The sequence below is a fragment of the Alligator mississippiensis genome, chromosome 7 (assembly GCF_030867095.1).
Source record: "Alligator mississippiensis isolate rAllMis1 chromosome 7, rAllMis1, whole genome shotgun sequence".
Taxonomy (NCBI): domain Eukaryota; kingdom Metazoa; phylum Chordata; order Crocodylia; family Alligatoridae; genus Alligator; species Alligator mississippiensis.
The window spans coordinates 63512406-63800763 of NC_081830.1; the positions used below are offsets into that span (position 1 = coordinate 63512406).

The 288358-nt window shown below is 44.6% G+C and overlaps 1 protein-coding gene across 1 annotated transcript; it reads left to right on the forward strand.

Annotated features, from left to right (window-relative positions):
- Positions 1-128661: 128661 nt before the first annotated feature.
- RAP2B (RAP2B, member of RAS oncogene family) lies at positions 128662-141720 on the forward strand. Its single transcript, XM_059731047.1, has one exon. It carries the CDS (start codon positions 128979-128981, stop codon positions 129528-129530), a length of 552 nt encoding a protein of 183 aa, XP_059587030.1. The 5' UTR covers positions 128662-128978; the 3' UTR covers positions 129531-141720.
- Positions 141721-288358: the final 146638 nt, after the last annotated feature.

A 288358-nucleotide genomic window follows, 5' to 3' on the forward strand; every position in this document is an offset into this window, starting at 1 on the left:
TATAACTAAAAATTACCATGTTTACTTGTATGTTTCCTTTCTTGATTTTTGGTATCAAGAGACTTACTGCTTGTCATTTTTAGGTACCTCAAAGAAGGGCAATTGACTAATTAAGATAATGGCTCAATTTAAATTTAAACAATATCAAATGAAGATATGTTTGATAGGAATGTTTCAGCTATACCACTGCTATATTAATTTTATATTTCCACTAGTTAACCCAATCTGATAATTTTATCTATCCCATTTTATATTTAGGATACTGTCACATTTGAAGACCACTGCTGACACACAATCTCTTCTAAAAGGAAGGACTCTGTCTCAATAAATATCCTGAGAATAGGTGGTTGTTAATACTTGGAAGTTTAAAGATAATTTTGAAGAGGTTTTGTTCTTCAAGTTGCAGAGCCATTATGCAACTTGCTGCTAGAATATTTCATACAAATTAAACACTTAAGAAACGTATCTTTTGTTTTCATGGTTTATCCTGCTAAAACATTCAAAGCAGAGTAGGAAAATCAGGTCTCTGGATAAAACAGATGAAGACATTTGCAATCCTTCTGTTAACATTGAATGAGCTCTAGCATTTAATGACTACCATAACAATTTCTCTATAAAAATTGGCAACAAACCAAAGATGCAAAAAGTTACTAGTACTGCACATCAGACGATAGACACCTGATACCAAAGAGAATGGGTTTTTGTGTTTTGAAAATATGTATGAAGAGAGGAGACTATTTGTTTAGGAGGTATCTGCTTTTTAAAAACAAACTGATCTCTTGAATTCAAACCTGGTAACTTAGAGTATCTTTACACCAGCAGGGAACAGGATCGAGTTGGACCTTTTTGCATAATATAAACAATCTGCCATACTTCTGAAATATGGAATAAGACAGAAGTTGTTCTGATATAGAAGAATATCTTGTTAATGCACTGAACTCTCTGTTCACAAGTGCAAGGACTTCATAGAATAAATATGAGGAGCTAAAATGAATGTCTGAGATTATAACCCAGTGGGCATAACAATGTAATAGGAAGCTTTTCATATTGCTTCATTTTATACTAGAGAGAGTTAAAGGGAACAAGACATGGAAGGGGGCACTTTACACCAAAAAAATCTGTAATGGCAGGAAGATGCAATTTGATAACAGACAACATAATAGTGAAATTCTCTGGTGAAGATATGAGAACAGAAAAACTGAGACAGAACTCAGAGTGTATCTGCTGTACCACACTGGGGCAGGAGGGGAGTGGAAATGAAACATAAGTAGGATAGTGGTTGTGGTTAACTGCAGTGATAGTGGTGGCAGATCATTACCAGGGGCATGTAAAAATCAACTGAACAAAGCACTAAATACATTCTGGAGAGAACACATCTGTATTGCCAGGCTAAATGGCCAAAACACTAATTATCACCAATACAAATTGGGATGCAGAGAGCATTTAAATGTTTAATCAGACCAAATAAGCCCACAAAATAATCTATGTTTTTAAAACTTTATTGCTTAACTGATACTGCTTTTACTGGGCTTTGGGGTCAACCTTTGGCTATTACTGTGTATACTTTCTAAAAATTGTGTTTTGTTTTGATTGGCTGAGGGCTAGATTCCCACTTCACTTAAACTGGTATGAACCTGGATCTAGAGTTACTTCAATTTTACACCAGTTAAGAATGAAGATTTTCGTCTTACCTGCTCTTTTCTAAGTTTAGTAACTTTGGAGTAGCTACCGTAACTTTGTTTACTATATTTTAGAATTCCTGAGTGCTGCTCCCTGGAAGGAATGAAACAGGTTTGTGGCAGTGATGTCCAACAACTGTTTAAAGAAGAAAAGCACAAAGTAGCTGAAAGGAGAGGCACCAACAGTTATTCATTGCAAAATACACTATCATGGATTTTTTTTTTTTTTTTGGTTTCTTTTTTACTTCCACTTGCCTTTATCTTTGACAGGCAAATGGCCAAAGGGAAAGCAGAAGAGACTCTTGAACTCAGGCATGTTTCTTTTTGTCTGAAATCCTGCATGGCTTCTGCAGATGTATGAGATACTAAAAAAAGTACTCAAAAAAGAACAAATATTAATTGTAAAATCCAGCGGCTCTTACATAAGTATGTCTTACTCCTTCACCTAGTTCTACTGGAATTAATTGAACAGCTGAAGGAAGAATGCTATCTAAATGTGTATGGGCTACTGGAGCAAGACCTAAATAAGAAAGGAAAATAAAAGAAATGTCTTTCTGGACATTTTGCAATTTGAACACCACAGTGATCTTTTAACTAATATCTCTTCTGGAATGCTATATTATGTTCTCTGCTGTACTGAACTGCAGACCAAAGTTATTTGCTTCTTTCTGTTCAGATAATGTAATAAGTGAATTACAAGGAAAATGAAGTGGACTGTGCAGGAAGCTAGGCCTTATCAGCACACAGACTTGCATCTGTTTAACTGCAGACATGTGTGTGTATAAACTGTTTGTGTGTCAGTGTTTATTTCATTGTAAGAGTTGCTTATTTCAATTTAGATGAATCAGGTAGCAGAATAAATTCAACTGAAATAAACCACTTAGAGTTTTACAGAAGCTTAGTGCACTGTTTTAAAACCTGAATTAATTTCAATTTCTGTACCTTCTGTGTTTAGACCGGTTTTAGAAAATGTTGAGTTGTAATTAGCAATGTCTATTGCTTCAAATGATTAGATCATAAGAATATTGCTTTCTGTCTTGTAATTGTCTTAAAAAGCATTCCTTACAATTCCTTCATTTTCTTTACTTATATGCTCATCAGTCATTATGTTCTTATAATGGATCTATCTGTTTAACAAGCACATTTTAAATAAATCAGAATTAAGGAAGATCACTTTAAACTGCCCTGAGTCAGTAGGGCAGGATATAAATCTATATAATAATAATTTGAATAGTCTCTGAAGCGAAAACATGTAATTTGCCAGCGGTGTTGCAGACCTTAAACTGAATTCAAGAGATGAGTCAGCACAAGTGACCATTCTTGCACTGTGTTCTGGGTCAGCAGGCACAACTTTGATAAGATATGTGAAAGTGTAGATGCCATGTAGCCATTCACAGGCCTGGTGTCAGAAAATAAGATGTGGTTATGAGTCACAGTCAATAGATAAAATAGATGCATCTACACGAGATGTTTACTGCACTGTTGAATAATTAACTGTGCAGTAAATGTCTTGGTGTCTACACATGTGCCCACCTTAGAACACAGAAAACTAATAAACTCTGCAGCAGGCTAGGACTTGTATTTACAAGTTGTGTAAATACAAGTCCTACCCTGCTGTGCAGTTGTTTTCATATGCAACAGTGCATGTGTAGATGCTGGCTGGGGCATGAGGGCGCTTCAGTGCTGAGGCTGCCTGCCAGCACCCTCATGCCCCAGCCAGTCCTTCTGCAGCATGTTTATCTCAGTTGGAGCAGCCCAGACCAGTAGAAAGAAGTGAGGGAGAAAGGTGGCCAGGAATGGGTACATGGCAGGCCACAGAGGAAATGCCCAATCCACCACTTGGGTGCATACAGACATTTGGGGAAGTTAGATCAAGTTAGAAATGGCCACTCAGTCTAAGGTAAGTCAGGATGGGGTAGGCTAGCAGTGGGAGGGACTTGGGGAGAATTAAGGTGGGGGGGGCAAGTGGGGGATTGAAGGGCTAGGTGGGGTAATTTAAGTAATTTCTTAAAATGGGCTAAATGGTGAAAATTAGTTATGGAGCAAAGGAAAAAGAGACAAATAAGATCACATAATTAGAAACTGAATGTGCTAAAATTAGACTGAGCTGGAACTCTCTAGTACACGTTCACTAAATGTACTGTTTAATTTAGGAAATTATTTTAGAAGTCAAATACCTTTTATTAGGCAAAAATGATATAGCCCAAACAAAATGACTACCTGAATAGATAAATGTTAGTCAGGGACATATTTAAACTCATTAGCAACCATAGTGATATTAGCCCAATATATTTACCTGTTTACAGATAATAGGGGTCAGGATAGACATGTGAACATGAAAGAATTGTTGTTTCCATTATATGGAAGGCTGGCACATGTACATCTGCTACACAGAGGGTGCATCTACACGTGACGCTATGTTGCCATAGCAATGTACTATGGTGATAGCATCCCCGGTATAGTGTGCCATTATGGTAAAGTAGCTGCTAAAAATAACCATGCATCGTGGATATGGCGCAGTATGGTCTATTACTGCACCATTATTTAGTACTTCCTTTTGGAACTACTAAATCATGGCTCAGTAACATGTTACCATAGCAACACATGTAGATGTGCCCATAGGGACTAGGAGTAAGAAGCAAACCTAGTGTCCTCATTTGCTCCATGTAAACCAGTTTAGCAGGGGACATCGAAAGGAATGGCTAATACTTATGGGTGTGGACAATGGATGTGGAACCACTGAATTCTTCGAGTCACCAGGGTGCTTAAGTAAACGCTCCACCCTAAGCTTGTGAATATTCATTTAATTTTAATGGTTAGTTCTTTTGCAGTTCAAATTAGAAATAAAAAATGTTCAGGGCTTACTTCTGTCTAGAAAATGAAAACCCAAGAGCCAAATAGCAGCCTTGGATTGGTTTGGAATAGATTTTTGCTCTCTTCTGTGTGTGCTGGAAGGTAAATCACCCTCACAAATCCTGTGTTTCTGTTGCACATGCATATTTACATATGTGTCCATGCCAGCATGTGCATGCATGAGTGTGTGTGTGTGTGTGTGTGTGTGTGTGTGTGTGTGTGTGTTTGAGATACTATTGAACTTTTCATGGACATATTTGTTTTCATATCAGCATGCAATGCCAAAGTTTAAAATGTAGTTTTTAAGACAGAGGGCTATATCAGTCAGTGTAGGCACTTTTCATATGTTATCTTGGACTTTTAAGTCTTGCTAAAAGTGCTTTATAATAAAAGCAAGGCTAAAATGTAGCAAACACTTGGAATGTGGGAAACTTTAGAAATGAGAGAAATTTAAAACAGGGTAAACACCATGCAAAAATATTGGGTTTTGATAAAAGTTTGAGCAGAATAAGGTATCACTTTGGACAGTTTCTCATGTCTGGCATTTGGATAATAAGTAATAATAGGCTAAAGCAGAAAAAATATTTCAGATTAAGTCACTGTAAAATGATGCATTTGGCTTGATCAAACAGTTTATTTGATCAATGAAAACATATACGGTGCGAAGGGCAAAAGTTTCAAAATTAATAGTTATTTCCAAATATTCCCAAGTAACATTATATTCAGTTCTGTAGTTTTGCTATTGAGTAATTAAAGTAGTTTTTATCTTTTAAACTAAAAACTTCATGAAAGAGAGTAGAGTTCCCAAGATATGCTACCCTGTTAAATAACTAAAATTATATTTTCATTTCAAAGAGCATGAAATCTAAAAGTCTTAGAACAGTCTGTAAATGTCATTAAAACTGTTTAAATTAAAACTTAGGTTTTGAAGTTTAAATATAAATAATACTGTATAGAACTCTCTGGTTCTTGGATATCAGTAACTTTTACTATAATATTTTATTCATTTTATTTTACAAGTCCCTAGAATTATATATTTTAATAAGTATTCTAATGACTCTATTAGTTTGATTTACAAAAACCAAAAACCTATAAAGCATTTAAAATCACTTGCATTCCTCAAGTGAAAATAGTCATTATGGGCACCTAACACATGCTTGATGCCTCTCTGATGCATTCTAATTAGAACACATTGGAGCTAATTGAGTCTGCTCAAGCATTCTAATTAGAATGCTCCAGCAGCTGTGGTGTCACGTGTATTCAGCCTCCCTGCATTTCAAAATGGCAGTGGGGGTGCTTTAACTAAAGCTCATCAAACAATGAATACACAAGATGCTATGGGGTCAAGAGCTGCTCTAATTAAAACACTCCCACTGCCACCAGGAAGCATGTATAAAGATGCCCTAGTGTTATATGTTAGGAAAGATCACCCATCTAGTCTTTAGTAAGGTCATATTTTTTTAGTTAGATTCCTAGGACCATATTCCTAAAAAGCCTCAACGTGGTTTCTACATTTATGTATATAAAATAGATAAGAATATATCTATATCTAGAAGTGTGCATGCAATTGCTTATAACCTATTTACATGTGTAAATGTTATCAACATTGCATAATGAAAATAGTATCTGGAAATTTAGCCAGTAGTCGGTGGGAAACCTTCAAATTGGGGCCTTGTTACAGTGTAATTTTGGGTGGCTCCTTCAGCTCTTAACACCTGGATTTTCTATGCATTAACAGCTGACAATAATTTTAAGCACTCCGTATGTGGCTCAAAGGTAGGCAACTCCAGGGCAGGGCTGTCTCTGACCCATGTTACACAGCTTATTTTACACTAAGGTGTACTCACTTTTGGCTGCAACTTAGTGTAAATATCCCACAAGACCCCCCCTCCCCTACTGGCCTGGATTGGGCCCACTGCCTCCCTCCTGCTCCCGAGATCCCCTGCTTTTCTTGCTTCTTCCCCTCCCCTTACTTGTGACTGTCCACACCGTCTGTCCTGGGGGAGCAGGCAAGGAAAGATTAACCCACCTGCCTGGCTGCTGCCATCTGGGTGTGCTTAGTCCAGAGAAGAGCAGCAGCCTAGCAGAGGGGCTTTGGCAGGCAGGTTAACACTTCCTTACCTGGTCCTTTGGGACAGACAGCATGGATAGTTACACGTAAGTGGTGGGGAGGGATAGAAGAGGAATGTGGGGTGGGGAGAGCCCCTGGGACGGGGAGGGGAACCAGGGAGGCCCCAGGGGGAAGAGGGGAAGCCTGGAAGGGGAGGGGGAGGGATCCTTACTTTTCAGTCCTCCAAGTCCCTGCTGGCCTGAACATGTCACTGCTCCAAACTCAAGCTAGCACTAACACTGATCAACATTGGTGTGGCTCACAGTGTAAGGTGTAACAAAGGTCTAAGACACGGGCCAGCAAGATGGCTGATCCAGCTGGTGGCTGGATTCCATTTCCCAGCAGCCCCTGTATGCATGGCTGGAGCTGGTTTCCATTGAGACCTCAGCAGCAGCTGCACTGTGATAGCACGAGGCTGGCGTTTCTGTGGAGACTGGCTTCAGCCGCACTGGCAGAGCACTTGGCAGGGCACAGAGCTGCTCCAGAGTCTGGCTGGGATCTTGCAGTATGGTCCAGAACTAGGGCAGATCTGCGATCTGCAGTCTGCATGCCCTGGGCAGGGATGTGCAGACAGTGGACTGAGGCTCTGTCCTGGCTCCTTGCAGTGGACAGCATGGTCCAGAGCTAGGGCAAACCCATGATCTACTGTCTGCATGCTGCTGTCTGGAGTATGGAGGCTGCAGATTGTAGCTCTCCCCAGGCTCTGGACCATGCTGTCACCTCTCCCAGTCAGGCTTCAGAGCAGCTCCCCTCCCTGCTGTGCACCCTGCCAGCAGGGGTGGTGCTAGGAGGTTTGGGGGCTAGAGCCACCCCCAAATTCCCCGTAGGCTGCTGTAGCCACTCCTCTCAATGGCACAGCCATCACTGCTGCTGCTGCCTACCCCACACAGATGGCAGCATCTGAGCCTGCCCTGCTCCTGCCTGCAGCACAGCCCCCCCTTAGCATCCCTCAGCCCCCCACCGGGAAGAGGCTGGTGCTGCTGCTGTCTGCCAGCACAGCTGGGGCAAGTCTCCATGGAAACCCTGACCCCATGCTATCACAGTGTGGTTGCTGCTGTGGTCTCCATGTAAACCAGCTCCAGCCACATGGCCAGGGGCTGCTGGGAAATGGAGTCCACTGCTGGCTGGATCCAGCCCATGGGCCAGACCTTGCCCACCCCGGTCTAAGACATAACTATAAATCCACAAAATGTTGTTTATTCTGATTCCCAACCCCAGTCCTCTGATACATTGTGTCAGGATTACTTCAGACATGTCCATGTCATGTGTGGAGCTATTCAATCCCATTTAAACATTTATTTGGTCACCATCTGTCCATCTCCTATGGCAATCATAAAAACTAAATCTGGTCAAAATGTTTTAGTGAAACGTTTTTGATGAAAATATACAAAGTCACCAAGATGATCAGTTTCCAGTTTTTAAATGAAAAAAAAAAAAAAATCAGAGAGATGCAGTTTCAAGCCCCCTCTGGGCAAACAGCATCCTAGGAACCATCTCCAGTTTTCCGGGCCAGTGCCTTAACTCCTTAGTTACTGGAGCTTAAATGTGTTCGGGCCTCCCTCCTCTGCATCTTTTTCTGAGTATGTGTGTGCACCTACTGAGCATAATTAAACTATACACACATACTTACAAGCCCACACTTCAGAGACAGAGCCAAAAATGGTACATGACTTGAAAACTGCCATTTAGGCTCCAAAGGAAAAGAAATTTTCCTCCTAACTTTTTTTTTGTACAGGATTTGAAGAAAAATTCTGGACTTTTTTCAAAAGAAAGAGGAGCCATGTTCTAAAATGAGGTCTATTCTTTAGAAACTGGTTTTATGGAGCATTCTCTTTCAAAACTTTTATTGACATTAGAAAGAGTTAAGTAGAAGGCAGGGTAGATTGTACTTTATAGACTAACCAACATGTGAGTGTGCATGTGTGTAGCACAAGCTTTTGTGAGCTGTAGCTTACTTCTTCAGATGCTGTGAAAGGACAGGCCCCGTCTTCTACTACACTTCAGACTAACCTGGCTAACTACATCTTGTTAACAGGATTTAGACATGTATGAGCCCCTGAAGGAAAAGGCAGAATGAAGCAGTTCACAATAATGAGTAGCAGATCAGCTTTGCTTATTTAAACAAAAGATAACCATATGAAATGTATACAAATTAGTGTCTGAATTGCTTTTATGTCTTTTTATTATTGGATGCTACATTAAAGTCATTGGCCTGTCAAAAGTCAGTTCAGTACTGTTTGTGGAAGGTCACTGTGACCCAAGTTCAGTAATTAGCATGGTCTGTTTGAAATTTACTTTCTTCGTTTCAGTCTAAGCAGTTGTCAGTAACATGTTTACTTTACAGAAATGAGTATAAACTTACGGGCAGATTGTGTAACTGTTGAGAACACAAGGCAGGGGAGGACACAAATAGCTGACTCCATTTGCATTCTGCAGGCAGACCTAATTGCATCCTCTGCTTTGAGTGCAGGAACTGGCACCTTCCAGCATCAGAAAGGAAAGGAGAAGAGAGGGTCATCACTCAACTGCTTGTAGGAGATCCAGGTTTAAGCCCCTGCCAGATTTGGAGCCAGGGCTTAAGGTCTTAGGGAGATATTTAATTATCTACTGCATCAGACAGAGGGGGACTGGCACTCCAGCCTTATCTACATTGCCTTTGTGTCAACTGTGGGACTTCTGAGCATGACTCAGAAGCATGCTCTTCCCACTTTCTCCTATTTGGCATGTGCCAAATGCAGAATGAGGCAATGTAGTTGCCTTAGAGACCTCAGCTCTTGAGCCTACAACTCATGCCAATAAACTCACTTAAAACAGAGCCTTGGAGTGGTTCTAGGTATGGGCTCATGGACACCTTGGGGTGTTTCTGCTACATTTCTAGGATTTGGTATGAGCAGAGTGGAAATAAATGAGCACATGCATCTCAACAGCAGCCCTGCACTTGTCACAGAGGTGGTATAACCTTAATGGTCTGAACTAGGCAGAGCAGTGACTTGAAGTTGGACCTCACACATCCCCACTCAGTTTCCTAATGGGATATTCTGGGGTGGCATCTCTTGTTTCACAAAAATATTCAAAGGTTTAACACTGTGATAATTCTTTATTTTTTTTTTAAACAGCTCTACTTGTAATCAGCTTTTTATTAATGCAATCCCTAAATTATCTTGCAATTGCCAGTTGTACCTTTATGTCTTTGTAATAGACCATACAACGGCCTGACATTTCCTCAGAGCAATGAAGGGACAGAGAAATTATCCCAATTTGGAGATAAATCTTATAAAAAGCTTTTATCAGATAGCTCTATGGCCATGACCAGAATTGGAGTTGGATGAAAACTTCTGTTTCAGGGGGAAAGAATCCATATGCTCATTTGGGTTGAGTTCTATAAACAGTTTTGGACCAAAAAAGGGAAGTAAGTTTGGAAAATTATTTTTTTTTTATATTTTCCAAATGAAATACTTTTACTTTTCATTTTAAACTATTTAATTTCAAAATTAACTGAAATTTTAAAAACAAAAAGGTGAAAAAAAAAAGGGAGAGGGTAAATAAGCTGAAAAGGAAATAATTTGGGTTGAATGAAAAGTTTTGCATTAACTTGGAACTGCTTTTTTGATTTTTTTTTCAGTTCAATCCAGTTGAAGTACAGCTCTAACTCTGCTTTACTGCATCTGATACCCATGCTAAATTGTCTAGAGACAGATTGAGGATCTTGGTATAGCGTTGTACTGTGTCATGTGAACTTTTCTATCTGTGATGGCTCATCATAGTTTCCAGGAAACAAACAAACAACCCAAGTCACATTAAAAATATTTGCTAGAATTTTAGAACATTATTTTAAATTTCAGTTTCATTTTTACTTCTCTTAAGTAAACAGATGAGGGAATTTTTGGCAGATGCACTTGTGAAAATAATTTATGTAAATAAAATATATCCTTGATTATCCAAACTGTTGTTCTCCTATTGGCATCTTTGTTGTACCAATTTGTAACTGTTGATATTGTATGACAAACTGTTTCTTCTTTAAGTTACATTTGATTTGTATGCATCTCCACTCGTGTTTGATATAGTAACCTATAAGTGTTGGTGTTATATAAGATTGTTCTCCTTTAAGTTTTACTGTATTTAATATGTGTGCTGTTAAATTGTTATGGTTTTATACTATGCATCATGTGTTAACATGTATCATTTCTCTCAAAAGCTAAAGTTTCATTTACTCCTATAACTTTTGTTACTCAATTTTTGGTGTTTTTTTTTTTTCCCAAAGGGCTTCAGACAACCAAGGATACAGTGTATTGTTAAGCATTCACAGAAAGAGAATCCTGATTTCACAAATGCATGTATTCATGCTGGAAATTTTGTTCTAGGCATTATGTGCGTCCAGTTCATGAACAGAAATATGAATCCCTTATGAAATGTCTTACATGCCCAGACATACCAAAGTAGCACTGCAAATTTGGAATTTTTGTAAGAAATTGCTTGTAAACTATCTTGAATCCAAAATTATTCTTGTATGTCAAATAATTTTTAATAGTGAATGCATTTAAGAGAATCACAACCCACCTGTAAGCAAATTCTTGCAGAGATTTAAAAAAGAGGTAAAATGAACTAAAAAAATTGCTAACAGTTCTTTTCCTAGGTCCATTTAGCAGTGCATTTCTGAAATGTCTAAAAAAAGAATGAAAACTCTATTGTCATTGGCCAGTCACTTACAGAGGTACTCATTCAAAAAGATATACTAACTTTATGTGCCATGAGAACAGGACTACATAGAGAGCATAAATTATATGTGCATGTATTTACACAACCAGGGCTTGCAACTAATGCATTTAAGTCTTTCAAAGATCAGTATAGACAACTTTGACTGCTTTTTGCATGCTGTCTGAAGTCCCATAATTCTGAACTCTAATGAGCGCAAGTATCTTGATTTTAAAGTACTTGAAAGACTTTTATATCAAAGCACTTCTGAAACATAATCTAATGGATTATTATAGGTTTACATCTTCTCCCAGAGGTAATTGTTTTATTTTCATGCAAACTATTTTAATTATCACTAAATTATTTGTGGCTAGAATCAGTGATACCATAATGAACAAATTATATAACATTTAATCAGAATGCTTAGAACTTTGGGCAATGTTTCCATTATGTTGTAAACTGTGACTGTGACAATTACAATTGGAAATAAACCCTATTATAGAGTAATAATGTGGACACCATTAATTCTATTGTTTGTTTGTCTGGGTCATACTTTCAGGTAATGGCTTCAAGCTAAAAAGTTAAAAAATAATAAAATTGGCAATATAGTATAGGAATGCACCATTCCTTCTACTCTAGTGGAGCCCAATTGGCTAATTAACAAATCAGCTAATGCTGGTTCTGTATAAAGGAGAGACAGGTGGCACTCAACTGAGCATTTCTTTGGAAAGTAAAGAAAAAAAGGTTGTCTTTGATTTTGGTCAGATATGATGCTGTGGCTTCTGAAAACTGACTGATCATGCTGGAATAAAGGAAAGCTTATTTGCTCCATTTAAACTAAAAGGAGAGAGATTTGAAATAGCTTCCCTGTTGGACAGTTTAATGTATTTACTGTAAGCAATGCTCTTTGTTAAGTGTTCTACAAAGATACTGCAGAATTGAATCCTCTGTGGTTGCTGGTAACTGTATTGTACTGATTCTTAACCAGTAAAATAGTCTTAATTAGGTTTGCAATAGGAGAGATTGAATGTGAACACAGAACTACAATACAGTCAAGGTAACAGAAATATGAGCTTTCTTGAAGCATGCTCAAAGGAGAACGTAATGCTTCTGAGGCTGCCTTACAGATCTGAATACAGAAAATCCATAAGTATATACTTAACTACTGACTAGTTAATGGCGCTATTCATTTTGCTTAAACACATATAAATGTTTGGTCATTTAGGACTAATAGCTATAAGCTAGGTCATGCTTAACATTCATTTAATTCTTAACCTTTCTGGTGAGATTTCAAACTATTTCTGGTAGGTCTCTGGAAATAACTAGAGTAAGACCAGTCACTAAGACACTGATTATCAGTTTTGTTCACTTTTAGTAGAGGCTAGAACCTGAACCCAGGGCTAGGGGCAGACATTACACATAAATTGGTTTAACTGATCAGAAACTGGTTTAAACCTGTAAAAGAACAGATGTTCAGTGCACATAAACCAGTCTGAAAATAGATTAAATCATTTTGCGATAAACCTGGTTGAATATAGTATCCAACTTAACTGATTTGGTTCAAAATGATTTATGCAATGTCAATCCCAGATCCCTTTCTGGTTTAAATTAAATCATAATCCTCCAGCATCCCAGATGCTTTGCACTGCTGGGTGGGGCTTTGCTGTCTTCTCCAGCCCAGCAGGGCTGGCCTCTCCTCTCTGCTCCCTGGCTGCATCTGCAGCAGAGACTGTAGGTACATCTGCCTGGCTTCCTCCTGCTCTCCACCCCCACTCCCTGCTTCAGCAGGGATTCCCCTCTCCCTTCTGCCTTGCACAGTCACATCTCAGCATTAGCTAGCATACCACATGCTGGCTATTGTCTGGGCCAGGCTGTGGGAGACAGGACAAAGGCAGACAGGGCAGCGTTGACTTAGGGCTCTTAGGAGCTAATCAACAGGTAGCTGGTAATGTCCCTCCTTGGAAAAAAGTTGTGGAAGGGTAGGGAAGGCTGCTGTAGCACCCCTTGGCTTCTAGCCTGAGCCCTACAGGTATATACCTGCATTTTTTTCAATCCAGGGGAGATGTCTGTGTGGTTACAAACTGATTCAGCCTAGGTAGGTTAGACTAACCTTCAAAGATTGAATCAATTCAGGCTCAGGCTTTTTTAATGTCTGTCCCTATCTCAAATTTTCCACATTAGTTCAGGGAAGGACTAGAATTAAGATTTTTCAAGTGTGGTGATCATGTCTCAAATGCATAGTGCAAAATATAGATGCTTTTAATAACAGCTATGTTAAAAGTTTCGTACAATAAATTTGGATTACTTAATACATTCTGCTCAGTGTTCTGTACTAGACATCCTCTCTAGATCTTGCATCCCAATTAGGCTTAAAAGAGAAATAGATGCTGAGCTATTCAACACTGCCAAGACTAGAGAAATTCTGGGAGTGTGCAAAAGCAGACTCTAGGAACATAGTGAATTTTCAAGTCCAAAAAGGAGACACCTGCAGGATGAGGTGCTAGGCAAGTAGAGGAATGCAATTTTGAACTTTAGCACTTGGGTATGTAAGTAATTGCCAATATTTTCAACAGCAAAATTCCCTGTGTGACTTAGATAATTGTTGGCTTAAATAGTATTTTTGCTTGTACGCAACGTGGAAATATGCTAGTATTTTAACATTTATAAAGAGAGGTTAGGTGCGCTCCCCAGCAGGCATGGAAGTGGACCAGAAGTCAAACAATCCCCCCCCGCCCCCACACACACATACACACACACACACACACCTCCCCGGCTTGGCAGTTGCCCACAGGGGGACCCCAGGTGCCCCACCCCCAACCCAGGAGGCACCAGTCACCAAGCCAGGGGAGGGGCACAGGGCCCCCCCTGCATGCTCCCCGGTGGACCTAGAAGTGGACTACAAGTGCTTCTGGTCCACTTCTGGGTTTGCTGCTGAGTTCGCTGGGCAGCCCTCCATGCTTCTGTGGGACACTCCATGCACCCCAGGATCTCAGCATTCATGAGCCCCTGCTACCTAGATTTATATAGAAGAAACATTAAAACTGTCTCTATGTTTGAATCTCCGAAACTTTCCAACTCTCTCTGAATCACTTCTGAGGGTTCTGATTCAATTCCAAGAAATTAAAGGGTCCTCTGATTCAATTTGGATTCAGAGATTTGGCTACCAAATTGGACCAAATCTCCACCAGATTGAATCAGGGTCCGAAGCTTCACACAGCCATAGTAGTCAGCCTCAAATACTATTTCAGGAATATCTGAGTTAAACTTAATAATGCTTACATTTTTCCCTCTTCATGGTTCAATGTCTACAAATTTTGATTTTAAAAGAGAGGACAGTAATTGGATTAGGATTAGAGCTCAAAACATCAGTGTTAGTGGGTACTTCTACATGTTCATTAATATGCTTTAGGTAATGTAATGTGCATTAAAACTAGTAAATCCATTGTGAGGTACTAGAAAAGGGGGCATTAGCCTATTTTAATGCACATTATATAAAAAGCATGATTTTTTTTGTAATGCTTTAATGTGCATTAAAGTGTATGTGTAGATACACCCACTATCATGTCACTCATGATTTGGACTGATAATAATACAGTGTTGTTCCTTCACTAGGACAGTGATCAATATGAGAGAACTATTTCAGATGAAAGTGAAAAACATTTTGATAGAACTAATTATGAGATGGGGAAATAGCATAGTTATGCAAGTAATGATTCCTTCACAATCCCAAAATATATCTGAAAAGGCCAATTTACCTTATTAAATTGTTTTAAAGGTCTCATTGTTTCATTTTCTTCATTGCTCTCCCTGCATTAGTCTCTGCCTGAGGCATGAGTTTTGATTAGTTATAACATTGTCTTTATGTAGCTGCACATGCTGTTAAAGGTTACAGAGTTATTCAGTTCTCTTAAAAACATTGTTTCATTTTCTTTGGCAGTGAATTATATGTAGAGAGATAATAGGACTTCAGGTCTCATGAAGAAAAATAACTGGTATCAGATGCTGAACCTGAAATGGAGCTGACGGCACACGTTGAAGACAAATATACAAGGAGAATGTAGATCTTACTAAAGAAGCAAAGAGAGAATTCTAGAATTTTGAGAACTTGCGTGAATGAAACATACTTTCCCTTAAAAAACAGCTTATTTTCAGGTCCATTTGTTACACAGATTTAGAGTTACTTGAAATAGCAATTATTTATTTGACAGAGCAAAACATGGAATGAGTTGGAAGACAATTAACAGCCGAGTCTACTATGAACTTACAAATACAGACTAATAGTATTGACAATTTTATAGACATACATGATTATCACTAATGGCCACTAGGTGTCCTCTATTACCAAGTCTATTTCAGCTTTCTCATCATAGACTCTCTACTTTAAAATATTTATTCTTAGTAGTGACACATGTACAAATAATTTCAACATGGCTAATTTTTTTGGCCTTTATTTTCCTTAAATCACTCCTTAACTATTGACCAAAGTAATATTTCTGTGACACTGTCACTTGCCTTAGGACAGTGGTCCTCAATGTTTTTAGGCTCAAGCACCCCTTATTAAACCCCAGACACCCCTCCATAACTTCTGTGAATTCAGTGACACCCCATTTCAAAAACTAACATTACAGTGCGTACCTCCTTGCAGAGGGGCCAGGAAGCAGGGGCAGAGGGATAGCCAAGATAGGATGAGCCTGTTCCTGTGCTTATTTGCTTATTGCCACACACTTGGCTTATCTACTTATACTTGTGGCACTCTTCAAAGGATCTTGAGGCACTCCAGGGTACTCCAGCACCCTAACTGAGAACCACTGTCTTTGGGTAAGAACAAACATACCATTTAGCTAGTTTAAATGGAGTGGGAGAGCTGCTTGGGAAAATTGTATCAGTTGTTACAGTATAATTACATTTGCATGATCTAGGATGGATACGAGTTAGTTAAATTGTTCTACATTTGACTATGAATAAAGAATATCTTTCTGCATGAAGTTTTGAGCACCGACTAAAACCTGAGTGACTTTCTAAACAGCTGGAACTGTGATTTTCAAAATAGTCCATCCCAACAGCATTACCTTTAGGGCTTGTCATCCATTATGCTAGACTTCACTCACACTTCCAAATGAAATAACCTTTAATTTTTCTTTGGATTTTTGAGATGTTTCCTTGAAAATATATCTTGGTTAGTATAAATAGGTTTTTGTGTACATGTGTGTGTGTGTGTGTGTGTGGTTTGTTGTTGTTTTTTTAGATACTGGCTAATTACGTGGAAATCTCTGTTAACTTTACTAATGATTTGTGCCCACCTCCGTTCAATTAAGCGCTCCCGTGCGGCCTTTGCCCGGACTAGGGATCGTGTCTGTCCTGGGCTCGCGGGTGGACCCCACAGGCTACCCCTGCTGACGTCAGGAGGTCCCCTTAACTTGCCTGCCACAACTTGGGATGTTACCTCAGTGGAGGGGTTCCCCCTTGGAGCAGCCTCCAGGGTCGTCGCACCTCCCGGCGGGCACTCACAGGGCTCCAACCTCCCCTACACCCTGGCCACTTGCCACCTTGGGCTGCCGATCTTCAGGCCCCTTTGGTGTCCTCAGCTCTTCCTCAACTTCTGCCCACAGCTTGCCAGCTGTGTGCCTGGATCTTTGGGCCCAGTGTATGGTCCACAAGGACCTCCAACTTGGTCTCTCCAATAAGACTCCCTATCGCTCTATACTTAATCACCCTGTGATGCGATGTGCCTATCCCACCACCCAGATAACTGAGACCCCTAAACTACTGGGCCAGGAGGCCCGCAAGGGTGCCTCTGGCCTTTGGGCCACATGGATTGCCCTGGGCTCGGGTTCCACCACCCTGGCAGCTCACCCACTGGGGTGTTGAATCCCCGCCTCTTCCTAAGGCTTCTGTGGGCCATGAAGGTCCACTGTCCAACCCCACTTCGGGTCTTCATCTGCCCTCTGGTGCGGCCCGGCAAGGGCCCGTTGGACTCGCCCCTCTGTTACCTCTTCTCCGTGTCTCCCACACTGGCTCACTCCTAGGTCTCAGCGCCGGCCTGCCCTGACGTTGCTCTCTCGGCTCCTCCCTCTGGTTCCTCCGTGGGTGCTGCTGCTGGCTCTGCTGCGGATGCAGCTGCTAGATCCCCCATCGGCGTTGCTCCCACCTTCACTGCCGCCTCTGTGGCTGATACTGCTGCCGGCTTTCCAGCTGACTCCACTGCCGGCGTTACAACCAGCTTTCCTGCCAGCTCTGCTATTGACGTTGCAGCCGGCTTCCCTGCCAGCTTTGCTGTCGGCGTCACTGCCGACTCTCTCGGAGCATCTCCTGGCTCTGCCCCCGGCTTTCTACGCTGCCGGGCGTGGCGGCTGATCCCCTCTGTGTGAGGACTCCTCACTCCAGCCTCCATTCATCAGCCGCCCCTCCGCTTTGTTGGGGCCGCTTTTTATGTCTCCCAGGCGGCATCTCCCACCCACGCTCCCCAACTGCAGCCGGATATACGTGCGGCTAATCACCCTCACCGGTGGTTTTGCCGCGCGCCTCTCCTCCGGCTCTTTGGGCTCTATGAGAGGTAAGTGGGGCTCTCTTTTGGCCTGGGGCCCTCCTAACACCCCAGTTCCCCTGGGACACCATTTTAACAGCATCTCTCAGTGAAAGTTAAAGGCAGTGCTTCGACAGAATTGCCAAGTCTCTATTTTCATGTAATGTGTATTCATCTTGTTTATTAATTTACAGATTAATCATTGAGGTGTCATCTCCACCCCCACCCCCCACCGTGATTACTGTTTAATGATGCCCACCAGGAAAAAACAAACAAAACCCCCCAGATTATAACTATTTAGGCAATTCACTTTGTGAGGAAAGCAACTTCTTTTTTTCACGATTCTAAGTCCTCTAGGAGAGAGTACCACCCAGGACATTATTAGAGAGAGCAATAATAACAATTTTCTGTGGCTGAAATTATTCCTCCACTGAGCAGCCAGAATGGGCTGGCTGCCTTGTGGCCCAATATCAGTTGCATGGGAGGCAAAATATTTTAATCTACTAAGCAAAGGACTAGTTTTACCCTCTGACTTCATCTGTCACACAGAGAAGGCAACATAGGCAAATTTGGGTGCCAAAGGCAGGGCACCTGACCACCCTCAATTCTATAGGTTTCATGAAATTTTTGTGAAGAGGATGAACAGTTCTCTGTATATTTCCAATTGTTTTTGAAATCTGTACATGCAGCGTATTTTGTGGGTTCCCGCCAATGAATTCCAGGGAAGATAATTTCTTTCAAGTGGTCCAGGTATAAATTTGGCCATTAAAATCAGACAAATTTATCTTTATGGTCTGAGAAATAATGTATTTTGATGTGGTACGGATGTTCAATAAAGATCTTTAATATAAAGCACTTTACGTCATATATATAGTCTGATACCTTATATATCCAGATTTAATTTAGTGTGGGATCTGCCATTTTCTAAGGCCTCTATGTTCCATGAATGTCAGTTTAGTTATGGCTTCAGAGCACTTTCTGCATGCTTAACACATGATAAGTATAACTTCTGTGGTCCATTTTTTAAATGAAAAAGTCTGAGTGATGCCATACCATGTCTACACCAAATATCTCCCCTGCAGATTTTTCATTATCGTTACCTTTTGTACTGTACAACTAGTAGAACTGGTTGAGAGCTCCAAGACTAGATGTGGTGCCAGCAGCCACCTGTGGTGTTACCTAGAGTATTCAGAGCAAAGTGAGACAACACCAATGACTGCACTACTAGTGCTTCTACAGTTACTACAGTACAGCTTCACAGGAGACAGTGACAAACAGCAGCTATAACACAGGTAGTGACAACGGGAGCTTGTACTAAGCTAGCTTGTGTCAGCTTTCAGTTGAAAGAAGACACCTGTTGAGGTAGTTCAATATCAGTGTCCCAATTAAGCCATAACTTCTGCATAACAGAGGTCTACTCATGATGATGATTTTATCCTAGCATGGAAAAGGCATCTAGCTACTGATGATGTGTTGAAACCATCTGTTTATTTTAATTAAGCTACTCAACATAGACCATAGACACTAATTCAAATTATTAACAATCTAGCCCAGATTCAAATTCATGTCCAGGAAGGGAAAACTCTGCATTCCACATTTAATTTTAAGTACATGTACAAATTCATAATCAATTTTAGTATCTATATGTGAAGTACTTAAAACTGCCACTGATAGATAAATCACATTATTATTGCTGTTGCTTTGTTTGCATTTCATGTTTTGCCATTACTTATTGAGAGAGGAAAATATTGCACAGCTAACAATTTAAAAAATAACTTTATTTCCCAAGAAGTTGATGTAAAAATGCAAGTGAGATAGACCAGACATTATTAACTGTGGTTCTTAACTACAGATTTGAAATAAAGCTGATGATCCTTTTATTGATAAAGACAAACTACTTTCATGTGTGAAGACTTAAAAACTACAACAAGAATGGGGACTTGAATGCAGCACACATCTTTTTCTCTTTAATAAGCAGTCCTTGAGCTTTAAAAGTCTTCCTTGCTTAAGTAGAAGGGAGGTAAATATGAAGATTGAACTTCTGCCCTGCTAGGTGAATACCACTGAATATTTTTCTTTTTTTTTTTAATGTGAAAACCTACCTTTTCTATAAAAAAGGTGGAAATTTCTACCAAGCTAATATCCTTACAGCCAAAGTGATTGATGTCATTCAAGTATATATCACTAATTGACACAAATTTGAATAATATATTTAATCAAATGTAGTTTTTTGGAGGCTATGAATATGTTTTGCTATGTATTTGCCTAATAAAATCTAATATTATTGCACAATGAAGTCAGACAACTTAGCATAGACAAACCTAAGTAAAAGAGTTTTCTAGTGGGAGTCAAAAAGGAGAAAAGGGTAATATGACAGAGGTTACAGAGAAACAATTTCCAGATCAGTGGAGCAGAAAGGAGAGAGAGTCTTGAGTGTGTTGGGGATAATGTGATCTGACTGGAAAGATGCAGAAGCGAAGTGTCCTGAGATGAGCAGAAGAATGAACCGGAATAAACATTCACAAGATGGTCAACGAATGAGGAGCAAGGCCACTATATTGACATCATGGAGAGTACATTAAATAGAATAATGTTGTTGGGTGTAAGGAGATGAAGAAAAGATTTATGCTGTGTGATAACTGAAACTTCCTAGTAGCCCATACACCAAAATGTAACATAAGGTGTCATTGTACTCTACCTTCTGCCCGATTTCAGACTAGCATGGCTAACCACCTCTATGAAATAATGAAGTAATTGGATGTTGATGGAATCAATATGTTCAATTTTTTCAGCAACTTAATGAATGTATCAGTTTTTTTTCATTCAAATGTGTTTGGTAAAGTCAATACCATTTCATTAAATCCACGCAGTGCTGCTTTTTGATAAAATGTGTCTCTACTTGACCTTAATGATATTCTTCCAATGTTAAGACATTGTGATCTAATTAAACACATACTGTAGGTCAAATGGTACTTACCAGACATAATAGAAATTAGCAATGCAGTTCTTTTAATTAATAGTGAACTAGTAGACCTCCAATTCTTAGGTACTAAAATGAACTAAACTTACTTCCCTATCCCATACACTCAGTATTTGATATAGGTTTGATCTCTTGGTTCATATACATGTAGGTAATTTTTCTTTAATATGTATGGTATATTAAAAAATATATATATAATAAGCAAAGGTCACCTCTTCCAAAAGCTCTGTTCTAATAGCCCAGGAAGGTTAAGTCCTTTTATTTATCCGCAGGATAGGTATTAGTTTGGCAATGTATACTGAAGCCAAGGTGCAATAAAATACAGAATCTGAGAATTTCCACAACTGTTAGTCTTCAGTGCATCACTATAGATTCACAGAAGTTTAGGGCTGGAAGGGACCTCATGAAATTATCTATTCCAGCCCCCCACTATGGGCAGGAAAGACTGCTAGGATCAAATAACCCCAGCAAGGTGTGCGTTCAGTCTCCTTTTGAAGATCTCCAGGGTAGGTGCCTGCATCACCCCTACTGGGAGTTTATTCCAGAGTCTGGTACACTGTAGTTTGATAATGAAACTTTTTGCCATTGTTACATGGAACTGGTGTTGCTCTGACCAGCGCTAGACTACAGCAAATGTTCAGTAGGTATAACATTTTGTCCCTGAAGGTCCCGCATAAGTATATGCCACAAACAGGTGCTGAGATTATATCAATGTAATGTATGATACTACCAGTGAATGTATAATCAAGAAGGATCCAAAATCTGGGATGTTCTCTGGTACTAGCTCAGCTACACCACTGCTGATGAGTGAGACAATTGTGGAAGATAACTTACGAAGGGAGGCTGAGAGGCATGGGACTCTTCAGCCCAGAGAAGCAAAGGTTCAGGGGTAACTTGGTGACAGCCTATAAGGAAGTCACCAAGGCATCAGGAAGTGGGAGAACGTCTGTTCACCCACACACCCCAAGGGAGGACAAAATCTAATGGTCAGAAACTGCTGGAAGAGCATTTTAGACTGGACAGAAGGAAAAACTTCTTTATCGTCCAAGTCTCCAAAGTCTGGAATAGACTCTCCCAGAAGTGGTGCAAGCACCTACTCTGGATACCTTTAAGAAACGCTTGAATGCCTATCTTGCTGGGGTGATCTGACCCCAGCTAACTTCATTAGTTTTCTTGCTCTGAGAAAATTAATTGCTATGATTTTTATTTTTATTTTTTTACTATTCTTTGGTGTTCATTTTTCTCATTAAACATTAAAATTTCAGGAATACAACTGTGTCTTCTGTGATATTTTGAATTGTTTTATATTAAGCATATTTGGTATTTTCCTTAAGTTTTGCACCTGTTTAAGATAATAATAAAAAAAATGCAGACATTCCAGGAATTATCAGTTGTTGCAATGTCACTTGAAGGGTTAAAACAAGCTCCTGGACTCATATAAAGTCCGCTAAAACTGTCCCTCAGGTTCCCAAATGCTATTTAAATTGGCAGTGTGACAGTTAAGAGTTATTTAACATAGTGGCATGAGTTTAGAAATAGCATACATGGTAGATCTGTTAACAATTCTTCTCCTCCCAAAATTAGCTAGTCTTATGATGCATGCTAGAATGAGGTAACAGACTGTGCCAGTGGCTATTTCTTGGCTAAGAGTATATGAAAGAGTATATGATCTGTTTCCCATAGCTACAATATTGAGGTCCAAAATACTGGTAGGGATTTGCTGTCCTCAACAATATGCATGGAAAGACAAAGGGGTAATTTACAAGTATACAATTTGCTTCTGTGGAAAACTGGGTAGTACAATCTCCCTTGCTCTGCAGATTCACTGAGGTAAGAACTCACAACTATAAGGATCACCATGGTAACTGTTCAGACAAATCATGCTTTTCATGTACTGTCTTGATACTAACAATAGATGGAATAAATTAAAGAAAATGGCCAAGAAGCAGTAAGAAGATGGAACAGAGTAAGAATTGCTGCTATGTGGAATGCACACTTAAAAGGTAGGTGAAAATAATACTGCCGCAAATACATAGCTATGAAGAACCAGATCTTGAATTCCAGTTGAGCAGAACATGTCATGAGCCAAAGTCCAAGTGTGCAAAGTAAACTGTAGGTCATCGTTATAACTCTGTTATCTTTGGCTGCACAAGTTGGCTGCCAGGAACAAGTTAGAGCACCCCAGAGTATGCTCTACTTTGTAGATGATAACTTCTCCGAGGGTGCATCCATACATACAGGCACATGCACTTGCAGCAGCTCAAATAGGAACAGCACAAATTTGTGCTGGAGATTTTTGCCTCAGCACACAGACCTCAACATGCACTTTGGTGTGGGACAAATTGTGCCACTTGGGGCAAATTGACGCTGCTCAGCTCTTCTTATGTCTGCAGCCAGGGGGAGCTGCAGGCTGGGGCCAGCACCTGTGCTGGCCTCAGCAGAATAAAAAGTGGCCTTGGCGAGCAGCTTAGAGCTACTTGCTCTCAGGAGCTTCTGAGGCCCAGCCAGTTGACATATGGGGACACTAGCCCCCTGTGCCAGCTGGACTGCTGCAGCAGCCCTGACCTAGACTGGCCCCTGTACCCTCTATGCACTTCAGCAGTCTGGCAGCGGTGGCTCTTGTCTGGACGTGACCTGCTGCCACTTGCGACAGCATCTGCCCTCTTGGACCCGCAGCCCCATGTACACCTGCTAGACCTGGATGGAGACTGCATGGTTGCCTGGGCTGTGGCATGGACACTGTAGCAGAGCCATATGCCATATGCACTGGCCAGCTGCTAGTGGGCCATGGCTGCATAGCTGGCCTGTGTGTGGCACTGCTGCCAAGTGCACCCCGACCTTGCTATCTGGGCAGCTATCTCCTGGAAGATGTTCTCAGTCTGGTGGCCTGCTTTGAACTGTTGAAACATGTCCTCCTAACCCCAGCTCCACAGTTCCTGCCAGCAGGTTCCATTCTGTCTGGTAGCTGGGCACACTGGGTGTGTGATGGGGGGAGATGTGGGGTTTGCAGGAGGATAGTGGGAGGAGGTGTGGGTGGGTGTGAGTGGGATGTGGGGTGTAGAAGAGGGTGTGGGGGATGTGCAGTGTATAGGTGGATGTGGAGGGATGTGAGTGGGTCTGTGGGTGGGTGTGGGGCATGTGGGAGGTTGTGGGGGATGTGGGTAGGTGGGGGGTGTGGGGTTGGTAGGAGGGGGGTGGGGGAAAGTGGGGTGTGTGGGTGGGTGTGGGGGCAATGTGGGGTTTGAGAAGGGGCCTCCACATGCCCACCCCCTGCCCACGCCCTGTGGTGCACAGCCCCTAGTGCTGGCATGAGGGCCATGGCCCACTTGCAGGCACAGCCCTGCATCTACACATTGCTGCCTGACCCTCATGGAGAATGGGCCTGCCCTGCCCTGGCCTGCCCTGCTCGCTTGCATCTTTGGATAGGAGCTGCATGTGGTGGCAGGAGCCATCCCAGTCCTATCCAAAGGTGCACTAGCAGGGCAGGGCAGGCTGGGCCTGATCAGGTCAGGCCGGGGCTGTTCTCCACGCACAGACCATGGGTCAGGCAGAGCTGCAGCAGGCACAGTCTGGCTGGCTGCTGCTGCCAGTGCTGGGGGCTGTGCACTGCAGGGGGTAGGGGGGCAGGGATGTAGCAGCCCCCCCTCAAACCCCTACACAAATCTCATACCCACCCACACACCTCACATCTCCCCACACCCCCACCACTCCCTAGATACCCCACATCCCTCACACATCCCATATCCACCTCACTCCCTGCCAATCCCCATACACCCCACATCCCCCGACACACACCACACCCCCCTGACACACCCACCCATACACTCCAGACCCACAAACCCCATCAGAAACCACACAACCCCCTGACCCCCAATTTCTGCTTACCTGGAACAGTGCCCAGGGCTGGGTCACACCACAGCCTTGCCCCACTTCTGTTTGCTCTGCATGCTAAGGCAGCATGCTAGGGCAGCAGGAGCACCATAGAGACACTCTGGTCAGATGCCAGAGCATCTCTGGAGGACCCAGACCTGGCTTAACTTAGGGCACACAGAACTGTGCCCTGAGTTGTTTTTTTCCTGGGTGTTTTTTTTCTGATACTTGGAAATCCAGGTATCAACTGTTGAGCCCATGCTGCAAATATGCAGTGTGGGGAACATTTTTTCATTCTTAGCATGCATCTTGTGACATCTCAAACTGGTTTGAGATGCTGCAATAGGCACATGCGCCCTCATCTGGATTTGCCCCAAGGGGTTATTATGGAGGACAGGGATGCCACAGTCACAACCCCTTTAATATGCTTAATTGGTACTAGTAATATCAGCAGAGTTATTTGCATCTCTTTTTAAGTTGTCAGTGTCCCTTTAATAGCCAGTTATATAAAATTATGAAGTGAGTAAGTATTCAGAAGAAAAGTATTAAAAAGCAGGAGGAGGCAAAGTGTTAGGAGTCCAAAAAAACCTACAGTCAAATTTAGAGTCAACAGATGAAAAATGGAATTTATCTAAAAATACTAGATTCTCAAAATGTTGCTCTTGTACCCTCAAAAAGCATGTTAAAATAAAAGCCTGCATAGCAAATAAAAAGAATTGTTTCATATTTCGAAATTAACAGGAAAAAATGCATTAGGGATATCATGCAGAGAAGATATTATGGTGGGTGGTTTTATTCTCTGAGTAATTATTAGTAAAAAGTCTAATTGTAGGGGGTAGGCTAATACACTCTAGAAGCAGAAGGAGCTATAGCTGGTCTTTCAGTTCTGAGTAAAAGGCTCAGCTGTGCTGCATTGCTCACATAAATTAATCTACCCCCATTAGAGTATTTGCCAGACAGTTAAAACACTCCCTCAGCTATAATTATGGGGAGTTGGTAGCTGTTTCATATTTAAGGTTGAAGCTGGTACCTCATTTTCATAAATGACGTTTTGGGACTCTGTGGGCAGTTTACCTCGTTCAGGATTACCACCTCAGTTTCCCCTCCAACTCAACAGTCATTTTAAAATGTTAAGGATTTTGATTATTTGGTCCAGTAGCAAATAGGAATACTCCTCTTCTAGGACAATCCAGTCTCTCTGAACCACAGAAGTCAGTCTTTCAGGCCTCCCTTGGCTCAGACATTGAATCTCCATTCAGGGTTGTCTCTCTTCCCTGGCTCATTAAGGATAGATTAGAGATGCTATTTGCAGAGTTTAAGTAGTCCCAGCTGTTTCTGGGTTAGAAACCTCTTGTCTCCTCACACAAGCTTTTGTGGAAGCTATCCAAAGGTGTCTTGTACACATGGGCTTCATCCCTGTTGCCTGTGGGTCTCTGCCCTTTATACACAACTGCCATACTCCTCTGTTCTCCTTGACCATGTTCTGTGGCCCCTGGAACCTCTTTTTCTGACTTTCCTGACAGTGTTTAGAAGTTAGTCCTGGGAAAGGAAATGCTGAAACTTGATCTGGCCACAGAGAGGCCGTACATTCTAGAACCTGTAGAGGAAATCCACTGTGATTGGCTGCCTGCTCTAGAGGCAGCCATCAGGGCTGGCTCACAGGAGAGTGCGGGAGAGATAGCACTTTGCCCATCCCCTAAACATTCTCACAATTTAGCCTAGAAAACTGGGGCAGCTTCCTTCTCCTTCTCCCACTATGTGAGCAATGGGGTTGGCTCACCTGCTCCTCTTCCCAGGCTGGGTGCTGCTGGGGGAAAGAGGACTCAGAACTCAGGTTGCATATGTCGTGGGTAGACCCATGTGCCGAGCCAGCACAGAGGGGTCCATCCACTCCTGCCTATCATAGTCCAGGAGGTCTCCAATACAGGTGACACTAGCCAGGATCAACCTCTGTCACAACCAGGGTGCCTCTGCCATTGGCACCTCCAGCTGGGGGGTCCAGAGGAGGGGCTCGATGAGCAGGTTGGCATCCTGGGCAACTGTTGCAGGGGACCTGGAGATGGAGACCAGCCTCCAGGCCTGGAGGCGGTCCTGGTAGAAATCTGGCAGCCCTCGCAGGTCCTGCAGGGACCTCCAGCTGGTGACAGTTCTCTGGTGGGGAGGGGTCTGTGGGGGACAGGTAGACCCCCAAATAGAGCAGCGAGCCCACGCCTTAGCAGATCCCACAGAGCATGGGTGGGAGTGAACCCACCTGCCATCTGTCACCCACTGCCAGGCCAAAGCTCTTGATCCAGTTGACCTGGCCAGAGGAGGCCACCAAGTACAATGCCTGGCAGGCCTCCTCCCACACATGGTCACCTGAGTTCTGGACCATGAGGAGTACATTGTCAGCATACGCTGACAGGACCAGCTGCACTGCCAGTCTGGGCCAAATCTGAGGGAAATGGGGAGCTCCCCCTCTCGTGCTGGAGGGCTGTGCTGACCCTCCTGCTGAAGAAGGGAGATCCCTGTGACCTAAGGAATTGGCATCCTGTGTCCCTCCTCTGCACGGACTACAAGATGGTAATGAATGCCATCTCACTGCACCTGCAGTCCGTGCTGATGGATGTGATCCATCCCAACCAGATGTACATGGTGCCCGAATGTTCCATCTTCAACAACCTGTGCCTGATTCAGGACACCTGGCCCATGGGGCACTCATGATGCGAGTGTGCTGAGGCACAGCACCAGAAGCACCACAGGTCCTGAAGTGTATAGAAAATCCTCACCAGGGCCCCCTGATAAGGAATTACCAGGTACCCCTCAGCCTCCAGCTGCACTCCCACCACCAGCTGCATCATGACCTAGCAATGGAAAGAGCGCACGTGGTGGTGGCCAGGGTCTCGGCACCCCAGTGAGACAGCCACCACGAGGGAGATAACTCTCTCCAGGGTTTGGAGCTGGGGGAGCAGGGCCCAATTGGGGATATAGAGAGTCAAGGAGCTGAGAACCACCCTGGCCCCAAGCTCTTCTAGAGGCTTGAGGGGGATGTATTCACCCTCCATCAAAAAAAGCTGCAGTTAGGCTCTGGGAGTGGTGAGAGATGCGCAGGTGAATGTCCGCTGTGCCCCCGCTTCCCCAAAGCCCTCCAGAGACCCCCCAGCAGCTGCAGAGCCCCCTACTGACCCCCAGCACAGCCAGAGGTAAGCAAGTCCATGGTGGAAGGGGACCCCTAGAGAATGGGAGGAGGCGGCTGAGTGGGAGCCAGGCCAGGTCTCGCCCTGCCCAGGCCCCTATGTCACCCAGCCCCCCAGGGAGCCACATGACTGGAGCCATGAGAACAGCATGAACAGGTGCGCTTGTCTGCCGGCACATGAGTTAGCATGGAGTTCACACAGAAGGGTGCGAGGGAGGGCCCTGAGGCCCTGCCTGCAAGCCCCCTAGGGTAGGTAGACTCAGGCCCAGCCTGCCTACCAGTGGCATGCCATGGATGGGCTCTCACCACACCCCGAGGGTCCCCTTGGGTTCTCCCCCCCCGCCTGGCACCTCAGAGATGGCCACCCAGATGGAGCCCATGGTTCTGGGCTCCATGCAGACGGAGCCCCTGGCTCTTGGCTGCAGGGGCTGCCTGTCCCTTTTTCAGGCTCTGGGACCCGGGAGCATGGCTACCTCCCCTTCTAGGGTCTGCTCCCTTTTGGGGTCTCTGGCGTGCCAGCTGGAGGAGCTCCAGGCCACAGTCCAGAGACTGCCTGCCATCAGGGACTGTGAGCAGGAGATAGACTCCTACTGCCAGGCCCTTCTCCCCCAGGGCCCAGAGGGTAGACCATGGTCTCCCTCCAGGACAAGGGAGGACTCCAGGACCTCCCATTCTGTCCAGTCAGGGGGATGGACCAAGGTGGTCAAGGGCCCTAAGGCCCACCACACCAAGGCCCCTGCCCCGCCGGAGCTTAGCAACAGGTACACACCTCTTGCAGCTCCAGCAGAGCCTGCTGAGTTACCAGCTCCTGCAGGCAACATGGGCCCAACTGCAGCTACTGCCCCCGCTCTCCCCAAGGCAAAACGTAAAGTGTTTGTTGTGGAGACTCCATCCTGAGGGGGACTGAGAGGGTAATCTGCCACCCTGACCCCTTAGCTTGGGAAGTCTGCTGCCTTCCGGAGACCCATATCCAAGACATTGTGGAGAAGATCCCTAAGCTCCTCCAGCCCACAGACCACTATCCCATGCTCCTTATTCATGTGGGCACCAATGACATGGCTTGGAGCACTCCCAGCTGGGTCTTGAGGCACTACAGGGATTTGGGAGCAGGGCTAAAGGGTCTGGGGGCACAGGTGGTGTTTTCTTTGATCCTCCCAGGCCAGGGGTATGGGCTGAGGAGGGAGAGGAGGATCCAGGTAGTTAACCAAAGACTGCAGTGCTGGTGTCATTGGGAAGGCTTTGTCTTCCATGACCACAGCCAGCTCTTTGGTGAGAGAGGCAGCGAGCTGCTGGGAAGAGATGGCCTCCACCTCTCTCCCTGGGGAGGAGGCTTTTCTCAGCCAGACTGGCTGACCTGCTCCACTGGGCTTTAAATTAAGCCCGCCAGGGGGACTACTGCCACTGCTGGCCCACTGAGCAACCCTTGCAAAGCCAGCAGGCCAAGGAACTTAAGGGAGCCCCAGCCCTGCCCCAGCCCTGGTACAATCTGTGGGCAAGGCAAGAGCCCCCAAGGGGACACTTACCTGCCTGTACACAAATGCCAGGAGCTTGGGGAATAAGCAGGAGGAACTCATCCTCCTGCTTAACACAAATAATTATGACATCATAGGGAAAATAGAGACCTGGTGGGACTCCACCCATGACTGGACCACTGGTATAGATGGCTATACCTTGTACAGGAGAGATTGAGTAGATAAAAGGGGAGGAGGTGTAGCTCTTTATGTTAAGAAAAGCTATGCATCCCTGCAAGCTGATGTTGGCAACCAGGGTGGACAACTGGAAACCCTCTGGGTTAAAATCCTTGGGGTTCACGGCACAGGGGACACAATGGTGGGAGTATACTACAGACCTCCCACCCAAAGTCAAGAGCTTGACCAGGAGTTCACCCGGGAATTGGCTGAGGCCGCATGCTCCAGGACCATGGTTGTCATGGGTGACTTCAATTACCCTGACATCTCGTGGGAGGATCACACAGCAAAATCCTAGAGGTTGCAAAGCTTCCTATCATGTGTGGATGACCTCTACCTGACTCGAGAAGTCTACAGGCCAATGAGAGGTAAAGCGTTGCTCAACCTGGTACTGGCTACTGGAGATGACCTAATCAGTGACCTAGTGATTGATGGGAAGCTGGGTGACAGCGACTATGAGCTGTTCACCTTCACCATCCACTGTAAAGCTGGCAAGTCAGTCAGCAATACAGAAGTCCTTGACTTCAGGAAAGCCGACTTTGACAAGCCCAGGAGGATTTTCGGTGAGGCCTTAAGGGACCACGACCCCAGGGGGAGGGGAGTTCAGGAACAGTGGTTGCTCCTCAAGGGAGCTTGACCAATCTCATTACCTTCTATGACCAGGTGGCCTATCACCCGGATAAGGGAGAAGAAATTGATGTCATATATCTTGACTTCAAAAAAGCCTTCGATCTGGTATCCCATGATCACCTCTTGGCGAAACTGGCGAATTGTGGCCTTGGGTTCACCATGATCCGCTGGTTGGGAAATTGGCTCCGTGGTCAGACCCAGAGGGTAGTAATTGATGTAAGTCAATCATCATGGTGCCCTGTGACCAGTGGGGTCCCCCAAGGCTCTGTCCTTGGACCCATATTGTTCAACATCTTCATTAATGATGTGGACATTGGGGTCAGAAGTGGACTGGCCAAGTTCACCGATGATACCAAACTTTGGGGCAAAGCATCCACACCAGAACACAAGAGGGCAATCCAGGCTGACATGGACAGGCTCAGCAAATAGGAAGACAAGAACCTGATGGTGTTTAACATTGAAAAATGCAAGGTTCTCCACCTTGGGAGGAAAACCTGCAGCATCCTTATAGGCTCGGCAGTGCTCCACTGGCTAGCACTATGGAAGAAAGAGCCTTGGGGGGTCATCATTGACCACAGGATGAACATGAGCCTGCAATGTGATGCTGCGGCTAGTAAAGTGACCAAAACGCTGGCTTGCATCCATAGATGCTTCTCAAGCAAATCCTGGGACATCATTCTCCTGTTGTACTCGGCTTTGGTGATGCTGCAGCTGGAGTACTGCATCCAGTTTTGGGCTCCACAATTCAAAAAGGAAGTGGAGAAGCTTGAAAGAATCCAGAGAAGAGACATGTGCATGATCAGAGGTCAGGAAAACAGAACTTACAACGACAGGCTGAGAGCCATGGGGCTCTTTAGCTTGGAAAAGCGCAGGCTCAGGGGTGATCTGATGGCCACCTATATGTTTATCAGGGGTGACCACCAGTACCTGGGGGAATGTTTGTTCACCAGAGCACCCCAAGGGATGAAGAGGTCGAACAGTTATAAGCTACTGCAAGACCATTTCAGGCTGGACATAAGGAAGAACTTTTTTACTGTCCGAGCCCCCAAGGTCTAGAACAGCCTGCCATCGGAGATGGTTCAAGCACCTACATTGAACACCTTCAAGAGTAAATTGGAAGCTTATCTTGCTGAGATCCTATGACCCCAGCTGACTTCCTACCCTTCGGGCGGGGGGCTGGACTCAATGATCTGCCGAGGTCCCTTCCAGCCCTAACGTGTATGAAAATCATGAGCCCCATCTCCACCGCCTTTTGTGCAGTGGCCTCTGAGCCAAAGAAAAAGACCCCTTTGCCATGAAAGTGGGAGGCCGCCATGATTTGGGGGCCCCTACTACTTGAGCCTGGGCCTGTACCAAGGTCTCAAAGTGCAGGTTCTCCCACTTGGGCAGTTGGCACTTAACCCCATGCCTGAAGGTGAGTGCCAGAAAGGGGGCTCTGCTGTCCAAGCTGGAGGGGCTGGTGGTGGAGGGTCCAGGCCCCCCAGCTTTGGGTATTCCCACAGCTACCTGTGCATAGCTGCAGTTCCCCCCTGGAGGCCCATGTTGGTGGGGCCTGAGCTAGGGCCAGGGACAGGCTGAGTAGGTGTGCTGGCTGGTCTAGTGCACCTGGTCCTCTCAGGTACTGGTGGTCTAATCTTCAGGGCAGGGCCCTTGCCCTTCCCACCCCCAGCTGTGGAGGAGGCTGAAGAGGAGCCCTTCCCACTGCCCTTGCCCTTGGTCTCTGATGATGGGAGAGGGGGCTTGGGAACCCCTCTGTGGGGAGCCTTGCTAGGGGTGACTCCTGGCCCTGTTGGCTCCCTACCAGAGTCCCACATGCCCCTGCAGTGGAGGTTGAAGGCTTCTCCACCCCAGAGAAGGGTTGGTTGAACTCTGCGTCCGGGGTGGAGGCTGCAGGGGCTTGCATCACCTTGGTGGGGGCATCTGCCGCCCAAGAAGTTTCCTGTCATACCATTGTTTCACATGAGGGCAGGGAAGACAATAAAGAAAAACAAAGTTTCCTGGAGGGCTGGTGAATCTAGAAGGAGCAGGCTGGCATTGTGGGACAGAAGAGGGATAGGGAGGAAGGGGGTTGAAGCTCACTGAGCCACAGACCCACAGGAAGAAAAAAAAATAACACAAAAAAACCCAGGAGGCCTATGCTTTGAGAATGTGGGGGGGAGGGGGAACCCCCCCCCCCCAAAAAAAAACAACAAAAAACCACACATACATACACACAAGGACTGGGAAAACTTGAGTTGGCTTACTCAGCCACACAACAAACACCAAGTCAAGGGGAATGGGCCACAGGACTTACCACACAAGGGCAAAAAAACCCCAAACCACACACACAGGGAAGGCTGCTGAGGCAGGTGTAAAAGATGGCTGGAGCAGTGGAGGGGCTTTGTTTGTGGAAACTCTGTCCAGAAGCCCCTGAAGCCTCCAGCCAGTCACTTAGCAGCAGAGCAGTGGGCAGGAAGACAAATCAGGATCAGATGCAGTGAGGTAGCTGTGGGGGAGGGTAGGAGCAGTCAGTCAATTAGGAAGTGATCCAGTGCAGGTGTGGTGTCAGGTGGTGCAGCAGGGAATCTCCCTTTCTCCTGAGAGGGGGCAGCAGCAGCAGCGATGGCAAGAGCTGTCCAGTTCAGTCACTCAGGGTGTGGTTCTGGTGAAAGCAGAGGTGAAGCTCTGAGACCAAGCCATCAGCTAATAGTAGCCAGAGGCAGGAAAAGGCCTGGCCATCTTTTCCCCAGAAGCTCCTGAGACTGAGCTTGTAGCAACCAGCCACAGCAGCAGCAGCCTGGGACAGGAAGGGGCATGGCCAGCTTTCTCCCAGAAGCTCTGCCCCCAGAAGTTCCTGAAAACAAGTAGCTCTGAGTTGCTCACCAGGGAAGCTTTTTATACTGCTGGGTCCGGCACAGGGCAGGTTTTTATATCTGCAGGCTCTGGCTGCCGATCCAGGAGGAGCTGGGCAGGGTCATTTTGCTCTAAGTGGCACAACTTGCCCCACACTGAAGTGCATGTCCGGGCATGTGTGCTGAGGCAAAAATCCCTGGCACAAATTTGTGCTGCTTGTATTTGAGCTGCTGCAAGCTCATGTGCCTGTACGGGTGGACAAACCCTTAGTGATTATCTGGCTCATTTCCAGAGAGGCAAACTACAGACTCTCTGGGCTTTTCTTTGTCAAGTATAACAAGAGTTCATTCACCTTTATTATAGGGAGAGTCAGCTCTTTGCTGAGAAATATTTCCAGGAGGCTTCTGCCACCACTGTGCCTTAAGAACAGCACTGAAGGAACCAAGGCACAAGTGTATTTAACAATTACACTATTTTTACTTTAATATTATATATGTCAGATGAAACAGCAATAGGGCCAGCACATGTGCAGATGCTGTCCTGGCTGGCTGGAGCAAAAGGGGGCATCAGTGCAGGGCCTGCCTGCCAGCTAGCCTCCCACTGCAGCACTCTTGTGCCCCAGCCAGCCCTTCCACAGCATGTTGAGCTGAGGGAAGGGGAGCAGCCCTGAGCTGGCAAGCTGACCCCCTGGGTCCCCTGCCAGCCAGGGCTGCTCCAACCTGGCACAACATGCTGTGGTCCTGGGCACACATTCAAATGGCAAGCCTGGAAGCAATAAACTCCTGAGCAATAAGCTCCAGTGTTTATCGCTTCACATTTATTGCATGTGTACATGTTCCCCCTGACTTCTAAAATGCAGGATGATTTGGGATGTAACCTTGCACCTTTAAAAAAATCCAGTAGCCTCTGCTCTTACATCGTTCCTGGCTCTGATGCTGTAGCATTCTACAAAATGTCCTGCCTCAACCTTGATGCCACCCTAACTGTGAAAACTTCTCACCATGTTGCAGTGATCTGACTCTGAGCCATGAATTATTTCCAGATTGTAGTAATGTAATCTCTGAACTATAAATCCCATGATCCATATACAAAGTGGGCTCATCTAGTTTTCCCCAATATAGGTAGGAAAACAAAGGTGACATTAACCATTTTCACCTACTTAACAAATAGGGTAGTATAGTAATAGTGTAGGGAATACACAGCAGCTAAATCCATATATCACACAGGCCTTTGAATACAAACTGAAGGATGCTGAGGGATAATGATAAGTGTAATGCCTGTACCTAACTTTTGAGTCTAACGGGTTCAGAGAGGCATGAGTTTTTGTAGGCAACAACTTACTTCCACAGGTGTAGGTTCATCTTTGAAGTAAGTTGTTGCTTAAGAAATCTCATGCCTCTTTGAACCAGTTAGTCTCTAGGTGCCACCTTGCGTTACTTTCTGTATAACTTCCATCATGAGTGCAAAAATTCACTTCCTGCCTGACCTGAAGTCCATATTAATCTTCCATGAGCCTCATTGGTCTATGGATCTATTTCTTTAATGTTAAAAAAGAAAAATCCTGAAATCAAGAAAAACACTTCTCTTCAGTATTATTCATTGATTCGTAATGAATCATCTGGAATAAGAGTTAAATAATAGAAGTTAAGCAACTTAAAAAGAAAGATGTCACCATAGCTAGATATATAGCCTGGAATATCCAGCTGCTCACACCTGGAATACCTGTATGATACTTAACTCCTTTGTAAAGGGCTTTCAGGTCCACAAACAATCAGTATCTATATAGCACTTAATAATATTATTTCAAGTCTCTCTAACTCTCTTTCTCCATCATGAAAACAAACCTTTCAAAACCACACTTCTCTCAATGCATCATTTACCGATTCTACATCTTATATCTTGTTATCACCTTTAAGTTAGGTTTATGATTTCAATGAGGCTAGAATTTAAGCTTTTTGGGATAATGGATTCTGTTGGTTAGAAGGCAGAGTATGAGGAAAGGCTCTTTGGTCTATTTCTCGCTATGCCTCAAGCTTATCTTTATTTAGTCACTTAAGGTGACTTTACAACACTTATAGAATCTGACTTTCAGGTCTGATCCTATGAAGAATCCCATTCAGTTCCTAAATAGGAATGTTTAGATAAATGTATATACAAAACCCTTGTAGGCAAAGATATCTTTAGAACATCTGCAAAATAATTTGTCCTATATTATTACTGTAAACTCAGTATTAATGAAAAATTATTTTAAGGTCAAATTTGGACACAAAAATGAACTCAAACTGCTGACAGTTGCAGCACAGAACAAAGCCTATTTTGGGGGACTTTGGTCGTAAACCTGCAAGAGATGCAGCTCATTTACACTCTTCCTTCTGTCTTTTATAACAAGCTTAGCTGTGTAACTTTCTTTTGAAATTACTACAATTATTGTATATGTTGATACTGGGAACATTTGTGCCTTAAGATTGTATTTCCAGGCTGAAAAGCAAGTCTGTTATCCCATTAAGACTAAGCCTGATTACAACTAAAAGTGAATTATTTAACAAACAGTTCAGTGCTAGTATTTTGGACTAATACAAATTCTTTTTTTTTTCTTCAAATTTATGAAGTCTGTGAAAAGTTAGAAAAAATGAGCAGGTATCAATGTGAATCTTCCAGAGGGAAGGTTAGAATTAGTAAACTGGATGCATATCAACTTGCTTTTCCATATTTATGTAAAACATGTAAAAAACAGATTTATTGAATCATGAAGAAAATTAATATTAAATAGCCATATTTAATAAAATATTTCAATTTAATAAAATAATTCATTTGTTGTATTTTCTTGATGCAAAGGAAGTGGAATATTCAGTTTCAGACTTACACTGGGATGAGGAAACAACATAATTCATGAGCAAGCATAGTCTTGGTAAGACCCTCTTGGTAAAATCTATTAGTGTTGCCAGCTCCTGTGACTGTATCGTAAGTCCCACAATATCTGGTATTTTATTTAAAGCCCCAGATGCTGGAATACAGAGAGTACATGAGTCCCATTAAAAAAAAAAAGGAAAAACCCAGTTCACTGACTACAGTGTTTTGAGCAACATTTTTCCACTTAGGATGGATTTTTTTTTAGCATACCTTTTGATTAGTGTTACCAAATTTGCCCATTACTTTGGGGTGTGCTTATTTATTAGGGATAGTTTCTAGGGTCTTGGTGATTCTGTCAATGTGCTGCTTGTGTTACTATACGGAGCTGTATCTCTCCCTTCTGCAAGCCCTCACCCCCAGTGGAGCTATCTTGCAGGACTCAATCTCAATGGGACTGGGTTCCTCCAGTCACCAAATCAGTCATACACACAAACACACACACATTAATGTGACACGCCTGACCTGGCCAGGCTGATCAGCATGGACAGGCTGACACCCTCATATGCCAAGAATCAGTTCATAAGAGCAACAATAAAATGCAGTCAGACACAAGCACACAGGTAAACAGAATCCCTCTGAATCTGGCTGGGTGTCCAGCTGACACCCTCATGGGCCAGCATTCAGTTCATAAGGGCACGTCTGAGTCAAACTGGGTCAATCAGCCCGTACAAGCTGATCCCCTTATGTGTTTCAAACTCAGCACGTCCCAATCTTGGCCTCTTGATGAGCAGACCCCACAATAATTTAGGCTTCACAGGGATCTTTAGCATAGGTAAAAGAAGCGTTGCTGCAGAGCACAGGAGGAAAAAGAAGCAGAGAAGGAAAAATATACCCAATTACTACCAGTTTGCCTATAAAAGTTATTTATTGCTAAGCATATGAAATATATAATGGTACTAGTAGTAATAGACATGCAAAAGAAAAACAAACACAAACAATGACAATACTACCCTGGTTTCACTAAGTATTTGGGGAAACTTAGCTCAAGCTTAACTGATACAGGTCAGGTTCAGAAGTTTATGCCTAGAAGGAAGAGAGAACGCTGGGAATCTCACCGAGTCCACGGTACCCAGGCTGCAAAGCTGATAGGCACAGTCCGTAGCACAATCCTTGAAGAGAGAGACGATCTGTTCTTCCAGCGTCCCAAGAACGACAGGGGATGGTGTCAGCACAGGAGATTTTTTCTTCTTCTTTCTTTCTCCTTCCTCCTGCTTCTTCTTCTTCTTTCTTTTTTTCTTTTAAGCACACACACTTACACATTTTTATACCCTCAGTTCAGTTGCTTTGAAGTACCCTCAGTAGTGTAAATCATTGTCTTTTATATTGACAAGGGGTTATCTGGTTTGGACCATCTCAGGAAACTGATTGATAATCAGGAAACACTTAAGATTAGGGAGTAACCCAAATACTTGGGAGCCAGCTTGAGATTCCTATGGATGGCAGATATCCTGATGGGATATCTCATGGTTTCTTCAGGAACAATAGATAGCTTGCAGTATCAGGATTTTGGATTTTTACTTGTTGTGCACAAGCCTCAGCTTAGCATGACTTTTCCAGATTTTACTATAGTCTTTTAACAGACTTAAAGCAATTATTGGGGTGCTCATAACCTTTTGTGGAGAGGACTCCCACCAGTCGTCTCGGGAAACATACGACAACACCTGGGATTAGGGCTCCAGCAGGCTGGATGCTGTGATGAACCCTTAACCATTGTTCAAATGTTGCCCGTACCCCCGCTGACTAGGTCTCTTGCCTCAGCATTCCCTAACCCGGCAACCGAGTTTTAGTCAATCAAGTTTAAATAGGCCTCCCATAGTGGGACCGGGGAATGTACGGCCCGAGATGCCTATTAAACTTAGAGCTGTGTGTGTGTGTCTGGGAGGGGGGGGGGGGAAGTCCTTAGCAAATCCAGATTAGAACTGGTCTGATAAATGCTGAGCTGGGTGTGTGTGAACATGGGTTAATTAACATTGGAAGCACAGATTCCCCATCATGCAGCGCTCTCCTGCTTCTCTGGTCCCAGAATTCACTGCAGTGAAAGCTTCAGGCTTTCTGTTTTCCATCTCTCATGTAAATGAATGGTCATCTGGTTCCATCTCAGATGCAGATGAGACTGAGGGCAGTTGTTCACCCTTATCACCCTTATCTGGAGAGTTTTAGGTGCGTCTCTCACTGCATCTTAATCAGTTTCTTTTAGGTAGAGGAGGGGAGGGAGGGGAGGGGGGGGGAGTCCTTTGTGAGTCAGACAGACTGCATCCTGTGCCAGGGTTGCCCAAGAATACAGAGCTGAGGCGTAACATTAGGGATAGAAATTACACGTAAATTGATCTAAGTGATCAGACACTGGTTCAAATCTATAACACAACAGAAGTTCAATGCATATAAACCCCTTTCAAAATGTCCAGTTTAATAAACCAGTTTAATAAACCTGGAGGGATGTAGTATCAGACTTAACTGATTGAGGTAAAATTGTTTTACTGAACTTCTGTCCCACATTCCCTCCAGATTCAAGTTAACTTACAGTTCTCCAGAATCCCAGGATGCTTTGCACCTTCCTCAGAAACCCCCTCAGGGTAGATGGGGTAGCCTTGGTCCAAGCTGTCTGCTCCAGTCCAGCAGGGAAGTGTGCTGTAGGCCCCCACAGCTTCTGGCCTGGGCCACTGCAGGCATGTGACTGCATTTCTGGAATCAAAAGTGAATGTCTGTTCACTTGGTTATCAGTTCAATCCATGCAGCTTAGACTAACCTATGAAGATTGAATCAATTCAGCCTCGGGCTTTTTGACTATGTGTACGTAGCCCTGAGGCCAGGTTTCCAGTGCCACAGATAAGACTTGACATAATCACCAAAATGCAGCTTATACAGTGAAACAATCCAACTTTCAGGTGTTGCAAATATTGTGCTTTAGGTAGCTCTAAAATTTCCGTTTCCCCCCTTGACAATACAAAAACTCATTGATTTTGTTAAAAAAACAAACAATCAAATAAACTGGTATTTACATAGGAGAAAGTTCAGAAGTCTATTTTGTTTCATTTAAAATATGTTGTATACTCTCAAACTATCCTACCTTCGCAATTTCAGGATCAGTCAGTCAGTATATGTTCCCTCTTTAACAGTCTGTGTGCAAATATACATCAGATGCAGTATTAATTCTACTTTGGAAAAAATGCCCTTCACTGAGGAAAAACAGTGTGAACAAGCAGGACAGTCAAAACAGATTCCATGAACATGATGAACCTAGAAAGTTAAAGAAATTATTCATTTTAATACCAACTACAGGAAGACAGAGGACTATAATATAGGAATAGACTGTTTTAATTACTAGCAGTAAATGTTATAATTACTATAGATGTGGCTACATTGCTCAAGCACAAAAATTTTCAAAAATATCACTAGATGGCACCAAAGATGTCTGAATTTTTTTCATCTGAAAAAGAAAAAGGGAAAAAATGAAGGGCGTAAGGAGGCAAAAATTTACAGGTGAGGAAAGAGAAAGGGAAGGAGCAAGGGAAAAACTGCAAATAGGTATCACAAGTACAGCCAGTGACCAAATGCTCAAAAGCTTACCTGGAGAAGGAGCCTCACTTCTTTGAGGTATTTTAATAGAAAAACGTATGAGTGGAGCAGGATGTTTTGCCCAGTCAGTCTTCTTGCAGACATGTCTCTCATTAAATTATGATTAAACCAAAAATTTGGGTTTGAATTCAGTTGACCAGCATGTATGATATCATATTCAGAGCAAGAGTTTTGTATTGGTTTTGGCACTGCAGTTCTGTGTTTCCAGAAGTATTTAATCTCTCTTATTGGGCCAACTGTATAACTGGGAGAACTATTGAACCAGCTTTCAGGTATAAGTACCTTTCCCCAATAAAAATATCACACAAAATCCTTGCCTTCTGTATAATTCTTTCCTCGTCATGGCTACAACAATACTCCAAACCCTACTATTCAGGCTCTGCTTTTTGTTAATTTACATTTTTTTTTGGAAATAGTTGTTTATATGTTGGTAGCTAATGTGGAGATGCACAATATTTAAATATGTATGTTTGTTTATTTGGGAAGATCTAAACATGTTAGAACTTTATGGATTAAAACTTCTGCTTTTAACCTTTATCTTACCCTTCTATTCATTCCTCCTCCTCTTCTGAGCAGAGGCTCCTCTTTTTTTCCCCCACTAGGTCTTTTTTGCACTATAGTTACTGGGCCTCTTATTCAGTCAAGCTATTGTCCAGTAGCTCTAGGTTCACCCTTTTCTTTTGTTCTCTCTGTTTTCCTTGTTTGTTGCAGGGAGTTACCTTTTTCAATATCTTGGCTTTCGAGGGGTGCTCTTAATTCCCCCACCCCACTTTTTCTTTTCTTTTTTTCTGTTTCTGTTTTTTTCCTAACCCTCATAGCCACCCCCCTGACTCTTTTCTCTCCAGCCCTTTCCTCCTCCCATTTAGTTTTTTATGGCCACATTCCCAGACACTTATCTCTGTAGTTAATATACACATCTTTTTTTTTTCATTCTCTTAGCTTTTAGCTTTTGAAATTAATCCTATACTAGCAGGAATGGCTGCTCCTACACCCAGCAGCTGGCATGAAGATGCCTCTCAAGACCTCCCCCTTACCCATGACTTGAGGGTTCACATCCCTCCCCATGTCAGAGTTGAGGTCTGCATAGGTACCCTAGTGAGTTTCCTGGCACAGTATAACATAGCAGGTCATGTTAACATGGTCCCAGTGATTTACCTGAGCACTTCCACCCTGGTCAACAGGGCGTGCGCAGAGAGCCTGGACATCACAGGTGTACACTACCTTGTCATGACCCTAGACACCTAGACAGTAAGGGTGGTGATTTCCAATGAGCCACCACATGTGACCAACTGGGAGCTGGCCAAGGAACTGAAGGCCTATGGGGTTTCTATGAGTTCCTTTTGCCAACTGACAATCAGAAGCAAGGAACCAAATCTGAAGCATGTCCTGTCTTTTCAAAGGCAGGTTTTCATGCTCCTCAGGGAGGTCCCGCAGTCTCTGCCTTGCTCCTTGAGCCTCTCGTTCAACAGGCAGAAGTTTGTAATTTATTTTTCCTTGGGGGAGACCATGTGTTTCCAGTGTTGTAGCTCTTACCACCTAGCAGCCCAGCGTCCATGGGGGAAAGTGGCCAAAACATCGGCAACTACAGCAGTGCCGATAGACGGTGCTTCCACTTCTGGGACGCAGGCCTCACCCAGTGAGGCCAGGAGGTCTTCCCGACCTTTTTTCACCCCTATTGCATCCAAGAGAACTGGGGTCTCTCGCATGAGAGCACCATCCAGCAGAGGGGCTGGGGCTACTCCCCAGCCATCTCCTCCACCCATTCCACCTATGGTGCCCACCCCCCGTTGCAGAGGCCCCACCAGGTGGAGGGGCAGATGCCTCCACTTGCCCCATGCCTGCCCTTACTGCCACGGCTGAGGTGGCTGGGGTGGCCAGTGACTGTGGTATCAAGGCCCTGTCAGATGATGGGGCTCGGGCCTCCTTCCAGCCGCCCTCCACTGCAGCCTTGTCTAAGGTGGCTGGCCCTGGGGAGGTGGGCCAGGAGCAGTCCAGCTCATCCCCTATGAAGCGTGGGCTACCTGCTACTAGAAAGAAGAAGAACAAAGAGAGGAAGGTAAAGGGAGTCTCTCAGGACACCCCATCCCCTCTGGGACTCTCCTCGACTAGCACTGGGGGGCCCCTGCTGGAGATCCTGACCCTGCTCCAGCTGTCATGCCAGTGACCCTCTTTACTGTGGATGGGGATGGCTTGGAGGTGAGGGAGGCAAAGGTGAGGGTCATCAAACCCTAACTTGTCTCCCAGCCTCTGGAGTCAGGTGGCAGTAAAAGTTACACACAATGCCTCTCTTCTGGAGGTCTGACCCAGGGTGTGGCAGAGGAGTCTGCTGACCTCTTGGTTACATCCCAGCCTACTGAATTGGATGAGGCAGCTAGTAAGATGGAGATCCAGCTTTCTAACTGTCACACGAGACCTCAAGAGTAGGATGACCTCTTTTCCCACAAGAAGGTGGAGATTGCTCTTCCGGAGCCAGTCCTTGACCTGGATGATGAGAGGAGGCTGATGTGTCTAGACATTGAGGATGTAGACACTGCATTTGTGGGTGAGCTCCCACCCACAAATGCAGCCTTGCCGTGCTTCTGTCAGAAGTGTCCAGCCCATGTTGGCAGATCCCCCCTGGGTTGGTCCCAATTATGGGGGTCTCCTGGCCTTTTTGAAGCAGACCAAAGGACAGAAGAATGTAGCAGGGTGCATCACCTGGTGTTGCGCAGATCCTAAGCTCTTTGTCAAAGCTGCCAGAGCTGTGGCCAAACTTATGAAACAGGATCTAGGCACTTGGCAGATGGCTTACCATCTGGAGAAGCTCACACAGTGGGTGAGAGAAGACTGGGGCAGAGGGGGGCGGGGAGTTGAGTAGGGCATGATAGGCCTGCCCTGACTTGTCTTTGCTTTTTTGCTCTGCTCTATGTCAACAGCTGTCAAGATCCATGAAATGCGAGGCCCTCCTGGAGCTCCTGCACCAGAACCAGGTGGCCATTGCCTTCCTCCAGGAGACACATTCCAACGGGATCAACCAAGTGGCTTGGCACGCTGCCTGGCATGGCCACTTGTTCCTGAGTTATGGCACCAACCTTAGCACTGGGGTTGTGACTCTCTTATCACCACAAGTGCAGCATGATACGGCAGTGGCATGGGAGATCGTGGCCAGCCGCCTGCTGACTGTCCGCATCACCCTAGCACAACACAACCTGCTACTCATCAACATCTACACACCCACTGATGTCCAGGAGAGGGTCACTTTCTTCGAGACTTTGGCCGTTCTCCTGTGCCATGCCAGTGAGGATGATGACCTTCTCCTCATAGGCGGAGACTTTAACTGCACCATTGACACCTCGTTCGATCACATAGGGCCTGAGCCTCACCTGCCCTCAGCCCACAAGCTGCACTCTGCCCTGGAGATTTCAGGCCGCATTGACATCTGGTGAGCCCTGCATCCTGATGCATGCTAGTACACCTGGGCCAGGATGAATGCCGGTGATCTCACCATGGCCTGCCTTGACCACCTTTATGTCACCAGGCACCATCTGCCACTCCTGCACAGCAGCTGCATCATTCTCTTGGGCCTGTCAGATCATATCCTGGTGTGCTGTGAACCGAGCCTGCTAGGGAGATCCTGTACATGGGCACCCTATTGGTGCTTCAATTCATAGATTCATAGATGTTAGAGTCGGAAGGGACCTCAACAGATCATCGAGTCTGACCCCCTGCATAGGCAGGAAAGAGTGCTGGGTCTAGATGACCCCAGCTAGATGCCTATCTAACCTCCTCTTGAAGACCCCCAGGGTAGGGGAGAGCACCACCTCCCTTGGGAGCCCGTTCCAGACCTTGACCACTCTAACTGTGAAGAAGTTCTTCCTAATGTCCAATCTAAATCTGCTCTCTGCTAGCTTGTGGCCATTATTTCTTGTAACCCCCAGGGGCACCTTGATGAATAAAACCTCACCAATTCCCTTCTGTGCCCCCGTGATGAACTTATAGGTAGTCACAAGGTCACCTCTCAACCTTCTCTTGCGGAGGCTGAATAGGTCCAGGTTCTCTAGTCTCTCCTCGTAGGGCTTGGTCTGCAAGCCCTTAACCATATGAGTGGCCCTTCTCTGGACCCTCTCCAGGTTATCCGCATCCCTCTTGAAGTGCGGCGCCCAGAATTGCACGCAGTACTCCAACTGCAGTCTGACCAGCGCCCAATAGAGGGGGAGTATCACCTCTTTGGATCTATTCATCATGCATCTGCTGATGCACGATAAAGTGCCATTGGCTTTTCTGATGGCTTCGTCACACTGCCGACTCATGTCCATCTTGGAGTCCACTAGGATGTCAGCCTACTTCAAAACTCCTACTTCCGGGACTGCTTTTCCCACTTTTGGTGGGGTTGGGGGGGCTGCAAGACTGAGCTACTCTTCCCAGAAGCCATGGTGGGATGTGGGCAAGGTACAGATCTGGGCCTTTTGCCAGCAGTACACCCAGCTGGCCACAAATGAACTGTGCTGCCATATCTGAGAGCTGGAGGAAGATGTGGCAGAGCTCAAGGCCTCCCTGCTGGCTGCCAGCACTGATGCGGTACTGCAAGAGAGCGATTCTGCAGGAAATGCCTGCATGACTTGGCAGAGAGCACAGCCTGTGGAGCGAGGATCTGCACCTGCTAGCAGAGCTGGCAGAAACTGATGCCCCAACCCACTTCTTTAACCTGGAGGGGCAGCAGGCAGCAAGCAGTCTTAGATCACTTCAAGACCCCCAAGGGTCAGGTAATCACAGACCTGGGCAAAGTACATGAGCATGCTATTGCCTTCTATTGTGACCTGTTTGTGGCTGAGCTGTCCTGCTTCAAGGCCACGTGGGAACTCCATGAGGCCCTGTCATGTCTCTGTGCTCTGGAGACCAGCGAGCTTGAGTGGGGAATTGTCTCTGGAGGAGCTGGCAGCTGCGATGGCTGGCCTCACCTCTGGCAAAGTCCCAGGCTTCGATGGGTTACCTGCTGAGTTCTACGAGACCTTCTGGCCTCTCCTCAGCCCCTGCCTCCTAAGTGTTTTCCAAGAGAGTCTTGTCAACAAGGTCCTGCTGATCAGCTTCCACCAAGCAGTGCTCACGCTGCTGCTCAAGAAGGGAGACCTTGACTGCATTAAGAATTAGTGGTCAGTCTCCCTGCTGTGCACGGACTTCAAGATTCTGGCCAAAGTGCTGGTGACCTATCTCTGCACCATCATGGCCTCCACCACTGGGCCTGGGCAGAACTACTGCATACTGGGCAGGACCATCCAAGACCAGCTGTTCCTTCTGCACAACATACTCACAGCCAGTGAACTCCTCATCCTAGACATTGGCCTCATCTCTCTGAATCAGGAGAAGGCCTCCGACCAGATGGACCACACCTACCTCTTCCAGATCCTGGAGGCCTTTGGCTCTGGGGTCCTCTTCACCAGGGCCCTCCGGGTCTTGTATCAAGACACCTCCAGCCTGTTCAAGATGAATGTTGTACTCTACACCCCATTCCCTGTGCACAGGGGCATCCATCAAGGCTGCCCCCTTTTGGGCATGCTCTGTGCCAGGGTTAGGTAACATTTTTTGGCTAGAGTGCCAAAAAACACCACAATGCCTACCTTGGAAGATGCCAGAGTGTCGGCATGTCAGAAAAACAAGATGAGGGCAGAGGGTACATGGCAGGATGCCATGCTTGTGCCCCTTGCCTCCCACCCAAAGCCCCTGCCCCCTAGCCCTGATGCCCTGTGCCCCCCACCCAAAGCCCCTGCCCCCCAGCTCAGGCTCTGTGGCTGTCTGCAGCTACTCCAGGTCTGGGTAGCTGCTGGAGCCCGGGCTGCTCCCAGCAGGGCTTGCAGCATCCCAACTGCATGCTGGGAGCAGCCTGGGCTCCCAGCTGGCAGCACCTATGCAGAGCCAGGGCCAGCTGCAGCTGGGAGGCTCCAAACTGCTGCACTGGGCTCCAGTGTGTGCACCCGCACCTCAGAGCGGGTGGTGGGGAGGGGCATGAGGCAGCGCAAACCCAGTCTCTCCCCCGCTGCCAGCACAGAGCTGGTGACTGGGCTCTGGAGCCTGGCACAGCTGTTGGTAGCCATCCTGGGCTCTGGGCAGTTGCTGCAAGCAGCGGGCAGGCTGCAAACAGCTGCACCAGGCTCCACAGTTCTGGCATCAGCTCCATGTTGGTGGTGACTGCACGTGCACCTCAGGGCAGACAGTGGGGCAGTGCAGCCGTCCCTGAGGTGCCCGTGCAGTCGCTGCCAACATGGAGCTGATGCTGGAGCTGTGGAGCCCAGCACAGCTGTTTGCATCCTGCCCTCTGCTTGCTGCACTTGCCCAGAGCCCAGGTTGGCTACAAACAGCTGTGCCAGGCTCCAGAGCCCTGCCATCACCTCTGTGCCAGAAGTGGAGGAGAGACCAGGGCTGCACTGACTCAGGCCCCTCCCCCACTGCCCGCTCTGAGGTGCGGGTGTACGCGTGCTGGAACAGAGCTGATGCCAGGGCTCCAGAGCCCGGTGTAGCTCTTTGGAGCTTCCCGGCTGCAGCCAGCCCCAGCTCTAGCTAGCTGCTGCCAGTTGGGAGCCTGAGCTCCTCCCAGCAGGTAACTGGGATGCTGCAAGCCCTGCTGGGAGAAGCCCGGGCTTCGTCACTGGCAGCAGCTACCCAGAGCCAGGGCTGGCCATGGTGTGCTGAGCAAAATGGCCTCGCCTGCCATGCTCAGCACACATGCTGGGGCTTGTCAACTCCTGCTCTATGCCCTGACCATCGAACCACTGCTGCACATGCCGCGGCACCGCCTAAGTGGTGTGGTCTTGCCATTGGCCATGGGCCTGCCCATTGACACTCTGCTCCAGCTGTTGGTGTATGCAGATAATGTGACCATCTTCCTTAACACCCAGAAGACATGTGGGCCCTGACAGATTGCCGGCAAGCCTATGAACACGCCTCCTCAGTCCGTATCAACTGGGCCAAGAGTGACACCCTGCTGCCTATATGCCTGGGTGGTTCACATCTGCCCAGGTGCTGGTGGGCTGCCCTGATACACTGTGGCAACGGTGCCTGGGGCCACCAGATTCCCCACTGGCCCGCCTGGCTTGGTGCACATATAAGCCACCAACCACCAAGAAGACTGGTGACCTGCATTGGTGGTTGCTGCACAGCATCCTAGCCACTGGCACATTTGCATTCCACTTTGACCCAGCCGCCTTGATGGCCTGCCCCTTTTACCCCAAAGGCATTGAGGAGAACCTCTTTCATTCATTCCTCGACTCTTGGTCACCCTCGAGCTGCTGCTGTGGGCAATGGGCAGGAGCCTCTCGAAGACCAACTACATGTGCTCCTACCCATACCAAGTGGCCAAGTGGGGCACCATCTGACTGGCCAACTTTTGACTGGGTCAGGCCAAGATGGCCATCCGCAAAAGCTGCCACAACCAGCTTACTGGTACAGGCTTAGATGATGCCCTGCGGCTTTTTGGCCTCCTGGTGCAGTTGTGCCTCTAGCTGGAGTTTGAGCACACTGGGCCCTTGAATAAGCACTGTGCCACGTGGAGGACAGCTATCTTCAATACGCACTCTGATGTCATGACAGGTCTGGGCGACCGGTCAGGCTCAGTGCTGGACTGCGATTCCCAGGTTATGCCACACCCTGGGCCCTCATCAGGCTGCTTTTTACCTTTTTCTTTGTGTAGGAAGTTGAAGGTGTTGTTATGTTTATGATTAGATAGAGCAGGGTAGAAATTGTTTGTTTATAGAGGGCTTTGGTCTGCGTGACCATGTGGCCGGTGTCTCAACTGCATGTTAGGCACGACATATAATACAACAAAGGTGTCTGCCACAGCGTGATGTTATGAATGTAATGGCATGGTGCTCTTGGTCTGATGGTAATTTGTTTGTCTTTGCATTGTATATTGGACCTGGACCCTGGAGGGGACAACATTTTGCACCCCAAATAAAGCTGTTAAAAAGTCAAAGTCCTTCCTTCCTGACTGTAACAGGGAACACTTACCCTGCTACTAGAAAGTGGCACAGCTCCTTTAAGGGCAAGGGGTTTTGTAACAAAGGGTGTTATTAGGGGTGTGTGAAGTGGGCCCTATTTGATTTGGATTCAGATTCAGCCCAAATCAGGGACAGTAATTCGATTAATTGATTTGGATCACTGTCCCTGATTCAATGTGGCTGAATCTGAATCTGAAGATTCAATGCTGATTCAGAGAATCAGTGATTCAAACATGGACACCGCTTTAAAAAAATTTTCTATATACCTTGAGGTAGCAGGCATGACTCATGATCACTGAAATGCTGAGGTACATGAAGACTCAATTAATTGAGTGTCCTCCACATGCTCAGTGGTGAACCCAGAAGTGGACCAGAAGTACTTCCGGTCCACTTCTAGGTCTGCCAGGGAGTGCGCTGTGTCCCCCCCACCCTGTGACCCTTGGCCCAGTGATTGGCCACAGGGGGACCCCAGGTGCCCCCTCCCAGACCCAGGAGGCACCAGTCACCGAGTTGGGGAAGTACGGGGGGGGGGGCCAGTGCACTCCCTGGCAGACCCAGAAGTGGACTGAAAGTGCTTCTGGTCCATTTCCAGGTCTGCTGCTGAGTGCTCTGGGAGCCCTCCTGTGGGACCCTCCATGCGCCCCAGCATTGCAGCACTCACGAGCCCCTGCTACCTAGAGGTATGTAGAAAAATCATTTAAAGCTGTGTCTATGTCCAAATCTCTGAATCTTTCTGAATATCTCTGAATTGATTTGGAGGGTCCTGATTCAATTTGGAGAGATTAAAGGCTCCTCTGATTTGATTTGGAGATTCGGCCACCAAATTGGGCTGAATCTCTGCCAATTGAATCAGGGACTGAAGCTTCACAGAGCCCTAGTGTTTATACACATGCTTCAGGAGGTGGGGGGTGGAGGCTAATTCAAGCATCTAGAGAAACACATGTATCAGTAACACCATGCTGAAAAAATGGTGATGGGGGAAAACTTTAACCAAAGCTCATCGAATGAGCTTTAGTTAAAGTGTCCCTGCCACCATTTTTCAATGCAAGGACACTGATACACATGACACTGGAGTCTGCTGGAACAGGGTATTTACCATGCTCCAGAAGACTCGGTTAATTGAGTCTGCTCCAATGTTTTTTAATTACAGCATGTTGGAGCAGCTTCAATGCATGTATATAGGCACCCAAAGCAACAGGCAACCAGCAGAGCAGGAGTTAAGGGACAGCCCTATGGCCAATTCAGTCAACAGGGGAGTCACATGGCCTGAAGGGGGCAGGCCTTTAGGAGTATATAAGTCAGAGCCAAAGCCAGAGCAGGGAGTTAACCCTAGCAAACAAAAGAGTGAAGAAACATTGCTGTGAGATGGCTGCTACTGGATGACTGTCTCAGGGAGCTTTGGGAAAGCAATCTGAGGGACCTGATTCAGGGCCTGGAAGAAGAGTGCTATGCAGCTGGTGGGCTGGGTGTTTGAATTGCTGCCAGAAAGCTTAAATTTGGGTTTGAGTTTTAACCAGTGGTTAGGGTGCAACAAGGAAGGGGTGGTCTGATGGTCCCATTAGTGCCTTAGGGGCATGTGACTGCTTTGAGCCCTTACAGAAATCAGGCTCAAGGCACAGACAGGAACCAGGGATCCCAGAGTTAACTGGGAAGGGCAGAGGCAGTTCTGGAGAACCCTAGAGAGGGGAACAGCCTGGAGCCAGAGGGTTTGGAGCCTGAGAAAGGTCAGAGAGAGTCCACAGGGAGCCAGAGGGCCCAGACCCTGAACAAGACAGAGATTAAAGGCAGGAGAGCAAGATAAGAAGCTGGAGCCCAAAAGCCAGGTCTGGAATAGTGGGCCTTGGCTAAGGGACCACCTGGTCTAGGGACAGAAGTTACACATAAACCAGCTTAAGTGATCAGAAACTGGTTTGAACCTGTAACAGAACAGAAGCTCAGAGCACATAAACCAGTTTCAAAATGGCTGAAACTCATTTAAGATAAACCTAGTTGAAAGTAGTATCAGACTTGACTGATTTGGGTCAAACCAGTTTATGAAACTTCTGTCTCAGACACCTTCCTAGTTCAAGTTTAAATCACACTCCCCAGTATTTTGCCATCCTAGGATAGGCTGTGTCATCTGCTCCAGAGAGCAGGGCTGGCCCCACTCATCTGATCCCTATCTGGAGCAGTGAGGGCTGGCTGACAAAGGGGCGGGGAGGAGCAAGTCTGGCTAGGGATGCAGCTCAGTCCGCAAGGGGGGTGGGACTTTCTCTGCCCAGGCAAACCCTGCTAGGGTCAGGGGCCAGGGAGGGGGGTTAAACACCCCTTCACCTGCTCAAATTTACTGCTGGCTACAACTGTGGACAACAAATCACAGAGGCATCTGGAAGCAGGAAGAGGAAGTAATGAGCAACCCTGCAGAGTCCTGTTGTTAGAAGTCTGGACTGCAAATCCCAGAGACCTTGGGGGCAGCAGGACGAGGAATTAAACACATAGCCAGAGAGCCATGCTCTAGTGCCTCCTGGCTTCTGGCCTGAACCACTGCAGGCATGTGGCTGCTTTTCCTGAATCAAAGGTAAATGTCTGGTCAGTTCTGCTTCAATTTAATCTGTGCAGTTTAGGCTAACCTGCAAAGACTGAACTGATTCAGCCTCAGGCTTTTTGACTGCCTGTATCTAGCCCTGGAGTAGAGGGGCAGAAGGCTGGATCCCTATCAAGGGAATAAAGGCCTGACATGGCCTTATGGTTTGGGGCGAAAGTATCCCCCTTTAGTGATGATCTATAACAGCTGCAAGGCATGGATATGGTGTAAAGGGTGATTGGAGCCACAAATTAAGCCCTTAAGGCCAGCATGGCCATGAGATTTAACCAGTGAAAAAAATGGAGCACCTTAGGCTCATCAGACTCCCTTACATGAAATTTCCATCAAGACATGGGGCGAAAGATAGCAAAGTGAGACCTTGAGAAGCAGGACAGAGAGAGAGCCTGGCATGAGAGATGAGGAATGAGGCAGTCCTCAGTTGCCTAACCTACTACACTGTCCCATTGAAAGGATATTGCAAAACACTGCATAGTTTTGGTTGAAACTTGGAGGCTCTTCAGTTAGAGTTGTTTCCCCTTTTGTGGAAGACCACCTGGAGAGAATTTTAGTACCTAACAGAGACCAGCAGGATGTGGGAGAGATTTGGGGAGTTGTATGTGGTTGTGATTGTGTTTTTTAATACAGTGGAGTGAAAGGAGAAAGCCAAAAGACCCTTGAAAATGCTTTTAGGAAACATTGGGTATTGATGGACACGCTCTGGGAGGTCAGGGGGGGAAGGGGACCTTTTAATTAGATGGGCTCCAAGAGCCATTCTAATTAAAGTGCCCAGAGTGTCAAGTGTATCGGCGTCCATACACTGAAAAATAGCAGTGGGGGTGGTTTAACTACAGCTTGTTGAAGGAGCGGGATGCTGATACAATGATGCTGGAGTCTGCTGGAGTGCAGAAATTACCATGCTCCAGCAGACTTGATTAATCGAGCCTGCTCCGATGCATTGTAATTACAGCATGTTGGAGCAGCCTTTCTGCATGTGTATAGGCTCCCATTGTGCCTAAAAGGACTGATGAGTGAATAGGTTACTTAAATGGCTTTTCTGGCCTGCCTGGGGTTGAGGGAGAGAATGGGGGTAGGGTGCTTATTCTGGTACTACATTATACCCTACTGATATCTCCCTGGATACAGAACAACACTGTAGTGTAGTTCGTTATAAGGAAGCTAATGGAGCAGTGCTGGTCATGTGAAACTGATAGAGGACTTTGCTGCAAGGTTGAGCCACCTAACAGACAGAAAGACAGATGTTAGATGTATAACAGATCATCAGTTCAATGGCTTTTAGCTACATTTGTACTTGCAATAAACCTAGATTTATAGATGATCTGAGACAGTTGGACTTAAATGTAAGATGGCTGAAGTATTGATACTCAAAGCTAATCATGCCAAGTTCAACTGATTGCCTCATAAAGATTTTATTTTTTTTTAATTCTCAGCTTGTGGTTGCACATGAGATGTCTTTGCCTCCCATATAGCATCCACAAAGTTCAGATCATCAGATTTGTTTTTGTTCTTGATCAGTTTCCAATTAGTGAAAGCAGCTGAGATTTAAAATCAATGATACAACTTTTCTCCTGCTTTGGAGGACATTTCTTGTGGTGATTTGATTTTTGTATATTTAAAAAAAAAAAAAAAGTCAGGCTGGTCTGAGCCATCTGTTCAAAATAGATTAATTCTACAGCAGCACATGACACCTCTGGATACTCCACGATTTACATTGGTTGGCAATTGTCTTGCAGGTGACATTTAGTCACATAGATCTATATTTTTTTGGGACTGCATACTTGATGGATTGTAAAGCCCAAAGAGACCATCATATGTATCTAATGCAATATTCCCTATAAAGTAGGGCATGACATTTCCCTGAATTTCTTGTTTGAACTAAAGCATTTCTTAGAAAAATATCCTATTAATTTAGAAATTACTTATGCTGGAGATTTCCCCATGGATTTTAGTAAATTGTTCAAGAATTGCCCTTGCTACAAATGTGCATCTTATTTTTAGTCTAAATTTGTCTTGCTTCAATTTGTAGCCATTGGATCTTGTTTTACCTTTATAGTTATAGTCTGCTAATCCAGTAGTGTAAGGACAGATGGGCAAGCAGAGCATAAGACGGGTGCTGCTTAAGGAATAGGGGGCAGGGATGTCTCAACCTCTTGTTACACTCCTCAGCTCTTCCCCCAACTCCTCCTCCCATCCCTCCCTTCCCTCTCCTGTTTGCACTTTCCCTGCAAAAGCTCTGGCTCAGGGAGCTGGGAGGACTGAGCAGCAGCAGTGGTAGCACAGAAGTTTGTGTGAGCAAGAGTTTTCAGTAAAGGACATTCTGGGAAATGTATCTAAATGGGGGGGGGGTTGTCTTTTTTTGTATGTGTGGCTATTTGATGCAAGTTGGCAGCAAAACGTGTTCTTCAGGAGCAGAAATAGGGTTACCATATTTTCAGTTCCCCTCACTCTGAACCTGTAGCCCCCTGTCCTTGCTGCTGACCCTTACTCCCAACCCACAGACCCTGCCCTGCCGGTGCCCCTCACTCCTGACCCACAGTCCTTCAACCCCACAAGCTATGCTGGTGCCCCTCAGTCCCAACCCACAGCTCCCCAATCCCTGCTGCTGACCCTCACTCCTGACCCGCAGACCCCTGGCTGTTGGTGCCCCTCACTCTCAAACCACAGTCCTTCACTACCCACAGGCCCTGCCAGCATCCCTCATTCCCAACCCACAGCCCCCTGCTCCCCAAGCCCTGCCAGAGGGGGCCCCCAGCTGCCCCCATTCCAGCTGCCCCCATTCCAACTGGGCTGAAGTGTGGCGACTCTGATTTGTGCATGTGACACAGGAGTGAGTCTGACCCTTGTGCAGGCTGGAGGGAAGAGGAGATGATGTCTGTGGCACCCCTTGCCCTGGGCTAGGGTTCCAGCACCATGCCAGGCAGCCTGGCCAGGCCCCCTCCTAGGCAGTGTCTCCCAGCTACCCTGGCCCTGGGAGCAGGGGCACCAGCCCTGGTGCCGTTGGCCTATCCATTGAGCTCCTCGCTGCCCTCAAAGGGTTCCCTTGTACCTTTCCCCTACCACTGCCAAAAGTACACAGCCCCAGCACAGCCCACGCCCACTCAGCACCACCTGGCCATGACATGTCCTGCCACCCCTGGGCATGCAGCATGGCTAGGATGGCTCCTTCTGGCTGCCGCCACTGCTGCCCCCAGCGTGTGCAATCCCGACCCCACATGCCCCGTGCTGGCTTTGGGCTGAGCAGCAGCAGCAGCCAGGCAGAAACTATTGCTTGGTGTGGGAGGAAAGAGGTAGAGGTGATGGAGCCACAGGGCAGCCTGGCATGGCATATGCTTTGGGTGGCTGCACCAAAAACTGCCCAGTGGTGATGAGGGGGAGAAGCCACTTTCTCCCCTTGCCAAGCAATAGTTTCAACCTGGCGCTGGTGCTGGTGCTAGCGCTGCTGCTGCTCAGTTCAGAGCAGGTGCTGGGGCACAGGCTCAGCAGCAGCAGTGCAGGAGAGAAACTGCTGCTCAGCATGGGGTAAAAGTGGCCCCTTCCCCACCCACTGTTGGCGCTTCCTGGTGCAGCCACCCAGAACCCACGTGGTGCTACCCTGTGTCTGCTCTGCCAGCAGCCCAGATGCAGAAGTGACATGGCAGAAATGCAGGGCAGCCCCACGTGGGCTGTAGGTGGCTGCATCAGGAAGTGCCAGTGGTGGCAAGGGGAAAGGGCTAATTTTGCCCCACATCCACCTGCCACAGTGCCCAGACAGCTTCCCTCATTGACAGCAGGCACCCACTTCCCCCCGCCCCCATCTCCTACACACACACACACACACACACACACACTCCAGATAGTCCCCAATCCCTGGCCCTCCAGCCCTCTCCCCCAAAGACTTACCTGCATCCAGCTGCCAAGGCTGCTCCCATGACCCTTCTAGGCTGCATGCCTAGAGCATGTGTGAGCATGCACACATGCACATTCATCTCCTGCCTCTAATTGTCCTTCTCCTGCTCCCACCTGTGAAGTGGAGCAAAATCCCAGATATTGGTTCAGATTTCAAAAAATTGCCCAGATGGAGATTGGAGGGTACAAAAAGAGGACATGTCCAGGAAAACCCAGACATATGGTAACCCTAGCAGAAAACCTCTGGTTGCTGCTTTAACACCGTGTGCTGCCAATGGTGCTCAGTCTGTATGCTACTGGAGCTGTTGTGGGTGAGGGAGGGAGAAGGAAAGGGTGGGGAACTGCCCAGGGAGTACTAGTCAGTTGCACCTCTGTGTAAGAACATGTTTCCAAATAGATCGAATTTCTTGAACCTTCATTTTTTGGGGGTAGAATACTCTTGGTGGACTGGATATTTCCTCTGGGTAACCATCTTTTGGATTTGTGTGGAAAGAAGCTGCTGGGTTTATAAAATTTGTGACTGTGCTTTTATTTGGTTTAAAAAATGCCCAGAATTTGGGTTAATGTGTTGCATATAAATCAAAATATTCTAATATTATAAAAGCCTTAGTCCGTCTGTCCATAATGCTTTATTTGCACTGTGATTGGTTGTCTGAAACAACCAATCAGAGTGCTCCAAAAGCATTCCAGACACAAGGCAGCACCAGAGCACTGCCATGATGGTGGGGATAGAGTGGGGGGCGAGGCCAGGATTGCTGGCCTGGGCCCCTCCCTGCTCCTTGGAGGTGGTAGTGGTGGGTGGAGTGGGCCCGGACCCCAAGTGGTGGTGGGGGAGAAGGGGAGCAGCCCCAGGCTACAGGGCCCCAGGTCCAACATGGCAGGTGGGGGAGGGAAGAGTAGGCCTGGGCCCAATGCAATGGTGGTGGGGAGGGGAGAAGCAGGCTTGGGCCTGATGTGATGGGGCGGGGCGAGGGGAGGAGGGACCCAATGTGACGGGTTGGGAGGGGAGGAGCAGGCCCAGCTCTGATGTGGCGGGCAGAGGGGAGGAGCAGGTCTGGGTCTGATGTGACAGAAGCAGGGATAAATCCCAAGTGGTATGGGCAGCAAGGGGGAAGGTGGGGAATGGACCCAGACAAAGGGGAGGGGGGTAGACATGGGGCTCTGTCCCTGCCTATCATTCTTGATAGTTCAGCCAGTTCAGAACTCATGTTCAAAATAGAATAATATAGTCAAACTTTCTAGCACTCTTGTTTCATCTCTCTAAGGTTCAAAATGTACTAGGTTGCTTTTGTATTTCATATTGGAGAACAGGGGGAGGGAAATCTTTTAGCAGAAAGGCTGGATACATAAAGGATTGTGTGAAAACAAACATGAAAATTCAATAAGCCTTTTAAATTGTAACCTTTAACTCATGTCTTTTAAAAACATGATTCCTATCAGTTTTTCAGCACTTTAGGTATGAAAGTGAGAAGAAGTGGAATGACCCAAGTGACTTAAGTGCATTAAAAAAATAAATAAATACCCATCAATATTCTCATCATTGTGGATTTAAATGTTGTAGTTTATAATAAGTTTGTTTACCAGTAGCTGTATTTTGAGTAGATTGTGGTTCTCTGCAGACACTCTAAGGATACATATGTCCCTAGCATGTGAGTTTAGACCTCCCTATAAAGCAGTAATAATCAAGTGACAGACTTTCCATTTATTTAAGCATTGCAAGAAAGCATAGGCTCTTGCAACTGTTGCAGCTTCTCTCCTATTGGTTCAAGTCTGGAAGTGAAATTGGGAAATATATGCAACAAAACTTCAAAATACCTCAGTTATAGCCACTTATATGTTTTTCTCCTCCTTGAAGATAATCTACGACTACAAGTACTAAATGACAGTACAGTAACTACAGTAGCGTCTATGAATGGCTTTTTGGTGACACTGACTGCACTGTAGCTCATTACTACTATGCAGTAGCATCACATCACGCTTTGTGCCAGTCAGCGTTTCATGTAGACATGGCCTAGAAGCAGCAACCCATAAATGAGGCAGGCCTAAGAAAAACCACTAATCTGTAACAGGACTGACTATCAGACCTGGATATCAAATTTATAGTAATGTTACAAACATTTGACTTGAACGTCAGCCACATGCATTTGTAAGAGACATAGTTCTTAAAAATATGGTGGTGACTGTTTTGAAGCAGTTGGAATGTTATCTTTCTTATGAGACCTTTCTTTGACAAGAACCAAGTGCAAGTTTTGAATACAATACACTTCTGGGTAGAGGAAGAGTTTCTCCCCCTAATTCCATAACCACAAACTTTAGGAGACTTGCAAACAGGTTGAGGTCCAGATCTAAACAAACACAAAGACCCCCAATGTGGATCTTAAGCAGAATTTGGGTGCTGAATCCAAAATCACAAATCTGAAACCCTCCCACTCTGAGACCCCATTGGCACTATGCAATTGCCTAACTTTCAGTGGTAACTGAATTTTGGTCTCTGCACATTACTAAAGTTCACCTGGTAAGCCCAGGACTGCCCCAGGCTTGATAGGTCTGGGCGATCAGCTCACGGCCTACCTTGCGCTTAAGCTCAGTCAAAATCCAGAGACTGAGCCTTCTGCTTAAGTCCTCTGGACAGCTTGATCTGGTAAACACTAACACTCTTACACTTACCAATAGGATCGATCTCCTCAGAAAATGCAGTTGCAGCCTCTGCCGCATCCTCTTTATAATAACCTAGTAGTGAAAGCACTTGCCAAGAATGTGGGAAACTCCATTTCAATTTTGTCCTCTGTCTGTTAGAATTCAAACCCATATTTCTTACCTTCCAGGACAGAGTCCTAGTCTCAAGGCCAGGGGTCATTCTGGGTAGGGAGAAGGCATGATGAGATCACTCTCTACTCTTCCTATAGAAGCTACACCTCTGTGTAGAAAAGAGATCAACATTCATTGTGCTAAAAAGCAAGGAAATATAACTCTCTTGTGGGCAATTGCTGAAGCACTCAGCCGAGAGAGGGATTTCTGTACTCTGGTCCCTGTTCCTAGAACTGTTTCTCTATTATCATGGATTTCATAGACATTAGGGGCTGGAAGGGACCTCACAAGATCATCAAAGTCCAGCCCCTCTGCCATAGGCAGGAACTTTGCCGGGGTCAAATGATCCCAGCAAGATATGCATCCAAACATCTTTTGAATGAGTCCTGAGTAGGTGCTTGCACCACCTCTTGGGGGAATCTGTTCCAGAACCTGGACACTTGAACTGTAAAGAAGTTTCTCCTTATGTCCAGTCTAAATCAGCCTTCCAGAAGTTTGTAGCCGTTAGACCTAATTATCCCTTGAGGAGCCCTGGTGACTAACTATTTTCCCAGATCCTGGTGCACCCCCCACCCCCCTTATATACTTGTGGGCTGCCACCAAGTCCCCCCCAACACGGGTGTTTTTTTCTCCAGGCTGAAGAGTCCCATGTCCCTCAGCCTCTCCTCGCTTAAAAAAAAGCATAATGGAACTTCTTCCACTCTTTGGAAGAAATGGCCTAAGCACTGCTTGCAGGAGAGGAATCAAGATGATGCATCTCAGATGTGTTGAGGCACCTGCCTGTAATCCTGAGAGGTGGGATTTAACACACCCATGTCCTCAGTGCTTATGTCTTGGTTTGTTCTAGGTAGCTAATGCTACCTGTTCTGGATCCCATTCTAAAGGAAAGTTTGGCAACTTTCCCATGTACATTAAGACTCCAGTATTAGGCATCTAGATTCCTCTCAAAGAGATAAAGTCCTCATTTTTGTTTTTCAAATTATTTATTGGATCTATCTCTTAATCCTAAAAAAATAAAAATTGAATATTTGGGTTGAATAACATCAGATGACATGCTGAATATTGGATTTAAGTTTATCATAAAATAGCACAGGAATGTAGCAAAACATTATTTGACACATTTAATTCAATCAATGATCTATCATGTCCTGGGTTCTGCCCCAGGCAATAGTCAAAGTTTTGAGTGCTTGTCCCTGTTGTGACTCTCAGTAGCTGCTTACATGAGGCAAGGCCTTATTTCTTCACTTAGATTACTTCAGTGACTCAACCTTAGCTCAATGAGTGCACCATAAAAACAGCTGTCATTAAACTTGGGTGCTGCCCAGTTGCATCAAAAGAAAGTTTGGTCCTGTTCCAGAGGTGAGGATAAGTTCATATAATATAACCATATTAAAAATATCAGTGTTAGCTTTGAATAGAAGGCTAACACAAATAGTATAAATACAGACTAGGGAATGCCTGGCTAGGCTGCAGTACTACAGAAAAGAACCTAGGGGTCACAGCAGACCGGCAACTGAATATGAACCAACAGTTTGCTCTCTCTTGGTATAAAAGGCCAATAGCGTATTGGGCTGTATTAATAAGAACACTGTATGCAAATTAAAGAAAGAGATCCTCATGCTTTAGTGGGCACTGGTGTTGACTGTCATGTCCAGCTTTTGGCCTCTCTCTTTTTTTTTTTTTTCCAGAAAGATGTGAACAAATCAGAGTTCAGTGGAGAGCAACAAAAGTGATTGAAAGAGACAAGGCAAACAAGAACTAGGATTATGTTAATATGAAGAAAGAAGACTGAGGGGGGATTTTAACAATCTTCATCATAGGCGCAGGGAGAAAAAATTATTGTGGGGGCTAAGTGCTTGCCCACGTGTGTGTGCACACACCCACCACCCCCCAGGAGGTAAGTTTGTGGGGGGAAGGTCCCTGTGGTGAGGGAGGGAGGAGAGTAGGGTCAGGGGTGAATGCGGCCCCAGCTGGGCCAGGCCATGGGACAATTGGAGCCAAGTTGGCTTATCAAGGGTTATGGGGGGACTCCCACCACTGTGCACACCCTGGCGGAGGCCTGGGGGGGGCATGTACCCCCCGATCTGTGTGCAGGTTGGAGGTGACTGCCACTGTGCTTTGCATGCCACTACCAGTGCAGCTGCCTTGAGATCTGCACGATGCCATGTGCGTCCCGCCATGGAGTGGGTAGGAGGCACAGCGCAGTCTAGCGGTGGTGGGACACACATGGCATCATGCTGCTCCTGGGAGACTGGTACTTGCCTGCCATTCTGGGCAGCCAGTCATCCACACACAGGGCTGTGATCCTGGCTGTGTGCATGCCCCTCCCCACACTTGCTGCAGCTGCCCAGAGCCCATGGCCAGGCTGCCTTGCGTTTGTGGGGGTTAAGCCCCATTAGGTCCACCCTTGCACTGCCTATGGTCTTCAGATACCTGAAGGGTAGTTATATGGAAGATGGAAATACTTCTCGGTGGCTGCAGGGGACAGGGCGAGGAATAATGGTCATTACCTATCTCATGCTTAAGTTTAGTCAAAATCCAGAGACCGAGCATTCCTCTCACATCCTCTGGGCAGCTTGATCTGGTAAACACTCTTATACTTACCAACAGGATCAATCTCCTTAGAAAATGCAGTTGCAGTCTCTGCCCTGTCCTTTTTATAATAACCTAATAGTAAGAGCACTTGCCAAGAATGTGGGAAACCCAAATTCAATTTTATCTTCTGTCTGGTGCAATTCAAACTCATATTTCTTACCTTCCAGGATGGAGTCCTAGCCTCAAGGCCAGGGACCATTCTGAGTGGGGAAGGGGCATGATGGGATCGTGCTCTGCCCCTCCTACTGAAGCTACACCACTGTAGCAAGGGAAATTTACATTGAATATAAGGGATACTTTGTCACTTTGAGAATTGTCAAGCATTTGAACAGCTACCTCGAGAGGATATGGAATATCAATTCTTAGGTGTTTTTAAAAACCAATTAGACAGATACTTGACTGGCATGGTTTAGTCAGAGATGATCGTGCCTTGAGCAGGGAGCTGGACTAGATGGCTGCTGAGGTCCGTTCCAACCGTACTATTCTATGTAGATTTGAGAGAAGTCCAGGGGACAGATCCTCATCTTGTGTAAATTATTGTAGCTTAATTGAAGTCAAGGTAGAAAGAATAAATCACACCAGTTGACTGTCCCTAGTAGGTTTTGAGAGGTGGTGTAGCTGTGATGGTCCAGGAAATATGCAAGAAACAAGGTTGTCTTGGTGACTGGACCAACTGTGCAACTGGGAGAAATGTTGGATAGGTTTTGAGCCCAAGTACTTAGTCCCAAAGAAGGGCATCTTGTGCCCAAAAAGTTTATCAAACACCTCTTCCCCAATATATAGTTGGTTCAATAAAAGAGATTATCAGGAAAACTTTGCTTCTCTGGTCTCTGGCCTACATAGTGACACATGTATAACACTACTGAACCACGAATAACCTTATAAACTATTGTTGCTCTTATTTGTTTTGACAGTGTAGAATGAAGCCTTAGTGAAAAACCACCCTATTGCATATGTATGATACATTTGTGATGTAGGAAGTATAATTCCTTCCTGGTTTGGGAATGACACACAGATGCTTGATATTTGATTATTCCTATCTTACCATATAAAATTGGAGAGATTCATGATCATTAATTTATCCAGGCCTCCTTACATCCAGCTATATTATTTGACTTTTACCAGCTAATTAAATCCAGTCAGCACAGAATCCTATCATATTACAAGCCTAATCCTGATCCCAGTGACGTGAACTATAAGTTCCCTGTACTTGTCTATAAATATACTATTTGTTTAGATCCTATATATGTAAATATATCTCATCTTGAGTAAGTGCCACATTTTGAATGTTCAACCATCTTATTCCTGCGAGAGGTAGTTGGCAGTGTTATGCTGAAGTTATGTTGATCCATAGTCTTATTTGACAAACTATTTAACACCCATAACAGATGACTAATCCTTTTAGTTAGTCCAATTCTCTTTATCATCCTTGACTAAGTGAACTGTATTTAAAATAGAGAAGACTGTAAACAACACTAGCAATTGTTGCTTGCAATCTTTCTGTTACATTGTCTGGAGCCTCAATATTCCCCATTGTTCTGTCATCATAAGGAAGTGAATAGTGTTGACTTTCATCTGCATGTCAGACATGATTCCAAGCTTTTCAGTGTCAAACCCTTAAGGCTAGTCATGCCTTTGTTTAAATATGTAAAGCCTCAGACTGCATTTGGCCATACTGTTTTGTTAACTAGATAACTGTGATTAGAGTAATTTGTTTAGCTTTGTTCTGAAGATCAGCAGTTTTATATAATGGATTTGGGGGGGGGGCAACTTGATGACTTTGTACATACAAAGGCTGTGTATTAACAGTTTTGGAAAGAATATGCATATGAAGCTTAGGTAAAAAAATGACAAACTTCTAAAGACAATCAGCACATTTGAAAGAAATATATGTAAGATTTAAAGTATCAACATACCATTGCTGCCACACATTTCTAACTCATTATATAGCTGACAGGAGTAAAAACCCCCAAAAAACAAGAAGAACATCCTAAGAGGTGAGCATGGATTCCAGATACAGCTAGTATGAAGCCAAAGAAGAATCAGTTAAACTCCCACAGAATTTATCCTTACTTTAAGTCCCTGCCATTTTGGGGACAGAAGAAAGTGATATGGACCATAATTTAGGAACCACTGTCCCCCTTGCTAATAGGGAGGCAGGAGTGTTAGTTAAAACTTCATGGTCTTGGCTATTTTCATATGAAAAAAGCGGAAGGAATTTTTAAATTGCCCATGGGACAATCTCTTGAAGAATATATTTGATTCCCTACTCTCCCCGCTAAAATCACTGGGCCAGATTCTTCTTTGATTTATATCTTGTGCAATCTATCTGAAGCAGATAAGACTGAGCAGCGTGGAATCTGTTCCAGTAGAAATATTTTAAAAGTATGGTCTTGATCTAAAACCCATTAAATTGAGTTTAATGCAAGCCTTTCCATTAAAATAAAAATTTGCTTCATATGACTGTACAACTTTAGAAAGGCATGTCACATAGCCAAGACACCGGGAAAGCAGACACTTGTCAAGGGGCAGATGGCTAACATACTACTTGTCATGATCATTTCTGTAACGGAGAACCCCAACCTTGTTAGCTGTAGTCAGAGGGGGAACAGGACTTTTGTAGCCAGCATGGCACAGTGGTGACAGCAGCCAGCCCCAACAAGAAAACAGACAGGCTGGGGCCTGTTAAGGATCCTGGGAGGGTGCAGGCAGGAACAGCCAAACCTCATTAGGCCAAGTGGAGGAAGCTGAGCTAAGCTGAAGCAGGTGGAGGAGGCAGACTGATTATCAGGAAGAGTGGAAACCCCTGTGTATGGCTAGAGAACTAGCTGACAGGGATGGGTAGAGCTCTGGGGCACATAAAACCAGTTCCTGGGAGCTAGTAGGACAGTATAACTCTGCAGGCAGTAAGGAGAAGAACTTTTGAAGGAGAGGGCTTCAGGATCTGGACTGACCAATGCCTAAGCTGTCTTTCCCCTCCCTCCCCCCACCCAAGAGTTGCAAAGAGAAAGCCAAGGGGAGCTTAGGGTATGCAGTGAGGCAGAGAGCCAAAGTGAGGTGAATTTTCCACAACTGAAAGAGACCTGGGGGTCATGATTGACCACTAAATGAACATAAGCCACCAATGTTATGCTATAGCCTGCAAAGCAAACACCACTTTGGCAAGCATCAATCAATGCATCACAAGCAAGACTAAGGATGTCATCCTCCTACTCTTCTCAGCATTGATGATGAGGCCATAACTGGAGTATTGCATCCAGTTCTGGGTGCCGCATTTTAAGAGGGATGTAGAGAAGCTGGAAAGAATCCAAAAGGAGGGCCACACAACTGATTAGAGGTCTGGAGAACAGACCATACGAGGCTAGGCTGAAGGACATGGGACTTTTCATCTTGGAAAAGGGAAGGCTGGGGGGTGGGAGTAGGGGGGGACTTGGTGGCAGCCTTTAAGGTGGCAGCCTATATAAGGGGTGAACATCAGAGGCTAGGATAAATCTGTTCACCAAGGCATCCTAGGGGAAGACTAGGAATACTGGTTATAAACTGATAGAAGATTGCTTCTGATTAGACATAAGGAAAAACTTCTTTATGGTTCATATGTTCAGAGTCTGGAACAGACTCCCCCCCAGAGGTGGTACAGTCACTTCTCTGGAGATCTTCAAAAGACAACTTGCCGCACACCTCACTGGGGTCATCTGACCTCAGCAGTCTTTCTTGCCTTAGAGCAGGGGGGCTGGACCTGATGATCTCATGTGGTCCTTTCCAGTCCCTAACTTCTATGAATCTGTGAAAACAATTTGCTTGTGTTTGTGTTTTGACAATGCTTAAGACTGGAGGACCAGGTTGTAGATGCAGGGGTGAAAGAGGCCATGGGCAGAGTACCTGAAGGGCACTTTCTGCTATTTAAGGCTAAGACCCAGGAAGCTAGGGTCCAAGTAGGCAATGAACTTGGCCTGAAGCCAAGCAGGCAGAAGCCTGGACGAGGGTCTTGGGGCCTGAGGCACCCAGGGTGGATTTGAACATAGAGGTCTGCCATAAAGGAACCACTGAGAGCCATCTACAAGGCATGGGCATGACTGGGGGGGGGGTGGCTGGAGGTCACAATACTAGCATTTAACAATACTAGCATTTAACTTGACCACAACCCTGTTAAAGTTTACTTTTGGGATAAGAGGAGAGAGGCAACAGGCACCAAGGAGTTGGTCACCCTGTATTTCATAGACAGCCTCTCTTTTTATATATCTAACAGCAAAATTGTGGCAGGCAAGAGACTGAAGGGAGAGGAGCACTGACTGGTCAGTCTGGCCTCTAGAGGCACCCAACTCTGGGGAAGGAGATCACCCAAGCCTGTTACAATGTCAAAAATAGTAAATGAACTATCATCTGTAGACTCACTTGCATCTTTGCTTCATTTCCTGCCCTGCCTCTCCACCAAAACGTATTGTGGCTGTGCTGGCTACAGTGAATTAGCATAATAAGGTGAATATAACCCTGATGAGTCTGCTTTATGCGAGTCACAGGAAACACACACTGAAAGCCCAACTGAAAGAGCTGCCAAACCCTTTCAGTCAAACTGTGTATGTGGTTTGAGTTCTGAAAACACCCTTCCCTCTTCTTATCTTAACTTTCTTCTGGCAAGAGAGGCTGGAGAAGGAGCGGGGGTTGGGACCAAGAAATCTAACCTCCTTCATCAGATGAATGCTGCTTTGATTATCTTTACAGGAAATTAAGACTATTAGATCATCCTATTGCCCAAATGTAATTGTAGTCTTTAAGGCAGAGGAAGTGAACCCCAAACACAAGGAAAATACTTATTTGTGGGATGGGTGGGATATTTACTCATTTATTCCAGTGGATTTAATTATTCAATGGAGTTTTGTAAGCTGTTGTGAAGACACTACCAATAGTATTGCTGTTCACAAACTATATTCACAAAGTAGGCAGAGCGCTCACGAAAGCGCTAGTCAGGTAGGTTTAGAGTCTCAGTTTTTAACAGTTTTCTTTTCAGTTTTTGGCAGAAGTCCCTGCCACATGTGACATCTCTGCCATACTACCTTGGGAATTTCTCCCTTCTTCCCCAGGAATTAGTTTCCAAGTAACTATTAAACATACAGATCTTTGACATTTCATTCCTAAAGCATTAACTCACAGATTTAAATAGCTATTTAATTATATTTTTTTTTCAGTGCATTTGAATTGGTTCAGCAAGTACCCTCTCATTTTTTTCATTTGTAGACAGGTCTGGCACTTAGAATGAATTTTAATACTAGCTTAAAATGCAAGCTTTCAGATTTGTGAACATCTGTCACAATTATTTATTAAGTATGATGTACAGTGGTAGTTCATAACTGCATTCAGCTAGTAGGTTGAGCACAAGCTAAGCCAGCCCAGTTTCACTGCTATTCGTTTCTTTTTCAGCCTTAATAAAGAGAAAAAAAACTGCAGTGTAGATTTAGTGGAGTAGCATTTTGTATTAATATCCCAGGGAGCTTTTATCAAACTATTAGCTATTTAATCCCTGTTTTAAGGGCTTTAATTATGTTATGCTTGTGCAAGTTAATCCACTAACAGCATTTGGGGACCTAAAAATCTTCTGCTCATCTCCAGGCTATGTTCTGTATAAGTCATGGAACTGCAGCAAAAGCCTGTTCAAGCTAACCTTCTAGTACCCTGGTTTCTAAAATAGAAGAATTTCTCAAGTGATAAGAAGTGGTTCATTTTATCTAAAACCATGTTAATTCATTAATTCTATGTCTGTATAATCTTTTCTTTTTAGACCAGTTACTATAGCCACAAAAATCCAGAATTTCTAGAAACTGAGTCACTACTTCATCTTCTGCATTAATAAGTGGGTTCAATGAAAAGCATTTCTTCCACTTGTCTTTTCCTCCCCACCAAAAAGGGCATTTTAATTTCCAGTAGGCATGCTCTAGCTTTAAGAAGGTTGAAGTTTCTAAAGCACATTTCCTCTCTGCACCTCATATCAGCAGCCACTCCTTTCCATATAAGAAAAGGAAACTCTGGCCTCCTGTCACCTGGGGTTTTACACAGGGCTGGATGGAATAAGATGAATCAGGAAGGGACAGTTAATCATTGCCATAGAAAATGAAGTGTTGGAAGCCAAGTAATGGATGTGAACCTGCAAGAAAAGTGTATAGCGGAAAGAGCAGTGGGTCAAAGACAAAGGCCTGTGTGACTTTCATTGAGAATAGAGGAGGAAGAAAAACAACAAGAGAAGCTGGAGGGCTAGGGACAGACATTACACATAAACTAGTTTAGGGGATCAGAAACTGGTTTAAACCTGTAACAGAACAGATGTTCAGTGCACATAAACCAGTTTGAAAATGGCTGAAACTGGTTTGAGATAAACCTGGTTGAATGTAGTATCAGACTTAAACTGGTTTGACCCAAATCAGTTATGCAATGTCTGTCTCAGACCCCTTGCTCGTTTAAGTTAAATCAGAGTCCCCCAGTATCCTGGCATGCTCTCTGTGTTGGGTGGAGCTCTCTGCTCCACAGCAGAGCTTGCCCCTCCCCTCTGCTCCCTGGCCAGAACTCTGGCAGAGACTTGCAGGCACAGCAGGGTCTGCTGGCTTCCCTGTGCCCATCTCCCCCTGCCCCTCACCACTCGCTGCTTAAGCAGGAATCTCTTCCTCCTCTGCCAGCATGTGGTATGCTTGTTAGTTCTGTGTAAGGCTCCAGCAGAGACTGCAGACACAGCAGGGTCTGCCTGGCTTCCCTGTGACCTACCCCACCTCTCCTTCACTGCTCAAGCAGGAAATCCCCCCCTTCCATCACTCCCTCCCATCTCCCACAGCATGGACCTCAGCCCCAGGGGCCCTAGGCATATGGTATGCTAACTAATGCTGAGAAGTGTCCATTTATGTGTGTCTCTCAATTTCACTAGGGCAGGCAGACAGAAAAATGGCTGTTTGGAGCTAATCAACAGGTCAGCTGGTAAGTTGTTTAAGAATTTTGAAGTAATGGAGAGAGGCCTTTGTTTTGCTAATTGGGTGATAAAGACTGTTATCACTATCAACCTCCAGCTGGCTTGCTTGCCTTTTAGTTTGCTGCAGACAGTATGACGAAGCAGGGAGGGAGATTGAAAAGCTCCATATCATCAACAGATGTATGCACTGCTCCTACTCCTCTGCCTCAGAGTGCTAGCCTGGGGCTGGGGACTGGCAACACTCCCACCCCTTCAGCAGCCAGCACGAAAAAAACTGGGACTGTGCAGGCAAACCTCCCTAATGAGAGAGTCCTGCTGTGGCCTGGCCATGCCCCCTCAGCTCATCTCTCTGCAGAAGGGAGGGGAGGGCTGCTCTAGCGCCCCCCAGCTTCTAGCCTGAGCCACTGCAGGCATGTGCCTGAATTTCCTCAGTCCAGAGAGAATGTCTGTCTGGTTTCAAACCTGTTCAGCCTAGCCAGCTTAGACCAGGGGTGTCCAACCTTTTTGAATGTGGGGCCAAATCATGAACTTTTTATCACCCAGTGGGCCGCCAGGAGCAGGTGCTCGCATGGCCTCTCCAGTCCAGCCACAGCCTGGGGATGCAGGGGTCAAGGGGTGCCACCTGACCCCACCATGTTCTCCCTGCCACCTGGGGACCTCGAGGACGCTCCCAAACCTGAGCGCCTGGGCTCAGCAGCTGGGGGACATGTGGGGACTCTACAGGGGGGTGCGGGATGTGCAGGGACACCTCCCTGCTCCCTCTCCGCCAGGGCAGCCCAAGCCCAAGCAGCAGAGGTCCCGCCTTCCCCGAGGCCCATGACTCACCACCCCCAGCACGATGTCTGTGGGTGTGGGGGGATGCAGGGAGGTGGGAGCGGTGCTGGCTTTCTACCCCGACAGCCACAGCAGCAGCGGCAGCAGCATCTCCCACAGGCCCAGCCACAGCATCCCTCTGAGCTGGCATCCGCACCCCCTGCGCCTGCCTGCTGCACCATGACCTGCTCCAGCCCATGCAGCCGGCAGGGACCAGTGCAGGGCGGGGCTGGCATGCAAATGAAGGGAGGGGCAGGGCTAGGAATGGAAACCCTGCAATGTGGGAGAGGGGAGGAGCTGGCATGCAAATGAGGAAGGGAGGGGTGGGAGAAGGGACACTGAAATGAGAGGGGAGGGGAGGAGCCGCACTGTGTCAGCAATGTCAAGCTGACGCAGTGCGTGTGGGAACCTTGTTCCTTCCCAAGCCTTTCAGCAGCCATTAGGAAGATGCTAAGGGGCTGGGGGAGGGACAAGGGGTGGGAACGAAAATAAACAGTGTTTACTCTTGTTTCCCATTGCAGCATCGCAGGCCTCAGAAAATTGCTTGGCAGGTCGCATGGTGGCCTGCAGGCTGTATGTTGGACAAGCCTGGCTTAGTCTAACCTGCAAAGACTGAGTCAATTCAGGCTCAGGCTTTTTGAATGTCTCTCCCTAGCCAAGGTGAGCCAGAAGTGGACAGCGGCACAAAGTCAGAGCATAAAATGTTAAGTAAGAGGATGTGAGAAACAGTGGCAAATGAAGTTGAGGAATATTCAGGTTAAATATCGAGATTTGGTTGTTAGGTATAGACATTAACTTGGTCTTTAATTGGTTTATTTGTTAAATGTTCAAATTCTTGCACAGCAAATCCACTTATAGTTTAGCTTTATAATGTGAGGCAATTGGCCATTACATTCATATTAGTTAGGTAGCTAGTTTATTATAAAGGGTAAGTGCTGTTCCTGAAAGCATCAAAATAGAACTGGCACTTTTTATTACTTTTGTCTAGCAGCTTTCAGGCCTTTTCATTCTCCCACAGGATTTGGTTTAGACCTCTGGTGTCTACAACGTAGTGGAAGATTTCTTCTTCTCTAATTTCATTTCAATGCCATTTGCTTCCAGGGAAACTTGGAAATGCTGCACATAACCTCAAAATCCCTGCCTGATTCCCTGTCCAGATAGAGGGGTTCAAGTAACTTTAATTGACCTTTTTGACAAGTGGCTATCTCTTGTGAGACACATTAAAGCCTCCATAAGACACTGTTTTCATGGGCAGAATTATGGACTAGGGTTAAGAAAGGATCATTGCCCTCATCAGATGATGAGGGTTAGTATTGACTGACTCCTGTAGCTACTGTGATGTGAGATGTGCTTAAGACTCCATGAAGTCATTGCGTATGGTAAATAATAGGAAATAAATTAGAAAAACCCATACAACAGAAATCTTCACCTTCAGACTCATCCTCTGAAATTTCTCTCTTTCAGTTTCACAAAACAGTTTACAAACTTTGGGCCCAGTCCTAAAGTCCAAAATACTGAATTCTGCTTTGTGATGAACACAATTTCTCTGTACTCAGAATATATCCAGGAAGCACTGTGGAATCCTCTGGGTATTGAAAATGACAGGCATTTAGCAGTATTCTAACAACACAATGCTATATGGTCAGGAGTGAAAGCAAATCCAGGAGGATTTAGGGCTGTGTATACAGGTTCCTCAGGGACTTCAACAGTGGCAGTCAGGTAAAGTTGTGACTCTCAATAGTTTTTGGCAGATAATGTTTCCCATGCCCTTTGAAAACGTCTCAATAAAATTTAATGTGCTCTCTGTACTTTTTCGTGACATCTACATAACCCAAAAACTGAAATATCATTAAATCAGATTTCACACTTTTCTCCCCAGTTACAGCTATGAGACATTTATTGAACTCATAACAATTGTACACAGCAGTAAATATGCAAATATTTGAAAGTATAAATAGTAGATTGTGAATGTACCTCCTTACATAGTGAATCATGAGAGCTGTTGACAAAGATAAGATTGATTTTGGTAAACCCAATCTGCACCTAAGGTGAAGGCTGGTGCTTTTATCTACTTAACTATCTAACCCCAACTTTAAAACACGAGCGTAAAAACCATCTGTTCTTCTGTACGCATGGAAGCACAGTATCAATTAGTGTCATCTGTATGTGACATTTTTTTAGAGCCTATATGACTGGAGCCTATAGAGATGACTGGAGAAAGTCATCTGCATTTATTTGTTGAGGGAAAGGAAGTTTATTGTGTATTATTTATCCTTATAAATTGTTTTTTGTTTTGTTTTGGGTGCAATTAATCCAAGAAATGTCTTCTTAATGGACTGTACAAACTGCCCCATCCATCATTTATCTGTACAAGTGATGTGTTATTTGGCAATATAAACAGGAAATGAGCAATTAAAGTGTAATAGGATGTATTTTTAATTTCCCCTTTTACAAAACAAGCACATCGCTGATAATTTGAACAATCAACTATGAAACAAACTGTGCTTAAGCATGCTTGGTTGGCACATGTTTTTATAGCAGGTAAAATACTTTTCCCATCAACTTTCAAAAATAGCCCTTTTTTCTTTTCTGGGTAGAAAAGAATAAGCAAAAAAATCATATTAAATTACTCAATAAGAAATAATGGATGCATATTTCAGGATTTCCAATTACATTACAACATGAAAGGATATAATAGCACAAATATAAAATCACTGATCCATTAGCTGGGTTGAAGTTGCAGTTAGTTGTTATTGCACAATGTTCATTATGTTAATTTCAGTCCCATTCAAAATTCATGGACAAAAACACTTACTAACAGGAGAAGAATAAAAATCAATGGGCTTTTAAAGGGCATTAACACAAAAGAAGTTGCCAGCATACTAAAAATAGCTACTCTACAGTGTCTTTTCAAGGAGATGTGCTTAAGACTTCATGAAGTCATTGCGTATGGTAAATAATACCATAGGAAATAAATTAGAAAAACCCATACAACAGAAATCTTCACCTTCAGACTCATCCTCTGAAATTTCTCTCTTTCAGTTTCACAAAACAGTTTACAAACTTTGGGCCCAGTCCTAAAGTCCAAAATACTGAATTCTGCTTTGTGATGAACACAATTTCTCTGTACTCAGAATATATCCAGGAAGCATTGTGGAATCCTCTGGGTATTGAAAATGACAGGCATTTAGCAGTATTCTAACAACACAATGCTATATGGTCAGGAGTGAAAGCAAATGCAGGAGGATTTAGAGACACCAAAAGAAATTAATTAACTCAGAGTTTGCTTCCCACCCACAGATTAATTTGGGATATAAACTGAAATCAATCTTCAGGGACCATTATTTGCTCAATATTTAGTGCAATGGGACTCCAAGCTGGTTGGGATTTCTCAATACTACCATAATATATATAATGAAATAATATTTTGGAGATGAATGGCATGGGAGCAGTGGAGTACCTAGTGAGTTACTATTACCATCTGTAGCAAGGTGGAAGGGGGCTATAACCACATTCATTTCTATTTCCTCTCTTTCCCACAAACTGGAAAAGAGTCCTGAAGCTTCCTTGAATACATTCATGGATCAAACCCTCTAGAGCAGTACATTGTATTGCACGATACCGCAAAGCCCCTCTTGGCTGCATCCAGACAAATGCAGCTGTGCAGTGTGTGTCACTGCAGACACGTCTACGCTGCCACATACCACACTTTCAGGCATTCTCCACACTGCAAGGTAGATCCCGGGGTCAAAAAAATCTGTGCCCCCCCCCGAAAAAAGGAGGGGGGGGAGAGGGGGAGTGCTGCACGTGGCAGCAGTGCACACTGCCCAAAAAAGGAGCCTGACCACCCAGAGCCGCGCTCCGGTTGTCAGCCAGGCTCTGAGCAACAGAATCACCACTGCTGCAGCCCTAGGAAGACTCCAGGATCCCAGGTAAGGCTGCTGGGAGTAGCCTAGTGCTAGCCACAGGGTGTGTGGCACAGGTGTTCCCTGGAGACAAGTAGCAGCAGCAGCACACCTTGCTTCTTGTCTCTGGGGAAACAAACATCCATGTTTGTGTGGACATGGCCCTTGAGTCCGCGGCATACATAGTTGTCCGTGGAACAACTATATTGGTGCCATAGTCTTTCGGACTTGTCATGCCCACAAGAGTAGAGGGAGGTGCAGGATTCATAAGAAATGTCCCATGGATACTAGAATCTGCATTTCTTCTGAGTAATTCAAGCCATCCTTAACTTTTGCAATTAATGCTTTCTACAGGCACCTAATATGACCAGCCATGCCTTAAAAATAGAATCATAGAAAATTAGGGTTGGAAGAGACCTCAGGTGGTCGTCTAGTCTGACCCCCTGCTTAATGCAGAACCATCACCAAGTAGATCATTTCAGCTAGGATTTTGTTAAGCCGGGCCTTATAAACCTCCAAGGATGGAGATTCCATAACTTCGCTGGGTAACCTGTTCCAATGTTTTACTATCTTCCTTGTGCTTATGTCTGTCCCAACCCTGCAGTTGGTCTAATGAAAGATAAACAATTTTTCATTCAATTTGGTACAGTGAAAGATATGGTCCAATTTTTCATTCAAATTGTTTTTTAAAGTTTTGTTTAAGGACAGTTACTCTGAGGTCAGTGATGGAATGTCCAGGGAAGATAAACTTTTGGAAACAGCCCATGCATAGAAGTATGGAATAGATCTGGTCAACACCTACTTTATTCAAACATACTCTTACCTTGAGAAGAGGTATTATTCTGCAATGTCATAACATACCTAAGAGGCAAGAATTCTTGTGGTGGTATCTTTCATTGGAACAACTGCAGGGTTGGGATAGACATACACAAGCTTTCAAGTATCAAATTAGCCTTCCTTAGGCTTCTGGGATAAAAGAAGACACAGCAGAGCTAAGTAGCAGATGGAACACAAGGTTGTATAAAAGTACATTTGTAAATAAAAATAGGAGATTAAAGAAATTAGCAGGTGGCCAACAGGCAGGAAAGATACAGTAAAATCCTGATATAGGAGGAAGAGGATTGTTCAGGAGGGTCATTATCACCTGTGAAGTGCAGAGGTTTGTATCAGGTAAATTATAATGGACCATGAAGTCATTTTCTATATTAAGTTCCTAGTTCTTAGTGTCCAATCAGCTAATGAACTTCTGTTCCCATGCTGTTCTAGTAAAAGGTGTTGGGTGAATGAATGAATGAAACTTGAATGAAAAACTGCAGAACAAGAAATCATCCACAGACTGGGTTGCATTAACAATGGTCTCAATAAAGCCTATGGTTTCTTATTCCATTGCCTGCATTAGCTGTTAACTCTGGGGTTCTTCCAGGTGTCCATTGCCTCCTTCATTTCAGCTGATCTAATCAACTCATATATTACCTCTTAGGAGTGTCCCTTTCTTTTCTATATAAAAGGTTTATTTTCTGCCTGTCCTTTCAGAGCATCTGACAAAGCTGACCACATCTGGTCTAATCTCTGAATCAGTTAGTCACTGAGGTGCCATCCTGCCCTGCCTTCCTAAATCATAAACCATGTAGCTGCATTCACACAGCATTTCAAGTGGGTTAATTGTCACTGTTGGGTGACAGATATCTCATACTCATGCTAATTACCCCACGTGTGGTGCTACACAGACAGAGCTTCATGGTTTCTGGTTCAGTCATGAAGGCATTGTGTTGTTTGACAGAGTTGTTTCCTGGCTTGGTAAATTTACTATACAGACATGGAAGTAGATATAGTATAAGCTGAAATCAATTAGATGAGAGTTAACTGACTTTGGGTAGAATTATAGAAAATTAGAGTTGGAAGAAGCCTTAGGAGGTCATATAGCCTAACCCCCTGCTCAAAGCAGGATCATACCCAACTATCTCATATCAGGCAAGGCTTTGTCTAGCCACATCTTAAAAACCTCCAAGGATGGAGCTTCCACCACCTCTCTGGGTAACCTGTTCCACTGTCAGTGGTGCCTTTTTCCAGGGGGTGCACCACCATGCACAGGGGGTGCACGTGCACCCTCATGCCCCGCCCTACACGTTGCCCCTCTCTCAGTCCCCTGACCATTTTCATTGCTCTCTGCTGGACTCTCTCCAATTTGTCTACATTCCTTCTGTAGTGAGGGCCCTAAAACTGGACTCAGTACTCTAGATGAGGCCTCACTAGTGCTGAATAGAGGGGAAGAATCACTACCCCTCATCTGTTGGCAACTCTTACCAATGCAGTCCAGTATGCTGTTAGCCTTTTTCACAACAAGGGCACACTGTTAGCTCATATTCACCTGATTATACATTGTAACCCCCAGGTCCTTTTCTGCAGAACTGCTGCTTAGCCAATCTGTACTAGTCCATGGGATTGTTCTGTCCTAAGTGCAAGACTTTGCACTTGTCCTCATTGAACTTCCTGAAATTTCTTTTGGTCCAATACTCCAATTGGTTAAGGTCTCTGAATCACATAGAAACATCTTGTGTACTCTCTGGGTACACAAGTGGCTTCAAAATCGAAGAAGCAAACCTGTAGGGTATCTTAATACAACCCACCCTAAGCAGGATGATGCATTCTCTTTTAGATTTGATTCCTGTGACTGTTTGCCATTACTGTCCTTTCCTCATCTAATGGGTGAGTTCTTAGATGAGTTCTTATCTAAATGCTTTTTTCTCTTTCTAGTGTGGGTGTACTTATGTACTATATAGCACAAATGGAGATGCATAGATATGTGCCTGGTGCATATCCTGTGCAAATTTGCAGAGCATATCTATGCTGGTCTCAATCCAGTTATGTGCCATTGTACATAAGCATAGAGCCAGAGTAGCTATCAACAGGCTTCTATGTACTCCTCCTCTTTCTCAGCTGCAATTGGACTGCTTGACTAAAATCAGTTAACATGGTCCAGCTGCAATAGCATCTGTGGACATCTGTTAGAAACTAGATGGGGACTGCAACCACCACCAGCTCAAATGTTCTTTCTTTTCTCAAACTACTTGTTCCTCCCAGCTCCTTGATTTTATCTGATGTAGCAGATTAAGCTTCACAGAACAGTCGGGTACGGTAGGTAGTTAAATGAGGCTTGGCTTAGGCTAGTGGCAAAGATAAGACTAGGTTTCTGGTATCCTGGGATACCTGTACACAAACCAGGAGGCTGCTCTGATGAGCTGTAGTTACAGCACATTGGAGCAGACTCAATTAATCGAGTCTTCTAGAGTGTGGTAATTACCATGCTCCAGCCAGCCTCTGTGTCTCTTGTATCAGCATCCCTGCACTTCAAAATGGTGGCAGGAGCACTTTAACTAAAGCTTGTTTGAGCTTTAGATAAAGCACCCCCACTGCCATTTTGAAGTGCAGGGATGCTGATATACAAGATGCTCCAGATGCTTTAATTAGAGCGGCTCTCAGACCCACTTTAATTAAAGCACCTCCCCCAAGCACCTGGAACACATGTAAAATGCCCTGTATTCCTAGCATACTGCACTAACTACTAAAGGATGGATAGATTAGAGAAATATCTGCATTCATTTTTTTACTTTTCATTTTATTTCAGACTTTTATTCTCTTCAGGATGGAATAATTTTTTTTGCTAATCTAAACAAATGATAAAGGTAAGAAACCTACTATTTAGTAGCTGAATAGATTGCATTATCCCTGCCATTGGAAAGGATTAATGGAGAGCATTAGCAGGAAAAAAAATGTTTTTAGTAGTTCATTATTAGGGACTATATGAAGAAAATGATAACTGAAGAGAGCAAATGCTTTTATCTACATTTAGTCTAACTGCTGAGCCTTTAACATCTACAGTGCAATGACCTCCACATTCTATCTTACCAAAAGATTAAAATAATATCTGAATATGAATCCTGAAATGCTTGTAGGCGGTAACTAATCAAATACTTTTCAAATAAAATATATTACTCACATTTTGTCATTTCAGGTAAGAATGGACCAGCTCCCCCTCCCCCCCCCCTTCTCTTCCAAGGCATAGCAGTTGTATCCTAAATCAGTACAATTAGTCTACTCTTTGCTTGGTCTGAACTGCAGTCACACTTAGGAAGGGAGGGGGAAAAGCCTGTCAAACAGGATTGCTCATGAAAAAGCTAAGTGGATTTAAAATTGCAACCTGTCATTGCCTTCTGCAAGTCATTTGGGAAGAGCTAAAAACTAGAATAACATTTCATCAGAAATATAAAATCTAAGGAAGGGGAAAAGAGGACTTCTATGGTGAAACTGGTACATTAACAAGAATGGTTACCTAATAGCTGAGGAATCAGCATGAAATGTGCTCTATGGTATCTTGAGCTGTACTGACCTGGCACCTGGTAGAAATACTGTAGTTAGGATATTAGCGGTCGTGGGGAGTTTTTGATGGATGCTGGAGATGAAGGGTGTATACAATAATCAAAATAATACCAGATATGATAGACTTTGAATTCAATTGCAGGGTAGATCAGAGCCTTACATAATAAGGAAATTAGAAAACATTTAAAAGCTTTTGTTTAGTTTGTTTTGCTTGAGGTCATTTTTCTGGATTCAGAAAGTAATTCATTTCTGCCAGTTTGGTCTGAATTCTTGGTGCTCATTTTACCAAATTGATAAACAAGGGATAGTGGGCATAACTTACCCCATTCCCTGAAATCAGCAAATACTGTTGACTAATTCACAAATCTGGGTAGCATGGTGAAAGAAGGCTATGTTCCAACTCCATCTAGTACAGCATGTGTGTAATGCGCATGTATGTGCACACACACACAGACACACACACATGCACACACACTGTGTGCACACCCCATCTGGTCTAAATTTACATAATTCCTCTAGTTAGCCTTGACTGTTAATTCAAATAACAAGAAAGTAGAGCTTAAATTTCCACATAGCATTTTTATGCTTTTTATATAATCTGGGGTAACAGCTTCAAGCTGGTCAGGGTCCAATTTTACTAAATGTTTTATAAGTAGTCCCTGACCCAGGGAGTTTATAAGCTAAGAGTGATTAGATTTATTTTCTCTCAAATTTGACTATTCTTAGTCACTGTTGCAGAAGCTATGTCTTTCTTTCCCTTGTTTTCTTGATATGATGAAGCACTAAATCCTTTTTTATCCTGCATTGGACCTAACAGGACTCACTGATCTGGCTTTCCACAGTGAGCCTGCATAAATAATTGCATGTCTGTATAGGATTCTAGCACATGACAATAGTGTGAGTCAACAATACAACTTTGTATCATATAGTGTGCTAGAACCTGATATGCTACAAGACAATGCTTGTATCATTAATTAAAATCTATTTAAAATCTGGGAAGCAGAGAAAGTCCAATTATGAATTCCTTATTCAGACAAAAGTATCAGTAGATTCAAGGCCAAAGTGTGCACTGATCAGGCACTAGGGAAATAACAATTCAGATATTTAAAGTCCACGATCAAGGGTGTTTCTCATTACTCTGTAAACAGATAAAAGGGCTTCCAAAAAAAGCTAGTTTTAGGAAAGACATATGTCAGATTTCAAATGGGACATGTAGGATTTAATTTCTTTGTTACTGGGCTGTGTATGGCTCTGGTGTTTGCAATTCGGATGTTGATAGATGATGCCTGTTCTCCCCCATTAATTCAGGCTGCTTGCATTCATTCTGTACCAGCGGTGCTCAACCTTTTGGGCCTGGTGAGTGGCATGGGCCGGTCGATGAGCTAGGTCCCTTGCAGTGTTGTTGCACAGGGTTGGGTCCTGTGCTGCCTCAGCCTGGTCCCATGTACCTGGAACAGGTCAAGTACATTGGGATTCACACTGCTCCAGCCTCATTTAGCATGCAGGGAAACGCTGCTGGGCCCACCAGGCTCCCCACAGCTTCATATATTCAGTTTGAGGGGAGCAAAGTTCTTTGAGTAGATGTGATATCTTTTATTAGACCAACTGAGTAGTTGGAAAAAAGTTCTTAGCAAGCTTTCAGACGCAGTCAACCTTTCTTCAGGTATAGGAAGTCTCTGCTGTAAGAGGTGAGCAGCATTTCATGTTGCCACTGCTCCCCTATCAACAAATTTCGGACCTATGAGAAGCGTAGTGGGCCAGATGACGTGACTCTATAGGCTAGATCTGACCTGCAGGCTAGGGGTTGAGCCTCCTGTTCTACATCACAGTCACTGTGACCTCTCCACTGTTCACTCTTTACTTCCCCATTCCACATACCTTTTTCATCACTTCCATTATATGAGAGAGAAGGACAGAAGGAGAGGTCAATGCAGAGATAGGAAAGGAAGATGGAGGAGCAAAAGGGCAAATGGATGTGAGGTAAACAGGAGCAATTGAGGGAAGAGAAAGCATGAGAAAGGAAACTGGCACTGTTGGAGAAAGCTGGAGGAAAGAACTCAGGAGACCCCATACCCTTTTGGGCAGATGGAAGCCTTCATAACTGGGGACTGAGAAAAACCCATTGGAGAGCAGCTTTCCAGTGAGACGGTCACTTAGCTGTGAGTAGGGCTACAACCACATGAATATGCATCATACTTGAACTGTAAGCCTCTTCATGCTGTTCCTGGAGGGCTCTTGGCACCATAATACTTGTTCTTATAGTGTCAGCAGATGGGTTATTGAGCAAGTGAACTTGGATAGGGAAGTAAGCTCTCATATCTTGAATGTCTGTGGGGAATGTTAAGGAACAGTCTGGGAAGCTTCAGAGGCCTTGAACTATATATGCTCATGTGTGTCCATGTCAGGTTGAGAGAAAATTTCATTCTCCATTGCTAATAGACCCAGGAAACCCTAAGAACTCTTTGTCTGCATTCTTCTGGTACAGGTTTAGATGGCTGTCCATCCGCCAAAGAGAAGGCTGGGTTGGGGGGTGAAAGGCAGAGTGTCCTTGATGTCCATGGGACCTTTTTGTAGCCCCTTGGCCAAGCACACATCAGCAGGAATTCTTCAAGATGGCATCCACTGACTTTTTGAACTCCATCGTGTAGTACTGGGCAACATCTGAAATTTCTGCCAGATGGTTCCTTTGTTTTAACTTTGTCACCTGGACTCATCCCTGTGGCTTTTTGTTTGTTTCATTCCTTGCCCCCTATTCCTATCATTGAAAATGGTTGGTCCTGTGGCCCCTTCCTTGTTCGAAAGGTCAAGCATTTTGTTTTGAAAGTTTGTGTTAAACAATCCTAGGATTTAAATAAGCTATGCTTTAAGGCTGCTAAATGTGAATGGACACATCAGCAGTGTTCGTGGGGGGGAGCTCTCCCCCCACCTAGTCACTGCACCCTTATAGCCAAAGAAAACTCAGCATCAAAGAAACAGTGTAAAGCAGTTCTGACTGCATTGATACTTGTGTCAAGTATTTTTTATGCCACTGAATGCAAATAGAGAGTTATAACTTGAAAATCTGATCAGCTCCAGGCATTTCTGAAGATGTGCTCTCCCATAACAGGGCGGTCTAGTAACAACTGAGAAGAACATATTTCCTCTACATATCAGAAGTTCTAAAAATCTGTTAGAGAAAAAAAACAACCCTACAGGGTTAATGTGAAACATGTTTTTAGATACTTGACGTATTGGTTGGCATGAGAGTTAACGCAATCACAATAACTACAATAGAGTAACTGCAACAGGTGATTATAAGGCTGTGTTGTTGTCTGCCCATCTGAAGCTCTAATGGGAGAGTCAGCATGTCACTTAAACTGTGGACTTGTTAAAAGCTGTCCCTCACTCTCTCAGAGAACTTTTATCTTTATTGCTTGTTAGTTATTCATTGGCAGAAAACCTGAGTATCAAATTACAGCTCATTCAAGCAAATTTGTGCCAGGGATGTAGCTATCCTCAAGTCAACTCTGACTCTTGAGATTTGCAAAGTAGACACTTGAAGTTTATTATATGCTATTTTTAAAGTGCAAAGTAAATGTTTTATATTAGTCTTTGCTGTGCTGAGCTACTCACTATTCCAGTATCCTTGGTTGTGAGATTTCCAGATCCCGCATTTTTGTGGTTTACTATCTTTCAGTGACTTCTTAGGTAAAGGTAAAAAATCTTGAGCTGACTTGCTGGCTACATAACTGAAAGTGCCCCTACAGTTTCAACTGGCTGTGGCATTTTTCTCTACACAAAATGATTGCATAATTTCTGATGCTTGTTAGCTGCTGATTCTATCCAGAAGTGACTACATTTCTATGATACAACAGTGAAGAGGTCTCTCTCTTTCCTTCCTTCCTCCCCAGATCCTGGGCCCTGCATAATCCTGAAGGTGACACAAAATTGTTATGGATACTGCGGAGATGCAGTCTTTCCCTCTCACAACCTACCTCATCCTCTCCATAGCTGCTTCTAAAGCGAATGGACTATATAGGAGGAACTACTGTTCCTTCCTAACCTGGCCAAAGATTGCAAATGCACCTGGCTCACTGCAGTTCTTCTGACTTTGGCTCATCCCAGTTCCAAGCCTTTCCTTTTTGCTGACTTGAGGCACACAATTCCTATGGTCTGTCTCTATTCTGATATTGTGCCAGTTCTTCCAGCAAAAATATCCCCTGGGTATATTCTGTCTCCAAGAAGAATTCCAATAATATTGAAACTGTGGCATTTCAAGATTCCCCTGCCACTGGAACTCAAACCAAACTGTGGGAGTGCTAACAAGAATACTCATTCACCCTTTGCTGAGATGACCAGCAACAATGTTCATTAGGATTTTTGTGATGTAGATATTTGTTCAATGTAGACTCTGGACCAAACATATCAAATTAAACTAGGTTTGCCAGAGGATGAAGCCCTGAGGTAAGTGGGGAAGCAGGTGACCTGAAGGAAGCACAAGCAGAACTGGGCAACAGAGGAAGGTCTTCTCATTCTTGAAAGTAGGGTAATTGGATAGTTATCTCAGATGTCTGTACATGAATGCACAGAGTCTGGAGGAGCATGTCAGCAACAAGAGGAAGATCAGGGAAACTGTGGGTCATTTACTGAATTGGGGTGGCAACCTAGTGACAGATGAAGTGGAAAAAGAGTGAAGTACTCAATGCCTTCTTCATTTCAGCCTTCAGGCAAAGTCAGCTCCCAGAGTGCTGCACCTGGCAGCACAGTTTGGGGAGGAGATGAGCAGCCAACGGTGGGGAAAGAATGGTTAGGGATTATTTTAAAAGCTGGATGTGTACAAATCCATGGGGCCCAATGTGATGCATGCAAGGGTGCTGAAGGAGTTGGCCAGTGTGCCTGCAGAGTCACTGACCATCAGGGATCCTGGTTTTCTTTGATAAAAAAAATCCAAAATTTTCTGATTTAATATATATAGTATAATACATATACTGGTGTTTCATTTTAATCACGGAAAAATGACTTGCCTTTGATGAATCCATGGTGACTATTACTAATCACCTTCTCCGCCAAGTGCTTAGAAATGGATCTTTGAGAACCTGCTCCATGATTTTTCTGGGGACTTAGGTGAGGCTGACTTGTCTGTGTGTATACATACCCACTCATGTGCACATGTGTGCATGCACACACACACACACACACACACACACACACACACGATTTGTTTTTTGTTTTTTTTTAAATATAAGATAATGGTTGGCAGGGATACTGGTTTTAATCATGGAAACATGAATTTTTGGGTATTTAAAAAAAATAATGGGAAAAAGAAATTGGATTTGGGTTTTTTTAAAAAATAAGATCATGGGTTAGGGATCCCTAACATGGGTTAGGTTAATCCCTAACAGGGATCCTGGTTTTAATCATGGAAACATGGATTTTTTAAAATACAGTCATGGTTAGCAGGAATCCTGGTTTTCTCTGATTAAAAAAAGTCCAAAATTTTCTGATTTAAATGCCCCCCCCCAAATCCACAGGTTTCCTTGGTTAAAATGAAACATCTATCTATATAGTGGCATTTCATTTTGATCACAGAAACCTGTGGATTTGGGGCTTTTTTTAAATCAGAAAATTTTGGAATTTTTTTATGCAAAGAAAACCAATATCCTTGCACTCTTGGAACATCTTTACATGTGCTCCAAGGGTGGCAGAGGAACCGTTCTAATTAAAGCACTCACAGCATCTCATGTATTCAGTGTACCCATGCTTCAAAATGGTGATGGGGGCGCTTTAACTAAAGCTCCTTTGATGAGCTTTAGTTAAAGCACCCCTGCTGTCACAGGCCAGCTGGGCACTGAGAGTGTATCAATTTTGGATCGAGGAGGCAAAGTTGGGAGTGGAATAAAGGCAAATTTATTATAGCTTATACACACACAACAGTTAACAGAAAGATAAATGCGATAAGCAGATAAGGCAATACAAAAGAGCCAATAGTAAAATAATAACAACAGATAATAATAACAGATAGATAGATCAATCTGTCACAGGCCAACTGGGCACTGTGAGGGCATTAGCCACACTGGGGTGTTCAAAACAACAAATAGACAGACATGGGTTGGCAACTTATCAATAGTCCCTCAATGCCAGGTGTGCGCCAAGTGGTTCCAGCAAAGTCACGCATCCCTGAAGATCAACGCTGTCAGAGGGCTTACCAGGGAAGGGCCTTTGCTCAGGATCCGATCCTCACTCACACCGGGAGTCCGGGGTCCAGGCATGGGACAGAAATGACCGTTCTGTTCCCTCCTTCCTGCTGATTACCTGATGCATGTGTTTTTTATACCTAGTTTTATGCTAATCTGTTGGCCTCAGGGCCACTCACAATCTTGCCCTATAGCTGTTACCCTATGGGATTCAAAGGTGTCAAAATCATCACAAAAGGTTACTACCCAGACTCAGGTTTATCCAATGTTCATTCAAATTATGATGCAGCACATTTAGGTTTGAAATTGACATCGCTCCGCCTAAATCCCAACCCCTTTTAGGCTTCAGTTGAATATGCTTTCTTGGGATACCTCTTCCTGGAATGTGTTTGGGTGTGCCTAGCAGTTAGATCTAGGTTTTATCGCTAAGGCTGAACCCTGAGCAAAAAACGGTTAGGCCAGCTAATCTCACAGCTACAGCCTTGCCTCTGGGGCCCAGTCAGTTCCATGAACAGTTAATTTATCAGTTTGGTTAAACTTATGACAGACAAGTTACATTTGCAAACTTACAAGCTTATATTAACTAATATTACCTATTTAGGCAAAATACCAAATGCCTCCAAGAAGCATACATTATTGCTTATTAATCCCTCTGGTTCTGGCTGTCACACCCTGCCACCATTTTGAAGCACAGGGACACTGAAAACATGAGATGCAGAGGCTGCTGGAGTATGCTGATTAGCACACTCCATCAGACTCGATTAATTAAGTCTGCTCCAACATGCTGTACTTTTGCTGTAATTTCAGCATATTGAAGCAGCATCCCCACATGTCTACAGGCACCCTAGGTGATCAGGAGAGGTCCCAGACTATTAGCAATGGGCAAATATAGTCCCCATATTTAAGAAAAGGGAAGAAGGAGGATTCAGGGAACTACAGACCAGTCAGCCTCACCTCAGCCCTCAAATAAATACTGGAGTGAGTCCTCAAGGAATCCACTTCTAAGCACTTGGAGGAGAAAGTGAGTAGGAACAGTCAGCATGGATTCATCAAGGGCAAGTCAGAGTCTGACCAACCTGATTGCCTTTTATGATGAGATGACTGGCTTTGTGGATGTGGGGAGAGCAGTGGATGTGATATATGTTGACTTTAGCAAGGCTTTTAATATGGTCTCCCACAACATTCTCACAAACAAGCTAAGGAAATATGGGTTGGATGAATGGACCATAAGGTAGATAGAAAATTTTCAGAATTATCATCCTTAAATGGTAGCAATAAATGGCTTAATATCTAGTTGGCAGCCAGTATCAAGTGGAGTGCCCCAGGGGTTGATCCTGGGGCTAGCTTTGTTCAATATCTTCATCAACTATCTGGAAGATGTCATAAAGCACACCCTCAGCAAGTCTGTGGATGACACCAAGCTGGTCGGAGTAGTACATATACTGGAGGGTAGGGCTGGATTAGTAGATACGCTGAATTCAGAGACACTTAGACAAATTGGAGGATTGAACCAAAAAAAAAAATCTCAGGAAGTTCAATAAGAACAAGTGCAAAGTCTTGCACTTAGAACAGAACAATCCATGTACAGGTAAAAACTATGGGCTGACTGGCTGGGCAGCAGCTCTACAGAAAAGGACCTGGGGTTTACAGTGGACAATAAGCTGATTATGAGCCAAGAGTGTGCTGTTGTTGCCAAAAAGGCTAACAGCATACTAAGCTACATTAGTAGGAGTGTTGCCAGCAGATCAAAGATAATCCCCTCTATTTGGCACTGGTGAAGCCACATCTGCACTACTGTATTCAGTTTTGGGCGCTCCACTATAGAAAAGATGTAGACAAATTGGAGAGAGTCCAGCAGAAGGGAATGAAAGTGGTGAGGGGGGCTGGGGCACATGACTTCTGAGAAGAGGCTAAGGGAACTAGGCTTATTTAGTTTGGAGAAGAGAAAACTGTGGGAGGATTTAATTACAGCCTTCAACTACCTGACAGGTGATTGCAAAGAGAATGGAGCTAGACTGTTCTCAGTGGTGACAGGTGACAGAACAAGGAGCAATGGCCTCAAGTTGCAGCAAGGGAAGTTGAGGTTAGATATTAGGAAAAAAACTTTCTCAGTAGGAGGGTAGTAAAGTACTGGAATAGGCTACCCAGATTGATTGTGTAATCTTCATCCTTGGAGGTTAAGATGTAGCTAGACGAAGCCTTGTCTGGGGTGAGATAGTTGGGGAGGGTCCTACTTTGAGCAAGAGGTTGGACTAGATGACCTCCAGAGGTCCCTTCCAAGTGTCATTTTCAATTATTCTAAATTCATATAACTTAATCCATGAACAGTGATCAGATGGTAAAGGTATTTTTAGTTAGCAGCCTCTACTCTTTATCCAGGTGCTCTATCTCACAACAAGGCCCATAAAGGACAACCCTGATGCCTACACAGAATCTCATTTGCCTGTAGGGATCATTCCACACAGATAAGATAAAAGAATTTTGTCCTTGAGGAGGATTCGAAGCAGCTATATCATTCCATATAATTCCTCTGCATCTTTTACCTCTCCTAAAGATGAGCTTTCAGAGTATTTACAAGCAAATGGGGGAAAATGGAGACAGAATATGGTACCTCCTAAATATGCTTCTGCTTTGATGGAAAAAGATTCAAAGGTTACAGAAAGATTTTGAGCATTTAGGTAAAGCATGTGTGTTTTAAGCTTCTGATTCTCTGAATTTGGTTTGGGTTTAAAATTTTGAACCAACCTGTGAAATGTCTTCAAAAAAATGGGCACTGAACCCAAGAGAGTTAACACCTATTTTCAAGCAACTAGAAATTCTCCTGGACAGCTGTGATGTCTGACTATACTTCTGTTTTTAGAGTTTCAAAGTAAGTCCATGGTGCTGATTGAAAAATAGGGAGGCAAGAAAAATGTATTCATTAGGAAAAAAAAGGAGTAACCTGATTTATGTCATCTACATTTGCAATCCACTTTATGAAGGCTCAGGATTTTTTTCTAAAATAATCAATGTAGAGATCCCATTCTATTATTCCTTGTATCACAGTAAGTACCTCCCTTAGGCCTATAGTGTAGTCTTCACATAAGCAAATGTTCCAGAACATCAGGATTAAGTCTGTTGATGTAGAAAATACAGACACATTGTAAAAAACTACTTTATTGAGTGAAAATGAACAATGATGCCTAAAATAAGGGGAGAAAAGGGCCCATTTAAATATCTCTATTGGCTTGAAAGCTATTAGACAGTCAATTATTTTATCACAATCACCTGCTTTTTTCAAAATGTTAATAATTGCCATAAAATTGCTATGCTCCTTAGTGCCTTAGTGACCTTGGATGACAGTTTTATTGAGTTTTTTTACTGATTTTTATTGTCAAATTTATCACTCTTTTGTATGTAAGCTAAAGCTCTGGTTATATGCAGGATTCTCTAGTTCCATTTTTTTTTTCTTGTCATAAGAACATTTGTTTGCAGCCTTCAGTTTTGTTTGACTTTAGGATATGCTCTCACAGCCCAAAATGCAGTGCCATTTAGATATACCTGGGCTAGCTTGAATAGATAATAGAAGCATGACAAACATGATCTAACCATGATCTAACTATGATGGCATATACTGGTGCATTGAAGCTAATATGTTCTATAGAACTGTGCTAATGACAATATAGTGCTTTCAGTATCAGAACTATTTCATTTCCCTAGCCAGCATTGTGCCTATTATCCTGCTTCTCATTAATTCAGCCAGTAGGTTAAATTTGCCCAGTGATGGCAAAGCATATATATCAGAGGAACAGACCAAAGAGGAGGAAAGCAAAAGCCAAGGTAAGGATGCTTTGATTCAGCAATGCTAAAAAGCATCCACCTCTCCTTATCAGAGAAATCGGAAGATGAGAAACAGTTGTGTCCTATCTTCAGATGAATCTGTCCTGGAGTCCAAGTGTGGGGGGGAGGCATTGTTTTATGCCCAGACTGATTCTGCAAGGTGACGAGCTCCCTAAGGCTCCTTTGGAAGTTACTTAATTGAATCCTCCTTTTGAGGTTAACAGCAAAACTAGTAGGGAACATCCACACATGCAAGCATGTGCACTTGCAGCAGCTCAAATCAAAGTGGTGCAAATTTGAGCCAGGGCTTTTTGCCTCAGCACACGTACTTAGACATGCACTTTGTCGTGGAGCAAATTGAGCCACTTGGGGCAAAATAACCCTGCCTGGCTCTTCCCGGATCTGCTGCCAGGGGGAGCTAGAGCCTGGGGCCAGCACCTGTGTTGTCCCCATCAGTATAAAAAGCCGCCCTGGCAAGTAGCTCAGGGCTACTAGCTTTCAGGAGCTTCCGGGGCCCCACCAACTGGTAAATGGGGACACTACCCTTTGTGCCAGCTGGACTGAGTTCCCTGCACCCTCTTCCCACTGCAGGAGTCTGGTAGTGGGGGCTGCTGCCTGGCTGTGACCTGCTGTGCACCTGCCAGACCCGGATGGGGACTGCACAGCCAGTAGAGGCATCTGCCCCTCTGGGCTAGCTGCCAGTGGGCTATGGCTGCAGGGTTGGCCTCTGTGCAGCACTACTGCTACATGTGTCCCCTGCCTGGCCATCTGGGCAGCTGTTACCCAAAAGATGTTCTGGGTGTGGTGACCCGCTTTGAACTGTCAAAGCCTGTCTTCCTGGCCCCAACTGGCCAGGGGGTCAGCCACCGCCAGCTGGGTCCAAGGTGCCAGCTCTGAGCAGGCAGGTCCTAGTAGGAATTCTGGTGTTTCCTATTGGAAAACTGAAAAAGCCCTGATAAAAAAAAATAAAAAAAAATCCCAAAGTCACTCTGTAAAATACCCCCAAATACATGTTCCTCCACAACTAAAACAAAAGACTGCTATAGAGAGAGAAAGTGAGACAGAGACAGTGATCAGTTGGACAATGTTTTATTGATATATCTACAGTGTTAAAGCATGTCTCTTATCATAATAATAAAGTGAACTCTAAATACGTTTCATGAATTCATGAATATATATTATGATGCCCTCCCACAGGGGCCATGGCCCCCCAACAAGGGATTTGGCCCCCACACATGGGCTATGGCCTCCCCAACAGGCTTCTGCCCCCCCAACAGGGGGATCGGTCCCCACACAAGGGCTACGGCCCCCACACAGGGGCCAAATGGCCCCCACAGGGGCTACCCCCCCCTGCAAGGCCCACATGCCCCACCTCAGCCCCCTGATTGCTGCCCCACCTGGCCCCATCCCCCACCAGCTGCTGCAGTGCCCCCAATGACTGCCCCACCCAGCCCCCAGTCCCCCAGGCTCCCCCAATGGCTGCCCCACCCACCCCCCAGTCCCCCAGGCTCCCCCAGTGGCTGCCCCACTCAGCCTCACCCCCCAACTTGCACCCCCAGGCCCCCATGACTGCCCCACAACCCCAGGCACTGTCACTTAAAAAACAAACAAACGGAAAAAAAATCAGGAAAAAATGGGGAAAAAAAAGCCTCTACTTACCTTAGAAGCAGGAGTTGGGGGAGGGGGGGGCTCTGGGGCCTCCTCGCAGAGCTCCCCCAGGCAGCACAGGGCAGGGGGGGTAGGAGGACCCGGGCTGGGGCTGCTGAGGCTGTCACCCTGCCCCGTACTGTGCAGGCGGGGCCCCAGTTAGTTAGATGGCAGCTCCAACTGCCGGTATGTGCCGGGGGTTTTTTGTTTGGTATTTTTAAACTAGGGGGGCTGGTAGGGGGGAGGGGCCAGGCAGGGCAGGGTTTGGGGGTGGGGGGAGGGGCTGGGCAGGGAAGTGATCGGGGTGTTCAGGAAGGAGGCGGGGGTGGGGCTAGGCTGGGCAGGGATTGGGGGGTTGGGGGAGTGGGCGGGGCTGGTGGGGGTCTCCCCCCCACATTCCCCTCCCCCCTCCTCCAGCCCCCCCAACCCCCTACTCACCAGCACTGGAGCCTGGCCGGCCATGCATTTCAGCACCAGGGCGAGAGGCCCATTACAGAGACGCTCTGGCAGCCAGAGCATCTCCGTGGAGGACCTAGCCTCAGGGGGGTTGCCTCGGGACACGGTCTGGGACCGTTCCTTGCTCCGCTTTTTTTAGTTTTGTTTTTTTTACACCCCTGGATATCGAGGGGTCTAATTTTCTCCCTGCACTGCAAACTTGCAGCACAGGAAACATTTTTTCATTCCCGCACACGCCTCTTGCCCCGCCTCAAAGGATTTTGAGGCGGGGCAAGAGGCACGTGCACGCTTATCTGGATGAGCCCTTATAGATCAGTGATGCGAAGCTGTGCCTATTGAAAGCTGAATGCTCGTTACCTTTCAAGAGTGGCTGCACCTCCTACCATGGGCTCAATCTTTCCCATTGACTTTGAGTGGATGTTTTGTGTGTGAGTAAAAAAGACTTGTTCAGCCCCTTGCATTGTGAGAGGAAAGCTATTTATGGGGCCAAACTATAGTCTGCAGCATAACAGCTTTTAAATGGAAGCAAGATGTGTATGGTAATATTTTTCTGAACCAAAAAAACAATTGGGAAAGATATTGAAGAAGGGCATTTTGTGCTGAAAGCTTGTCTAACATCTCTCCCAATTCTATAGGTGGTTTAGTGAAAGATATTACCAATCAGATCTTGCTTCTCACTGATTTCCTGGACTGGCATGGCTACGTGCAACTGCATTACAACAGCACTATAACATGAACAGATGAATTACAAAAGGAATAGTTTCCATTTACAAGTTGTGTCTGCCTTTCTTTTACTTTGGGTGCCCCCAAACCAGAAGATGGGCCTGAACAGCAATAAAATTATCAGGAATAGGAAAGAAAAAATACAATTCTATCCATCATTACAATTTAACTAGATGTCAGAAAAATAAACTTTTAGACGTTTGAGTTGGGTAGGATCATTGAAGTCATACCTATGCCACATCTCCATGTATTATCCTTATGTACAAACAACAAAGTTTAGTGAAATGAGGAAAATATTTTTTCACGTTGCTGCTAAATCAAAACTTTGACTTTCTGTTTTGAATTATTACCTGACTGGGCATCGTCACCTCTGTCTTCTCATAAATTTCTGATCTTTTTTTCTCATAAATGACAATCCAATGTGTGCTTTAGCTGCTGTCTTATATTCTAATCTTTGAACTCTGAAGCAGCAGTGGTTATTGGGTGAATACCTGAATTGAATAGTTCTATTGAAAGAATTGGAGAGACTGTTTCCAACCAATTTATGGGATGAATACATTTTATATAGGGCCACTGGAAATGTGTGATGTTCAGATTCAAATGTTATGGAACATCTTACCTCAGATTTAGGAATAATTTATGTCCTGCTCTTACAAACTTGGCCATGCTTAGCGTTGATGTATTGCTGTGGGTACTATATAAAATTTCTAAGTGAAGTACAATATCAACTAGGTGAGTCCACATTGCAGTTCTCCAGACACAGAATGAGCATAAAGCCTAATCTGCAATGCAAAGTTGTGGCAGTGGCACTAACGTTCTGTTGACAAAACTTTAAGTGTGCCTAAATTCAAAGCTCCTCTGTGCTGGCAGAATCCTATTTCTTGCCAACACTTTACATTGCCTTGTCAAGCTAAGTAGTATCTGCTGCCGTCCAGCAGCTGACAGAAGACAGGGGTAGACACTTTCATGTTTTTTGCCAGTTGTAGCAGTCTTTTCAGTAGCTAGTGCCTTCTCAGGGTGCATGGTGCAATCAGGTGGCACAGATGCTGCAGTGAATCTGGACAAACGTTATGAGAGAGGCAACATGAGATATGTACAATTTATGTATGCATCACTTATGTTATAGCATGGAATTTTCACAGCATGCGTTTCATGCTGTAGTTACCATACCCATTAAATAGTTCAGAAATATATAGGTTTCCCTCGCTTTAGGCGGATTCTGTATGTGTGAATTCAGTATTACGTGATGACACTTTTTATACCAAAAATTTGTTATATGTGAGGTAAATTCACTCTTACGTGATCGGTGTGGTGGAAGCCTGCAGTCAGCTGCTTTGTGCGGTGCATTATGGGAGTGACGCGCACCAAACTATAGTCTCCTGTGTGGATCTGTGCTCCTCATTCATTGTCTGAGACACAAGTTTCTGTAATTGCCGTCCCTGTTATGGTAACATTCACCACCACCCTGTGCTCATGTGTACTGTCTGCTGTTGGTGAGTACCAAACTTGTCTTGTAAAAGTGGTAGAAATAGGTCTGGGGATCAGTACAGTCGAGGTCTTGGAACGTATCCCTATTTGTTACATTGCAAAGTGGGTTCCCTTTATGCAAATTCAAGTTATGTGCTATTTTCCAGGAACGCATGTACAGCATAAAGTGAGGGAAACCTGTACCTTCAACTGGTAGCTAGATCTACTTGTTCTTTATAGCTAAAATACTGGTAAATATCATGACTAAGATTCATACACAAATTCATTTTCATATGCCAAGTTAAATATCCCCAATATTGCACACTATTATCCTTAGGTCTATTTCTTTAATGTTGCTCACAAACAAATATTTATCTGCATTGAAAATACAGTGTTTCCTTTCCTTTGTTCCTTGCACAGCTCTTGTTCTCACATCAGCGAAACAAGCAGTTGGATCCAGAGGCAACTTTTTAACCTCAACAGCTGTCCCAGTGACAGGCCAGATGGAGTGTGCCAGCTTTCCTTTCCTAAGTAGCTGTACTCTTCTCAGTGTCTGAATACTGGGTCTAGCAAAAAGACCAAGCACTGAATTAATGAAATAGGTTTCAGTGTCAGCTTGGATAGCATTGATATAGTTCCATCTGAGGTTTAACACTTACATTTTATTGCTTTCTTTTAAGAGTTTTCTTTTTCTTACTTGTAGGATCTTCAGTGTTATTTATAAGTTCACAAAGGCAGAGGCTATCATACCTGCAACCTGAATGAATTCATCTCTGAATCTGAGAATGATTTAATCTAAAATTTGGCATGACTTGATAAATAGCTGTTATGATTCTTGGATACAGTTTGGGAATACAATCTATTTTACTCCTGTCTAAACACAGATATTATTTCAGTAGGTACAGGGGAGGATATAAACCCCAAAACTCGTGAATTGCTGTGTTTCAAATTGCATTCCATTTTGAGACCAGAGAAAAAGAACATTTGTGCTTTTGTTGGTTTGTTAATGACATCCCTAACTTCTCTTACATTTTAATTCTCATTAAACCTTCAATAAAAATATATTTGGTTGCTATGACAAGTTCTTGGGGGATACACCCAAATATATTTATAGACTATAAATAGCTATTGCCTATTCCTGAAGTGAAATAGTATAGAGAATAATGAACTGGAAACTGAAACACTTGTATCCCTCTGCAGATAAAGCTGGAATAGACTAGTCTGTGCATGGCCTTCTCATTAGCCCAGCTGCATTATCTGAAAGTAAAGGAGAATGGGATCATTCCTCTGCCCCTTCCAAGCCGAAAGGAGTTTCTAGGGGTTATTTCTGTTTTGTTTTGTTTTCCTCTTGGTGCAAATGTCCTTGTGTTTTGGGGATTACAAAGACCAAGCTGCTGCCTAATCTTGATATATGGGGACACTGCCCTCTGCTACAACTCCCTTCATACAGGCACAATTGCACTGGTAAAATTTCCTGCGCGAGCTACACTGCCTTTGGGCAGGCTGCTTCATCCTTGCACAGCATTCCCTTGGTTATCCAAAGGAGGCAAACAGAGACATACAGTTAATGATGCCTTGATATAGCAGTACATTTAGCCATATATCTTTGCAGCAGTGAATAAATAATAATAGTTCATAAAAGTATGTTAACTACTTGACAGTCAGACTACCAGTATGCTATGTAGTCCCTGCCACAAACTCAGATTTTCAGATTAATCAAAACTGGGAATATTTTTTCTACAACTGAGGTTGTTTAAGAAGTAGACTAGAGTTATTTTGATTCAGTGTTCATATCTATTCCTTTAGCATGGTTTGTTTAACTGAGATGATGGGTCTTCAGGTATTAGGATGTTTTAAATTAATTAGTGGAAAAATGAGAAAAGTTAATTACATATAGTAATAGCTTCCTTTTAATCTGGATCTTGGGTTTGCACTGATAATGGGAGCAAATGGACTTATTACTTATAACAGGAGGGAATTCGTTTTTAACAAATTAGGCAGTGGAGTGGGTAAGATTACAAAAAAAAAAAAAAAAATCATCCAGCACAAATTCCATAAGAAAAAAAAACCTGAAAAGAAAACCTGTGAGCACTATGACTTTTTCCTTAGGACCAGATTGTGCCTGGCTCAATGTGATGATGGCATAAGAAACCTGCAGTGCTCCCACTTCTGCCAATGTGCAGAGATATAGCATGATTTCCATTTTTGTACCCAAGAAGTGCAAGGACTATATGAACCTGGCATTTACTGTGGCACAATCCACAAACAGCCTAGCCCAGGGGTTGTGAACACCCTAGCCCAGGGGTACTTGGAAAGACCCCAGGGGGTACGTGTGGGTGGGTGGGGACAGGGGGAGCAGGACTGAGGGAGTGGGGGAGGCAGGGCAGCAGTGCTCCTCTGCAGGCCCCACAAGTGCTGCCTGGCCGACCGGACACAGGGGGGCAGGGCAAAGCTTGCATTCAGTGGCCCCCACCGCCACCCCCCATCCTGTGCTGCAGCCGCTCCGCGTCTGGCCACGTGCCCCCTCCCGCCACTCCCCGCATCTGGCTGCCAGGGGTACGCTTATTAAAAAAGGTTGAAAACCCCTGGCCTAGCCTATCCAGAATGGAATGAAAGGGGACTAGCTACCCTAATTTACACCAGCCAGTATAGTTTGCATTTGTCCAAATGGGGTATGGTGACTCCTTTCCCTTTCCTATTGTACATGCCATGATGCTTTTGCACCAACCCCTAGCTCACGATGTGGCTTAAAACCATAGTTTGGTCTTTACTCTGTGCTCTTTTATTAGTATTGATAGTATGTAGAATTAATTTCAACACAATAATTTTGTTAATAGATGGTTATCTTTTTTGGTGAATGAGTTGAGAACCCGTTACAGTCCTGCATATAAAAGTACGGGCTACTTACAGCTACTGTTTCTGGATATAATCTCACTGCAGGGAGAGGTTTCTTATGATGTTCACCATTATTACAGTTGCTAAGTGCATTACTGGATTCCTTGCCATCTCTTAAAGCATTGCATTTTATCTTCTGTCAGGGATGGGATGTAGGATTTGATCGATTAGTGATTTTATCTGCCATTGCAAATCCTTTACTGCTATGTATCATAGTTTACTATGGTAAACAAAGTATAGCATAACATGATTGGCTTTGTCAAGACTGAATGAGAAACACACCCATCTTACGCAATATTCCAGTTATTACATCTGATATATTTTTACTAGTCTTCGTAGAAAAAAGATAGCCGCTTACACTTTTGACACAGCCTTCTATCCTAAATAGGGAAAAGAAAACAGGCCAAATTCATCCCTGGCCTGACTCATCCATCTGTGGTATTTATAGTCCGATAATTGTAGCATTCAGGTACTAACTCGAGTGCAGTAACACCAGATGTGACTTTGGCACAAAGAAAGCAAATATGACTCATACATGTGAAACTTCATATCTTGCACTCCATAAAAATCTTGTTGCTAACCTTTATCTTTCTGTTTTCTAATCCTGGATGTGGCAAAGTCAGCTGAATGAAAGATGCCAGGAACAATCAAATAATTTTTTCTCCTAGATGTCAGCAGCCTCACCCAGGTTAAAAGGAAAAAACCTGAACTAGGCAGCCATGCCTTTCAGGATAAAAGGGGCAGATCCAGATCCCCTTCAGCACCCCTTCAGCAATGTGGCACATGTGCAGAGAGCTCTTTGAGTTCACCACAGCTTCTGTCAATGCAGCTTCTGTTGAAGCCTGCAGTGGTGTGGCTCCACAAGCCAGGCGGTGAATGCTGCTATCACTTGACCCCAGTCCCTCAACCCCCTTGCTACTAAATTCAGTAAGGGGCAAGGGGGCGGGGTAGCAAGCAACAATGAGGTTCACTCCTGGGTTCTAGAGTTGCACTCCTGAGCTAGTTTACTACAACAGCTTACCAGGCATGCACTGCACACCTAAGTGTGGCCTCACATGCCCGACCCCGTGCTCTCCCCACATCTGCCCATACAGGATAAATCAGAAGCTCAGTCCCTATGAAGCTGAATTAAACTACGTGGAATAGCATGTCTATGACTTTCCCTTCATATAGCTTGTCGCTATAGCAACAGAGCATCTTGTATATATGCACTCAGTGAGACCAACATTTGACACTTACATGTGTATTTAAGTTAGTCGTTCATCTAACTTTGCTTCCAAGTAAGATACTGGAGCAAGTTATTAAACTATCAACCTGCAGACCCTCTGATGAAAGAGGTCTCTTCATATGAATGTTACCATGAAGAGAGAGCTCAGAGGACCTTAAACACTAGTATATGGTAGCACCCATACTATTAGGCAACAGCAGACTGACAGAGTCCTGCAGAATGGCTCCAGTCAGTACAGAATTGGAGCAACAGAGAACCCCTGGCACCCCTAGGTGCCTCCTCCTGACTTTGCAGGTTCTGACTCCTCTCACCTAAATTGCTTATATATTACAGAGCTGGGCCATGCTGAAAAGCATGTAAATGAACAAGAAATGTTTCCCTGGAATACACTGTATAATACATCTAGATAGATACTGAAGGATTAGGTAACAGTGGGTGTGTCTATCGTGTGCGCCTGACTGCCAGTTGTTACTGTGCAGTCATTCAGTACTTGGTTTAACGAGTACTAAATGACTGTGCAGTAATTACCATTACTGCACAGTCTCGGTGACACATGGGTCCTTTCCAACCCTACTGCGCAGTAGCATCAGCATCACGGTTTGTGCCTGCCAATGCTACACTGTAGCAATATCACTGTAGCAATGAGCTATGTAGCTATAGCAATGTAGCATCTCGGGTAGACGCGCCCAGTGAGATCAAAATTTGACACTTATATGTGTATTTAAGTTAGTTATTCATCTAACTTTACTTCCAAGTAAGATACTGGATCAAGTTATTAAACCATCAATCTGCAAACATCCAGAAGATAGTAAGCTGGTAAGAAATAGCCAACATGGATGTGTTAAGAATAAATCATGTCAAAATAATCTAATTTCCCTTTCTGACAGGGTAGATGGCCTACTGGATAGGGGCTAGCACTATACTATGTATTTTGACTTTAGCAAGGCTTTTGACAATATCTCATGTGACATTCCAATAAGCCAACTAGGGAAATGTGGTCTAGATGACATTATTACAAAGTAGATGAGCAACTAGTTGAAAGACTATATCCAAGAATATTTATCAATAGTTCTCTGTCAAACTTAGAAGATGAATGGAGCAAGCTCCTGAAGGTTCTGTTCTGGGTCCAGTACTATTCAGTATTTTCATTAATGACTTGAATGATGGAATAATGAGTATACATATACAATTTGAAGATGACATTGAGTTCAGAGTGGTTGCAGGCACTATGGAGGAAAGGATTAGAATTCAAAATGATCTTGATAAATTGGAGAAATGATCAACAAGACGAATTTCAATCAACAAGAGGAATCAGCAAGATAAATTTCAACAAAGATAAGTGTAAAGCACTGAATCTAGGAAGAAACAATCAAATCCACAAATACCAAGTGGGGAATAATTTGCCAGGCAGCAGGACTGTAGAGAAAGATCTAGGGCTTTTTAATGGGCTATAAACTGAATATGAATCAACAATAACACACTACTGAAAAAAGACAAAACCCATTTCAGGATCTGTTAACAACGCTGTCATATGTGAGACACATGAGATCATTCTTCGGCTTCATTTAACAGTGGTAAGATCTCACTTGAAGCACTATGTCCAGTTATGCACTGCACAACTGAAGTGTGGCCTCACATGCCTGCCCCTGCCCCCTCCCATACTTGGGTGCTACACTTTAATAAAAATGTTGACAACGTAGACAGAGTCCAGGGGGGGAGAGGGAGGGATGGTCTAGAAAACATGTCTGTCCCAGGGGAGCTGGGGTGGCAGGAGGGCTCCAGGCCAAAAGAGAGCCCCACTTACCTCTCATAGAGCCCGAAGAGCCAGAGGAGAGATGCGCAGTAAAACCACCGGCAAGGGTGATTAGCTGCATGTATATACAGCTGCAGCCGAGCAGCGTGGGCGGGAGACGCCGCTCGGGAGAGGTAAAAAGCGGCCCCGACAAGGTGGCGGGGCGCTGATGAGTGGAGGCTGGAGTGAGAAGCCCTCACACGGAGGGGATCAGCCGCCATGCCCGGCAGCGTGGAAAGCCGGGGGCGGAACCAGGAGAGGCTCCGAGAGAGTCGGCAGCGACGCCGGCAGGGAAGCCGGCTGCAGCGTTGATAGCAGAGCTGGCGGGGAAGCCGGCTGCAATGTCAATAGCAGAGCCAGCTGGGAAGCTGGTTGTAACACCAGCAACAGTCAGCTGGAAAGCCGGCAGTGACGTCAGTCGCAGAGGCGGCAGTGAAGGTGGGAGCAACGCCGACAGGGGATCTAGCAGCTGCATCCGCAGCAGAGCCAGTGGCAGCACCCACGGAGGAACCGGAGGGAGGAGCTGAGAGAGCAGCGTCGGGGCAGGCCGGCGCTGAGACCTAGGAGCGAGCCTGCATGGGAGCCTCGGAGAAGAGGTAACGAAAGGGCGTGTCCAACAGGGCCCTGTTGGGCTGCACCGGAGGGCAGACAAAGACCCGAAGTGGGGTTGGATGGTGGACCGACGTGACCCATAGCAGCCTGAGGAAGAAGCGGGGACTTAGCGCCCCAGAGGGGTGAGCTGCCAGGGCCGTGGAGCCCGAGCCCAGGGGAATCCGCGTGGCCCAGAGGCGCAAGGCACCCTTTTGGGCCTCCTGGCCCAGTAGTTTAGGGGCCTTAGTTATCACAGTGGTGGGGCAGGCACGTCACATCACAGGGTGCTTAGTATAGGGCGATAGGGAGGCCTATTGGAGGGACTAGGCCGGAGGACTTCGTGGACCGTACACCAGGCCCGAAGACGCAGGCACGCGGCTGGTAAGCCATGGACAGAGGTTGGGAAAGATCCGAGGACACCAAAGGGGCCCGAAGACTGGCCAAGGTGGCGAGTGGCCGGGGTGTAGGGGAGGTATGAGCCCTGTGAGTGCCCGCCGGAAGGCGCGACGACCCTAGAGGCTGCCCCAAGGGGGAACCCCTCCACTGAAACAACATACAAAGTTGTGGCAGGCGAGTTAAGGGGACCCCCCCCGACATCAGCAGGGGTAGCCTGTGGGGTCCACCCGCGAGCCCAGGACAGACACGATCCATAGTCCGGGTGAAGGCTGCACGGGAGCGCTTAGTCGAATGGAGGCGGGCACAATGTCATAGAAGGAAATTTTGACTAAATGGGGTTTATTTAGTACAAAAAGAGAGAACAAAAGATGATTGAAAGCGATAAGATACCAGCACCAGGGATTTGATCAGGTCTAGCAATGCCTAGATTCCTTTAAGAAATGCCATCTAACATCTAAACTAATAAAAATATTTATTTCATATAGATTTCCATTGAAATATCCTATATATAGTTAAGAGAACTTTACATTTTGACAGGTGCCAGAGCAGAAGACTGATTTTTCACTTTGAAGATTAAGTGGTTGGGTTCCTCAAAGGTAGGATAATTTCTCATTGGGGAGTTATACTTTAAGGTTTGCTACATCAGCCTAGCAAAGTTTATGACAGAACTAAGAGTCAACAACAAAGTGATTTTGACTTCTTTGTTGAATTGCCAATGTGGGTTCCAGTTACAATGATGGCTTTTTTGAAGAATTGTTTTCCAGAGGGTGAACACCACTGCTGCAGGGGAAAACATAGGACCGATGGCAGTGCTGTTTACCCTAGATTCTGGAGCCACGCCAAAGCAGTGGTCTGGCGGGGAGCCTTGCTGATCAGCCAGTTACTTCAGAGAGCTCATTGTACATGTGCCCCAGTTGAAGGGTGTGTGGCTGCCCTCCCTCCCCATCCCTCTTCTGGATCTGATCACAATTCTATCTAAGAACTTGGAAGGTTTTTTTAGAGGAAGCTACTAGTATATTTATTATCTTTAGGTCTTCTGAGTCAAACCATGTAATCAGGCAAAATTCTCATTTAAGTCAGAGTTTACTTGAGTAAGACCTTCTCAGTGCCCCAGACCCTGTGAATATGATCCCAGTTTCTCAAACATTTTACAAGATTGATCTCAATAGAGTCAATTTGCTACAAACAGATTTTGTGCCAATGTAACTCTGTGCACAAGGGATATGATTATTTTTAATTATATAATTACATTAGTACAACCTCTCATGTGGAGCCTGTTACATGGTACAATGGTGTCTTATACTGGTACCACAATATGCAGATAGCTGTGCTCATTTAAAATACTTTTATGTAAGTTTGGTGACACTAGGCAATTATTGTTAAAGCAGCAAAACTTTTTCACATAGCTAAGCAATAAGGAGCGAGTCCTTTAATTAACTCTGTACAGTGTGGCAATGGGTCTGCTGGTGTGAGGCAGCTGTAGGATTAGGGCCTCAGTGAGACCAAAGTCATCCCCTATATCGGGTAGGCAGCATTTTTGGGCACAATGCCCAAAACACCCGCAACCTCAACTTGTAAGATGTTGGTGTGCCAGGGACAGACAGCAAGCGAGACATGAGGGGCCCAATGTTGTTGTGGCAGTGCAGCCCTGGCTCCTTCCCCAGCACACTTATCAAGCAAAATGCCTTCATATGCCACATGTGCCAGGGGTTGCCTACTCCTGCCCTACATGTTTGCATGATGATAGCCAGCTTTCTCTCATATTCTCCCAGGGCATGTAGTCCTCTCTCATAACTGACAGTACTGAAAGTGGCTTATAGATCAAGTAATGTCAGCATCCTTGTTTCTTATCTTTTCTTTGTCATGAGATCATTCATCAATGCAAGTAACATTGTTTATGCAGTAGGGCTTGGCTTGAAGCCAAATTGGGAAGGGTTATCAGCAGAGGCCAGATGTTGTAAGAGTCCGTTTGCTACCACATTCATGCTAATCTTGCCCAGCAGTGGGAGGTCTGAGTGACTAGATTTTTTGTGAGATTGTTGGTAATAGAGTCAGCCACCAGCCAAGATAACCTCTCTTGCTTTGAGCAGCTGAAAGCAGCATCGGAGTAGGTCACAGGTAGGGGCATTTAAACTTGCAATAAAAGAAGCATGGTTCAGTTTTTAGGGCATGGGGGTTCAGATTTGAATTCTTTTGTGACTACCAATTACTTGCTGTGTTAGTTTGGGCAATTTACTTAATCTTATTATGTTAGGTTTTTTTTCCCTCCTAAAGATGCCTCAGAGAATAGTTTGGTTCCAATTTCAGTTATCATTTATACAACCAAACAGCAGTTTTCCAGCCATCTAAGTGGCATTTTTGGCATTTACGCACAGTTTGAACTCAATTATGTATGCAATATGGACATGTGAGCCTGCACAGTAGGCTATGTATGCACTGGTTAGGTGGCTATGTGATTATACATCACAAAGTTCTTCCTGACAAAAATCAGGGAGGGAGAGGGCCCTCCCATGGTTTAGCCCCAAAACCTGAGTGGTCAGGGCATTTGTCTAGGTTCTAGCTTTTCACTCCCCATCCCCAAACTACAGATGATTTGAATTTTCATCTCCCTGATTTCCTAGCAGAGTGCTCTAGCTACCAGACCACAAGTTAGGCATTATCTAGGCTCATCTCCACCCTTTCTTTTGAAGCTGGCCTCCAGGGCAGAAAAGAAAGGGAGGGTCAGGAGGAAGCAACTAAGCTAGAGGGTGTCTGGACGAGTGAGATGACTGCTACTTTGGAAGGAAACAGAACCTGAATTCCAGCTTGGGCCCTTACTCCTAATGGGGCAGAAACTTTCTTACTACTCAGTCAATTTTATTCAATTTATATTAAGCCAAAGGTGAAGGGAGTTCAGCTCAAATGCAGCAGTGGAGGGAGGCTAAGATAATGCCTGATTCTTGGGCTGGTGGTTAGGTCTGTAAGATGGAGAGCCACAAGTTCAACCCTCCAGTGAGTTAGTGGGACCAAGAACTGGGGTATCCCACTTGCTGGGCAAATGCCCTAATTACAGAGCTAGCAGGGCTAAAACATGGGAGATCTGTCCTGGCTTTTTAAAGATATGCTCAGGGATGTGCCTACATAACCACAAACCTACCCAGCCAGTGCACACCATAGCTGTGTGGATGCTTATGTTGTGTATAAGTGCCAAAAATGTCATTTACATGGCTAAAAAACAGCCACTTGGGTGTGAACAGGGTAAGAGTATTTGGCCCTTTGTTTGCAATGTGCTTTGAAATCCTGCCTGCTGATAGAAGGTGTTATAAACTACAACTACTGCTACTGATTGTTGTTAATAAGGTATAATTAAAACACTTCAGCATGAAAATTCATATGTAATTTTATTGTATAGAAAACTGCCATAAATTTCAGAGCTGAAATGGTGCTACCCTTTCTAAAATAGTGTTGTCAGCATCCCTCTCAGATGACTGATAAGGGAGATTATTTAACTGACATTGAAATGGTTTTTCAAAGACCTGCCATGTGGCCATGTCCAAAGGCTGCCAAATTTGGCACAGTTATTCCATAAACCTCCATTGCCCAGATGGCCTTATAGTATACAGAGATCTGCTGATCTTGCAGACTTTCCAGTGTATTAAAAATAAAGCTCAATTGAGTAGACACTTCCTTTTGTAGAGATGAGCAGCTTTCATGTTTAGATGAACAGCTTTCATGGCTCTTGCACTCTAAAGAACTTGATTCTGCAAAGTGCTGAATGCCCTTAACTCAAGCTGATACCACTGAAAGTTAAAGGTACTCAAGACCTTGAAGGATTAAGGACTAAGGTTTTTATGGTATTGCACCAACTGGATAAAACTGGGTGCAGATTTTGTGGGCCTCTGCCAGATAAGGCCTAATAATGTCATTGCTCTTAATAAAATCATGTAGCAGCAGGCTCAGACAATGAGCAAAACATGTCTGTGTGGGAACTTGCCATCTTGCTCTGTTCTTACAACATTGGTTCTATTGTCAGTGAGAGATCATAAAAGCTGGGGAGAGACCTTGGTTGTTAGACCATATGTTTGTTTGGTTTTAAAGCTTTGATTGTGTGCTGGCTGCTGTGTGCTCTCTGTTAAACCCAGAGATACAAAGTGTAGCTTGTTTTTGATAGCCTCTGTCAGCAGAGTAATGCTTGCTGTCCACTCTGAAGTTTCTTTAAAGTTAACTGTTTCCTTGATTTGGGGCAGAGGCATTATGGGTGGAACACTAAAGCAGGGTCATGAACAATAAGTCAATCACCAAATCCTTATAATTTTTTTCAGAAGATAATTATATGAATTATAAATGGTCTCAAAAGCATAATGGATTAAAGCCATCCCTGATTTAAGTCTATTATCCAAGTACAAAGTACCATATTTACTTGATTAGAAGATGAGGTCCCCCTGTTTAACATGGGGGAAAAAAGCCCCTTGCTTTATAATTGAGCATAAGGCAGTGGACTGGGGGGGAAGGGGGGGGGGGCAGGCAGCTGCTCCCCAAACCAGGGCTGGGGCTGGGGAGTGGGAGCCACACCTGCCCCTGCCCCCTCAGGTCCTGCCTCTCTTCCCTTGCAACCCTCAGCCCTCCTGTCCTTCCCGCTTCTCTTCCTCTCTCCCCCTTTGTCACACTCCTTCTTACCTTAGCTTCACACCAGCAGGATTGGTCCCTGCTTCAGCCCAGGACACAGATGCTTTGCTGCTGTGAGGCCAGGCTAGAACAGAAGAGCTGGCTCCACACCACTGCTACAGGGTGGGGCTGGAGCCATGCTCTGTGTCCCAGGCTGCAGCAGGGATGAAGCCTGCCAGCAAAGAGCAAAGGTAAGGGGAGGGGTGGAGGGTGAGATATGGTGGGGGGAAATGGGAGGAAGAGGGGCAGAGACCTGAGGATGCAGGTAGCAAGAGCAGCATGGAGAGGGGAGGAGTGGGGGAGAGGGAAAGGGGGAATTGGCAGAGCCTGAGGCTACAGGGGAGGACAGGCACAGTGAATGGTAAATGGTGGGGTGGGAAGGAGGTCAGGTAGCAGGGAGCAAGCTGCCTGCCTCTCACTGCATGGGCCCTACCACTTGACCCCCACCACCTACCCTATTACTACCCCTACTGCCTCCCCCTTGTCTGTCCCCCCCACTGCCTGTCCCATTACTGCCTCCCTCATCACTTTGCACCCCAGCACCTGCAGTAGTGAGGGTGTACAACTTTAAGATGATCCACCAATAATTAGATTCCAAACATAGAAAATTATAATAAATGTATACATTTTCCGTGTGTGGAATCTAATCTCAGGTTTTGATTAAATAAAATTTTCTGTGAAGAGTGTCAGCTTTACAGAAATGCTGACCTTTGTTAGACCACAGACAACCAAAACACATTTAGTGTTTTTGGAAAATATTCTCTGTGTGGAAACTTGTGTCTACATCTACAGAAGTGTGTTTAATTTTTTTTCACCAAGGTTGTGGAAATGAGTTCCATATGCCTCTTGCATCTACTTGTCACTTTTTGATGCTGCCAACACTTTAGTCTTAACATAGTGGCCTAATGTTTCAGGCTAAAGACTCTTTGGTTTACCTGATAAACTTAACTTACATTTTTAATGGGGATTCGAAACATTTTATTCACTCTTGAGATGCAGCTACATCTAGATGTGATAAAATCTCCCTTTTACAGAGTAATATCTAGAGTTATACAGGAAGACAGCAGCTACCTGACATGATGCTCACCCATCACATGACGCTTAACGAAATCAACATTTTTTTGGGAAAGCCTCTGTATTTTTAATGACCGTAAATGTTCAGAACTATAATCTTACATCGCAGGCCAGGCATGAGAACAACAGCCTACAGCAGTGCCTCCTCACTAAGGATAAGAGCACTCATTCAATAATTGTTCAGAAACAAGAGTGTAACCTATTGACCCACAAACACCAATCTCTGCATTCTGGATTTTACAGTTAGATAAGAACTGTGGTGGGCTATTGTTTGCTTGGAAGTTTCACGCCAGCTCAGATTCTAAATAGAGTTCTATATTTTTATTTAAAAAAGAACATTTTGTCTGAATATGTGTTACCTTATTGTTTTCTTAAACCCAGAACAACCCGCTATGCTGTAGTAAAAGTGAGACAGGGGTATACCACATTTAATAAGGAGAATTTTTAAGGAGAAACTTACAGTAAGATTGTCCTTCCCACTGATATGCTGGACTCTCCTCAAAAAGGTCACCCGTCCCATCCCTTCTGTGGTACCTGATGAGATGTGATAAGATCACAGTCTAAAGTTATATGTAGGTTTTCATTCATCACTGCCACTAGATCAAAGACTGGTTAGTTGCTCCTGACCAAAAAATACAGAAATAAAATAAATATTTAAAAAAACTGAGGATTGAAAACTCTCCATAATGATTTTCTGCACCTGAGCATTACAGAATGAGCTAATGCCATCAACATGGCACTGTATCAATATTTAATGTAAAAAAGGAGTTTTTCTGTAATAGTGCTTAATGATGGACTCCTTAGTTTGGAATTATACATCAACTACTCTTCCTGCTGATTACAGTTCTTTAGTTCTTGTATGGCACTGTTTCCACACAGCTTGCTTCACATACAGATTCCTATAACATAACTACTGATGGAGAATGTTCACTTTCTGCATGTATATAGGGACCAGCAAGTAGGGGTACAACGATAAAGATTTTTTGGGCTGATGCCGATGGCTGATTATTAATGAGCCATGTTGGCTGATACCGATCTGATTGCTTATATGCATCCCAGCAGCTTGGAGAGCAGCATCTGGATGGTAAGTTTGTTGTAGGGGGAAGGGGTATTTATCAGTAACTTTATTGCCCACATCAGCCAAAAAAGGGGGATTGTGAATAATGTCAATTTTCCTTTTATCAGTGCCAATACGATACGGACCGATGTATTGGTGCACTTCTACCAGCGAGCTGTTTCATATACAGATTTGTATAACATACCAACTGATGGAGAATGTTCCCTTTCTTCATTTCTTATGCTACTATCAATATGCTACCTAGCCACTCAGTATAAAATTCAAAACAATACTATCTTATCCACAGAGGACCCTAACCTCTATCAATTCAGCTACAGTTATTGTAAATAGAAATGGGTTTTGATAGTCATGAGAAGAGCAGAAAGAGGACTGAGACTTGGTAGTTGCCACATGTGAAAGATCTTTGTTTACAAACTACAGAACTATGAACAAATGTATCTGCTATATAAACATACCACTGAGTATATGCATTATAAAGTAAAATTATGCAGAATGATCTTAAATGAAATGTGTACTTGGACCCTAGATTATTCTTACAGGGTAGATAAAATCCATGACAGGGTATTATTTGCTTGAAAGTTTTGTACCAGTTCAGATTCTGAATATAGCACAAGATTTTTATTTTAGCAACAAGAACATTTTTCCTGGAAAAATGTATCACCCCTATTGTTTGCTTACACCCCAGACCACTCACCATGACATACTGAAAGTGAGACATGAGCATATTAGGTTTAATGAAGAGAATCTTTAAGAAAAAACTTACAGTGAGACTGCCCTACCCAATGACATGCTGCTGAACTTGCAAATTCAGATGGGCAGGAAAAGGATGACACTGCCTTAGTCAGCCCTTAATAAGGAAGTAGCTGGGAACTTTCAACTTGTTGAGTCAGGTGAGAAACTAGCTCATACTACAAACATAAAATTCAGTCCTGTACAATCATTTCAAAGTCAGTCAATTATTTATTTAACTCCTTGGTTACTTTGGATTATATCTGTTGTTGGGCAAACAGAGCAGTTTTACATTATTCCTAGTTAAGTATCCCAGACTATGTCGAAGAGTGGGCACATATCCTGGAATAAGAATGCCTTGCGCCAAAAATAAATAGAAAAAAGTTACTCATTCTGGAGTTAATTAGACATAATTTCAGGTATAAACAAGTAGGCAGTTTCAATTTAAAATGATGTTAATGCAGACTCTGGTAGAGCATAAAGTACAACACAAACATGCTAAGCAAATAAGCATGTAAGTTACAAAGATAGATATATTACCTTGATTTTTGAACAGGTTATGGAAGTTTAAGCAGGATGTATTATTTATTAGACTCCCAGCCAGTACCTTTTTGTCCATTTCCAAATCCCCCAATCTTTTGTTGGGGTTCAGGGTAGAGATGTTCCTTTTGCACGTCACTCCTTCTTTGCCAAACAATTGCCAGACGCAGTCCAGCTATATATGAACAGCTATGTGAAAAGCTATTTTTAATGATACAGGAGGGATGTTAATTACCTGTAATAGTTTCTTCCAGTGCAAGACTGCTTAAACTGGTCAAATCATTTCTTTAGTTTGCTTTGGGTCTCTTGCAAATTAAAGTTTTAGGCACGTTTCCCTTTTCAGGAGATCATACTTAAATAAGTAAAGTAAAGCTTTACTCAATAACATGCTGGAAAAGTAATTTAATATTCATCTGGACAGGTCCTAGTTTGTGAATCCTTCATTCTCAATCAGTTTGTTACTGACTAAAGGGTGCATTCATATGGGCATTAACACACTTTTGTTAATTGGCATTAAATCTAGTAGCTCTGGGCACCTATACACGAGTGTGTGATAGGGGCAAGCTTTTATACCCGGTGAAAGCACCGGCCCGCCTCCGGTCTATGGACTAGCCACCCACCTCACTCTCTTGCCAGGCCTTGGTGTAATAGTATTAGGATGTTAATCAGGCGGGAGGCTGCCCATTTTGAATCCCAATGTTTAGGGGGATATCTGCAGCTCCGTTCCACCCCTATACTGCAGCCCAAGCATTGGAGATGGCATCCCAGCCATCTAAGTCAGCCATACCCTTCACCCCATTAGCTGCGGTCCCCTCTCTGGAACCTTTGGCTCTCCCTTAGCCCTAGCTCCATCTCAGGCCAGTTGGGATCTCGAGCCTCTTGCTCTCTGGGCATCCCTCATGGTGGGCCATCTTGGCCCTTTGAACCCCCCCGACACACACTTGGGTCCTGGCCCCAGCATGGACCAGTCAAGGTCCCTTGGGTCAGGTCTGAGCTGCATGCTCATCTTCAGGGTTTGGAGGTCCACCATTCCCATCTCAGGTGATTCACAAAGTGTGCCTGGCCCTGTGGGATCACTCACCCCAGCAGGCTCAGGTGCTTCAAGAAGCTTACCTGGCCTTCCCTGCATCATATAACCCACCCAAAGGTGGGGGCTGAGGTTAAGGTGCCCCGACCCACCTTACATTGGGGAGGTGCTCACTCACAGCATTTATATGGGGACTGCTGTGCCACCAGCAGCCCTACTAGACCTTCCTGCCCTGGCAGGGTGCAGTTTTAGGTCATGCCCAGGACCAGTGAGGCCTCCAAACCATCACCATAGCCTCACCCTTACCTCCAAGGTGTTCCTGGTAGATCTCAGTAGAGAGGTGTTTCTCATCTGCTGGCTGACCATGAACTGCTCTCTGCTTAGGGAGCTGGGCATTAAAATGGCTTCCCTAATCAGGCACGTTCCCTCCCTGGCGGGTCCTTAAAGTAGCAGGCTGCTGCAACACACTGGAATTCAATTAATTGAGTCTGCTGGAGGGTGGCTAGTGTAGGCTCCTACATTTCGTGTGTAAGTGTCCCCATGCTTAAAAATGGCAGCAGGGGCACTTGAACTAAAGTTCATCAAATAAGCTTCACTTCAAGCTCCACTGCTGCCATTTTTAAGCATGGGGATACTGATACAGGAGACACGGCAGTGCTTTAATTAGAGCAGCTCTTGGAGCCCTCCCACCCCCAGAGCACATATAAAAGTGTCCTCTATTGTGAGATACTAGGAAAATGTACATTAGTCTGTCTTAATGTGCATTAACTAAAAAGCACGGAGTATTTATAGATGTGCTCTGGGAAGTGGAAGGGCGGCACTTTAATTAGTGCAGCTCTGAGAGCCACACTAATTAAAGGAATAATGGCCATAAGTTGACTGAAAGATTCAGGCTAGATATCAGAAGGCACTATTTCACAGTTAGGGCAGCTAGGATCTGGAACCAACTTCCAAGGGAAGTGGTGCTCACTCCTATCTTTGGGGTCTTCAAAAGGAGGCTAGATAATCACCTAGCCGGGGTCGTTTGACCCCAGCATTCTTTCTTCTTTCCTGCCCATGGCAGGGGGTCGGACTTGATGATCTTCTCAGGTCCCTTCCAACCCTACCAACTATGAAACTATGAAGTACCTGTAACAGAATGAGCTTTAGTTTAAAGAGCCCCGCTGCCATTTTTTAGTATGAGGACACTGATGCACATGATGCTGGAGTCTACTGAAGCACAGTAACTAATTACCACACTCCAGCAGAGTCGATTAATTTTGTGCAGTGCTTCGGAACAGCCTTACTGCACGTATATAGGTGCCCATGGTTTTTAAGTGCTGCTTAATGAGCCTTAACCTATTTTAATGTGTATTACCTTAAAAAGCATGTGTTTTTAGTCACGCTTTAATGAACATTGAGGCACACCTGTAGATGTGCTCAAATGTATTTGTCTAAATTTGTACTTCAGTAGTTTTTCAACTGAAAAGGTTTCAGTCTTCCTAGTAGGTGTAGCACTTTTTCATAACTGATCTCATTGTTGTTATTATTGTTGTTCCTCTTCCATGATGTAAAGAAAGGGAAGGTCCAAAATCTATTAAGTTTGATACAAAATAGAGCATGTTGACAAAGTCACTAATATTGTTATCGTTAATCATGTCTGGTACTGTAGTGTCTTAATATTAACGTAGAAGAGAGTATCACCCAAAAGGCAGTGTACAAGCTACATCTGAAATCTATTTCCCATTATCTGTTCCAGAGGAAGTGGAGTAAAGTTATATATAGCTAAATATTGAGGAAGTTGCAGAATTTGGAGTGAGATTTGAATAAAAAATACTAATTTTCTTAAAATTCAGGATGATTGGTAGATGTTAAGGAACTCTTGATTTGTATCACTGATAGAGAGACATCCTTGGATTAAAAAGTTTATATATAAATCTTAGCTGCCATCATAGGAGGCGAAAGGCCAGGCCTTAGCCCCCCACAATGCCAGTCAGTGGTGGCAGCATGTAGGGCCACAGGGCTCCAAGAGCCTGCAGCAGAGGGGGAGGGATTCACAAACAGACATGCAGCCAGAGCATGCAGCAGCCCAGTGGCATGTGGAGCACTGCCCAGTACAGCAGGTAAGTCTATCATGGGGAAGTGGCATGGAGGGGAAGACTGAGGCCCCCACGGTGAGGGAGGGAGTGAGGCAGAGGTAGCACATGCAGATCCAGTGGCCTGTGCCCCCCAGGAAGAGTCTGGCACAGCCCTACAGTCCTCCTGTGGGGTGCGGGCCCCCAGATCCGTGTGTGGGATGACAGCAGGCTGCCACTGTCGGCTGGGGCCAGCAGCAGCACCAGTCTTCCCAGTGCTTAGCACGGACTGCACCAAGCACCGGTCCCAGCCAGCAGCAGCAGCTTGCTGTCATCCTGCGTGCAGATTCAGGGGCCCATGCCCCCTGGAAGGAGTCTGGCACAGCCCCACAACCCTCCTGGGGAGTGCAGGCTTCTGGATCTGTGCGTGGGGTTTCAGCAGGCTGCTGCTGCTGCTGGCTGGGGAAGTAGCCCAGAGCCGCCATCATCACCAACTGGCAGCAGCAGCCTGCTGTCATCCTGCATTATCCAGGGTCCCTCATCCCTCAGGAAGAGCTGAGGGAAGTGATCAGAGAGCTGGGGAATCCAACCAGGAACTCCTGGTTCATTTCCCCAGCTCCCAGTTTGATTCCCCAGCTCTCCGATCACTTCCCCCAGCTCTCTGATCATCTCCCCAGCTTTTCCTGGGGGTGTGGGGCCCCAGATCTGCATGTAGGGTTTCAGCAGGCTGGCCCCGGCCTGCAGTGGCAGTCTGCTGAAACACTGTGTGCAGATCGGGGGTCCTCACCCCACGGAAGAGCTGGGGGAATGATCAGAAAGCTGGGGGAAGCAATCAGATTGCTGGGGAATCAAACAGGGAGCTAGATTTCAATATCAGAGCGGTCCTTCCCCTTCCCTCTCCTTAGTTTTTGTTTAGCTGCAAGCAACTCCAACTTTGAAACTGGAAACGTTTTGAAACTTTTGAAATGTTTCGAGTGCCCTCGTTTAATTTCAAAGCTGTTTCAAAGCCTTTTGTTTCATTTCAGTGTCACTGTTTCGAGCTTAAAACATGCTGAAACAGCTTCGAAATGAAACACCTGTTGATATTTTGTACAGCTCTAGTATTTATCTGTAACAGAGATAATCTGTTATCAGAGATAAACAGGCCTAAATTTATACTTAGCCAATTAAAGCCTAACCAGTTTACAATAAACACAGCTACTTCTCTAGCAGTGGGGACCACTATTGATGCAAGAGAGAAAGTACAAATAGGCCACAACCAAACTTCACAAAACAGTGAATGAAATCTTGTATCGGACAGCTAGAAAATGCTATTTAGAGGTTTGCTTTTTTGGAATTGGCTTGTAGGTAAAGTAGATATGCATAGGAATAATGGTCTAGGGCAACAGCAAGGGTTAATTAATTTCTAAAAGCCTGTTGGTGACAGTTTCTTCAAGGCTCACTGTGTCTGACAGAGGTAAGCAGCAGGGGACACAGACTGGGAAATTAAAGACATGCACCACACTGTCCCATAACAGAGATAAGGGACTGTGCAGCCTTGGCGCCAGGTTACAGTGGCCAAGTGCAGAACCTGTGGGATTTCTGGTTTTGGTAGATGGACCGACTTAGGAGGAGTACTGGAAAAAGCCCTGATTAGGATCTCTGCGTGCGTTGGGTTTGTGAAACAAATGGACTGTATGACAACCACAGGGAGACCAATCAACAATCCCCAAAGATGAAGTCTCATCACAGAGGGGAAAAGATACAAAAGGAGGGATTTCAGAGCAGCAAAGGGTCCCCAAGAGGGGAACCCAAGGCCACAGTGAACAGAGGGCATACCACCAGTCCATCTCACCCACCCCACGGGGGGAGGGAGAGGCCTCAACCTCCAACATCCAACCTCCAGGCTGCTGATATCTGACATTCAAGAGATAATCTTAAACTGAAGCTCGTGTACTAGCTAGATACACCTTGACTCTGTGATCTCTGGGACTGATAAATATAGAATTGTTTGCATTGTTCTTTTCTGCTATCACTGTGTATCACTAAAATCACCTATTATTGAATATAACTAAATCTGCCTGCACTAAAAAAGATAATCCTATCTTAAACAGTTTTCCTAATCTCAGTTTCCTTTTACTAGACTTGTTGCTCTGATAGGAAGATAAATAAATGTTAATGTCTCTTCCCCAGGAAACTGTGTCTGAATCTTCCCAACCAGGGATGAGCAATTATTTGGGTTGGATGGCCACTTAAGGTGTTTTCATGATCTGTTGAGGGCTGGAGATGGGGGGCAGTGCTGACCCAGCCTCAGTCCTCCATCACAGGTGTTTATGCCACCCAGCACAAAGAGGGGTAGGGAGGGGGAAGGGAGATGATAATTGATCCTATCAAGTCCTGGGCCTGTCCACCGGGCGTGCTGAACAGAGTGGGTAGGCATGAGGTGAGCGAGGTCTCCATGGAAACTAGCCCAGGAACCCTGCGGGCAGGGCATGCTTGACTGGGCCGATGGTATACAGCCACAGGCTAGTGTCTGGGAGCAATCCACTCCCCACATGTCCCTGGATGTCGGGAGCTGCCTATGGAACTGGTGCCTGTCACGTGGATGTGTGGGGAGTGGACGGGGCTCTACCTCAGGCCCTGGCCCCACACTATCACTGCCCTATGATCCCAGCTCTGAGCCCAGCCCTGGTCCTGTCTGCCTGTCCTGCTTCTGGATGCTGTTTCCTGCCCACCCACAGTCCCATTCCATCTGCCTAGCTGAGCATACCCTGCCCACAGGGATCCTGGGCTAGTCTCCATGGAGATCCTGCCCACCCACCCACCTGCCCAGTCTGTCTGGCACCCCTAGCAGTGGGTATGGGGGTGTGGATGGACCACGGTGCCAGGGCAGTGGGGCTGGATCTGGCAGTGGTGATGGAGATACTGGCAGTGGCAACCAGAAGTGTGAGAGCAGAGTGAGCTGCAATTGTGGGAGCTGCCAGGAAGCCAAGTCCGGGCACTACACCACTCCTGCCCTGCTCCCATGCCACCCAGCCCCATGAACTAAGTTCCCAGCATGCCCAAACCACATGTGGGGATAGGGCAGACTGTGCTCCATGCCAGGCCGCACCTCTGCTGGGAAGAGATGGTCTCCACCTCTCTCCCCTAGGGAGGAGGCTCTTCTCAGCCAGACTGGCTGACCTGCTCCACCGGGCTTTAAACTAAGCCCGTTGGGGGACAGGGGGACTACCGCCACAGCTGGCCCGCTGAGCAATCCTTGCAAAGCCAGCGGATCACGGCACTCAAGGGAGCCCACCCCAGCCCCAGCCCTGGTAAAATCTGTGGGCAAGGAAGGAGCCCCCCAGGGGGCACTTGCCTGCCTGTACACTAATGCCAGGAGCTTGGGGAATAAGCAGGAGGAACTCATTCTCCTGCTCAGTGCAAACAATTACGATGTCATAGGGATAACGGAGACCTGGTGGGACTCCACCCATGACTGGACCACGGGGATAGATGGCTATACCCTGTACAGGAGGGATCGTGTAGAGAAAAGGGGCGGGGGTGTAGCTCTCTATGTTAAGGAAAGCTACGCATCCCTGCAAGCCGATATTGGCGACCAGGGTGGACGGCTGGAGACCCTCTGGGTTAAAATCCGTGGAGAACACGGCACAGGGGACACAATAGTGGGAGTCTATTACAGACCTCCCACCAAAAGTCCTGAGCTTGACCAGGAGTTTGCCCAGGAACTGGCTGAGGCAGCTTGCTCCAGGACCATGGTTGTCATGGGTGACTTCAATTACCCGGACATCTCGTGGGAGGATCGCTCAGCAAAATCTGAGCGGTCGCAGAGCTTCCTCTCGTGCGTGGATGACCTCTACCTGACTCAAGAAGTCTATGGGCCAACGAGAGGCAAAGCGCTGCTCGACCTGGTACTGGCTACTGGGGATGACCTAGTCGGTAACCTAGTGATCGATGGGAAGCTGAGTGACAGCGACCACGAGCTGATCACCTTCACCATCCGCCGAAAAGCTGGCAAGTCAGTCAGCAACACGCAAGTCCTTGACTTCAGGAAAGCCGACTCTGACAAGCTCAGGAGGCTTGTCAGTGAGGCCCTAAGGGACTGTGACCACAGGGAGAGGGGAGTTCAAGAAGAGTGGTTGCTCCTCAAGGGAGTGATCCTCAATGCACAAACTAAGTCTATTCCATCTCGGAGGAAAGGCAGCAAGAGGGCACAGCAGCCCCCCTGGCTCTCCAGGGACCTGGCAGACCTGAGGCTAAAAAGAAAGGCCTACAAAGGATGGAGGATGGGAGTCACCTCCAAGGAGGATTATTCTGCACTGGTCCGGTCCTGTAGGAAGCTGACCAGGAAAGCCAAGGCTGCAACTGAACTCCAGCTAGCTTTGAGCATCAAGGACAATAAAAAGTCCTTTTTCAGATACGTGGGGAGCCAGAGGAAAAGCAGGGGCAACGTTGGACCCCTGCTGAACCAGATGGGGCAACTGGCAACTGACGCCCAGGAAAAAGCCAACCTATTAAATAGGTACTTTGCGTCGGTCTTTCATCAGCCCCATGGGACGCCCATGCCCGCTACAGGGCCGGGAAGTCCGGGTGAGGGTGATCCCCTGCCCTCCATTAATGCTGACTTTGTGAAGGAGCATCTTGAGAAGCTGGATACCTTCAAGTCAGCCGGCCCTGACAATCTTCACCCCAGGGTACTCAAGGAGCTGGCGAGCATCATAGCCCAGCCTCTAGCACGGATCTTTGAAAACTCCTGGCGCTCTGGTGTAGTGCCCGAAGACTGGAAGAAGGCTATCTTCAAGAAAGGGAAGAAAGTGGATCCGGCTAACTATAGGCCCATCAGCCTGACTTCTATCCCGGGGAAGATCTTAGAAAAGTTTATTAAAGAGGCCATCCTTAATGGACTGGCCGACGCCAACATCTTAAGGGATAGCCAGCACAGGTTTGTTGCGGGTAGGTCTTGCTTGACCAATCTCATTTCCTTCTACAACCAGGTGACCTATCACCTGGACAAGGGAGATGAGATTGATGTCATATATCTTGACTTCAAAAAAGCCTTTGATCTGGTGTCCCATGATCGTCTCTTGGAGAAACTGGCCAATTGTCGCCTTGGGTCCTCCACGATCCACTGGCTGGAAAATTGGCTCCAGGGTCGGACCCAGAGGGTAGTAATTGATGGAAGTCACTCATCGTGGTGTCCTGTGACCAGTGGGGTCCCCCAGGGCTCTGTCCTTGGACCCACACTGTTCAACATCTTCATTAATGATGTGGACACTGGAGTCAGAAGCGGACTGGCCAAGTTCGCAGATGACACCAAACTTTGGGGCAAAGTATCCACACCAGAAGACAGGTGGATGATCCAGGCTGACCTGGACAGGCTCAGCAAGTGGGCAGATGAGAATCTGATGGTGTTCAACGCCGATAAATGCAAGGTTCTCCACCTTGGGAAAAAAAACCCTACAGCATCCTTATAGGCTCAGCAGTGCTATGTTGGCTAGCACTATGGAAGAAAGAGACTTGGGGGTCATCATTGACCACAAGATGAACATGAGCCTGCAATGCGATGCTGCGGCTAGTAAAGCGACCAAAACGCTGGCTTGCATCCATAGATGCTTCTCAAGCAAATCCCGGGATGTCATTCTCCCCCTGTACTCGGCCTTAGTGAGGCCGCAGCTGGAGTACTGCGTCCAGTTTTGGGCTCCACAATTCAAAAAGAATGTGGAGAAGCTTGAGAGAGTCCAGAGAAGAGCCACACGCATGATCAGAGGTCAGGGAAGCAGACCCTATGATGACAGGCTGAGAGCCCTGGGGCTCTTTAGCCTGGAAAAGCGCAGGCTCAGGGGTGATCTGATGGCCACCTACAAGTTTATCAGGGGTGACCACCAGTATCTGGGGTAACGTTTGTTCACCAGAGCGCCCCAAGGGATGACAAGGTCAAATGGTCACAAACTACTACAAGATCGTTTCAGGCTGGACATAAGGAAGAATTTCTTTACTGTCCGAGCCCCCAAGGTCCGGAACAGCCTGCCACCGGAGGTTGTTCAAGCGCCTTCATTGAACACCTTCAAGATGAAACTGGATGCTTATCTTGCTGGGATCCTATGACCCCAGCTGACTTCCTGCCCTTTGGGCGGGGGGCTGGACTCGATGATCTTCCGAGGTCCCTTCCAGCCCTAATGTCTATGAAATCTATGAAATTTATGAAATCTATGAAACCTCCCACAAGCGCCACAGCCCACCTGCTCCCCATGTCTTGGCTAAGCAAGGCTGAGGGGCTCACCGTGGGCCATATTTTTCCTACCCCTGTCCCAGACTGTATCGCCAGCTAGACATGCCAAGCAATCAGAACTCTTAGAAATGTCCTTCCTCCAACTCTGCCATCCATTTGTCCATAGGATAGGCTGGCCCTGAGCCCCAGAGGCAGGGAGGATTCCCACAGTAAACTAACGCAGTAACTTGATGCATTCTTATGATACTTTGGCATGAAGGAAGCTATTAAATATAAAATATTACTATTAATATTACTTTACATCTCACAAAACCTGAATGTCAGACTGTGACATTTAATATTATTTATAGCCCTAAGATTCAATTATCAGTGCGTCTGCTTAGCAGATAACAAGGAGCTGTGATCTCGAAGGGCCTCTCTCTCACATGTTGCAAAACCTCAGAATATATTAAATAAAAGTATGATTGAAATAGACATTCACTGACAAAATCAAGGGAAATTCTGAATGTTATCTCTTACCCCATTCTACATGAGCACATTACATCTGTGGTACAGTCAGGACAAGCAAAGTTCATAAAAGCTCAGCTTCGGATTTAAACACCATTAAACACTCATCCGAGTTCTGAGTTGACTTCCAGGAGGCCTGTTTTAACTGAAACCAAACACATTTTCTTGAAGACTCCAGATATATCTTAACAGCAATTCTTGGGAAAAACATAAAATCTTGCTGTCTCACTTCTCCAGGCACTGTGATGGCTCCTGATAAGTTAGGCCCTCCCATAAGCTGCTGGTCCCTCATTTAAGGTGACAATATATGCTGATGATGACATGACTTTTGCGAGCGGTGAGACTGACATTTAGTCTCTGATCAAGAGTCAATGGACCTAAAAGCATGCCTTCTAGGCCTGTATCAACTGGGCCAACAGTGACATATTTCTGCTGGGTATTTAGGCTGACACAACCCTCAGAACAGCCTGGAAGTTTGTCCTGGTGATGCAATGGCTTCAAAGCCCGGCCGGCGTATCGAGAGCTGGGAAGACTTCAGTAAGGAGTTTTGAAGCATGACTACAGCAGTAGATGGTCCTGGCAGCTGCTACTCTCTGGCATAGGGGACCTATCAATGACTCCTTAAGAAGCTCTAGAAATTCCTTGTGGCATTCTTCTGGGACAGCTGCCACTGGTTCTATAGGACTATCCTCTACCTGCCTACCAAAGCCCTTGCAGCCTGGCTGGGCCTGCACACCTTTTGTATTCTTTTATGTCTTTTGGTTGCAATGAAGACTGCCCTCCCTTTAGGTTGCTGTCATTGCCCTAGAAGACCATCTCGGCACATAATGAGCCCTCCCTGACAGCAGCTTATTAAACATGCCATCTCCATTGCTGCCTATTTCTCTGACCATGGGCAGCAACAAGAACAGCCAACCAGGTACCCTGCTCTCCCTGCCTATGTTGAACAAGAACAGAGGCAGGATCTGCTTTTGAGATCTTGTCTGGGAAGCCACTATATACGTGAGCAGTCAGTATGTCACACCTGTGTCTTTAATACTCACTCTGATGTGACTTTGAGGCTAGCGGCAGCAGCACCAAAACAAGCCCACCAGGCCTGACATCCTATACAAACTGCCCATTGCCCAGAGGACTTGAAACCTTCAGCAGAGGCTGCTGCACAGGGCTCTGGCCACTGACAACACTGTTTGCCACTTAGACCTGGCAGCAGTGGTAGCCTGTCCCTTCTGCAAGGAGCAGATGGAGGGGATGTTCTTCCATTCCTTCCTGGACTTCCCCTGGCTGCAGCTGCTCTTCGGTGCCCTCAACGCCCTTTTTGGTGGAATGGTCTTGGACTTTTCTGCAATAGTGTACATCTTCTAAATCCTATACCAAACAGTTGAAGGGAATGTGATCTGTTTGGCCAATTTCCTGTTGAGCCAGTCCAAGATGGTGACCCTGAAGGGCCGCAGAAACCTGCTTGCAAGGGCCAGTTCTAGTGATGCCCTCTAACTCTTCCAGTTCCTGGTCCAGACACAGATCTCCTTTCAGTTTGTACACTGCATCTTGCAACAAAATATATGAACCAATTTGTGCTAGGATGACCATCAAGGGAACACTCTGAAAGATGAAGGATGGATGCTTCACACTAATCCTTAGTGTGTAATTCCTATGAAGGACATAGGGAGGAGGAGGTGTTTAAATCTCTGGTGATAAACATGTGATGTTACTGATGGGGGGGGGGAGGGGGGGAAGAGGAAGCAGAACTTTTGCACTTTCCCTTTTTAAACTTTTTTTAGAACTAAGATAGAAAAAGTGTGACTGTCCATCTCCTTGGCTGCTTAGTGCATGCATCTCCCTCAAAAATAAATCAGCTCCTCCTTAAAATACTAAACCTAAACAAACTCAGCTGCAATTAATTAGCTCCCAGCTGAGCGTACCTCCCTAAACTTTCTAAACTAAGGCTGGGAATTAACCTATATAACCCCCAGACTGCTAGGTGACTTGACTGTGTCGCTTGCTAGGGGTATCAATGGAGTTGGCTTTGTTGCGGAGTCCTGTTTTAGGGTCACTATAGCATCTGTACATGCTATAGTAACATATGCTTCTTTCTCAGAAAGCTCCATTACACAAAGCAGTAGTCAGCGTATTGTAAAAGATACATTTCACTACTGAGGAGTAAGTGATGCATTTCGGTATTGGATACTTGACTTCTACTATAATGTCCATTTACAGAATTGTAAAATATACTTTGGACTTTATAGGTTCTGTTTGTTATTAGATATGGCCTACTGCTAACTGGTACATGATATATTCTGTTGTGTTTGTTGTGTTGTATTGCTAAAGTAAGTTCAGAAGCAGATAGTTCAGATTTATTCTATAGTTTATCAGGACAACTGAGTAAAAATCAAAACAAGTAGTTTTTATATGTATGTATCAATTCATCAGCAGTTTCATTTCCCCCTAAAGTTGCAGTTTGGCCAGATGGATAATTTATTGTTAGAATTTACCTTACACAGAGATATTGGAAATATTTATAAAAAAAAGTTTGTAAACATATCCCCAAATCCTGCTGTGAATATGTATGGTTTTTACTGAACACATATTTCAGCTCCCATTTCAAAGCTTGGCATAAGTCATTGCTACAAAAGAATAACTATAAGGACTTGAAGAATCACATGGCAACCTATATTGAAAATGTGTGCCTAGCAGCCACATTCTACCTGTATGCAATCTAATAGATATCTAATTCTTTCTGTTACTGACTAGTGAGTATATGTATAACTCATGCATCTGGCTTATTAGAAATTGCACAAGTTATAACTTGAAAAACAGGAATCCCAAAAGAATGTATAATATTGCCATATTAAAGCAGCAAACCAATTGATATAACATTGATATTTTTTTCTTTTTTTAAGCATCCAGATCCTACATTTACTGTGCAAATAGAAAATGGGATCATAATGGATAAGATCAGCATATTATTTGAGAACTATTTATAAGATGTACTTCTGACCTATTTCTTTAATTAAGTAATGGACGAACTTTTAAAGGTAATTTAACATTCTTTTTCTTATTTCAACTCCTATACTTGGTGCAGCTCAACAGGATCTGATATTCAAGTCTAGCATATGCAGATTCCATTGATGGCAGAATAGGAACTCTACAGGCTTGTATGCTCCTTTCCTTAAAGAAGGGGCAGAGAAGGTATTTCATATAGCAGTCTGGTGCTATATGAATTTCATATTATTTCATTCATTTCATAGGTATTTCATATAGCAGTCTGGTTAATTTGGGTGCTTAACTTGCAGTCATTCTGTCTTTCCAAGGTGTAAGTAACTTTCATAATAGAAGCCACATCCTCTATCTCCCTTTAGAAACCTTATGAACCATGTTTGTTCATCCGAATAAAGTGCTAACTGTGTGTCCTAATTTAATCAACAGACTTTGTCTTTCATTTGGTTAACCTTATAAATGGTTTAGTCAAAAGTTAACCTCCTTGTATTTGTGTGTAGGAGGGGATCCACTCTTCCAGTATCATTGGAAGTATTTGTTGCCTTCCAAAATTCCAATATAAAGCATAAATATTCATGATACAACTTTGGATGTGCCATGGGATAGTCAATTATCTGAGAATTGTGTTTATACATGAAGTAAAATAATTATCCAGTTGATTTATTGTGATGAGCCTGTGCACATGGGCAGGTGCCCAAAGCCTGGGGATTTTACTAGGGGAATTCAAGTCAAGGATTTTCGTAAGCTTAACAGGCCATCAGGTTACCATGGTTAAAGCCCAGCAGTTTCTGTAGCTTAAAAGCACTGAAGAGAGAGATGTGGCCAGTAACACATATAGCTGCCTTTGACTTCCCTGCCAGAATGACCAGACACCCATTTACCAATGACCAAGGCACAGCAGGGGGGCTGCAGAACAAGTGAGGGAAGCCTTTGGCATAAGTCTGAAACAGGGTTTGTACTCATGTATCTGGAGCCACAGCAAGCTACCTTTAACTGCTCTACACCTCCTTGTGGGAGGATTGTGAACTATTTAATTTATTTACAGGACAATGCAGAACCAGTTGACTTGAATAAAATGTGGGAGTTTTAACTTAGTCTGTGTTTCATAAAATGAAAAAAAAAAAAAAATCCCTGTTAGGGTTCACTGAAATGAAACATCTGAATATCTTACCACATAGAACAAGTAGTTGCCATGAGCTGGTTAATAACAAAGGAGCTCAATTTAATAAACTAACTGACTAGGACTTGGGAAATAATTTTCCACCTTGTAATTCAATTAGTTAAGTATCATTTGCTACTTTAGTTGCCTTTGGACATGCTATTTCTGATGAAAGAAATATATTAGCAATTGAATATCATGGTGCAAAAGAGGAAAAATAAAAAGGCAGTAGCACAATTACTCTGCCCCTAAACAAAAAATCCAGGTGCACATAGGGGACTAAGATGCAAAACTAAGATGCAAATTTACTGTCCAGTTTTTAATACTTTTATCCAACTGCCTTTCTGGGAATACAGTGTTCATTTAATTCATCCACACATGCACTTAATACACTGGAGAAAAAGAGAAGCAAATCCACATTGTGCAGAATCCTATCCAATGATACAAGAAATTGTGAGAAGTAGTACCATATTTACAGAGTACTATGGAGAAACAAGCTTGCCTTTACCCCTAGAATAAGGAAGGGAAACTCTGAGTGATTTCAATAGAAGTTGCACTGTTCTATTGCTGGCTGAATCTGGACTATTCTGCCACTGTAGTTTTCCCATAAAATAGTAGTTTTTATTTTTGACCAAATCTACACCATGCGATAGTATTATACATTAGGGCTGTGTGAAGGTTTGGTCACTGATTCAATTTGGCAGAGATCTGGCCTGATTCAGCAGCCGAATCTCCAAATCTGAACTGAATCAAATCGGAAGCCTCTGAATCGATTTGGACAGATTCGATGATTCTTTAAATGTTTTTTCTACATACCTCCAGATACCGGGAGGCTCGTGAATGCTGAGATAGTGGGGCAGATGGAGTGTCCCACAGAAGCACGGGGGACTCCCCAGCACGCTTGGCAGCAGACCCAGAAGTGGACCAGAAGTACTTCCAGTCCATTTCCAGGTCTGCCGGGGAGTGCACGAGGGACCCCCCCCCCCAATGCCCCCTAGTTTGGCGACTGGTGCCTATTGGGTTGGGGGGGGGCACCTGGGGTTCCCTCGTGGCCGATTGCTGAGCCGGGGGGATGTGGGAAGGGTCCCCCACACACTCGGCGGTGGACCTAGAAGTGAATTGGTAGTACTTCCAGTCTGCTTCCGGGTTCACTGCCAAGCACACAGTGCTCCTGTGGGAGCACTGCCGAGCACACTGCTGAGCCCCTCTGTGCTACTGTGGGACACTCCATCTGCCCCACCATTGCAGCATTCATGAGCCATGCCTGGTACCTCAAGGTATGTAGAAAAACATTTAAAGCTGTGTCTATGGCCAAATCACTGATTCTCCCAATCAGCATTAAATCTTCAGATTCAGCCAAATCGAATCTGAATCAACAAATCGAATCACTGTCCTGATTCAGCCCAAACCTGAATCCAAATCGAATATGGCCCATTTCGCACACCCCTATTATGCATGCATGCGCAAATGTATGTGTGTATGCATGCATGTGTGTGTGAGTGCATGTGTGGACACATGCACACACAATATCTGGGCCCTCCCAAAGTAAAATTATTATAATTCAAAATTGCACATAAGCATATGCTTAAATGCTGTCCTGAACAGAAACAGACTTAGCAAGAGTTATTTAAAAACTTTCCTGAGCAGGGCCTTATGCTAATGATCACTACTAATATCAGTATGTTTCTATGAGTATTGTTGTGTGTTCCTAATTTACTACATGGTTATGAAAATCTGTATGAATAAACTGATGACTAGCAGTCAGGAGACTTTAGTTTCTTCCTGCGTTTGACACAAACTCATTGGGTATATCTACATTGCCTTTGGACTGCTCAGGGGAATGCTGCAGTGAAGCACAGCATGTACTCTGAATGCTCTACACTCCAAAATAGATATAACTAGGTGCTATACATCAACACTGGGTGTGGGCCAGTAAATTTGCCATCCCAGGCATACTTATTCGTGTGTGCCCAGCTGATTCCCAGGTAGCTTCATTATATCCACTGGGGAGTGGGGTAGTGTGTCCAGAATGGTCTTTCAGCAGTGTAGGTATGCCTACTGTGTACCATGGTATGAGTAAATTAGCTCTAGTTGCATCAATCTAACTGTACTGCTATAGTTAAAGAAGAATCTCTACACTGAACATAGCCATGCTGATGTAAAGTTGCTTATACTGACATTACTTAGATTCCTGTATGGGAAGAGAAATAAGCTATATTTATAATAAATAAAAATAAAGGCATGCATGTGAAATTTGTAGATCTACTTTTATATAAATTGACCAGTACAACTGGGTCCATATAAGAAATGGGACTGATATAACTACTTCATCAAGAAATTATATTAACTGAAATAGTTTATCTGCATGACAGCTTTGTTTAGTTCAGGTTTTAGACCCAAATTTTTCAAAACATATGTACAAGCAATCAATGCCTAATCTAACAGAGGCCCTTATTTAATGGCCTAAAGAATTAAAAATCAATTTGGCTTAGGCACCCAAAGCAACTTAAATTAAACTGGAAAAAAATATTTTATTTTAGAGTAGGAGGATCTACTTTGGGAAAGTTATATTAGTATATAGTCATCCATAGTGGTAAAATTACACTGGTAAACTCTCTCTCTCTTTCTCTCTCCTCTTTTTCCTCAAAGGCATTGCAGTAGGAAATAGCTGTATAATTACTTTGAGCCTAAAAGGTTCTTTAAAAAAAAAAAAAGTTAAGAACCACTGATCTAGGCCTTAAGTATTACTAATTCCATGAGTGAGGGAAAAATCATCCCTGATTGATATAGTTGTCCTGGGAAAACCTTAGCATAGGCAGAATTATATCCCCTAAAAATGTCCTTATGTTTCTATAGCTTATGTTGTTTGGAGAACTAGCCTAAGGTGCATCCCCACGGGGGGAGGTAAAAGGCTGCCAGTAGATCTCAAATGGTATAATTATACTGATAAAACACTTCTGCAGCATAGCTGAGCCATAGACCTTTTTCTTTAGAACACAGGACTGGAACTAATTTCTAGGGTCATTGAGTCAGTCTCTGGCATGTTGTGATTATACAACCAGAACAAGGCAAAGTAGCAACTCATTTAATCCCATGCAACCTCTGCCAATCACAAGAGTTAGTACTCAATTTTTAAATACCCCTAGGTGCCTAATTCTCACGATTAGGCATTTAAATACCCTACAAATTTAGTTTTCAGTCTCTACAACAACCACATAACACACTGAACTCTATAAATCAGTTTTGATTTGAGTTGTGGTAAGCAGTTTTTTGGTTGATGAGAGGTAGGTATGGGATGTTCCCGCTTCCTATAACCATCCTCTATAGAAAAAGAAATAACATCAAATTATTAGAGAGCACTTCCTTTACAGTACATACTAAAGCCCACAAGGAGCATCCCAGTGACACAAGTTGCTTGCCTCCCTACACTACAAAATAATAGTAAGAATGAAGACATTTAGGTTATTGGAGGAAGGGCAGTTTCCCAGGATACTCTTAATTAAATAGACTCAAGTTTGCACCACAATTCTACCCTTGCTATTGCACTATCAATTTGCAAGCCAAACTGGATTTAAGAGAAGTTGAAAGGGTGACCTTTAGCAGAGAGTAGTAGCTAGCCATGTTAGTAGGAAGTCAAGTAGAAGGCACGGTAGATTTGCACCTTATAGACGATCCGAAGTAGGCAGACATATACCTGAAGCTTACCTCACCAGAGGCTGTAAAAGAATGTGAATGTTGCAGGGCACCTCGGTGCGCCTGCTCCTAGAGAGGGGAAAGCTGCCAGAGGAGAAGCTCTGACAGTGCATAAGGAGCCCCAGTGGAGATAACGAGCACAGCTGCAGGTTGCCAAGGCAACTGATAAGGATCAGCTGGCCAGAAGGGGGCAGGGCCTGGACTTTATAAAGCCTAGGGCCGAGGCCAGGCTAGCAGTTCCCTGTCAGCACTCAGAGAGGCAGGAGCTCATGGGGCTAAGGTGCCAGGACTACTAGAGCAGGCTGAAGGATGGTGGTTCTGTGGTGCAGAAGCTATGTTGTTGCAGCCAGGTGGCCTTGAGTTAAGTTACAGCCAGGAGGCTTGTGTTTTGTTGGGTTAGTGTGTGTATTACACCCAGAGGCTTGGGTGAGGCTGTAGGGGGTGGAGGAGGCCTCATAGGGACCCCATAGGGGTGGGGTGCCCTGGCGCCAGTGAGGGCGCAGTCTAGTGCCAAGAGGGTGCATTGGCCTCATTAGGAACCCCAGAGAGTGTGGGGTGCCCTAGTGCCAAGAGGGTGCAGTGTCCTCATAGGGACCCCAGAGGGGTGGGGCCCCAGCGCCAGTGAGGGCGCAGTCTAGCGCCAGGAGGGCGCATTCTCACAGCGCCAGTGAAGGCGCATCTTACGCGCCAGTGCAGGCACAACTGGCAGTGAGGAGCGCAACCAGTGGGTTGTGGGTGCAACCAGTGGGTTGCGGACAAGGAACACAGACCCCGGGTTGTGTGCGGGGTATGTAGACCCCAGCCCCAGAGCGGGGCAGCATTGAGAAGCCCAAGGTGGGCACGGCGAGCCCCAAGGAGGGGGAGCGCCATATTGGGAAGCCCAGGACAGGCGCAGCAGACGCCAGCAAGGGCGTCACTTGCGGCGTGCATAGACCCCAGCCCCAGGAAGGGGCCATTACTGAGAAGCCCAAGAGGGGCCATATTTAAGAAACCCAGAACAAGAGTAGCGAGCCCGGTAACAGGCTAGCACTGTGAAAAACCCAGGACAAGGGCAAGGTGCTGCGGTTGCCCCCGGGAGGACGGGGAGTAGTAGCACGGTGGGCCCGTACCAGAGAGGGTAACAGGGCGGTGGACCTAAAGGACTGGAGACTCGCTAGGGAGTTCTGTAGCGGGCTGGGTTATTTTAGAGAAGGCCCAGAGCGGGCTTGATGAGAGTCCCAGTGAGGGGCTATATATCAAAGGAGACCCGGGGAGAGAGTGACGGGGGCGGGGTGCTGCGGTTGTCCCTGAGGAGAGGGGATAGCAGTGCAGAGAGCCCGGAGCAGGCTAGATCACCGAGAAGGCCCGGGAGAGCAGGCATGTAGTTTGACCCAACAACGTCTTTCACATCAGCGAGACTTGGGGCGTGGTATTAGGGGTGGTAGGAGCCACCCATAGACCATAAGGCTAGGGTGCCTGGGGAGCACCCGTCATACCGGGAGACCACAGGGGTCCAGGAACACACGGGGACAGAGGTCCCGAGTAGCCGTGCCCAGGGAGTGATAGGCAGCCTCCCAACATACCGAACATCAAAGTTGTGGCAGGTGAGAATAAGAGGGTGCCTTGGGCCGGCCTTGACATGGAGTGAGGGACCTCAAGGAGATCATGGCCCTCTGAGAAGACCCCGCCGTGACAGTGGACAAAGCTTGTTCTACACATGCACAGACACACATACATGCACTTGGGTTAGTCTATAAGGTATCTTGCCTTCTTGTCTGTCCTTTAAACAGAAAGCATACTACAGTCTTACCTCTGAAAGCTTCAGGTGCAAAAGTGCTTGTTGCAGTGCTTTTAAAATCACTCAGTGTCTTGGACTAGGTACTAATAGATTCAATTCATAGCATTAAAGCAGATAAATCCCCTAATAAGAGTGTTTTGAGTAATACAGGATGCCATTGGCGCATAGGTACTAAATAATAAAACTAATGATGCTGTAATTAGTGATTAGACTTTGAAGTTAAGAGCTCATTGAACTTAATAGTGTTGGATAGGGATACCATCTAGGGTTTGCGGCTTCACTGGAGGTGTTCCAATATATTGGTACATTCTTTCACTGGAGGTATTCCCTCCCATAACTTAATATGTATTCATTTTGCAAATGCACATACTTAGAGATCCTTAGAGGGTTTATACCCCTATCTGAGGAACCTATCTGCATCTGATGAAGTAGGCTGTTACCTATGAAGGCTCATATCTCTTTGAACCAGTTAGCCTCTATGGGCACCTATACATGTGTAGACAGTCTGCTCTGATGACTTATAATTACAGCACTGGAGCAGACTCGATTAATTGAACATGATAATTACTGCATTCCAGTGGACTCCAGCATCATGTGTATCAGTGTCCCCATGCTGAAACATGGCAGTGGGGGTGCTTTAACTAAAACTGGTTTGATGAAATTTAAAGCGCCACTGCTGCCATTGTTCAGTGCAGGGACGCTAATACACATAACACTCCTGGTGCTTTAATTAAAATGACTCTTGGAGGCATTCTAATTAAAGGACCCCCTTGCCTCCCAGAGCACATCTATAAATTCCCTAAAGTTTTACCCTTCTCTGCCATCTACTTAGTTTTTGTAAATGTCCGCAGTTATGCAAAGTTCCCAATACTTAGAAGTGCAAGAAGCTCCTGCTCTTCAGCAGTCACCTCTCCAGCAGCCATGTGCCTTTGCCTCCCTACAGGAGCTCAGAATCCAAAACTCTACACACATTCTACCCGCTGGCATTAATTCACTGAGAGGCTTACATGGTAATTCTGGAGTGGATTGTAGCCATGAGGATCTAGCAAATATGTCAGAGGCAAGAATTTTTGTGGGTGATATTGGACTAACCACATGGTTGGGGTAGACTTTACCTTCCATTCAAAAGCTTGTCTTTCTTAGAGGCTGAGATTCTAACATTGCTTGTGGGTTTTTTGCACTACTGTAGCTATACTGATATAATTGTACTGTTAATAACCCCACTGTACATACCTAACACCAGTATAAAAAGTGGCATACCAGGGAGGTTTTTTTGGCTTCTGGTTCATAACAAAAGTCTAGTTGCTCTATTTGGTTGGTGTAGACATGGCTTTAGCTGTCACTTTTCATTTTCCTGGTCTGTCCTTCACAAAGGCCACTGCAGAACAGGATTGAGCTCATCAAGTATATCCTCACAAAACTGAGATTATGGCTCATTCTAGGCTTTTAGCCAGTAGCATAAGCAAGGGGTAAAGGGTGACCAGGGCAGCAGCCGACTTGGAGGGATGCCCAAAAATAGCTGCCATGGTAGTTACTGGATGGCTGGCCACCACCACCCCAGACACATTGCTGCCTCAAGCACAGAACTGCTCTGTTACGCCTCTGCTTGCAGCCTTTTTAATTGCTGTGCTTAGAGATGAATTACACAGGGCTTCTGCTGAAACAGCTGAATTTGGCCAGTCAGAACTGAAAATGCCAAACCATTCCAGAACGCTGTTCCAAAGTGATTTTAAGTCAATGTATGTGTGTCTGAAATGTCTGATTTTAGAGTTTGTTTTTTCTGGTCAGCAAGAGCTGTGTTGAAACAAGGTGATGTAGCTAGAAGAGAAAGGACCTATATGCTATAATTAATTTAATAAAGATTGGTCAGTACATACAAAGCAAAGATTGGAAGAGGCTAAAATAACTAATGACGTTTTCTTAAAAGGAATGTCTGATTGACAGAAGTACAAAGGAATGACTTCTACAAACAATGGCAAATAGCCAGTGATTCTTTGTGACTCAGCTGCAGCCAGAGTGAATTGCTGTTAACAAGCAACAAAATGTAAATAATCTCAACATGTGGCAGTTGTCACATTTTGGGCATAAATGACCGATTAATTCAAACTTTAGATGGTCGGGGGTAAAAAACAAGAGTTGAAGGTGCTAATGGATTTAAAACTCAAATATTTGAAAAGTCTGCTTGTTTTTATCTAATGTGAATTAATGCCAGTGGGTAGAATGTGTGTAGAGTTTTGGATTCTGAGCCCCTGTAGGGAGGCAAAGGCACATGGCTGCCTTTGCTGACAGAGATAGGTGACTGCTGGAGAGCAGGAGCTTCTTGCTACTTCTGAGTATTGGGAACTTTACATAACTGCGGCTATTTACACTTTAAACTCCTGCTTGAACTTGGCCTCCAGTCCCCAGGGTGCCCCCAGATTCACTCCAGAGGTATCCTTCAGGCAGCTGGGAAAGGGAAGTCCCCAACTAGACATAACTCCTGTTCAGTTTCCTTGCCTGAATGGGGTAGGAAAAAATTCAAATCAATGAAAAGAAGAATCTAGGAGTCCACTTAGGGGCTTGGAGGCCAAGAGTCTACTTCAGGGACTCCTGGTCACCATCCTGGGGAAGGGTTTTGCAGTCCTTGCTCCTGAGCATACTGTCTAGAATAGCAAATTGTAAAGATAGGCTTTCATCTAGGGTTATGGCAAGGGAGCCATGGCTGCTCCTGATGAAGGGTGACAAAGGTCATTTCGGTCTGTGTTGGGGATGCAGGTAAAAGTCCTAGTTGACATTCTCTTGAGGTCCTCATTCACCCAAGTAAGGAAGCCTCTTCTAGCTGTTCCTGTTTCCATTGCAAGGTCAATGGAGAGACTCTTCCACAACTGTTGTTGCAGCTGTCATTGCTTCCAGGCAATGGGGTGAGGTACCAAAGGTGCTGAGCTATCATCCCTTTTGAGTGCCCGACCACTGCTTGTGGAAGGATGAGAGGCTTTCTACTATAGGGCTCTTGCTACAGGCTGAAGAAGGGAGTCCTAACATTCATCAGAACACAGAGCCTGTGAGGGGATAAAGCCCTTCCAACCAGTGTAGCCTTTTGATCCTTTCAACCTGTATTAAGGGATAAAGGGAACTCAGATCAATGGAAGAGAACAAGCAGTGGGGAATTGCCCTTGCAATTACTGTTGTGGGGCGGCTGGCAGGGTGAAGAGATGACTTCTAGGGCACCCCCCACATTTGCTTTATACTCTCCCTCTGCTTCCCTCTCTGCCTTCCTCCTGTGCAGCATGTCATTACTGTTGGAACTCAGGTTCACATAATGTGCTCTCCACTCTGGCAGGGAAGAGGATGGGGCAGCGAGAGAGAGAGAGAGAATGGGAATGCAGAAGGGAAAATGAATGACTGACGAGATGCCGAACACTACCTGAATACAGGAGGACTGGACAGTGGTCAGAAAAGAAAAAGTGAGAACATTGGTTGCAATTTGGAGCATGGCTGGTGCTCTTCAGAGCTGGAGGTAGGGGTCACCATCCCTGTTCTTCGGGAAGCAAGTGTAGCTCCACAGGAGGGAGCTCCCAGCGCCACCCTGCCCTACAGGCCGTCCCTGCCACCACCGGGTCCCTGCTGTCCTGGGCGAGGTCAGAAAGGAATCTTTTCTTGGGGCGCGAGGAAAGCCGTGTTGATTTGGCCTGGAGGGGAGGGCTGAACCGTCTTGCTTCCTGGCTGGGTTCCAGCCTGCCCACCATATATTTTTCCCCCCAAATATTTATTTTTATACAACTCGACCGCCACCACTCTGCCAAGCGCCCCTATGATTCACTCAGTAGCTCAAAGCACACGAAACCCCCCTTACACAGTTGGCACTGCACAACAGCGTGCCCACACACCCGTCCCCACCCCCTACCCCCCCTCCGAGGGCCGCCTCCTGAGAAAGTCTATGCCAAACCCCTCTTCACCAGATGAAGTCTGCCACTTCTTTTCTGCCGTCCTGCTCTGTCTTCCTGTAGCACCAGGACATTTCACTGAGTCCCAGTTTAATAGTCGTCAACTGTGGGGGGGCCCAGCGTGTTTACGAGCCTGGCTTTCCACAGCGCAGACCCGATAGCCAGCCTGCCCACAGGGAACAAAGCCCCGGGGGCCTCCGCGCCGCGCTGTGCACTCAGTCCTGTTGTGGCTGCAGCCAGTGGCTTTGGGGCCCCAGCAAGCAGCCAGCCAGCCAGCAGAGGGACGCGGCCGCCTGCCAGGCCGGCGGTGGCAAGGGGCACGGGTGCCAGGGCCCCCGCGGGCGCTCTCCGGATTTCGGGAGCCCGCGGCCCGAGCTGCCCCCGCCCCCGCGGCCCCGCTGCCAAAACTTCTGCGTGGGCGGGGAGAGCAGGCGAAGCAGGCAATCCGGCCTGCCTGCGCCCGACCAATCCCGACGCGAGCCGGAGCGGCGGGCCAATGAGGCGGCGCGGCCTGACGGGCACGGAGCTGGAGCCAATCCTGGGCAGGGGGGTGGGGCCCGGCCGGCGCGCGTGTGGTCGCCCTGCAGCGCGGAAGCCAATCGGGGGGCGCGGGGCGCGCGCCGGAGCCAATGGGCCGGGGGCTGGCGGCGCGGCCGCGGCGGCAGCGGCGGCGGCGGAGCGCGGGGGGCCGCGGGCGGGCGATGGAGCGCGGCGGCGGGGCTCGTGCGGCGCGCGCCGGGCGCGGGGCTGTCACTGCCGCGAGCGCGCTGCTGCTGAGCCGCCGCCGCCGCCGCCTCCTCCTCCTGCTCCCCGCCTCCCGCTGAGCTCGCGGCCCGTCCCCGCCGCCGCCTGCATGCGCTCGGCCCGGCTGCCGTGAGGCGCCTCGGCGGGGCGGTGCCCCTCTCCCCGCCCCTTCCCCCCGGGGCGGAGGGAGAGCCCAGCCCAGCCCAGCCCAGCCCGCAGCCTGCCTGCGAGCGCCCGGCGGAGCCATGCGGGAGTACAAGGTGGTGGTGCTGGGCTCGGGCGGCGTGGGCAAGTCCGCCCTCACCGTGCAGTTCGTGACGGGCTCCTTCATCGAGAAGTACGACCCCACCATCGAGGACTTCTACCGCAAGGAGATCGAGGTGGACTCCTCGCCCTCGGTGCTGGAGATCCTGGACACGGCGGGCACGGAGCAGTTCGCCTCCATGCGGGACCTGTACATCAAGAACGGGCAGGGCTTCATCCTGGTCTACAGCCTGGTCAACCAGCAGAGCTTCCAGGACATCAAGCCTATGCGCGACCAGATCATCCGCGTGAAGCGGTACGAGAAGGTGCCCATGATCCTGGTGGGCAACAAGGTGGACCTGGAGGGCGAGCGGGAGGTGTCGTACGGGGAAGGCAAGGCGCTGGCCGAGGAGTGGAGCTGCCCCTTCATGGAGACGTCGGCCAAAAACAAAGCCTCGGTGGACGAGCTCTTTGCCGAGATCGTGCGGCAGATGAACTACGCCTCGCAGCCCAACGGGGACGACCAGTGCTGCTCGGCCTGTGTCATCCTCTGAGGGGCGGCCGGCCGGGAGGGTTTGCAGGGGGAAGCGGCGAGCGACCCTCCGGGGCGAGACTGGAGGCAACTTTGCAGAGGCCGGGAGGGCCCCGGGGCAGGGGGAGCCGCCTCTCCACGTCTGCAAGCAGGCTCGGGGGAAACGCGGCTTTCTCGCACGATCGCGGGGATCGCTGCCTGCTTCTCCTAATACCTCCGGCAGCTGGCTGTGCTGGCAAGTGACACCAGGAAGAAAAGTTTCAGCACGCGGAGAGGGAAGTTTCCGAGCGATCGCTTTCTAACTGGAAGAGTGAAATGCACCCCGGGAAGTTGGGGGAGCAGAAGGGAGGGGGGAGCGATCTCTCCGGCTCGGATTCCTGCTCCCCTGCTCTGGCCCGGCTGGATTTGCCCCCTGCGACTGTGAGAGTGATCCTGAGGCTTTCTATGCAAAGTTGGATGATTGTTACAGTGTATCCAATCTGAAGTATTGCACATCTGAACTGGACTTGAATAACACTGATGCCAATACAGTGTGGGGTGCCAGAAAGTGTCTGCTGATTATTTGTGAAATAATCTTCTATTTTGTTTACCTGCTGTATGGGATGGGAGTTTGGGGGAGAGCGGTAGAGGTTTTTTGTTTTGTTTTGTTTTTTTAATTTTTTTTTTAATCAGCTGTGAAAATGTTACAAATCTGCACATTTTTTTTAGTTGTGTGTATGTATGTGTTCTTTTTTTTTCTCCCCGGGGTGGAGTGGTGATGGTTTTTATTCTTTCTTTTTCTTTTTTGGGTTGGCAATAACTGATTTTGATGACTAGCTCTCTAAGTACAAAGACTTCCTAAATGTGATACAGGGCCAACAGCAACCCTGTGTCTATAGAGTGCCTTCAAAACTCAGCTGTTCCAGCCGGTGCCAACCTGTGAAAGCTCCACAGAATCCCATTATCTACTACTCCAAAAACTACTTAATAGTTTCCTTTCAGTAATCATATTCAACAAGCCAGGACAAAAGGGCCTATTGTTAAAGGAATTTATTTTTTATTTCCATTTGAGCCTTTTAAATGTAACTTCCATGTCTTGCAAGTTTTGGCTTCATTTAATTCAAATTTACTGGAATTTTAATTTCCCGGGCTTTTTTTTTTCTCCTTGTTTTTAGGATGTACCTCCAGCCAGCAAAGAGTGAAATCTTAATGTTGTGATGTATCAAAAAAATTCTAATGACTGTATCTTTAATTTCAGACACACAATTAATAGATGTCTACCCATTTTAAGACTTTTAATACAAATATCATGTTTTATTTTGTTTTTTAAAAAAGAACAACTTCTGTGGCTTTTTTTTTTATACGTTGTAAGGAAAACTAGCTTTAACACACAGCCATAACAGGACATATGCCATTATTCCTGGTTTCTTTTGAATGCACGTAGTGTTTGAGGAAAAGAATGAGGGAGGGCACTTTTAAACATCATCAGGCTGGAGAAAGTTGTTGCATCTAAATGCTGGTAATGCTGGGAACAGTTGAACAATAATACCAGGCCCTGATCCTGCAAACTTTTGCATGTGGGTTGAACTCTACATCCAGTAGATGCCTACTGAAGTTGGTAGGGGCCCTATGCAGAACAGCTTGTAGATTAGGGCCTTTTTTTTTTTTAATATTAAGAACAACATGGTTTATTTTAGTTGAAGTGCTAAATTCATACATTTGAAGCTTTAAATTTTATTGAAATACAGGTGTTTTTTTAATTATGCATTAAGATTGTGATTCCTTGTTGGTTTCTTTTTTATGACTTGTATAAGGGAAAATGGGTTTGTGCCCCTCCCTCCTTCTTCTTGAAGTGGGATGAAGGCTAGAAAGCGCTTTGTCTGTCCCACAGACCTATTCTCCCCTTCCATTCCATCCTTGCTCCAAAAAATATGTTGGAATTTCGTAATGCTATTTGTTTGTGATTCTTTTTCTATCCAAAGTGAGTCCTTACGAATGAATGAAATTATGATATAACAAGAAACTGGAAGTTCAGCAGTTCAGTGGAAAGGAATTTTTAGTCATGCTAATTTCAATTCACCATGCTCATTTCTCCTTATCCCAGTTCTAAACCATGATTTATTAATTCACTGGTTCAGACACAAAACTCCTGTTGACTTCCAACATGCAGGATTGGGGCCTTCATGGTTGTCCATCACTTGAAAAATGGGCACTTTTTTTCTCTCGCCAACATTTTTTAAATTTCTAGTGCCTAGCAAAAACTTGACAGAATTATACCTTAAAGATTCAACATGCTGAATAGTTGCTATTAATAATAAAGGCCAAATTCCCAATAGGAGAATTGTATTTTGAATACAAACATTTACTGCAGGCATAGATTAAAAGAAGAATGTTCTATGCATAAGTCTGTGCTATAGTTAATCCAGTCTGATCCTGCCTAGATTTTCACTCTTTCCCAGGTATGGAGAAACCTCCCACTATCTTCACTGGTAGCTGGAAAGTTTGTTATTTTTTCCCACCACCTACCAGGAATTGGATCATAACTTGAAAATGTGTTGATCACTTGCTCAGTTTTCTCCTTGCTCAGTTTTTTTGTGTAATAGTTGCTGTCAATGTAATAAAACCAGGCAAGTCTTAATCCTCTTCCAACAAAATAGCAGATACTGATACATTAAGCAGAAGCCAAAATTTGAGAATGCCTCATGGTTTCTTACTGCTCTTTTTTTTTAGGTCTCTCTTCTTTTATTCTATTCTATCTTTCTTTTCTTTTTTTAAAGAGAACTTGATTGAAGAATGATGTGAATGTGTATATAGGAAACAGTAGCACAATGTAACCTACAGTTTTAGGGTTGGCCTAGAAAAATGGATGACAGAATGGATGAAGATATTTTAATAAATACTATGTGTGTGTGTATATACATAGTTTTTGACAACAAGGGGGTGTATTTTTTACATAGATAAGGCATTAAGGAATTATATGGCCTGGCTCTAGTAAAAGTTGTGCATACATGGGAACATTCTAAATATCTTCTTCTGGGGGAGGATACTGCAGAAAGGAGGACTGCATCACTGCATCTTCCAGATGCTTCAAATTGCTGTGCAGTTCACTAAGTGTAAGCTTTGTCTGTAGTAGAGAACAATACTGCTTTAACTAAACCAGTATAATTAGAGCATATAACTTGTTTCTTTCCCACCCTTGGGATGGAAGCTGTTACACTGATACAGTATAAAGGTGTTTTATACAGCCATCTTATTTCACCTTCCCTATTAGGAACAAGTCATACCAGTCAGTGTAAGGCATCTCTAATACTGATGATTGCATCCACAGTAAAGGTTATGCCAAATTTATTGATTTGAATGAAAAATCATGCACACTTCTAGCCAAAATAGCAGTAACAATATAAAACCTGCATGTAAACAAGGACTTAGTTTACAGCTAGTCTTACAGCTTTGTGTCCTGTTGTCTACACCAATTGCATTTTAAAGGCCATGTCAAACACTTGAGCTTTTCACCATTATGAGGAAGTATGTTTTTGAAATATCAGTTTCCATGGTCACAGGAATTGTGTAGTATTCTAGCATTAAGTGCAGCACTTTAATTGAAGGTTTACAATAGAATACCCAGACCTTACAGCTGTCTACAACTCTACAGCCTTGGAATCTAATGTTGCCTGCAGAATTTCTGAGGACCCTTCTTGCAAAAGAATGTATGGCTGGTATTGTGTAAAGGGTATCTTAAGATAGAGAACAATGGTCTTCTTGTGGCCTCTCTATTGGGTACTTTTTGGATCCCCAATCATCTGACTTCTAGGAGTGCCAATTAAAAAAAAAAAAAAAAGGTCATTCTATTTTCTTCAGTGATTTTGTATGAAAATGAATGTTAGTCATTCTCTTAGATCCTGCAGCGGTTAATTTATGGCAAAACTTCCTTGGTTTTAAATGGCAAAATGACTTAGGCCCTAAAGCACTTCAAGTTTACTGGTATTGGAAGCAGATTCAAATATCAGGAAAAAAATTAATATGTCCTCACTACATCCTCTGAAGCTGGTGGTTGTACATTTGGGCATTTGAGATTTGGCACTCATGGTATAATAAAATCATATGAGCCCTGTAGAATGGTAAACTGTGGCTTAGGTATCTTGGAATACTTCTGTATGGCAAAAAGATTATCATAAATGTGCCCTTTATACTAAAATTATGATGACATAAAAAAGTCTTCCTCCATATTGGTGTGATGCAGTTTTTAGCTAGTTCCTCGCTAAAAATTCAGTGCCTGTCAAGTCTTCATAGAAAAGCGTATTGTCTTTGGTTTACCAAAGAGTCCCAATGACTTTTGTGAATATAGCCCAGCCCATAATAGAATACACATTATCAATGGTAGAAAATTCCAGGGTAGGTTTGATTTCCAACAAAAATCCAGCAGACCGAGAAGTATTGGCAACATTCTTAAGACTGGAAAAAGGAACAGAGGCTTTTTAAAACAGATTGTATAGAATTGACTTTTTCTCATTTAGGGCTTGATTGGGTTCCAGAAGAAGCAAGAGAAGGAAAAATCTTGAAGTTAGCTTCAGTAGGAATGAGATTAAACACTTTCCTGTGGTGTTAACCTAATGTTTTCAGTCTTATTAGTTCCTGTGTGCAGCTGTTTGCTTTAATGTTGCTAAAGAAGACACCCAATGAAATCTGAATCAGTTGACCATACAGTTGGTTTTAGTGGAAATGTTTTGAAGTGTGAGTACTTGTAGACAACCACTTGTTAGACTTTCACTATATGTGTTAAAGGTCTTCTGAGGATACTCAAAGGAGCTAGCCTTTGTTAGGGCCATTGATGATATTAGAGTGGGTAACTGGGTAGATGACGTGCTCTAGTACAGAAATGTTTAGTCTGAAGCTTTAAAAGAGGCGAATTTGAAGAATCATGCTTAATCTATCAGGGAAGAAAAACTCTCTGATAGTAAGAAACTGTTTTCTCTAGAGCCTCAGTGAGGTTTTCACAATGATTTGAGAAGTCTCAGAGTCAAATTAATAATTCTATAGCTTAAGTCCAGTCTCCAAAAACTAGAATCAGCTGTTCTATGGTGTCAACAATTATTGAGAGTTTCTACTTTTCTAGTGGTTTGAGTAAAGAATAGGCATAATGGGTAATAATCAGGAGCTTTATTTTTCTAACACTGGATGGGAAGGTAGTTTAAAGCAAATAGTGCCTGAAATGTAGCCTCAGGAGTTTTAAATATGATTTAGTCTTTCAGTTTGTTTCCATGAGAAATCTTCTGTAGAAAGTGTTGTGTTAATAGATTTATGTCCAAGCAGCAGACTGTATCCAGGTGAGAGTAGGTCTGTTTGTGGCTGTCTGATTGTACTTCTGCAAGAGATTTTGCAAGAACAAGATTAAGGTGTAGTGAACCTAATCATGCTATTTTACCATGTATTGCCTTTTAAAGATAGTGTACATCTGGTTCTGTTATGATAGTTTGAAACGTAAGTGTTACTTTTAAGGATGTTTGTGTTTAGATGTGGATTGCAGAATGGGGGAACAGGAATACATTCCACACAAGTAGCTATTGCTAAAGATTGGAGATCTATATTGTAACTGATGATGGAGCAGGGAGCATCTAATTCATACCATCTGACGAAGTAGGCTATTGCCTAGGAAAGTTGATACCTTTCTGAACAAATTGGTCTTCAAAGTGCTATCCTGCCCTGCCTTCTGCCTCAGTTCTAAATGTTGACCTACACCCCTGAGTCTGACATCCAGCATTTTGTCTTATTTCTAGATTTTATTTAAGTCAAGATGAGTGAGTGGAATTTTAAGAAGACTCAGATAATCTCTATTGTACATTTGTGGCACTAAGTTTCCACTAGCTGTTTAATATGATCCTAATAGCAGATGAATATTATAGGCATATTTTGAAAAATGACCACTGTTGTAGGATGCCTTTGTTTAGATTGGATATCTGAAAACTGGACTGTGCCTTGCTCAAAGATAGGCACACAAAATTGATGGTCACTCCTGGAAATGTGGCTGCTTCTAGTTAATGGTATTTGTTTTTTTTAAGAGGGTGGAGCAATATGATAGGATAATAATACACTTATTACTGAATTACTGTGAAGTGTATGGCCTATCATCCCACAGTAGTCCTATCGACAGATGATAAACTAGATTTCTGTTGTTTCACATCCATGCGGTGCAGGTGGATAAGCATTAGTATCTTTCAGATAACAGAATCTAGGTAAAACCCTTACTGTCTTGTTACCTGCAGATAAAATAGCAAGTCTGGCAGAGATGAAAATGAGACTGAAAAAAAATATTCAGAGCCAGACAGAGAGACATTCCTGATCCACATTCCTGACAAGGTAATTGGACCTTGGGGTGTATCCCTCTCAGCCTTCTGCCTGAGTTCCATCTCACCTTGTCTCCAGCCCTGCTACTGATTTGCTGCCTAACTTCAGCAAGTCACTTAATCTTCCTCTGCACCCTGGTTTCTTCAACTACCTATTTTCACAATGTATGGATTTCAGTGAAGTTGTACTGATTTCCCCTGAGGATCAAGCCCAATAATTGGTTGTTTCAAACTAAAATAAGGAGATAAGGTCAAATAATGTGAAGAGTTTGGGGACCAGAGAGGATACCTAACCAAAATCTTCTGCTTTCAGTGCTGGACACACTCTCCTTCCTCCCCCTTCTCCCCCCCCCACCCCCTTCCCCAAGGAATACGGACACACGTATATGGAAACTTACAATGAATTAGTAATTTTGTCATGACCCAACTCTGCCTAAATCAATAAGGTATTTGAAATTTTGGATTAGAGGCAGAATCTTTGAAGGACACTAGTCTATCATTCAAGCTCTATCTTTGTAGCCTTTATCAACTTTAACGATTACTTGGTCATAGTGTTTTTTGTTGTAGCTGTATTGACCTAAGGACATAGGCAGGCATGCTTCTTTGGGTAGATGTGATATCTTTTATTAGATGAGCTGAATAGTTGGAAAAAAGTTCTTTGTAAGTGTTCAGGCACAAGTGCCCATCTTCAGGCATAGGGAGTCTCTGCTGTTCTGAGATCTCCAAGGAATGTTCAATTCCTTGGTGATCTCAGAACAGCAGAGACTCCCTGTGCCTGAAGAAGGGTGCTTGTACCTGAAAGCTTGCAAACAACTTTCTTCCAACTATTCAGTTGGTCTAATAAAAGATACCACATTTACCCAAGAATCTTGCCTGTACTTGGTTGTATGCATGTCAGAAACCTTGTTGGTATGTAAGGTTGTAATGCCCCTATAGATAAGGTGGTATAAAAATTTCCTTGAAATAGGGACTGATGTCCACAGAGTGAAGATCCATTTACTTACTGAAGGTTTTATTGCAGTATTGATAAAGAAACAACAGAGGTCTCTGTCTTTAAAACAAAAGTACTGCAAGTAAGACGAGCAGTAGATAACATTTGTTGGTAAACTCAAATGATGCAATATATGTAGACCTTTGAGCTGGAAAGGAACGGATTATTTCCCCTCTTCTCTGCCATATGCTTTGAGGGTGCTATTGCATTTTCTTGTTAAGAGTGAGGCAATTCCATGATTGCTGCTACAGCTATCACCACAAATATCATAAAAGGGTTAATCATATGTCTTTATTACTTATTGTGGCCTCTGGCTTTTTTCTCTTTCTAATGTGTTGGGACAGGGGAAAGGGAGAGGGAAGGGGGTAGGATGTCCAGATGAGAAGTCCAGATGATTCTAGTGGCTTACAAGTTAATTGTATAGCAGAATCCAGAACCTGAAAGGTTCAGTCACTTCTGGAAACTCGGGATGGTAAATTGTTTGGGCCCAATGTTTTAAGTATAGATCTACTGAGCACTTGAACAGCTTGTGTTTCTTGCTTCTTTTTAACACTATGTATTAGTGAGAGGTGTCCAAAAACAGCCAAAATATTGGTTGCACTGTATGGTGAATGGAGAACTTGAAGATCTATCGTTAATTGTTCAAAACACAGGTAGCTGTAGGGTTTTTGTTTGTTTGTTTTTTACTATGGAGTGCTGTGTTTGGTAATTTAGTGTCCTTTGGAAATTGCAAAGGGGGGTGGGGGGGAGGACACTATTTTTAGGCTAAAATAAACTGCCATTTCAGAGAGGTAATAAATGCTGCAAGTGCAAAATCTTTTCTGCTTAAAAGAATAGCTTGACTCATTAAGTCCTCCGTACATCTTTTAAAATGCTAATATAACCCAGCACATGTATGTGTATGTACGTGTAAAATGTATTAATTTAGTGGTGGAAAAGATGCATACTTCATGCCTGAAATGCAAGGTAACAGGCAGTGTGAATAAACATCTGTTGAGTATTGGATAGCTGCTAGTCCATCCATCTGGTCAGCTGCTGTGGTACCATGATTAAGGGACAGGAATATGCATCTGCCACATCTCAGGCAAGCAGCAGGGTTGTTTTGTACCTCTTCAGGCAGGGAATTCTAAAATTGAATAGACTTGGTATATCTAATCCAGAATATCCCAATGGTTCAGGAGTAAACTCTTAATCTGGAAAATGTTAAACTGAAATGGAGAAGTGTTGCCAGAAGCACACTTAGAAAGATTGCTTCTGATTTAAGTGGTCTGTGATGCTTCTGAACATTGCCTTATGAACAGACATTACTAATTGTGAATAATTCACCCTTGAGGTGTAGATCATGGATCTGATTTTGAATGACTGGAATTAAAGTTGCCACCTAACACATTTTCAACACGCACTTTAGACTTAACAGCTACAGAATTAGCTACTGAAATGAGGGTATCTCATTGTTAAAACCAGATATTGCAACTGTAATGCATTACAGTTATAAAATGCAAAGATTGCTGCCAGCATAAAGGTTGGTGTATGAAAGGTGATGCATATATTATTGTCTATATTCCTTTGGACAAGTTATCAGTGACTGTTACATGCTTATTTAAAAAAATTGTCTTGAATATTTATCATAAGTCAATATTACTCTAACTGATGTCATGACAGGCATGGGAAACAGACTTCTGTGGTCTAGATGCATTATTAGCAGCTTAGAAGAAAAGTTATAGTTAATCTTAAGGACCATACTGCTAATCCTAAGGAGGGAGGCCAATGGTTTGGGCATGGTCTGGTAATCATAGCCAGGGACCTTGGTTCTAAGGTCTGTCATTGACATTGTCTTGGTTTAAACTGCCCCACTGTGTTTCAGGTTTTCTTTCTTGCCTTCTTCTCTAGTATGGTCACAATGCCTGGTACTCTGAGGTCTGGCAAAGATTAGTATTTGTATGGTACTTGGAAGCTGAACGAATGCTAAATATTTTCCAGACTTGAAGCAAACAAATGCTAAAGGGATTTTGTATGTAATGTCCACACCATTCATTGGGTTAAACTGTGTACATCCTTCACATTTTTGGTACAAACATACAGCTGACACAGATACATAAGCTAGCAATATGTGTAAAGCTCATGCTTAGAAAAAAGAACTGGAAGCACAGGTGCAGAGGTTCTGTTTCTGACTTACTTGCCACTGACTCACTTTGTGTCCTGGAGGGCAGATTTTCTAATTTGAGGCTGAATTTGAGGGGAAGTATGGTAGAAACATTTTTTGTGTATGAAGGGACAAAAATTCATGAGTGTTTACTGTGCACAAGCTGCCTTCTGGTCTTTGGAAATGGAGCCCTTTTTCTGACTTCTATCCCATTTTTCATATAGGTACATTAATTTGTGTGCATGTCCCTAGGACTTTGTCAGGCCTTATCTGAATATCATGTTGTGCCTGTATAATTAAAGGAATAGTTTCAGATAATTAAGTTAAATTATTGCAACCTCTGCTTGTTCACAGGCAGCCCCTTGGAAAGGTACTTTTGAGAGACTGGGGCTAAAGTGATATTTTTTTAACTTGCAACACAACAATGAAAATTTGAATGGTTCTGTTCTTTAATGTGAGCAACTGGTTTTTAAGGCTGGGGTTTAAAATAATTTTTCTCTGAAATATTTCCATCTTGGATTGTTAGTAAGGAGTTACTGCATTTAGGGGAATGGTTATGAGGCTGTATTTTATTAAATCAGTTTGTAATAGAAAATTGAAATCAAATTTAGCCCCGTTTTTCCAAAACCTTGCAAATAACTATTGTGGGAGTGGAGCCTCTCTGCTCTGGAATACTGAACAGATGGAAAAATGCAAAGATGAAACAGTTTATATATGCAAAAATGGAAGAATTTCAAGTGACAATCTGCCTTAAGTGTATGCAGATTCTCTTGTGCCATCAATGACTGCAGCTTCTAAAAGCTGAATTAGATAACTCCATATAGTTGGGAGCCATATGTACTTAAGGCTGATATTGGTAATAATGTGTTCCTTGCGTGAGCTAATCTTAAATACCTCAGATTGGTGGTATGTTTGTTCATATCTGAATTGCTGCCAGATTCACTTGATGATTAACAAACTTTAGAGCAAAGCAAGTGCCAGAATAATGGAATTGCTTAGTATTTTGAAATCTTGATTTTTCCTTCTCTCTGAATTTTCTGCACCATTCCAGAATAGTTCCCGCCTTGTGTTTCTTGTTTCAAATTCTGTTTGTTTTGGTGAGGGTTTAATTCTGTCCCCAAGTTGTCTTCATTTTTTTCACATTTCAATTACTACAAAACAAGCTGCCCAAAGCCCAATACTAGTTGATGTGCGTCATGTACTTTGGAATAGGAACAAACTGAAGAGACAGTAGACTGAGCATAGGAAGATACCGCCTTTATGGAATGCCACCTAGTGGCTGGCTGAATCTGTATTTGCATTTGTTTTCCATGAGAAAGTGTTATATTGTGATTAGTGTGGGTGCACTCTGGTGCTAGGAACTATGAGAAAAGGTACTGTCTGGTCTGTCCCCACTACTTTCTTCACAGGAGTACTGCCAGATGGGTGCATTTTGGTGGCAGGAGCACTTAAAAAAATGGTACTGGTCCAAATGGAAATGCTATATTGACTGGACTTTTTATTGGGGTATGATGGAGATGGGAGAGAACTTTCAGGAGAGAGGTGGTATGTGAAAGAGCTGGATGTGTTCAGAACTGATTAGGGCTTTCATAGATGCTTATGCTCATTTGCTTATCCTAGTGTGTGTGTGCGTGCGTGTATGTGGTTATGTAGTGTGATTAAACTGTTGGTTATATATTTGAGTCTGTACCTGGTAAACATATAGGTCACAAGTTTGTGCACATAAGGATCTGTAAATAAATTGTACGTTACTCCTGAGATCTGCTATTAGTTCTGGAAGCGTACTGTAGCATTTTCTACCTGAGAGACCAAAAGTCAATTCAGTCTGAAGCTGTGGGTGCTCATTATGTTTGAATATAGGAATAATTCATTAGGAATTTATATCCATATTTACTTAGCCAACTAAGTTTTAAGGACCTAAAATATTTTTATTTGTATGTTTTCCAGACATCTTTGGGCTTGGTACAATTTAATTTCCATAGAATGTTGAATGTACATATCCAGTTTGATTAACTCAGAAAATCACCATGGTTACTAAGCATGTGTGGTATACAGGCTTTCTGCTAGTGGTAGCAACCTGTCAAGCTTGTCTGGATTGTTTGTGGTCTGTACTGTCTGTGAATAAAATATTCAGCTTGCTTCTCACCTGAATTGCTCTCAGAGAGTAAACTGAAACTAAAAGGTTGTTTAGACAGAAAAATTAAGACCACAAGCATAGGTATTCCTGGATTCTCATTACAAAGCTGATGATGAATTGGTTGCTTAGTAGACATCTGGTTACAGCTTGTCTTAGTTTCAGACATTTATAAGATACTAGCAGTTACTTGTCAGCCCTTGAATGGTTAACTCGAGTCGCAATGACTTTCTCAAATTGAAAAATGTGTATGTGTACTAGCCTGGACATACTATACACTGGACGCATCTATAAATTAACTTTAATGCACATTAGAGTATTTTAATGTACATTAAAGTGACACTAAAAAAATACTATTTAATTAATGCATATTAAGACAGGCTAATGTACGTTTTCCTAGTACCTCACAATGGAGGTACTAGATTTTAATGCACATTAATTAAAGTACATTAATGTATGTGTAGATGTGCCCACTTTTTCCAGAATGCAGATGGTCTTAAGAAATGCATTAACTTAATAAAATGTCTGGTATTATGGAGTGCTGCTTATATGAGGGTAAATTCTGTTCTGAATTCCGTGTAAATCTACAACTTCACTGAATAAATTCTTAACTTTGCAAATACAGACATGCAAAATTTCATTTGTAGACCCTCTTGAAGATTGTACCATATCATTTTTGTAAATGGGCAGGATTACCATTCCTATATTTTTATTTAAGATTAAACTACTAGTTTCTTGGGAGCTAATTTAATCAAAATTGTAGGGTGGGTGCGTGCGTGCGTGCGTGCACGCACGCACGCACACACACACACACACTCTACAAAATTAAAACCTGTTTAGTACTTGGAAATAAGTCTTTTGTTAATTGTAAATGTTTTCTGAATGAATCATTGTGAGTGTTTATACGGACTACTGTCTGAGGCTCCAGTCTGGAAAACACTTAGGCGTTTACTTAATTTTGTATCTGTAAATAGTTCTCAGGACCTAATGCATTTAACTCCTAATCTGTATGTACATGTGTACACATGCTTGAGGGTGTGGGGGCATTTTAAATAGAGCGGTTCCCAAACAGCCACTTGACTCAGCACCAGATATATTAAGTCCCCACACATTTTAAAATGGCTGTGGGATGCTTTATCTAAAGCTCATTCAACAAGATTTAGATAAAGTGCACCCGTGGCCATTTAAAAAATGTGGGGGCTTAATACATGTGACAGTGAGGCAATGCTGGAGCATTCTAATTAGAACATGGAACAGTCTGCTTCAACACTTTCTAATTAGAATGCAAACAAGCATGTGTATAGGCAGCCTATGTTTCTTCTTTGCATTAGGACTGCCATTCATTCCAGGTTGCATATCCACATCACAGATCTGAAAGCAAAGTTGAGACAGCTGCTTTCTTTGAGGCTATTGCAATCACTTATGTTTTGTACCTCTCAACAGTGCTGCATTGCACAGTGTGCAAGATGTTATTCCTTTCACGCTTCTAGAAGTAGTGCATCACATTTTTTGTGTCGCCTCTGGTGGGATAAGGCTTGCTGACTGGCATATGGGGGATGTGGGGGGGAGATAGAACTATATTTGCAGCTGAAAGGATGCTTGCTTGCGTCTCCTCCCTTCCAGGATACATAAGCTGTGCAAGAGAAGGAGCTGCCTGATGGTTTTCAAATAGGGAATACAATAAGGATTGAGCTGCTGTAATAGTACAGAAGAAGAAGGGAAGAATAAGGATGGAGTGCATCTGGCTGAGGTCTGCTAGGCTTTATCTGCTCAACTTTTTTTTCTTGCCATTCTCCTGTAAATCATTCTGATCCCTCCTGTCTTGCATTCCCACTCTAAAAGTCACTTTCAGCAACTTTGTCCCTTCGTATCCCTTTCTGCATGAAAGCTAATAGCAGGAAACCCAGACCTGGGAGTCTATGGACTCCAGGGCAGGCAGATGGTTGATTTGGTAACAGCAGCAGATACTGTACTGTTCTGAGCTGCTAGCCCTAAAGTACAGTGGACTTATCATAATACTAAGTGTAAGGTAAGAAGTCTTGATTGAAAACTGGCAAGAGACTCCCACCATTCCCAAATATCTGTTATCTGACCTCATCTGCTCTGGGAAAAATGGAAAGTTATGATATTTTAAGTGTCAAACCATTTATACAGATGTTTCATACTGGATCTAAGGTTTTGTGAACTCTCATAAGCCCCTGGTACTGCCGTTACCACAACTAATCTGCTGTAGATTGCAACATACTTGTATTTTGATTCACAGTAAATCATGTTCTGTTTAAACATTATTTGTTAGGGTGTGACATGCAGCAAAATACAAGTGTCGTGCACTGGCTAGGTGGAAGATTGAGAAGTATGCTTGTGGCATGAAGTCTGTGTTGGATGATCTCACTAGGAGGGTAGTAAAGCACTGGAGCAGGTTACCCAGAGAAGTTATGGAATCTCCAGCCTTGGCTGGGATGATATAGTTTGGAATGGTCCTGCTTTGAGCAGGGGGCTGGACTAGATGATCTCTTGGGCTAAGTACGCACAGTCAAAAAGCCCGAGGCTGAATCAATACAGTCTTTGCAGATTAGTCTAAGATGCAGAGTTTAAACTGAGAAACAACTGGACAGACATTCACTTTTGATTCCGAAAATGCAGCTGCAGTGGCTTAGGCCAGAAACAGGGAGGGAGGGGGAGTGGAAAGGGCTAGAGAGCATGGCTGTCTGGTACTAGCCAGCATGGGCTGTGTGCCCTCAAGGTCTCTGGGAGTTGCAGTCCAGAATCAAAGTAGCAGGACTCTGCAGGGTTGTTCACCACTTCCTCTTCCTCCTTCCAGGTATCTCTGGGATTTGTAGTCTACAGCCACAGTCATCAGTAAGTTTTTTAGCTGGGTAGGGCAGCTCTGTACTCAGGGCAAGGGAAGTTTAACCCCAGCCAGGGTTTGCCTGAGGGGACAGCCCCTGCCTCCCCTGCCCCCCTCCCTCCCCCACCCATCCTTCTCTGCTGGAGCAGACAGCACAGCCTAGCCCAGGGCTGGAAAGCATGCTGGGATGCTGTGGGACTCTGATTTAACTTGAACCAGGAAGGGGTCTGGGACAGAAGTTTCATAAACTGGTTTGACCCAAATCCATTGAGTCTGATGCTAGATTGAACCAGGCTTATATTAAATCAGTTTCAGCCATTTTGAACCTGGTTTATGTGCACTGAACTTCTGTTCTGTTACAGGTTTAAACCAGTTTCTGATCACTTAAACCAGTTTATGTGTAACTTCTGCCCCTAGGTCCCTTTCAACCCTAATTTTCAGTGCTTCTTTGATTCTATGATGTACACTTAAAAGGGACTGAGTCCTCAAGGGGCACTAAATAACATCATACTTCAACCTGTTTTTTTCAGTTTCCTTCATACATTTTGACAGCTTTTTGTGAATAGTGAGTTTCACACTTTCCCTGTGTACAGTTATATGAATCCTTCAAACAGCACCATGGGAGGCCAGAGTAATTTCTTTTTAAAGCATTTTTTTCTCTTTTAAAGAAAACTAAAGCATTGTGGTCCTTACAACTAGGCAGAGAGAACAAGTTTGTAATATTTTTTTTTCTCCTCCCTAAAAGTTGCACTTGGTGTTTACCTGTTCATGCTATGGGGAGTTCATCTCCTCTTCCCGTCCTTGTCCTTTCCTATATAGTAATGAACTCAGTAAGAATTGAAACCCATGTAGGTGAGGATGTCTTAAGTGTAAGTCTTTCTAAAAGATAAAAAATTCATATAGCCCTAGAAATGTTCAGTTCTGTAAATAAATCTAATGTATTGTACTGGAGTGCATTTTGCTGCAATACAGGTCCTTATCAAATCCCTTTAGTTTGTATCCTCCCATCTTTTATTAAAAAATGGTATCTTTGTCTTTTAACAGCAGAATGTTATTTAGGGTCAGATGTAATGCACAAGATTTGAGCCTACTTGAAAATGACTTGGTTTCAAGTTGCCCATCTTTGTCAACTTGAAATTGGGTCATCTCTTTAAGGGAAAACTCTGTTCAGAACCATGTATTGTGGCAGTTATTTCTGTTACTCATAAAACAGGGTGGAGGCAGTGGAATGCTGGAAAAAGGAGAATTACAATAATGTGCTAGGGATTTATGACCCCAAAAAAGGTTGAGAAATACTCAGTTGTCCTTTCAGGGGGAGGCTTACTTAATGTATTTTTGTTTGTATCCATATGCAATAAGAAGAGAAGTTGGCAAACAGTTAAGCAAAACTCAATCTGAAAAAACAATACATTGGTCTGAGGGGATTACACTAATTGGTTCAATTACTAATGCAAAATAGGATACATAAAGTACTGTGTTTGGCCTTTTGTGAACTATCTGACATGAGAGTTGCAGTCAAAATATAACCAGGTTTTGATGTATGAACCTTGTCTGTGATATACAATATGTCATCTCATTATTCTGCTGGATGTAAGGTTACAAAAGCTTGTCAGCAGTTTGACAGCTTGTTCTGATAGCAGGGTCCTAATGTGGTCTGTTTGGCTGACACGGACAGAGGAACCTCTCATATTGACTTGGAGGGTGGAGTTTCCTACATAGAGCTAAAGCTTCTTAAAGCCCTTCAGGGAGGGTGGAGAGAGAAAATAAGGGGCCAGCCAGATGCTTTCCTAATGTGACTCAGAGTCATCCCAGGACTGAACTTTGGCACTGTGGTGTGCACTCTCTTCCTGCTCATTCCTTCCGAGTGAAATGCATCCCTTCTTCCATGCAGCCTGTGTAGCTGAGCTTTTTGCAAGTGTCTCGTCTCTCAGGGCACTCGGTATGAGTTCTATGTAGGTCATAGTGAGCATTACTGGGCTGTATTAAAGGTTAGACCATGGTCTGAAATGCCACGTGGTAATGTTCACAATAATCTATATAACATGATCTTCAGCTCACTGATTGTCAGTCCCAGCCTGGGGGCCCCACTGAAGCCAGTTCAAGACCCCAGCCCTACCACATCTGTGCCTCGTAAAAACCATGTTTGTACCACACCAAAGACAGTTTCATAGGTTTCATAGACGTTAGGGCTGGAAGGGACCTCAGAAGATCATCAAGTCCAGCCCCCTGCCCCAGGAGAAGGAAGTCAGCTGGGATCAAAGGATCCCAGCAAGATAAGCATCCAATCATTTCTTGATGGTGCCTGGACCACCCTGGAGGGAGTCTATTCCAGGCCTTGGGGGCTCAGACTGTAAATAAAATTTTCCTTATGTCCAGCCTAAAATGGTCTTATAGGAGTTTATGACCACTGGTCCTTGTTTTTGCTTGGGGTGCTCTGGTGAACAGACGTTCTCCCAGATCCTGATGTATACCCCTTATGCACTTATAAGCAGCCACCAGGTCCCCCCTGAGCCTGCGCTTTTCCAAACTGAAGAGTCCCATGGCTCTCAGCCTCTCTTCATAAGGCCTATTCTCTTGCCCTGTGATCATGTGTGTGGCTCTCCTCTGGACTCTCTCAAGCATCTCAACACCCTTCTTGAATTGCAGAGCCCAGAATTGGATGCAGTACTCCAGCTGCGACCTCACCAAGGCCGAGTACAGTGGGAGGATGACATTTTGGGATTTACTTGAGAAGCATCTATAGATGCAAGCCAGTGTTTTGTTTGCTTTGCCGGCTGTGACATTGCATTGGTGGCTCATGTTCATCTTGCGGTAATCGTGACCCCCGAGTCTCTTTCAACAGTGGTGCTAGCAAGCGCAGCACTGCTGACCCTATAAGTATGCTGCAGGTTTTTTTCCCCTGAGGTGAAGTACCTTACATTTGTTGATTATTGAATGTCATCAGGTTTGTATCTGCCCACTTACTAAGTTTATCCAAGTCAGCCTGGATCACTAGCCTGTCCTCAGGTGTGGATGCTATGCCCCAAAGTTTAGTGTCATCAGTGAACTTAGCCAGTGCGCTTCTGACACCAATGTCCACATCGTTGATAAAGATGTTAAAGAGAACTGGTCCAAGGACAGGGCCTTGGGGGATACCACTGATCACAGAGTGCCATAATGATTTGCTTCCATCGACCACTACTCTCTGGGTCCGACCTCGGAGCCAATTTCCCAGCCATTGGACTATGGTGTAGCTGAGGCTGCAGTTGGCCAATTCTTCCATGAGGAGGTCATGGGACGCCAGATCAAAGGCTTTTTTAAAGTCCAGTTATATGATGTCAATCTCATCTTCCTTGTCCAACACTCCCTTCTAGTGCTGGGACCCACAATGAACTGCTTGTGGGTCCCAGTCCCAGGATTGCAAATTATTATCTCTGTGGAGCAGTCAGACCATGGCAGAACACATTGCTTAATACAATCTGGAGATACTTGTCTCGCAAAAAGTTCTAACTCTGCTACAATATGATCATGCTTAGCATGTGTTTTACTGTTTTAATGTATAGATTCTCCTGTTTTAAGTGAAGTTAATGCATCCTAAGTGTAATGTGCAACATAGCCCTAAGAAAGTAACCAAGCTGTGTAGTGAGACCTATGACGTTCATTCTAGTTAGTTTATCCAAAAGAAACTTAAAAGATGAATGAATACAGTTTAGAGTTACCTGCATGGGAAGATTTGTGCCAAACTCTTTGAGGAAGGGAATGGACTAGAATCAGACATCAGACTTCCTAGTCTGAATTTAAATGCTTGGTAACTACCCTCGCTGTTAACCATTGGAATAGTTTTTGTGAACATGATAGACACTTCCATCACTTAAAATCTTTAAATCAAGACTGGATGACTTTTTAAAAGATATGTTATTGCTCAGCTATCTTACATATTTGATGCAGTAATGACTGGGTGAGGTTCTGTAGCCTGTGTCATACTGGACCTCAAGCTAGAATATTGTAATGGCCACTTTTACCCTTAATATCTTCATGCCTTTTGTTCTGGGAATTGGACAGCAGCATTGTTTCACCAGATGGCTGCATTTTTGAATATCAGTTAGTCTCTGCGCTTCAACAGTTTAGAACCCCAAGGTTATTCTTTGAACTGTGCCTTTGTCCCTTTTTGAATGACTGTAACTATATCTTTGACACTAACAGATGAAAATACCTGCAACTAGATGTGTGCTTGAGGGTTTTTTGGGGGGTAGGAAGGTGTTTTTGTTTTTTACTTTTACCAGCGTTTAAATGCATTGGCTCCCCTTGCTTTTACATACTTGTCCCCTCCTTTCTCTCTTTCCCTACCCTCCAAAAAATCTTATCATTATAACAGTGTCGTGTACCATAAATGCATGGAAATCTTTCATGCCTGAGGATGTGTCCTTTCTGCTTTCACAATGGCAAATCCATTTGTGGTCTGCAACAGTAGTTTAGGTCAAAGGGTGAGCATAAACAAGAACTTTTAAATAAAATAATTTAATATATATTAGGAGTTTTGCTGCTGACTTCACTAGGTGCAGGATAGGTCCCCAATATAGAAGTACTTGCCTCAAAGAATTAAATCTGGCTGATGAATTGAAATTCAATAGTTTTGAATATAGTGCATACTGTATAATTCTCAAAGCTCTGTGCAATATTAATAGAACTTGGAGTGTCTCTAATTTCCAGCAATAAATCTGCTCAGACTAATATGCAGTCAAATAATTTTTTTAATAAAAATATAGATTGCACAGATTTAAAGCACCATCAGCAAACCATACTAACTTCCCCCTTTATCAGGAAAACTATATGTTACTTATTAATTCTGACCATAAGTTTAAAACAACTCACATAACATTTTAGAAATAGTGTCCTGTAATCTATTGTTCATTGATCAGACATCTTGAAAATTGCATATGTGGGCTTGGCTTTGTTGCTGTCTACAGTAAATTGTTTCCTGGTAATATATCCATTGATGACCATCATGCAATATTGGAATACCCACGCATTGAAGGATTCTTAAATGTAGCCAGAGGCACAGTTTTGTGAACGCTAAACCATCTCAGCATCTCATTTAGCAGTTCTAATGTAATGATACAGAATTACATAAATTTCAGATGGACAGGCCTAGCCCATCACCCTGAAAAGGCCATATTTTCAAGAAGGGTATCTACCTTGAAAACAATTAGCTCTCAAGATGGTGAAGAATGAGATTTACTCTGCTGTGAATTGCTGTGATGAGATGTGTGGAGATGGCAGCTAGTCCTAGGACAGGAAGTGAAGTTTCTGTATTAGAAGGATGTTGATATGAATATTTTTGTGACTGCTGAAAAACAAATCATGTAGTGTGTCTGCAAATTCACCATCACTGTGTGAAATCACTTAACTATAAAGGGAGCTCAGTGAGGAGGAGATGTGCAATCTTTTGCTTGATTATTCTGTCTCCTAGTAACACCACTGGACAAACCCAATCAGTAACACTGCAGTATGGTTTAATTACAATTCAAATAATAATTAAGCACCAAATTGCTCTTATAGGTGGGAAAGGCTCTCTGCGTGTTTCTGTTTAGACCTTCTTTCTCTGGGTCTTGTGGAGAATGCTTTGCTCATCTCCTGTCCCTCAGAGCTCTTTCCTGACTTCTGCAGCAGGAAGATTTTTATGGGGATGTTTTTTGCCTAGACCTTTGCCCATCTGCAGAACTATGCTGACTGGATGGAGCAGAATTATATACAGAGATGTCTTTAAGTTTGTAGGACGGGATGCAAGTCCTCTTAGACCAACTGTAGTATTTCTGTAAACAGAGCCCTTGGAGGGGACTTTCTGCAGCAGCTCAGGAAAAGGAGATGATATGATGACTCTCTCAGCCCTGCCCTTTTACTGTATTTGGGTTACTTGCTTCTGTAGAAACTGGTAAGTGCAGACTGTAGTGAACTGTACCTTCTTAGAAAGTCCTGGCTATGTGGCTTTTTTTGGAACTGTCTCCCTGGTTCGGAGACCTCTCAGTGCAATGGGCCTGTCTACAAAGATTCTGGTTCTAAAGACACAGTTTTCTGCTGGAAAATATTCTGGTTTTGATTTTGGAGATTAAAAGCCCTCTGCATAAATGTTTAAGGAGGTTGAATCCAATCCCCATGCCAAACCTATTGAGATTCTATGCAATCAGAAGAAAATAACCCATGGAGCCAGCATTTCCCCCCTCCTCTACCCTTTTACATCAGCTGACACATTTTTCACTCTCTACTCATGGCACAGATGGGGATCATATGACCTAGATTACTAAATGATTTTTAAAGAAACTTCAGAAAACAGGGTCAAACTTTCAAAGCTGTTTGTGTAAACTGCAGCTCTTCGTTCTTTGTTACGAACACCTGCATTTGCACATATGCAAAATGGTAAGTATAAAAAAGAGAGGGCTTTTATAAGTAACAGCTGCATTCTGAAGTTTTGCAGCTGCTTAATTCAAGCTTGAAAGCCAGAGTAATTTACTGTGTAAAGCAAATTATTGTGTGTATAAAATCCCTTTTCTCAACCTTACTACTTTTTCCAATGTTTTAGAAACTTGCATTTATATTTCACCATAACACTGTAAAGACCTAAATAGTTTTTTTCCCCCAAGATCTTGATATAGAAAAGCTAAGCATAAGCATGCTCACTTCTATGCTTATCCTTTATCTACTACAAGTATCCATAATGACATGGTTGAGAAATGATTTTTCCTAGAAAGGTGCTAAAGAAGTTTAGACCTTATTGAAGAACACATGCTTTTGAATTAAACCATGACTGGGGCAGGCAGCCTTGCTGAGGACAGAATAAAATGATGAGCCTGAGAAGGAGCTTGAAGTTTCTTCAGGTGAAAAGTGCTAGGTAATGAAATACTCCACAGTAATTAACAAATATTGGGAAATTTTTAGCTGTTGCGGTGTTTATTAGGTACACATTTCTTTTGTGGTTTCTGCATTCTAACTTGCATGGATTCTGTCAAAGCCACTGGTTAGTACGTACCATGTTCAGAAACATTCCTTGGCTGTAGGAAAACCTGAAATAATAAGTGTCATATAAGAGAGGTTACTTGTTTTAGAATTAAAAAATTCCAAAACAAAATTGTTCATACTATTATATGCAAGGACAGTGAGGGGTAGCTTAGGGTGGTTCCATGTAAATTGGTAAGCATAAAAGATCCAGATCTAGAGCGTATGGATTTAATACCTTTTCACTTTTTGTATTTTATCTTACTATTGATTGGGTTACTTCCATTTTGGTTAGATCAGCCAGTGAGGGCCAAGGAACTAGGAGGACTTCATTTAGGCTCCGGGGGAAGCTGAGTAGGAATTTTGGGTTTTAGCACCACATTGGGTATCTAACATATATATTCCATCTTTTCTACGTGCTTTAAACTTCATAGAATCATAGAAGTAGGGTTGGAAGGGACCTTGTAGATCTTCAAGTCCGACCCCCTGCCCGGGCAGGAGGAAAACTGGGCTCGAGTGACCCCAGCCAGGTAGGCATCGAGCCGCTTCCAAAGACCCCCAGGGTAGGAGCCAGCACCACTTCCCTTGGAAGTCGGTTCCAGATCCTAGCCGCCCTAACTATGAAGTAGTTCCTACAGATGTCTAATCTAAACCTACTCTCCAACAACTTGTGGCCGTTATTCCTTGTTATCTCAGGGGGCACTAGGGGAAACAAGGTCTCCCCCAAACCCTTCTGGTCCCCCCTAGTGAGTTTATAGATGGTCACAAGGTCCCCCCTTAGCCTTCTCTTGTGAAGGCTGAACAGGTTCAGGTCCCGTAGCCTCTCATTGTAGGGTCTGCCCTGCTGTCCCCGGATCATGCAGGTGGCCCTCCTCTGGACCCTCTCAATGTTGTCCACATCCCTCTTGAAGTGGGGTGTCCTGAACCGGACATAGTACTCCAGCTGTGGCCTGACCAGTGTCACGTAGAGGGGGAGGATCACCTCCTTGGCCCTACTTGAGATGAACCTGTGGATGCATGATAGGATCCAGTTAGCCCTGCTGACCGTGACCTTGCATTGTCAGCCCATGTTCATCTTGGAGTCAATGATGACTCCAAGATCCCTTTCTGCCTCTGTGCTCTCAAGAAGGGAGTTTCCCATCTTATAAGTGTGCTGCCGGTTACTACTGCCCAAGTGCAGCACCCTGTACTTGTCCGTATTGAAACACATCCTGTTTTTGTTAGTCCACCCCTGCAACCTATCCAGGTCTTTCTGCAGCCTTTCCCTCCCTACTAGCATGCCCATCTCACCCCAAATTTTGGTATCATCAGCAAATTTGAACAGGTTGCTTTTCACCCCGTCGTCCAAATCACTGATAAAGAAACTTAGGTTTGGATGGGAGTTTTACATGCATCAGAGAACAAAATTGGCTATATACTGTTGTTCCAGTCACAAAACCGATGTTGCATTGTTACAGTAGCTTGTGGCCAGGAGTTTGCATGAGGGAGGTCACAGAAATCTACCAACCCCCCCACCCCCAAACAAACCCTCAATCCTCCTTACAATTTATAATTTACTTATGTTCACACCTTTTGATTTAAAACAAATTAATCAATTCAAGTGCATTTGTTTTGGGGCTGGAATTTGGCCAGGACCTGAGCAGCTGGAGAGACTGTTTACAAGGGATTGGGATAAGCTAAAAATGGTCTCTCTGGAGGTTGTGGTTTATCTACAGGTTCTTGTTCAGCAAAAAGAAAATATCAGCAGATTCTCTTGCTCTATATCCTTTATGTGACTTAAAAGTTCATAAGCTCAGGAGGACAGTTTCCTGTGTGTCCAGAGCAACTTTTGCTGGCTTCAGCTCTTGCAACCCCAGTCTATCTTGAGAGAACAATTTAGGATTTTCCCGTCACTCGCCTCCCCATCATAAAATAAAAGATTTTGAGGTTTGGGTGCCTCAATTTCTTCATCCAAGCAGAGGCTATCGTATCATTTTTTTGGGAAGCTTTCCCCGACCCTTATCTGTAAGCCTTACCCCTTATCTGTAAAATGTAACCAATTCTCATCAGCTAACATGTTGGTCTTTGCAGGACTGGTTTAGGGGTGTTAGGCAGGGGTCCAAAATTGTGAACTCGTATTAAGGGAGGGAGGAGATGTAAGGAATCAGTCGCACTTCTCCTCCTACTACTGTTGTGGAACTGACCTCAGACCCTAGTAATTAATGTGAATTTTCAAGGCTAGGTTTTCCTTCGGGATTCTAATTTCCTCCAAATTATCTTGGCTTGAAGGTCACCTCTGGGAAGGGCTTCTAGCTGGGAATCTGTGGGAGCTTAAACCTTAAAACAACTGATGCCCTGTTGTAGGCAACACTAGGGTAGAGGCCTCTGTAGCAATTACCATATCACCTGCATACTCCATGCCTGATAACTTTCTATTGGGTTATTTTATTTTACTGCATTTTCATCTCAATTCATCCTCTTTGGTTTTATATAGAAAATTGGATAACCACACATGTTTTTGTTTTTTTTTTTCTTCTCTGTGCTCTGTTGAGTTATGGGATATGTGATGTGAAGTTGGTATATTGTAGGCCAGGTATGGGCATGCATAGGTGTAGGCAGACCTGTATAATAACTTAGGATATAAGCAATATTATTGTGTTCATAGTTCTTTTGACTTCCTTTGAAACATTAGTAAACTGTTGCTACTGCAGCTTTCTCAGTTTTTTATAATGATACCTGCCCTGTCTGGTAATTAAGTGCCAGGAGTTTTGACATTCAGTACTATCCTGTGATGCCCTCATTTAGGGAACAATTTTATCTCTGCATACTATTTTCAGTTGCTAAAACTGATGGTTTCTTTCACACATGGCTGGGCAGACAATTTGAATGCTGATCACCATAGAAACCTACAGATACATCACTTGGTCAAACTGTTTCCATATTGTATCAGGGAGCTAGCATTGGGAAATGCAAATAAGGGAGGTGGGGGAGGACTAGAGAAAACAGCTTATTTTTATTAATACTGTCCATTCTTCACATGATATTCAGGCTCTCTCTTGAGTGATTTATTCATATATGCTTTCTCTCTCTGATATTTCTTTTATGGCCCGATCAAGTAGATCTTTTGCATGTACACATGATTATTTTGTTATTATTTGATAAGTTCTTCATGCTGTTTTGGAAAGCATCATGATGAGGGGTCTCATTTTATGTTATTCCTAACTTCCACTCTTTGCCTAGGGATAGAAACCCTTGTTATAGTCTTTAGGGAGATAGGCAAGGAACCACTCCAAAAGCATCCATCTGTTCCAGTGCTGTTATTGACATAGAAAAAGCCACGGTGCCTTTAAATGGAACAGAGAATGTGAATATAATGAAACAAATCCAAAATGATTAACAAAGTAGTTAGCTTCAGAAGTAGCAAACCCTCCAAAGTGTCCCTTCTGGTTTGGTTCCTTAGTCACAGTATATCTCTTTCCCATTGATCAGTGGCTAATGACATCTGTCTCAGGGACAGAAGTTCCACATAAACTGGTTTAAGTGATCAGAAACTAATTTAAACCTGTAACAGAACAGAAGCTAAATGCACATAAACCAGTTTCAAAATGGCTGAAACTGGTTTAAGATATTCCTGGTTGAATGTAGTATCAGACTTAACTAATTTGAATCAAACTGTCTTATGGAACTTCTGTCCCGGACCCCTTCTTGGTTCAAGTTACATCTAAATCCCTCAGCATACTTTGCAGCCCTGGGCTGGGCTGGGCTGGGCTGTCTGCTCCAAAGAGCAAGGTTTGCCCCAGGAGGCAGTGAAGACTGGCTTACTAGCCTCTGTCCCCGGCAAACCCTGGCTGGGGCTTGGAGCCAGGGAGGAGGTTTAAACTTCCCTTTCCCTGAGTACAGAGCTGCCCTGTCCTGCCCTGCCCTGCTAAACTTACTGCTGGCCATGACTGTGGATTACAAATCCCAGAGGCACCTGCAAGCAGGAAGAGGAAGAGATGAGCAACCCTGCAGAGTCCTGTTGCTGTGATTGTGGACTACAAATCCCAGAGACCTCGGGGGCAGCAGGAACAGGAAGTGAACACACAGCCCATGATGGTTGTGTGCCAGAGAGCTGTGCTGTAGTGCCCCCTGGTTTCTGGCTTGAGCCACTGTAGGCATGTGGCTGCATTTCCTGAATCAAAAATGAATGTCTGTTCATTTGTTTATTGGTTCTTTGTAGCTTAGACTAGCCTATAAAGACTGAATCAATTCAGTCTCAGGCTTTTTGACTGTCAGTACTTAGCCCTGCAGTGCAAGGCAAGCCTTTAGTAGAAGCTCATGGCTGCTCCTGGGCTTTGGCTTTGGAACATCTATGTCATGGCAGGATGCTATACCCTGTGGTATGTATTATCTCTTCTTGTCTGGTACTCCTATACTCAAATGGGAGGATAACCAGGAATAGGATTGCTCACTAGTACTCTAGCTAACCAAAGCAATAGATGGTGGGCATTGGGAAGGTTAGATTCTTCTTTCTAACTACAGTATCTAAGACTGAGAAGTGGCCTGCTACTGACAGTACATAGCACTATTGCTTGCATGTGGAATGACAAGGCTCCACACTATTTTAACAGTAGATTTTCCTGTAGTATTTTTCTCTAGAATAGTTGAAGAAAACTGTGGTTGCCTATATTCTCTAGAAATTGAAATGCTTTATTAAATTCTGTCACCTTTTCTGAACAAAACCAGAGAAAAAAATTTCGAACAGAGTTATTTTCCTGTTTCAGTATGTTTCATAGTTGTTAGGGGCTGGAAGAGACCTTACAGATCATCGGGTCCAGCTCCCCTGCACTTAGTTTCATAGTTGGTAGGGTTGGAAGGGAGCTGAGCAGATCATCAAGTCCAACTCCCTGCCATGGCAGGAAAAAGTACTGGGGTCAAACGACCCCAGCAAGGTGTTCGTCTAACCTCCTCTTAAAGACCCCCAGGGTAGGAGCCAGCACCACTTCACTTGGAAGTTGGTTCCATATCCTAGCTGCCCTGACAGTGAAGTAGCACCTCCTGATGTCTAGTCTGAATCTACCCTTTGCCATCTTGGGACCATTATTTCTAGTCACTCCTGGTAGTGCTCGGGGGAACAGGGACTCCCCCAATACCTGCTGGTCCCCTCTGACTACTTTGTAACAGGCCACTAGATTCCCCCTCAGCCTTCTCTTGTGGAGGCTGAACAGGTTCAGGTCCCTCAGCCTCTCCTCATAGGGCCTGCCCTGCTGCCCCCTGATCATGCAGGTGGCCCTCCTCTGAACCCTCTCAATGCTATCCACATCTCTTCTGAAGTGCGGTGCCCAGAACTGGATGCAGTACTCCAAATGTGGCCTGACCAGTGTCGCATAGAGGGGGAGGATCACCTCCTTGGACCTGCTCGAGATGCATCTGTGGATGCATGACAAGGTGTGGTTGGCCTTCCTGACCACGCCCCCACACTGTCGGCCCATGTTCATTTTGGCATCAATAATGATTCCAAGATCCATTTCTACCTCTGCACTGACAAAAAGGGAGTTCCTCAGTATGTAGGTATGCTGCTGGTTCTTCCTCCCCAGGTGCAGCACCTTGCACTTGTTAGTGTTGAAACCCATCCCATTCTCGTCTGCCCACCCCTGTAACATGTCCAGGTCCAATTGCAGCCTATTCCTCCCTTCTAGCATGCCCACATCCCCCCACATCTTAGTATCATCATCAAATTTGAATAGGGTGCTTTTTACCCCCTCGTCCAAGTCACTGATAAAGATGTTGAACAACGTGGGTCTGAGGACCGAGCCCTGGGGGACCCCACTGCCCACATCCCTCCAGGTCGAAAATGACCCATCCACCACTTGAGTAGGAAAGACCTCTGGGAGGAAAAATTTATTGTTTTTTTTTTTTCCATTCTAAGTATTTTTATTTTTTATTGGATAGTACAAATACTAAATCAAAGGTATTTTTGTCAAAGTGAAACCTTTTGATCAGAAACTTTTTTTTTTTCAGAATTTTCCTTTTTATGAAAAGTTTCAATTGTTTTTATTTTCATTCTAATTGGGCATCTTAAAAATTACATAACTGGATCTGTCTAGAACAGGGCTCAGTAATGTTTTCAGGTTGGGGGAGAAAGGATCAGAACAATCCTACTTGGGTCGGAAGCCTGCAGGCATTGGCACCTAACCACTGTCACTGCTTCTCCCCACTGCTTGGGTGCAGCATTATAAAAGCATCCCACTACCAGGGCTCATGTCCCTGACTGTGGCACAGCTCAGAGAAAGCATTCTCTCCACTGTAGCATGAGGTGGCTGAAAGCAAGCAGACCACAGGGAGAGGCCTGTGTCATTGAATGCTGCAAAGGCATGGCTCCAGAGGCTGGATCCAAAGACTTTGCAGGCTGGATCTGGCCTACAGGCAGTAAGCTGCCAACTGCTGATCTAGATTATTTCTAGTGGCCCATCACCATAATATCTCAGGATTATACAAATTAATTAAGATTTGCATAGCTGTATTTTGTGGACTTTGTGGTAATCTCTATTATTAGCTTTTCCCAAGCTTTAATGCTTTGACTGTTCTTGAGCTTTACCTATTCTGTGCATAAGCATTTGAGATCAGAGTACAGTTGCTTGGAACTGAGTCTTATTTTTAATTTAGTTCTTTGCTGTTTTGGAGAGGAGGAAACTAAATCTGGCCTTGAAAGCTGAATTAGGAGTTCAGTAAACAGAAGTGGGGGGAGATTGTAGTCCCTTCCTCAAACAGTGCAATACAAAATATGACTGAGATCAGTGTTTGTATCTGGAAGGAGCCCAATGACTTGGGGCACAAGGCTTGATTATGATAATCAACTTAATGGTGGGACAAATACATTATCTGTAAGGGTAGGGACAGAAGTTGCACATAAACCAGTTTAAGTAATCAGAAACTGGTTTAAACCTGTAACAAAACAGAAGTTCAGCATACATAAACCAGTTTCAAAATGTCTGAAACTGGTTTAAAATACACCTGGTTCAATGTAGTATCAGATTTAACTGATTTAACTGAGTTAGGTCAAACTGCTTTATGAAACCTCTGTCCCAGACCCCTTCCTGGTTCAAGTTAAATCAGAGTCCCCCAGCATTCCAGCATGCTTTGCATCCCTGGGCCAGGCTGTTCTGCCTGTTCCAGAGAGCAGGACCATCCCTGCCCCTCTGCTCCCTAGCTAGCTCACTGGCTGGCTCATTGCCCCTTCCCCAAGCAAACCCGGTCTGGGGCCAGGGAGGAGGGTTAAACATTCCTTCCCCTGCTCTAACTTACTGCTTGCTGCAACTGTGGACTACAAATCCTAGAGGCACCTGGAAGCAGGAAGAGGAAGTGATGATCAACCCTTCAGAGTCCTGCTACTGTGATTCTGGACTGCAAATCCCAGAGACCTTGGGTGCAGCAGGAACAGGAAGTGAGCAAACAGCCCATTCTGGGTATGTGCCAGAGAGCCATGCTCTAGCAGCACCCTCAGCTTCTGGTGTGAGCTACTGCAGGCATGTGGCTGCATTCCCTAAGTCAAAGGTAAAATGTCTGTCCAATTGTTTTTCAGTTTAATCTCTGCAGTTTTTAGATTAACCTGCAAAGACTGAATTGATTCAGCCTTGATCTTTTTGACTGTCTATACTCAACCTAAAAGGCAAAACCTTGAAGTAGCTGATGTCATTCTAAGACAAATTCACACAGATTCACAGAAGTTTAGGGCTGGAAGGGACCTCATGAGACCATTGGGCCCATCCCCTCTTCTCTGGGCAGGAAAGACTGCTAGGGTCAAATAACCCCAGCAATGTATGCATCCAGTCTCCAATTCTGCTGGACATAACTTTTTTTTTCAATTCTACTGCAGCAGCAGCGGAAGAGTTAACTACTGTTATGTATTCACAGACTTCCATGAGTTAAATTTAAAAATACCCAAAGCAAAGCAAACCAAAACAAACAAACAAAAAAACCAACAAAAGAAAGGACTCCCTGTGACATAACTTACACTTGCACAGACCAAAAGATCTTGTATTAAGTGGCCAAAACACTTAACAGTTGAAGCTTGCCTATAGATTAATACAGGAAACATTAAAATACTGTTCATCTTGGATGCTTCATGCTTTTCACAGCAGAATGAGATGATATGAAATGTAAATTGAGGAGGTGTGAGGATTGCTGCCCAACACCAGACTCTGACAGGAATAAAACTTTCTTGCTATGCTTTTTTTCTCCCAGAGTAGTACAAAAGACAGTGGTTGATTACAGAAATGTAAAAGGTAGATAACATTCTCAGCATCAAAGATGCTGACAAAAGTAATAAAAAATAGCTTTGTCTATTCTGGAAGATAAAATGATATACAGGCAGAACCAGGCTATCTAGTATGAACAAGTATAGATCTGGTGGAGCTATATCATTTTATACCAGCTCAGTTTTGGGTCCTCCAGTCTAGTCAGGTGCCAATATTGGTTCCTAAATTCAACATTTACATGCTTGATTTTTCAAATGTGTAGAGGTCCCTGTTTTTCTGTTGAAGTCTGGGAATTGTTGAGTGATGACCAATTTTTCAAGAATGCCACTTTCTTAGGAGCCTACTTTCTGGGATCTTTTTGAAACACCTTACATCATTGCTTAAAGCTTCTCTCTTATTGCTGCTGACTGTCATGCTTGGTACTTCTCTGCTGCAACCACAATGACTTCATTAACTAGTGTCAGGAAATGTTGCTTTCTAGAATGAGGCAGTAGCATAGCAGGAATGAACAGCTTGGTAGGGAAGAGAGGAACAGTCACCTGAACTTACACAGGAACATTGCTGTAATGAAATGTTAACACTCAAAGGGGAAGCACAGGAAGAAGGTGCAGGGTATGGTTAAGAGAAGCATTTGAAAGAAAAGACAACATCTTAAAATATCAGCCAGCACACTAGTCACTATTTTAGCTTTGTGCATGTGTGTGGTTCTTGCATTTCTCAATATCTTATTTTTCAAATATCACGTAAAGGTCTCCATTGACCATCCTTTATAAGGTACTGCCTCCTCCTACTAATGTACCTCTCTAACATGCAACTCATTTGTTTAAAATCTACTTTTCATAATTTGGGATATCAGTAAAAAGGTCTGTAAAGAGAAATGGTTGAGGCTATCGATAGCAATGTGAGGCTACACAGGTTTCCACACTGTTACAAGCTGTGCAAAGGAAGCAAATGATTTGGTTTATAAGAAAATTAGGTGATTGCATGTGCAAGTATATGAACACTTTCTGGAGCCCCTTAAATACTTTGTAACAGGTTAAAGGGAATGTGTGTATTTGAGCAGGATGGGACTGTACATGCGACTGTGGTTTGGTAGGGTTTGTGTGTGTTTTGTTTCCTTTTGATTTGGATTGTCTATGTTGTGATATTTTAATATCCAAGAAAGCATAATTTTAGTGAGAAGAAAGTACAGCTATATTTAAGTTATATCTAACAATTGTCATGGTGATGTGCCATAATTTTTAACATAAAATTTAAAAGATGAAGATCAAAGTAGTATCTTTAATCATTGTTTACCTTAGGGTAGAAGCAAACTATTAACTACTGGGGCTAGTCACTCAAAACCATATACTTTCACACTTTATAGGAGAAACAGTTTTGCCTGTCTAGTCTACTTGAAAGAATATGTTAAATATAGGACTACATAAATGGGACTCTTAAACTTTGGCTGTAGTAGATTGCAACTGAGGTACCCATTGAAATTCTGGTAAAAGAGAATGTATTTTTCAGGCACAAAGATATGGGAGGGAAGAATTGAAACTTTTTGAATTTGGGTCAAATTCTTTCAATGGTTTTAGCCAATGAAGGGAAGGAAAGCTCAAAAAAAGTTGACCATTTTAAATAAAAAAAACCTTTTTAGTAAATGTTTAATATTTGAAACTTTCTCAAAATAAACCTTTACTTAAATTATTTTGCAATTGGAATAATTCGTTTCAAAATTGACCTAAAATTAAAAACAAGTGGTTAAATAATCCAAAAAGTTTAGTTTCATTTTGGACTGAACTAAATATTTTGATTGATCCAAAATGATTTTCAATTCCTTTCACAAAAAAATCCCGCAATTTCTGATATCATTCAACTGAATTGATTTTACTTCCTGCTGACTTTTCTTCCTGTTTTGTTTTAGACAGCAAACCAAAAAAAAATAAAACAAATCTACTATTCATCCAGCTCTAATGGGGATATAAAGAGGTTTTGTGGTAGAAATGCACACACACTTTTGTAACCAATTTTGTATGTTTGTACGTGTGTTTTAATATAAGAATAATAAAAAGTAACTTTCCAGAGAGTTAAAAGAATTTCTCAACAGCAAACTAATTGGGACCCAAGAATAGAAAATGACTCTTTAGCTCAATTTTATACTACACATGCTGGACTTAAGGTACAGACAGTACTCCCCCCTGTAACTGAGAAGACTTTGCAGGAAGCATTCTGAGTTGCAAGGATTCCCTGAACCAAACAGAAGTTCACTGTTGATTCCAAGGGGGAGGAGTATGTAGCTGCTGGCTGGGAGCCTACAGCTGGTTTCCCCTAGCAACAGCCCATCTCCCTGCTATGTTTTCAGAATGGGAGGTGGGAGAGGGAGCTCATACTTGGTGTTCCTCAGTTCCCTGGAGGGTGGGGTGGGTGAATGGAGCCCCCCCCCCCCCACATTAGAGGGGGAAGAGGGAGGCTTCCTATTCCCCTACCCCACCCTCCAGTGGGGGCTGAAAATCCCCTAGACTGAACTCCCTCGCTCCCTTTCCCTCCTTCCATTCTGAAAACAGTGTCAGGCTGTCAGACAGAAGTTACAGAAGATGCTCTGTTTTGAAATGTCTTCATCAGCCATTTTTTGTGAGTGCATGAGTTTTGCTTGTCACTTGTATGTCAGTTTTTCTTGGGTTTTTTTTTTTTTAGTTGGTATTATAACCATCATTAGGAATTTCATAAGTACTAACAAATGCTCAGTGCAAACTGGCTCACCTGACACCTATAGGAGGAGGATTTAGGTTACCTAAAATATACTCAGGTTTTCTTTGCATGATGCAGAAATAGGATTCATATTCTTCTTGGTGGGGATGGTTTACCCAAGTGTAAGGGTTTCTCTACACATTACATTTATGCTGTGATTAATGTGTTTATTGCAGCATAAATGGCAAATGTTATGTGTGCACCCAATTTAAGGTACCATAAAATGGCAACTAAGGCATAAAAATGTTCCTCATATAATGCAAAACAGTTGTTTTTTTACAGTTGGTTTTTATGGAGCCTTAAATTGAATATACAGCATGTCTGGGGTACCCCAGGGCTGGCGCTGACAATCAACTGAAGGGTTTTCTGGTCAAGGAGTTTAGCCTCTGCATTCAAACTCCCCAATCCTTGAGTGTGGGATGAGGCTCCCAGAGGAGGGAGCTGAATACTTTCCCCTGCCAGGGTCTTTAAACTCAGCACCCTGCACCTCCCTTGGATGCCAGGCACCGGGGATCTGAGACTCCTCTTGGGAACCCTCCCAGCTGTGGGAAGCCAGGTGCCAACTTGCTGGTGCAGGCGGAGCCTGGGATCATGGGCTCCCTCTGTCCTGACAAGTAAAAAGGAAGCAATAACGATTCGATGTCTCATCCCAGAATTGTGCTTCCTACCACATATGTGGAACACACCATGAACATGTGCCAGGGACCTGAGTTACACTGATGTAAGTGCTATGTCTATGTCTATTGAGGGGTAATGAAATGTTCAATGCAACAAAGCCATTACTGGCACTCCTGTCACCTATAGTGCTGAGGCACTGTATTGGTGCTACTATAGCAGGTAGTCTGAGAAAGCTGGTCTTCTGCCTGCTCCAGAGACCAAATGTGAATTGCATCAATGTTAACATAGTGTGCGTCCAGACCCTAGAGAAGATGCACATAGGTTTCACCTTCTCTTCTTGAACCTTTGTATTCTACCTGCTTGTCTTTTGATATGGATAAGCTTGCCATAAAGAGAAACATTCTTTTGCTGAAAAGAATATCAGAATAAAATAATCTCCTACCTTCCTCAAGCCTAAGGACCAACTTAATTTGCAGTTTCATGGTGTGCGGGCTGGGAGCGGTCCGAGGCCCTTTTTTCATGCGGTGGGCTGTGGCCAGCAGCCCAGACACGCCAGGTCGGGGAAGGCAGGCGGCACGCTAGAATTAGGCACAGACGCTTAATGGTTGATTTAAGATTGTTTACTTACACCATAGATGGTCGTGGTGTAGGCTGGAAAGACTTCCAGGAAAACTTCGCTTAAGTCCCAGTTTCAAAGGACTCGGACAGAGCTCTGGATTCACTCACATGAAGTTTGCTAGGCTCCGTGGAACTTGCGCGCAGGGAAGGGTACGTCGAGGGATTAGGCGGCGATGGGGAGAGGCGAGAGGCTGATCAGACCCCTGTAGCCTTCTTGATATACATGCTGGGTCCAATAGGCTCTGCAGCGCTTAGAGATCTTCACGAGATGTGAAGTCTCCTCCTCCTGATGTTCGTGGAGTCCTCCAACTTGGGCAGAAACCACTCAAGCCTTTTATATGGCTAGCAAACCAATCGCTAGCCACCACATAGGAATAATTTAGAACTGGCCAATAGTGGGGCACAAATTTGAATACAAATGGCGGGAACTCCTTGCAATGTGCATTTCTGTGTTGCAACGAAGAAATGCACCCTGCAAAGAAAGCTACAAGTGGCGGGAAATAATTCAGCAGTGCCGAAGCACACACAAACAAAAATCACACCCTTGGGTTGTGACACATGGATTTTGTGGAAACTGTGAAATCTGGGATTTTCTGTAAAATCTGTGACATCAACAGAAAAACAAAAAACTTAATAAAAATAAAATGCAGGGAGAGGAAGCTGACAGGGTGGCATGAAGGGCAGCAGACAAGATAATGGCTTACCCCTCATCCTTCCTTCCTCTGCTGGAGCCTCTCCACTAATCGGCCCTGAGGGCTAGGGTGGCATGAAGGGCAGCCAGTCATCAAGATGGTGGCTGACCCCTTGTCCTTTCTTCCCCACCTCCGGGGCCTCTCCACCAATCAGCACTGAGGGGCAGGGCTGCCATGAAATGCCTGTGAAATCAGCTCTGCGCATTGTGAGTGGGCTGTAAAAAACCCTTTGCCTCACCCCAATTTTAGTAGGTCCCTACCCATGCCTGCTTCACCTTCAAAAATGCTATTAATTTCTGTGATGAGTCCTCCCACTCACTGACTTCTCTGCACAAAGCATTTGCTTCAACAGTTTTCCTTTCCCTGAAGCATGTGTCATTGGTAGATCTGAATTTGTACTCACTGCTGTGTCTGTATTGCTAAAGCTTTTATCCATATAGACTAAGTTCCTTCTTTCTTATTCAGACAAACATGATGGGTTGTTTTGGGAGGTTTGGGGGGTCTGTTTGGGTTTTTTCTTCGGGGGGGGGGGTGGTATTTGAAACCTGGCAAAGACTCTCAAACCAGTCTCAGCTCTGATCTGCTATGATTGATTCTTTCTCTCATGGGGACCAGCTAGCTTTTTTGGTGAGGCACACACCTCAAGCCAACTCTGATGCATTTTCTTCCAGACATATGAGTGAAGAAAGTGGTAGGAAAGATTGGAGGAGAATGGTAACCCTGTAAGGGAAATTCTCAGCCCCACCTGTATTCAGTTGTCCATCTCCCAGGTATGTTTATCTGAAAGCTCTCAGGGAAAGCATTTTGGCTTGGATTGGTGGCTGCATCAAGGGAGTAGGTAGTTTAGAGACCGCAGGATTTTTCTTATAGAAGGTACTAAAGGAAAGAGGTCTTCAGAGTGGTCTCCTTTAATGCTAGATGGTGGAGTGCCTCTTGCAATGGATCAGGACAAGACGGTCAGGATGCTGAAGCTTGTGCCATAAAGAAGGGGTCAAATAGACTTGCATATTCCTAACAAACAGGGACCTTGGAGCTTTAGAGCAAGGCCAAACAGAAGTGTTGCAAAAAAAGCCAGAATTGTCATCTTTTTCCCCAGTACTTCTATATAAGGGGAGCGTGGAGTTTATGATTTGGCCAGAGGGACAATTCTTTAGAGAAGCACCGGAGTTGGTTGATTCAAGAGCAGGACAGTATTGTCTGGAGCAAGAGAGCGTAATGTACCAGAAATAAAAGGGCCAAGAATCAACTGGATCTCAGTTGGATCTCAACTTTAAGGGGAATGTCTGACTGGTTTCTGAGACATACCTTTGTTCCATGAATTAGGCATGACTGCAATTTTGTGTGACACTAAGTTATCACCTAGGAAAAATAGGAGCAAAAGCTTTTACCTGAAGAGCAGCTAACTTGGGGTTGAGCAACCTGGTGACCAGTAGCATAATCACCATAGTCACCTAAAGTCAGGAGTTTCTGACAGGGCATATGTTTTTTCAGAATTTCCTTTATTTGTACAAATGTATGTACTGTCAGAACACGGCAGGAGTTCATATGCCAGCCTTCATGGTCCAGTACCAAACCATCCCCTACAGACTTGCTTGGAGAAAATCTGAGCATACAAAGACCACCTCTTCTCAACATCCTTCTTCTCCCTATAATTCTTTCATTTAGCTTTGGAATCCAGGGGCCCTGTCAAGCCCCCAGGCTCTTCAGAAAGTGCATTTTCAGTGGTAAAGTCCAATAGCTTTCTCAGTGTTTAAAATGACTGTCAAAGGGAAGGAAGATGTACACTCCCCTTGTGGGGTCTGCTTCCTACTGGGGTCTCTGGTGTGCCAGCTGGAGGAGCTCCAGGCCACAGTCCAGAGACTGCATGCCATCAGGCACTGTGAGCAGGAGATAGACTCCTTCTGCCCCAGGAGACTGAGGGTAGACCATGGTCTCCCTCCAAGACAAGGAAGGACCAGGGGACCTACCATTCTGTCCAGACCCGGGGTTGGACCAAGGTGGTCAAGGGACCCAAGGCCCACTGCACCAAGGCCCCTCCCCTGCTGGAGCTTTGTGACAAGTATAAACCTCTTGCAACCCCAGCAGAGCCTGCTAAGTTGCCAGCTCCTGCAGGCAACACAGACTCAACTGCCCCCACTCTCCCTAAGACAAAACACAGTGTTTGTCTTGGGAGACTCCATCCTGAGGGGGATGGAGGGGGCAATCTGCTGCCCCAAGCCCTCATCCCAGGAAGTTTGCTGCTTCCCAGAAGCCCGTATGTGAGACATTGCAGAGAAGATCCCTAAACTCCTCCAGCCCACTGACCACTACCCTATGCTCCTCATCCATGTGGGCACCAATGACACAACTTGGAACCCTCCCAGCTGGGTCATGAGGCACTACAGGGATTTGGGAGCGGGGATTAAGGGGTTGGGGGCGCAGGTTGTGTTTTCCTCGATGCTTCCGGTTTTGGGCTATGGGCTGAGGAGGGAGAGGAGGATACAGGTAGTGAACCAAAGGCTGCAGCGCTGGTGTCATCAGGAAGGTTTTGGCTTCCATGACCACAATCTGCTCTTTGATGAGAGAGGCAGTGAGCTGCTGGGAAGGGACGGCCTCTACCTCTCTCCGCTGGGGAGGAGGCTCTTCTCAGCCAGACTGGCTAACCTGCTCCACCGGACTTTAAATTAAGCCTGCTGGGGGACGGGGGGACTACCGCCACTGCTGGCCTGCTGAGCAACACTTGCAAAGCCAGTGGGCCAAGGCACTTAAGGGAGCCTACCCCTGCCTCAGCCCTAGAGGAAGCTATGGGCAAAGCAAGGGCCCCCAAGGGGACACTTGCATGCCTGTACACCAATACCAGGAGCTTGGGGTGTAAACAGGAGGAACTTGTCCTCCTGCTCAACACAAATAATTATGATGTCATCGAGATAACGGCAATCTGGTGGGACTCCACCCATGACTTGGACCATGGGTATAGATGGCTATACCCTGTACAGGAGGGATCGAGTAGACAAAAGGGGTGGAGGTGTAGCTCTCTATGTCAAGGGGAACTACATATCCCTACAAGCTGACCTCAGCACCCAGGGTGGATGACTAGAGACCCTCTGGGTTAAAATCCTTGGGGAATCATGGCACAGGAGATACAATGGTGGGAGTCTACTACAGACCTCCCTCCCAGAAGCAAGAGATTGACCAGGACTTCACCAGGGAATTGGCTGAGCATGCACACTCCTGGTCCATGGTTGTCATGGGGGACTTCAACTAACCAGATATCTTATAGGAAGAGCGCTTGGCCAAATCTGAATGGTCGCAAAGCTTCCTCACGTGCGTGGTTGAGCTCTGTCTGACTCAAGAAGGCTACAGGCCAACAAGAGGCAAAGTGCTGTTTGACTTGGTACTAGCAACTGGGGACAACCTAATCAAGTGACCTAACAATCGAAGGGAAGCTGAGTGACAGTGACCATGAGCTGATTGCCTTCACCATCCGCTGAAAAGCTGTCAAGTCAGTCAGCAGTACAGAGGTCCTTGACTTTAGGAGGGCTGACTTTGACAAGCTCAGGAGACTTGTCAGTTAGGCCCTGTACAGGAGGGCCTCCTGACAAGGAAAAGTCCTTTTTTAGATATGTGGGGAGCTGGAGGAAAAGCAAGGGCAACATTGGACTCCTGCTAAACCAAAAGGGAGAGCTGATGACTGACGTCCAGGAAAAAGCCAACTTGCTAAATGGGTACTTTGTGTCAGTCTTTCACAAGTCCCATGGGACGCCCCTGTCCATTACGGGACAGGGATGCCTAAGCGAGGGTGGTTCCTTGCCTTCCATCAATGCTGACCTTGTGAAGAAACAGCTTGAGAGGCTGGACACCTTCAAGTCAGCCAGCCCTGACTATTTATACCTCAGAGTACTCAAGGAGCTGGCTAGCATCATAGCTCAGTCCCTGGCATGGATCTTTGAGAACTCCTGGTGCTCTGGTAAAGTGCCTGATGATTGGAAGAAGGCCAATGTGGTGCCTATCTTCAAGAAAGGGAGGAAAGTGGATCCGGCAAACTACAGGCCTATCAGCCTGACCTCTATCTTGGGGAAGGTCTTAAAAAAAATCATCAAGGAGGTCATCCTAAATGGACTGGCCAATGGCAACACCCTGAGAGATAGCCAGCATGGGTTTGTTGCAGGTAGGTCATGCTTGACCAATCTCATTTCCTTTTACGACCAGGTGACCTATCACCTACATAAGGGGGAAGAGATTGATGTCATGTATCTTGACTTTAAAAAACCTTTGATCTAGTATCCCATGATCACCTTTTGGCAAAACTGGCCAACTGAGGCCTCGGGTCCATCACGATCCTCTGGCTGGGGAATTGGCTCTGTGGTTGAACCCAGAGGGCGATGGTTGACGAAAGTCAATCGTCATGGTGCCCTGTGACCAGTGGGGTCCCTCAACGCTCTGTCCTTGGACCTATTTTGTTCAACCTCTTCATTAATGATGTTGACATTGGAGTCAGAAGTGGACTGGCCAAGTTAACCAATGATACCAGACTTCGGGGTTAAGCATCCACACCTGAGGACAGGGGGGTAATCCAGGCTGACCTTCACAGGCTCACTAAATGGGAGGACAAGAACTTGATGGTGTTTAACACCAAAAAATGCAAGGTTCTCTACCATGGGAGGAAAATCCTGCAGCATGTCTATAGGCTCGGCAGTGCTACACTGACTAGCACTATGGACGAGAGGGACTTGGAGGTCAGGATTGACCACAAGATGAACATGAGCCTCCAGTGTGATGCTGCATCCAGTAAAGCGAGCAAAACACTGGCTTGCATCCATAGATGCTTCTCAAGCAAGTCCCTAGACATCGTTCTTCCATTGTACTCAGCCTTGGTGAGCCCGCAGCTGGAGTACTGCATCTAGTTTTGGGCTCTGCAATTCAAAAAGGATGCAGAGAAGCTTGGGAGAGTGCAGAGGAGAGCCACGTGCATAATCAGAGGTAAGGAAAACAGACCTTATGACGAGAGTCTGGGAGCCATGGGACTCTTCAGCCTGGAAAAATGCAGGCTCGGGGTGACCTGATGGCCACCTATAAGTTTATAAGTGGTGTTCACTAGGACCTGGGGGAATGTTTGTTCACCAGAGCATCCCAAGGGATTATAAGGTCGAATGATTATAAACTCCTGCGAGACGATTTCAGGCTGGACATAATAAGGAAGAACTTCTTTACTGTCTGAGCCCTCAAGGTCTGGAATGGCCTGCTGCCAGAGGTGGCTCAAGCACCTACTTTGAACGCCTTCAAGAGAAACCTGTTTTTTTTGCTGGGATCCTATGACCCCAACTGACTTCCTGCCCCTGGGGCAGGGGGCTGGACTCGATGATCTTCTGAGGTCCCTTCCAGCCCTAGTGTCTATGAAGTCTTATCCTGTCCTCATTCCAAAATCCTGACACACACAGGGAAATACTTCTCTAGTAACTTTTAGTTCTGTATACTTCGCACACCTTACACTACCTACTGTAATAGTTCCTATGGGTGGTCAGTACAGTCTAATTCAGGTAATATCCTATCCTGACCACAGAAGTACCTTCTGACTAAGGCTGTTTTGATACCTGAAAGGGTGTTCTATATAACCTCTGGCTGAGGAGCTTGGAGGAGTATTAGTTCTATACACACCTGCTCAAAAGAATAGTGCAAAAAAACCCCAACCCCTTTAATCCTATTTGAATCACTGAATGGGCTGCTGAACAGCTTTAATCATACTTAGTTAATCAACCCTAAGAGAAATCAGAAGATATTGTCCCTCTCATTCAGATAAGCTCAAATAATTGATTGTGGAGATTACTTAAAATATCACCATCACAATGAGAGAGAAAATGAAGTTATCTTTAGTTATATTGGTGCAAATCATCTGCCTGGGTTATGAATGCTTTATACAGCTGGGGTAAGACAAGGCAAGGCAACTGGAAAACTGTTTTGGTGATAAGGCAAAGAACACTCCCCAAGTGGCATAGAAATTGCAAACTTAGTATTCTACCACACCCCTAGATAGCCCATAGCAGGGGTTTTCAACCTTTTTTAAGGAGTGTACCCCTTCTGGCTACACTTCTGGTCTGGGGGGCAGGAGGGGCGGTGTTGCTGTGCCTGGACATGGAGCAAGGGGGGCTTGCACACGGTAGTGGTATGGGGTGGTGAATGGTGGTGGCAGTCACCACTGTGTGTAAGCTCCCTCCCCACTGCATCCAGCTGGCTAGGCGGTGCCTGTGCAGCCTGCAGAGGGGAGCCGCTGTCCTTGCCCTGGCCCTGGCCCTGGCCCTAGCCCTGCCTCCCACCCCCCCCGCCCTGCTCCTGGCATGTGGTGGAACGGGGTGGTGGGTGGCAGTGCTCTGTCCCCACCTGCCTGCACATACCCCCTAGCCCTTTCCAAGTACCCCCAGTTGACAACTGTTGGCCCATGGTGTCCAGAAGTGTGGTGGAGATAGCCTAAATTATGTTAGCTGATGTACCAGCCAATCATTAGAGAGTTGTGCATTTAATCTTGTCCTTTTCAACACCTTGTCCTCTTCAACATTCTTGCTATTTCAGCTCCCAGATAGCCTAGACTGTGAAAAGTGGAATGAAAAGTTGGTTAAAAATCAGCTTACTCCATACCCTCTTCAGTTTTCAAAGTGAAAAATCAGTGTAGATAATGGTCTGGCTGATTGTAAAACATCTATCACACTGTCCTGGGTTTTGAGCCCTTCTAAATGTGGCAACACTTGAGAGACTCATTTTGTGGACTGTGAAGCAAATCAGTCCAGAAAAAAATGTTGAAAGGAAAAGATGTGAATTTCTGGTCTGCCTGTAAAAAGTGATCAGCAAGGGAGATAACCAAGAAAAATGCACCTAGGAAGTCTGTTTACCTTGTGCTCCAGTCCCCAGTGAGCAAAAGGACTTCAAATGGGACTCTCAGAACTGATTCATTCTCATCAGGGATTCAGTAAAAATAGCACCTAAATGATACCATTGTTAGGAGAAGTGAAACTGCAAAAAGAGTCCAAATAAAAACCTTGTCAACTTGTAATACATCCAGCTCATTTCTTTTTTTGCTAACGGTCCCACTGGGTTAAAGAGCAACAAGCTACGCTTAATGACTTGATTCAGTCTCAGCCTACAATTTTGTACTGTGACACAATGCTGACATATAATGCAGTCTGAGGAATTTTTGTTTTATTGCTGGCAGTGAGAACAAACATTTCTTAGCCACTTTATGTAAATGCTGCCCTGCTTAGCAGGGAGCAAAGAAAGGTAGCATTGGATAAAGGCTACTGACAAATGAGTCCTGTTTGAACTGGATTTCTGAGTATGAAATATGCTAGCTTGATTGCTTATACACAACATGCAGAAACCTGCTTTACTGATTTTTTTCCCCCCTCCTTTTTTCTGTTTTGCTTTTACAAGTGAAGTAAGGACACATTGCTCTGATGAATAAGAGAAACTCGTGATTGTCATATATGTGGAGGAAGAAGTTCATTACTTGGTTGACTCTAGCAATTACTTTCTCAACCAAAATTTGCTTCCTTTTTTCTTTTCCCCATTTAGGACTCTTACTGCTGAAAATTAAACTCTCTTAAGAAAAATTCTCAAGGTGAAATCTTAAACCTATTCATACCAATTACACAACTCCTGTTGATTCCCATGCAAGCAGAATTTTACCTCATTTTCATCTGCCATCCAAATATTCATATTTAACTTTTTAGTAATTGCTAACTTTCAGGAAATTCTTTGCATATTTATTCTTTCTAAAAATGGGTTTTGTCCTAATAACCTGGCAAGATCCATGTAAATGTATTGCTTTTTTATTTATTCCACATGATATAAAGAGCAGAATTGGATAGGTGATAAGAATGAAAACACCTTTATTCCATACAATGTTTTCTCTTCTCTGATTTGTTCACTTGGAAACAAGATGAATCATGAATTTCTGTGAAACTTGTATTGTGGTGCAGCAGGAGGAGTTTGTTCAGTTGCAGCATCTGATTGTTTCAGCTTTCTCACTCTTCGCTCTGTTAGCTTTTGCTGGTGGTTCTGTGACTTGGCTGGTAGAGCACAGGAAGGAAGGGTGGGTCCGCTTGAGATTTCCTGTCTTACTGTGAGTCACTGATACAGATTTGCTGCTGTTGCACTTCGCTTTCTGCTATGTGGCCTTGTAAGTGAAGCAGGAACAACAGTCATAAATAAGCCCTTTAACTACCAGTAGAAAGCCTCCTGGGCAACATCCCTTTGTGTCCCAAAAACAGTAAGGAAAGAAAAAAAAGGAGATAATTTGAGGACTGCTTTTTTTTCTTTCTGAATCTGATGCATTTAGTCCATCTCTCTTCTTCATACATCTATGCCATCATCTGTTCCACTGGATAAAGTTGGATATCCATTTTCTTGGGCTGTGCATCAGTTGTTTGCCATCTCTTCCAGCAATGGCTGAATTTTTATGTGTTCTCTGACCACAGACCTTGCTCCTGCAAACACACATTCCAGTTTTATGCATATGCCATGGAACAATGCATGGAGGGAAACATTTGAAGCCTGTTGGAACCTGTGGCTAGTAAAGTTATCTCTACATGGACATTATTAATCTTATTGCTTGTGTCCCTTAAAAATGTGTTGGTTTGTTTGAGCGTTCTTATAACTTGAAGGGATACTGAAGTAGTCTGGAGTGCTTCTTAGGACAGAATAGGCTTCTGTTCCTTATAGCTACAAAATTGATGGTTCAAAATGGATCTGTTAAATTTAAGTCAGGTATCTTATCCTCCTACCATGGAACACTAACTCTGCTATAAACAAGAGCTATACATTCTTGCGTATACAAAGGTATAGCTGACACATTTTAGACAAGATTCTCCTTTCAGTTATGCAGGTATAACTCCTTAGTAACTGAGAACAGGGCTCATTTAGTCTGGAGAGGAGAAGACTGAGGAGGATTTAATTGTGGCCTTTAACTACCTGAAGGGTGGTCACAAAGAAGATAGAGTTAGACTGTTCGCAGTGGTGGCAGATAAAACAAAGAGCAATGAACTCAAGTTGCAGCAAGGAAATTTGAGGCTAGATATTAGGGAAAACTTTCTCACTAGGAGGATAGTAAAGCACTGGAACAGGAATCTCTATCCTTAGAGTTTTTAAGATGCCGGTACACAAAGCTTTGCCTGGGATAATATTGTTGGGTATGGTCCTGCTTTGAGCAAGGGGTTGAATTAAGGGGTTGAATTAGATGACTGCCCTTCCAACCCTAATATTCTATGATTTAGCCCTTGCTATGTATTAAATCAGAGATGCTAAACCCATGGGCCAAATCCAGTGTCTGGCCCAATGTAATCTGGCCTGGGGAGGCTTCCCATTGGTCTGTGGGACCCCTTTGGTCTGTGGGCCATGGTTCTGTGCACTAGATCAGGTGGCATGGGTCCTGATCCTGGGCTGGGTGGAGGTGGCATGGGTCCCCACAGCCTGATCCTGGTACACGGGACTGGGTAGAGGCAGTATGGGGCCCTAAAACCCAATCCTGGAACACAAGGGGTGTGGGAGGGCTGGATCAGACTTTGTGCCACTCATCTGGCCTGCAGAACCAAAAGATTGAATGTCACTGTACTAAATGATATTGAATTAGTTCTTATCTCAAACTGCAGTAAAACGCATGAGTCAGCAATGAATCAGATGGGCACACCGAGTGAAGGAGGAAGTTAGGTTAAGTACAGGTGAAGTAGGGTAAATTACTCTAAGGAGGGTGAGCTTGAACTCTAAATTGCAGCTGGGGTGTGTCAGCCTGAATTATGATGTTATTTCTCTCTCTCGAGTTTCAGTACCATAGGGTCACTTTTTAAAAAGGTGTCACTGACTGTGACTGAAGTGCTTTCACATGTTCATGTGAAAGGCAGGCAAACAATTATCTACTAATACGTAAAAAAAATAAAAAATTAGGCTCTGTGCATAAAAGTACAATATTTTGCATACCCAGGCACGTGGGCCAATATACGCTTCAGTGGCTGTTGAAGACTCGTGATCTGGCACAATGTTATGGCTGGAGGCTAGGTTGAGATAAATTTGAAGATTTGGTTTGTAAATGTTGCTTCAGTTTTGTTTTGCACTTTATTCTAGTCACTCCCCTCTAAATGAAAACTTGTCTACACATAAAAGTCATATCTCCTTAATTATGCTAATATAGTTAAAGTAGTACAACCTCTATTCCTACCTCTACAGTGTGAGCAGAATCACACTGGTATCAAAGTGCATATATTCATACAGTTCAGTCCTGTTCAGGAAAGGTGATTAGATTTATGGGTGTGAGAAGCACTTTTATAGCTGTATAACTTTGTCTGGAATAAGTCTTGTACCAGTATATGTCTGTGGGGTTAAAAAAGTAATCATACTCCTGTCCAGAATACTTACCATTACTAAATAGTATACTTACATATTTGAAAAATATTTCAATTTGATTTATTTTGCCTTTGTTCTCCCTCCTTAAGCCTGAAGAGATGTCTTGATGTTGTCAACATCAGTTTGGGCTCTACTAGGTCTGGCAATTGCTGATGCATTGCTTATTTTCCTCAGGGTTGCAGAAGATTTTTTGCAAGAAGTCTGGATAGCTCTGACTCATTCAGAGTACTAGGAGTTGAATAGAGCAGCCTAACAGAATCCAGCAGAAAGAGTACAATATTGGATTCACCATGACAATGGACTGTTAGACAAGATAATGGGCTGGCATAAGGATTGATAAAGCCATGTAAATGACTGTTTTGCCATTATCGGCACTAACCTGGTGGAAGAAATCCAGAAATTGGCTTGTGTACAAGAAGATGATCATAATCTTACATGAGCAACAAAGTCTTGCTTTACGGATTTTGGTATGTGGGATGACTGACTTGTATTTGCCTCCACATTCTATTGTTTAAAACATGAGAATCACATGCAAAAAGCTGCATAAAAAACATATTGCTACTAATTTTTTGACCTTCAAAACTTTCTTTGGGTTCTCCTATTTTTCAGATTGCAATAGTATACATTCTTTCTAAAACTCTATTAAGGTGTGTCAACACATGCAAACATGTACAATTGCAGCACCTTAAATAGGAGCAGCATAAATTTGAGCAGGGGACTTTTGCCTTAGTGCACGTGCCCAGATATGCACTTTGGTGTGGGGCAAGTTGTGCCACTTGGGGCAAAATAACCCTGCCCAGCTCCTTCCAGATCTACAGCCAGGGGGAGCTAGAGCCTAGTATAAAAACCTGTCCTGTGCTGGCCCCAGCAGTACAATAAGCTGACCTGGCAGGGCCACTCACTCTCAGGAGCTTCTGGGGGAGGAGCCTCTGGAAGGAAGTTGGCCATACCCCTTTCTGTCCCAGACTGCTGCTGCAAGCTGGGTCTGACAAGCTTCTGGGGAGAGGATGGCGGGGCCCTTTCCTGCCTCTGGCTACTGCTAGCTTGTTCTCAGAACTTTTGGGAGTAAGTTGGCCACACCCCTTCCTGCCTTGGGCTGCTGCTGCTGTTGCTGCCCCCTGCCATGGCGGGGGGGTCCTCTGCTATACGCTGCTACCCTCACTCAGGGAGGGGTGCACTGCATTGTACTGCACCCCAGCTTCTGTACCCCTGTTCTGGCCTGCTGCCCAGCCTGCCACCAAGCTGTGGTTGGGGGACAGCCTGGGGAGGGAGCCTGCACTGCTTGTGGGCCTCTCCTACCCCACCATCACTGCCAGAGCCAAAAGGTGCCTTGCCTGCTCCAGCTGCCTTGGCAGGTCAACCCCCACCTTCACCTCCACTTTCACCAGAAGCACACCCTGAGCGGCTGAACTGGACAGCTCTTACATCTACACCCTCAACCTTCATGAATGCCTGGTCCTTGGCAGGGACTTTAATGTCTCCCTAGATGTGCGAGACTGGTTGGGCAGGGAATGGAAACAGGCTGCTGTGGGCATCCTCGGGGGGGTCCTGATGGACTGCTCCCCGGTTGTTGTCTGGTGTGCCTGTCATCCTACTGAGCCCCCTGCCTTCACCTATGTGAGGGTTGGGGAGGAGCAGGCATGCCACTCCCAGTTGGACCACATTTATATCTCTTTGCCGCACTTTGCCCAGGCCCACTCTGGCATCCGGCCAACCCCTTTCAGCAATCACCGCCTTGTCTGGGGTTAGTCTACTGGCATTTCAGTACCTGTCTGCTGGAGGATGTAGGCTTCAGGGAGTCCTAGTGGGAGTTCTGGATGGCCTGTCAGAAGCAACGGGCAGCTTTCCCCTTGGCTTGGAGATGATGGGATGTGGGGAAGATGCGCGTCTGGCTTTTTTGCCATAGCTATACTCAGGCCACACCCAGAAGAGGGAGGCCTGGCCTGGCCACTGATCCAACCAACCCATCCCTCTACAGAGGGTGTCAGGAGAGGCAGGAAGAGCTTCGTGCTCTAGTCTACTACCGCGCCTGCAGTGTGTTTGTCCGCTCGCACATCCAGCTCCATCAGGACACGGAATGTGGCTCCCACTTCCTCTATGCCCTGGAGAGGAGGCGGAGGGCCAAGAAGTACATCATTTGCCTCCTGGCAGGTGATGGCAACCCCCTCACAGATCCAGGTGAGATGCACCAGTGCATGCGGGCCTTCTACAAAGACCTCTTCTCCCTGGATCTGACTGATGCCAAAGCCTGTTGGACCCTGTGGGAGGGTCTCCCACAGGTCAGTGTGGGTAACCAGGACTGACTGGAGGCTCCTCTTACTCTGGCCAAGTTTTTGGCCGCCCTCTGCCTGATGCCTGGCAACAAGGCACCAGGCATCAACAGGCTGACCATGGAGTTCTACCAGGCCTTCTGGGACATCCTTGGTCCAGAATGCTGAATCAGCAGGAAGTGGGGAGCTCCCCTTGTCGTGGCAGAGGGCCATGCCAAAGAAGGGTGATTCCTGCGACCTGAGGAACTGGCGTCCTGTGTCTCTGGTGTCATGCATCCCATGTCCCTCCTCTGAACAGACTACAAGGTGGCAGTGAAGGCCATCTAGTTGTGCCTGCGGTCTGTGCTGATGGACATGATCCATCTTGAACAGATGTATGCAGTGCCCAGGCGTTCCATCTTTGATAACCTGTACCTGGTTTGGGGCCTCCTGGAGCTAGCGCACCAGGGAGGCCTGTCTTTCACCTTCATGTCCCTGGACCAGGAGAAGGCATTTGACAGAGTGGATCACAGGTACCTCACAGGCATGCTGCGAGCCTTTGGCTTCAGGCCTCACTTCATGTGGGGTCTCCAGGTGCTGTATGCCTCTGCAGAGTGTTTGGTCAAGCTCAATTGGGCCCTGATGGAGCCCATCTCTCAGGAGAGGGGTGTGTCAAGGCTGCCCACTGTTGGGTCAGCTGTACACCTTGGCCCTGGAGCCCTTCCTCGTCCTCCTGTGGAGGTGTGTGGTAGGGTTGATGCTGCAGGAGCCGGCGGTTTGGTTGGTCCTGTCAGCATACACCGACAATGTACTCCTCATAGTCCAGGACTCAGGTGATCTGGTTTAGATGGAGGCCTGCCAGGCATTGTACTTGGCAGCCTCCTCAACGCAGGTGAACTGGGTCAAGACCTTTGGCCTAGCAGTGGGTGATGGGTGGCAGGTCGGCTCACTCCCACCCATGCTCCACGGGATCCACTGGAGCATGTGCTCGCTGCTGTACATGGGGGTCTACCTGTCCCCCACAGACCCCTCCCTGTTGGAGAACTGGCACCAGCTGGAGGCAAGGGTGGTGGAGTGGTTCTGGGCATGGGCAGAGCTCTTGAAGTGCCTCTTCCTGAATGGGAGAGTGCTAGCGCCTTCTTCCTCCATTTGTAGGGGCTCTGATATGAGTGGCAGCTCCTTGGCCTATGGGGCTTCTGCCTGCAGGACCTGCAAGGACTGCCAGAATTCTACCAGGACCTCCTCAAGTCCTGGAGGCTGGTCTCCACCTCCAGGTCCCCTACAACATTCTCCCAGAGCATCAACCTGCTAGTTGAGTCCCTCCTCTGGAACCCCCAGCTGGAAGTGCCAACAGCAGAGGCACTGCAGTTGCAACAAAGGTTGATCCTGTCTGGTGTTACCCATATCGGAGAACTCCTGGACTACAATAGGCAGGAGTGGGTGGACCCTGCTGCACTGGCCCAGAGCATAGGTCTACCCATGACATATGTGACCTGTCATCTGGTCCAGGAGGTGAAGTCTGCCCTACCTCCCAATGCCCTGGCCCCATGTGGACCAGGTCCTGTGTGGTGGTGGTCCCCGCCCTCCCTGTGTCCTCCAGCCCATTGGAGTTTGTTGTAGGGCCAGCACCTTGCCCGGCCTCATGGTGTTCCCCGCTCCACCACCTAAGTTGGCTGGAGGGCACCAGACTGGCCTGCTTTTCCACTGTCCATCACTGCCAGCTCTACACGCTCATGTGCCATACGATCAATTATGCTGCCCTCATATCCCACCCAGAAACCAAGGGGCGGGACCTACTCGGTGAGGGCATGGCTGGGGCACCCCAGTGGCTGAGTCTGTACTACACTTTCATCCTATGAGCCATTGGAGACCTAAGGTGGTGGCTCCTCCATGGAGCTATCACCATGGGTGTGTATGTGGCAAGCTGCACAGACACCCTAGACTCCTGCCCCTTCTGTGGGCAGAGGGAGACCCTGGTACACATGACCCTTGAGTGTGCCAGGCTGCAGCCCCTCCACCTCTACAACCTCCTCTTGAGGTTCTGGTTGAATTTCATCCCTCACCTTTTTGTTTTTGGTTACCCCATCTGCAGCCCAACCAAGTCCCAGGACTTCCTGGTCAACCTCTTTCTGGACCTGGCCCAGTGGGCCCTGTACCTGACCAGGAAGGAGGCTTTGGCCAGGAAGGTGCCTGGAGACTGTAGGGCTGCTTTCCTCTCACTTGCCTGTACACATTTCTGGGCAGAGCACCAGTGGGTGGTGTTCACTGGCTTCTTGGATGCCACTGTGGACCGGCTTGGTGTCCCCCTCAGGCGCACTTATTTTCATGTTTTGACCCTTTAACCCACACAACACTCCTATCCTGTTTTTTTCATTAGTTGTCCCAAGAATTTAGTTGTTCCATTCATCCATTAGCCCCCATACAATAGGGGGCTACTAGTTAGCCGGGTGGGCCTTGCCCATGGTAATCGGATGGACAAATAGACAGGAGCTTCTGAGGCCCAGTCAGTTGGTATCTGGGGACACTACTGCCTGTGCCACCTGGACTGCTGAAGCAGCCATAACCTGGAGTGGCTCCTCTCTCCTCTACCTACTGCAACAGTCTTGCACTGGGGGCTGCTGCCTAGCTGTGACCTGCTGCCACCTGCAACAGCATCTTCCCCCTGGACCTGGGCCCCATGGCTGCGCACCTGCCAGACCTGGATGGGGTGCCCAGACTCTGCCATCTGGGCAGTTATCACCCAGAAGATTTTCTCCTTGCAGTGGCCCACTTTGAACTGTCCAAGTGTGTCTTCTTGACCCCAAATGGCCAACAGATCAACCACCTCATCTGCCCTCCAGCTGGGTCCTCAGTGCTGGCCCTGGACAGGCTTCTCTGCTTGGGTCTTGCCACTTGTCTCACCAGCAGAGATCCTAGTGTTCCCTATTTTAAAAAAGCAAATTCTCTAATAAGAAACCCGAATTCTTTCATTGAAATACCCAGAATAGTGTTCTTACGCTATTAAAATGAAATGCCACTATATAGAGAGATCAGTTGGAACATACTGTATTGTTGCTTGTGTATGTCTATGGTATTGCTATCTCAACTTCCCTGGGTTATTTAAGTTGATCCTCATATGTGTTTATTGTGTTGATGCCTTGACTTCTCTGTTCCAAAGTGTTAATGTTGTTTTTTTCAGGGTGGAGTGTTAATTATTGTATATGCTGAGAGTCACCCAGTTTATATTTTTATAGTCCCTAGAAGTGGTATAGTATGTTGACTGCAGGTTATTATATGTGGTGTCATATATTAATTTTACTGTAAATATTTAATGTTCCTTATTTATATTTATTTATTGTAGCAATACATTTGTATATATTTAAGCACTTAGTCTCAGCCTGGCTCTGTAGAGAGGAGAGGGAACTGCTCCCAGGTGGCAGGCCCCTCTCTCAGCACCCTGCCTGACAACCATCCCTTCCACTGGTGGACAGGGCACAACCCTGGGTGTACCTGGACTATGCAATGAAATGACCAAAGAACCAACCCAGGTAGCAGTTGTTGAGTAGTGAAACAAAATGCCTAGATCTAGCCATGGTTATGTTGTTCAATAAACTCTAGATGCACTGAAAGTAAGGAAAAAAATAATAAATTCCTGGTTTTGTGTGGAAGTGGCAGTTGGACATTTGAATTTCACTGAAGGCCTGTTTTTGATATTCTAGCAAGGTTTATTTGGAGTGGCTTCACTGAAGTCCATAGTCCTGTATAAATATGAGCAAATGTGGATGCAAAGGTCCAAGTTGGCTGATAGCTAGAGCCTTCTTAAAGTAAGTGGAAAACAAATCTAAAGCCTCTAGATTTAAATACAAGTGCATCTTTGCTAGAGTAGGGGGATTCTCTGGGTGGTGGTGAGTGATGAACGCAAGTGTGGAACAGACTTCCATACTGAATAAATAAATATGGGGAGCATTTATAAACCTTTTTCCTTTATCAGATTTTTCTACCATAAAACTGACATGAGCAACGCTACACCTCACTTTTACCTCTACACATTCAGATCAAATTTTAAAATTAAGGTAAAGTAAAACATTTTAAGAAATCAGAACCCCTACCTGATGCACAGATTTTTTCCCCCCTAAAATAGGAAGCATGCTAAAGATGGCATCTATCCAGAAATGGAAAATTTCTGCTAATTTTTTTTTTGGCTATAATTTGCTGAGTGGCATAAAAATTTTTGATTTACATTTTTTTTGGTATGGAGTTTGTCAGAAATGTGCCTGGTTCCTGGCAACCCACCTGCCAGTCATGCTACAGAGAAGCATGCTAAGTGCCCTGGAGATTACTGGATTAGCTGATTCCCTGGGCTGTTCAACTTCAGGAAGTCCAGCAACCTGATAACCAGCTGACCCAGGAATTGGTGAACCATAGGAGACCCGGCCTATAGCTCCTTGGCAGCCTGCTTGACTGCAGCAGTCAGCGTTTGCAGGGCTCCTGGCTTCTCTTCAGTTTGTCAGCTGGATTGAAGGGGAGCTGCAAGTCTTGGAGGCAATATTCCCTTTTAGCTTCAGGTAGGCTAGAATTGAACCAGGAGCCTGGAATCATCAGTTGTGGTGAGATCCCACACTCTTGACAAGAATCTGGTGATCAGTTCACACCTACTGTTGGGTGATGGGCAGCAGTGTCACTGTCAGTTACCATATGCTGGTACTTCATTTAGAAGCAGTCATCAAGGCTTCTAGGGTTCCTGGTTCCCTGCAGCTTATCTGTCCACTCTGACTCCGAGATCCCTTTCCACTTCTGTGCTGCTTAGAAGGTCCTTTCCAAGCCAGTAGGTGTGCTGGATATTTTTACGCCTTAGGTGGAGCACTCTGTACTTGTCCTCTTTGAACTTCATCCTATTGTGTACTGTTCACTTTTCCAACCTGTCCAGGTCTGTCTGCAATCATTCCCTACCCTCTAGAGTATGCACTTCCCCCCACAATTTAGTATCATCTGCAAACTTGGACAGAGTACACCTCACGTCCACTTCCAAGTCACTGATAAAGACATTGAAGAGTACAGGTCCAAGGACGAAGCCCTGCAGGACCCTGCTGTCCATATCCTTCCAGGTCGATACCGACCCATCTACTACCACTCTCTGGGTACAATCCCCAAGCCAATTTTCCACTCACTGAACTGTGTAATCCTCTAAGTCACAGCCTTTCAATTTATTTATGAGAATGGGATGAGATACCTTATTGAAGGCCTTCCTAAAATCCAAGTAAATGATATCCACCTCTACTCCTGAGTCTAAGTGTTTTGTGACCTGTTCATAAAATGAAACCAGATTGGTCAGGCATGATCCACCTGCTACGAATCCATGCTGGTTTCCCTGCTGCATTATTTTCCCACTGGACTCACAAATATAATCCTTAATAATCTTTTCAAAGACTTTTCCAAGGATGGAGGTGACACTGACTGGCCTATAATTACTCAGATCCTCCTTCCTCCCCTTCTTGAAAATAGAGACCATATTGGTTCTTTTCCAGTCCTCTGGGACCTGACCCGAGCACCATGAGTGCTCAAACAGCTGTACCAGTGGTTCTGCTATGACACCGGCCAATTCCTTCAGTACTCTCAGATGCAGCTCATCTGGGCCTACCGACTTAAACACATCCAGTCCATCCAAGTGACTCTGCATCAGGTCAGTGTCAACAGTTGGTAGACTGGTGTCCCTCTGATGCCCATCTAAGAATCCATTAGGAGACTTGTCTTGACCCTTGTTCAGGAACACTGAGGCAAAAAACTAATTGAAGAGCTCAGCCTTGTCCCCCCTGTCTGTCACTAATTGTTCCTGCTTGTTCACTAGAGGTCCTATGCTGCCCTGAGTGTTCCTTTTACTCCCTACATACCTAAAAAAATACTTTTTGTTGTCTTTAATTTGTGTTGCCAGCCTCAGCTCTATAGTTGCTTTGGCCTTTCTAACTGCCTCCCTGCAAGTACGGGTCAAGTAGGTATACTCCTCTTTGGTAGCTTCCCTCTGCTTCCATTGCCTATATGCCTCTTTTTTTGCCCTTAGGCTCCCCTGGATTTCTCTGTTTAGCCAAGGAAATTTTTTGGCCCCTTTCCCTCACAATAGGATTGTCTCCCTCTGCATACAAAGGATTGCTTCCTTTAAGAACGACCACCCTTCCTGGCCTCCCATCTTGCCAATACTCCTATCCTACAGTGCATCATTGACTAGACTCCTAAGCACACTGAAGTTAGCCTTCCTAAAGTCGAGCACTTCCACCCTACTAGTTATCTTTCCCACTCTATGCCATATGGTGAATTCGATTGATCGATGGTCACTGTCCCAAGGTGACCACGAATATGCAGCTCCCCTACCAGGCCATCCCCCATAGCCAACACCAAGTCCAGTAAGGCATTCCCCCTAGTAGGACCGTATACCTCCTGTGTTAGGTGAAGGTCCTGTATGCAGGTTAAGAACCTACGTGAACAGCTGGATTTGACTGACTGCTCCCTGTGACAGCCCTGTGTTTAAAGTTATTTTTGTGCTCATCTCTCTGCCTCTGACTGCAGTCAATCATTCCTTGGTTGCAGCTAGAATCTGGGCAAGCTGAAATATTCAGTGTAAGACTATCATAAGGAATATGGAATACAAATACCCGTTAGCCCTCACTTTTCCAAAGTGGTCAAGAGTGAGCCATAATTCAATCCAAGCTTACAACTCCAGCTAGGAAGCAAAATCAGATGTCAAGGAAAATATTTGTTAGCTTCAGGGACAAAAGTTTCTAAAACACAGTACAATCGGTATGTGGAAAGATTATGCCATTTAACCGTCTGGGAGATAAAACCCTTGCAGTCTATGCTCATAATAAAGAACACTAGCATGTATAGACAGGCAGGTGGAAAATGATTTATGCCAATGAAACGGGGAAGGGAATTCAGTTTATGCAGAGAATGTAATAACTGGCTGGAATTTTGCCAGGACAGGGCAAGAACTGCCTCTAAAATCTAACAAGTACAATGGGGGATTTTTAATGACTACTGACCACATGCTGTCAGGGCTTCTATTTCAGGTTCAGTTTGAAAGACAAATTCCCTGCCCGCATGTACCCCCAAAGGGTGGATGTTCAGATACTGGTTTAGATTTAGAGTATGGTTTCTTCAGAAATATGAACTAGACAATGCCCTGATTACTTTAAAAAATCTGGTATTGTGACTGTCTATGAGTTTATGACTTCAGGATGGGGCAGGCTATTATATACAAAATGGTTTCTGATTTGTCCATCACTGCCATACAGGGAAAGTATGCAGAGGGGGAAGAAAAATGGTGAATAATGTGAAGGGATCTGCCAGAATCAGATTAATGGGGAGAAGGGAAAACCCTGCTTCTTCACCACCAGAACAGAAAATGAAGTGTACAGGGGGACTCCCTTTTTACATTAACCTGTTTTTGTTACTTCTGGTCTAGTGCACAGGCAAGGGATGAGTGAGAGCTAGACCAGTGTTTTTTACTATATTGAATACATTGCCAGCCCCCTCTCCCAAGCTAATGTTAATACTGCTGCTGACTATCATGGATAGATAGGATAGGATATGTCACCCCCTGACCACTATAGAGCTTCTCTGTGCAGTATATTTAGTCTCTTTATGATCTGATGCTAACTGTGCAGACAGAAATTGGTGTTCTTAAAATACCTCAATTATTTGCATCCTGCGACTGAGGCAGGAGGCTATGGATACATATGGGCAACTCACTGCTGTAATGATGCACGCAATTGTCTCCTCTGCCAAACACTTCCACTTTGAAAAACTATGGATACTTAATGAAGAGCCTGGATTTACTAACAGGATGGCTATTGCTGTCTTGATTCATTTTTTGCAGGTGCTTTATATCAGTGTCCTCATAAAGTAGCATTCACGTGACAAGAGGTGAGTGGCACAGCAGTTCTGGCAACAATCTGCATTAAAGGGCAGATAGGGATTTTGCAGGATTCTTCTGAGGATACTGAATTCTTACAATTTGGAGATTGGCTGATTAATTTTTTTCTAAACAAATGCATTGTACTTGCATAGGGTAATGGAGCCATCAACCAAGTAAACCTAGTGTACAAGTCCCTCAGTGTTCCTGAGAGTGACTGTATACTTCCCACCACCAATCCTGTGATTCACTAGAGTTTGTCATCACCCATGCTACGAAGTCATAGAGCAGCCTTCACTATTTTCTGCAATTCCCCATTAAAATTTCCCAGGTTAGTGTTGGGCGAAATCTGTCCTTTTCACCTGATATAGGCCTGAACAGCTCCTGTTAGCTCATAATGCAAACAACTCGTTTCCCCTACTTAGAGCCTTATCCTAAGAATTGAATGAGCATCTGTGACTCTCAGGACCAGTTTAATTATTTCTGTTGATCCTATTTGGTAGCCATAGGTTTGTTAGCTCTCCTCCAAGTTTGTTTAACCAACAGTACTGATTAAAACATATGGGAAACCAGGGATGTATAGTCAAGCAGTTTCAGATCTCATTTAATTTCTGAGATTTAACAGTATTTGTCAGTCTGAGTCATTTTCACTCAGGTGAGTGACAGTCACCACAGAAAGAGAACAGCTCATTAGAGCAGCAGATTCAGAATTATGCATAAGAAGCAATAACTAGGCCCACTGTATTCCCTCTATACCTCCACAGAAAATAGCTCTTTTAATTTGCATGGCAGAAGGTAACATTCTTGCCCATCTTTCCATGCAGAAAATGATCAGACATTCACACATGCAGGATTTGGCAATTATTTCCAAGGCCTTACTGTTGTCTAAATGCATTAAGTGCATCCAGATAGAGTGAGAGAGTAAGTATAAACTCACTGGCAGCATTACCTCAATAGGAAGGCTACAGATGACATTAGTTCTGTTTTCCCTCCTGTGGTGGGAAAGGTTGCTACTGAAAATGAAACAAGGCTTTTCTGATCATGTTTCTGTTTCTGGGATCTAACAACTCACCATGAAAACAGTGATATAAATCTTAAATACCTATCCCAGATACAAAAAACAGATTGTTGGATTGGGGAACACTGTCATAAATTGTACCATAGTATGGGGAGTGGGTAGAGTACACTGATTTTATTAAACTATTTATACCTGGGAGTTTCAAAGATGCTCAGTGTTGGCCAAAACCCTCTCTAAGTTAAATTAAGTGGCTTGGTGGGGTCTGGATTAGGTCAGTGTTACTATGAGTTGTTTTGGTAGTCCAGAGTATGGTGAAGGCCCCTTAGACAGCCCACCATTTTTTTTACCCACTCAGTAATTTGCAGATGGATGTCATTGAACTAATGATTTCCGGAAAGCCTGTGTGACGAGGCAGCACCAGAAGCCCCAGAAATGAATTTTGTGAGATTGGAGAATACAAGCATGTTATTTAGAAGAAAATTCTAACAATAGGCTTATTTTGGGTTGTAAAGCTGGTTGATGCTGCTGTTGTGGCTAAGAGGGTACATTGCTTGCAATTGTACTAGTTAGCAACCAGAAAAGATAAAAAAACAAAAACAAAAAACAACGTGTGTTGCTGCTGAAATCTTCATCACTATCATTTGCAGCTTCTCTTTTTTCAACTTAACTTGCTAATGATACCAGATCTGTAAGGGAATTTTTACTTTTTGATTTTAAATACTGCGTGAGGTCTCTAAGGCAACACATTTTGTGTTGTCTAAACACAACCACTTACAGAGTCTCGTTCTTGCTGCTGCATACAATCAGCAGATCTTGCAAAGCCTAGACAATAAGGTTTTATTCAGGAAAGTGGGAAAGAATCAGAATCATCTACACTGTGCCTGTTTAAGTGAATGGTTTCAGCTGTGTTGGGACAGAAACTAGTGAAAATTTTGCCTTGGATAGTAATGGGTCCTGGATTTCACCTTGGTGAGAGAAGGTGAAGGATAAGGTGTCATTCTTTCTAACATGAAAAATGTACCTCCATGATGTGTTTGTGGTTAACACAGATTATAAAGGGCGGTATAAGGAAAATACCTTTATCAAAATGTGAATTTCTGTTGAATAACTAGAATTATTAACAGAGAACCTCAGAAAGCAGGTAGCTGTTTGTTAAAGCACAATTTGAAGATACTTTAATGAAGCTTACTTTTAGCTGTTTAAACCTCTATAAACGTATGTGTTTAAATTATGATATAATTTTAACTGATTACCAACTATTTTTCTGTTTCTGTATTTCTTTACCTATATAGACCTCAGACCTTTCTGACAGATTGTGCAACTTTGCCTCAGAAACCTAAGGATCTGAAATCCACCCCTCTATCCCCACACACACACGCTCACTCTCATGTATACGCTCTCTTACATGCGCAATAATTTAATCCATTTTTTTGAGCAGGAAAGGTGCTTTTATTGCAAAAAGAGCTTAGATTTTTGCTCAAATTTCTAAAGTAATCAGACAAGACATGGGAAATTTCAGCTCAAAAAGGGTAATATTTGGAAAGCTATGTTGTATGTAAAAACAGGATATTATAAATATAACAATCATGGCTATCACTGTTATTAGAAATACTAAGAATGGCAGCTTACCCATTCTTTGCTCGATATAAGTGGCAGTTCAAGATTCAGAAGGTAATAGTAATCAATGGTGGCTGTAATTCTTCTAATTCCTCATGGTCTTCTGGTTGTTTGGGGGAATTTGTTCTCCATCATATAACATGTTTCCCATTAAAAAAAAAAAATTGTAATCACAAATCCAGTTGATGGTGGACATGTTTTTCCAGTAATTAAATAAAAACTGAGGAAATAGGGTCACTTGCAGGCAGAAAACTTCTGCAAAGTAAATACAGGAGGGAGAAATCTAAATTGGATAGTCATAATTAAGTATCTTATTCAAAGAGCCATATAAAGGGATTTCATAGTGCAATGCATGATAGCAGGACACAAGCAATTTTTAATTCGTTATTAACCTATAAGCTATTTTTACAAAGCCAATAATGATAAAGCAAACTGAAAAGCTAGTTTAGTTCTCTGGAATATTGGAATATTGATTAGAGAGAGAATAATGACTAGAGTTGGATCAAGCTAGTGTTGGAAAGCTGAAGTTTAATGGCTCACAAGGGTTAATCAATCATTGGATTACATGACCCAATACACTACTGATCAATTCAAGTAATGATATATGGCCCATAATCACCAATCAATGCAAGTAATCAGCATAAAATGGCATCAAGGAACAGTCCAGTATTGAACAGTAATTCATATCATAGCTCTAAACATGTGTAAGAGAGGTTCTTAAATCAGCGATGTAGCTGCTAAACCTCAAGTCTAGGTTGGAAATAGGACTTTTTCCAATCAAACCTTTTCCGGGTTACAGTTGAAATCCAATCCCTCATGTATCCTGTATGGGCAGAAGTCTGTGCCTATGTGAAAAAGGATAGGTCGATAGGATCAGTATATACTACAGCAAAAGCTGTGTTAAGTGGCACTTTATTAGCCGGAAAACTCTATTAACTGGAATCCGAGAGACACGGCAAAAGCGAAACCAGAAGTACCACTTCCGGGTTTCACCACTGCAAGCAGAGGTTTTCTTTGCCACGTCTTCGGCCCACGGCCCAGGGCAAAGCAGCCTGTGTGGGGCAAAGCAGCCTGCTCAGGGCCCCCCTCCCTGTCCCCTGACACACTGACACCAGGGAGTGCACCAGACAATGCACATTTGATTAACCAGAATATTTGATTAACCGGCATCCCCTATTCCCGGGGAATGCCAGATAACAGAGCTTTTACTGTATTTTGTTTCTGGGAGGGTGAGGGAGGTTGCATTATTACAGTTAGATTTTGGTGCCAATTTGAAGACCTATCAAGATTTATACTCCAAATGCATAACATTTCATGCAAATGATTTAATAGAAAATAAGTAGCATAGAATTATTTATTTGAAAATAATTCTATGCTACTTCAGATTTCGCCTTAAAAAGTATGGATTTTAAGCAGGCGAAAGACATTTGTTTTGACAAACTTGGTAAATTTAGGGATCTTGCTGTCTAGAAGGCAGCAGCAGGGCAAGTTTTGTAAGTTTATCACACACTGCCTTGCCAGTATGTCCCATCACTGATATGAAAAAGATGAATTGCTTATGAAGTTGGAAGAGACCATTGTGACCATTTTGTCTGATCTCCTACATGACATAGACCTTTGGACTTTCCTGAATTATAGATTCATAGATTCATAGATGTTAGGGTCGGAAGGGACCTCAACAGATCATTGAGTCTGACCCCCTGCATAGGCCGAAAAGAGTGCTGGGGTCAGATGGCCCCAGCTAGATGCCCGTCTAACCTCCTCTTGAAGACCCCCAGGGTAGGGGAGAGCACCACCTCCCTTGGGAGCCCATTCCAGACCTTGGCCACTCTAACTGTGAAGAAGTTCCTACTAATGTCCAGTCTAAATCTGCTCTCTGCTAGCTTGTGGCCATTATTTCTTGTGACCCCTGGGGGTGCCTTGGTGAGTAGAGCCTCACCAATTCCCTTCTGTGCCCTCATGATGAATTTATAGGCAACCACAAGGTCGCCTCTCAACCTTCTCTTGCGGAGGCTGAAGAGGTCCAGGTGCCCTAGTCTAACCTCCATTAAGTCATGTTTGAACTAGGACATTTCTTTTAGGAAAAATAACCTCCCCCACAATGTATTAACATCAATTTAGAAATGTCCAATAAAGATTTCCCTGTTACTTTTCTCAATTTTTTCATATAGTTAATTACTTGCATTGTTAATACACGTATCTAATTTTTCATCTGCATTTCTCAGTAAGAGGAAAATTTTTTATGGGCAGCATATGGACATTAGACCCTGCTGAATCTACTATTAGTACAATCTACAGTGAATCTGGACAGGATTTTTTCTCTTCTCTATATTTTTTCTCTTCTCTTACCTCCTTTTTTTCTTCTCTCTGAGAAAATAGATTTCTGAAGTCAGCTTGCCACTAAGGTTGGCTGAAACTGTTTGAGCAAAAATTCATATCTGGCAACACCAACCCTTTTATGGGATTCATATTAATTTTGTCAAGTTGGGTTTTGGGGTGTGAGGAACCCTCTAATTTTTATAGAAATATTTCAGGTTCAATTTCTGCAGGGCCCCTGCTGATCAACGCGGCAAAAGCGGAATCGGAAGTCCCACCATAGCACTTCAGGTTCTGCCACCATGAGCCAAGTCCCATTTTTTCCACTGCAGCCCAGGGCAAAGCAGCCTGCGTGGGGCCTCCCTCCCCATGCCCTGGCACACTGATGCTGGGGAGTGAAAGCTCCGGTGCACCGGACACGGTGAGAGGGGCGGCAGCTGGAACTTCCGGCCACAGCAGGCAAAGATCAAAATGCAGCACCCACGTACCCCCTGCCCATGTCTCGCGTACCCCCAAGGGCAGGCATACCACAGGTCGAGAAACACTGATTTGGAGGATGTGACCACACTTTAAAGTCTGCTCTAAAAACCTGAATGCCTTATGTAGTCTGTTCAATATCTTTTCTTTTAAAGAGACTCTTATTCCTATTATGTTATCAGTGTTAAGATCTGGTGTATCCAGAAGTCTACCAGTAACATATATTCTATGAAATTCTGCTGCTTTTTCAGTAGGGAAAGCTGCTATTTAAACTGAATATGCTTCTTCCTAACTGTAAATATGCGCCTGCTGATTTACACTGTCAATGGAAAGTCATTTATGTGACATAAGTTGGTTTCATGTCATTTCACATCATGCAATATAGCAACCTGAAGTGCTCGAATGCCAGCTGCTCTCTGGAGATATAAAGAACATACAGATTCTTTTTCTTTATTTTTTTAGTATAGTGACACAGGCAACCTTAGTGTTGAGTTTTATTTGCTCTTTTTGCTTTTTATATTGAAGGGCAATGTTGTTAGATTTGCTTCCTGGTTGCCTTTAAGAGAGAATAGGAAACCAACAGCTACCTGCTGTTTAAAGACTCCATTTGACTACATTTTTACTGGACTGCTTTGGAAGGAGTTTGCTTAGCTATCAACCCAGAATAATGCTATATAATTTCTACTGTACTTGTGGAAAGACATATTTGGATTATCTTTTATTTCAGTAGTGGTAGGTTGAAATTTTCCATATAAAATATTGTCATTCAACTCTCTCCAGCCTCTTCCCATGTGATAATTTTACATTGCCTTGTTTTTCCCTATTATGTTTTATTGTATACAATATAACAATTTATATATAAAATAAATTTTATTGAGTACTATCTACTGGAGAAGAGTGGTTAGGGGGGACGATTTTACTCTGAGATTAAATATATTTGGTGAGATTTTCAAAAACACCAATGTTAAAGAAAGCAGAGGCAGGCCATTGCTTACTGTTTTTAAATATTCATTTCCTCTTTTATTTTTAACCCTATTAACCAGGAAACTTCTACACAGACAAAACTTTTGGAAAAGTCTTCTGGAAGTTAATAGAACAGGCTGATATTTCTACAGGTCTCATTATACCATCTGAGAGATTTATGTCCCCGCTATTGACAGTATAAGTTTTCCAAAACGTCTTAAAGAAAGATTTCCTATTAAATTCTGTTGGCCTGACTCTTCACTGTCTTTGAGCAGTACTCACTGCAGTGAACAGTCATGTCTGCCATTTGCATCTCCCTCATCATAGGTGCCAACAACTGCTTCTGCCAGGTCTGATCCCAGTTGTGGATGAGGTGTCAGGTTGCACTGTAGCCCATACTCAAAACATTATTGAAATATCACTTCCCTTTCCTCAATATGGAAGATAATTGTCTATGCAAGAGCACAATGCAAGACTATGTCTAGGAATTTTAAAATTACATTGTATCATTTAGTCTTACACAGTGCTAAGAGGCCCTAGAGAATATAGAGAATCCAGCTTTATAGATTTTAGAGTAATTTTTATGGAGATGTATAGTTTGGGTTTCAAACAGAGACCTAGACAGATATCAGTGCTAGGGTTCTATTTAAAGATTCAGAGATACTCCACTGACTCATCCAGGAAACAAGACCAGGGAGGTCTCCTTGGTTCCAACACAGTTGTATAAAAGTTCTGAGAACTCATCTGTTTCAGGAGTCCTAACAACCAGCCCAGCCTGGACTAACTGCTCAGCTAGCCAAATCCTGCTAGAGCAGGGGTGGGCTAAATATGCCCCATGGGCTGAATCCAGCCTGCCAGCCCATTCTATCCAGCCCATGGGACCCCTAAAAAAAAAAAAGAAAATTAATATTTATTTGCTCCTGGCTGTCTGTCAAAGATGACAGGGAGACAGGGGCAGTAGGACCTAGGGGAAATCAGCAGGAGTCAGCAGCCCAGAAGGAAAGCCTGCCTGACCAGCCCTGCCTGAAGCCCCATGCTTAGCAGAGCCTTCTGGCGTGGGTCCCGGGGGCTGTTCCTGCCTCCCTGCACCCAAAAGGAGGATTCAGATAAGAATGAAGAAGGGGGGAAGGGAAAGAAGGACCGCGGGCGATTGCCTCAGTCCTTGAGGCTAGGCCAGCTCCTGCTGAGTCCTGCAGTCTGGTCATGCAGCTGGGAGCCATGTGGTGCTGGAGTGGCCAGCAGCCAGCAGGGAAGCAGGGAAATGGCAGCTACAGGTGTGGCAGAATGGCAGTGAGTGGGCGCACAGAGTGCAGGGACAGCTGAGTGGGAGCGCAGGGCCTGGGCCAGTGTCCTGGGGCCAGCATCAGCAGGGCCCAGAGTGGGGTGGCAGAAGTGTGGGGTCTGGCACCAGCTGTGCTGCAGGGGGGGCAAGGGCCCTGTGCTTCTGCCACCCCATTCTGGACCCTGCCGGTGCTGGCTCCAGGATACCAGTGCATGCACCGTGCTCCTGCCCAGCTGTCCTTGTGCTTCACACACCCACTCACTCCCACTCCCCCATGCCTGTCACTGCCATTTCTCCACTTCTCTGCTGGCTGCTGGCCACTCCAGCATCACGTGGCTCCTGGCTGCATGGCTGGACTGCAGGAGCACGGGGCCTGTGCTGGTACCCCGGGGACAGGAGCGGGGGGGGGGGCGGGGGTCGTGTGTTCATAGGGTGCATCCCACAGGCACACCCCACCATAAACATTTACCCCCCACTCACACTGCCATACACACAGAACCTCATACCCACACCCCCTCACACACCCTCCCCCATACATAATCCCCCCACAAACTCCATACCCACCATACCCCACATATCTACATGCACACCCACATGCTCCCTCTCCCCACAACCCTTCCACACACAACTACACCCTTACCCATGCCCCACATACCCATACCCACAGACCCATACAAACCTATACCTGCCCCCCATGCCTCCCACCCTCCCACAATATACAAGAGTAAGACTTCATTTTAAGCTAGTGTGCAATCATCTCTATGTACACTACACAACATCTGTAAATCAAGACAAAAATATTTTTTAAAATCAAATTAATTAATGTTGTAGATGTTCACTTTTTAAAATATAATTTGGTATTTTTCTGGTTCTGAAATGGCAAAACCCCTTGCTGAAAGGAGTACTTGTGGGGGCAGGGGGAGGGACTTCTGGTGGTAAGGTCAGGAGTTAGGGGGTGGGACTTCCAGTCACAAGATGGTGACCAGGGGGCAATGCACCTAGCAAGGGGTGGGGCTACCCTAGCAGCCCTTGACAGCTTGCCAAAACTTGGTAAGTGGCCCTCAGCCCAAAATAATTGCCCGCCCCTGTTGTAGAGACTCTAACTGGCAATGCCAAGCAGGCTGATGAATCAACCAACCACTGTTAAGACCTCCTGCTAGCTGATAAGGATAGAAACCTCCCAATTTAAGTCCACTTGTGGCAGCAGGCTGCAAGCTAGACAACAGTTTCTCCTGAGGGTTTGCTGTGGTAAGCCTCTTTGGATCTTGTACGCTCTGCCATCTGTTTGGCTTTGCTACTGGACTCTGGCTTTGTGAACACTGTTTGGCTTTGGTAACTTGGTCCCTGTCTCTGGATTCTGCCTCTGGAATTCCCCTTAGGATGTGATAACCTGGAGTCCAGGTCTTGTCTTTTGCCCTCCCTTGGTGATGCCTTGCCCCTCCCCCCACCCCCATCCCCTCCTGCAGGGAAGATAACTAGGAATAATAAAACCTGCATGGAAGTCTTAGCAGGCTAAGGTTTGTTTATTGTTTCTGTTAATGAGAAAAGAGTCTTCTAGATAATGGTATTAATTTCTTCACTAGGTTAGAAGCAAAGTAGTAATGTTATATCCTTGCAAGGACAAAAGAACTCTCATTGAGTATAAGTGAGAACAGAATTTGGACTTAAAAGTCATTTTTTATTGATAGGATTTTTGCCTGTCACATGATATAACCCTGGTACTAATACTAGTATTTGGTTAAGATCATACACAGGAACCAATAATACAGAATAGAGTGTATAATTGCAGGAAGATAATTGCCAAAAATAAAAAACCTATTCAGAGAATATTGAGGCAAAAGGCGATCTTCATCTTTACACAAATAAAGCAAAAATGGTATTCGTTTAGAAATTATACACAATGCACACGTATCAGAGTCAGTCAGTTAATTACTTTCAAATTTCTCACTCCACTTTTCAAAACTGGAGTATTCAGTGTAATAGGCTGATAACATTCCAATACATGGTGCAGATTCATGGTGCTCAGAGAACACATAGATCTATGTATCCCCATGTGAGATTAGTTCTCTCTTCATGTCGGCACTGATAATTAATTCCTTGGTCTAGCACAACAAATCCATTGCCTTTAATGACAAAGCTGCACATGTTCACAGCTTTGTATCTATGTGTCCCTTTTTAAAATAAATCTGTTTTGAAATTACTTTAGCGTAATTGTCTTTTCCTCTCATTTTGACAAATTTCCTGGTACTAAATGCATTCATAGTCCGTAGACTTCAGTGAGCATAGAGAGGTAGTTAGCTACGTTAGTGTGAAGTCAGTCAGAAGGCAGGATAGATAGGCACCTTTTATAGACTAACTAAATAAGTTATATGTGTATATAGAAAGCCCAAGCTTTTGTGACCCCAAGTTCACTTCATCAGCATCTGATGAAATGAGCTTGGGTTCATGAAAGCTTGTGCTTTCATGATATATATGCTCTCTCGCTCCCTAATCTATCTATCTATCTATCTATCTATCTATCTATCTATCTATCTATCTATCTATCTATCTATCCTGCCCCCCCCCCCGACACACTAGCCAATTGCCTGTCAGGAATGATGGGGGGGGAAGGAGCACTGCCACCCACCACACCGTGCTGCTGCCACCTCCCAGGAGTGGGGGAGGAGCTTGCCCCACTGTCCCCTCCATCACCCTCAGCCAGGACCCTGTGCCACTGATGCCTTCGGGGGGGAGGCAAGGCCAGTGGCATTTTAATTGGCTGCCGAGACAACCAATTAGAGTGCAAATAAAGTGTTATGGACAGACAGACAGAGGCTTTTATTATATTAGAATATATATATAATCCTTGTCTATAATGATGCATATCTACCCTGATTTCTCACAGACTTAAAATGAGGGTCCTTCCCTCCCTCCCATCCCCCAAATTATTTATGTTTTGCTTTGGGGTTTCTTTGCATTCTGCACAAGTCCAGTCACTAAGAATTTTAAAAAGATGCTAAGAATCTCTGGAATTGTGTAGATGGGGAAAACACTTCAGGAATAAAGGCTCTAAGAGTTCCCAAAAGGGAGTAACTACAGAGCAAACAGCATGCTGTAAATTCACATCCTAGCTTACTGTTCACTAGCTTCCCTGTGTGGACAACCCCTTCTCCATGTTAGTCCTATCTTTGCTTAGCTAGGCCCCTCATAGTCTAATTTAGCAAAGTAAGGAGGGAAGTGGCATTCTCCAAATCAGATGCCAATGAAGCTTTAGAATTTGGCTATTTATGTTGTAATAAACTTTAAATTTGGAAAAGAAACACTGATTTCAATTCACAAAATTGAATTTTTTGGTTAATTTAATTTGGTTAATTTAAATGGAATAATTTCTCCAAGGTTTCTTTAAGCTTCTGGTTTAAGGAATGCCCAGTGGTCTCAAGGCCAAAATTTAATAGGATTACCTGCTAGGGGTATTTTCCCCCCATGAGTAGCTGTGGCCATAGGCTTAAGATGAGATCTTGGGCCTAAGTGCCAGTTGAGCATGTCACATCTTATTAGATGGCAGTGGGACCAGTGCCCTCACTTACTAAAAGGCCATTTTTAAATCACTCTGCTTTAAAGTGTTTCTATACAAATATCCTTCTACCCCAATACAAAAGGAATGTCACTTCTTCTGTATGCAACTGGCAACATGATCCCAATTTAGATGTGTAGCCATATGGACTAAGTACAGACATTCAAAAAGCCTGAGGTTGAATTGATTTAACCTACATGGGTTTCTGTAAGTGGTGCAGGTTGGATTAGGAGCGAACAGAACACATGTTTGCCCTTTGTTGGGCAGGGTGTGCCTGCACTGACTGAAGTGCTCCCACACATGGGCAACTGGTGCCACCTTAGTGACTGGGGGCCAATCCTGCTGACTGAGGGAGGTGGGGGGAGGGGTCCCAGCTGTGGGCACTTCTGGAAGTGCAACAGCACTTCACTCCCTGGCCGGTGCTTGCAGGGGGGGTACCAGAACTTCCGCCTGCCCCTCCTGTGCATCACCTAAGCGGCGAGCGTGGCTGATCAGGGGGTGCACCAGCGCACTCAGGGGGTGCACATGCATCCCCTATGCATTGTCACTGACCCCACATATCTCCCACCATGCCCTATGGGCTTCCCAGACTGCCAGAGAATGTCAAGAGGAGCCAAGCAGCTGGGCCACCCCTGATTGGCTTCCACACATGGATGTGTGTGCCCCCAACTTCTCTCACTGCAGACCCATCCCCATGCCCAGCCCTAATCTTCTAGGAGAGCCCCAGAGTGGGTCACCATGGCACAGCCACCTGGGCTGGGGCTCCACAGAAGGAAGTATCAGGCTCTCAGAGTTCCAACAAATGTAGGTGGTGCAGCAGGTGTCTGGCAGTCCCACACGATGAAGTGGGGAAAAGTGTGCCCCACAGAAGGAAGGATTGGGCCACTTACAGCTCTGGTGAATGGCAGGTGGTGGCAGCAGGTGCACAGTGCAACTGCAGGAATTGTGATGGCAGGAATTATGCCAGGTGCCTCCTGCTCCTATCTGTCATTTACTGGAGCTCTGAGGGGCCCAATCCTTCCTTCTGCAGAGTGTCCTCCCCACCCCTATGGACATAGTATAAAGATTAAAAAAATACTGAGCTACAGATGCTCTCTTCCCTACCCCCTTCCACCCCCCTCCCCACACACCTGTAGCTGACAGCTGGCCACAGGCAGGAGGTAGGGCTAGGAAGAGGGGCTGTTGTCTGAGAGTCAGTGCTGGGTCTGTGGGGTAGAAGCCTCCATTCCCCCCCGCCCTTGATGCCTGGCTGCAGCTCACAGCTGGCTGCAGGCAGGAGGTGGAGCTGTGCTGACTCAGCTCTGAAAGCCTGGGGGTGGGGCCAGCTAGTTGTTCAGCCGGAGCACCCAAGCACAGATGCTACGTGTCTCCCTGCAAGGGAGGGTTAGCCGGGGGCTGCAAATTTGCCTGGTATGCTGGTGGACAGCAATCTAGCTTACGTTGGTAGGGGGTCTGGTACAGTACAAAAAGTTCAATGTACCAGTCTAACCTAAATTAATTAAGGCTGCAACCACATCAATCCAGGTATATCTTAGACTGGGTTCCACCATTTTTAAACCAGTCTATTTGCACTGAACTTCTGTTTGGTTATGGGGTAGATTGGTTTCTAATCACTTATACTGGATTATGTGTAATGTCTGTACCTGGCCATGGTGTGTTTCCACTGTGGTGGTGTTAGCATGTTTCAGCAGGTGCATCCCTGAGCACACCCCTTCTCTCACGCTCTGCATAGGTTGCTCTGGGTAGTCCCCAACAGCTTCTCTCAAGCCCCCTAAGGACCCAAGCATGACATGGAAGTGACATTTTTGGAGCATATTTCCTGGCATATTTCTGGGTTTGGTGTATACAAGTGAAATCAGTGTAGACATACCCATAATCTTTGGATGCCATATGCTTTATTCCTTCCATGGATGAACTGCCTCAGATACTACATTGAATGCTGCAGAATCCTTCCTTTGTTGAAGTACAAAGTAGATGAAGCAAGGCATATACTTGTGAATGCACTTTTTTGCATCCCTCAGGTTGTTATATAGTGGATGAGGCCAAGGGCTCATGCATCAAACAATGTGTTTAAAAATGCTGAACAGCTACTTCATTCATTGTGTACTGCCCTGTCGGCACTTGAATAAGACATCCTGTAGGAAAAAAAAAATAGGTTGGGGTCATACGACTGAAAGGCTGAATTCTCTTCTTGCTTACTGCTGTTTCATGCAAGTATAAATCTACTGCAATTTTCCTTAATTCTCACTGTTGTATGAAAAGAATAAGCACCTTCATTGTCTTGAATTGATTCAGAGTATCCTGACTCATCTGATCTCCTTGTCAGCTCAGAAAGAAAAGACACTTAGGGACTGATTTCTCTCTTTCTCCTTACCTTCTACTCCTTCCAGATGCTTTGGCCATTCATTTTTTGGGGATCATGCCATTCATAATACCAATTAAATGCATCTGTTTCAGTGTTCTTAGGGATTTTCATCATCATGAAAGTCAAGACTTGCATTGGTTTGTCCAGAAATATTCTTATTTGAATGTACCTTTTTCTGGGTTTCAAGCTTTGGATGTGTCAATCACTCTGTAAGCAAATATATGTGTTTGAACTACCTATGTTTGCTCATTGGCAGGCTGCTGGATGACCAAGCAGCAGCAGGAGAAAAAAAGAGCCAGAGAGTGTAACTGTGAGTCTGAGTGACCTCAGGAATGAAATCAGGTTGGATGTGATAGCTTCCAAATGTGGGGTGTGTGTGTGGGTGTGTGTGTGTGTCTTTGCTTTTCCCCATCAGTATGCTTTCCTGCCTGCTTTATTTTTAATGTACATAAAATAGACACTTTCCCCCTGTGGAAATAAAATAACTGAAATTCAACCCTGCTGCATTAATGTGATAATGAGGACTAGAGGGGAATATTGTCATTGGCTCCAGCGGAATCAGGTCCCAGCTGCATATTAATAATTCTTAGAGAAGAAACTACATTTTGAATGTGAATTTTCAGGTTTATGTAAAGAAACATTTTCAAAACAGTACTTCTTCCCTGCATATTGGATAAAACACAGTATTTTAGATTAACAACCAATTCTCTGCTCTGCTCTTGTCATTTCCTGCTGCAAACATAATCTCTTGTTTATGGTCAGGATTACATGTTCATTGTAAAACATAAGGCAGACTATTAGTTATACATTGTGTATGCACACAAAGAGAATCATCTTATGCAAAGAACTAAAAAGGACTATAGCTTGCTGGTTCAGCCTGGTGGGATGATTCACATTATAAGGTTTTTTTAATCAGTTTCCTAGAATAAAAAGGAAGGGGTAAAAACCCTTAATCTTTTCCCAACATGTTCCAGTGGAATCAACACTGAGAAATAGATCTCTTCTCTCAGGTTAAGTAGCATAAGCTCCAGGGCTGGAAAATATTTGGAAAATGAGATTTGGTTGTCTAACTTTATTTTGACCGCTTTGAAAATTCCAGCCATTTAATATAAATCCCACTAATGCCATATTTCATTAGCAAAAATCCCTAGTTATGGCACAAAGGGAATGTGTTCAGTAAGATGATGCAAGGGCAAATAACAAACAATGTCACTGGAGAAGACTTCAGGATCTTTGTGTGATGGCAATTACTTGCTGACCATTCTGTACTTGTAAGCTGATCTGCAGAGTGATGTTGTTTTTTGAGGATGCCTCCAACTCTGCATCTTAGAACTTGTCTACATAGGGAAATACACCAGCATAGCTATAGTTATTAATTGTAATAATGCTAGTATCTTCATCATTATATAATTACTCTGTTATAACAGTGCTGGTCCATTTCCTCATATAAACTAGTTACTTCATAGGGATTTGTAGGGACGTAGCCCTGCAAGAGATCTTCTGGGTCAACCAGCTGGCCCCTGCTATCCCAGGCAACCACATTACATAGTCCCTTTCATGAACTGGCCAATCTTCATCTTGATAATAGTTTGAATTCTTGCCCCATTTTTCCTCTTAGAGGTTCCAGTAAAACCCTGTAAAAGCTAGAAACCTTCTTCTAATTTTCAGGCTAAATTTACCCATGGCTAGTTAAACCTATTTGGTTTTGGGCCAGCATTGTTCTTTAACTGAAATAGCTTTTCTCCATCATAGTGTTTACTGCTCTGAGGTGCTTATGGAGAGTCATTCCATTCCCTCTCAGCTTTCATTTTGCTAAGTTACAGCCAAGGTTTTTAAAATCTACTCTCATGAAATAAAATCTCTATTGCCTTTCCTTTCATTTTTCTTGAATGGAATGGGTGACCAGAATTGAATGCTATATTGTACAATGGTACCAATGCAATCCTTTCTTTACTGGACACATTTTGCCTAATACATCTTTGGATTGCTTTTGTTTTTTTTCATGGCTGCATCGCATTGATGTCCTTAGCCATCCTTTGATGAACTGTTACACCCACATTTTCTCCTCTCTATTGTTATCCGCTGGGTGCGTCCACACGAGATGCTATGTCACCACAGCAATGAGGGATGGCAACGTAGCTCATTGCTACAGTGATGTAGGATTGGTGGGCACTAACTTTGATGCTGCCGCTACTGTGCAGTAGCAACGAACTACTGTACAGTAGCTTCTTGCAATTACTAAAGTACTAAATGACTGCACAGTATCAGCTGTACAGTGGGGTGCATGTGTAGATGTGCCTGCTGAGAAGCTCCCAGTTTATACCAAATTTTTTGGTATAAAGTCCTTGGCTTTGGTATAAAGTCCTGGACTTTGCAGATTTAATCCATTTCTACTGCTTCCATACTCAAGGTCATTCCTACCCTTTGCCTTGCTCACAGACAAGATTTTGGGTATCACAGTACCCTTCTCTGGGTACTGTGAATGGGTACTGTGATATTCAAAAGCTTCTCTAAGTCTGTCCTAACCATGCAGTTGTTCCAATAAAAGATATCATCCACAAAAATTCTTAATCTTACATGTTTCCAGAACCATCATGGCTACAATATCACTCCAACATTTATAAAATTATTAATACGAGATTGTCTTAGTAAAATCTCCTTGGGATTTTGTTGATTTTTTTTAACAGTGTCCCTTTTATGATAGCCTTCTTGATTAACCATTATGGATTTGAATCTTCAGTTGAACTCTATGGGTTTGCAGCTGGTGAGAGAAGGATGCCCTCTCTTTGGGGTGAGCAATTCACGCTGAAGTACAAGTGAAGGTTCCTGTTTTACATCATGATTGTAGTTTGAATAAAAATGAAAATGAAGCTAAAATCCTTGAGAATCCATGGTCTTCTCAATACTAACATTACTGTGGCTTTGCCGTCATCTATGTCCCCTTCACAGCATTTTTGTTGCAAAGATTTACTTTCAAAGAGATTTACTTTCTCTCTTTGTCACCCCACCTCATTCTTCTTTCTCATTTACATTGTACAATAGATACTATAAACCAGTAATGCATTATTATATTCCTTTGAAAATTACTGGGTTTGGCAGTCTTCATAGTTTAATTATCTCAGGCTTTAGAGCCTTCCACTAAGGGGATTCCTGGGTAGCCAGTAGCCAACCAACTGAGAAATATTTTTAATAAAACAAGTTTCATTGATTACCCTTGGACAGTGATTGCAAACTCATGGCTTAACCTGACAAGATGTTGAATATTCTCAAGTCCCAGTGAAGTAGAAATATTTCTTGCGAGTGCAAAGGCACGTCCATGTTACAAGGTCAGGATTTAAAGGCTTTGACTTACAGTCCTTAGTACTTTATAACCTACCTTATCTTCTGTGATATATTATTGTAACTTAAAACTAGATAACTCTTCATGCAAAAATATTTGAGCCCCCCTAAATTCAATGGGAGAAATTTTGCCTGAATTAACAGTAGGTAAGTAGGAAAATAAGCATAAAGTACCAAGCAATTGATGAAAGGAAAAAAACTTATAGAAATTGTGTGTCTGTGTGTGTATGTATGTATATTACATATCTGATGATAATGGTAGAGAAGCTGCCAGAATAACTTGTGATATCTATTAAAAACATCACATTTCCTGTCATCCTTCCTGTTTGAGTAGCAGTAATAATTGACAAAGTGCCTAGCAGTGGATCTGCTAAGTGTACCCCAATAGTTTTTTTTTTTCATTCGACAAATGTAAGTTCCACATTTCACATAAAAGATGGAAAATAGAATGAATGCATTACTGCATTTATGGCAGCTCATCTGCTGTTGTCATAGCAGAGTAATAAAAATACCACATACTTAATCATTTGGCCTAAATGAACCCATAACCCACTATCAATTAGAGAAGAAAGCCCCAGTGCACCCTCTGATTGATCTATTGGCATTGATTCCATAGCACATTGTTCCCCCATGTGGCTGGGGGCATGTTACATTAAAGCTAAATTGGTATCAGACCATACATACTTAAGGATCCACCTTGTTTCAGCCCTCTTGGGAGCAGCAACAAAGCATTTCCCTGACATCATCGGTATAGTACTTCTAATGAGAGCAGCTGGCTTTGTAGGATGTTATACCACATAGAGGCATGCAACAGGTGCAGTGTAGACAATTCCAATGTTCCCAAAATTCTGAGCTATTCAGACAGATATTGTATTTTATCTATCCTTAATAACACAGAGTTTTAAATAAACATCTTCACCTCCTACCTCTGTGCAGCAGTTCATGGCTTTTTTAAAAGCCTCAATAACCCACATATCATGGTTTTGGAGATTTAACTCGTAGCCTTTGTTGGACCACATGGGAAGGACTAGAAGTAACAATCCAAGAGTTCTCTCTTTATTTTGAACGAGTTGGAAGGTTAAAAGCCAGCACCTTCTTATTATCCTGCTGAGACCTGCCACAAAAAGGCTCCATTTAGATCTTAATAAGCCTCTGTTTTAATAGCAAATAAGAATGCTCAGTGGTAGTTAATGTGTGGTCTAGAGTATGTCAAATCCCTACAATTGTGTGTGTCAGTTGCTAAATTTGCAACCACTTATTACCAAAAGTGATAGCGGCATGTAATATGTTAGAAAACAGGTGACATGCTATTAAGATCCTGAAGGCATTTAAAATATCATGTCCTCAGAAGTCCCTTAGAAGGGAGAGAAGCAAGCTGCTTCTGTTGCAACAGTCAACACTATGTAAGGAAATTGGTGAATACTGGGCCTGAGTCTAAGTTCACCAAAAGTTTTTATAAACCTGTAACCTACTGGATCCAATCAAGTTATTCTTGCTTTATGCCAGTGTAAGAGGAGAAGAATGCCAATTATTGGTATGGACACATGACATGTAAAGTAGTATAGCTTACATCAGTTTGTGGTCTGGTGTCTGCCCAGAGTAGATGAATAACAGGCTCTCAAGAGGCAGCTCCTTGCAGTAGGACTAACTAGCAGGGCAGCCAGTAATAGCCTGTTTGCGTTAAGTAAACACCTACACTAGGATATAATTAACTAGAGCTACAGATGTATAACCCATACACTGGAATAAGTTACACTGATTTATTGTCATTCCTGACTTCCCCAGGGGTACTTTTATCCCAGAGTTGAGTGATTTAAATAGGTGTAGGATTGTACATTGTACATCTGCTTCACATTTACACTAGTGTAAAGGCAGTTTACATTGACTTATTGATTTGCTCCCTATTTTTAACATTGGTAGCTTTGTCTATTTTTAAAAGTCCATACAGTATAGGATAATAAGATTACATACTAATAAAGGGAAAGCAATGTTACAATCAATCACACTTTACTGAAAATGCATTAAAATTCTGCACAGTTCATTTTCCAAAATCTTTTGCATTATACAATAAGGCGTTTGGAACATGTTTTTTTATAGCTCCTTCAGGTTAATCATTAGTGACCTACCTAATTCAAGGTGGCTGCCCACCAATTTCATGGGCATAACATGGGGCCTGGCAACTATCTTACAGGCAGAGTGCAGTGCACTGCTGTCCCATGCTTCTGATTGACCAAAGGGCCCCAGTGGCCCTTTACTGCTGAGGCCACATCTAGAGTACTGTATCCAGTTTTGGTCCCCCACTACAGAAAGAATGTGAACAAATTGGAGAGAGTCCACTGGAGGGCAACTAAAATGGCTAGGGGGCTGGGGCACGTAATTTATGAGGAAAGGTTGAGGGAACTGGGCTTAGTCTGGAGAAGAGAAAGCAGCGGGGTGGGATTTAATAGCAGCCTTCAATAACCTGAAAGGTGCTGACAAAGAAAATGCAGCTAAACTGTTCTCAGTGGTGGCAGGTAACAAAATAAGGAGCAATGGTCTCAACTTGCAGCAAGGGAAGATGAGGTTAGATATTGGGAAAATCTTTCTCACTAGGTGGGTAGTAAAGCACTGGAACAGCAACCCAGAGAGGTTGTGGAAACTGTGTCCCTGGAGGATTTTAAGATCTGGGTAGACAAAGTCATGAGATATTTGGGGATGGTCTGGCTTTAAGCAGGGGGTTGGACTAGATGATCTCTTGAGGTCCCTTCCAAGCCTGATTTTCTATGATTCTGTGATTCAACGTAAGTAAAGTTCTCAGAGTTTGACCAGTGATAAAGATATATGTAGTTCTTATGCGTGACTAAGAAATATTTTGAGTAATCATGTGTGTTTGCCCAATCCTGCATTTGCAAAGTTTCAGAAGCTTTACTCATAGGTGTGTAAACACGTGGGCACAAGCATTATCAGCCCCAGACTTAATGCTTGATTTTAATTTTAATAGAAGACATTTTGGTGACACAGAAAGAGATAGTGAAGGATCAGACCATTCACTTCTAATTATATTGCACACTGTATTGGACAAGTAATAAGCTTGGAGATAAAGAAAAAATGCTTTCTGTTCTGAGTGTCTTTTCATGTTTCTTTAGTCAAACTTTTTTTTTGCTGTTGGCTCCATTGTCTATTTTTGTCACTTGCTTTCAATGACATTATCCTGCAATAATGTGCTGAAGGAAGCCAATTGCTTTTAGCTTCCTGTCAAGTAACTTTAAACAACAGGAAGAGAAGTGGTAACAAACAAAGTAGGAAGGAGCAAGAAGTTGCTGTAGGTTGCCTCAATGCTATATTAGTTTTAATTACTGCTTAAAATAAAAGTCATGGCTTTGAAAACTGAGACTTTCAGCAGTCTTACAGCTAAATGTGCCAATGGGGATATTATTTTGAGGAAGTCATGCTCAAAAATGGTTTAAAGGTTATAAAAATCTCCAGACAATAACGCTATTTTGCAATACATTATAAAGGCCAAAAATCCAATGACATGGTTTTATTATTTTTAAAGCTTTATGGGAAAATCCTTTACTTTAAACTCAATAAACTAAACCATATTTTCAATCAATGAGTGATGTTCCTCCAAAAACAGCAAAGAAAGTGAATCTATATACCAGTCTACAACACGTTGAGAAATATTTCTTTCTCCATTTTCCCACTCAGTCAGACTGGGAAGTTATTTCGATGTGGTGGAAATGAAAGGGTGGCTGGATTCTGACAGCCTGTAGGAACGAGCCATCTTTTTGTGTGCTGTAGAGCTGTAGTGCATAGGATAGACTGGGGTGCTCTGAGGAAAGCAGACCACCCCCCCGCCCCTGCCCTCCCAATATGGCAATCAATTTCCTATAGCACAGGAGAAAAGCAGGATGAGAATAATGATTTACTGGGAACACTTCCTGCCCTGTTCCTTTACACAGGTCCCTGGCACACATGTAAGTGGAAGCATGATGGGATCTGATATGGGATCCCCACAATTGTGCTTCCTGCCATGGCACATGTGCATTGGACATCCAGTCATGTATTATTGCTAGCTCAAAGGGAGCCTGTGAACATAATGGGCACTGTCAAGTAGCAAGCTCCTGCATCTGGGAGCCCTGTCAGTTTATCTGGGCTCTCAGCTGCAAGGGCACACAATATACCACCCTACCCCAGGTGGGAGCCCCATCAGCTGAGGGGACTCCCAGCCACGAGGGCACATGGTATGCCCCTGCAGCTGGGAGCCCCATCCTGGCCATACCTTCAATTAATGGCATGACAAGAACCAGCCAGAAAGTTAGCGCATAGTTCTCTGTAATGATTTTATGGCTTATTAACAGGTTAATCAAGTGTTAAGTATAGTGTGTGTTAGATAGGGCTGTGCAAAGCTTTGGGTGGTGATTCGATTCAGAGGAGATTTGGCCTAATTCAGTGGCCGAATCTCCAAATCTGAATTGAATCATGGGACCAATTAAAAGGTCTGAATTGATTCAAAGCTCTCTGAATCTTCGGAAAAGAATCGGAGAGCTTTGATGATTTGAACAGTCCCTGGTGGCTGCAGCAGGGAGCTGTAGCCAGACTCTGAGCCAGTAAGTAGGGGGTGGGGGAGGGGAGGGGAGGGGAGGGTGGAAGAGAGGGGAGGGGAACATGGGGGGGCCCCTGCCAGGCCCTGTCCCCCACCTACTCCCCCAGCACCCCCATGGCTGCCCTGCCTACCCCAGCTCCCGGTGCTTTAAAAAAAAGGCCCACTCACAGGGTGCTGCCAGGCAGGGGGGGATGATCCCTGCTGCCCCCCACTGCCCTACAGTGCATGAGAGTCCCCCTCCCTGGCAGCACCCGATGAGTTGGGGTTTTTCTTCTTTCAAAGTGCTAGGAGCTAGGGCAAGTGGGGCAGTCATTGCCAGGCTGGGAGAGTGGGCGGGGGTGGGCCTCCCTGATTTGGAGATTCAGAAGCAGCCAAATCTCTGAATCAGATTCAGCTGCATCAATTCAGGACAGTGATTCGAATCACCAAATCGAATCACTGTCCCCCGAATCAGCTGAATCCAAATCCAAAGCAACTACTAACCACTTTGCACAGGCCTAGTGCTAGGGACCATGGCAATATAGCAATGCAGAGCATTCATTGGTAATGAACCTAAGCATTATTTTGGGGGAATTAGCTGATGAAAGGTTTGGTGGGGTTTTTCAGTGCTTTGGGAGGAGGAAAGCAAATGAAGGTGTAAAATGTTCTTTTATTTTATACAATTCTTTTGGTGAATAAATCTCAATTCCAAATCTCAGTTCTCATTTTATTATAAGGATAGTTCTGTTTTCAATATTTCCGCAAAGTATTTTTTTGAAAAAAAAAAAAGGAGACATTTTCATTTACTAAATCCTGGTCTTGATAATATTTCAAAAATTAATTTGATATTTTATAAAAAAACTGAAAAAAGAAAATGAGAAACTCCCCCCATTCATGCCTAACACTGAAACAGCTTTACTATTTATTCATAAAAATAGGTTTTCATTTTCTGATCAGCACTGGCTTTGACCCCTATGCCTCATCCAGTAGTCCTACCAGGACATAGACATTATTGTAGTAAGTCTCTCTCTCTTTTGTCTTTTATTTATGGTTTGTAACAAATAACATTTCAAACAAGAACTCTCAGATCACTGATTCCTAAAATCAAAGTATCTATTATTGTTATAGAAGTCTCAATGCATAGTGAAGACAAAAGTGTGACACCATTTACAAGCACTTTTTAATTTATTTTTGTTGTATTTAAATGCCTTTGAGAACAATTTCTATTTGATATGGGTCTCAATTTTTCACTTGGCCATGTAAAGTACTTAAATTAAAAGGTTTTAGACAATGCTTAGAAATGTGTATGGAAAGTGTAGTTTCTTGAGAAGCTGTGGCTGCCTAAGGAGTACTTGCTCATCTATAAATACAAGTCATCTGAATTAGATTTTTTCCTATAAACATCAGTAACTTGTATTGAATTAAACTATATGTTTTATTGCTCTATGCTTTATTAAGCTTAGAAATCAGTAAGAACTATAAGTGCAATTATACTAGAGTCACATTTATAATGAAATACATGGTTTATTCAAGTGTAATTCAGCATGAAATACTGACTCATAGTTAAACTTCAGCTAAAAGTATAGGTTTCCCTTGATTTACATGGATTCTGTATATGTGAATTTGCTCTTATGCAATGACTCTTTTTATACCCCAAATTCATTATATGCAAGGTAAATTCACTCTTATGCGATCGGCATAGGTGCTACTCCCATCCCCCAAGCAGGTAAATCTGTGAGGGAAGGGGTGAGGGGAGGGGAAAGGGCCATGAGGCTGGGGCCCCACTCACCCCAGTCCCTGCTGCAGTGGCCCCGGGAGAGGCTGATGCCAGCGGCTTGCAGCCACTGGGCTATGGTGCGCCCTGAACCCCCAAGGGCTCTGCTTCTCCCCACTCACCCCAGCCCCCAGGCTGCACCATGCCATGGTGCAGGCAGGTGTTGTTGGTTGCTCCCGGGGCCACTGCAGCAAGGGCTAGGGTGAGTGGGGACAAGCAGAGCCCCAGGGTGTGGCACAGCTTGTCCCCACTCACCCCAACACCTGCTACAGTGGCCCCAGGAGTGGCAGCTGCCAGCTGCCTGCAGCTGCTGGGCGTCACTGTGCCGGGCTCTTCCCAGCACTTGGGGCTGGCATCAGCCTTTTCTCATCCCACTGCAGGCTGGGGCTCTTCCTGGCATTTGGTGGCAGCATCGGGAGGGCATGTTTGGGGGTCTACAGTGAATTTTGGGGTGGCAGGAGCCCTCTTCCCATTGCCATGGCCCACCCTGAACACTGGGAAGAGCCTGGTGTCAGCCCCAGCCTGCAGCAGCAGCTGGCCCCAGCCGACTCTCATCCCACTGCAGGCTGCCACCCACCCCGAGTGCTGGGAAGAGGCCGGTGCCACCCCTGCTTCAGCCCCGGGCATGGCCAGCACTGCTTGCTCGCTGTCACTCAGCTGCACCGTGCCTCTTTCCCCACCCCTTCCCTAGCCCCAGCTTCACTCCCTCCTTCCCTCACTGCCGTGGAAATGTATCCCTATTTGTTACATTATAAACTGGGTTCCTTTTATGCAAATTCGATTTATGCACATTTTTCTGGAAACGCATCTACCGCATAAATTGAGGGAAACCTATAGTTCATAAAGTATAGACGTTGCCTGACTCAGAAACCTGTACTATTGACTCTCTATAGAAAGCAAACAAAAGACACTGAGGTTAAATTGCAAACCAGATTGCAGTTTCTAAAAAAATGATATCCTTTGATCAGTTTGAGATTATTGATTTAGAAAAGCAATATTGTGAATTCATATCTTCAGTCACTGGAATTTTACTTGGGAACAGAGTTCAGATTTGGGCCTAGATGGTGGAAATGTGGCCGTGTATGCTCAATATATCATCAGCTGTTCAAAAATTGGGATTATGATTAGAAATTAGTATCTAGCCAGTCCCCCAGTGACTTGAAAATCTCAGTTTAGCTCATTTATTGCAGCTCTAATTTCAGTAAAATGTTGACAACAGATTTATTTTGCTTCCCATTTTAGCCAACATATGAATTAGACTCACTCAACAAATGAGAAAAATACTGACCTATGCCCTTTCCCTTTGCAAATGCTGTTCCCGGAGCCTTCCCTTTAGAACAGAATGAAGCATGCATTAAGGCAGTGAGAAAACACAAGTTCTGACTGAGAAACAGCTATCATGCTATCCCAGCAGATCACTGAGGGCTGGAGTCATGTGGGCACTCGGGTGCACAGTTAATAGCCCAGAGGTCACAAATTTGAGGCCATAGCAGAAGTATTCATGGCATAGCCTGTCAGATTCCAACAAATCTGCAAATTTTGCTAAATACCTTGTCACAAGGATGCAAGGAAGGAAAGCATGCCTTTGTGGATCATTATTAATTTTGTTCCCTGATGCAGATCTAGAAGGCCTTATCTGCATGGGTGGTTTACCCTGATGCCAGTGGAGTTGCAGTTATATAAAAATATTTTCGTTCACATGATACAGTTTCTGAAATTGAGGTAACTGGTGAGGTTTTTCCTATTGGGATTAGGAGTGATTTCAGATGGAAGCATGGCATATAGTAAGTATATTGATATGCCTGTTTCTGTGCACTGAAGTATTTTAGTGGTCCTTCATCTGGCTTCCAATTTCACTTGGTATCCTGTCCTCACTAACCATTTTGTGATCTGCCTTGACCAGTTGCTTGGCTGACCTGTTTCAATGTGGGTGCACAGCATCTGCCTACTTTTGGCATTCATCACTCTTTGTTCTTGCATGCTCTGGGGATCAATGTACCTAGCAACTATACTGTGTATGTTTTCTACCTACATTCAGTGTACAGCACAGATGCACCAGTGTACATACTTGTTGTCTTTCCAGGTGGACCTTCTAGGGAAAGGCAAATGTGCAAGAAGTTGTAATGTCAATAAACAGAAATGGTGGGATTTCTTAAATCATTGCCCTGGCAATGGCCACATGGGGCCGCAAGCACTGCCACACAATGGTGCAAAAAGATAGGTGAGTTATAAGAGGATTAAAGATAAACAAACAAACAAAAGTCTCAGGCTACTAGTATATTCATAACTGTTGTTATAGGTTCAGAGGATGCAGAGAACAGCTGGAACAGTGGCTCTTATCAAACAGTTCTTTGCACTGCCTTTAGTCTTTCGTAGTAAATATTTTCTATTTCGAGGAGTGTTTTGTGGCTTCTGATTTGTGGGTTGAGGCAAATGTGGATGTTCTCATGGGGCACATCCAGACGAGCATGCACATGCCTCTCGCAGCCTCTCAAAGTCCTTTGAGAGGCTGCAAGAGGCACGTGCAGGAATGAGAAAATGTTCTCCGCACTGCAAATTTGCAGTGTGGGGGCAAAATTAGGGTAAAAAAAAAAATGCAGAGAAAGAAAGCAGGGCAGGGCACAGTCCCGGACCATGCCCTGAGGCAACCGGAGGCTGGGTCCTCCACAGAGACGCTCTGGTAGCAGCCAGAGCATATCTATGGCTGGCCCTCACCCTGGTGCTGAAGTACACTGCCTGCCCATGTGGGTCAGGCAGTGTGCCAGCTGCAGGGAGCTCGACCCTGCTCCAGTGCCAGTAAGTAGGGAATGGGAGGGCTGGAGGAAGGGGGAGGGGACCATGGGGGAGCCCCTGCTGATCCTGCCCGCTTCCCCAGATCCCCAGATTGCTCCCCTGCCCAGCCCCACCCCCCACCTGCCCCTGAGCCCCCTGATCCCTGCCCTGCCTGTCCCCATTCCCTGCATGCTCCCTGAGCCCCCCCGATCACTGCCCCACCCCACAGTTCAAAGCAGGCCACCACACTGGGAACATCTTCTGGACAATAGCTTCCCAGGTGGCTGGGCAGGGGACACACATGGTAGTAGTGCCGCACAAAGGTCAACTTTGCAGCCACAGTCCTCTGGAAGCTGGCCCAGAGGGGCAGATGCCACATCCAGGTCTGGCAGGTGCGCAGCAGGTCACAGCCAGGCAGCAGCCCCCACTGCCAGACTGCTGCAGTGGGTAGAGGGTGCAGGGAACTCAGGGCTGCTTCAGCAGTCCAGCTGGCACAAGGGGTAGTGTCCCAGGTACCAAGTGGCTAGCCTCCAACAGTTCCTGAGAGCCAGTAGCCCTGAGCTACTTGACAGGGCAGCTTTTTATACTGCTGGGGACAGCACAGGTGCTGGTTCTGGGATCCCCTGGCTGCAGATCCAGGAGCCAGGCAGGGTTATTTTGTCCCAAGTGGCACAATTTGCCCCATACCAAAGTGCATGTCTGGTCATGTCTGCTGAAGCAAAAAGCCGCAGCTGAAATTTGCACCGCTTCTATTTGAGCTGCTGCAAGAGCACGTGCTTGCATGTGTGGACACACCTGTGGTTTCTTCTGGACTTAACATCTGTTACATGGTTGCCTGTTTTCTTAGTGGATTGCAGTCAGTGTCCCAGGAGGTCCCTATGTTCCTATATTGTGACCCTAATGCAGTTGGCTTCTTACCTGGTGCCCCTCCTATACTAGTGCTGAATCCCATCCTCCATCCTTCAGGCTCAGTTCCTGATTGTCCAGGATTTGAAAAAGACTACCTTGCAATAGACGTGTTTATTGAGAGTCAAGCATAAAATAGTCCTACTGGAAAGGACAGGCTATTTTGTCCAGGCAGGGAATTAATTCAGAATTTCATGACAAAGTTTTCCTGGGTACAAACTTCAGCCAGGAGAGTTCCTTCAGTAAGAATCTCATTAAGTATGTTTTTTTTTTTTGGTTTATTTCTTTTTGATTAAATCTTGGCAAGGCATCCAATGCTTCACTATAATTAGTAGCTATTCACCAGTCACCATGTATGGTTTTCAAAAAATGTTATTAATTGCACCTATCAATACATCTGGATTGGGAATAATCAATTCTAGTCCATTTTTTTCTTTCCTACCTTGTCTCTTCTTGATTGTTTCTCTAGTTTTCTGTGTTTAATAACTCGTATTTATTTTATCCTTTCACTTCACCATGTTGCACATCGTATTGCTGAATTAACTGTATCCTAAAAGCATAGCACAATCTTTACTAACTTGGTATGAAAAAATAGTCCAAGGCATACTAAATTAGAGTCCTTTCCTAATGTGTAGTATGCTTTTCAGTTTTTGTTTCAAACTACTGCTAGGGGAAGAAGCATAATGTTATAAAAATAATAATAAGGCAGGAGGAATGTGGTTGTCTAGTTGGGTTTTGAGCTAGGTTTTCAAGAATAGATTGCCCACTTTGTAAACTTATGTTTCAGTGTTAATGGTTTACACATGCAAATATTAACTGGGGTAGACAAAGGACTTGGATCAGTGGGGTAGAGATATTTTTGTAGAGATGGGCCAAAATCTCAACATGCCTACCTCAACTTGAGGGCAGCTTACTTCTGGTGCACCCATACAGCTTGCAAAAAGCTAACAGCAGGGATCTGAGAGCAATGCCATATGAAATGAAACCTATTGCTGTTTGTTGCTCCTTAAACAATTGGTAGTCTGGGGCAGTCACTACTCTTCCCTTATGCAGGTAAACTAGTTAGGCAATCAGGGCCTGATCCAACTCCTATAATTCATTACTGTGGTAGGACCTGACACAGATCCTTTTATTTTAAGTATCATATGCATAAACCACTCTAAATATCTGTGTGTGAAAACTCATGCAACTAAGGGTATGTACACATGTCCTAACTTTTTGACAGTTAATTCAACTTAACTTTTTAAAGTAGAATTAACTGACAGAGTATACACATGTATGTGGAGCATAGTCTACTTAAATGAGGCACAAGAAAATAGATGTTTGAGGTATATTATCTTGAGTCACTTTAGTTAATATTGCCATGTATCACAAGGTGGCTGCCACCATGTCAAGAAGCTGTACATGTATACACTCCAATGTGGCTTAACTTAAAGTTGACTTTGTTGAGTCACCTTATTTTAAGAGGACTTAGACAAGTTTATGCACCCTATCAGGTACAATGCAGACTGAGTCAAGATTTCTAAAAATCTGTCCCTAAACTTAATTTCAATTTCCAGTATAGGAGCTAGGTCCATAATTTTAACCAGACCCATAATTACAACCACTTATTTAAGGAAGTGAAAAAGGGGTAATTTTGTCAGATATAATAAAAAAGTAAATCTGTAATCCACATACTTGTAATAAATACCAGGGCCAGTTTTGCCCCTAAGTAATATATTAAATTCCCATAAAATATAATGGCATTTAATTTAAACTCAAGGATATCCATATGGGAATTGACATTTTTTATGAAAAACTTGCTGAGCTAGGATTGCTTGGACAACAAAAAATGTTAACAATTTGTTCAGAATAGCAGGGGGACTGAGTTATTCCTTTATAAATGTTTCCCCTATGAGACTGATATAATTAAGAAAGAAAAATCTAATAATTCAAATGTACATAAGGTGTATTGAACTATTAGGCAACGGTACAAATTAAAATGGAAGGTAAGTTCAATTTACACAACTGGAGTTGTAACAGCTTCAGGTTAAAGAAGTAATGAAATACTGTTGGGAACCTTTTCTGTTGTTCTTTCTGCAGAACTTTGAGAGGTTGGATCTACATGAAGCAGAAAGCTTTAAAAAGAGACAATTCTATAGAAATCTTTTCTTGTCATCAGAAATGCAAGAAAACTTCAGAGAAAAAAATGGCACCCTGACCTGATAACTTCACAAAAGAGTTGAAAGAGAGACTTAAGGTTGGAAGAATACAAGTATTTGGAAGTCTGAGGAGTGTCACCAAAAACAGACTTTTCAAGGATGACATCTGTAGAGAGCCAAATCCTGTTTTCTTAATCTGCCAAAATTACCAGTGAAGAGGATTGACTAAGATGTAAAATTTTCTCTGACTAAAGACTCATTTGGTCTATTACACTGTATAAGCTGGAGCAGAATTTGTGTGTGCACTGTGGCTCCTGCTTCTTTCTCCTCTATCAGTACTGATCAGCACATAGCCCCATGATGATAAACTAATATTTTTACTCACCAGTGAACTACAAAAGACTTAGGGATGGAATGTGGTAAGTGCTGTAATAGCATATTTCAAAATTACATGAAATAGGAGAGGAATTAAAGAAGATCTTCTGATTCAACTAGCTTGGCAGTATAGAATTCCCCGATATAAATCCTTGCCATTCACAGAGGTTAACGTTCCTTTGGTAAAGTCCAACATAACAACACTCATTGGTAGGAACTCTGTTTCATAGGGTTCACATGAGGCTAGGACAGATAATTATGATTGTCCTTTCTAGCCTTGAATCTGCAAATACAAGTTCTTTAAAATATGGCATCTTCAACAGTAAAAAAGAGTTAAACCATATTCCTATTTTCTTTTAAACTAATCCTGTATTAAAAAAACAATCCTTAGATTTAAAAAATTTGAAAGCAATACCCCCACCTCCCTCAGATCAGCTTGCCTGTTAAAGGGAAGGCTCCTTTAGTGCCCCTGGGGCTTCTGGCATGAGCCACTGCAAGCATGTGCCGAACATCTATCCACTTGCAAACCGGTCCACTCAATGCAGGTTAGACTAACCTGTAAAGACTGAATCAGTTCAGATTCAGGCTTTTTGAATGTCTGTCCATAGCTTAAATGTTGAAATCAATTAGGGTACTCAGTACAGAAAGAGCGATCTGTTCTGGTTACTTAAGTATTTATAATTTACATTGCATAACTGGTCATTCTAATCATGTGGTATGTCTTAACTTCCTGACTGGAGCCACAAATGCAAAGTTGGACCAGGAAGGAGGCTCTGGCCAGGAGGAACACAGTGACTGTGTACCTGTCTTCGTGTCCCTCATCTAGCCACATATCTGGTCAGAGTTTCACTGGGCAGTGTCCACTGGCTCCTTGGACTCATTCAAGAGCCAGTGGGAGCTGGCTGATATACTCTATTTGGTATCCCACCTTGGAGCATTTGTTGGTAACCTTTGACATCCACTCACATCCCTGTTTTCACTTTAGTTTTCCTCTGGGATCTACACTTAATGACCCCTTCTAATAACTGGGGGGATAACAGTTTATTTGTGGGCTTATGTATCAAATAGACCTGACTGGAGTCAAAAGAAGTTTCAGGATGGCTATTTGAATGTTTTCAGAAAAATATGCACATAATGGCTAGGAACAGAAGTTACGCATGAACTGCTTTAAGTGATCAGAAACTGTTTCAATCTGTAACAGAACAGAAGTTAGGGGCACATAAACCAGTTTCAAAATGTCTGAAACTGCTTTGTGATAAACCTGGTTCAATATAGTATTTGACTTAACTAGTTGAGATCAAACTGGTTTATAGAACTAGTGTCCCAGAGTCCTTCCAGGTTTAAGTTAAATCACAGTCCTCCAGCATCCCAGCATGCTCTGCAGCACTGGGCTGGGCCATCTGTTTCAGCCAAGCAGGGTTGGCCCCACCACTTTCCTCCTTAGCCAGAGCACTATCACTGCTCCAGCTGGCTGAGAAAGAGGTGGGGGTGGAAAACCCTGCTCTGGAGTGCTGCTGGGTCTGTCTAAAAAGGGGGCAGCAGCCCTTGCCAGGTATCCTCAACCCCCACCCCCTCACTGCTGCAGGAGCAGGGATGGAGCCAGGGAGAAAGCTCCCCTGTAGCCTGGGAGAAAGTTGGAGTTTATTCCCCCCATTGCAGGGTGGCCGGGGGGGGGGGCGGTTGGTGCTGGCACTGATAGGCTCCGCTTGTGCACCTGGGACCACAGTGGTCAGATGCCAGTAGCCTGAGGGGAAAGGAGAGTTAATCCCCTCATTGCAGGCAGCAGCAACAGGGGCACTGACATGGTGCCCTGGACCGAGTCCTTCTGAGGAGTGGCCAACTGGCTGTGGGAAGAGGGCAGGGAGGGGGGATATGACCTGGCTGCAGGGGTGGGGGGGAGTGGGGGCTAGTTACAGAGTCTGAATCACTGCTGCTTCTCACTGCAGCAGTGTGGTCTGGGCTGGGGTAGCCCCAGGGGGCAGGGGGCAGTGCCTCCAGCCAAGTGTGGGGGCTACAGTTCACAGGAAGGCTACAGCTGAAGCTACAGCATGGCTCCCCTCTCCCCTCCCTCTCCTGGTAGTGGCAGAGTGAACTATCATGGTGGGTGTAGGTGAAGCACCTGTCGCTTGCTGCCTGCTCGTGGCAGTGCCAGGTGTTTGGGGCAGGCTGCCATGGACCAGGGTTGTGGGCAGCGGTGGGGGGAGGCAATGGACTTCTGCAGCCTGGTCTGGTCTAGATTTCATAGAATTCATAGACATTAGGGCTGGAAGGGACCTAGGAAGATCATCGAGTCCAGCCCCCTGCCCCAGGGGCAGGAAGTCAGCAGGGGTCATAAGATCCTAGCAAGATAAACATCCAAATTTCTCTTGAAGGTGTTCAAAGTAGGTGCTTGAACCACCTCCAATGGCAGGCTATTCCAGAACTTGGGGGCTCGGTCAGTAAAGAAATTCTTCCTTATGTCCAACCCGAAATGGTCTTGCAGTAGCTTATAACCATTCGACCTTGTCATCCCTTGGGGAGCTGTCTTGAACAATAGTTCCCTTGGATCCTGGTGAACACCCCTAATAAACTTGTAGGTGGCTATCAGATCACCCCTGAGCCTGCGCTTTTCCAGGCTAAAGAGCCCCAGAGCTCTCAGCCTGTCATCATAGGGTCTGCTTCCCTGACCTCTGATCATGCGCGTGGCTCTTCTCTGGACTCTCTCAAGCTTCTCCACATCCTTTTTGAATTGTGGAGCCCAAAACTGGACGCAGTACTCCAGCTGCAGCCTCACTAAGGCCGAGTACAGGGAGAGAATGACGTCCCGGGATTTGCTTGAGAAGCATCTATGGATGAAAGCCAGCGTTTTGGTCGCTTTACTAGCCGCCGCTTCGCATTGCAGGCTCATGTTCATCTTGTGGTCAATGATGACCCCCAAGTCTCTTTCTTCCATAGTGCTAGCCAACATAGCACTGCCGAGCCTATAAGGATGCTGTGGGTTTTTTTTCCCCAAGGTGGAGAACCTTGCATTTATCGGCGTTGAACACCATCAGATTCTCGTCCACCCACTTGCTGAGTCTGTCCAGGTCAGCCTGGATCACCCGCCTGTCTTCTGGTGTGGATGCTTTGCCCCAAAGTTTGGTGTCATCGGCAATCTTGGCCAGTCCGCTTCTGACTCCGGTGTCCACATCATTAATGAAGATGTTGAACAGTATGGGTCCAAGGAGAGAGCCCTGGGGGACCCCACTGGTCACAGGACACCACGATGAGTGACTTCCATCAATTACTACCCTCTGGGTCTGACCCCGGAGCCAATTTTCCAGCCAGTGGATCGTGGAGGACCCAAGGCGACAATTGGCCAGTTTCTCCAAGAGGCAATCATGGGACACCAAATCGAAGGCTTTTTTGAAGTCAAGATATATGACATCAATCTCTTCTCCCTTGTCCAGGTGATAGGTCACCTGGTCGTAGAAGGAAATGAGATTGGTCAAGCAAGACCTACACGCAACAAACCCGTGCTGGCTATCCCTTAAGATGTTGATGTCGGCCAGTCCATTAAGGATGGCCTCCTTAATAAACTTTTCTAAGAACTTCCCCAGGATAGAAGTCAGGCTGATGGGCCTATAGTTAGCCGGATCCACTTTCCTCCCTTTCTTGAAGATAGGCACCACATTGGCCTTCTTCCAGTCTTCGGGCACTACACCAGAGCGCCAAGAGTTTTCAAAGATCCGTGCTAGAGGCTGGGCTATGATGCTCGCCAGCTCCTTGAGTACCCTGGGGTGAAGATTGTCAGGGCCGGCTGACTCGAAGGTATCCAGCTTCTCAAGATGTTCCTTCAGAAAGTCAGCATTAATGGAGGGCAGGGGATCACCCTCACCCGGACTTCCCTGTCCCATAGTGGGCATGGGCGTCCCGTGGGGCTGATGAAAGACTGACACAAAGTACCCATTTAATAGGTTGGCTTTTTCCTGGGCGTCAGTTGTCAGTTGCCCCATCTGGTTCAGCAGGGGTCCAATGTTGCCCCTGCTTTTCCTCTGGCTCCCCACATATCTGAAAAAGGACTTTTTATTGTCCTTGATGCTCAAAGCTAGCTGGAGTTCAGTTGCAGCCTTGGCTTTCCTGGTCAGCTCCCTACAGGACCGGACCAATGCAGAATAATCCTCCTTGGAGGTGACTCCCATCCTCCATCCTTTGTAGGCCTTTCTTTTTAGCCTCAGGAGGTCTGCTAGGTCCCTGGAGAGCCAGGGGGGCTGCTGTGCCCTCTTGCTGCCTTTCCTCCGAGATGGAATAGACTTAGTTTGTGCATTGAGGATCGGTCCCTTGAGGAGCAACCACTCTTCTTGAACTCCCCTCTCCCCGTGGTCACAGTCCCTTAGGGCCTCACTGACAAGCCTCCTGAGCTTGTCAAAGTCGGCTTTCCTGAAGTCAAGGACTTCCGTGTTGCTGACTGACTTGCCAGCTTTTCAGCGGATGGTGAAGGTGATCAGCTCGTGGTCGCTGTCACCCAGCTTCCCATCAATCACTAGGTCTCCGACTAGGTCATTCCCAGTAGCCAGCACCAGGTCGAGCAGCGCTTTGCCTCTTGTTGGCCCATAGACTTCTTGAGTCAGGTAGAGGTCATCCAAGCATGAGAGGAAGCTCTGTGACCGCTCAGATTTTGCTAAGCGATCCTCCCACGAGATGTCCAGGTAATTGAAGTCACCCATGACAACCATGGTCCTGGAGCAAGCTGCCTCAGCCAGTTCCTGGGCAAACTTCTGGTCAAGCTCAGGACTTTGAGTGGGAGGTCTGTAATAGACTCCCACCATTGTGTCCCCTGTGCCATGTTCCCCATTGATTTTAACCCAGAGGGTCTCCAGCCGTCCACCCTGGTCGCCAATATCGGCTTACAGGGACGTGTTGCTTTCCCTAACATAGAGAGCTACACCCCCGCCCCTTTTCTCTACACGATCCCTCCTGTACAGGGTATAGCCATCTATCCCCTTGGTCCAGTCATGGGTGGAGTCCCACCAGGTCTCCGTTATCCCTATGACATCGTAATTGTTTGCACTGAGCAGGAGGATGAGTTCCTCCTGCTTATTCCCCAAGCTCCTGGCATTAGTGTACAGGCAGGCAAGTTCCCCCTGGGGGGCTCCTACCTTGCCCACAGATTTTACCAGGGCTGGGGCAGGGGTGGGCTCCCTTGAGTGCCGTGATCCGCTGGCTTTGCAAGGATTGCTCAGTGGGCCAGCAGTGGCGGTAGTCCCCCTGTCCCCCAACGGGCTTAGTTTAAAGCCCGGTGGAGCAGGTCAGCCAGTCTGGCTGAGAAGAGCCTCCTCCCTAGGGGAGAGAGGTGGAGGCCATCTCTTCCTAGCAGCTTGCTGCCTCTCTCGCCAAAGAGCGGGCTGTGGTCATGAAAGCCAAAGCCTTCCGGACGACACCAGCGCTGCAGTCTTTGGTTGACCACATAGATCCTCCTGTCCCTTCTCAGCCCGTAGCCTGAGACTGGGAGGATTGACGAGAACACCACCTGTGCCCCCAGACCCTTAAGCCCCGCTCCCACATCCCTGTAGCGCCTCATGACCTGGCTGGGAGTGCTCCGAGCAGTGTCATTGGTGCCCACATGAATAAGGAGTATGGGATAGTGGTCTGTGGGTTTAAGGAGGTTTGGGATCCTCTCCGTAATGTCCTGGATGTGGGCCCCTGGGAAGCACCAGACTTGGCGGGCTAAGGGGTCGGGGTGGCAGATTGGCCCCTCAGTCCCCCTCAGGAGGGAGTCTCCCTCAACAAACACCTTACGTTTTGTCTTGGGGAGAGCAGGGGCGGGAGCTGCAGTTGGGCCCATGTTGCCTGTGGGGGCTGGCAACTCAGCAGGCTCTGCTGGGGCAGCAAGAGGTGCGTACCTGTTTCTCAGTTCTGGTGGGGGAGGGGCCTTGGTGCGGCGGGCCTTAGGGCCCTTGACCACCTTGGTCCATGCCCCTGGCTGGACACAGCAGGAGGTCCCAGAGTCCTCCTTTGGTGTGGAGGGAGACTGTGATCTGCCCTCCGCCTCCCAGGGGAGAAGGGCCTGGCAGTAGGAGTCTATCTCCTGCTCACAGTCCCTGATGGCATGCAGTCTCTGGACTGTGGCCTGGAGCTCCTCCAGCTGGCACGCCAGAGACCCCAAAAGGGAGCAGACCCCACAAGGGGAGGTCGCCATGCTCCTGGGACCCAGAGCCTGAAAAAGGGACAGGCAGCCCCCGCAGCCGAGAGCCAGGGGCTCCGTCTGCACGTAGCTCGGAACCAGGGGCTCCGTCTGGGTGGCCATCTCTGAGGTGCCGGGGGGGGGGGCCGCGGAGCCCGAGGGGACCCTCAGGGTGCAGCGTGTGCCCATCCGTGTCATGCCTCTGGTAGGCTGGCTACGGCTGGGGCTGTCTACCCTGGGGGGTGCTCAGGCAGGGTCTTGGGCCCTCCCGTGCGCCCTCCTGTGCGAACTCCGCGCTAACTCACGCGCCGGCAGAGAAGCGCGCCTGTTTGCGCAGCCTGTTCGCGCGGCTCCAGTCGTGTGGCTCCCTGGGGGGCTGGGCCAATTAGGGGCTTGGGCGGGGCTTGACCCGGCCCGGCTCCACTCAGCTGCCTTCTATCACTCACTAAGGGTTTGCCCCCTCTCTCCACGGGCCCCGCTTACCGCATCTGTGCTGGGGGTCGGCGGGGGGCTCCGTGGCTGCTGGAGGGTTTCTGGGGGCTTCAGGGGAGGGGGGGCGCAGCGGGCTTTCACCCACGCATCTCTCGCCGCTTCCGAGCCTAACTCTTTAATAATCTTTTCTAAGACCTTGGGTCTAGGCCCACAGCTCAGGGGCGTAGGCAGTGACTGGCACACAACAGCGTGCCCTGAGCACCCGTCACCGCCGTGAGCAGGCAGCAGGTGACCGGTGCCTCACTTCAGCCCACACTGATGGTTTGCTCCATCACCGCCGGAAGAGGGAGGGGTAGGCTGCTGCTGGCCAGTCTCTGTCTGTGTCCCTGGGCCATGGGGCTGAGCTTTACCAGACTGCAGTGGTCCATTGCCTCCCACCCCTGCTGCTCACACCCCTTGCCCACAGCAGCCTTCCCCTCCCTCTCCTAGTGGCAGCAGAGCTAACTATCACAGCAGGTAGAGGTGAGGCACCTGTCACCTATCACCTGCTTACGATGGTGCTGGGTGCTTGGGGCAGGCTGTTGCAGGCCAGTTGCTCCCTACGCCCCTGGGCTCTGGGGCTGGACCAGACCGGGGTGCACTCCTAAGCCACAGGGCCAGGCCACATGAGAATGTGATGGTCCATTGCCTCCTCCCACTGCTGCCTATGCCCCTGGCCTGTGGCAGGCTGCCCCAAGTGCCCAGCACCACCATGAGTGGAGGGCGGGTGATAGGTGCTTCACCTCTGCCCATCATGATAGTTTGCTCCACTGCTGCTGCTGCCAGGAAAGGGAAAGAGATGGGGAGCCATGCTGCACTTGCAGCCTGCTTGGAAACCATGGCCTCTGTGCTGGGCTGGAGGTAGGAGGTGACAGGCACTGACCCCCACCCCCTGGGGCCACCCCAGCCTGGGCAATGCTGCTACAGTGGGAGGCAGCAGTGTCGGCTCCATAAGTAGCCCTGGCTCCCCCTCAACCTCTGTAGCCAGGTCACATCCCCCCTCCCTGCCTCCTCCCTGCACCCAGCTGTCTAGTCCTCAGAGGGACCCAGTTCAGGGCACACTGCTGCCTGCAATGAGGGGATTAAAACCCTACTTCCCCTCAGGCTACTGACATCTGGCAGCCATGGCCCTGGGTGCATGAGCAGAGCCTATCGGTACCCTCACTGTTCCCAGCCCTGCATTGTAGGGATTAAACCCCTGCTTCTCCTCAGGCTATCAGAGCAAGCAGGGGTTTAATCCCTGCATTGATTAGGTCCTGCCCCCACTCCTACCACCAGCCAGTGAGTAAGAGGGGGTTGAGGAGCTGGCGACCACTGATACTTCTTCCCTGCAGGCCAAGGCAGGGGTTTAAATCCCTCCCCAATCATACTCAGGCCTGACTGGGCCTGGCTACACCCCTTCTCAGCTTAGTTTCTATCCAACCAAGGGCTTGCTTTAGCACACCCTAGCTTCTGGCACGTGCCTGCATTTCTGGAGTCAAAAGTCAATGTCTATTTACTAGCAAATTGGCTCAATCTATGCAGGTTAGGCTAACCTGCAAAGATTGAATCAATTCTGGCTCTGGCTTTTTGAATGTCTGTCCCTAGCCACACTTATGATATTATCCTATTGTATGAACAAAGTGGTCATGAAAAGCAAACAACAAAGGTGTGCAATTGCTAAATTTTTTGCAACTATCCTGTTGGTCTAATAAAAGATATTTCCTCTACCGCACTGACTACTTTTGTTTTTCAACCAACATGGCTACAATCTTTATCCCTGCAACTGCTAATTGACTTAACAGATTTATTTATAATAAATGGGCATAAATATATTTCAGCAGTATTTGGGTAATCCTATATATTTTATACATCTGAAATTTCTTAATTCAGTCGCAGGTGAAAGTTGCCAATGTGTGAAAGGATGTTTTAAAAAAGAAAAAAAAAAGAAATATATATATGTTTGTATGTATATGAAAAGTGTGTTCGATGTGACTTTAAATTATTGGAGATTTTTTCCACAAGGAACATTAAATTAGTCATTACATTGTTGACAGTACTTATGAAAATTTGTGCTGGAAGCAAACAATTATGCAATGTACTAGAAAAAATAGGATTCCCTAGTGTGCTGGGCAATTATGACAAATTCAGACATTAAAAGTACCCCTTAATAACTGCATTAAAGTAACTTCTAAACATTGAAGATACAATCCCTTGATAAATCTGATATTTCTCAAGCATACAGGCCCAATTTTCCACTCATTTACCAAGTTAAAAACGAAGAACATCTCCATTAAAGTTAATAGCACTACCCTGATTTGAAGACATTGTAAGTGAGAGGATAATTGCGCCCTATGTCTGCTGCTCAAAATATTAAATAATATTATTCATATTAAATATAAATCATATTAATCTAAAAAACTATATAGAACATAGTTTAGCCCGCAAATAACTTGATATTTAAGACTGTGATCCTATAAACATGTATGAAGATACTTTACTTAATACGATTAATCTCTGAATTTGGTCCTAACCCTTAATGTTATGCAGATGACTCATCCAAATGAGTTGAGTTTAATGAGGGTACTCACCTGCATAAAAGTAAGTACATACATTAATTACACTCAAAACAACTGCCATATGAAGGAAGTAAAGAGGAACATAATCGAATACTTTCTGTTTTTTAAAGAAGTACATGGCAGGATTTGCAATTGAAAAGGTATGATAACGAGAAATCTTCATAGGAATGAGGTTTAAAAATATTCACACCACACGCATACTTTTCTGCTCTAGGTTTGGCAACAATGATTAAAAGAGCACCTTTTTTCAGTTACATTTCCTTGAGCCTGCTGCTCTCAAACCACACCCCCCCTGCCTCAGATATTAGAGAAAGAAAGCTTATCGCAATATACGCAAGCAAGGTTCTTTGGGTAGACGTGTTTTCTTTTATTAGACCATCTGAATAATTGCAAAAAAGTTTATATTGCATTATATGTAGCTAAAAGTAAATTCCAGCAAATGTTTTTAGCTGGAGGCAACACTTGTAGAGGGTTATTTTCACTTGCTGCTAAATGACAGTAGCAAGCAATTTACAGTTATACTGCTTTGTAGCTGGCTCAGCATGGATCCTACTGTTGTTCTATCATGGGGTTCCATGAAGTTTGTATCTCAAAGACAATGCCAGGTAAATGGATTTTCTTTCTGGTTGTTTATAACAAGGCTGATCAAAGGCCCAGGCAGGTCAATTATGTGTTTTTGAACCTCTCATCACAAAGAGTGTGTTCGAATTAACAGGCAAGCTTGTTTGGGTAATGTGATATCTTTTATTAGACCAACTAAACATTTTAATTAACAGAATAGGTCATAGTGATGTCTGTTAGTCTAGTACTTTTAATGATGTCCAAGCACATTAATTATTTAAAACAAACTGTGAAGTAGTCCAGTAGGGAGCCACCTTGGGGAATGTGAAGATCAGAGGAAGCTATCTCCACTAGGATCCCTGATTCCTAGTAATTTGTTTTACCTATGTTAAAATAGTGCAAATGAAATTGCACATAGGTGACTTGTTGGTAATCAAAGGGGGAACAGTGTAAGAAGACTTGACCATTACTAAACTGAAATTGCTACTTTGAGGTGAATAGTTACTACTTCTAGATTAAAGGAATCAGAACTCATGGCAGAGGTGATATATTTTATTAGACCAACTAGGTAGTTGCAAAAAAAAAAAAAAAAAAATCTTTATTTGCAAGATTTTGGGCACACACCCTTCCTCAGGCATAGGAGAATGCAAAGACTGTAAAATTTCTCCTAGGTGGAAATGAATATTCATATTTCCCAGTAGAACTGAAGGTGGTGTAAGATCACCTGGTTGGAATAGGTCATCTTGTGCAAATTAGGCTCAGTTAAAAGTGAGAACAGTCTATTTACCTCAGTGTTGTCTGGTGTCAAGCAGGATGTTGAATTATGTTTCCTTCTGGTTATGATATTTCATATTTCACAGGAGGATGGTGTGATGGAATCTTTTCCTGGGCAGGAATTTCTCTTGTGCTGAGGCACCTTGAGCTCTGTGAACATGCAGATTTAGCTGGAACAGTGTGCAGGAGCCAGGGCTTCAGCTTTCATTTTCCAAGGTTGTGAATTTGCTTCTTGTAAAATTATGAAGTTTTCATTTAAAAAATAGCTAAAATTTGACCACCTGTATGTTGTCATTTTATGACTTCTAAGTGGTTCCTTTTGAAACCGTACTAATATTATATAGGAAATATTACTTTTAATTAAATGTATATATGCTTGATAAAATGTATACCTTAAAATAAAAGCAGGGTTGGAATGTATTTTGGAGACCCTGCACATGCACACATACAATATTTGTGTTTGTGTGCTTATACAATTCAAAAGCAGGGAGAGGTAGTTAACCATGTTAGTCTGAAATCAGTCAGATGGCAGGATAGCTAGACTAAGCAAGGTGTATACAGAGAACACAAGCTTTCATGGACCCAAGTCCACTTCATCATGTGATTTGATTATGTATTTGATTCTGATCATCATCTGTTGAAGTGAACTTGGGTTCATGAAAGCTTGTATTCTGTGTGTGTGTGTTTATGTTATTTAGTTAGTCTACTCAGGTGCATATCTACTGTGCCTCCTTATAATTCAGCACTCTTTATTGCTCTTCTGAATTCTAGAAGTTATTTGCAGTCATTACTTGTATTAAAATAAAATGATCAAAACCCTGTTTAAAGGGACGAGTGCTAGCCCATAGACCTAGGCTGTTCATTTCCATCAGTAGTTACGTCACAATAATCCATCCAGGAAGAGCATACACCAACTGCTGAAACTTCCTTAGCCTGACAAAGGATTTTTGAACCCGAAAGCTTGCTTAATAACTGTTCTCCAACTATTTGGGTTTGTCTAATAAAAGGTATCAGATTCACCCAAGGAACCTTGTCTGCCAATAATCCATAGACACTGATTGCTAAATGGAGCTGGCTACTTAGGAAGTTCAGTGTGTTGCTTAACCAGCACCATCTCTAAACTTGTCACTTAGATTTCTGCCTTTGTCATTGTAGCCTTGTCCTCACATTTTGCCCTCCTATTCAGTATTTCAATATGTTAAGCAGCATAAAGGAAAAAAGAAAAAGTTCCATCAGGCAGTGACTTGTGCCTGAACCTCCATTAAATTAAAAATGTATTTTATGGTGTAGCTGTGTTAAGATCTTGAGACAACAAATTTATTTCTTAAAAGCAGAAAAATGAGTCCATTGGCAGTTAAATAAAATCATTTTGCATTTCATATTTTACTTCCAACATTTTCCATCTAGCTAAAGGCAAATCATCTTCACTAGTTCTGCTTTAATTTATTGTGATGTATACAGAATATTCACTGGTGCTACTTTCATGTGTTAGAGTATGGAGTCCAGCTGAGCTGGGTATTCTAAAACGCCACGGACCCTTTTCTTGTAAGGCACCCTGAGGAGATTTCTGGAGAGCAGGAAGAGACCTGTTTCCCAAAAACTTATTGTTGAAGTGAAATCAAGTTTCCTAAGAATTTTCAGGAGTGGGGTTCTTTCTGGAACAGGGTGAACTATTTGTAAAATGTAACTTTGTAAATGAATTTAGCTCTCTGTTTCTTACTCTGCCAACAAAGAGCAGCAGGGTTTTTTTTTTTAATTAATTCATTCATTATTTTAAATTATTTCAGTATTTTGTCAATATATCTTAGCTTAGATAATTATTTCCAAGCTTTTCGAACTCACCAAGGAACATCTCTAGTTATTTTCAGTCCCTTATTCATGATACCCAAATAATTGTTTCTACACCTTGATTGGGTGGGTAAGGGCTTGCTTGTTTTTATGGGCAAATTCCTGGGCAGAATTACAATGGTATAATTTATGCCAATATAATTTCCATGGGACACCCTTTATTTCAGGAAAAAGTTGGCTTTATTCTAATCTTCCACTGAGTGATTAAAGTCAATTTTATTCTATGTTGGGGTTTCCATGCAGATAGCCTTTGTGGCTATGCTAACCTGATACAATATTCTAGTTCTTCTGATCAACTTCTCAGTATAGACAAGGCTTAAAATTCTTAACATATGGAGGAAAGACTTCAAGAGACCAAAGAGATTTCAAGATTTCCTTGCTAACTAAGCATAATCAGTATTTGCAAAACTTGCATGAATGGAAATTCAGAGAAAACAAGTAAAAAAGGTTGTGAATATCATTGATGTGGACTAATTACTTTTATTCAAATTAATGAGAATATTCTGTTGCAATTGTTACCCAGCAGCACTAGTTGGGAATTGTGTACCATGACAAAATAACATAGAATGCAGGGCAGATGTACATATCTTGGTTGGCCCTTAGATGATCTTTGGATAACTTTTTTTTTTTTTAATTAAGAGGTTGATGTACAGTTCAGAGATTTCCCTTTGGAACCTAATACAAAAGCATCTGCTCCAGCTGCACTGCTCCCTGTGCTCCTTTTATCTGTTGTGTCTTTCAATATGGCATTAGTCAAGTCCCACCAAAATATTGCTCTGAGAATTGCTGAAAACTAAATGAGGGACAAAGATATTTGCTAATTTTTATTCTAAGAAGAGTTGAGCATTCAAACATCTGCAGTACAAATCTGTCATTGGTCTCATCAGATGAACTGGAGAGTAAAATCTGTTAGGTGACTGCCACTAGAGTGCTAGAATTCTTCCCCTCCCCCCCCCGGAAAAGACTTTGACCTACAAGTGACTTTTCTTTCCATATTTTATTTTAGTAGTAATGTTCAATTTCATTACATCATGTTTTTGAATGAGAACCATCACAAATTTCTTTTACAGTGCCTTTCTCTCTTCAGTCTTCTCCGTAGTATCTCAGGATACCTACCACTAAAGAAAATTGTATGACTGTGCTCTTAAACGAATGGATGTTCTCATTATCAGAGTTAATTCAAATGAAGGGAAATTTGATGGAAGCTTATATATTATAGAAAGTTTTTTGTTTATTTCAGGGCTGCAAACTTTGTTATACAACCCATATCTTGCTGCAGAGCTGTGCTTCAGAACCTAAGTTTTCATATGTATACTACAAGATATTATATTATTGTGGTAGGCTGGCCAGTGGCAGCCTAGCTTGATGGCTTGGGCTGGATGACTTAGGCCGATTGGTGGGGGCATTTCCCTTTCCCACCAATTGGGAGAAGGCAGGAAGAAGGCTTGCCCTGCCCTGATCCAGGGGCAAGGTGAAGAAGAGGACCTGATGGGGAACTAACCTCTCAGGCTTTCCCGTTAGTCTGTTTCTAATCTGGGGGCAGAGCCTCCAGAAGGGATAAAAAGCCCATGTGCCCAGCACACTGGCGGCTTTGACGCGGGATGACAAAGAGGTCTGCAGAAAAGCTGGTGAAGCTGACCAGCAGGGTGGAGAGGTTGCCCCAGAAGTGCCCAGATGATGCCTCCACCGAGTGGGAGGCAGCAAGCGGTTGTGTCCCAGCCCCATCGTGGAGGGAGGTGCAGCATCGGTGCACAGATTGGTGCATGGAGGGTCCAGGAGTGGACAGGACCTCAACAGCTGCATGAGGCAGTGCAGGTCCCCATCCCCGCATGAGGCAGATGCCCCTTCAATGCACAGGGAGGTGCACTGGGAAGAGAGAGCTGAGTGGAGCTGATGGGATGCTGTGGCTGTATGAGGCAATGCAAGTCCCCAACCCTGCATGAGGCAGGAGCCCTCAGTACATATGGCTGAGAGAGGGCTGACAGGCCCGGTAGCTATACGAGGCAGCTCAGACCTTCCTATAGCAAGTGGCAATCAATGAGTCAACCACCCTAGTGAGGGAAGACACCCTGTATCCATCTCACAGGTAGAAATCAAAAGCTGGTGGGAGTCATGAGTTACCTAGGGTGGGGATTTCCACAGGGGAGGAGAGGCCTTCCCCCATGCAGGTGATCAAAGGAAGACCCTGAGGAGAAAGGGGGATGACTCCCCTTCGGGAGTAGAGAGAAACCTAGGACCTCTGTTTGTTAAGGTTTGTTTCCATGGTTCATAGAGCCATAGATTCATAGATGTAGGGTCGGAGGGGACCTAAGTAGATCTTCAAGTCCGACACCCTGCCCTGGGCAGGAGAGAATACTGGGCTCAAATGGCCCCAGCCAGGTAACTGTCAAGCCTCCTCTTAAAGACCCCCAAGGTAGGAGCCAGCACCACTTCCCTCACAGGGCCCTTCCTAGTCGTGGCCTAGGGGAGAGTGATGGTGTTCCTTTAAGGTAGCAGGTTCCTTCCCCTGGTGCCATTTCTTCTTGGGGGCACAGCTCCTGTGTCATTGTTGTTTTCTGGTTCCTTGTTGTTGGGATTTTCATTGTAAACTTGTGTTTTTAATGTTGCATTATGAGAGGATTGTAAGCTGCTCTATTTAGCTTGCTAGTAGGGTCTGTTAGTGTGACCCTGACTCAATACTTGAATTTATTGTACTGGTTATTGTTATGTATTGGTATCCCATTTGATGTAACATCACTGTGCATGTTCTGATATTGTCCCATCACTGTCAGATTTTCCTTTGTTGATTAGCTGTCTAACCTGTGTTTTATCACTGAGTGTTCCCACACCTGCAGCCCGTTGAGAGCAGGGCTGCATACTAACTAGAAGGCCACAGGGGGTCAAGGCCTGTGCTTGAGTTCAGGGTTGACAAGAGTTATTGTCTCTGAAAATCTGTATTTGTAAATAGCATTAACAATTTTAGCTGCTGATCATGTAAGTAAAAACATCCAACTAATGTGCACAGCCACAAACTACCACCTTTCCTCCAGGTGACAACGTATTCAACTATTCCTTCTAGCCTGTAAAGCTTTTATCTTGCATTCTAAGACTTTTTTTTCCAAGTGACTAGGGATTGAAATGCAAACATCTGTGTTTTGAGGACCATAAAATACATGGAATTTGGATGTAGAACAAGTAATGGAGTAGCTGCTGTACAAAGTGGCAATTTATGTTCATATTGTATTCATTCCACCCCATATATAAAGGAGTTCTCAGCCTGCCTCAGTGGAATGATGTAGCCTTTATGAACTATTTCTAGTGTGGAAGGATCGGAAGATGCTAATGGAATATTCATCTTCTGTAGTACTAGTTGCTGTATAATGCATGCAATGAGCTCATGGCATGAGAATTGAAGACCTTGCTGCAGAATTCAGATCCAGCTTGCCATTGAACACATGAGCCTTGATTACTGGATAAATGAAATGGCCTTAACAGCTCAGATTTTTTCCTAGATTCCATCCCAGGATATATGTTGCTGAATTTACCTTTAGCGGTGAGGAGTTTCTCGTACTCAAACAGAAGCCAGACAGATGAGAAGAGAATTTACAAAACTTTTATATTCATCTGACATGTTGATTCACTAAAATAGGACAATTAATTTTCTGCCTTTCAAACAAAATGGCTGATGTATTTCTAAGGTAAATTGTATTAGCAATGTGGTTTTGCAGGGAAGCATTTCCCATAAGAGCATCTCTTTCCTACAACATCCAATAAATCCCACTTTTTTTTTTTTAAGGTAGCAAATAGCTGACTCCTTTTAGTGGCTGATGATGTTGTAAGAAATCCATCCATTAGCTTTCTGTTCCATTTCACTTTGAAGCTCTTTTGCCTTTTTGGCTCCAATCTTCTAAACTGAGCCACTACATAGTAATCCAGACTAAAAATAAGAAATTAGAGGGAATTTTAAAATGATAGTAGAGATTTTTTTTTGGAAAATAAATAAATAATTTATACACTGTAAACCTCTAAGTTATTTACATGTCATCAAAAAACAGAAAAAGTATCACGTCACGTATGCAATGAATTAAGACCAATCAGTATAGCTAATGTTTCTGGAACTGCAAACTTCTAGTGAACTGCTGGGAACAAAATCATGGAAAGAATTATTTGCAGCAATAAAAGAATATAAGTGGGGAGTGAGGGGGAAGAGGCTAAACTTAATGAATAAATCCTTTGCTAGAAATGATTTGTTCACCTCTAAAAGGCAGCGTGCCTAAAGGATCACATGCTGCTAACACAGTGTGAATATTGGCATTATGGAACAGTAGCTAATCACTAGTAATTAACGCTGTATTGTGTATCTCGTACATTTATTCACTGCTTCAATAGAGACAGAAAAAAGTAGAAAAATAACATTCTATGAACAAGCACTCTGTGTACCTACTAATATTTCTTAGGCCTTTCATCACTGTTCTGTCACTATGCAGAGTTTGCCCTCACAATGGTCTGTTTCTTTAATTTGCTGCAATAAAAAGCCAATGTTTTTTTTATAGAAATTCAAAATATACAAGAAAGGACTTACTGGGGAAGCTAAAAAAATTCTAGCTTTACTGGAAACCGTACCTGTTTTAAATTATGTTTTAGAAGGAAATCCTTTCCTCATGCATTTTTTGTTTAATTAAAAGGCATCTAGTAAAAATTATGGACATGTGAACAAAATATTAGTAAAAGTCTGTGACATATAACTAGGACAAACTCCCAAAGCAAAAAAAAAAAAAGCTCCCACTAGGGTTTTAGTTTGTCCTCCTCTTTTTACTTTCTTATCAGCTCAGTCTTTATTCTACAGTTGAATATATTTTGAGCACAGGTGAGCTTTTTAGTGTATACTGAAAAGAAGCAAACCTTACTTCTGGTAGACCAGTGGCAGAAGCATGTTACTGGTCCCCTGACTCTCATGGTCTCTGCAACTCCCTGAACTGCCCATGGAAGCACTTTCTCACTAAGCTTCCCCACAAGGGGCAAGGACTTGTACAGCTGGACAAAGCTCTAAAAATAAACTCTATATTTGAAGATTGTGGGACAACCAACCACAGGGGCTCACGCTACTATGCAGTTTATTATTAACTACAACCACTGGTAGCATGCTTGAGGAAGAGACCTGTGGGCATTAGATGTTCAATCTCATTAATAATATAATTAATTCAATACAGAAAATGTATTTAAAAAAATCATAGATTTCATAAACATTAGGGCTGGAAGGGACCTTGAAGATCATTGAGTCCAGCCCCCTGCCCCAAGGGCAGGAAGTTGGCTAGGGTCAAAGGATCCCAGCAAGATAAGCATCCAATCATTTCTTGAATGACTCCAGAGTAGGTGCCTGCACCACTTCTGGAGGGAGTCTGTTCCAGGCCTTGGGAGATCACACTGTAACGAAGTTTTTCCTTATGTCCAGCCTAAAATGGTCATGGAAGAGTTTATGACCATTGGTCCTTGTTATCCCTTGGGGCACTCTGGTGAACAGATGTTCCCCCAGATCCTGATGCACGCCCCTTATGAACTTATAGGCAGCCACCAGGTCACCCCTGAGACTGCACCTTTCCAGGCTGAAGAGTCCCATGGCTTCTTATCGTAAGGCATATTCTCTTGCCCTCTGATCATGCGCGTGGTTCTCCTCTGGACTCTCTCAAGCTTCTTGACATCCTTCTTGAATTGTGGAGCCCAGAACTGGATGCAGTATCATAATGGCACATAATGGTGCATTTGGCTGCAAGTTACTGGAAGCACACAGAGAGGATAGTAAGTGCTACCAGCTAGTAGCTTCACCAGTGCCATAGGAATGTGATATTTCTCAAGGCTCATGACAGAGATGTATTAAGGGAATGCTAAATATGCTTTCTGAAATCTGTAGAGGAATTCTTGCAACAGGTATCAAGTCATTATAATCTTCAAAAGGCACAATGGTTCTAGCCATGCATTTTTTTCCCCTGTTCACTGTTACTTTGGAAAAGGCATAATTTTGAAAGTACAAGTTTCTGAGCCACTCCCCCAAACTTCTTGAATGATAAGCCTATACCAGGGGTGTCAAACATACAGCCTGTGGGCTAGATCTGGTCCCTGGTGCTGTCCCTGGGTCTGATCAGATCCACATAGAGCACAGTGCATGCCCATGGTAGGAGGTCAATCTGTGGGCTGAATCAGGACAACAGGCACTTCTTCCCCCTCCCACTCCCTTTCCTCCAGCATACCTGATCTGGTGGCTGCTCCAGCTAGTCTGGGACCCATGCTGCATGTAGTGTGGATCCTGAAGTGGTCAGAATGGATACTATATGCAGCGTAGTCTGGCTGAAGTGGCTGCGGCTATCACACCTGGACATGTGCCACACATGGCCCCTACTCCAGCCAGTCCAGGACCCATGCTCCATGCAGTGCAGGTCCCAGACCAGCTAGAATAGCCACTTGATCAAGTATGCTGAGGAAGGGGAGTCTGTGGGGTTGATCTGGCCCATAGACGAGCCTCACACCAGCTATCTAGTCTATGTGCCTGGATGAGTTTGACCTCCTCGGCCTACACCTTTGCTTGATTCTGTATTGTACCTTTGGTGGCTAAGAGGTTGGCAAGACTGTATTTTAAATATAGATGTGCTGAACCAAATATTACAATCTTTCTTGCAGACAATGAACAACTGAGTGTATGTGCTGGGTGGGGGATGTGCACTGATGGAAACAATATAAGAGTTCAGCCTGTATTTTACCGCACAAAACTAACATGGATGGATTTTAATGGAATACACTTAACTTTTGAAGCAGTATGTGTTGGGCCTTAAACACAATCTAAGAAAAGTGGGAGACTTCACAGAAACATGCTCCATCATTATATTTTTAAGGTGAGAACGTTCAAGGCTGATATCTAAGCAAAGTAGTTGTAATGGAAGCTTCTCTTCCATTATTTGTACATGACTACAAAGTGGTGATGAGACTTGTTATGGTTACGTATAGAATAGAGGGGAAAACCAAGTGAAAGGGCACAGTCAGCTTGAGCACCATGAGCCAAGTTATCAGGGGATGTCAACTAAAGTTGGTGGAGCTGTGACTTACCCTGCTAGAGGATCTTCCTTAGCATGGAAATGACTTGAGCACAGCGCCAGTGCAAAGCTGAAGTAAATCTTGAGTTTAAGTGAGATTGAAGTGAGGCACAGTCTTCCTTCTGAATCCCTGCAGGTGAATTTTGACTATAACATAATAAAATAAAATCGGAACTGATTGTTCATTACAAGAAATTAAATTTACTCTTGAACTGTCTTCAACCACATTGTGACTTCCACCTATATCTTTGCAGCTGTTTAACTAATGCAATCATGTTTCAGGGAATGGATGATCATATGGTGCCTGATTCAATAATCTGCTTCCTATGGGTAATTTGAGCTATGTGATGGGTACTACTTTTTTTACTCCTGGGAGGAGAGCCATAGTTTTTATGTAGAAAAGTATACTTTGGCGTGAATGTGTTTACAAAAGTGAAGAGGTGGCTACCTATGTATCAGTAAGGGATGAATAAAATCCCATCCACTAAAATGTCTGTGATCAGCAAATAAAAGGAGGTCTCACATATACAATGGGCTGTAAAGATTTTGTACTTGCCAGTTGGCAGAAAGGAATTGGCTTACTTTTCACTATTTGTGCTACTTTGTACTTATCTCTTCCTTTAATAGGACACTGAGATGAGGAAAAGGGCAAAGAGAGTCCTCAAAAAGAATAAAAATCTTGACAATTGCATTCCCTGGTTCTTGCACACTCTTGCAGTGTCTGGGGCACAAATGCTGCAGGAGCTATTCAAAACAAACCACACCATCCTCTCTCCATTTATAATTGTTGAAAAATCATGAAAACAGCTCTATTATAGAATCATAGAAAATGAGGGTTGGAAGGGACCTCAGGAGGTCATCTAGTCCAACCCCCTGTTCAAAGCAGGACTATCCCCAACTAGATCATTCCAGCCAGGGCTTTGTTGAGCTGTGCCTCAAAAACCTCCAATGGTAAAGATTCCACAACCTCTCTGGGTAACTTGTTCTAGTGCTTTACCACCCTCCTAGTGATAGTTTTTTTCCTAATATCCAACCTAAACCTCCCTTGTTGCAACTTGAGGCCATTGTTCCTTGTTTTGTCATCTTTCACCACTGAGAACAGTCTAGCTCCATCTTCTTTGGAACCACCCTTCAAGTAGTCAAATCCCCTCTGTCTTCCCTCCTCCAGAGTAAACAAGGCCAGTTCCCTCAGCCTTTCCTCAGAAGTCATGTGCCCCAACCCCCTAACCATTTTCATTGCCCTCCACTGGACTCTCTCCAGCACCTACATCCTTTCTAGAATAGAGCGGAGACGGGGGGAGGGGGCAAAACTGGACACAGTACTTCGGATGTGGCCTCACCAGTGCTGAATAGAGGGGAATAATTGCTTCCCTTGATCTGCTGGCAACACACCTACTAATGCAGCTCAGTGTGCCATTAGCCTTCTTGGCAACAAGGGCACACTGTTGATGCATATCCAGCTTATTGTCCACTGTGACCCCCAGGTCCTTTTCTGTAGAGCTGCTGCTTTGCCAGCCAGTGCCCAGCCTGTTATGGTATGTGGGATTGTTCTGTCCTAAGTGCAGGACTTTGCACTTGTCCTTCATAGATTCATAGATGTTAGGGTCGGAAGGGACCTCAATAGATCATCGAGTCCGACCCCCTTCATAGGCAGGAAAGAGTGCTGGGTCTAGATGACCCCAGCTAGATGCCTATCTAACCTCCTCTTGAAGACCCCCAGGGTAGGGGAGAGCACCACCTCCCTTGGGAGCCCGTTCCAGACCTTGGCCACTCGAACTGTGAAGAAGTTCCTCCTAATGTTCAATCTAAAACTGCTCTCTGCTAGCTTGTGGCCATTATTTCTTGTAACCCCCGGGGACGCCTTGGTGAATAAATACTCACCAATTCCCTTCTGTGCCCCCGTGATGAACTTATAGGCAGCCACAAGGTCGCCTCTCAACCTTCTCTTGCGGAGGCTGAAAAGGTCCAGTTTCTTTAGTCTCTCCTCGTAGGGCTTGGTCTGCAGGCTCTTAACCATACGAGTGGCCCTTCTCTGGACCCTCTCCAGGTTATCTGCATCCCTCTTGAATTGCGGCGCCCAGAATTGCACGCAGTACTCCAACTGCGGTCTGACCAGTGCCCGATACAGGGAAAGTATCACCTCCTTGGACCTATTCGTCATGCATCTGCTGATGCACGATAAAGTGCCATTGGCTTTTCTGATGGCTTCCATCACACTGCTGACTCATGTTCATCTTAGAGTCCACTAGGACTCCAAGATCCCTTTCCACTTCCGTGCCGCCCAGCAGGTCATTCCCTAGGCTGTACGTGTGCTGGACATTTTTCCTCCCTAGGTGCAGCACTTTGCATTTCTCCTTGTTGAACTGCATCCTGTTGTTTTCTGCCCACTTGTCCAACCTGTCCAGGTCTGCCTGCAGCTGTTCCCTGCCCTCCGGCGTGTCCACATCTCCCCATAGCTTTGTGTCATCTGCAAACTTGGACAGAGTACATTTCACTCCCTTGTCCAAGTCGCTGATGAAGACATTAAAGAGTATCGGTCCAAGGACCGAGTCCTGCAGGACCCCACTGCCCACACCCTTCCAGGTCAATACCGACCCATCCACCACGACTCTCTGGGTGCGACCCTCTAGCCAATTCGCCACCCACCGGACTGTGTAGTCATCCAAGTCACAGCCTCTTAACTTGTTCACCAGTATGGGGTGGGATACCGTATCGAAGGCCTTCCTGAAGTCTAAGTATATGACATCCACCCCTCCTCCTGTGTCCAGGCGTTTTGTAACCTGGTCATAAAAAGAGACTAGATTGGTCAGGCATGATCTGCCTGCCACGAACCCGTGCTGGTTTCCCCTCACTCAGCATAATTTGTCCTGCCGGGCTCTCTCATATGTGAGCCTTGATAATTTTTTCAAAGACTTTGCCAAGGATGGAGGTGAGACTGACTGGCCTATAGTTGTCCTTGTTGAACCTCATGAGCTTTCTTGTGGCCCAATCCTCCAATTTGTCTAGGTCATTCTGAATCCTAGCTCTACCCTCCAGCATATCTATTACTCCCACCAGCTTGGTGTCATCTGTGAACTTGCTTAGGGTTCAATCCATCCCATCTTCCCGGTCGTTAATGAAGATATTGAATAAAACCAGCCCCAGGAATGACACCTGGGGCACACCATTTGGTACTGACCGTCAACTAGACCTTGAGCCGTTTGTCACTACTCATTGAACCCAACAGTCCAGCCAGCTTTCTGTCTACCTTATAGGCCATTCATCCAACCCATACTTCCTCAGCTTGCTTGCAAGAATGCTATGGGAGACCATATCAAAAGCCTTGCTAAAGTCAATGGATATCATGTCCACTGCTTTCTCTGCATCCACATAGCCAGTTATCTCATCACAGAAGGCAAGCAAGTTGGTCAGGCATGACTTGCCCTTGGTGAATCCATACTGACTGTTCCTAATTACCTTCTTCTCTTCCTCCTTGCTTAGAAATGGATTCCTTGATGACACGCTCCATAATGTTTATATATTATAAAGGTTTTTAAAAAATATATATTTTATTTCAAACTACTGGACAGTGCTACCTCTATATGTTTCTGTGGAGAAAGATTCCTCTCCATGAAAGGTAAATAGGCCTGATTGTACTAAAGCATGTAAACTCATGCTTAAGTCTCCATGAAGTCAATCTGACTCAAACATGTTTAAATGGTTTGCTGAATCAGGGCCTGTCAACTTTGTACTACATTTTATCAAACGAACTCTATGTGAAAAATCACATAATTAAAAAAATAAATTATCAATTGTGTTTGGTTCTGAACAGACACATATCTGTTTTGAACTAATGTGTGTGGGGCCCCGAGCACAAAGAACAGACACAATTCTATGCCTTACTTTTGCACAATTAATATATGGGGTCTTTCAGTTGATGAGTCTAACTGTAGATTGATACAGTGGTGTTTTTGTGGCAACAAGCCTCCTTTGTCTATTTGATTGTGATCTCATGGAACAGGACTATGAAAAAGAGAGATAATTTCTTTCCCTGCCCACTGCTTTGATTGTAATTATGATGCATTACTGAATTCTGGAATTTAGGAATAAAAGGGGGTTGGGGTGGGAAGTCAAGCCCTTTGGTAGTTTTGACTTGTAAAAAAATCTGTTCTCATTCAGAGAGATACTACTTGCTGCTGCTATTGAAGAACTGGAACATTAAACATGCTGTATTGACCAGGGGTGAACTCGGTACAGGAGGGAGTACAATTTGGATGGAGTCTGGAGAGAGATACTTTACATTTCAAGAGCATAATTTGAGTGTTTGTAACAACTTCTTTAGTGGTTGCAGAACTATGTTTTATCTTCCTCCAGAGATCACAGAATCATAGAAATTTAGGGATGGAAGGAACCTCAGGAGGTCATCTAGCCCAACTCCCTGATCAAAGCAGGACTATCCCCCACCATATCATCCCAGCCAAATACTGCACTGAGATGACTGAACAGTTTCTTAGATGGGGAAAAAAGTTTGTTTTGCTGGCCCATTTTTATAATTTACTCTATAAAATGAATGTCACTCATTCACAAGGTGCAAAACATTCTAAGGGAATGTGCAGATGTTACACTTAGATCAACCTAACTAGGGCTAAGTCAGTCTAAGTGCTGAAATGTACATAAGTTCAGGGAGTTTAGATTGGGCAAAAACTGGCCGGCCTGACCTAACTTAGCCCATCTAAGGAAATGCAATATGTAAATCGGGCTAAGCCACACCCCATCTAACTGAACCTATGTACCCATTCAGAACAGCCCCAGTGCTTGGAAAGCCCAGCTACTCACCCCAGTCCCAGGACTGTGCTTTTCCTAACCCATTTCTGCCCACCCCCCATCCCTGACTGGGCTATTTTTTAGCCATCTGCTTCCCCTTCCCTGCCCAGACCTGCCAAACATTCCTGAGGTCCACCGCCATCCCACCCACCTCTCTCCCTACATAAACTTAGATTGCAATCCCAGTATGGCTCCTGTCAGTGGCAAACATCTGCACAAGCAGGGACCTGATTTACAATCACATAGCTTAAAGTAAGCTGCCTGATCATAAATCAGGTCCTCTGAATGTGTGTATGTGCCCTAAGATTACAAATGCCTTATAGTGATGCAGGATGACTTATAAAATGTAGGCATATAAGCATCTATTGGGCAAGGTGTTCTGGACTATTCAATAGTAAGCATTTGCTCATTGGCAAAGTAAAGGAAATTGGTCAGTAAAGGAAAACATGGACCAAAAGAATTGAAATGTAAAATGTGCATGCTACACTTAATATGCACAGCTTGATTGCATGTAGCACTTTCTTTAGTGGTTAATGAATTGTGGTTTAACTTCCTGCAGATAGATTGCTCTGTGTTGACTGGACTGTTTGCTAGAAAGGAAGAAGTCTGCTTTGCTAGTTCATTTTTATTTGTTCTGTAAAAAAGATGCAACTCATTCACCCGCATGTGACCATCTCAAGTTACAAGTGTCTTGTAGACAGACACACTAGAGACCTCTGCTTCCCCTGAATGATTTGTGGGATACCAATATTATTTCCTCTTTGCAATTTTCCCTATTTTCAGGGTTTTGTGGGGATTTTGTTTGTTTTTGGTGTAGATTGCTTGGTTAACAAATCTGGCAGTTTAAAATAAGAAAAAGATCTCTTTCACTTCCTTTCTGTGAAGATTATCTTAGTTTAAGATGTGACATTTTCATGCAAACTGAGTAGGTAGGTGAGTTTATGGGTAAGGGCCATTAATGGGAAAAGAAGTCTGTAGGTCACGAATTGGTTGGTGTCATGTCTAAGCTGATAGTAACCAGAACTAATACCAATTGGCTGCATGAAACTGGATCTATAAAAGGGACATCCCTAGCCCTCTCAATTTTAATTGAACCACCACCACAAGTACAAATGGCATCCTTCTTGGATGTGGAAAATGGGCTCTCAAGCTCTCCCAGCCCCAAACCTGATAGATAAAGCTATTTCTTCTTCCCTATCCCAACTATCCCATTGGAGCAAATTGTTGTTGTGCCAGTTATTTCCTTCTGGTGAATTTGCCCTTCAGATTGACCCTATCATAAATTGCTGCCGAGTGAGGTGTTTTTTTCTTCATCCTCCACTGAACAGCTAATGTGTCTGGATTGTTCCTTGTGTATATGGCATTATCATAAAATGTAAACCTTGAGTTTGCAATCCCTAAGTATGAAGTAACTTTACTTGAATGCCATTAGGGTCTGATTGGAAGGCAACTGATGATAGTTCTGTCAAACAGCTGACTTCCTTAAACAAGTACAGGCAACCTCCACTTAGCGCTTTTAATTGGTTCCTGAAAAACTGGGCTTTAGGCAAAACAAGCGTTAAGCAAAACCAGAAGTATTTGATGACCGAAGATGGCGACTGCAATTGTTTTTAATAACCCAAGATGGTGACCGTGAGTGTTCTAATGAAACTCACTGAGCACTAAGTAAAATCAGGTATCAATTTAAAATGGCGTTATAGCAATATAGTACTAAGCGAAACAGCGTTAAGCGGGGTTTGCCTGTAAAACATTTATAGGGTAGCAAAGGCTTGTCTTTTTTATCTTATATCTTTCTATCTTTTATCTTCTTTAATTTTTATCTTACATATTTAACATTCATGAATATTGAACTATTCAAGAGCTGTCTTAGGTGGGTTTTCTAATATTAATTAAATGAGAATAGGGATATTGTAGTTGCTGTAGCTATTTTCTGACAGATTACATTGTTAAGAAGGTTACACAGAGCGAATGTTCAAACACCTACTCAACCTTACCGTTAGCAGGCTGTTACTTGCCAGGGATTCAAACTGTGATGAAAAACGCCTCTAAATTCAGAAGCACAATTCTGTTTATCTGTCAGACCTTCAGTGGATCAGCCTTTCATTCTCTTTTCAAATCAGTCCTTGTTTCTTACTAGGGGTGTGTGAAACAGGCCCTATTCAATTTAGATTCAGCCTGAATCAGGGACAGAGATTTCATTTGTTGATTCAGATCACTGTCCCCGATTTGATTCAGCCAAATCCAAATCTGAAGATTTGATGCTGATTCAGAAAGATTTGGTGATTCAGCCATAGACCCAGCTTTAAATGTTTTTTAAATGTTCCTCGAGGTACCAGGCATGGCTCATGAACATTACAATGCTGGGGCAGATGCAGCATCCCACAGAAGTGCGGTGGGCTCCCTATGTGCTCATCAGCAAACCCGGAAGTGGACCAGAAGTACTTCTGGTCCGCTTCTGGGTCCACTGGGGAGTGTGCAGGAGCTCCACAGTGCCCCCCCCCCCGCCCCCCAGCTCAGCAATCAGCTTGTGGGAGGAACCTGGGTGCCCCCCTGACCCAGCAGGCACCAGTTGCTGAGCCCAGGAGCGGGCAGCCCCTGCCTGCTCTCCAGCAGACCTGGAAGTGGACCAGAAGTGCTTCTGGTCCACTTCCTGGTCTGCTGCCGAGCGTGCTGGGGAGCCCCCGTGCTCCTGTGGGATGCTCCATCCACCCCAGCTTCACAGCATTTATGAGCTGCCTGCTACCTAGAGGTACATAGAAAAAATATTTAAACCTGTGTCTATGTCTGAATTGCCGAATCTCTCTGAATCGATTGGGAAGATTCCGATTCGATTCAGAGAGATTAAAGGGTCCTCCTGATTTGATTTGGATTCAGAGATTTGGCCACTTAATCAAGCCAAATCTCCACCAAATCGAATCGGGGACTGAAGCTTCACACAGCCGTATTTCTTACCTCCTCAAATATACATTGGTGAAATGAGGAGTAATTGTTACCATGTTTTGATTGTATTATGGTTTTGGTGGGAAACCTTATCTGGCAGTCAGAGATGTTAGGGGACAAACAGTATGCCCAGAAAATTTCCCAAATTCTATTATAGACCAGTTCAGTGTCTCTTTAACTATTTCAGTTCTGCTTTTTTTGGTAGCTCAGAGTGGGAAATCTTATTAAGAAACAGCTGAGGGCAATCACAAGCTATCAAGAGTTGACCATTTCATGTCCGATCATGGAATCCCTCGATTAGAACCTGCTCCTCAAAAAATTATTGGATTTGTTTAAATGGAGCACCCAGGCCCCCAAGGTACCTTTTCATGACTTCCAAGTACTGCTCGATACTAATCAAGTATTTAGTTAGAATTTTAATTAACATGGATTTGCTAGGAAATGTTTTGAAAGGATAATACATGCTTGTGGTGTAATGCTCCTGGCAACCTGTCATATTATGTGCATAAATATGGCATAAAACTTTTTAGTAACATATAACTGTTGGCCATCCTTGGGGCATTCATTTTTTAGCAGTGCTTCAGTACATTCAACACTTTCAGCAAATTGACAAATGCGCTGAAATACATGCTGCGTACAGAGCTTGTTTCAACGTTTTTGATGGGCCCTGCAAATTTTTTTTTCCAGCTCATCTTTTGCCTCAGGAGCAGGTGATTCTATTGTGACTGCAGCTCTAAAAATAGAGTTGGCCTAAGGAACATGGTGAAGATTAGTGAAATAATTACATTTTTAGCAGCACCTGAAATTGAATACACACACTACTTTAAAAATGAGGAGAAAGGAAGCATTTGTTTTTCACCTAGCTGTAAGAAGGAACTGCCTAGCTGGTTATGCTAACCTCATTGTGTGGCAGCTGCCTTCTTGATCAGCACTCTTGGGTTTGACCCAGGGACATGAAGTGTTACAGTGCAAACTAGTGAGTCAGCATGCTTTTGCTGTAACATATTCATGTCTTCTGTTAGCTGGAATCCAAGGGAAGGAATTATAACATAGTGGTCACTGGCCAGGAGGCTACTCACATATTGTTGCCAACTTTAAAATGTGGTGTTTCAAGAGGAAATACTACAGTTCATTTGCTTCAGACCCTTCAGTACCTTCATTTACTTGGTGGTATATAAGTTTTTGCAATTACAGAAAACTTGTCAAAACTTATTAAATTACTCATTCAATTATGTGAAGATCATCATTTCCATTCTAACAATGTGCAAAGCAAGGTGGAAAAGCCCAGATTCTAGGAGTGGCCTCTTATTTTTGGCTTCTCAGTTTTCGGTATATGCATCCTGAATCTTCAAAAAAGGTCAAACATTTATGACTCATTGAAGTAGACTAGGCCCTCTCCAAAATGAGAATTCCTTTGTTCCAAGGTTTTCTGGGTCCCTATGGTCAGCCCTAAGTAGCTGTAAGGTATGTAGGACCCATGAATAATCTGTGAGATTTAGGAAATATGGCTATTTTTTACTGCAGTGTTACATTCTCAGTGTTGGGACTGTAAATCAATCATCATTGCAACGACATAGAAATGCAGGCCATGATTTCAATAGGAGATGGATGTGTAGGTATATATATATATATATATATATATATATGAATCGTGCTAGACATTTTTCTGCAACTACAGGTGCCTAAATGCCTTTTAAAAATCTGGCCTTGTTTGGACACTAATTGATACTAGACTTACGTTGATTTAGCTTAAATCAGTGGCTGGTAAATAGCAGAATCAATTACAGCCTCCTTGTTTGGTTCTGAGGATCCAGACTTATCCTACTTAAGTCCAGTAGAAACAGACTTTTCTTCATAATTCATCCAGGGAAAGAGAATCTATTTTAGTGTCATTACGGTTCTTCTGTTAGGTCATTTTCTCTTGTGGACCAAATTTCCATTCTGTCGGAATTTTGATTGGAGTCTACTGCCTGTTAAGAGATGAATTGAGAAAACTGGGACAGCATGGTATTCTTGGCAGAGTCTAGGATATCAAAAGAGGTATAGAAGAGCTGTTTTAGTGCATTAACTAAAGTGTATTTAAGGCTCTTTCTTTTTCTGTTGGAACAATGGTATTTCAAGGGGAAAATAACAGATGAGTAACATCTAATAAAGGAAAAAAGGAAAAAGGAAGGAGTTAAGGAGGGATAGAAAAGGAAACTTTCCAAGTTCCTTAAATTTCTCACTTTGGATTGTTCCTTCCCTTGTCTTCTCTCTCTTTCTTATGTCTAAATTATGTTCCCACTTGTCTAGGGCTTTCCGACTGCAGTATAGCCAGCTCATTTTCCCCATCCCACACACACTTGCTCTACTGAGTCTATTCTTCCTGTTAGTGCTTGTTCAGAAAGGAGGTAACCAACAGACCACTAACAGCAGCACCAGTCTATACAGAAAAAAATCATTAAGATGATTCGAGTGATTGGAAAATTTTCCAGTGAAACAGGAGAATTTTGATTAATTGAACCTGATGGATTGATGAATTCCATGAAAATTCAAAACAGACCTCTGGAAGCCTGCCGCTATCTCTGCCAGATTGTCTATGGGCTGGAGTGGATACTCTATGAAATATCTAAATTTACAAGCAGCCAACCATACCAGAGTTTCTGACTCACAGTATTTGGAAAGCCTTGGGAACTTCACCTCTAATAGGAGCTATGTACCCTGGGAACCTAGGAAGCTACTCAATTAAATCGAAGATGACTTCAAATTTAAGACAACTCCCTCCAATAATTAATTGTATACATGGAAAATCATAAGTTTTTTATCATTTTCCATGTATAGTCTAATGATTGGAAGGTCAGCTTAAATTTGTTCCCTCAAACAAGTGGTGAGGGAGCAAAGGGCCAGACCCTACCTCTCCTGCCATTTGTCCCCTGCCTCCCCCTGCCTGTGTCTGCCTTCTCTGTCCCTGGTGCCTACTCCTCACTGCCACCTGCCTCCCCCGCCTCTTTCCCCGTCATGCCTGTACCTGTCCCCTAGCTGTGTGCATCCCCCCACTACCCCTTCACCCTCACCCCACTTCCCTTTTTGGCAAAAGCTTTGGCCCCAGGGCAGTCAGCAGTGGCCCTGACTTTGGCCCCGGCCCAGCCAGAGAGATGTAGTAGCAGTAGTTTTGGCCTCAGATAAGTTGGAGCTAGAGGGGATGGAGTCAGAGCTGGAACTGCATTAAGCAGCAGGGGGTAGGGGCACAAGGAGCCCTGGGCAGGAGGGATGGGCAGAGACAGATAGTGGCAGGAAAGGGGCATCCAGAGCAGTCTCCTTCGTACTTCCTTGCCCAAGCCACACACTGGGTGTCCCTTCTGCACCTGCCCCACCATGCTGATCTGGGGGAAACCTCATCCTGGATTTGAATAAATATTATAGTTGTGCTATTAACAATGGTGAAACCCAAAAGAATGTCAATTTCTCCAAGCGGTTTCAACATCTGGACAGCATCCCACCACCTTCCTCTCCACACAGATCATGAAAATAATTTTTCTTAAAATTCCCATTTTATGAAGTAATTTTGAAGGTATTTGGTTTGGTCCTATTCATACTTAAAATAACAAGAAGAATAAAATCCAGGACGTAGAAATTTGGGGTTTTGGCCAGCTTTTAAAATCTGCTGCCAGTGTCATACCAGTAAGGATAGCGGATAAAATCTGCTCCCACTGATAGAACAGTAAAAATGGATTGAGCTTCAAGCTGCTTCATTGAGCATAACACTTGACAGGATAGCACCCCATTTCTGTACAGAAATTATAGATAACACTGATGATGTTCTCCTAATGGGGTCTGCTCCTTTCCAGTGAAAAAGAGTTATTTAAAGTATTAGCTTGTATCTTGTAGGGGCCCTAGGGCTCTCTGTAACACAATGTAAAACTCTGTGTTTAATTTCCCCCTCCGAAAAAGTGATATTTTTGTCTTGGAAGCATTGCAAATTTTCATGTGACTGAAAGCTCTGAAAGTTCAAGCTGTTTTGCAAGAGGTGTTGCTAAGGTGATTTTATGGGACAAAAGTGCACTGGCAACACATTGTTAACTTGTTTACAAAAATATGAATGAAATTTCACCTTCCACATCAAGGCAAACTTCTATGTTTGATTAATTGTTTCAGAAAAATTTAAACAGGGAAGAAAATTAGTGGTACAGGTATCCCCTCTTTCTCATTCTGACTATTTATATAACTTCAATGTATGTTAAAGCAGTGATGGCATGTTTTAGTAACTAGTAAAAATGAGCAAAACATTTGTAACCACTATTTTAATTGAATTCTACCTTTTTTCTGCTCTGAACATGCTGCAAACCATTCATATGGGTAGAAGAATACTGAATAATTATGTAATGCGAGTGGTACTCCAAGATGTACCTCCTCTCCAATTGAAAGGATCGGAGCAAGTGCATGAGTGCTGTCGGAGGTGTAGGGACCCTCCTTCCCTATAGAGCTGGCCTGTCTCTTGCTGGAGAAACTGGAAGTGGAGTTGGGAGCCTCTTGGGTCACTGCACAGCTTTCTGCTGGAGCCAGGTGGGGGACATCTCCTGCTGGCTGCAACCTCTTGCTGGGGATCCTAGAGCCCAGCAGGGAGCCGCTCCTGCCGTCCGTGCTGCGATGCCTGTGGGTCCTGCTCCTTTAAGCTCTTTTGGGGCAACTACTCCCGCCCTGCTGGCCCAGCTCTTGCCAGCTCTTTGAAACTCCTTCCTCGTTGTCCCTCGCAGGTCTCCCTTGAATGAGCTGCGCTGCCCCTTTTATCCTCCTCCAGGTGACCCGAGGGGCTAATCAGGGGCATGGAAGGTGAGTCTCTGGGGCCTGATTGGTGAGGAAAGGGAATCCCAAGCCCTCCAATCATCTTTTACGCTTTCAAAACCCCTGGGCCAAATCACCACCAGCTAGCCCATCACAATTATAATTAGAAAGGTTTTGCAAACTCTTAATTGAGAACGTTCGATATATATGAATATACTCTGTAAGAGACATGATTCTGAATTGCAGAAGTCAAGTTTTGGAACAGTTTGTATGATTTATGTAACTAAATGAACATCGGATATATTGGAAACATGTGGTTTGACCATTTAAATTTTGCATAAATACGTATAGCAAATAAGCCAAAGTGCTTGAATGTAGATGAAAGTAACTACACAAGTGTTGTAAACAGTAAAATGAAAAAATGAAAGGTTATTAGCAAGATAGTTTTCACACTATTTTCCAGAAGCTTTAGTAATTGGTCTAAATGCATTTATTAACCATGTTATGTCATGTTTGCATTTTTTATTTTATTTATAAATTTTCAAGGAAAAGTGGGTAATGAATGACTCATATGCATCCCTGTATAACTCATTTCACAAATCATTTTTCATAAAGATTTTTAAACATCATTAAAAGTGAACAGCAAAAATATGGACAGAGAGAACAAGAAAAGGCATTTTCACATTAGTTTGAGGTGGGGCATTTTATTTATATTAAGTCAAAGTTTTGCTTATTTGGTTCATATGCCTTGTGGTGGCTTTCTGCACATGGAGTGGATTTTACCCATTTTAGTCCTTATCATTTGTCACCTCTGTCACATGAAATTGTTTCATGTCCTGATTGTGTAATTGTCCTGGATTTCAGCTAGCATTTGTGTGTGAATATGGAGTGTAGGCATACGCACCACTTTCCCCATATATAAATGCTCTTGTAAATACAGTATTTCTTTTACTAGTATTCACAAAGAGTTAGTAAAAGCAATCACCAGTACCCTCTTTATTTGAATGCATATTTATGAATACTTATTTTCGGCATTTTCCCTGCTCATTTAATAAGTGCGCACATGTAAGAAGCTTGATACTTTCTGCAGAATAGAGTTCTCTAACATTATGATTGGACATTCATTTAGTAATTTACAGCTTATCAAACCATTGGTTTAATTCCAGTAAGACACATTTTGATACCTCTTTCATACTAAAGAACTGTTTTCCATGTTGGAGCCAGAAGGAGAGGTATTTTTCCCCCTTAAAGAAAAAAAATGTAAACTATAGAGGAGGAAAATGCACCATATGCACTATTCTTATGCACAGCTTTTACATTGGTCCTTCATTTCCTTCTTTAAAATTAGCACTCACACATAAAGTGACACCAGTTGATTATAGTCTGATTTGTCCAATTTATCATTGTCAGAGCAGACAGCAGAAAGTGGATTACCTGTGTAGTAAACTGTAAATCAGGAAATTGTTACTTGACAACTGGATTGCTAGAGTTTTGCTCTGAGTCAGTTTTTTTCTATTTAAAATGGCTTTGACATAAATTTTGTCCTAGCATATGAAAATGAGCATTAAAATGATTTAGTATTGCAAAGCTGTTGTATTTCATCCATAACCCATTGAAGTTGGTAGCTGTCTTCTACTGACTTTAATGGATTTTTGGAAATTATAAATCTTCATATCACGGGTATAGTATCTAGTGATTGCATGTTTAATCTACATCCTCTAAATGTCATCAAGTGTTGATAGAGAGCACTTGTCAACAATGTGCATCATTTTCTGTATGTATAGTGCAGCAATTCTACAGCTTCTCCTATTAGCTCTATCTTTTAAGACAGGCCAAGATCAGCATTCAGTTAATCAAGAACCTGTTCAGCAGGGACCACTGACAACATGGGTGTTTGAAACTAAAAGTGGGCTGGTTTGATTGATGATAAGAGGGATGGTCACTAATGTGTTTCTATCTAGTCTTGGCATGGCGTGTGGATCCCGGGGACTGTCTCGCTGGGCGTGTATACATGTGCTATTACCGTGTGTGAATAAACTGCAGAGCTTGTTGCTCAGGAGTTTATTGTTCCCAGGTGTGCTGTTTGAACATGTGCCTGGGAGCAATTAACTCCAGAGCAATAAGCTGCACAGTTTATTCATGTGCAGCACGTGGAGCTGGGTCAGAGCAGCCCTGGCTGTGAGAAGGTCCCAGGGATCAGCCTGTCAGCCCAGGGCTGCTCCCCATAGCTCAACATGCTGTGGAGGGGTTGGCTGGGGCATGAGGGAGCTTCAGTACAGGGCTAGCCGGCATGCATCCCCCACACTGAAGCACCCTTGTGCTCCAGCTAGCTGGGCAACATCTACACATGCACCCCTGTGGAGTTTTTAATTCTGCAGCAGGATAGTACTTGTATTTACTAGTCAGCACAATCAGCCATGGGGGGACCCACTTCCAGTTGCTGACTGGCTGCGGGGGGGGGCAAGTGCCCCTCCCCCCCCCCGCTAGTCGCCCATGGCAGAGGGTGTCAAAATGCATACTGATTGTCATTATCATTGAGTACATTAGTTTACTCCAGCCTAATAAAGGCGCACATGTATGTGTTGAGACACTTACTGCACAGCTAATTAGTCAACTGTACAATAAACATCTTGAGTAGATGCACCCACTGATTAGCCAAATTTAGGTGTGTTGGAGAGATGTGTATACAATGGCAAATTCAGATTGGTATGGATTTTTTTCTAATACTCTTGAAATTGCATCCTCACAAAGGAGTAGATAGGAAGCAATGGATTAGCATTCACATTGTGTTCCTTGTCAGTACTACCTGCAAATGAAATTGCTGATTCAGCCAGTCAACTGAATTCACTGAATATTGGTCATGCCACCTCTGTCACCTGAGACATAGTGCCACCATGCAAATTTCAAGCTATTGGCCCAGTACTTTATGCCACGGGTTGACAAAACAGTTTAACCATTGTACAGCTGTGGGGTAAAGCATGAGCGATGTGTAGTGGGTGCACACATGTGTACGCGTGCCCACTGAGCATGGCAGTGCACCCCCTGCAAAAAGGTGCCACCGACAGCGTCGGTAGTGCCTGCAGGCAGTCACCACTCCACCGCTGACACCACTGGCAGCATCTGCGGGTGGTAAGCAATCCCCACTGGCCACTGCCAATGCTGCTGGCAGCACCTGTGGGTGGTCATCAAGCCTTGGTCGGCGTTCGCCACCCACCCCACCCCACCCCACCCCACCCCAACCACCAACAGTGTCGCCACCGATTGCAGGAGCTCTCCGCTCACTGCCGCCAGGCTCCGGCCACCACACTCCTGCCACCACCAGCATACCCATGCCCCCACAGCTGCCAGGGGCATGTGCTGTTCATGGGGTAAAGACTCCCTATTTCACTTATATATGGGGTTGATTGAAAAACCTTTGAGGTCTGTGCAAGTGTCAGATAGCTTTATTAACTTTGATATGAAGCTCTACACACAAATTATTTGAGAATAACACTCACCTTTCTTATTAGATAGTGCTGGTATTTTTTATTCTAAAAAAAGCCCCACACCTGTATTCTAAAGTAACCATATTTAAAGTAAACAACATAAAATATTCAGTACCTGCATCTGCAAGATAGCTATCTCTACACTAGCTGAAAAGCTGTCAGAAATCATGGAAAGGATGCCTGAATTTTTTATTTTCTGGTCTACTTTAAATTAATTGTCAAGTTTTTGTCTACAATCTGTATAATTAAAGAAAACTATAAGAAAAAGAGAATATTTACTTCAAATATCAATATTATGGGGGAAAAAAATTACATACTTTCATAGGCAGATTCGGAGAACCTTAGAATGCAACTGAACATCTGAGACCACACAGCCGTACAGCAAATTAGGGGAATACACTCATTTTTAATTTCTGTATTGGGGAAGGCAAAAGATGACAGTCATAATATGAGTTTATTTTACTCTAGTACTTTTCCATTTGTAAATTCCAATTCTTTCCCTTTCCAGCTGTAGTTCCTGTACAGTTATTCACTGCTGTTATGTAAGAAATGCAAAAAGATGAATTGTGCAATTCTAGTATGTAACTCACTATCAAGGTGACCTGCAAAGGAACAATGTATAGAACACTTATTACCTATTCTTCTTCTTTATGAGGTAAGATTTTGTTTTTTACTTTCCTTATTTGAAACAAAAGTTTCTTTTCCCTTGTAGGTCCTCTCCCTGGCCCCCTCCAAACACTACCACCTATATGAATATTGGTAACAGTCAAGCTTTTATTATTTGAATTTGATGCCTTTCTTCCTGGAAGACTGAGTTGTGGAGTAAGAGTTGGACTCAACTGAAGTGACCCCAGCATGAGGGGGGGAAGATTAAATAAAGGACTGAAACCCCTGGTCAAGTTTAATTGCAAGAGTCAATGGAAATAATTTCATCTATATGTTTTATTTTGAATTTTAGGCAGTTTAGAGGGCCACATTCTGTCACCCTTACCTATGAAAAGTAGGACTTCAGTGGTGCAGAGGACTTGTGGTCCTGTGTTTCAGGATAGAATTCATTTCTCTGCAATGGGGCTTCTTTCTTGCAAAAGCTCAAGGAGAAGGCAGGGTTCATCAGAAGAGGTAACAGGAACAGGACTTCAGATTTGCTTAAGTGGGTGGACTTTTTTTAGTACTTCTATCAGACTCTTGAAGACGGGTGAAATCTCGCCCCATACTGAAGTCACATCATGTTCTGTCGTGGGTCTGTCATAGATCCTTTGTTTCACAGGAGGTATCTGTTATTTTCTGGCTGTACTTCCCACAGTGAAATATGAAAGAGCTTCATAAAACTGATTGTAAAGGAATCTTCAGGAACAACTGTGCATTTCCTGAGCTGTTGTGTTTTATCAGAAATCTGTAGGTCGAGACCTAAATCTGTTTTCTTATTTAAAAAAAAAATTCCCTTTGGTTTTAGTGTGTGTGCATGTGATTCAGTAAAGAAAATAGCCATGTTTGAGAAGACTATCAGTAAACACCTTCTTAGGGCAGAAGATTTACACATGTGCCAGAAGAATTTGGCTTTAGAACTATGACTTTGCTCTTAAAAGATCATTACCTAGCTGAGATGTTGGTGTGGAAGTTAGTTGCTCGTTTCTGAAAGTTTTGACAGTATAGCAGGAACACGCTGGTCTTCACAAGCTTCTGGAAGAGCCGAGTAATCAATGCCACCTTCCTCCCCTCCTGCTTTGATGCATTCTGTAATCTAAAAGGCTTTGTATAATTTTTTTCCCACAAATTGTTGTTTAGAAATATTTTAAATAAGTCAGGGTGAGAGAAGATGCAGTATTAAATATAGCAATATCATTTGCTGGTCTCTCCTGAATAGAATTAACAAAACTTGTTGGTATTGCCTGTACTGTTTTTATGCATCTGTATACCTCTGGTTAGGTACACAGCACTTGTATGTGTGTGTGTGTGTGTGTGTGTGTGTGTGTGTGTATTGTGCTTGTGTGTGTATATTATAATCGTGTGTGGTCTGTGAAGTTTTTCATACACACACACTCTGCATATGATAATTGAAAGGTACAGTAAGGGACAGGATCATTGAAACAAGGGTCAGAGAGAGGAGCCATTTAAGGGACATGTTTAAAGGCTTTGGTGTGAAGGTTAGATACAGGGTGAATGGTTTTTTTGGTTTTCTTGAGGGGGTGGCAGGAAGGTTTCTTCCTATACTTTTAGAGCTGAAGGGCAGTCAGATTAATGAGACTCAGCCTAAAGCTTTCAATTCCATTCACATTTATTTTACTTAAACAAAAAATAAGCTTGTACATGCATATGAAAATTTCTGAAAGGTGAATGTTTCCATGGATACACTGAGGCAAGCAAAGAGTTTTTGCATTGATGCAAACCTTTTAATAAAGGATGGTTTTATTCTGATAAGAAGCTGGCTCTGCCAATCATGTTAGTTTCTTTTTCTCTTTCTTACGCTATGGAAACAATATAAATTTTGGATGTTTGTGCTATATGTAAAAAAAATAGTTATAACTACATGTCTCTATATCTTCTGTCCTGGGTAAACATTGTCACATGGTTGTGACAACTAATATAAAGTATTAGTATGGTGTGATTTGAATGATCTAGAGGCGCTGCAAACTTCTATAGTGTGATAAAAAAAAAAGGAGTTTAAGTTGCTAATGTTGTTTTTCTGCCTTCCTATTGTGGGGTGCCAGATGTCATAATGAGACATGCTGTTTCTGTACAGAGAAAGGTGGCAGAGACTGTATCAGGCCTGGATATAGGTTTTGAGAAATTGTAGGAATCATGCAGAGGATATGACTGTTGTCCTCCCTGTGTGGTCAGTGTAGTAAAGTGGTACTTATTTAGCACCTACAAAGAATGCTGCATTTGCTTGGAGCAATCCCACAAAAAGTCATGATGAGCAGCAGAGGGCAGTGGTGACACGTACGGGGTGCACATGCACCCCTGAGAGTGCTGGTGCACCCCGTGAATGCGTCAGCCAGGGAGTGGGGGTGCCAGGAGAAGTGCTGACTGTGGGAGGGTTCCTCTGTAGCTAACTGGGGAGGGAGGGTACCCCTCAGCCAATCACGCTGATCCAGAAGTACCAGTGACATGCCTGGAAGTGACAACAGCGTGCCACTGGCACTTCTGGGTTGGCACAATCGGCCATGGGGAAACCCCCCCCCTCCCCCCTGGTAGCTGAATGGCTGCTGAACAGAAAAGTGCTCCCCTGACTCAGGAGGCACCAGTTGCCCATGGCAGAGGGTCTCAAAATGCAAACTGATAGTCATGTCCTGTCACTTTTACAACTTCCCCATTTTCTCACCTATTTCTCCTGTAGCCTAAGGGCATATTTATAGGATCGTAAGATGGTAGGGCTTGAGGGATCTCATGAGATATTTAGCATCTTGCTCTAGGCAGGATCATCCCCAACTAAACCATCCCAGCCAAGTGTCTGTCCAACTCTGTTCTTGAAAATTCTCAGGGATGGAGATTACACAGTTTCTCTAGGTAGCTTCCTCCTATGCTTGCCTACCTTTATAGTCAGAAAGCTCCTCCTAATCTCCAACCTAAATTTGTTCTAGCACAGCTTGAAGCCATTACTCCTTGTCCTGAGGTGGGGGCTTTCTCTCCATTCAGTGTGGCTCTGCTGGGCTGGGGGGGAGTCTCCACCTTGGGGGCTTTTCCCTCACCCACTATGCAGACTTCAACTGGAGGGGGCAGAGTAAGAAGCCAGACCCTACCCCCTGCAGCTGACAGGTGGGACGCTGAGGCATTTGCAGCGCTGTGCTGGAAAAATCTCCTGCCTTGGGGGTTTTCCTCCCACATGCTGTGCAGTCCCCAGCTGGGGGCTGGGGTCAGACTAGGGATCTAGTCCTCCCCCCCAACTCTTGGCAGGTCCTCTTGGCTGAGAGGTGGAGGGGTGGTGAGGGGGTGAGGCTGGGGTGGCAGAGCCACACTGTGAGGGGGGGAGAAATCCCTGCCTTGGGGGCTTCCCCCCTTCTGTGCAGACCCCAGCTGGGGGGAGCCAGGGCTGGAGGGGGTAGTCCCTTTACCTGTCCCCATGCTGCTGCTGGCAGGATGGAAGGGCTGCCTCAGCTCTGTGATGGCTAGAGGTGGGGCTGCCTAGCTGGGGTGGAGCTGACAAGCTGGGGTGGAGGCTAGCCCTCCAAACCTGCAAGGGGCAAGGTTAGTAGGGACTACAATGCACCCTGGAATGCAGGAGGACAGAGATCTAACTTGTATCAGGAGGGGATCTGGGACATAAGTTTGATAGCCAGTTCAACCTAAATCAGCTAAATCTGGCACGAGTCAGAAGTGACAATTTTCACCTAATCTGGCCACAGAAAGCAGTTTATAGCTGTGACCATGCACAAGTGCACAGCTGCAAACAGCGTAAAAATAGATGATTGGTTGAAAAACTGACTTCTCATTGCATGTGGTATGAGATAAAGAGGTTTCAAAATGTAGCCTCTTTTGTAACCCAGGTCTGCAGAGCTCCCAGCCTGTAGCAGTTTTCAGAATGGGAAGGGGAAAGGGAGCAGAGAGAGTTCGGTCTGGGGGTTTTTGAGCCCCTGCTGGATGGTGGGGCAGGTATATTGCAGCACTCCCCAAAGTGCAGGGGGGCTCCAATTCACCCACCCCACCCTTCAGCACCAGCTGGGGAGCCCCAAGAATGAGCTCTCTCCGCAGCCTTTCCCCCTCCCATTCTAAAAACAGCGAGCACTTGCAGAGAGCTGTGGCTGTTGCTATGGGAACCCGGCTGCAGGCTCCCAGCCAGCAGCTGGATTCCTTTCCCCCTGGAACCAATAATGAACTTGTGTTTGCTTTGGGGTAATAGTTGCAACTTAGAAAATTTTGCAAAAAATGTTCTGAGTTACAGCTGGGAGCTGCACTTCTGACTGTACCATCTGATACTACATCCATTCAGGTGTATCTTAAACCAGCCATTTTGAAACTGGTTTATGTGCACTGAACTTCTGTTGTATTACTGGTTTAAACCTGTTTTGGATCAGTTATACCAGTTTGTCTGTAATGTCTGTCCTTAGCCCTGGATGCTATATTTGGAGCATCTAAAAGTGGGTGGGAGAAAAGCTTTTAAAAGCACACCTCTGCTCAGTAATTATTATATGTATTGAAACATCTAGAGGCTCTGATTTAAATTGGGTCTTTGCTGTGCTGGGTGCTGTATGAAACTATACATAGAAAGATATCCCTTCCCAAATAGTTTACAATTTAAAGGGCTGAGAGAGAAAGAGTAGAAGAGGAAGCAGAAGCACAAAAACAGGGAAAATCTTGCTTACTGAGCTTAGTGACTTGAGTCAGAAAAACCCCCAAGGTTCTCTAACTCTCAATTTAGAGCCCTAGCCATTGGGTCATGCTGCTCAGGAAACATAATTAAAAGTTAAAATTTTGCTTTTCAGACGTGAAAAGACCTGAAAAAACCAAGCCCGCTTGGCTATTTGTTTTTGAAAGGGTTAGTATAAATTCTAATATTATAAAAGGGGAACGCCCCAAGACCTAAGGTTGAGGACTGGGTTAGAGTGCTTCTGGAGGGGCTGGACATGTTCAAATCAGTAGGTCCAGATGCTCTCCACCCCAGGGTGTTGAGAGAGCTAGCAGGGGTTATTGCAGGTCCCTTGGCACGGCTTTGAGTGCTCGTGGTGCTCGGGCCAGGTGCCAGATAATTGGAAGATAGCCAGTGTGGTTCCCATCTTTAAAAAAGGGAGGAGGGAGGACCCGGGCAACTATAGGCCTGTCAGTCTTACCTCAATCCTGGGGAAATTCTTTGAGAAGATCATCAAGGAGCACATCTGTGATGGGCCGGCATCGGGGATGATGCTCAAGGGCAACCAGCACGGTTTCATTAGAGGCAGGTCATGTCAGACCAACCTGATTGCCTTTTATGATCAGGTGACAAAAGCATTGGATGCAGGTGTCGCCGTGGATGTAGTCTGGGTGGTGGTGGACGGGTCATAGTCGACCTGGGGCCGCACTGTTCAATTTCTGTATCAGCGATTTGGATGACAGAGTGAAAAGCAACCTGTTCAAATTTGCTGATGATACCAAAATTTGGGGTGAGGTGGGCACGTTAGCACGGAGGGAAAGACTGCAAGAAGACCTGGATAGGTTGCAGGGGTGGGCTAACAAAAACAGGATGCACTTCAATACAGACAGGTGCAGGGTGCTGCACTTGGGCAGTAGTAACCAGCAGCACACTTATAAGATGGGGAACTCCCTTCTTGAGAGCACGGAGGCAGAAAGGGATCTTGGAGTCATCAGTGACTCCAAGATGAACATGGGCCGACAATGCGAAGTCACGGTTGGCAGGGCTAACTGGACCTTATCATGTATCCACAGGCGCATCTCAAGTAGGGCCAAGGAGGTGATCCTCCCCCTCTACGCGACACTGGTCAGGCCACAGCTGGAGTACTGTGTCCAGTTCTGGGCACCCCACTTCAAGAGGGATGTGGACAACATTGAGAGGGTCCAGAGGAGGGCCACCCGCATGATCCGGGGACAGCAGGGCAGACCCTAAAATGAGATGCTATGGGACCTGAACCTGTTCAGCCTTCACAAGAGAAGGCTGAGGGGGGACCTGGTGACCGTCTATAAACTTACTAGGGGGGACCAGAAGGGTTTGGGGGAGACCTTGTTTCCCCTAGCGCCCCCTGGGATAACAAGGAATAACAGCCACAAGTTGTTGGAGAGTAGGTTTAGATTAGACATCTGTAGGAACTACTTCACAGTTAGGGCGGCTAGGATCTGGAACCGACTTCCAAGGGAAGTGGTGCTGGCTCCTACCCTGGGGGTCTTTAAGAAGCAGCTTGATGCCTACCTGGCTGGGGTCATTTGAGCCCAGTTTTCTTCCTGCCCAGGCAGGGGGTCAGACCTGAAGATCTACAAGGTCCCTTCCAACCCTACTTCTATGATTTTATGAAAAGCCTTAATCTTTCTCTCTGTCTGTCCATAATGCTTTATTCATGCTCCGATTGGCTGATTGAAACAGCCAATCAGAGTGTGAATAAGCATTCAGACAGGAGGTGCTGGCAAGGTAGAGCACTACCACGATGGTGGGGACATGGGATGGAATGGGGGGTGTGAGGCCAGCTGTCCACCCGCCCTACTCCCTGGAGGCAGTGGTGGCAATGGAGCAGATGGAACTGGGGCGGGGGGACAGCAGCACTGGCTTCACCCCCCCTGCCCTGCTCCTTGCAGGTGGCAATGAAGTGGGGGGGGGAGGAACTGGTGTGCTGTGGCAGTGATGGTGGTGGGGGGAGGGGAGGAGTGGACCTGGGCCTGATGCAGGGGGGAGGAGTGAGCCCAAGTGGGTACAGAAGCTGGCCTGCTGCAGTGGTGGAGGGGGAGCAGTGGGCCTGGCCCAGCCCAAAGCAGCAGCAGTGGGGGGAGGGGAGAAGCAGGCCTCCTCCCCCACCTCCCCTCCCCCACGTTGGCCATGAGCCTGTTCCTCCCATCCCGCTGCTGCTGCTGTGTTGGCCCAGGCCTGCTGCTCCACCTGTCCTGCCCCCTGCTGTGGCAGGTTGACTTCTCCTCACCCTCAGGCCCAGTCCTCCCCCATATTGGGCTTGGGCCCACTCCTCCTCTCCCCTCCCCCTGCTGCTGTGGCAAGGAGGGAAGGAGTGGGCCTGGACCTCAAGCAGCAGGAGGGAACGGGGGAGTGGTCCCGGATGGGTTCGGGCATGGAGCTCCATTCCTCACCACTCTTCCCCCTCCCCACCATTCTTGATGGGCAAATGGCTAGTAAGCGATAATATTGCAGTTCAAAATATTTTACAGGTGTTTTAAATATGCAAATGTATCTATCTATTGAAGCAGGGGTAGGCAAAATATGGCCTGTGGGCCTGATCCAGCCCACCAGGCAATTTCATTTGGCCCGTGGGCACCCACCAGCTAATAGTACTCCACCCACCCCATGTGCCTGGCTCTCACTCTTGTGGACAGAAAGGCCTGGCTTAGCTTCTGGGTGGAACTGCTGCTGCCCCTGCTGCACCCACCAGGGAACCTGCTCAGCTTCTCTGTCATCCCACTTGCTCTGGGCACTGGGTAGGGAAGCAGTGGGGATGGGAACCTGCAGCCGAGTGGAAGTGTGGACTGTGAGGCTGGAGCTGGTGGCAATGTGGAACTTATGTCCAGGGTAGCAGTGGGAGTGCAGAGCTTGGGTGGACAGGGTATGCATGTGAGGGATGGTGGGGAGTGTGGGCTCTCCCCACCTCCTTCCCCATGGTGCACAACATCAGGCAGCAGGTGCCTGGCCAATGTTGCATGTGCTGGCTAGGTGCACAGCCAGACCAGCCTGTTTCTATTGTGCAGGGCTCCCCTCAGTGTGCATGCAGCTCCCATACTTGTGCACCACTGGTGGAAGCCCCATGTGCTGGAGCCAGATGCCTTCACAGCTCCCTGCTGTTCAGGTCCTGGGACTCCACCAGGAAGCAAGGGGCAGGGCTGGAATCCTGGGACCTGCACAGCAGGAAGTGGTGAAGGTAGTCAGCTCCAGCATGCAGGGCTTTTCTCTGGTGGCACACAAGTGTGGAAGCTGCACACATGCTGTGGGAAGCCCTGCACAATACAGGCAGGCCAGTCTGTCTGCACTGCTTGCCATCATGTGCAGCACTGGCTGGAGTTGCACAGTGCCTGTGTGGGCCATGAGCACCCTGAGCACCCATCACCTGCTGCTGTTGCCACTGCCTGCAGTGGCAACTGTGTGCCATGGGGGGAAGTGTGGGGGGGAGTCCCCACACTCCCACCCTCCTTCACACCCCACAAATGCCACATAACCACAGCCTGCCCCCACATATACACATACTCTCCCATCATACCCTATTGCCTCCCCACAAACAGCCACACCCCCTCACAACCCCCTCTACATACACAACCACCCCCAACCAGACCCCACATCCCCCGCACACTATATTAAAAGTACAACTTTTGAGTTATTATGCAATCACCCCTATATAATACGCAAACACTAATCAGAGCAAAAATATTTTTTGTAATAAAATTAAATATATTATAGGAGGTGTTTGACTTTTAGCATATGATTTTGGGGGTTTTTTCTGGTTCCAAGATGGCAACCCCTCTTCCCAAAAGGAGTACTTCCAGGGGACAAGGGGAGGGATTTCTGGTGGCAAAGGTCTGGGGTTAGGGGTGGGACTTCCAGTCCCCAGATGGGGAGCAGAGCACCTGTCAAGGGGTTGGGCTACCATTGTGGCCCTCAACAGCTCACCAAAACTCATTAAATGGCCCTCCAGCTGAAATAATTGTCTGCCACTGCAATAAAGTGTCCATTAAAATTGGTGAAATAAACTAGACAGTCCTTAATGTTAGCTCTGGATTTAGGACCCAGAGGCCTTGTTTGGGGGGGTGGGGGAGGGGGAGCAGGGGGGACCCACCCTCAGACTGATGATGACCTTTCCATTTGATAATATACAAATTTACTGATACACAGTGATAAGAAATAATAGAAACAATCAAGCAATTCTATATATCTACCAAATCCTAGGGCTGTCATTAGAGTCAAAGTACATCTGGTCAGGATGCAGTCTCCACTCCAAGGCTCTTTCTTCGGTGTCAGATGTCAGCAGTCTGGAGGTGGGATGCCGAAGCCCACACCCCCTTCCAGTTGGGTGTACAAGATGGGCTGGTAGTATGTGTTAGACCCTGACTCCATGTGGCGCCCAACGACTAGGGAGATGATGGTCCAATTACCTGTGGATCCTGTTACTCATTAGCCAGAGCAGAGCAGGGAGCAAACACCAGCACACATTGCTCACAACATGCTTTATTCAGAATGGACACAGCTTCAGACAAGGGCCTTCTGGGCCTTCTCCTAATATGGTCTATTGTCCCCTAAACCAGGACTTGGGCCACTCTCTGCTCTGGGGCCTTGTAGCTGGTGCCGCTTATCTTGTGTTATGGGCAGTATGGTACATACTGCCTTGGCTCCCAGCCTTGTTGGCCTTGTTGTGTTAGACAGCCGGTCTGCTTTCAGGACTGTGAGAAACTGTGTCCGAGACAGAAATCAGTTAAACCCTGCTGTCCATTTTGAACCCTTATAATGTATATATCTATACTTACAAGCCAATTCCCAAAAAACAGACCTTTAAATACCATTTCTAAGCCACCACCTAATAATAGAAAAAATAGAGATGATAAAAGCCACCTTATTCATGGATCCAACTTCCTAGATACTGCACATTTAGTTCAGGAGTGGGCAACCTGCAGCACTTGTGGCACAGACAGCCTCGATATGTAGCACATGGAAGATCAGGGAGGTGATGATCAACACAGTGAAAGAATAGCAGTTGGGGTAGGGAGAACAGGGCAAGAAGCAGAACAGCAGATTGGGCAGGGGAAGGGGATTGGAGTATTACTTGGGTAAGGTGAGGGACTTAATCTGTGGTACACCTGCCAACAAGGTTGGCCCCCACCAGTACAGTCAACTGATCAATAGAACCAAATTGAACTAAATATGCCTCCTATGACAACTTTTTTGATAGTCTCTGGGATTAAATTGGAAGAATCCTATGGTCTCTGTTACAGAGGTGGTCAACCTAGGTGCTCACAGTGGTCTCCTTTGGCCTTGTAATGACCTTGTGTGATTCAGAGACATGAGAAAGGTGCTTATTTTTTTTTCCAATTGTTTTCACTTTAAGAAAGCTCTTGGCATGGTTTGATCACAACCCATCCCAATAATTTCACTGAACAATTTGTTGCATCTTATTACACATTGCTAGCATTTCAAAGGGTCTCTGAAGATCCAATTGGATTTTATTCTCCTATAGAGACAAGCCTGGTAGAAGGCCACATTTTAATTTCATTTCTGTATATATTAGGATCAAGCTAAAGGCATTAGAAGAAAAATTATAGTTGAAGCACAAAGCTAGTAGTAACACATATCTATAAGAATCTGACTTATTTGTCACGGGCAAAGTCAAGTTCTTGACCAGTTCTGTGAAACCAAGTTTCTGGAGCTTCTGTGATCGATGCTGATGAGATAAGCTTGCATTGTTAACTTGATAAAAGCTAATCAAATGAGAAATATTGAAATACATAGTGATAGCTAGTATTTTTGGGTGCTGATCATGTACCAGCAGAATTTAAAGGAAGCATTCCATTGACTTTAACCTTTTTAAATGCCTGGCGGTCATTTAAATTCACTAGCCCATTCTGTGATTGGTATGTAGAAATACACAATAAGAATGTTGCATTTTAATTTCATAATGCTTCCTTTTTCTGTTCAGGCATTCAGTGCAATTTGGAGCTCTTCCAAGCTCTTTTGGAAGCCAAGAAATTTGATTTTTTTTTTCCCTGTGCTTTTTAGGATCCACTGAAAATTCAGCCTGAAAATGAAAGGGAATGCTTGCATTTGAAAGCTTCAGAAACTGCCAACTCGCATCCAAGAATCTGTGAATCAAATCTGGAAGGTTATTAGTCAGATTTCAGTGTAACTGTACAGTTTTTATATCAGCCAGAAAGGAAGAATACTGTTGCTTCAATAATGTGTGCTGTTGTATAGCAATGGGGCATATTAGCTTTGAATTCTCTGTCTTTGTTACAAATTTGTGAGCAGTTTGTCTTGACCATAGTCTCTGTTGCCTTCACAATGCTGCTTTATGAAGTTTTGTACAACATAATTTGTTTCTGGGACAGAGTGCCACACTCAGCTAATAATAATTTCCTAGCAGAGCCTATCAATGAGCTTTTGCAAGTAACTAGAGTAGTGTTCCTCATTAATCAAAAGAAATAAGGGAAACATAGAAGATTCTAGGATATCTAGATATTTTGATGCTGGCTCATTGAGGAGCCAATACTAGAACTCAAATAAAGCTGACTACAAAAAGATCATGGAGTTGTAATTTATTATATGATGACTAATTATAATGAAGTAACAAGTTGGTTTTGCTTTTCAATAAGTTCCATTAACTTTAGGTTTATTTCACAATTAAAATGTATTACTATGGTATTTTTATTATACTTTTTAAATGTTATGGATAATAACTACATTGTTTTATGCTATTCTGTCACATGTTTTTGTGCTACAAGTAAACCCCAGGCATTACTTAACTGTCCAATTTATATAGAATGAGTTCAGTGGTAACTGCAAGTGTCAAAAGGGTTAACAACTAAGTAAATCCACTGTAATTAACTGTTGTTTTAAATACAAAGTAAATAGTTACTGCACTCAAACCTTTTAATTCTATCTTTGAATGATCAGTGACTTCCTTAAGCAAGCAAGTAAACAAAACTTCCCAATGGATACATAGTTCTGTGCATGGTCCAAATACAGTCTAGTGTTTCTTGTTATGGCAGATGCTATATCCAATTTTTCCCAGCTCTTGGCCTATTAGTAAAAGCTGGACACACAGATTTCTTGTGCAGGATTTAAATGTTTATGCTCTAGTGTATTCTTTCAAGTTGTTTTTTTGTATGTTTGTTTGCTTCTCTTGGCAGTAACTAGTTTATTTAATGACTGTCTTGCATGCTGGAATATGTCATAAGGCCATATCTCCAAACAGTTTTTTGCATTATAACTAGGGGTGCACTGATAGAGAATTTTTAGTGATAGCTAGTAAGCTTGTACCGATGGCTGATACTGATGGCAGATTTTTCAAGCAATCCACATTGGCTGATACCAGTCCAATTCTGATATGCATCCAGGCAGCATGGAAAGCGGCATCCAGCTGGTAAGTTTGTTGTGGGGGAAAGGGTAAGGGGGGAAAGAAGGGGGGATGGGGTGGCAGACTGAGGACCCTGCGCTGCACAGCCAGGGTGGAGCAGGGGATGGAGCTGCTGCATGCACCCCAGGAGGGCACGGGGGGCATTTGACCCCAGATCTGTGTGCGGGGTGAGGGTGGGCTGCCATTGTGGGCTGGAGTGGTGCTGGGCTCTTCCCGGTGGGGGTTGACCTGGGGCTGTACTCCGGGTGGGTGGTGGTGGTGCTGGGAGGGGACTATGAGGGAGCTGCAGCCACCACAAAATTCACCATAGTGTCCCCCAGTGCTGCTGCTGCCCGCCCTGAGAGCAGCCCAGCTGAGCCTCCCACTGGGCAGATTCCAGTGCCACCTTGGCCCCAACTGACAGCAGCAGCCCACTCTCACCCGGCATGCAGATCTGGGGGCACACTGCCCCCATGATCTCCTGGCAGTGAGCATAATAGCAGCACCTCACCACTGGGGCCTTGATCTGCCCACCCTCATGACCCTTCCCTCACAATAGACTTACCAGCTGGATCCAGCTGGTCTCTATGCTGCCAGGCTGTTCTCCTGGCTGCCTGTGTGCTGTGCTGTGGCTGTGCCAGGCATGGCTGGTAAAGTCAGACTGGTGCAGCGGGTGGAGCATAACATGGGAGTGATGGGGGCAGAGGTTGCAACCAGCCCAGCACTCCAACTGGGAGCAGGGAGGCTGCAACCCCCTGCCCCCCACTCCTGGTCACCTGCAAACTCTCCCCCACCCCATTCCCACATGATACTCTACTGCCCCACCTTGGCTGCGTGCATGCACAGGACATTTATCAGCCATGTTATTGGCCACATAAGCCAAAAAAGCCAATTGCCAATACAGTCAATTTTCCTTATATCAGTGCCGATCCAATATGGGACCAATGTATCGGTGTGCCTGTACTTATAATACTTTAAATAGAATGTTTTATACCTTGTAAAAATAGTTTTAAAATTAACAGGACCTAAGCACTTATCTGAAAGTCATAGAAGAAAAGTACACTGTAGGTGAAGGCAGAAGTGACAATTTTTGCTCAGCTTGGCCACAGAAAGCAGTCTATAGCTATGACAAAACACAAGTGCATGGCTGCAGACAGCTTAAAAAATGGCTGACCAGGCAAAAATCTAAACCCTCATTGCATGAGGGGTCAGATGAAGACATTTCAAAACAGAGCATCTTCTGTAACTTCTGTCTGTGCTGCCTCCCAGCTTGTTGCTGTTTTCAGAATGGAAGGGGGGAAAAGGGAGTGCAGGAAGTTTGGTCTGGGGATTTTTAAGCCCCCACTGGAGGGTGGATCAGGTGATAACTCTGAGGTGGCTCCTCTTCACCCACTCCACCCTTCAGCACTGGCGGGGGAGCCCCTAGAATGAGCTCCCTCTCCTCCCTTTCCCTCCTCCCATTCTGAAACTGGGACAGACTAGGAGAGAGAAGCAACTGTTGCTAGGGAAAACAGCCTGTAGGCTGGCAGCCAGTAGCTAGATTCCCCTTCCCCCTGGAACCAACAGGGAACTTCTGTTTGGTCTGGGGAAGCATTATAACTCAGAATGCATCCTGCAAAGCATTCCCAGGTACAGCGCGAAACTGCATTTCTGTCTGCACCCTGTATAGCTTCATTCTTATGGGAGAAAAGTGGTGACTACAATGTGAGTGAGCATATCAGAATGTTGCCTCTGTTTACTCCTTGGAGGGTGCTGAGGGATCACAGACTTCATTAAGTTCATGGGGGAAGGGGGGAAAATCATTCTGTGATTTGTGGAAGTTACAGTGCAGGAACGTGTGACTTAAATCTACCTGGGAAAGGACACTCTGGAAAAATATACTTCGTTGTCCATGTTAGAACTAAGGGTATGTCTACACAATCTTTTTAGAGTGAGTTAGCCTAGGTGGAGGGAATTTTCAGGTGCCTAACCTGGTTGGCTGAGAACTTATTTGGGTATCTTTTACGTGGCACTGCCTCATACCATACAGATTGATCTAAAAACTTCTTTAAAATATTATTATAGGAACTGTAATGAAGAATTAATAACACCTTAAATGACTATAATCCTGTTATTTCCTGGGTCACATGGCATTATGATTGATGCCTTGTGACCTAGGAAAACTGATCAATTTGAAAGGTCAAAATTGTGGATTAGAGTGTTAGAATTGGCAGGTATTACCTCACAGAGGTTGCAATGTAAATGCATCTGTTGTGATTCCCTTCTGTGACCTTCTGCAATGCCATTGGTTTTGCTATACCATTGGTTCAACCTGTGAGTGCAGCACAGAGCTTCAGACTATGCAACACCTGCTGCAATGTCCACTGCTTGAAGGCACACGTACAATGAAAGATCTCATGAAGTACAATAGATGAGCATGAGCATGCATAACAAAATGGTCAAATGTAGTGCAGAGACACAAGAAGAAGTAGTTTCTTGGGTATGCACAGTTAGCTGCCTAACAGGGCTATGTGAGGCTTCAGATAGAGCTTAGGATCCGGAGAAGCTTTGGACACTTCAGGGTCCAAAGCAGCATTTCTGGGTTGAAGCGCTGGCCTCATTAGGCTTCCTGAAGCAGTTCGGAGCTTCTGAAACGCTTTGGAGCCGCCTTGGAGATCTGGCCGTAAGGTATAATGGGGAAACAATAAAATATCTATAACTTTGTTGTTTTTTGTCTGATTTGGATGACATTTTCAGATCTGGTAGACTGTAGAGAGCATGAAGCTTGCCAAGTTTCAAGGAGATCGGTGCAGGGGTTTGGGGGAAACTGCACCCCAAATTCTTGAAAGCAAAACTCATGTCATGTCTAGGCATTACAACATGGGGGATAAAAACTACAGGGGTGGTAGCCTATGCTAAGGCCACAAATCCTGCCAAGTTTCAAGAAGATAGGTGCAGGGGGTTTGGGGGGAACTGCACCCCAAGCTGTGGACAAGCAAAACTTGTGCCATGGGTGACACTGCATGTGTTAAGGCGCAGTGAGGTGACAGTTGCAGGGATGGTGGCCCCTGCTGTGGCGACGGTGCCTGCCAGCTGTCAAGGAGATCAGTGCAGGGGGGTTCTGGGGCTGTGTATCCCTAGCTGCTGACAGGCAAAACTCGTGCCATGGATGCTTGTGGGACTGACTGTGCCTGTCTTGGGGCATGGGAGACACTACTGCCGGCCTGGCTGCTAAGCTACTGTGTTACCAGTTACCAATCAATCATGATTCACTCAGGGACCAGCTCAATACACAGGACCTAGCTAATGTAGCCAGTTAATTGCCATCAATTAGCACCTACAAAAGCAGACTAAGGAGAGGAAAGAATCAATACAGACAATCAACTGCCCCAAGACAGACACAGTCAGTCCCACAAGCACCCATGGCACGAGTTTTGTCCATCAGCAGCTAGGGGTGCAAGGCCCCAGAACCCCCTGCACTGATCTCTTTGACAGTTGTCAGGCATCATGGCCCCAGCAGGGGCCACCATCCCGGCAACGGTTACCCCACTGCACCTTAACACACACAGGGTCATCCATGGCACGAGTTTTGCTTGTCTGCAGCTTGAGGTGCAGTTCCCCCCAAACCCTTCCACCGATCTTCTTGAAACTTGGCAGGATTTGTGGCCTCAGTAAGAGCTACCACTCCTGCAGTTTTGACCCCCCTGTGCTCTAACATATAGACGTGACAGGAGTTTTGCTTTCAAGAATTTGGGGTACAGTTCTCCCAAAACCCCTGCACCAATCTTCTTGAAACTTGGCAGACTCAGTAGCCTCACCAGGAGCCACCACCCTGCCTCACCAGGGGCCACCGCCCCTGCAGTTTTCACCCCCCTGTGGTGTAACACGCAGCCTTGACATGAGTTTGGCTTTCAAGAATTTGGGGTACAGTCCCCTCCAAACCCCTGCACCAATCTTCTTGAAACTAAGCAGGTTTCATGCCCTCTGCAGAGGCTACCATCTCTGCAAGTTTCATCAAAATCAGACAAAAAACAGCAAAGGTATAGATATTTCATTGATTCCCCCATTATACCCTATGGCCAGATCTCTGAGGTTGCTCCAAAGCTTCGGAGCTGCTTCAGTCGGATCGAGGCGGAAACCCAGTCCAGAGCTCCGGATCAGATCATGGCTATCCAAAGTGGCCAGATCCAAAGCTGGAACGTATCGCTGCCAACTCGCATAGGCCTACTGTCTAACTTCAAACTAATAAATGAACATAGAAATATTAGAAGTGATTTAAAAAGAAGACAGCATTATTTTGGTGATCTTTTGGAAAAATACACCCTGATTTAAATAAAGTGTGCTTGCTTAATTTAGCCTTCGCACATCAGTTAGTAGTATTGTCATATATCATAACAAAGACTACATTTTGCATCATTCTCTGTCCAAACTCTTTGCGATGGTAAAAAATTTCAGAACATAGACATTGCTAATTCAAGTTTATCAAAACTTTCTTCTATGAAACCTTACATAAACACTCATATGATTTGGCAATGTTTCTGACAGACAGTTCTTGCTGGATTAGACCAATATGAGATGACATTTCCTGTGTTCATGAGTCTTTAGAGAGTACTAAACCATAGCGACTGTCCCATAATAAGCACCATTTTGTATTTAGCAATACAACAGTCATCTCTGATTTGTAGGGTTTGAATGCTCAACCTCTCTATTCCTGAGATGGCATAAAGTTTTATCATTTTTGCTGACCAGTTGCCCTTTCTGGGATTACATTATTTCTGAATTGATATTGGATTATCCAGCAATGATAAAATATGCCTCTGCACTCATGATAAAAGATTTGTTTGAAAAGCAGGAGACAGACAGCCAATATCTCATCTGACCTAAATGCTGTTAGCATAATATGCATTTGTGTCAGGCTCAAGTAGATTTATGATGTGAAGTTTTTAGCATGGCAAGTTTTATTTATTTATTTTTTCATTTAAATGGAACTGAACTGACAATGTTATTGAAAACTGACTAGCACAAATCAGTGTCTTACTAAATCCTGCTGCCTGATTTCTTGGTATTTATTTCCTATGTAGAGATAGTTCTAATTGACCTGGTGGAAAGATGTTCATTTTGGTACCTGACCATTTACATATCTACCTGCTGAGGCATCTTGTAGTATCATTCTGATATTAAACAGTATTGCTAAAATCATCCATCACCATTTTGATCAGCATTATCTTGATCAACATGCATTATTGTTTAATCAAAACAACAAAAACCAAATTTGCTATTAACCAACTTAAAGACTCCCAATCTATCAGTTGGTAAAGTAGACAGTACTTGATATGACTCTCATTGAGTATATGGTAAATCCAGTTTCACATGGATATAACTGGATGTATTTTAAAATCTAATCTAGTAAATCCATGAAACTTTTGAATCCAGGTGCAGTTTTATTGATGCTAAGGGGGTCTTCTACAATTGTGTGTTATGAGTATAACTGTATCCATGTATATTTAATTATATTGATGTATAAATAATTATAGTAAAATTAATGTAAAAACTGTCAGTAAGCCAGCCCTGAAAAAATGAACCTGATCAGGGTGATAGTAATTTTAATATGTAATAGTAGCAATTTTCAATGTTTTGGGGGGGGTTTTTTAAGATTTTTCTTTAGAAGAAAGCTAATTTTGAAATATATTATGGCATTAAAAAGGCTGATTTATTGGTGTTAAAAATCTTTCCATGCATTATGACTGGGAATAAAGACACATTGGAATGAGTAAATAAAAGTAATTATATCTATAGGATTCTAAGTATTTGAACTCTTGTACTAAGAAGTTATAGAAACTATTAAAGTTACATGAAAAATTATATTTTCAATATTTTTGCCCTCTTTCAGATTTTAAATAATTTAAAGAAAATAAGGTGATTTTTTGCACAGTTTTTGTTTTATTAATTAAAATGTTTTTTCTCCAAGTGTACACATGTGTTATGAATTCTTCACAGGGTGTACATACAAATCAATAGCTCATATCTCCTGCAAGATAGCAAAGCTGTAATTGTGCTGTCTTTGCATGTAAATGTTAATTTGGTGTTTGGGACAATAGAGATGAAGCAGATGCATTGTTGGTGTAGGTTATTCACCCTAGTCCTACTGAAGTCTGCACTTGTAGGCAATGCCCTCTGGAGTTGAAGGTAGTTCTGGTTGTCACTTCTTGGCCTCTTGGGTACATAAGTACAGCCAGTAGGGCTGTGCGAAGCTTCGATCACTGATTCAATTCAGTGGAGATTTGGCTTGATTTGGCAGCCAAATCCCTGAATCCGAATTGAATCAGGAGACCCTTTAATCTCTCCAAATAGAATTGGAACCCTCTGAGTTGATTCAGAAAGATTAGATGATTCAGACATAAACACAACTTTAAATGTTTTTTTCTATATACCAGGCAGCTTGTGAATGCTGAGATGGTGGGGTGGATGGAGCATCCCACGGGACCGTGGGGGGTCCCCAAGCACACTCAGCAGCAGACCCAGAAGTGGCCCAGAAGCACTTCTGGTCCACTTCTAGGTACACCAGGGGGCACACGGGACCTCCCCTTTGTCCCCTTGCCCCCTGGTTCAGCAACTGCTGCCTTCTGGGTTGGGGGGGTTGGTACCCAGGGTCCCCCTGTGGCTGATCACTGAGCCAGAGGGGGAGAGGTGGGGGTTCCCCTGCATGCTCCCCAGCAGACCCGGAAGTGGACCAGAAGTATTTCCGGTCCACTTCTGTGTTTGCTGCCCACGTTTCTGTGGGATGCTCCATTCGCCCCACCATCACAGCATTCATGAGCTGTGCCTGGTACCTCGAGGTATGTAGAAAAAACATTTAGAGCTGTGTCTATGGCCGAATCGCTGACTCTCCAAATTGGCATCAAATCTTCAGATTCAGATTCAGCTGATTTGAATCAGGATAGTGATCTGAATCAACAAATCAAATCACTGTCCCTGATTCAGGCCAAATCCAAATCAAACACAGCCTGTTTTGCACACCCCTAATTGCCAGCAGTCCATTTGGTCTAATAAACTGCCAGTGTCAGTGGTCGTATGCTCTAGCAAAAAGTAAAAGAAACCTTGTGAGAGTAGCATGCTGATAGGTGGGCGAGAAGGGCATGAGCCCCAGATGCTGTCTAAAGGCAGGTGCCAGAATGTAGCTGGGGAGATGCCTTACCCTCCTGGCTCCTGGTCCCACACACATACTCTGCACACTCTGGCAGTAGGGAAGGTAAAGTAGCATAATGGCACAGTGGGTAGAAGTGGCTAGAGGTTCACTGTTGTGAAGGAGATACGTCACCTCCTTTTTGTGCTGCTGAAAATTGATGGGGTTTTTTGGTGGCACAGAAAAGAGGTGACATCTTCCCCTTCCCTCCCCACCCCTGAAGAAGCAAACCTCTGGCCGCTGCTTCTTCACTCTCTTACATCACCATGAAGGGCACAGTACAGGCCAGTTACACCACTGTCCTCTAATAAACTGCTCCTAGAGGGTGTTTTTTTCATCCATTAGTGGTTTGTTGAATATCATTTTCCAGTCTAGCCACAGATAGATTTTACTGTTCTGATTTAAAATGTTTAGTCTCTCAGAACCTTTTAAAACATCCAACTTCAATAAGGTATAATAGCAATGAGATCTCCAGCTAAATTGTGTGTTTCTCTACGTATTTCTTTTTGCCAGTTATTTTTGATCAAGACAACAGATTTTATCTGTGTTTTAGTGTAGGACTACTGGTGCCAGCATGGTGCAGCTGCCTAAAAGGGACTCTGCATCTTAACACCCATTGTCTCCTCAGTTTCTCCTCACTTTGTATTTTTACCTGCCACATGTTGATGCAATAAAGTTGACAGGAAGGCTACCTTAGGGGTGAAGAGAGCTCTAGGTAGGGGGTCCTTATCAGGTCTGTGGCTCCCCTGGCCTCATCTCACTTTTACTCTGCAGCCTAGCAGCCTTTATGCAGCCTAGCTTGGAGCTCATTTCCCAGGGCCACAAGCTTCTGACTCAGCTTTGGTCACACCCTTGTGACCTTGGGTTCTAGGCCCTGTGAGACCCTTACATGGGCCATGGGACCATGAATCCTCCTTTCATGTGCTCTAACCCTGCTTCTCAGTCTCTGGTAGGCTTTTCCCCCTTACAGGCTCCCTACTTATCCCTCGTCTCTACTTTCTGTCCTCTTAACTCCATGTCTGAGATTCAGGATGTACCCAGGCACCAGTGGCCTGTGCACACTTCCCTTACAGCCACAATCTGGTCCACTGGATGAAATGAAAGCCACTAACATGGGTGCCAGTCATGGCTCAAACAACCCCCCCTGCCTGGGTTAGCCTCACCCAGCAGTGGTGCTTGAAAAAACAAAAACAGAAAAAGACTTGGAGTACTTATCTCATTCCCAATAAGGGTTCTTAGGTTTTTTTCAGCCTGGCTATCCGTCTAAGTCTGTCCTTTAGGCATGGTTTGGCCCCTAGGCTCTCCCCTCTGGAGTTTTGCTTGCTATAGTTCCTAGAGTCAGACTGCCTCTCTGGCCTGAAGACAGGCTTATAAAGGGTCTTCTGGGTCACCTGACCCACCACTTCTGCTCCTGGGCCATCAGGCAGTGCCCACGCCTGGGCTCAACGGCCATTTTGTTTCAGGTTTCTCTATCTTTTAGTTTGGCTCTGGCAACACAAAGAAAGCATAAGTAGAAAAGAAAAAGGACAACAAAAAAGAAATGGGATGAACTGAGAGAGTGCCTGCCACCACTGAACCCTTTCCCTCTTCTAGTAACAGGGGAGGGACCCTGTTACACTTAGTGGAATGTATCTACTGCATGAAACTATCATTACATTTTGCACTAATGATTAATGAATGGTTTGTGTGATTGACTGAAAAATATCAGCTCAGCAAGATCAAATATGAGTGTCTGAATGGTTCTGTACTTGTTGCAAAATCCTGGCTTCTAGCTAAATCTGAAACCCAGTTAACTTTTAGTGTGCTATTTTTCATTTGGCATTAGCAGGTGATACTAAATTTGGGTTCAATATTAAGAGAAGAGGGGAAAATATCAAATACAGAAGACTGACATTTTCTTGAATCCACAAGCAAAATGTGGTGTTTTTTCTGATGTGTCCTCAACTTGCATGCTTAACTTTGGCTACCTAAATTATCACACACAAAGTTTTTGCATATGCGAAATGATCACTATAGGTGCACAAAATAGCTCCACAAACATAGATTCATAGAATGTAAGCTGGAAAGGACCTCAGAAGATCATCAGGTCCAACCCCCCTGCACCAAGCAGGAAAGACAACTGAGGTCAAGTGACCCCAGCAAGGTGACCATCCACTCTCCTTTTGAAGATCTCTAGGGTAGGCAATTGCACCACCTCTGGAGGGAGCTTATTCCACAGTTTGGACACCCTGGCTATGAAGAAGTTTTTCCTAATGTTGAGACTGAAACAGTCTCCAGGAGTTTGTGACCATTGCTTCTGCTTTTGCTCAAGGGCGCCCTGGTGAACAGTTGCTCACCAAACCCTTGACGTATGCCCCTGATGTAGCAGTAAACTGCTACCAAGTCCCCCCTCAGCCTTCTCTTCTTCAGGCTGAAGAGTCCCAGGTCCCTCAGCCTTACCTCGTATGGCTTGCAATGCAAGTTTCTGATCATATGGGTGGCCCTTCTCTGGACTTTCTCAAGCTTTTCCATGCTATTGTTGAAATGCAGCACCCAGAACTGGATGCAGTACTCCATCTGTGGTCTCACCAATGCTAAGTGGAGCAGAAGAATCACTTCCTCAGTTTTGCTGGAAATGCATTGATTGATGTACGCCAGAGTATTATTTGCCCTGCTGGCTACAGCATTGCACTTCTGGCTCATGTTCATACTGTGGTCAATTATTACCCCCAGGTCTCTTTCATTCGTAGTGCTGGCCAGATTGGCATTGCCAAGCCTGTAGGTGTGCAGAGGATTTTTCATCCCCAGATGGAGCACTTTACATTTCTTGATGTTAAACCTCATCTAATTCCAATCCACCCAACTTGCCAGCCTGTCTAGGTCCACCTGTATCTGCAGCCTATCTTCAAGCATGATCACGCTTCCCCATAACTTTGTGTTGTCCGCAGACTTGCCCAGTGAGCTCTTCACCCCCACACCCAGATCATTGATGAAGATGTTAAAAAGCACTGGACCAAGCACCGACCCCTGAGGGACACCACTGGCCACTTCTTGCCAAGATGACAGAGATCCATTCAGTAGATCCATTCAACTCTTCTTACCCACCTGTCTCGCGGTTAACCCCACAATCTTCCAATTTTCTCATGAGAGCATCATGGGATACCAGATGAAAAGCTTTTTGGAAGTCAAGGTATACAATGACAACCTCCTCTGTCTTATCCAGGTGGCGAGTTACCTGATCATAAATGGAGATGAGGTTGGTAAGACAGGACCTACCCATGACAAAAGCCATGCTGGCTGTCATTCAGAATCCTACTTTATGTAAACCTATCGCATATAGATTCCTTGTTAAATTTTCCCAGGATTTTCCCTGGGATAGAAATTAGGCTAATTGGCCTATATGTAATTGGCCTATAGTTACCCAGGTCCTTCCTCCTCCCCTTCTTGAGGATGAGCACAACATTGGCCCTCTTCCAGTCCTCAGGGACCTCTCCAGAGCACCACAAGTTTTGAAAGAGCTTTAGCAGGGGTTCTGCTATAATTTTGGCCAGCTTCTTCATCACCCTCAGATGAAGTTCTTCCAGGCCTGCTGATTTATATATGTCTAAATTTTTTAATTAGTTGCACACCAGTTCTGCAGCAGTCATTCCTACCGTGCTCCTTCCGTACCCTATCTGGCATGTTTTTCACCTTGGCTCTGTGAAAGACCGAAGCAAAGTAGTCATTGAGGAGTTCAGTTTTCTCCTGAGTGCTGGTAACCAGCTGTCCTGAGTTGCTGAGCAGTGGCCCCACACTCCCATTTGTTTTCCTTCTGTTCCCTACATACCTAAAGAAGGATTTCTTGTTGTCCTTGATCCCTGTTGCTAATTTTAGTTCAGTTGCCACCTTAGCCCTTCTAATCGATTCCCTACAAATGTGGGCCATTGTTGTATAGTCCTCCTTGGGGCATGCCCCAAGTTTCCATTGTTTGTATGCCTCTTTCTTCTTTCTTAAGAGAACCATGGTTTCCCAGTTTAACCAAGAGGGCTTCCCAGCCCTTTTGGTACCTTTCCTCTGTATGGGAATGGACTTCCTTTACACTTCCAGGATAATATCTTTAAGGAATGACCATTCTTCATGTACTCCTTTTGCCTTCAATCCCTGGTCCTGTAGCACTTCCCCTACTAGTGACCTAAGCTTGTAGAAATTTGCATTTTTGAAGTCCAAAACTTCAATCCTGCTATCTGGTTTGTCTGCCTTGTGATGGACAGTGAACATGATGGTTTCATGTTGCTGTTGCCCAGGCTGCCCTCTATGTTTAAGTCAGTCACCAGGTTGTCTCCTTTGGCTGGGACCAAGTCTAGAAGAGCGTTACCTCTGGTTGGCCCATGCACCTCCAGAGTAAAAAAAAAAGCTCCTCGATGCAGGTCAGAAAGGAACACACCTCACAAGAGATGTCTGGATAATTGAAGTTGCCCATGATGATCATGACCCATGCATGTGCAACCTCAGTCAGTTCACAGGTAAATTCTAGGTAGAGTTCCTCCCCTTGGTTTGGTGGTCTGTAGTGGTCATCCCTCCTTCCGTTCTTGAAGATAGGGACCACATTGGCTCTTTTCCAGTCTTCCAGGACCTTGCGCCATGAATTTTCAAATATCTTTGCCAAGGGCGATGCAATGATGTCTGCCAGCTCCTTCAAGACTCTCGCTTGCATTCCATCTGGGCCTGCAGACTTATGAATGTCCAGTTTCTCAAGGTGTTCCCTCACCTGATCCACATCAATTTTGGGCTTGTCACCTGCTCCCAGGATGGTTTGTGTCCTTTCTGATAGTGTAATCCCCTTGGGAAGGTAAAAAACTGATGTGAAAAAGTCATTTGGGAGATTGGCCCTTTCTTGGGTGTTGGATGTCAGTTGCCCCGTTAGACAGTGCCTGGGTCAGGTGGCACTGAGGAACATGCCACAGGCTGGACAAAGTCCCTGCATGGGCCAGATCTGGCCTGCAGGCTGTATTTTGCTCACCCCTGATTTATACACCGATTATTGTTCTACTCATTTTGTGACACAGGGAAATGGATTAAATACATTTTTCAAATGCCACTACCTGTGTTCTTCCTTTTGCAAAGTGGGGTGTCCTACACTGAGTGTTACAGGAAAGCTATTAATGGCTTGGGGAGCAAAGCTTATATCAGGGCTTAACTTTTCCTCATAAATTAGACTTCAACTGGGTTTTGGTCTCACATTCTTTTGGGGCTGGATGAGAAAAGAAATTTCAAGGTGATCTAAGGGAGATTTTCTGAATCATGGTAAAGGTCAATATGCTTTACAGATATGTGGGGTTCTTCCCCCCTTCCCCAACTTCTTTGTGTGCTCTTAAAATGAAGAAGCTTAGACAGAATTATTGCACACAAAGGGTGACAAACATGGAGAAAGTTACAAAGAAATGCAATCTAAAGAGACATTGAGTTTGTTTGAGAACTCTAGATTCATTTCTGGATAATAAAAAGAAGATTGACGGTTATGATTAAAAAAAAATCCACAAAGCAGAAGAGTAAGAAAGGTAGAGCTGGCCTGTGTCATCTCTTTTTTTTTTTTATAAAATGTCTCCTGTTAGACCATAGCACAGTGGATTATAGAACATTTTCTCTAGGTCTGAACCAGAGGAAACAACTCCTCAGTTACCCTATTTCTATTCAGACTGCTCAGCAAGGGGTCATAAGCCCCCAGGGGGAAAAGGCAGATGTAAAATGGCAATTCTGTGACTCGATGAATCCTCATCCAAAGAGTTAGAAAGTGTCAAAATCTGATTGAAATCTGATCTCTATTGTAACATGCCTCTGAAGAGCTGCCAAGGCAAAATTCAGTCACAGATAGATCAGTCTGAACTGAATACCTCCCAGACAAAAAAAAATATTCATGTTAACTGAAAATCCAATTACTATACATGCTGAAACAGTAAGGAGGTAATTGATTAAAGGAATATTTTTTTTTTACTCTGTTTATTAAGATTTTTTTCTTTGTTGAACTTGATGTAAAAGTAAATCATGTTTATTGTCAACACAAGAAGACACAGGAAAAGTGTGCATGCAATTGCACCTGTGTGTGTAACATAACAAATTCATGGGTCATTTCATTCATCCTTTTTTAAACTTAGGATATACTGCTACATCCTACATTTTGCCTATGTTCCTCTTTTAGAGCTTAATACAAAGCCCATTGAAATAAATGAAAAGGCTTCCCATTGACTTCCGTGTGCTTGGAATTTCATCCTTGGAATGTCCTGACAGTTGTTACAGGTTCCAGGTAGATGAATTCACAGCACACAAAGGAGTTTCCATTATACCCATGGACAGAGCTGAGAAGAAGTTAATGAAATGAGTCTAAGAAAGAAGGTTATTTAAAAAAAACCCCTCCTTTTAATGTCCAGATATAAAGGCCTTTAAAAAATGTGGAGAGCAGGGCAAGCTGGTGTCTATGGTGGGTTAGCTATTCTTCAGTCTGTTTGGGAATGGGGAAAAATACATCAATATCGTAGAACAAAATATAAATGTGGTCACTGAGCCTGTATGGGATGATTGCTTCACTTGCTTGGCAAACTAAGTATGTTTAAAATATAGAACAGTCATAGATTCATAGATGTTAGGGTCGGAAGGGACCTCAATAGATCATCGAGTCCGACCCCCTGCATAAGCAGGAAAGAGTGCTGGGTCTAGATGACCCCAGCTAGATACTCATCTAACCTCCTCTTGAAGACCCCCAGGGTAGGGGAGAGCACCACCTCCCTTGGGAGCCCGTTCCAGACCTTGGCCACTCGAACTGTGAAGAAGTTCTTCCTAATGTCCAATCTAAATCTGCTCTCTGCTAGCTTGTGGCCATTATTTCTTGTAACCCCCAGGGGCGCCTTGGTGAATAAATACTCACCAATTCCCTTCTGTGCCCCCGTGATGAACTTATAGGCAGCCACAAGGTCGCCTCTCAACCTTCTCTTGCGGAGGCTGAAAAGGTCCAGTTTCTCTAGTCTCTCCTCATAGGACTTGGTCTGCAGGCCCTTGACCATACGAGTTGCCCTTCTCTGGACCCTCTCCAGGTTATCCACATCCTTCTTGAAGTGCGGCGCCCAGAATTGCACGCAGTACTCCAACTGCGGTCTGACCAGCGCCCTATAGAGGGGAAGTATCACCTCCCTGGACCTATTCGTCATGCATCTGCTGATGCACGATAAAGTGCCATTGGCTTTTCTGATGGCTTCGTCACGCTGCCGGCTCATGTTCATCTTGGAGTCCACTAGGACTCCGAGATCCCTTTCCACCTCTGTGCCACCCAGCAGGTCATTCCCTAGGCTGTAGGTGTGCTGGACATTTTTCCTCCCTGGGTGCAGCACTTTGCATTTCTCCTTGTTGAACTGCATCCTGTTGTTTTCTGCCCACTTGTGCAACCTATCCAGGTCTGCCTGCAGCTGTTCCCTGCCCTCTGGCGTGTCCACTTCTCCCCATAGCTTTGTGTCATCTGCAAACTTGGACAGAGTACATTTGACTCCCTTGTCCAAGTCGCTGATGAAGACATTAAAGAGTATCGGTCCAAGGACCGAGCCCTGCGGGACCCCACTGCCCACACCCTTCCAGGTCGAGACTGACCCATCCACCACGACTCTTTGGGTGCAGCCCTCTAGCCAATTCGCCACCCACCGGACTGTGCAGTCATCCACATCACAGCCTCTTAGCTTGTTCACCAGTATGGGGTGGGACACCGTATCGAAGGCCTTCCTGAAGTCTAAGTATATGACATCCACCCCTCCTCCTGTGTCCAGGCGTTTCGTAACCTGGTCATAGAAAGAGACTAGATTGGTCAGGCACGATCTGCCCGCCACAAACCCGTGCTGGTTTCCCCTCAACATAATTTGCCCTGCCGGGCTCTCACAAATGTGAGCCTTGATAATTTTTTCAAAGACTTTACCAAGGATGGAGGTGAGACTGGCTGGCCTATAGTTGCCCGGGTCCTCCTTCCACCCCTTTTTGAAAATGGGGACCACATTAGCCCTTTTCCAGTCCTCTGGGACTTGGCCCGTGCGCCACGAGCGTTCAAATATTCCTGCCAGTGGCTCTGCAATGATGTCGGCCAGTGCCTTCAGCACCCTCGGATGGAGCCCATCCGGGCCTGCTGATTTAAAGGCATCCAGTTCTTCCAAGTGACTCTGCACCACCTCAGGGTCTACGCATGGAAGTCTGGCGCCTTGCTGCTGCCTCTCTACAACCCCAGTGAGAGACTTGTCGTGCCCCTCACTTAGGAACACTGAGGCAAAGAACTCATTGAGGAGTTCAGCCTTGTCCCCCCTGTCCATCACCAATTGTTTCTGCCCATTTAGCAGGGGTCCTATTCCTCCCTGGGCCTTCCTTTTACTCCCAATATATCTAAAAAACAATTTCTTGTTGTCTTTTACTTGGGTTGCCATCCTCAGCTCCATGGTAGCTTTGGCCCGCCTAACTGCCTCCCTACAAGCACGAGCAGAGGAGGTATATTCATCTTTAGTGATCTCACCCTGTTTCCACTTTTTATGTGCTCCCCTTTTGGCCCTTAGGCTGCCCTGGATTTCTCTGGTCAGCCAGGGAAGCCTCCTGGCCCCTTTCCCTTTTTTGCCTCGCTCGGGGATCGTCATGCTTTGTGCCCGAAGGATCGTTTCCTTTAGGCACAGCCACCCTTCTTGGGCTCCCATCCCTTCAAAACTCCTACTCTGCAGTGCGTCCTTGACTAATCGCCTGAGTGCAATGAGATCAGCTTTCCTAAAGTCTAGCACTTTCACCCTACTAGTTACCTTACCCACTCGCCGTCTTATGTTGAATTCTATTATTAGGTGATCACTGTCTCCCAAATGGCTACCAATCTGGAGGTCCCCTATCATGTCATCCCCTGTTGCCAATACCAGATCCAGTATGGCATTCCCCCCCTAGTGGGACCATGTACCTCCTGTGTCAGGTGGAGGTCCTGTATACAGGTTAGAAACCTGCGTGAGCGATGGGACCTTGCTGTCTGCATCTCCCAGCAGATGTCCGGGTAGTTTAGGTCCCCCATGACTACCGCCTCTTTAGCTTTTATGGTCTCCGAGAGTTGCCTCAGGAGCCCTGCATCTATTTCTTCCCCTTGGTGTGGGGATCTGTAGCAGACCGCTACCACCAAATCCCTTTCTCCCTGCCCCCCATGTAGCCTAACCCACAATCCTTCTGCTTCCTCAACCTCGGATTCTGTCTTGATGAGGGTTGATGTATATTGCTCACTGACATAAAGTGCAACCCCCTCCCTTTCTTCCCCGACCTGTCCTTTCTATACAATCTATAGCCCTCAATATGTACCGCCCAGTCATGGGATGAATCCCACCAGGTCTCTGTTAGCCCCACTAAGTCATAGGTGTTTAGTGCAAGCAGGAGCGCTAGTTCATCCTGCTTGTTCCCCATGCTCCTAGCATTAGTATATAGGCACTTGAGCCCTGCGACTGGTGCCTTTGCTGCCCCCCCCCTCTCCGAGTCCCAAGGGGCCCATTGATTCTTTCTTCTTATTGCTTATTAGGAAGCCTCCCCCAGTCCACAGACCCAAGGGGCCTCCCTGGCACAATCTAGACCCACCCCTCAACAAGCCTCCCACACCGGCCACAAAGGAGAACTCCATCGACCACAGGGGGCAGGGCAGAAACAGGGCAAAAGGCAGAGCAACATCACAGAAACATCACAGGAACATCAAAGGAATCCCACAGAGCAGACCAGGGTGGCCGAGGCAGCCGTCCAAACACGCATCTGAGCTACTGAAGCCAAACATCCAATCGGCTCTCCAGTAGCTCACCCACACGCATCGTCCAGAGGGGGCTGCCGCCCCCTCTGGAGGCAGGGCAGTCGTGTATTCCATTTTGTAGGACACTGTAAGAAAGCTACAAATTTGCTTTTAGATACTTTTTTCCCAGCCATAAATAAAATATGAAGTTAATTTTTTAAGCGAGAAGAATTTCTGTAGAGAGAATGGACCACAGAACTTATATAAAACCTATAATAGACTTATGGGTACTAGAATGAGATAGGCAGATAATCAAATGGATAATGCAGTCACAATACACATCGGTTGAAAGTATTTTTCAAAGACAAGGTAATATGGCATTTTTCCGTAGTTCCCCCTTCTCTAGCTATCTTTCTTCAAAGTAAAACAATGTCAGCAGTAGCAGTGCAAGCTCCCATATAAATGTGTTTCAATAGGGGTAAGGTACAGGAATTTGTTATTTTTAGATAAGTGTTTTAGAAATGCCCATGGAAAGACAAATTGACTGCATTTAGGTGTAGTTAAATCCTTATGAATGATCAGCTCTTGGCTTCTCTGCTTGACACTTGAACAAGAATGCCAAATGCCTGAAGCAGTGACATCATTAATCAATGGACTGGAAATGGACTAGAACCACAGAATGACTTAATACAGGTCACTAAATAGTCATTAAATAACAATGACATTCAGTCACTACTAACTGGGCTTAAATATGGAGCAGTAACAAAATCCGGCTCTGTCTTGTCCAGTCTGGAGAGTATTCAGGTAGAATTCACATCCTTAGATGAATTGCAAGGACCTCTGTCTTTAAATTTCTGTACCATATGTAGGTGGTTGTACTGCACTCCTCTCTGACATCTTAGTATCTTCCATTAGTGCATTAACTAATGTGACTAACATCCGTTGAATTGTGTTTGTCCTGTCATCTCCACATGGGGAAACAAAGAAGTTGTGGAGTGTTCTAATTTTGAAAGGTATTTAAAACCCTCCAGCTATGTTATACATGTTACTATGTGTGCAGTAGAAGTTAAAGAAGAGGATTGGGATGATAAGTGAAATTAAGATGGTCCTTAGTGTGGGCCATAATTCAAGGATGGTGTTTGGAAAATGGCCTCAGTTGCGTGTCGAGTGGGGCACTGAGTAGTGACCCCAACCCAGACACGCTCGGGGATGCCAAGTGTGAGAGAGGAAAAAAGCGTGACATCTAGTAGGTGAAGAAAATTCATAAATTTACTTATAAACCAACAAGATGATTAACGAGTTGAATACTATTTACAGTGGCAGGTAGACACAGACAATGTGGTACAGGTAGAAAAACGAACAACTGATGGGTAGCGGCGAGTAACAAGCAAGGTGTAATCGTGAAGGTCGACTGCAGCCGAAAATACTATCAGTACAAGTATGATGCCTAGTTGGGCAACACACAGGGAGTTCCGGATTGCGCGTGGTCTAGCTATAAGCTGTGGTAGCCTATGCTAGAAATCTTAGCTAGAGGCCTAGGGGTCTGTCCAGACAAGACAGGTGATCAGGCTGTCTTCCTGAGTTCGGGAGCGTCTGGGGACCTCGCGCCGAGACACGCAGCCCCCTTTATAGACTCCCTAGCCAATCAGGGTCCCCCCTTGATGGAACATTCTGGAGGCCTCAGCATGCTGGTCCAGCCAGTCATGCTCTAGGGGTAACTCCTGATTGGTTAGGCTACTAGCAATCACGCACTGTCTGCATGATCGTGCAGGTTAAGGTCTCATTCCTCCGCCACTGCATCACCGAATACCACTCACTGGTAGTCATGTCACTTAATGTAACTAATTACAATCTGGTGGAGTCACATCACCTCCTGACACTTAGTCCTCATAGGAGTTCACTTCACAACCTCAGATGACTCCTTAAGAAAACTGTCTCCTATAAAGACCAGCTTTGCTTTTATTGTAGAAAGCTTCATTGTAACAAAGGGAGAAATTGAAAACCTCTGTCCTCCTACTGGATCCTTTGGGTTAGCCTTTATATATCCTGTGCAATCTTTATTCTTTAGATTAAATATCAACACTGGAGCTTCACTTGATACCTAATGGAAAGCCTCTGTGGGGAACAGAGGACAAATCTGATGAATTTGTTGCAGCCTGTGTGGCTGAAGATATGCACTTCAGTATTTTATACCAGTCACAGTTTTCTGGGGGCTGGGGATGGTTACGATATTAACGACGTGGTCATGTAGTGAAGTCGAGTTGCGTGCATATTGTGGGCACTTGATTTCACCTACGTAGATTTGAACATTCTACAGAATAACTATTTTTTGTTTGTTTGCCAAAGAACAAATGTGGTGATGTTCCCTTTTATCACAATAGCATAGTGATCCTGCTGATCCAGCATAGGAACAAGACAAAATCAATTCTTTCCTATGTATGACAGTATTTGAATCAACCTTTTCTACATCCTAGCAGGCAATGGGATATTACAGTCAGGGCTGCTTTTATTTTCTTCTGTTCACCCAAGGGATGAACATTTGCTGGTGCAGGGATTGGAACCCACCTTCCTTACCAACGGGCTAGAAAGACTTTAGTACAAATCCATGTCCTAATCAGGCAGAAAATGTCCTGAGCCTGGATCTTCCATGTCTCTGCTAAATGGTATAACTATGGAGTTATGGGAAATTCTGGTGATGGAGTTTCCTCATTTTCTACTCCTATGGTTTGGACAGTGGCTGAATATATGGGATACTTGTGTTCAAGTCTTTGCTCCTTAATGAGCCCCAGTTTCTGATAAAACATAATCTAAGTTTAGATTTCCAGGTGTTCAATCAGCAGTCATATTTCTTTGGGCTGTGATCCTGTCAGATATCTCAACCCAGCAGGTTTTAATTCATACTCAGCACTAGGTTAGAGGCTTCCTCCATCTAGAAAGAGAATCACAGGATATTGCAGGAACTGGTGTTTATGATTCAGAATGATACATTTGCCAATGACTCAACTGTAAAACTGTATCCCAGCACACTGTTGGGTGGCTATGGGTTGGTGATGATTTTTGGATGATCTAGTATTCAGACCCCTTTTTGCTATTAATATATTCATAGATATTAGACAGGAAGATTCTCACGAGCTGTGACCATAAAGATCTACAGGCACTTATCTGATGCCCTAGATAAATTTGAAATGTTTATATTTGTTTACCCCAAAAATGTCAACTGGATACCCTTTCTCACCTTGTACTGTGGGTAATTATAATGTGTGCTGCTAAATAGCTACTGTTTTCATCCCAGAGGTGATTTTACATTTCAATATTAGTGAAATGATTCATTTATTTATGAATTTTATATTGCTTGCATGGGTTTTTGGTTATAGCCCTGTTGGTCTAAGGACATAGCCTGGCAAGGTTAAGAACATATTGCTTGCATGTCACTTTTTGTAGGAGTCATAAAGTAATTTGGGATGAGAGGCACAATTTATGCATTTCTCTTTTAAGTTGGGAAGATCTGGAAAAGATTTTAACTATGTCTCACTGTTCAGAGGATACCATCTTAGGTGCAAGCAAGGGAAAATAAGCTTTTTTTCCCTGGAAGATGAAAAGGGGTGAGGATAAAATCAAGATTGTCAGCTTTGGTTTTTGTTTTTTTTTTCTGACAAAAGGACTATATTTTTATTTCCCATATGATTAAGCACACAGGGGATCCCCCCATGCCCTGCTGAGCCCAGTGATCAGCCACAGGGGGACCCTGGGTGCCCCTCCAAACCCAGGAAGCACCAATCACTGAGCCAGGGGGTGGATTGGGGGGGAGGGGGACTGGAAGTGCTTCTGATCCACTTCCAGATCCACTGCCAAGTGCATGGGGGACTCCCCCACTCCCGTGGGGCACTCCATCCACCCCACCATCTCAGCGTTCGCAAGTCATGCCTGATACCTCGACGTGTGTGTGTGTATTATATATAATATATGTAATGTATGTGTGTATATATGTATTTTCATGGCTTTTCTTTATTCCATGCTACAGGAAAGGCTAATTGTACAACTTTAGCACATAAATCTCTTTAAGTGTGCATAATGAATTGGTAACTCAAGTGAAAAACTGTACGTGAACACACTCAGTCTTTACCACAGAATTGAGATCATCTTAATTTTTTTCAAGAAAGAAGGTTATGAAGATGTGTCATAATATTACACCAATCCTGCAAATGCCACAAATCACATACTATTCCTTGGTTTGTGTCTGTAACTCTTTACCTCAATTTTCTGGTTTTCAGCTCTATGCTAAGAGATATAATTGTGAGTGTTCTTATTATTTTTCCATTTCCAACACAGACAAAATATACTGGGATTTGTTTGGGTTGTATGTTTGTTTTTTTTTGGGGGGGGGGGGGGAAAGAGGAGGATGGGGCAGGGGGGCTTGGTCAAATCTCCATAACTCTCAAAGTTCTTTCCTCCTTTGGTTTCTTTTCTGCAATGTATCTGTGTCTTTTAAGGCTTTCAAGAGCATTCCTGGTTCCAGATGGCACAAGAGAACTGGCTGTCTTTGGTTCAAGACTTCTTCCTTAAGGTTTGAAGTTTGTTTTGCAAGCACATTTACGGCAAAATCAGGTGAACTGTGAAATCTCAAGATGGATCAAAGTGTTGAACTTCATTTGTTTCCCTTCCTGACAGATTCTCATTTTCTGAAAGGTGTCAGCAGCTCTAAGATGTACAAAAATCTAGAACTCTTGGTTTGAAAATGATACCTTTTATTAGACCAACTGGAAAATGGCAAGAAAATTGTCCTTTTCTGCAAGCTTTCGGGATCAAAGTCCCTTCGTCAAGCTCCGGGAAAAGTGTAGATGGTACAAGATGGTAAAAAGTCCCCATAGGTAGGAAATAAACTTCATTTTTGCATAGAAGGAGCTGAAGATGGAAGGCTGCCCTACTGGGTCCATAAGAGTATGTGAGCTGTGTTGAGTAGCTCTTTGATGTGTTCGTGTTGATCAGGTAGAATTCCTTCCCTGGAAGTGTTAGATGGCAGGCAGGGAGGTAAAAAAACTTCCTGCAATTAAGTTTAATTAACTCATATTTTTGAAGCTAGGAAGGCTTATAGGTAGAATGATATGCCTGCTCCTCTATTCATCAGCACAAGAGTTAAGAAATATTTACTTGCAAACTTTGGTGCTACCTGCATGTAAGCCTGGAATGCCCAAGCAGCGTCCATCACACTCTGTCACCAGCTCACAGGAAAGGTCCAAAATGGAGAGAGAATCCATGTGAAACCATTGTGGACAGGAACCTAAGCCCTTCTCAAGGTTCTCATGAACTTCTAGCCTTGACTTAAATATGACCCAGAAGCTTGTTGTCAGCCCCATATTTTCCTACTGCTCGAATTGATCGATATTTATTCACCTAGGCTAGGTACAGACATTCAGAAAGCACAAGCCTGAATTGAGTCAATCTTTGCAGGTTAATTTAACCTGTGTAGATTGAACAAACCAGCAAGTGAACAGATATTCACTTTTGATTCCAGAAATGCAGGCACATGCCTTCAGTGGCTCAGGCTATAAGCTGGGGAGTGCTAGAGTGAGCCCTCTTTGCCTTCAGACTAGAGGGAAGCTGAACTGAGTGGGGGTATGGCCAGACCTGGCAGGTTGAGTATGACTGGGGAGGGGGTTAAATTCTCACCCTGGCATGCAGGGACCCCATCCAGGGTCTGCCCAGCTTTCCCCCCGTGCTTGTGGCTCAATACAGCCTGGGATGCCCAGAGCTCCCCTCCAGCCAGCGGGTAATCCCACTGTGCCTTCCCAGCCACTGGGGCCAGGGTTTTACTTGGGGCAGCCCAGGAGCAAAGGCTGGATTGGGGGGAGAGAGGGCATGAAACCACCCCAAGCCCAAGTGGGGACATGCACAGAGGGGCTGCAGTGGCAGTGGCTCCATCCTGGATGTGAGCCCTGCTCAGCAGAGGGACCCAGGATTGCGCAGAGTGGGGAAGGGGCTTGAGTGTCAGCGCTAGGCCAGGACAAAGCCAAGCTGAGCATGCAGACGGGGGAGCAGTTCCTACCAGTGGCCCCTTCTACCTGCTGGAGAGTAGCAATTGGACTGGCCCTGGTCCCTGCAGCGGTGTACACAGTGCGGGCTTGCCCCCTCAACCCCACCAAGTGCTGAGCTGGGCGCAACCTACTCACTCTTCCCTACCTGGCAGCAACGCAACATGGCCCCATGTACCAGGAGCCAGGCATCCCTGCCATGCATCTCTGCTGCCGCCATCAGGGGGTCTTGCCCTAGCCATTCTGGTAGGCACTGTCTGCACCACTGAACGGTCAGTTGCTGGGTGGGTAGATGTTGGTGATGTCAGTGACCATGCCCCACACTGCTCCAGCAGCGAGGGGTGGGGGGAAGCTTGACAGGGGCTGCTGCACCCTGGCCAGGCAGACCCCAGCTGGGATCTCCCAGTGGGAGAGGGGAGGGAGGAGGGAATAAATCCCCTCCCTGCCCCTTCACCTCAGGGGGTCATTCCTGCTCTGGCTAGAAAGCAGAGGGGTGGAGCCAGGCCCGCTCTCTGGAGCAGACAGCACAGCCCAGCTCAGGGCTGCAGAGCTTGCTAGGATGCTGGGGAACTCTGATTTAACTTAAACCAGAAAGGGGTCTGGCACAGAAGTTCCATAAATTGGTTTGATCCAAATCATTTAAGTCTGATGTTACATTCAACCAGGTTTATCTTAAACCAGTTTTGGTCATTTTGAAATTGGTTTATATGCACTGAGCTTCTGTTCTGTTACAGGTTTAAACCAGTTTCTGATCATTTAAACTAGTTTATGTATAACTTCTGTCCCTAGCCCTAAAGTCTTAATCATCTTAAGTCTTTGAGCTGCATTATCTAATAGTCAATATTAGTGTAACCTGTGTGGTCACCCAATAGTTGCCACCCCTGCCCAATATCAGGGATGGTGTGGTGAGAGTGGGGCAGGGCTTCTGGCCAGCACCAATTTACTTTCCAGCTGGCCCCTGCTCCCCACAGAGCAGCCCGTGGTCCCAAGAAGGTCTAACACTTAACTGATTTAACTATTTACACTTTATTTACAAAACAAGAATAATAGGAAAGGTTGTTTACAAGTGAACCTAAATGGCATAACCAGAATCACAAAACAAAGCAGAATGCATTAGTCAACCCTTTACTCAAGAACCACAGGTAGGATAACTGGTGGCTTTCAGCCACTGCTGAGATGCTACCAGAAGGAAGCAAGGTACTCACTCCCAGCAGCTCCAACAGGCTTCCCAGTAAGTGACAGGTTAGGCTCTTCTGGTCTGCAGCAATCAAATTATATCAAAACCCAACCCCTCAAAGAGGCTGAAGAGTGACCCTCCGTGGCAACCAAAAAGGCAAGCAACAGAGTAGGCTTCTGCAGCAATCAGCATGGCCCAAACACAAAGCTCAGTGACTCCATCTGATGACAATCAGCTGCAGAATAAGGGACAGGACTGAGGCCCCTCTGGGGCAGTCGGTGGCAGAGGGTCAGCAGCACAGGCAGCTCCCAGGGGTTGCTGCTTTAAACTCCTGCTCCAGATGACTAGCCAGGCACCCCACATGCCTCGCAGCTCACCAATCCCATTCTGAGCACCGGCCTGTGCCCCGAGCTCCCAGGGACCCTCGTCTTGGTGCTCTGCTGCTCCTCAGGATCCCAATACCCTGCCTGCTGCTGTCCCCCTTCCCCAGGGAAGGGAAGGGGTTTCCTCAACTCACCAGCCCAGCTCCCTGCTCCAGATTAGGATGCTGCCTGCTCTCCTGGCTGCAGCTGCTTCTCCGCAGTGGAGTGGGGGGCCGACTGCCACCCCTAGCATCCAGGATGCCCAGCACATCCAGCACATTGCAGTGGGGCACCAGCTCTCTGCCCCAAGCCCTGACTGTGGCTCCCTTTCTGCTGCAGGGCTGGAGGCATGGCCGACTGCTGCTGCCTTTTTCTCCCAGGGCCTTCAAGAGGCTCTTCAGAGGGGTCCCTCTGCTGGGTCAGCTCACCCCAACTCTTCTTAGTCCTCCCGTGTCATTCCCCAGAGTCACTGTCAGCAGCCCCCCATGCCAGTTCTGCTGCTGCTTTTATCCCCTCCGGCAGTCCCTCCCTGGCTTGCAAACCGGTCAACCAGGACTCAGGGTAGCTGGCCCCCCACTCTGGCCATCCCCCTTCCATGCAAATGAGGGGACTGAAAGCCCCTTCTTTAGATTGGCTTCTCCTTTTACACAGGGCAGGGCTCTTCTGCTCCACCCTTGGGGTCGCTGAAGTTCACCGGCACTGTTTCTAGCCCAAGGTAAGCATCTCAAGCCAATCTGGTGTGCCCACATTGGCAGTCTGTTACATCAGATTGAGAATCCAGGACTCAAACAGCTAATCCTCAAAGTTTGTGACTAGTCTTTATGTATTTTGAGTCATAAAACTTAGAATATAATCTATATGCTTTGCTTAATTCTCTGCGAAGTTCATTTTCAAAATTCATGATGAGCTATACTGAAGAGAATCTGCGTCTAAATGTTTACATGGAGGACAACTACCATACCTCCATAGAGCTCTATGTGGCTCTTCAGTTTGGGTTTGCTGATGTCCTGGATTTCAGTTCCCAGAAGGTGGGAAATACAGTTTTCAAGTGTTTATTCTTACTGTCTTCGACATAGGAACCAAAAATGTCACTTGAAACACAAGCAACATGAAAACACTACTGCTTAATTTAATTACAGCTATCAAGGCACTAGTGAATTTCATTGTGACCTTTGTGCATTTTATCATTTTGTAATGAAAGCAGTGGCAAAACTTGCTGGTTTGGGATGACCTTTCACTAAATCTTTCAGTTTACTATCTGGAGCCCACAGACTAATTCCTGCCTGACTTTGGCTTTCATTATGTACATTTTGCATGGCTGTGTTGTTTTCCCCACAAGTGCAATTTAGAAGTATGGAATAGCCTCCTTGCAAAATGCTGGACATTTGGAGAGGACTAGCCAAGAGATCACAATTTAGAAAATAGAAGAAACCACTTGTGCTCTAATCTGAGACAGAGCCCCTTTTAGGGAATTGGTAATTACATATATTCTAGCAGGCATGTTTAATGCTTAGTTTACTACATTTCTAGTGATCTAAAACAGTTCAGTTCATTTTTCTATACATAATTCTCATTTTTACATAAGGACAATGAGATGGTGATTCACATAATACAATGGGAATAAATTAATGTATTCACAAGGCCTGTCACTGCCAATAGCCATGAAAATGTTACTGTCAGACACCTATACTGGGTCATTTGTTATTCTAGTCTAGATCATCTATTCAGCTATCTTGATTATTTCATATGCAAATATAACCTTTGCACTCCTTTCCATTTTTAATTAAGCTGTATTCTACTTGGTTAACTTCTTTAATGTTACTTTCACACATTAAGTCAGCTGTTGATACGACAGTATTCTAGTGTTGCATTTTGCCTTGAAATATCATCTATTGACAAAAATGAACATAGTGGATTAAATATGCTGCATCTTGACTATAATTTAACTATTAAAGGTGAATATGTGCCTTTCTAAATAGCACACTGGAAAGCTTTCATATTAATCTTGAAAAGGACTGTTTTATATTATGTTGGTTAATTCACCTTGCTCATGATGGAATTCATGATGAAGGTGAAACAGATTCCTAAAACTCAAA

What these genes read in the sequence shown, in the direction of transcription:
- RAP2B (XM_059731047.1), top strand. Translation starts at nt 128,979, where the DNA reads ATGCGGGAGTACAAGGTGGTGGTGCTGGGCTCGGGCGGCGTGGGCAAG.